A 288,358-nucleotide genomic window follows, 5' to 3' on the forward strand; every position below is an offset into this window, starting at 1 on the left:
GTTCTGCGGTAATTGAGGAAGTCCCTGGTTATCTCAGGATCCTAAGCTGTGGTTCTGGTCATCTTTGACTTTTCAGAAACCTCTGTTTCATTTGGATGCATTGGGTCCCTGTTGAGGTGCTCTCTGAGCTCTGGGGCTGTTGGGTCCTCTGAATTTCCCTCCATGGAGGGGTGTTTTCGTTTAGGAACTTGGTTTTTGCTGGTTACTTTTATCTCGAGCTGCGGGTTTTTCGTTGGAAGGAACCTCGGTCTCTTTTATGGTTTGAGACTCCTTGGTTCCCTCCAGCTGGTGAGCTTACAAGGGTTTTTTTCCCTTTGTCCTGTGGCTTGCACTATGGTGTGCTCTTTAGTCGTCTATGGGGTTTTCTGTTTCTTGAGATACTTTTCAGTCTCTTTTTCGGTCTCCAACCTGGTTGCGTTTTGCTGATGATGCCCTTTTCTCTTGTTAAGTGTATCCAGTCCACGGATCATCCATTACTTGTGGGATATTCTCCTTCCCAACAGGAAGTTGCAAGAGGATCACCCACAGCAGAGCTGCTATATAGCTCCTCCCCTCACTGCCATATCCAGTCATTCTCTTGCAACTCTCAACAAAGATGGATGTAGTAAGAGGAAAGTGGTGTATTATAGTTAGTTTTTTAACTTCAATCAAAAGTTTGTTATTTTCAAATGGTACCGGAGTGTACTGTTTTCTCACAGGCAGCATTAGAAGAAGAATCTGCCTGTGATTTCTATGATCTTAGCAGAAGTAACTAAGGTCCATTGCTGTTCTCACATATTCTGAGGAGTGAGGTAACTTCAGAGGGGGAATGGCGTGCAGGTTTTCCTGCAATAAGGTATGTGCAGTAAACATATTTCTAGGGATGGAATTTGCTAGAAAGATGCTGCTGATACCGGATTAATGTAAGTTGAGCCTAAATGCAGTGATTTAATAGCGACTGGTATCAGGCTTATTAACAGAGATACATACTCTTATAAAAGTGTAATATAAAACGTTTGCTGGCATGTTAATCATTTTTATATATGTTTGGTGACAAAACTTATTGGGGCCTAGTTTTTCTCCACATGGCTGGCTTGATTTTTGCCTAGAAACAGTTTCCTGAGGCTTTCCACTGTTGTAATATGAGTGGGAGGGGCCTATTTTAGCGCTTTTCTGCGCAGTTGAAATTACAGACAGAGACACTCAGCTTCCTTCTGCATGATACAGGACTTCTCTGAAGGGCTCAAAAGGCTTCAAAAGTCATGTTTGAGGAGGGTAACAACCACAGTAGACCTGTGGCAGTTGTTGTGACTGTGTTTAAAAAACGTTTTTGTCATTTATTATTCCGTTTTTGGTATTAAGGGGTTAATCATCCATTTGCAAGTGGGTGCAATGCTCTGCCAACTTGTTACATACACTGTAAAAATTTCGTTAGTGTAACTGCCTTTTTTCACTGTTATTTCAAATTTTGACAAAATTTGTTTCTCTTAAAGGCACAGTAACGTTTTTTATATTGCTTGTTAACTTGGTTTAAAGTGTTTTCCAAGCTTGCTAGTCTGTACAAACATGTCTGACACAGAGGAAACTACTTGTTCATTATGTTTAAAAGCCATGGTGGAGCCCCATAGGAGAATGTGTACTAAATGTATTGATTTCACCTTAAACAGTAAAGATCAGTCTTTATCTATAAAAGAAATGTCACCATAAGGGTCTGTCGAGGGGGAAGTTATGCCGACTAACTCTCTCCACGTGTCGGGCCCTTCGCCTCCCGCTCAAGGGACGCACGCTAATATGGCGCCAAGTACATCAGGGACGCCCACAGCGATTACTTTGCAGGACATGGCTGCAATCATGAACAATACCCTGTTACAGGTATTAGCCAGATTGCCTGATTTGAGAGGCAAGCGCGATAGCTCTGGGGTTAGACGAGATACAGAGCGCGTAGATGCTGTAAGAGCCATGTCTGATACTGCGTCACAATATGCAGAACCTGAGGACGGAGAGCTTTAGTCTGTGGGTGACGTCTCTGAATCGGGAGACCTGATTCAGAGATTTCTAATTTTAAATTTAAGGTTGAGAACCTCCGTATATTGCTTGGGGAGGTATTAGCTGCTCTGAATGACTGTGACACAATTGCAGTGCCAGAGAAATTGTGTAGACTGGATAAATACTATACAGTACCGGTGAGTACTGATGTTTTTCCAATACCTAAAAGACTTACAGAAATTATTAGTAAGGAGTGGGATAGACCCGGTGTGCCCTTTTCCCCCCCTCCTATATTTAGAAAAATGTTTCCCATAGATGCCACTACACGGGACTTATGGCAGACAGTCCCTAAGGTGGAGGGAGCAGTTTCTACTTTAGCAAAGCGTACCACTATCCCGGTTGAGGACAGTTGTGCTTTTTCAGATCCAATGGATAAAAAATTAGAGGGTTACCTTAAGAAAATGTTTATTCAACAAGGTTTTATTTTACAGCCCCTTGCATGCATTGCGCCTGTCACTGCTGCGGAGGCGTTCTGGTTTGAGGCCCTGGAAGAGGCCATCCATACAGCTCCATTGACTGAAATTATTGACAAGCTTAGAACACTTAAGCTAGCTAACTCATTTGTTTCTGATGCCATTGTTCATTTGACTAAACTAACGGCTAAGAATTCCGGATTCGCCATCCAGGCGCGTAGGGCGATATGGCTTAAATCCTGGTCAGCTGATGTGACTTCAAAGTCTAAATTACTCAATATTCCTTTTAAGGGGCAGACCTTATTCGGGCCTGGTTTGAAAGAAATTATTGCTGACATTACTGGAGGTAAGGGTCATACCCTTCCTCAGGACAGGGCCAAATCAAGGGCCAAACAGTCTAATTTTCGTGCCTTTCGAAATTTCAAGGCAGGTGCAGCATCAACTCCCTCTACTTCAAAACAAGAGGGAACTTTTGCTCATTCCAAGCAGGCCTGGAAACCTAACCAGTCCTGGAACAAGGGCAAGCAGGCCAGAAAGCCTGCTGCTGCCTCCAAGACAGCATGAAGGAGCGGCCCCCTATCCGACAACGGATCTAGTAGGGGGCAGACTCTCTCTCTCTTCGCCCAGGCGTGGGCAAGAGATGTTCAGGATCCCTGGGCGTTGGAGATCATATCTCAGGGATATCTTCTGGACTTCAAAGCTTCTCCTCCTCAAGTGAGATTTCACCTTTCAAGCTTATCTGCAAACCAGATAAAGAAAGAGGCATTCCTAAGCTGCGTGCAAGACCTCCTTGTAATGGGAGTGATCCATCCAGTTCCGCGGACGGAACAAGGACAGGGGTTTTATTCAAATCTGTTTGTGGTTCCCAAAAAAGAGGGAACCTTCAGACCAATTTTGGATCTAAAGATCCTAAACAAATTCCTCAGAGTTCCGTCATTCAAGATGGAAACTATTCGAACCATTTTACCCATGATCCAAGAGGGTCAGTACATGACCACAGTGGACTTAAAGGTTGCCTACCTTCACATTCCGATTCACAAGAATCATCATCGGTTCCTGAGGTTTGCCTTTCTAGACCGGCATTACCAGTTTGTAGCTCTTCCATTCGGGTTGGCTACAGCCCCGAGGATTTTTACAAAGGTTCTGGGCTCACTTCTGGCGGTTCTAAGACCGCGAGGCATAGCGGTGGCTCCTTACCTAGACGACATCCTGAAACAGGCGTCAAGCTTTCAAATTGCCAAGTCTCATACAGAGATGGTTCTGGCATTTCTGAGGTCGCATGGGTGGAAAGTGAACAAAGAAAAGAGTTCTCTATCTCCTCTCACAAGGGTTTCCTTCCTAGGGACTCTAATAGATTCTATAGAAATGAAAATTTACCTGACGGAGTCCAGGTTATCAAAACTTCTAAATGCTTGCCGTTTTCTCCACTCCATTCCGCGCCCCACGGTGGCTCAGTGCATGGAAGTAATCGGCTTAATGGTAGCGGCGATGGACATAGTGCCATTTGCGCGCCTGCATCTCAGACCGCTGCAATTATGCATGCTCAGTCAGTGGAATGGGGATTACACAGATTTGTCCCCTCTACTAAATCTGGATCAGGAAACCAGAGATTCTCTTCTCTGGTGGTTATCTCGGGTCCATCTGTCCAAAGGTATGACCTTTCGCAGACCAGATTGGACCATTGTAACAGCAGATGCCAGCCTTCTAGGTTGGGGTGCAGTCTGGAACTCCCTGAAGGCTCAGGGTTCATGGACTCAGGAGGAGAAACTCCTCCCAATAAATATTCTGGAGTTAAGAGCAATATTCAATGCTCTTCTAGCTTGGCCTCAGTTAGCAACACTGAGGTTCATCAGATTTCAGTCGGACAACATCACGACTGTGGCTTACATCAACCATCAAGGGGGAACCAGGAGTTCCCTAGTGATGTCAGAAGTCTCCAAGATAATTGGCTGGGCAGAGAGTCACTCTTGCCACCTGTCAGCGATCCATATCCCAGGGGTAGAGAACTGGGAGGCGGATTTTCTAAGTCGTCAGACTTTTCATCCGGGGGAGTGGGAACTCCATCCAAAGTTGTTTGCTCAATTGGTTCTCCGTTGGGGCAAACCAGAACTGGATCTCATGGCGTCTCGCCAGAATGCCAAACTTCCTTGTTACGGGTCCAGGTCCAGGGACCCAGAAGCGGCACTGATAGATGCTCTAGCAGCGCCTTGGTTCATCAACCTGGCTTATGTGTTTCCACCGTTTCCTCTGCTCCCTCGTCTGATTGCCAAAATCAAACAGGAGAGAGCATCGGTGATATTGATTGCGCCTGTGTGGCCATGCAGGACCTGGTATGCAGACCTAGTGGACATGTCATCCTTTCCACCATGGACTCTGCCTCTGAGACAAGACCTTCTAATACAAGGTCCTTTCAATCATCCGAATCTACTTTCTCTGAGACTGACTGCATGGAGATTGAACGCTTGATCCTATCAAAGCGTGGCTTCTCCGAGGAAAATTTACCACAAGATATGGCGTAAATATCTTCATTGGTGTGAATCCAAGAATTACTCATGGAGTAGGGTTAGGATTCCTAGGATATTGTCCTTCCTCCAAGAGGGTTTGGACAAAGGATTATCAGCTAGTTCTCTAAAGGGACAGATCTCTGCTCTGTCTATTCTTTTACACAGGCGTCTGGCAGAAGTTCCAGACGTTCAGGCATTTTGTCAGGCTTTTGTTAGAATTAAGCCTGTGTTTAAACCAGTTGCTCCTCCATGGAGCTTAAACTTGGTTCTTAAAGTTCTTCAAGGAGTTCCGTTTGAACCCCTTCATTCTATTGATATCAAACTTCTATCATGGAAAGTTCTTTTTCTGATGGCTATTTCCTCGGCTCGAAGAGTCTCGGAGTTATCTGCCTTACATTGTGATTTTCCTTATCTGATTTTCCATTCAGATAAGGTAGTCCTGCGTACAAAATCTGGGTTTTTACCTAAGGTGGTTTCTAACAAGAATATCAATCAGGAGATTGTTGTTCCATCATTATGTCCTAATCCTTCTTCAAAGAAGGAACGTCTTTTGCATAATCTAGACGTGGTCCGTGCCTTGAAGTTTTACTTACAGGCTACTAAAGATTTTCGTCAAACATCTAACCTGTTTGTTGTCTACTCTGGACAGAGGAGAGGTCAAAAGGCCTCGGCAACCTCTCTTTCTTTTTGGCTTCGGAGTATAATCCGTTTAGCCTATGAGACTGCTGGACAGCAGCCCCCTGAAAGGATTACAGCTCATTCTACTAGAGCTGTGGCTTCCACCTGGGCCTTTAAAAATGAGGCTTCTGTTGAACAGATTTGCAAGGCTGCGACTTGGTCTTCACTTCATACCTTTTCCAAATTTTACAAATTTGATACTTTTGCTTCTTCGGGGGCGGTTTTTGGGAGAAAGGTTCTACAGGCAGTGGTTCCTTCCGTTTAAGTTCCTGCCTTGTCCCTCCCATCATCCGTGTACTTTAGCTTTGGTATTGGTATCCCACAAGTAATGAATGATCCGTGGACTGGATACACTTAACAAGAGAAAACATAATTTATGCTTACCTGATAAATTTATTTCTCTTGTAGTGTATCCAGTCCACGGCCCGCCCTGTCCTTTTAAGGCAGGTCTAAATTTTAATTAAACTTCAGTCACCACTGCACCCTATGGTTTCTCCTTTCTCGGCTTGTTTCGGTCGAATGACTGGATATGGCAGTGAGGGGAGGAGCTATATAGCAGCTCTGCTGTGGGTGATCCTCTTGCAACTTCCTGTTGGGAAGGAGAATATCCCACAAGTAATGGATGATCCGTGGACTGGATACACTACAAGAGAAATAAATTTATCAGGTAAGCATAAATTATGTTTTTTCAGGCATCTGGTGAGGCTTTTTTGAGACTCTCAAGCTAGATTGATCTGTCTTTGGAAGACAGGGATCTAGTTGGTTCTCTCTCTTCCTTGTTTCTTCCTTTGGGGAGTTGTGGGTCAGGGTCCATTTATGGGGGCGTGTGTCTGGGATCTGCCTTTGGGCGATAGTGTGTTTCGAGTCCTGTTGGCTCGGTTGCGTTGCATGTAGCTTTTAGCTAGGCTTGGGACTGTCGTTTGTGTCCTTGGAGCCATTTTTCTTCATTGCTTTTGCTCCCCGTTTTTTGATGAAGCGGGACTTTTTTATTCGGGATGGGGTTTAGTCCTGGTGTCCTCTTTGGCTTGGGTATAATTTTCCCACAAGTAATGAATGCGGCTGTGGACTCTTTCCCATTAGGAAGAAAAACATAAATTATGCTTACCTGATAATTTAATTTTCTTCCGTGGGAAAGAATCCACAGCCCCACACACGTTTTTTTGAGGCGTTTTCGTGTAGTCTTCTGGCACCCTTTCACCTTGATATTTCTTCCACTGTTCCTTGGCAAAATGACTGGGGGATAGGGGAAGTGGGAGGAGAATTTGAGCCTTTGGCTGGTGTGTCTTTGCCTCCTCCTGGTGGCCAGGTTCTTATTTCCCACAAGTAATGAATGCGGCTGTGGACTCTTTCCCACGGAAGAAAATGAAATTATCAGGTAAGCATAATTTTTATGTTTTTACAGCTATTCTGCACTACTTTCAAGTGCTTCGACATTTGGGTATGATGTCCCTTTAACCCCTTAATGACCAGCCACGTACCCTGTACATTGCTGGTCTTTCAGTGTTGCTTGATTCTTTAAAAGTATGGCGCTTGGCACCAGCTGCAAAACTGCGCTATTCTAGGATTCCTGCTGAAGATAGCTTGTAATAGGACGTTCTTGCAGCTGGCGGTGAGACCCAAGCAATTAAGGGGTTAAATAACCCTAGACTGATCAGACGATGGCAATTGACAGCCCCTGCTCTTGCAGGATTGCACAAAAGATCCTTTGTTGGTTACTAATTTTGTTTTTTGGCCTAGGGAGTGTTGGCCAAAGCTCAGCTTTTCCCAAAAGCAAGAGGTGTTTAATGTCCCTTTTAAAAGATTTAAGCTCAAAATTGCCCCAAGTTATTGTGCTGTTGTGCACCACTTAGTGGTCGGCTCTTTTATTCCTTATCCTTGTAATCAGTGTACTTCCCCCTAATCTTAGTTTGCTGTATTTACTTTCTTCTGTTCTCATTGTATTCCATTTGCTTCACTCTTACACTTTTAAAGAAAGTTTATGCCTCTATGCAACCTGTCACTTGAAACTGAAGCGTTCTAAAATTGTGGCCCATAACCCATCCTCATTTTATTATGAGTCTGAATAAATGGTGATTTCCCCCCCACACACACACACACACCTCCTAGACTGATCCTGAAGCTTTCATGTTCAAAGCCAGAGTAACTTTAAAAAGGCCATTATATGACTATTGTTTTCAGTATGGAAATGTGTTAGTTTTTGTTTTAATATAAAAAGAATGTTACACCTTTTATGCGCCGTTTCTGTTATGGAGTAACGCTTCCAATAAATGGAACAGCTGTTCAACTTGAAATAGTTGAGTGTTGTATATTGCTAGATTTTCTATATTGCAGACCTTTCTGTACTCTTTTTCATCCATTCTAAAAATGAAATAGTAATATGTGTTGACACCCGGGAAGAAAATAAAATTTATATATATATATATATATATAACGGATAGATCGGTATATAGGAGCGGCCGATATTTGGAATTTCTTGAATATCGGCCAGAAACTTTCCGATATGGAGCAAATCAAAAGAAATGTAGCTCTGTGTACTTCAGGGAAACTATGTTGTTTTAAGTGACACAAATCATCACACAAATCATCTATAGCACATATAAGCTAGACATAGCATCTAATAATACATTCCAAGTCCAAGCCCAGGTGTTCCTGGGAGCTCAGTTACCAACTACCATACCACCAATGGCAGGCCTGTAGATAGACTTGCATAAACAAACATATATGATTTGTGAAATGGAAAAGGTCATCTTTAAAGTGAAAGTCAATCCTAGCGTTGTACAAACGCTAGGATTGACTATTGAAACAAATAAAGAGGACTTTCATTCATGAAGTATAAGATACTTCATGTAGAAAGCTCTTTTATTTGTTTCAATCGATCGCCGTTCTTTACCTCTTAGCCAATAGCTGTGCGGTAAATCCGGTTGTTTAAGAGGTAAAAACGTCGCCTCTTAGCAAAAATTTTTTTTTGCCGTGGGCTGCCGTAGCAGCTAAGAACGGCGAACGGTTGACACAAATAAAGGAGCTTTCTACATGAAGTATCTTATACTTCATCAATGAAAGTCCTGTTTATTCGTTTCAATAGTCAATCCTAGCGTTTGTACAACACTAGGATTGACTTTCACTTTAAGTGGCACTTAAAGCTACATAGTTTCCCTGAAGTACACAGAGCTTAATTACTTTTGATTTGCTCATAGGGGTCAGCAATACATAAAAATCAATCTGCTTGCTAATTGCTGTCACAAATCAAACATTATTTGTTGCATTCTGATAAATTTTACACATTTGCAAAACATTTCACTAAAGCTGCTATATTTGACCATTTTTAAGTTAAATATTTTATTTTCCCCTTTCATGGGCATAGAAAAAAACAATTAAAAAATGATAGTTCAGGCATATCACTTAAATGTCCACAACAACAAACCTTGAGTAGAAAGCTATGCAGTATAGGAGACTAGTATCAATATTCTCTAGTAGTGGATAACAATGCTCTGACCATTAGGTGGCGCTGTTACACATGTATAAAACTGCCCATAAGTGACATAATAAAGAAACTTATAGTCCACTCCTCAGTACCAGGGAAGCTATTTGCAATCCAGTAAATATATGAACATGTTAAAAATTAAAGCAAGTAAATAAATTTGGCACTGATATTCTAGCATGTCCTTTCTTTCTCTGTCAAGTGACAGAAGCCGTTTAACAGGAAAACATGCTGAAATTTTATGCTTTCTGCACTATGTTTTTCTACTTAACTCGGAGTCTAGCTTTGCAGTAGTGACTTAAATTTAATTTTATACTAGTGTGCAGTTTAAAAGTGATTTATGCCATTTTTCTATGTTTTGGGAAGCAAATTAATGTTAATTTTCATGCACCTTATTTTTCCCAGTTGTTTACTTTTAACATTTAAAATTTTAATAAGCATGTTCAGTTTATACCAGAAATGTGTAGAAATTGTATTTTGATTTTTCAAAACTTTAAATGTACAGAATATCGGCCCCTTTTATCGGTTATCAGCCTGAAATAATCGGTATCGGCCCTGAAAAAACATATCGGTCTATCCCTAATATATAGTCAAAGCTGAAATTCAGGTGTGGCCAAAGGGATTTTTTTTTCTAATGCAAAAAAGCTTCTATACAAAACTAAATAATTACCTATTCACCAGTTTTGCACAACCATCATTGTTATATTAAAGGGATACTAAACCCAATTTTTTTTCTTTCATGACTCGGAGCATGCAATTTTAATCAACTTTCTAAATCTAGCCACCAATCAGCAAATGCTACCCAGGTTCTGAACCAAAAATGGGACGCTCCTAACCTTACAATCCTGCTTTTTCAAATAAAGATAGCAAGAGAACAAAAAATGTATAATAGGAGTAAATTAGAAAGTTGCTTAAAATTGCCTGCTCTATCTAAATCATGAAAGAAACAATTTGGGTTTAGTTATCTCTTTAAAGTGATTTGTAAACTTTAAAAAATTAAAGTCCAGAATCAAAAAATAATCTTAAAAACAGGGGCACTTTAATTCATGAAACTTTACAAAGATGCTTATTTTTTTAAAATACTTAAAAGTAACACAGATCCTCCGCCTGCATCTCATGCCTTCTTTAGCATATGGATGACGAATCCGGCATCCTCCAATCGTTGCGTGCCCCACGAGCTGGACGTCATAGTTAAAGTTAGTTCCACAGCAGCAATGCATTAATGGGAACCAGCTGAACATGTCTGATGAACCAGTGACAAGAGGCATATGTGTGTAGCCACCCATCACCAGCTAACAGCCACTGCTTCTGAACCTACCTAGGTAATTTTTTATATTTTCAGCAAAGGATTGCAAGAGAACAATGTAAATTTGATATTAGAAAACTGAAAAGTCTCTAAGTCACATGCTCTAGCTGAACAATGACTTTCTTGTCCCTTTAACTACTCCCAAGTGGTTAAACACAGCAAAGTGGAGCCCTCAGTACCCCACATGCCTCTCCCAGAAATACATATATGTGTATCCTCCCTTTATAGGCCGCAGCAGGTCTAGCTGTGACATTTAATTGGAGGATATGCGTGTGGTTTTCTGGGACAGCACGGGGGCAAAATGTGTAGTAGTAGCTAAATCCATTGTGCTAAAAAAAAACTTTGCTAAAACTTTTTTTAATACTAATAAACTTCTCTAAGGGCCCCCTTCAGCGATGCCCCCTTTTCTCACCTCCTCTTGTCATACGCACTTCTGAAACCCTGGGAGACTAGCAGATGAGATGTCATGGCCTAACGATCCCTGGGTTAGCTGTTTACAGACACTACTTTAAAGGGACACTGAACCGATAGAGCATGCAATTTTAAGTAACTTTTTAATTTACTTCTATTAATGTTTCTTCGTTCTCTTGCTATCTTTATTTGAAAAAGGCATCTAAGCTAACAAGCCAGACAATTTTTGGTTCAGTCCATGGACAGCACTTGTTTATTGGTTGGTGAATTTATCCACCAATCAGCAAGACCAACCCACCCAGGTTGTTCACCAAAAATGGGCAGGTATCTAAACTTACATTCTTGCTTTTCAAATAAGGATACCAAGAGAATGAAGAACATGTGATAATAGGAGTAAATTAGAAAGTTGCTTAAAATTGCATGCTCTATCTGAATCACAAAAGAAAGAATGTGGGTTCAGTGTCCCTTTAAGGATTCATTAGAGCAGTATATTATTTTATTTCATTTCATGCCTGATTTATTTTCCTGTTGCTTCAGTACAGGCTTTTATCTTGTTTGCCTGTCCTACTTATAGGGACAGTCAACACCAGAATTTTTGTTGTTTAAAAAGAAAGATAATCCCTTTATTACCCATTCCCCAGTTTTGCATAACCAACACAGTTATAATAATACACGTTTTACCTCTGTAATTAACCTTGTATCTAAGCTTCTGCTGACTGCCCCCTTATTTGAGTTCTTTTGACAGACTTGCATTTTAGCCAATCAGTGCTCACTCCTAGGTCACTTCACGGGCATGAGCTCAATGTTATCTATATGAAACACATGAACTAATGACCTCTAGTGGTCAAAATGCATTCATATTAGAGGCAGTCTTCAAGGTCTAAGAAATTAGCATATGAACCTCCTAGGTTTAGCTTTCAACTAAGAATACCAAGAGAACAAAGCAAAATTGGTGATAAAAATAAATTGGGAAGTTGTTTAAAATTACATGCCCTGTTTAAATCATTAAAAAAAAATTGGGACTTGACTGCCCCTTTATTGCACATGTGATACAAGACGGGTATTATTGCAATATATATAAGGCTGAGCTGCTAATGTCAATTAGTGACATAAAACCCTTTTCTTATATGAGTCAGATATTTATTATTATAAACAACTTTTCAATTTACTTTCTATTATCTAGTTTGTTTTGTTCCTCTTGGTAACTTTTGTTGAAAATCAGAACGAAAGCACTTTGAAAAAGATACCTAGGTAGACTCAGGAGCTGCTGATTGGTGGCTGTTCATATGTTTCATGTTATTGGCTCACCCAGTGCAGTAAGTAGCTCCCAGTAGTGCCTTGCTTGCTTGTTCAACAAAGGATAACAAGAGAATAAAACAAATTGGATAATAGAAGTAAATTTTAAAGTTGTTTTTAAAATTGTATTCTCTATCTGAATCATGAAAGAAAATGTTTGTGTTTCATGTCCCTTTAAATCTCCAATATTGCACATCAAATAGGAGAATACCTGGTGAGTATTAACTATTCTGTTGTAGTTGAGCCAACAGTTTAATGTTAAAGGGACAGTCTACACCTTAGTCATCTTAAAGTCTTACCATAGATTAAGCAGCAAATAGCCTGCACCTTTTCTATAACATGCAGCAGGAAAGGTAAAAAAGTTACTTTAAAAAGAATATAGTTTCTGTCCACTTTGAAATGGCAGCCAAACTCTGCCCGCTGATGATGTCACAACCTGAGCTGCATATAGCGTCCAATCACCAAAACCAGAGGTCATAAGGGTTTCATAACAGGATTGGCATTTGACATTTGATTATAAAATCAGGCATTACTTTTTTTAATGTGTGTTCCTGGCCTAAATAACACAATATTCTCTTGTCACACATGCAGAGACGTATTGTTCTCAACCAGTAAAACAGAAGCAGTTGTCCTGATCACCCAATGAGAATTAGGAAGTACAAAACCAATACTACCATATTAGTTTCCTTATAAACCTAAGCAACTCTTGCATACCGTTTTTTGAAGCAATAAATTGGTGGCGTGTAAATGCTGTCCAGTCATATGTATGGCCATTTTATTTATTTTTTTATTATTATTCATTTTGTATTTTTGTGTCCATGAATAAAAAAAATTGGTTTGTGTAGAAGAGCGGAATAGTGCTGTTGTAAAGTGACAAGATCCATCGGTACTTTTTTTTTTTACTTTCTCATTTACATATATAAAATTTTCTTCATTCTCTTGGTATCTTTTGTTGAAAAGCAGGGAGGAAAGTTTAGGCGTGTACATCTGTCTGGATCGCTGCATGACAGCAGTTTTGCAAGGTTGTTATCCATTTGCAAGGCCACTAGATGACAGCACTCACAAAATCATTTTTTTGGGTTTCATATCCCTTTAAATACCTTTTTCTGTTGTGTAAGAAATGCGCTTGCCCCACACTCCCTAGATCCTAGAAAGACCAAAAAGCATATTTTGTAACCTGCAAATCAAGCAGCTGGTTTAGGAAATCTGCAGCAGTTTTAAAATCTAAGTTATAAATTGGTGTTTTGGCTGCTCTAGGGAGTGTGGGACAAAGCACAATTCTTACACAAAAACAAGACTTCTTTATTGTCCCTTTAATGTGAACGTGCTTTGAAGTGCAGTCACCTGCTATTCGGGTATTTTCAGAAAATTTAGAATGATCCATTAAACACTTTTTAAAGAACTCTATTAATGAGCATCCCTTTGGGAAGTTCAGGCCTGGGCTTGCCGTAGCGCGATGTTCATACACTTGTCTCCCATAAAAAATCCATGGATGCTGCTAAAGCCAGACTTCATTCTCAAACTTAGCAGCACCTTTTCTTTTTATCAGTCAGAAACTGTCTGACCTTCCTACTAGATTTTCCCAGCAAGACTTGAATTTAAAGGGAGATAAAGGACAAATGCAGTGACACAGGAGCATTTCTTTATTGCACTGAGAAGGGGTTAAAGGAACACTAAAGTCAAAATTTAGTTTTCATGATGCCGATAGAGCACACAATTGTAAACAACTTTACAATTCACTCCCATTATCCAAATATGCACAATCATTTTATAGTCACCATTTCTAAAACACAATGGATTTCTTTCATTAGATATGGTGAGTCCATGACCTCATCAGTTACTAGTGGGAATATCACTCCTGGCCAGCAGGAGGAGGCAAAGAGCACCACAGCAAAGCTGTTAAGTATTACTCCCCTTCGCACAATCCTCAGTCATTCTCTTTGCCTCTGTCTATGGAGGAGGTGAAGGTTTTTTTGTGTCTGAAGAAAATTGGATTTCTTTCACTACTAGCAAGATTTTTTTGGGTCTAGCCGTAGTCCACGTTAATCTCTTCAGTAGGGTAGTGGTGGCTGCGTTTTCCTAACATTTTTTTTGCTGCCCTTATATAGAAAGCCAGAATAGGTTTACTCTGTTCTTTCTTTTTTCCACAGGTCTCTAAGGAGTGGCGTCCTTTCACACCGTGTGAGCTGTCCTCCTGCCAGACAGCTTGATGTGCAGGTAAGTGCTTTTGTCTTCTGGGGGAGTCTGGCACTGAAGGGGTTTAGGACTCTCTGCACTTTATTTGGGACCTAGATTCCTTGTTAAGGGTCTTTTATTTGGCAGTGATCAGGTCTCGGGGAATTGCAGTGGCGCCCTACCTGGACGACATGTTGGTTCAGGCGCCATCTTTTCAACAAGCAAACTTTTATACAGAGATCTTGTGTCTTTTCTACGTTCCCATGGATGGAAAGTGAATCTGGAAAAGAGTTCCCTTGTTCCAGCTACAAGGGTGGTTTTCTTAGGGACCATAATAGATTCCCTATCTATGAAAATATTTCTGACAGAGGTCAGAAAAACAAATATTCTTTCCTTTTGCCTCTCTCTACAGTCTACTGTTCGGCCATCAGTGGCTCAGTGTATGGAGGTAATTGGTCTGATGGTCGCTTCCATGGACATCGATTCCATTTGAGAACTCTGCAGTTATGCATGCTCAGTCAGTCAATGGAACGGAGACCATTCGGATCTCTCTCAGAGGATAGATCTAGAACAGACTGTCTCCTGTGGTGGTTTTCTCAGGAGCATCTGTCTCAGGGCACATGCTTCCGGAGACCTTCCTGGGCGTTGAGTGATTTACAATTCTCTGATGGTTTGGCCTCCGTTGTCCTTAGCCCGGTTTATCAGGATCCAGTCAGACAACATAACCCCAGTGGCTTACATCAACCATCAGGGAAGAACTCGGAGTTCCTCAGCCATGAAGGAGGTGGCACGGATTATCCTGTGGGCGGAAGTTCACAATTGTTGTCCATCTGCCATCCACATTCCTGGAGTGGACAACTGGGAAGCGGATTTCCTGAGCAGACAGACTTTTCATCCCAGGGAGTGGGCTCTCCATCTGGAAGTGTTCTCCAGTTTAACCCTCAAATGGGAGGTGCCGGAGATGGATCTGATGGCTTCTCGGCCGAACGCCAAGCTTCCAAGGTACGGTTCAAGGTCAAGAGATCCACAGGCCACTCTTATAGATGCTCTTGGCGGTTCCTTGTTATTTCAGTCTGGCATACCTGTTTCCTCCGTTTACTTTCCTTCCACGAGTCATTGCTCGTATCAAACAGGAGAGGGCGTCAGTGATTCTCATAGCTCCTGCGTGGCCTCGCAGGATCTGGTATGCAGATCTAGTGGAGATGTCATCTCTCCCACCTTGGAGATTGCCTTTGAGGAAGGACCTTCTAATTCAAATCTCGTTTCTCTGAAGCTGACTGCTTGGAGATTGAACGCTTAGGCGGATTTGCAAGATGTTCAGTCTTTTCAAAATCAGGCCTGTATTTAAACCTGTTGCTCCTCCTTGGAGCCTTAACCTTGTTCTTAAAGTTTTGCAGCAGTCTCCGTTTGAGCCTTTGCATTCCATAGATATTAAGTTATTATCTTGGAATATGTTGTTTCTTTTTGCTATCTCTTCTGCTCTGAGAGTTTTGGAACTCTCGGCTTTGCAGTGTGATTTGCCTTATCTTATCTTCCATGCTGATAAGGCGGTTCTTAGTATGAAGTTGTGTTTTCTTGCTAAAGTCTTAAAGTAGTTTCAGATGGAAACATTAATCAGGAAATTGTTGTTCCTTCTCTATGCCCTAATCCTTTTTCTCATAAGGAACGTTTGTTGCACAACTTGAATGTTGTGCGTGCTCAGAAATTTTACCTACAGGTGACTAATGATTTTCGCTAATCCTCTCCCATAAGCTACTGCTACTTCTCTTTCTTTTTGGTTGAGAAGTATTATTCGTTTTGCTTATGAGACTGCTGGTCAGCAGCCTCCTGAGAGAATTACGGCTCATTCCACAAGGGCTGTTTCCTCTTATTGGGCCTTCAAAAATTATGCTTCTGTGGAACAGATTTGCAAGGCTGCAAATTGGTCCTCCCGGCATACTTTTTCCAAATTTAATACTTTTGCCTCAGCTGAGGCTTCTTTTGGGAGAAAGGTTCTTCAACCTGTTATTCCTTCTGTTTAGGTCTGCCTGTCTTATTCTCCCTCCCTAGTCATCTGTGTCCTCTAGCTTGGGTATTGGTTCCCACTAGTAATTGATGACGTTGTGGACTCACCATATCTTAGGAAAGAAAAGAAAATTTATGCTTACCTGATAAATTTATTTCCGGATATGGTGAGCCCATGACCGCACCCTTAAATTTAAGACGGTTGTTTTTTTTTAGACCTCAGGCATCTATACACCTTTGTGTTATTCTTTTTTCCATTTCCCTTCAGTCAAATGACTGGGGATTGTGGGAAGGGGAGTGAAGAGACTGACGTGGAGTACGGCTAGACCCAAACATGAAAGGAAAAGATCAGAGTAAACCTACTCTGACTTTCAAAATAATAAAATCTTGATTGAAGTGTAAAATTCTTCAGACACCAAAACTTCACCTCCTCCTTGCACCAAGGGCAAAGAGAATGACTGGGGGTCGTGGGTAGGGGAGTGATACTTAACAGCTTTGCTGTGGTGCTCTTTGCCTCCTCCTGCTGGCCAGGAGTGATATTCCCACTAGTAATTGAAGACGTTGTGGACTCACCATATCTGGAAATAAATAAATTTATCAGGTAAGCTTAAATTTTCCTTTTGTGATTGGCTGATGGCTGTCACGTGATGCAAAATCTACTACTCATTTGAAATTCAGACTAAGTGCTTTTTATTATGAGTTTGTTGATTATGCAAATCTACTGTATTTAAAGGTACTTTTAAAGCAATAGTATAATGATAAAATTATATAATTTAGGGATAACCAGCTGGCTTCCCATGACTTGCATGTGGCCCTCTACACTACTTTTTGTGACCCCTGGGAAATATCAGAACTAAGAATGTGGCATATTTTTTGTGGGCCCAAGAAATAGTGCAACTAAAGATGTGTGTTTAGGTAATTTACTAGTGGGTGGGTAACAAGGTGTAAACCAAATATCCTCCAACTTGGCCCTCCACAGGTTTTGGAACTACATTTCCCATTATGCTACGCCAGCTGATATGCTGACTGGGCATCATGGGAAATGTAGTTCCAAAACCTCTGGAGGGCCAAGTTTGAGGATGTCTGGTGTAAACTCAAAAAAAAAAAACTCTGGAGAGAAGCATAGGATAGTGGGTACTTTTCAAACATGGGAATTTTTAGAAAATATACTTTGGTTTTTTTGTCTATGTTTCTGAAATATTGATCTGTTCCTGCCATGTGTTAGAAAGGCCCTCCCTGATTTAGCTCATTAGAACATGTTGTTTGGTTTGCTGGATGTTTCCTGCCTGGTTCAGCAATTCTCTGCAGCTTTACATATGTGTTTAACCCCTTTGTGGAGGTTAAACACATAGTTACTGTATGAGTAGTATAATTTGTAAAAGCATGTCATTTTTAAATATGTCCCCTTAAACAGCTCCTTGTAATAGTGTAGAAGCACTTGCCTATTTTACTTATTTATTGACGACATATTTAGCATTTGAGGTAATTTATTTATTTATTTTGTAGGTATTATTGAACATCTGAAGCTTTGAAGAGGTACGAGTAGGTGCAGCCTTTTGCTAGGTAAGTGGTTTTCACTAACCTATCTCAGATAAATACAATAATTATGTCCTTGTTATTAAATAATGAGTTGGATTAACACATAGACAAGGACAAAACAAAGGTTCACTGAACCTGGATAACATGTCCTCCAGGTGGCGCTATTGTGTCAATCTGGCCTCTTAAAGGGACATTATACACTCATTTTTTCTTTGCATAAATGTTTTGTAGATAATCTATTTATATAGCCCATAAAGTTTTTTTTTTAAATTAATGTATAGTTTTGCTTATTTTTAAATAACATTGCTCTGATTTTCAGACTCCTAACCAAGCCCCAAAGTTTTATGTGAATACGCTCGACTACCTACTCCAGCTTGCTCCTGTTTGTGTAAAGGGTCTTTTCATATGCAAAAGAAGGGGGAGGGGGGGGAGTGTCTTATTTGCCACTTGCAGTGGGCTTTCCAGCTACCTTTTCAACAGAGGTAAACTGACAGCTTCTAAGTAAGTTTTTAAACAGTTTTATACTGAATTTTTATATCAGTATCTGTGCATATTATTCTTTATAGTAGTGTCTATTACATGCAGTTATATGAAAATGAGTTTATACTGTCCCTTTAAACATCTTTTGCTATTAAACGCTTTTAAAGGGACATAAAATCATAAAAAAGAATGAATATAACTATGATATGTTTAACTCCTTTATAAAGATTTTTGTATTGCATACTTATGTACATTTATGTAGATATGTAAAAAAAAATAATAATAATGTGTGTTAATTTTTTATATTTAGTGGGATTCTTTAAACCAAGGGTTGACAAATCTGTTTAAAGTTTAGGAGCCCCTAAGAATATTTAGGAGCCAGACATACTTTTAGGAGCCATACAGTGGTATTTGTATATAGATCTATGGAGAATATCCCACAAAGTTAGGTGCCAGGGATAAAATTCTAAAAGCCAGTGGCTCCCAGGCTCCTGGGTTTGGTGAGCCCTTCCTTAAACCACGAGTTTTCTTTCTATAAATTAACATCTAAAATACATTTTTCTATATATGCATTAGAAATTGAGCACTCTAATCTTTTCCATGCTTGTTCATGTTCGAAAGGGTGACGTTGCTGTTTTGATAATGCGCATGCGCATTATGTTCTTCCCGCTCGCAAATGCAAGCCGAAATCGGAAGTGCACTGTGCTTACCTTAGTGGCTAGATCACGTCCATCTGCTAATAGTAGCCTACATCTTTTTTCTTCTGTTAAGTGTGATCAGTCCACGGGTCATCATTACTTCTGGGATATTACTCCTCCCCAACAGGAAGTGCAAGAGGATTCACCCAGCAGAGCTGCATATAGCTCCTCCCCTCTACGTCACTCCCAGTCATTCTCTTGCACCCAACGACTAGATAGGATGTGTGAGAGGACTATGGTGATTATACTTAGTTTTATATCTTCAATCAAAAGTTTGTTATTTTAAAATAGCACCGGAGTGTGTTATTATCTCTCTGGCAGAGTTTGAAGAAGAATCTACCAGAGTTTTTGTTATGATTTTAGCCGGAGTAGTTAAGATCATATTGCTGTTTCTCGGCCATCTGAGGAGAGGTAAACTTCAGATCAGGGGACAGCGGGCAGATGAATCTGCATAGAGGTATGTAGCAGTTTTTATTTTCTGACAATGGAATTGATGAGAAAATCCTGCCATACCGATATAATGTCATGTATGTATACTTTACACTTCAGTATTCTGGGGAATGGTACTTCACTAGAATTACACTGTAAGAAATACATAAAGCTGTTTAATAACTAGAGATTATGTTTAACGTTTTTGCTGGAATGTAAAATCATTTTCATTTACTGAGGTACTGAGTGAATAAATGTTTGGGCACTATTTTTCCACGGCAGTTGCTTAATCTGTTTTCTGACAGTTTCTGTTCTCCCTCACTGCTGTGTGTGAGGGGGAGGGGCCGTTTTTTGGCGCTTTTACTACACATCAAATATTTCAGTCAGCAACTCATTGTATTCCCTGCATGATCCGGTTCATCTCTACAGAGCTCAGGGGTCTTCAAAACTTATTTTGAGGGAGGTAATTTCTCTCAGCAGAGCTGTGAGAATTATAGTTTGACTGAGATAAAAAACGTTTATTCTGTAATTTGTTTCCTGCTTTCAGAATTTGTTATCTTTGCTAATGGGATTAAACCTTTGCTAAAGTTGTGTTATTTACAAGGATTGAGGCTATAACTGTTTCAATTTATTAATTTTCAACTTTCATAGATCTTCTGTGCTTCTTAAAGGCACAGTACGTTTTAATATTATTCTAATTGAATTGTATTTCCAAGTTACAAGTTTATTTGCTAGTGTGTTAAACATGTCTGATTCAGAGGATGATACCTGTGTCATTTGTTGCAATGCCAAAGTGGAGCCCAATAGAAATTTATGTACTAACTGTATTGATGCTACTTTAAATAAAAGTCAATCTGTACAAATTGAACAAATTTCACCAAACAACGAGGGGAGAGTTATGCCGACTAACTCGCCTCACGTGTCAGTACCTACATCTCCCGCTCAGAGGGAGGTGCGTGATATTGTAGCGCCGAGTACATCTGGGCGGCCATTACAAATCACATTACAGGATATGGCTACTGTTATGACTGAGGTTTTGGCTAAATTACCAGAGATAAGAGGTAAGCGTGATCACTCTGGGGTGAGAACAGAGTGCGCTGATAATATTAGGGCCATGTCAGACACTGCGTCACAGGTGGCAGAACATGAGGACGGAGAGCTTCATTCTGTGGGTGACGGTTCTGATCCAAACAGACTGGATTCAGATATTTCAAATTTTAAATTTAAACTGGAAAACCTCCGTGTATTACTAGGGGAGGTGTTAGCGGCTCTGAATGATTGTAACACAGTTGCAATACCAGAGAAAATGTGTAGGTTGGATAAATATTTTGCGGTACCGACGAGTACTGAGGTTTTTCCTATACCTAAGAGACTTACTGAAATTGTTACTAAGGAGTGGGATAGACCCGGTGTGCCGTTCTCACCCCCTCCGATATTTAGAAAAATGTTTCCAATAGACGCCACCACAAGGGACTTATGGCAAACGGTCCCTAAGGTGGAGGGAGCAGTTTCTACCTTAGCTAAGCGTACCACTATCCCGGTGGAGGATAGCTGTGCTTTCTTCTGTTATGTGTGATCAGTCCACGGGTCATCATTACTTCTGGGATATAACTCCTCCCCAACAGGAAATGCAAGAGGATTCACCCAGCAGAGCTGCATATAGCTCCTCCCCTCTACGTCAGTCCCAGTCATTCTCTTGCACCCAACGACTAGATAGGATGTGTGAGAGGACTATGGTGATTATACTTAGTTTTTATGACTTCAATCAAAAGTTTGTTATTTTAAAATAGCACCGGAGCGTGTTATTACTTCTCTGGCAGAGTTTGAGGAAGAATCTGACAGAGATTTTTTTACTATGATTTTAACCGGAGTCGTTAAGATCATATTGCTGTTCTCGACCATCTGAGGGAGGTAAAGGCTTCAGATCAGGGGACAGCGGGCAGATGAATCTGCATTGAGGTATGTGGCAGTTTTTATTTTCTGAATGGAACTGATGAGAAAAGCCTGCCATACCGTTAAAATGACATGTATGTATACACTTCAGTATTCTGGGGATGGTATTTCACCGGAACTACTGTGTTAAAGGTCACTAATCCTTTTTAATAACTATTCTCATGTTAAACGTTTTTGCTGGAATGTAGAATCGTTTACATTGCTGAGGTACTGTGTGAATAAATGTTTGGGCATTATTTTCCACTTGGCAGTTTTTTGCTTTAATTGTGACAGTTTCGTTTCTCTTCACTGCTGTGTGGGAGAGGGAGGGGCCGTTTTTGGCGCTCTTTGCTACGCATCAAAAAATTCCAGTCAGCTACTTTTATATTTCCTGCATGATCCGGTTCATCTCTGACAGATCTCAGGGGTCTTCAAACTTCTTTGAAGGGAGGTAAATTCTCTCAGCAGAGCTGTGAGAATTCTTATAGTGACTGTGTATAAAAAACGTTGTGTTGTTTTCTTATGTACAAATTTAATTAGTGTTGTTTTTTACTAATGGGAACAAACCTTTGCTAAAAGTTGTGTTGTTTTAAAGTTTGATGCAATAACTGTTTTTCAGTTCATTATTTCAACTGTCATTTAATCGTTAGTACCTCTTTGAGGCACAGTGCGTTTTTTTGCTAAAAAAGATTATAACCAAGTTGTAAGTTTTTTTGCTAGTGTGTTAAACATGTCTGACTCAGAGGAAGATATCTGTGTCATTTGTTCCAATGCCAAGGTGGAGCCCAATAGAAATTTATGTACTAACTGTATTGATGCTACTTTAAATAAAAGTCAATCTGTACAATGTGAACAAATTTCACCAAACAGCGAGGGGAGAGTTATGCCGACTAACTCGCCTCACGCGACAGTACCTGCATCTCCCGCCCGGGAGGTGCGTGATATTTTGGCGCCTAGTACATCTGGGCGGCCATTACAGATAACATTACAAGATATGGCTACTGTTATGACTGAAGTTTTGTCTAAATTACCTGAACTAAGAGGCAAGCGTGATCACTCTGGGGTGAGAACAGAGTGCGCTGACAATGCTAGGGCCATGTCTGATACTGCGTCACAGCTCGCAGAGCATGAGGACGGAGAGCTTCATTCTGTGGGTGACGGTTCTGATCCAAACAGATTGGACTCAGATATTTCAAATTTTAAATTTAAATTGGAGAACCTCCGTGTACTACTAGGGGAGGTCTTAGCAGCTCTCAACGATTGTAACACTGTTGCAATACCAGAGAAACTGTGTAGGTTGGATAAATACTTTGCGGTACCGGCGAGTACTGACGTTTTTCCTATACCTAAGAGACTAACTGAAATTGTTACTAAGGAGTGGGATAGACCCGGTGTGCCGTTCTCACCCCCTCCAATATTTAGAAAGATGTTTCCAATAGACGCCACCACTCGGGACTTATGGCAAACGGTCCCCAAGGTGGAGGGAGCAGTTTCTACTTTAGCTAAGCGTACCACTATCCCGGTGGAGGATAGCTGTGCTTTCTCAGATCCAATGGATAAAAAATTAGAGGGTTACCTTAAGAAAATGTTTGTTCAACAAGGTTTTATATTACAACCCCTTGCTTGTATCGCGCCGATTACGGCTGCGGCAGCATTTTGGATTGAGTCGCTTGAAGAGAACCTTAGTTCCTCTACGCTAGACGACATTACGGACAGGCTTAGAGTCCTTAAACTAGCTAATTCTTTCATTTCGGAGGCCGTAGTACATTTAACCAAACTTACGGCTAAGAACTCAGGATTCGCCATACAGGCACGCAGGGCACTGTGGCTAAAATCCTGGTCAGCTGATGTTACTTCTAAGTCCAAATTACTTAATATACCTTTCAAGGGGCAGTCCTTATTCGGGCCCGGTTTGAAAGAAATTATCGCTGACATTACGGGAGGTAAGGGCCACGCCCTACCTCAAGACAAGGCCAAAGCTAAGGCTAGACAGTCTAATTTTCGTCCCTTTCGGAATTTCAAAACAGGAGCAGCATCAACCTCCACTGCACCAAAACAGGAAGGAGCTGTTGCTCGTTACAGGCAAGGCTGGAAGCCTAACCAGTCCTGGAACAAAAGCAAGCAGGCCAGGAAACCTGCTGCTGCCCCAAAGACAGCATGAACCGAGAGCCCCCGATCCGGGACCGGATCTAGTAGGGGGCAGACTCTCTCTCTTCGCCCAGGCCTGGGCAAGAGATGTTCAGGATCCCTGGGCACTAGAGATCATATCTCAGGGATACCTTCTAGACTTCAAATTATCTCCCCCAAGAGGGAGATTTCATCTGTCAAGGTTGTCAACAAACCAGATAAAGAAAGAAGCGTTTCTACGCTGCGTACAAGATCTGTTAACAATGGGAGTGATCCATCCGGTTCCGTGGTCGGAACAAGGACAAGGGTTCTACTCAAACCTGTTTGTGGTTCCCAAAAAAGAGGGAACTTTCAGGCCAATCTTAGATTTAAAGACTCTAAACAAATTCCTAAGAGTTCCATCGTTCAAAATGGAAACTATTCGGACAATCTTACCCATGATCCAAGAGGGTCAGTACATGACCACAGTGGATTTAAAGGATGCTTACCTTCACATACCGATCCACAAAGATCATCACCGGTATCTAAGGTTTGCCTTCTTAGACAGGCACTACCAGTTTGTAGCTCTTCCATTCGGATTGGCTACGGCTCCAAGAATCTTCACAAAGGTTCTGGGTGCCCTTCTAGCGGTACTAAGACCGCGAGGGATTTCGGTAGCTCCGTACCTAGACGACATTCTAATACAAGCTTCAAGCTTTCAAACTGCCAAGTCTCATACAGAGTTAGTTCTGGCATTTCTAAGGTCGCATGGATGGAAAGTGAACGAAAAGAAGAGTTCTCTCTTTCCTCTCACAAGAGTTCCATTCTTGGGGACTCTTATAGATTCTGTAGAAATGAAGATTTACCTGACAGAAGACAGGTTAACAAAACTTCAAAATGCATGCCGCGTCCTTCATTCCATTCAACACCCGTCAGTAGCTCAATGCATGGAGGTGATCGGCTTAATGGTAGCGGCAATGGACATAGTACCTTTTGCACGCCTACACCTCAGACCGCTGCAATTATGCATGCTGAGTCAGTGGAATGGGGATTACTCAGATTTGTCCCCTACTCTGAATCTGAATCAAGAGACCAGAAATTCTCTTCTATGGTGGCTTCATCGGCCACACCTGTCCAGGGGGATGCCATTCAGCAGGCCAGACTGGACAATTGTAACAACAGACGCCAGCCTACTAGGTTGGGGCGCTGTCTGGAATTCTCTGAAGGCTCAGGGACTATGGAATCAGGAGGAGAGTCTCCTTCCAATAAACATTCTGGAATTGAGAGCAGTTCTCAATGCCCTTCTGGCTTGGCCCCAGTTAATAACTCGGGGGTTCATCAGGTTTCAGTCGGACAACATCACGACTGTAGCTTACATCAACCATCAGGGAGGGACAAGAAGCTCCCTAGCAATGATGGAAGTATCAAAGATAATTCGCTGGGCAGAGTCTCACTCTTGCCACCTGTCAGCAATCCACATCCCGGGAGTGGAGAACTGGGAGGCGGATTTCTTGAGTCGCCAGACTCTTCATCCGGGGGAGTGGGAACTTCATCCGGAGGTCTTTGCCCAAATACTTCGACGTTGGGGCAAACCAGAGATAGATCTCATGGCGTCTCGCCAGAACGCCAAACTTCCTCGCTACGGGTCCAGATCCAGGGATCCGGGAGCAGTTCTGATAGATGCTTTGACAGCACCTTGGAACTTCAGGATGGCTTATGTGTTTCCACCCTTCCCGCTGCTTCCTCGATTGATTGCCAAAATCAAACAGGAGAGAGCATCAGTAATTCTAATAGCACCTGCTTGGCCACGCAGGACTTGGTATGCAGATCTAGTGGACATGTCATCCTGTCCGCCTTGGTCTCTACCTCTAAGACAGGACCTTCTGATACAGGGTCCATTCAAACATCAAAATCTAACTTCTCTGAAGCTGACTGCTTGGAAATTGAACGCTTGATTTTATCAAAACGTGGTTTTTCTGAGTCGGTTATTGATACCCTGATTCAGGCTAGGAAGCCTGTTACCAGAAGGATTTACCATAAAATATGGCGGAAATACCTATACTGGTGCGAATCCAAAGGTTACTCCTGGAGTAAGGTTAGGATCGCTAGGATATTGTCTTTTCTACAAGAAGGTTTAGAAAAGGGTTTATCAGCTAGTTCATTAAAGGGACAGATTTCAGCTCTGTCCATCTTGTTACACAGACGTCTGTCAGAAAATCCAGACGTCCAGTCCTTTTGTCAGGCTTTAGCTAGGATCAAGCCTGTGTTTAAAGCTGTTGCTCCACCATGGAGTTTAAACTTAGTTCTTAACGTTTTACAGGGTGTTCCGTTTGAACCCCTTCATTCCATTGATATAAAAATGTTATCTTGGAAAGTTCTGTTTTTAATGGCTATTTCCTCGGCTCGAAGAGTCTCTGAGTTATCAGCCTTACATTGTGATTCCCCTTATCTGATTTTTCACTCAGACAAGGTAGTTCTGCGTACTAAACCTGGGTTCTTACCTAAGGTAGTCACTAACAGGAACATCAATCAAGAGATTGTTGTCCCATCCTTGTGTCCAAATCCTTCTTCAAAGAAGGAACGTCTTTTACACAATCTGGATGTAGTTCGTGCCCTCAAGTTCTACTTGCAGGCAACTAAAGATTTTCGCCAAACTTCTTCCTTGTTTGTCGTTTACTCTGGACAGAGGAGAGGTCAAAAAGCTTCTGCTACCTCTCTCTCTTTTTGGCTTCGTAGCATAATACGTTTAGCCTATGAGACTGCTGGACAGCAGCCTCCTGAAAGAATTACAGCTCACTCCACTAGAGCTGTGGCTTCCACTTGGGCCTTTAAGAATGAGGCCTCTGTTGAACAGATTTGCAAGGCTGCAACTTGGTCTTCGCTTCATACTTTTTCCAAATTTTACAAATTTGACACTTTTGCTTCTTCGGAGGCTATTTTTGGGAGAAAGGTTCTTCAGGCAGTGGTTCCTTCTGTATAATGAGCCTGCCTATCCCTCCCGTCATCCGTGTACTTTTGCTTTGGTATTGGTATCCCAGAAGTAATGATGACCCGTGGACTGATCACACATAACAGAAGAAAACATAATTTATGCTTACCTGATAAATTCCTTTCTTCTGTTGTGTGATCAGTCCACGGCCCGCCCTGTTTTAAGGCAGGTAAATATCTTTTAAATTATACTCCAGTCACCACTTCACCCTTGGTTACTCCTTTCTCGTTGTTTCTTGGTCGAATGACTGGGACTGACGTAGAGGGGAGGAGCTATATGCAGCTCTGCTGGGTGAATCCTCTTGCATTTCCTGTTGGGGAGGAGTTATATCCCAGAAGTAATGATGACCCGTGGACTGATCACACAACAGAAGAAAGGAATTTATCAGGTAAGCATAAATTATGTTTTTTCAGATCCAATGGATAAAAAATTAGAGGGTTACCTTAAGAAAATGTTTGTTCAACAAGGTTTTATATTGCAACCCCTTGCATGCATTGCGCCCATCACGGCTGCAGCGGCATTCTGGATTGAGTCTCTGGAAGAGAACATTGGTTCAGCTACTCTGGACGACATTACGGACAGGCTTAGAGTCCTTAAACTAGCTAATTCATTCATTTCGGAGGCCGTAGTACATCTTACTAAACTTACGGCGAAGAATTCAGGATTCGCCATTCAGGCACGCAGGGCGCTGTGGCTAAAATCCTGGTCAGCTGATGTTACTTCTAAGTCTAAATTGCTTAATATACCTTTCAAAGGGCAGACCTTATTCGGGCCCGGGTTGAAAGAGATTATCGCTGACATTACAGGAGGTAAAGGCCATGCCCTGCCTCAGGACAAAGCCAAAGCCAAGACTAGACAGTCTAATTTTCGTTCCTTTCGTAATTTCAAAGCAGGAGCAGCATCAACTTCCTCTGCACCAAAACAGGAAGGAGCTGTTGCTTGCTACAGACAAGGCTGGAAACCTAACCAGTCCTGGAACAAGGGCAAGCAGACTAGGAAACCTGCTGCTGCCCCTAAAACAGCATGAATTGAGGGCCCCCGATCCATGATCGGATCTAGTGGGGGGCAGACTTTCTCTCTTCGCCCAGGCTTGGGCAAGAGATGTTCAGGATCCCTGGGCGCTAGAGATAATATCTTAGGGATACCTTCTGGACTTCAAATACTCTCCTCCAAGAGAGAGATTTCATCTGTCAAGATTGTCAACAATCCAGACAAAGAAAGAGGCGTTTCTACGCTGCGTACAAGAGCTCTTGTTAATGGGAGTAATCCAAAAATCCATAAAAGATGCTTACCTTCACATACCGATTCACAAAGATCATTATCGGTACCTAAGGTTTGCCTTCCTAGACAGGCATTACCAGTTTGTGGCTCTTCCATTCGGATTGGCTACAGCTCCAAGAATCTTCACAAAGGTTCTGGGTGCTCTTCTGGCGGTACTAAGACCGCGGGGAATCTCGGTAGCTCCATACCTAGACGACATTCTGATACAAGCTTCAAGCTTTCAAACTGCCAAGTCTCATACAGAGTTAGTGCTGGCATTTCTAAGGTCACATGGATGGAAGGTGAACGAAAAGAAAAGTTCACTCGTTCCACTCACAAGAGTTCCCTTCCTGGGGACTCTTATAGATTCTGTAGAAATTAAGATTTACCTGACAGAGGACAGGCTAACAAGACTTCAAAGTGCTTGCCGCACCCTTCATTCCATTCAACACCCGTCAGTGGCTCAATGCATGGAGGTAATCGGCTTAATGGTAGCGGCAATGGACATAGTACCCTTTGCACGCTTACACCTCAGACCACTGCAACTGTGCATGCTAAGTCAGTGGAACGGGGATTACTCAGACTTATCCCCTTCTCTGAATCTGGATCAAGAGACCAGAAATTCTCTTCTATGGTGGCTTTCTCGGCCACATCTGTCCAGGGGGATGCCATTCAGCAGACCAGACTGGACAATTGTAACAACAGACGCCAGCCTTCTAGGTTGGGGTGCCGTCTGGAATTCTCTGAAGGCTCAGGGACAATGGAGTCAGGAGGAGAGTCTCCTGCCAATAAACATTCTGGAATTGAGAGCAGTTCTCAATGCCCTCCTGGCTTGGCCCCAGTTGACAACTCGGGGGTTCATCAGGTTTCAGTCGGACAACATCACGACTGTAGCTTACATCAACCATCAGGGAGGGACAAGAAGCTCCCTAGCTATGATGGAAGTATCAAAGATAATTCGCTGGGCAGAGTCTCACTCTTGCCACCTGTCAGCAATCCACATCCCGGGAGTGGAGAACTGGGAGGCGGATTTCTTAAGTCGTCAGACTTTTCATCCGGGGGAGTGGGAACTTCATCCGGAGGTCTTTGCCCAAATACTTCGACGTTGGGGCAAACCAGAGATAGATCTCATGGCGTCTCGACAGAACGCCAAGCTTCCTCGTTACGGGTCCAGATCCAGGGATCCAGGAGCAGTCCTGATAGATGCTCTGACAGCACCTTGGGACTTCAGGATGGCTTACGTGTTTCCACCCTTCCCGTTACTTCCTCGATTGATTGCCAGAATCAAACAAGAGAGAGCATCAGTGATTCTAATAGCACCTGCGTGGCCACGCAGGACTTGGTATGCAGACCTGGTGGACTTGTCATCCTGTCCACCTTGGTCTCTACCTCTGAAACAGGACCTTCTGATACAGGGTCCCTTCAAACATCAAAATCTAACTTCTCTGAAGCTGACTGCTTGGAAATTGAACGCTTGATTTTATCAAGACGTGGGTTTTCTGAGTCAGTTATTGATACCTTAATACAGGCTAGGAAACCTGTTCCCAGAAAGATTTACCATAAGATATGGCGTAAATACCTATATTGGTGTGAATCCAAAGGTTACTCTTGGAGTAAGGTTAGGATTCCTAGGATATTGTCTTTTCTACAAGAAAGTTTAGAAAAGGGTTTATCTGCTAGTTCATTAAAGGGACAGATCTCAGCTCTGTCCATTCTGTTACACAAACGTCTGTCAGAAGTTCCTGACGTCCAGGCTTTTTGTCAGGCTTTGGCCAGGATTAAGCCTGTGTTTAAAACTGTTGCTCCACCATGGAGTTTAAACCTTGTTCTTAATGTTTTACAGGGCGTTCCGTTTGAACCCCTTCATTCCATTGATATAAAGTTGTTATCTTGGAAAGTTCTATTTTTAATGGCTATTTCCTCGGCTCGAAGAGTCTCTGAATTATCAGCCTTACATTGTGATTCTCCTTATTTGATTTTTCATTCGGATAAGGTAGTCCTGCGTACTAAACCTGGGTTCTTACCTAAGGTAGTTACTAACAGGAATATCAATCAAGAGATTGTTGTTCCTTCTTTATGCCCAAATCCTTCTTCAAAGAAGGAACGTCTACTGCACAACCTGGATGTAGTCCGTGCTCTAAAATTTTACTTACAGGCAACTAAGGAATTTCGACAAACGTCTTCTCTGTTTGTCATTTACTCTGGGCAGAGGAGAGGTCAAAAAGCTTCCGCTACCTCTTTCTTTTTGGCTTCGTAGCATAATTCGTTTAGCTTATGAGACTGCTGGACAGCAGCCTCCTGAAAGAATTACAGCTCATTCTACTAGAGCTGTGGCTTCCACTTGGGCCTTCAAGAATGAGGCCTCTGTTGAACAGATTTGCAAGGCTGCAACTTGGTCTTCGCTTCATACTTTTTCCAAATTTTACAAATTTGACACTTTTGCTTCATCGGAGGCTATTTTTGGGAGAAAGGTTCTTCAGGCAGTGGTTCCTTCTGTATAAAGAGCCTGCCTATCCCTCCCGTCATCCGTGTACTTTTGCTTTGGTATTGGTATCCCAGAAGTAATGATGACCCGTGGACTGATCACACTTAACAGAAGAAAACATAATTTATGCTTACCTGATAAATTCCTTTCTTCTGTAGTGTGATCAGTCCACGGCCCGCCCTGTTTTTAAGGCAGGTAAATATTTTTTAATTTATACTCCAGTCACCACTTCACCCTTGGCTTTTCCTTTCTTGTTGGTCCTTGGTCGAATGACTGGGAGTGACGTAGAGGGGAGGAGCTATATGCAGCTCTGCTGGGTGAATCCTCTTGCACTTCCTGTTGGGGAGGAGTAATATCCCAGAAGTAATGATGACCCGTGGACTGATCACACTACAGAAGAAAGGAATTTATCAGGTAAGCATAAATTATGTTTTTTTTTATATATATAGGTATTTATATTTACCATTGTAATAAACATTCACTATCTTTTTTTCTAGCGATTACACTAAATGTAATATGGCAATAATATGTTTAATATTGAAACAAACGTTCCGTTCTTTTGGTTCCTAATCGATTGTGCATGCGCGATTCACAGTGAACGCAGGTTAACAAACCGACGAGGATTTGATTATGATTGGGGGATTTTTTAAAAAAGAAAGTAAATACGTAACAGTGGGGGGAGTTTAGAGGCCATATCTACATGGAATAAACGTATGTATTTTGGGTGATTACTCCAATACCGTTAGCGCTAATCAACATGCAATGCGGTGCAGCTGCATCTTCTATTCCTGATCTAAGGTATGGAGTTAAGTTGCATTGGGTGTTGACTGTCCCTTTAAAGGGACATTGTACTGTAAAACTGGCTTCCCCTTAAAGGGACACTAAATTCAAAATCAAACTTTCATGATTCAAATAGCGCATGCAGTTTAAAAAGAGACTGCCATTATGAAATTGTGCTCAGTATTTTTATATTCACACCTTGAGGAGTTCACCTTATATATACGTATACGAGTCTCTGGTTGGCTAATGGCTGTCACATGATACAGAGGGCTTTCAAATTGAAGAAAATTGTGAAATATATCAAAAAATCTAATTTAAAATTCAGACATACAATTTAAATGTTTTAAATTTATTTATGTTATCAAATTTGCTTTGTTCCCATGGTATTCTTTGTTGAAGAGATGCCTAGTTAGGTGTCTGGAGCGCTTCATGGAAGGAATTTGCGCTGCCATTTAGTGCTCTTGCATATGGATAACATTCTTGCAAAACTTCTACCATATAGTGCTCCCGACACATGCACGCTCCTGAGCTTACATCCCTGCTTTTCAACAAAAGATACCAACAGAATTAATAAAATATGATAATAGAAGTAAATTAGAAAGTTGTTTAAATTGTATGTTCTATCCAAATTATGAAAGAAAGAAAAATTTGATTTGCATGTCCTCTTAAAGGGACATGAAACCCATAATTTTTTGTTCACGATTCAGGTAAAGAATACAATTGTAAACCACTTTCCAATTAACTTCTGTTATCTAATTTGCTTCCTTCTCTTGGTATCTTTTGTTGAAGAAGCAGCAATGCACTACAGGGAGCTAGCTGAATGCACTGAGTGAGCCAATAAAATGAGGCATAAATATGCAGCCACCAATCAGCAGCTCCGGTGTCTACCTAGGTATCTTTTTTTTAAACAAAGGATGTCAGGAGAACAAAACAAATGAGGTAATTGAAGTAAATTGGAAAGTTGTTTAACATCACATGTTCTATCTAAATAGTGAAAGAAACATTTTGGGTTTCATGTCCCTTTAAGGCCTCCTTATCGTATCTATCTGTACACAATTGTCATTAAATAGAGAGAGCAATTAATAAATAAAACAATGCTGTTTGTCTCTTCCATCTCCCATTGGGAATTTGATTGCAGCCTCTTGTTCATATAAGTTTTGTAAAGGAAATACTTAAGTATTCATCCTCGTATTTCCAGTATAGGTTGTGATGTTAAAGGACCGGTCAACACATTAGATTTGCATAATCAACAAATGCAAGATAACAACACAATGCAATAGCACTTAGTCTGAACTTCAAATGAGTAGTAGATTTTTTTTTATAACAAATTTCAAAGTTATGTATATTTCCACTCCCCTTGTACCATGTGATAGCAATCAGCCAATCACAAATGCATATACGTATAGTCTGAATTCTTGCACATGCTCAGTAGGAGCTGGTGACTCAAAAAGTGTAAATATAAAAGACTGTGCACATTTTTTTAATGGAAGTAAATTGGAAAGTTGTTTAAAATTACATGCTGTATCTGAATCATAAAAAGTTTCATTTTCTTTTTTCATTTACTTGCACAGAATATAAATGACTTCAGCATTGGGTATAAAATTCTGTTTAACATAACATGATATTGAGTATCTTAAAGGGACATGAAACCCCCAAAACGTATTTTGTGATTCAGACAGAGCATACAATTTTAAAAAAAAAACTGTCCAATTTACTTTTATTATCAAATTTGCTTTGTCCCAATGGTATTAGTTGAAGAGATACCTAGGTAAGTGTCTGGAGCACTACATGACAGGAAATAGTTCTGCCATATAGTGCTCTTCCAAATGTATAACATTCTTGCAAAACTGCTGCCATATAGTGCTCCTGAGTTTTTCAACAACAATTACCAATATAATGAAGAACATTTGATAATAGAAGTACATTAGAAAGTTGTTGAAAATTGCATGTTCTGTCTGAATCGTGAAAGATACATTGTGGGTTTGATGTCCCTTTAAATGTGCCCGATATTCAAAATTATAAAGTGTGTGAGTTCATTACAGTTTAGCATTAAGGCATTTTTGCAATATACAGTAAATGCTGTTTATTAGTTTTAGTGGCATACATGCATATGCATCAGGTGCACCCTCATTTAAACGTTGCACCTGCTCATAGACTCTGCACTGGCTTGTATATTACAAATGTAGTCATCCCTTTCATAGAAACATAGATATTGACGGCAGATAAGAGCCATAGGCCCAGCAAGTCTGCCCGACCTTACCTAACAGTATAAACTTATCTAGTTTGTAGGATAGCCTTATGCTTGTCCCATGCATTTTTAAAGTCACCCACAGTGTTTGTTGCTACTACCGCTTGAGGAAGTTTATTCCATAAATCAATCACTCTTTCTGCAAAGAAGCTTCCTCAAATTACTCCTGAATCTACTACCCTTTAGCTTGAGATCACGACCCCTTGTTCTTGAATTTTCCATTTTATGTAAAATACCCACAGCCTCAGTTTTACTAAACCCTTTAATGTACTTGAAAGTTGCTATCATATCACCTCTTTCCCTTCTCTCCTCTAAGCTATACATATTTAGGTCATTGAGCCTATCCTGGTAAGTTTTATATTTTAGACCATGTACCATTTTGGTAGCCCTCCTTTGCACAGATTCAAGTTTGTTAATATCCTTCTGAAGATATGGCCTCCAGAACTGCACACAATACTCAAGATGAGGTCTAACTAATGATCTATAAAGTGGCATAAGAACCTTACTATTTCTGCTGCAAATACCTCTACCAATACATCCAAGCATTCTGCTGGCCTTACTCGCTGTATTACTACATTGTTTACTAAGTTTTAAATCATCTGGAATAATAATTCCCACGTCCTGTTCCTCGTCTGTAACAGTCAGTAAAGTGTCATTGAGTCTGTAATTAACATTTGGATTTTTCTTCCCTAAATTCATGATCCACACCACCTCCACCTGTATGAGCAGACCCTGTGATTGAATGTGAGTGCACGTAGCGTGCACAGCATATGTACATATGTCTTCGAAAAAATGCTCCTAATGAAAGTTGGCAATATTTCAAAGACAGGTATAGTAGAAAAATGCTTCTGTTCAAAACTGAAATGTGCTTATACCCTTTAAACATTTCATCCTGAGTTATATAGCCCTGCAAATGCCACGCTCCAAATATTTGGCTGTCTGCGTGCTTGAAAGCTTCATGTTTTTAATGAATTTCAGACAATGCTGTATCATTTGCAAAAGATTAGGACGCAGATGTTCACAAACCTTTTAGTACACAACTAGCATCAGTGGTAGACGGCAGACGGGTCACAGTAATGAAGCATTGGGAATTCTATTGTGTGTAATAAGGCAACCTGAACTATTAATAGGAATAAAAAATGTGTTTCATGTGAACAGCAAAAACATGTTTGAAGAACATCAGTCTCTTCATTTTCTTCCAAGTCCATTTGATTATCTGAAATTGATTTGTATACTCTTAAGTGGAAGATAATCTCTCATGAAATAAAGAAAGCGAACCATAATGTTATGAACAAATTAGATTTTTTTATTTTGTCTGATTGGATCATATACCTAAGTTGTTTGGGAACAAGATGTATGTAATGTAGATAAGGTGCATATAGAAGACATTTAACTTGTTTGTGACCCAGCATGTTATGTTATTTAACTCACTGTCTTTTTAAAACTAGTCCAAACTAGAGGGCAGTCTATGTTTAAAAACCACAACCCCCAAGCTAAAGTTGCAACAACAAAAAAACTAAAATTACAGAAAAAAAATAAACAAAGGTATCCAAAATAAAAAATATAAACCTAAACTAATACCTCTATAAAAATAACCCCCCCAAAAAATAAAAACACCCCCTAATCTAATACTAAACTACCAATAGGGCCTTTTGTAGGGCATTGCCCTAAATTAAACAGCTCTTTTACCTCTAAAAAATACTAAATCCTCCCCTAACAGTAAAAAACACCCACCCACCAAACCCCCCAAAATAAAAAAAACTAACACTAAAAAAACTAAACTACCCATTGCCCCTAAAGGAGCATTTGTGTGGGCATTGCCCTTAAAAGGGCATTCAGCTCTTTTACTGCCCTTAAAAGGGCAATCGGCTCTTTTTCAAGCCCAAAAAAAACGGAGTGAAGGTGGAGCGGAGGTGCAGAGCTGTGTTCCCGATGCCTGGATCCTCAGTGGCGGTCCTCAGAGGCGACGTTCCTCAGCGGCATGGAGGCTCCACTTCCTCCGATGTCCGTTCGCTGTGGATGAAGATAGAAGATGATGGACCCGCCTGGAAGAAGACCTTCTCCGCCGGACTTCATGAACCGTGAGTACCTATTTGGGGCTTAGTGTTAGGGGGTATAGGGGGTATAGTGTTAGGGGGTATATATTTTTTTGGGGGGGGGTTATTTTTAAGATTAGGGATTTGGGCAATTGAAAAAGGGCTGTAAAAGAGTGCAATGCCCATACAAAAGCCCCTTTAATGCCCCTTTAAGGGCAATGGGTAGTTTAGGGTTTTTTTAGTGTCAGTTTTTTTTATTTTGGGGGGGTTTGGTGGGTGGGGGGTTTTTACTGTTAGGGGGGACTTGGTTTATTTTTAATGTAAAAGAGCTGATTTCTTTAGGGCAATGCCCTACAAAAAGCCCTTTTAAGGGCTATTGGTAGTCTATTCTTAGATTAGAGTGTTTTTATTTGGGGGGCTTTTTTATTTTCATAGGGATTAGGTTTAATTTTTTTTTATTTTGGATAATTTGGTTTATTATTTTCTGTAATTTTAGATTAGCTTAAAGTTTTCTTTATTTTTAAAGTAATGTTATTTTTTTTATTTTAATTGTAATTTAGGATTATTTTAGTTTATGTAATGGGGTTAATTTAGGGGGTGTTATGTTAGGGGGCTTAGTTATTTGTGTTGTGGGGTTTGGCAGTTTTGGGGTTAATAGATTTATTATGTTAATTACGATGTGGATTAATGGCGGTTTAGGGGTTAATAGATTTATTAGGTTAATTAGCAAAATAGGTTAATGGCAGTTTAGGGTTAATAGATGTATTGGGTAGTTTGCGATGTTGGGGTTGGTGGATTTAGGGGTTAATAAATTTATTAGGTAGTTAGTTGGGGGTTTTCTTAATACTTATTGTGGGCGGTTAGTTTTTTTTTTTTTTTTTTTTTTTAATACTTATTGCGGGCGGTTAGGTTTCTTTTTTTTTAAAAAAGCTTATTGCGGGCGGTTTGGTTTTGTTTTCTTAATGATCCGTTTTCCTTAGCTGCATCCCGGTGGATTCCGAAAATGACAGGTTGGTTAAATAATCCATCGCAGAAGAATCCACCTGCGGTGGATTCTTTCACCACCCTGCCATTTTCGGAATCCACCGGGATGCAGCTTCACAATATTCTTTTGGCTGCCTCGCACTGCCAACATTCCTTTGAGGATGCATGTGCAACTGGCGACGGCGACGGATGAGTTACAAATGCAATTATAGTAGAGATATATAAGTCCCCTACTTATGAACGAGTTCCGTTCCGGGAGCACGTTTGTAAGTCCAATTTGTTTGTAAATTTGTGTGAAAAGTATTATAAACCTCACTTTTTAATACTTTTCACACAAATTACAGTACAGTAGTACATTAAAAACAAACATATAATATATATATATATATATATATACACACACACCTATATACACACACACACGTGTGTGTGTGTCTGAGGAAGGGCCCCCCCCCCTCAAAAAAAGTCACCTAATAATAATTTCTACACTTAAAGGGACAGTCAACACCAAAATTGTTATTGTTTAAAAAGTAAGATAATGACTTTACTACCCATTTCCCAGCTTTGGACAACCAACATTGTTATCATACTTTATAACATTTAAACCTCTAAATGTCTGCCAGTTTCTAAGCCACTACAGACAGCTTCTTATCACATGCTTTTTTATTAGCTTTTCACAACAAGAGACTGCTGGGTCATATAGATAACATTGTGCTCATGCGGCATGCCCGGAGTTGTGCAGGAGTCAGGACACAGCACTAATTGGCGAAAATGCAAGTCAATAGATAATTAATAAGTAATGTGTTCGGGGGGCTGTCAGAAGAGGCTTACATACAGGTAATAACAGAAGTAAAAAGTATATTAATATATAACAGTGTTGGTTATGCAAAACTGGGGAATGGGTAATAAAGGGTTTATCTATCTTTTTAAACAATACACATTTTGGAGTAGACTGTCCCTATAAACAAATCCAGTGAGTGGCGTGCTGATTTATTGCTGTATTATGCTGATCTTTATCTTGACACTCTGGTAGTTGGCATATGGACATGAATGTGAATCTTCATTGACTTTTACTATATATATATATATATATATATATATATATATATATATATATATATGTGTGTGTGTGTATAGTGAGAGAAATATATTTTGCCACTGCACTCGCTTATGCATGTACACTGGTGCTTGGTCCTTTATGAATACAGAAAAACACTTCCCATGCACTCAGTCTTCCAAAAGAAAGTTTATTTATTGTAGGTTCCGTCCGGTTTAAATATATCCTGACATTTTGGTCTTGTTATCAGACCCTATTCAAGGGTATAACTCAAAATATCTGTTCCTTGTCCAGCTGTGCTCATGCATTCTGTAGACATGCCACTAGATGGAGCCTTTGCACTTTATATAAGTCTGTTTTAAAAAAGCCAGCTGTCAGTGTTAGGCACATTTTGCCCGGGCTTGTTACATAGGAACAGGATGATAGTGTTATGTTGCAACATGTCCCATTCACAGGCCACAAGCTTCTAATTTGTTCACACTATATCCTCTTGGGTAATGTTTATCACTTTTTAAAACCTTGGCATTCAGTTTTATATTTACCGGCCTCCCGCAACTTGGGCAAGGAGCAATGCTTTTACCAAATGTCATTGTGTGGTTTAACCAATGTGAGAAATTCCACACAGTCTCTTTTTAACCCACATTGCATACTCAGATGTTGTGCATTTGCACTTATTTTAAGTCTACCATCCTCCAACCATAACTTCTTGTTTCTTTAACGCCAAATCCTATTATTCAGATGAAACACACAGTAACTTAGTCTATGGTGCTGCATGTTGATATTAAAGGGACATGAAATCCGCATTTTTTCTTTCATGATTTAAAAAGTGCAAGCAATTTTAAACAACTTTCTAATGTACTTCTATCATCTGATTGGCTTCATTCTCTTGATAGTCTTTGCTGAAAAGCATATCTAGAAACGCTCAGTAGCTGCTGATTGGAGGCTGCACATAGATGCCTAGTGTGATTGGCTCACCCATGTTTATTGCTGTTTCTTCAACAAAAGATATCTAAAGAAGGAAGCAAATTAGATACTAGAAGTAAATTGGAATTTTGTGTAAAATTGTACTCTATCTGAATCATGAAAGAAAAAAAAATTGTGTTTAATGTCCCTTTAAGGGCTCGATTTATCAAGCGACAGGGGTGTACATATGCGCAGCTCGTCTATGGTGGGCTGAATTCCGTTGGTGAAATTCAGCATTGCACAAGAGCGCTATTTTGCACTCTTGTGCAACAACCCCCCTGCCCACGCTTAGCCAATTATGAGCGGGCAGGAGCTGTTAATCTCCCAAATCGGACGAGACCGGGGAGATTGAAATTCTCCACCTAAAAAGTGAAGAAAAGGCTAGGAAGCAGCGGTCTGATGAGCGTTGCTTGATAAATCCTGACTGCAGGGTCTCTTGTGAGAACCTGCAGTCATAGCGAGGCGAAGCCTTTTATAAATCAAAATGAAGAAGAAGAGACCAAATCAACAGTTTATTCTGCAGTAGTGATGGTTACAGGTGCATTCCCAACGATCTGGCGCATTTCGTGCATGCGCACATGCCCTTCATCAGAGATCATGGTAAGCCCTCATACACACACACACACATATATAATGCAAAGTAGCCAATCACAGAAATGTTAATACCTCTGACATATGTTAATTAGTTGCTATCTTATTCTTTAATACAATTTCTGTTTTAAGTTAGAGGATCAGTATTTAACTCTTAATTGACTTGGCTAGTGCATTTTTCTGTTATTTATTTTCTGAGTGGCTTATACACAGATAATGTTCTTACTACTAAGTTTGATACTAAAATCATCAAATTCCTATTATTTCTTCATTTCTATCTCGTATTTACACATGGTTTTTGTTGTTAATGATTTTTTCTTTCTATATGCTGAGGGTTATACTTAAAGGGACAGTCAACACCAGAATTTTTGTTGTTTTAAAAGATAGATAATCCCTTAATTACCAATTCTCCTGTTTTGCATAACCAACACAGTTATAATTATACACGTTTTACCTCTGTAATTACCTTGTATCTAAGCCTCAGCAGACTGCCCCCTTATTTCAGTTCTTTTGACAGACTTGCATTTTAGCCAATCAGAGCTGTCTCCATGGTAAATTCACTTGCATGAGCTCAATGTTCTCTATATGAAACATGTGAACTAATGCCCTCTAGTGGTGAAAAACTATCAAAATGCATTTAGATTAGAGGCGGCCTTCAAGGTCTAAGAAATTAGCATATAAACCTCCTAGATTAAACTTTCAACTAAGAATACCAAGAGAACAAAGCAAAATTGGTGATAAAAGTAAATTGGAAAGTTGTTTAAAATTGCATGTCCTATTTGAAACATGAAAGTGTTTTTGGACTTGACTGTCCCTTTAAACATCTTTGTATTTTCTCATAGTTATTGTATATATTTGGGTCAACATTGCATCATAGGTGAGTTTGTGTTTGATGGCCTTATTAAATGACCTCATAGTAGGTTCATTTCCAATTTTTTCCACTATATATCATTTATAAATGTGTGTGTCCATCCTTATCTTTTCTGTCGGATCCTAGAATATTATCCCTTCTTTTTTAGCTAGTTTTTTTGTTTTGGTAATTTTTGCTTTGATCTTATTTTGCACTTTCTTAGTCTACATAGAGATTTACATCATATCTTTTATGTATGCCTTTGGGGTGCTCTGGTTCCTAATGTAAATATCCAGTAGACCTCTCTTCTACGTAGAGTTGAGTCTATCTCCTCCTAATGGATCTTTTTTTATTTGTTCTATACCCACAAATGAAAAATGTGTTGTGCCTTCTCCATGTGTACGAAAATGTTTTGCTACAGGGGTTTTTGGAATTTCCTCTTCTAAAGAGATTAGGTGCTCCCTTATTCTTTCTTTTAAGGGGCGTGTTGTTTTGCCTACATATTGTTTGAGGCAAGGGCCACAAGCATTTTATAAATAAAGCCTTTAGTGATACTTGGTGAAAAGGATGTAATGCTTAAAGGCACAGTAAAGTCATAGTTAGACAGAGCATACAACTTTAAACAACTTTCCAATTTACTTATATTATTTTATTTGCATCCTTCTCTTGTTATCCTTTGCTGAAAGGTTTATCTAGGTAAGCTCAGGAACAGCAAAGAACCTAGGTTCTAGCTGCTGATTGGTGGCTGCATATATATACCGATTGTCATTGGCTCACCCATGTGTTCAGTTACAAAACAGTAGTGCATTGCTGCTCCTTCAACAAATGATTCCAAGAGAATGAAGTAAATTTGATAATAGAAGTAAACTGGAAATATTTTTTTAAATTCTATGTTCTACCTAAATCGTGAAAGAAACATTTTGGGTTTCATGTCCCTTTTAAGTGCGAGTTAGTTAATAAATATTTCATTTAGGAGTGATTGCGTCTGTTGAACAAGTAGTAATATATTCATGCACTGAGGAGACAGATATACAGATATAGTTATATATAGAGGGATTTAGTCTTTCACAGCATTACAAGTGAGGGTTGTAGAAAGTAAATCCATTATTGCGTTTAAATTGTGTTGGTTATAGGAAGGTGTTTAGTGAAACACACTGTAATGTTGTCTGTATAAGCTGCTTATATCACAGGAGCTGTGGGGTGCCTGAGTTTTTAAATCTATTTTACAGGTGTCCACAAGCGCAGAGACAACTAATTACTGATACAGAGGAATGTGATCCTTGGGAATGGTGTGAGAGTGCCTCATATAAGTTCATAAGTTGCAGAGCACAAGGAGTGAGTGCCCTATGCTTAGAGCCCTTAAGACGGAGGCTGTACAGCAACTAATTGGCTGTACTTGGGGAGAAAAAGGGGGGATTGCTGTGAGGGGCGGCTTTGGAAAATGCACCTAGTTAAGCAATAAATACTATACTCATGCATTTGTTTGCTAAACGAATGCTGAACATGGCTGCAGGTAGTGGCATTTGGCTCTCTTTGGTGCCGCATTAGTTTGCTAAACGAATGCTGAACATGGCTGCAGGTAGTGGCATTTGGCTCTCTTTGGTGCCGCATTAGTTTGCTAAACGAATGCTGAACATGGCTGCAGGTAGTGACATTTGGCTCTCTTTGGTGCCGCATTAGTTTGCTAAACGAATGCTGAACATGGCTGCAGGTAGTGGCATTTGGCTCTCTTTGGTGCCGCATTAGTTTGCTAAACGAATGCTGAACATGGCTGCGGGTATTGGCATTTGGCTCTCTTTGGTGCCGCATTAGTTTGCTAAACGAATGCTGAACATGGCTGCGGGTATTGGCATTTGGCTCTCTTTGGTGCCGCATTAGTTTGCTAAACGAATGCTGAACATGGCTGCGGGTAGTGGCATTTGGCTCTCTTTGGTGCCGCATTAGTTTGCTAAACGAATGCTGAACATGGCTGCGGGTATTGGCATTTGGCTCTCTTTGGTGCCGCATTAGTTTGCTAAACGAATGCTGAACATGGCTGCGGGTATTGGCATTTGGCTCTCTTTGGTGCCGCATTAGTTTGCTAAACGAATGCTGAACATGGCTGCGGGTATTGGCATTTGGCTCTCTTTGGTGCCGCATTAGTTTGCTAAACGAATGCTGAACATGGCTGCGGGTATTGGCATTTGGCTCTCTTTGGTGCCGCATTAGTTTGCTAAACGAATACTGAACATGGCTGCAGGTAGTGGCATTTGGCTCTCTTTGGTGCCGCATTAGTTTGCTAAACGAATGCTGAACATGGCTGCAGGTAGTGGCATTTGGCTCTCTTTGGTGCCGCATTAGCTTGCTAAACGAATGCTGAACATGGCTGCAGGTAGTGGCATTTGGCTCTCTTTGGTGCCGGATTAGTTTGCTAAACAAATACTGAACATGGCTGCAGGTAGTGGCATTTGGCTCTCTTTGGTGCCGCATTAGTTTGCTAAACGAATGCTGAACATGGCTGCAGGTAGTGGCATTTGGCTCTCTTTGGTGCCGCATTAGCTTGCTAAACGAATGCTGAACATGGCTGCAGGTAGTGGCATTTGGCTCTCTTTGGTGCCGCATTAGCTTGCTAAACGAATGCTGAACATGGCTGCAGGTAGTGGCATTTGGCTCTCTTTGGTGCCGCATTTATTCGCATGAAAGTGGTACACAAAGATCTGGATTTAGCAAAAAATCATCAAATGCACATTATTACCAATTCCCCAGCTTTGCATAACCAACACTGTTATATAAATACACATTTTACCCCTGTGATTACCTTGCAGCTAAGCCTCTGCAGACTGCCCCCTTATTTCAGTTTGTTTGACAGACTTGCATTTTAGCCAAACAGTGCTGACTCCTAGGTAAGTACACGGGAGTGAGCACAATGTTATCTATATGACACGTGAACTAATGCCCTCTAGCTGTGAAAAAAACTGTCAAATGCATTCAGATAAGAGGTGGCCTTCAAGGGCTTAGACATTAGCATATGAGCCTACCTAAGAATATCAAGAGAACAAAGCAAATTTCATGATAAAAGTAAATTGTTAAGTTGTTTAAAATGACATGCCCTATCTGAATCATGAAAGTTTAATTTTAACTAGACTGTCACTTTAAAGGGACAGAAAGATCAAAATGAAACTTTCTTGATTCGGATAGAGCATGTAATTTTAAACAACTTTCCAATTGACTTCTATTGTCAAATTTGCTTCATTCTCTTGGTATCTTTTTTAAATTTTTAATTAAAGAATAAATCTAGGTAGTCTCTTAAGAGCTCAGGAGTGTGAACGTGTCTTTATTTCTCTATGGCAGCAGCGTTTTGCAGCATTGTATAACAAAGCTACGAATAATGTTAAAAACACTGCTGCCATAGAGAACTAAAGACACGTGCACACTCCTGAGCTATTATGAGTCTACCTAGATTTACTCTTTAATAAAAGATACTAAGAGAATGAAGCAAATTTGATAATAGAAATAAATTGGAAAGTTGTTTCAAATTGTATGTTCTATCTGATTCATGAAAGTTTCATTTTGATTAGCCTGTCCCTTTAATATCCTTTTAAAGGGACAGTCTAGGCCAAAATAAACTTTCATGATTCAGATAGAGCATGTAATTTTAAACAATTTTCCAATTTACTTTTATCACCAATTTTGCTTTGTTCTCTTGGTATACTTAGTTGAAAGCTTAACCTAGGAGGTTCATATGCTAATTTCTTAGACCTTGAAGCCCACCTCTTTCAGATTGCATTTTAACAGTTTTTCACCACTAGAGGGTGTTAGTTCACATATTTCATATAGATAACACTGTGCTCGTGCACGTGAAGTTATCTGGGAGCAGGCAGTGATTGGCTAGACTGCAATTCTGTCAAAAGAACTGAAAAAAGGGGCTGTTTGCAGAGGCTTAGATACAAGATAATCACGGAGGTTAAAATTATATTATTATAACTGTGTTGGTTATGCAAAACTGGGAAATGGGTAATAAAGGGATTATCTAGCTTTTAAAACAATAAAAATTCTGGTGTAGACTGTCCCTTTAAGACCAAATTTAAAATTAGTATGGAAGTTTTTAATAGGTTACTGCGCCATAAAACATGCAGAGGCTTTTCCCTTTCCTCTAATACTACTATGGTAATTTCCTTATTAGCTAAAGAGAATAAGTACCACTGTACATTTATTTATATATATTCACTTTTTTTATTGCATTTGGCAGTCTTTCACAGCTAGAGGGCGTTAGTTCATGTGTGTAATACAGATAAAATTGTGACCACGCTTGTGAATTACAAATGAGAGGGTATTGATTAGCTAAATGCAAGTCTGTCAAAAGAACTGAAATAAAGGTGCAGTCTGCAAAGGCTTAAATACAAGGTGATCACAGAGGTAAAATGTTTATTAAAGGGACACTGAACCCAAATTTTTTATTTTGTGATTCAGATAGAGCATGAAATTTTAAGCAACTTTCTAATTTACTCCTATTATCAAATTTTCTTAATTCTCTTGGTATCTTTATTTGAAATGCAAAAATGTAAGTTTAGATGCCGTCCCATTTTTGGTGAACAACCTGGGTTGTTCTTGCTGATTGGTGGATAAATTCATCCACCAATAAAAAAGTGCTATCCAGAGTTCTGAAACAAAAAAATCTTAGATACCTTCTTTTTCAAATAAAAAAAGCAAGAGGACGAAGAAAAATCGATGATAGGAGTAAATTACAAAGTTGCTTAAAATTGCATGTTCTATCTGAATCAGAAAAGAAAAAAATTGGGTTCAGTGTCCCTTTAATGTAACTGTGTTGGTTATGCAAAACAGGGAAATGGGTAATAAAGGGATTATCTATCTTTTTAACAATACAAATTCTGGAGTAGACTGTCCCTTTAAGGTATGGCCCTGTCTTGTGGTTGGTTTAACAAAGGACCCAAGGGACAACAGTTCAAGTTCACAAGGCTGTTGTTTATATAGATATGGCACCATGGCATTATTCAACAATTTTTAATTGTATCATTTTTCCCACAGAAAGTTCTTTGCAGGAGCCTAAAATTATTACTTTTTTTTCTCTAGTAAGTGCATAGCTTGAGAACTAAGCGCCCCTTCATCCTTAACATGTAAGCTACTCAGTTATGCAGTGTTTGTGTAACGGGGTGATGTAAAATCTAGGTCAGAAGAGGAAAGATCTCCTCCTTCCTGGTTACGTTGCAAGTCTGCACTAGATTTTTCAACCTTTGTTCTGTGCATGTGACTTGAAAGCAGCTGACCTTGCATAAGGGTGCAGATCTCCTACATAGGTGATGCAACTATTGCACTGTAGTCTGTGCTTATTGCTAGAGAAGCATGGCAAGTATTCAGCTGGGCACGTGCTATAAAGTGATAATTGCACCTCTTAATCTTGCACGAGGCCGTGTCACATTTATTTTGGCTTTTAAAATTGCTCTGATATAAATAGTAAAATTACAATTACTAATCACTCTTTTGCTGGTCAGGTAAACAGTAGTGAATTTCTTTTGTATATATCTAAATATGAATGGCAGTGAATACCATGCAAAAAAAAATGTTTTAAAGATAAAAACTAGTGAATACCATGCAAAAAAAATGTTTTAAAGATAAAAACTAGTGAATACCATGCAAAAAAAATGTTTTAAAGATAAAAACTAGTTTTTTCTTTGCATAAATGTTTTGTAGATGATCCATTTATATAGCCCATACAGGTTTTTTTTAAATGTATAGTTTAGCTGATTTTCAGACTCCTTAACAAGCCCCAAAGTTTTAGGAGAATACTGATGTATACCTACTCCAGCTTGCTCCTGTTTGTGTAAATGGTCTTTTCATATGTAGAGGAAGGGGAGGGGGTCTGTTTTTTTGCTATAGAACCACTTGCAGTGGGTGTTCCAGCTAATAATTTTAACAGTGCTAAACTGGATTGTTAAATCGGTATCTGTGCATATTATTCTTTATAGTAGTGTATATTACATGCAGTTAAATGAAAATTGCTGTATACTTTAAGATGGGTTTCTCTCTCTCTCACACATACACACACCATGCATACATACACACATACACACATATATATATATACTGTATATACACACACATACATAAGCACATACACGCACATACATACATACATGTACATACATACACACATATATATATATATATACTGTATATACACACACATACATAAGCACATGTACATACATACACACACATACATCCATATAGACACACATATGCATACACACACACACATCATGCATGCATGCATACATACACACATCATACATACATACATACATACATACATACATATACAGGGCTCAAAAATTCAAGTCCTAAGCATCTAGCCAGGCCAAAATGTTACTTGCCATTTCTGACCCCTCCCACACAACACCCACTACCCCACCTTCTCTTTGCAGATGTTTAGCCATTGTGAAACACCTTATTGTGCAGTGATTTTTAATACATTTTTTATTTTATACCATAACAAACTAAATAATGCTACATACAGAAAAACAAAACTAAGTGCATAACAGTTAGCCACATCAACTAGGGGTTCTGGGGAAGACAACCGCTGGATTGAAAAAGGAAGTTATTGAATTAAGAGAGTGCAGAGAGAGAGAGAGTGCTGACAGTCATGGAAGGTCATAGCAGACCTGTAGATTATTTTTTAATAATTATCATTTCTCCCTTGTCTCTTAACTCTTCCTCCTCTCCCTCCTCTATTCAATCTCACGTATTGCCCTTTCTCTTCTCTCTCAGGCCATATATTCTCTTTTACACTTTTTCTTATATATATATAATGTTATATGAAAGCAGCTGGGTGACGAGTAAGAAATTTGAGATGAGCGCCACAATATAAAATATACAGAGGTGGAAAAATGTCACTATAGTTTGCTAGTCAGGGGTTAGAAGCTACTAGCCCAGAGAGAAACTGTTACTAGTCCACTTAATGTTAAAGATAGAAGATTACATTTTTTACTCGTCCACTGCAATATAAAATAAAAAAAATTCTATAAAATATTATTTTAGGGAAAATAATAATAAAGAAACACTGTCTTGTTTTTCATTGTCCTGTTTTATCTTTTAATCAATAAAAAATAATCCCATGTGAATAATTTTAATACTTGGGAACATTTATCAATAAATCAGTAGAACGGCTCTTATGGAATATTTTCTTAATTTAGAGGGTTTTTCTACCTCAAGAAAATCAATCTTTCAGGTCATCTTGCCGTTTGCCCTCTATTCATCAGTCTGCTGTTACATCTATGCTGTATACGATTGGTTTTGATTGCATGCTTGTGACACAAGGGAATACGTTTGTCTGCAGCCAAAGTGTACGGTCATTTATACAGATGCCTGATGATTTAGAAATAGCTTGTGATCAAGTCAAGGGCACTGATCTCTGGTACTGTAAAAGTCCTCTCCTTCCATTGCTCAGAGAAGTATATTTGTCTGTAAAGACCGTTCTAGTTCATGTGTGCCATATAGATAACATTGTGCTCACTCCCATGGAGTTATGCATGAACCAGCACTAACTGGCTAAAATGCAAGTTTGTTAAAAGCATTGAGATAAGGGGACAGTCTGCAGAGGCTTAGTTACAAGGTAATCATTGAGGTAAAAATATATTAAATGGACACTAAAGTCAAAATAAAGTTTTATGATTCGGATAGAGCAGCCGTTTTAAGACTCTTTCCAATTTACTTCTATTAAATTTTGCACATTTTTTTTTTTATTTGCACACTTTCTGGGGAACAAGCTCATACTGAGCATGTGCACAACATCACAGGTTATACGTATACTAGTCTGTGATTGGCTGATGTTTGTCACAAGATACAGGGGTCGGAAAATGGGAGATAAAATACATAGGTCATAAAAAATTCTACTGCTTATTTGAAATTTAGAGTAGGTGTTAAATCATTGTCTTTTAATTATGCACTTGTTAATTATTCAATTCTGCATTGAGTGGTCCTTTAATATAACGGTGTTGGTTATGTAAAACTGGGAAATGGGTAGTAAAGGGATTATCTATCTTCTTGAACAATACACATTAGACTGTCCCTTTCCAAGAAACATTAATTATTTATATACATATACATAGCTGTTATGCAAAATACTTACATATATAACAGATGTTTTGAAAGTGCCATATTATCAATGATTTACAAAAGTGCTTGTATTCCCCATTGTGTAAATTAATCTGATCTCCCATATTTGTAGACAGTTAGGACTACCGACTGTCATACAGCTGGTTTAGGCAATGTAACCTAGGTTAGACATTTTAGGTCTCTTTTGCTTTTGTGTAAAATGTGTTCTTTGTCCCAATTTGTTCGTTGTCCCTAGCGAGGCCCAGAATCAATTTTTGTAATGGCGTGCTGCAAATCAGATCGCTGCATTAGACAGTTTGCAGCATTTTGAAAACCTACATTACATATTTTGCTTTTTGAGCTCTTTAGAAAGTGTGGACACGGCACAGATTTTACACAAGAGGAGCATTTAACTTAACTAGATTTTACTAGAACCATAACAATCTCTTCCAGTATTTTTTATTGTTAATGTTCATATTTGTAAACAGTTTGCTTGCGCTATTGCTGCAGAATTGGACCTTTACAAATGTGAATTTTGAAAACTCTCCACAGGTGAAGTCTCCTGTACTTGCAACATGCTTCAGATTCCTTTTACTGCTACTGTCTCAGAGGCACGTGTCAGTATTTGCATAATGTAAAACCCGTGTATGTAGGTACTGATTCCTCACATGCAAATGTCACATCAGTATGTGATTTGCTTGTGTGTGTGTGCCAGTTCTTGGTTTTAGTTTGACCCATATAACTATTGTACCCTGTAGTCCCTTAGTTCCTTCTTCAGTTTAATATTTGCATTTTCATATAAGTTTGAAAAATCGACTGTTTTCAACATAATGATTTGCACCTTTTTAATGTAAAGTGTTTGATGTTGTAATAAGCATTCAGATGTAGGTTAACATTCCAGTTGAATTACTATTATTGTATTTGTCAGCATTGTGTTGCACGTTCAAAACATATGCAAAGTAATTTTCCTTAACTTGCTCCCATTTATATGGTCAAATGAGTAAAAAATAATAAAAATAAATATATATGTGTGTGGGTGTTTATATATATATATATATATATATATATATATATATATATATATATATATATATATATATATATATATAATGTGTGTGTGTATATAATATATAAATTCTAAGTAAGCCATAGAATTATTGTATAGAGAGTTAGCACATCTAGGCAAGTATCCCGCTTAATAATGTGTGTATGTATATGTAAGTATGTTTGTGTATATATATATATATATATATATATACATATATATATATACATATATATATATTATACAGGGAGAAAGTAAATGTTTTGTTATAAATATTTGCATTGTTTTGCAGTCAAGGGACATACTCCTTGTTATGTCTCTTGCGCATTGTTTGTCCTGTGGCCATTTAGAGACAGATGTACATCAGCTCATGTATTGATCAAGCAATTAGTCTGAGGTATGCGCTCCAACCTTTTGCATAGATTTTAGTAAATAATAATGAAAATAGCCAAGTGAACTGTTACTGTGACGTGATCACCTTACTAAATTGTCATCACAGGTAGCCATATGTGAAAAAGGGTGCCTATACAAACTTTTGAGGGTTATAGTAAAGATTAGAGATACCCCATCGTTCAGTACAGAAATAAAAGCACTTTTTTTCTTGCACAGTGTTTACTGTTACTGCAGTGATCACCTGACTATACTGTTACTGCAGTGATCACCTGACTATACTGTTACTGCAGTGATCACCTGACTATACTGTTACTGCAGTGATCACCTGACTATACTGTTACCGCAGTGATCACCTGACTATACTGTTACTGCAGTGATCACCTGACTATACTGTTACTGCGGTGATCACCTGACTATACTGTTACTGCGGTGATCACCTGACTATACTGTTACTGCAGTGATCACCTGACTATACTGTTACCGCAGTGATCACCTGACTATACTGTTACCGCAGTGATCACCTGACTATACTGTTACCGCAGTGATCACCTGACTATACTGTTACCGCAGTGATCACCTGACTATACTGTTACCGCAGTGATCACCTGACTATACTGTTACCGCAGTGATCACCTGACTATACTGTTACCGCAGTGATCACCTGACTATACTGTTACTGCAGTGATCACCTGACTATACTGTTACCGCAGTGATCACCTGACTATACTGTTACCGCAGTGATCACCTGACTATACTGTTACTGCAGTGATCACCTGACTATACTGTTACCGCAGTGATCACCTGACTATACTGTTACTGCAGTGATCACCTGACTCTACTGACTAAATGTATATATTTTTAAGAGAGGAACTTGTCTACTAGAAAATTAACTTTATTGAGGGTCTCTAGACATACTAGTTTTTTTTTTATTATCTATATACTGTAATATCCCATTCCATAGCAAATTCCCATATGTTTTATTTTACTTGTTTTGCTCCACTGGGCAATTCTCTTTGAAATGAGGGGTCTTGGGGGTCTGTAGCTGCTATGGGAGCTGAGATCAAGGGGTTTGAAGAAACTTTCACCATCCAGCTCCCTTGCAGCTACACTAAGCTTCCTGGCTCAGCCCCCCAAAGTGTAGCCCACTAGGCCACCAATGGAGTATTTTAACAGCGATCCACCTGCATGACACAGGGCTCGTCATGCACCTGCAGGCTGCAATGTACATGACGAGTATATAATAGCTAGTCATGCGCATCAAAGGGGTTAAATGAATGTTCTGGTGCGGAATATGGCAACTTTTTTATGGGGTTGTCTCTGTCAGCAATTGAGCTGTAAAGTACCAGGACTGAGTTGTACACAATCATGCACTTCCTGTTTGCTTCACCTTAAATTTATTTTAAAATATTGAACATATTAAAGGGACCGTATACACCTTTGAGATTTTTATATAAAATGTTGTTCTGCAGAATGAAACAACTTTGCAATATATTTTTAGTATTATTTTACACCATTTTCATGTAATTTAGCTCTGAAAATTGAGCAATTTCTGTCATACATTGAAACTGTCCCTTTTAATTGTTACTTTTTCAAGTACTCGGTAGAAATAAAAATGAGTAATATGTCTCTTTAATTAAACATTGTAGGAAGAATTAAAATTTGAGTTTGATGCCCATTTAACTTGCAGAAATGTATTTGCGTATACTCACAAAATGTGTGTCTGAATAAAGTTATTCAATGAGGTTAAAGCTTTATTTAGAGAAGTCACCACATAACTGGTTATAGAGGAACTGTAAAAGCAATATTTACTTTCCTTGTACTCCCATACACTGTCATTTCCCCCCGTTCTCTGGAGATGGTGTGTTCTGTAATTGCAGCTGTTGAAATGAGTAGAATTATTCAGCTGTTGCCTGCCTTAGCACCATTACTTTTGCCTGAACAATTGTCCACCAGCTAGATAACGAAGCAACACTTCTTTTCCTCTTAAAGGGATAGTCTAGTAAAAAATAATCTTTCATGGTTCAGAAAGGGCATGTAATTCTAAACAACTTTCCCATTTACTTTTATCATAACTTTTCCTTTGTTCTCTTGATATTCTTAGTTGAAAGCCAAACCTAGGTAGGCTCATGTGCTAATTTCTTAGCCCTTGAAGGCCACCTCTTATCTGAATGCAATTTGACATATTTGTTTTCACAGCTAGAGGGCGTTAGTTCACATGTGCTTTATAGATAACATTGTGCTCACGCTCGTGAAGTTACCTAGGAGCCATCCCTGATTGGCTAAAATTCAAGTCTGTCAAAAGAACTGAAATAAGGGGGCAGTCTGCAGAGGCTTAGATAAAAGGTAAACACAGAGGTAAAAAGTGTATTAATATAACTGTGTTTGTTATGCAAAATTGGGGAATGGGTAATAAAGGGATCTATATTTTTAAAAATAATAAAAATTCTGGTGTAGACTGTCCCTTTAAGCCCACCCCCCACCACCGCTTTCCCAGGAAATAGTGGTACAAACCCAGTGGCTGTGTGAGTCCCTGATTTACGTTTCTAGATCTATATCCAATAACGGGAAGTGTTTCCATCTGCCATCCTCATGTTTAGTTTATTACAGTTCCGCTGGGTAAATAGCATTTGCTGACAGGGGGGGCTGGTATTTGTGTATTGCTAATCAGTGTTTAGTACTGCACTTTCCCAGCATCCTTATTCCTCCCACCTTTGGGAAAGGATCTATAAGCAAAGTCATCGCTTTCTCACTGAAATATGAGTTACTTTTGCAAACTGTGTGCCTTTTTTCTCACAATGTAATTATTTCAGCTGTAAGAATTGCGGCTCTTGCTTGTGAAAGTGATGTATATTATTCCGTGTGAGTTGTGTTTTATTGTAACGGTGAGAATCTCATGAGAACGGTGAGACTATTCCTGACCTTTCTCAGCTATGTAGTTTATATGGACTCTCCCCAGGACCGATTAAATGGGCACACCAGCTGGCTGATATTACTGACCACCCAGCTAAAATTTAAGCCAGTATTAAAGGAGCATTAAACCCCCCAAAAAATCCTTCATGATTCAGATAGAACATACAATTTTAAACCATTTACTTTTATTATTAAATGTTCTTGTTATCCTTTGTTGAAAAGCAGGAAGATAAGTTCAGGAGTGTACACGTGTCTGCTGCACTATATGGCCGCAGCTTTGTTACAATGTTATACATTAGCAAGTACACTAGATGGCAGCACTATTTCCTGTCATGCAGTTCTCCAGCCATGTGCATGATATCTATCTAGATATTTCTTTAACAAAGAATAACATGAGAACAAAGCAAATTTGACAATAGAGGTAAATCTGAAACTTTTTAATCATGAATGAAACATTTTGGGTTTCATGTCCCTTTAAGCTTTTTTTCCCAAAGTTGTTGCAAAAATGATCATTAAATCAGTTTGATAAATGATGCAATTTATTTTTGCTTAAAGGGACACTGAACCCAATTTTTTTCTATTGTGATTCAGATAGAGCATGCTATTTTAAGCAACTTTCTAATTTAGTCCTATTATCAAATTCTTTTCATTCTCTTGGTATCTTTATTTGAAATTCAAGAATGTAAGTTTAGATGCCGGCCCATTTTTGGTGAACACAGTGTGTTCTTGCTGATTAGTGGGTAAATTCACCTACCAATAAACAAGTGCTTTCCATGGTCTGAACCAAAAAAATAGCTTAGATGCCTTCTTTTTCAAATAAAGAAAGCAAGAGAACGAAGAAAAATTGATAATAGGAGTAAATTAGAAAGTTGTTTAAAATTGCATGCTCTATCTGAATCACGAAAGAAAAAAAATTGGGTTCAGTGTCCCTTTAAGTAGCATTCATAAATAACAGAAAATGTTATGCTATTAAAGTATTACTGTGTACACACACGTACGTACGTATGCACGCACGCACACATTCACACACACATTCACACGCATGCACACATACATTCACACGCACGCACACATACATTCACACGCACGCACACATTCACACACACGCTGCCAGGGCAAAAGATGGCCCATGAATTATAATCTTGTAATGCATCAAAGATGAACCTAGGATTTTTCCATTCTTTACTTTTATACTTTTGGTTCTCTGTTAAAGGGATAGTCTAGTCAAATTAAACTTTCACAATTCAGATTCATGCAATTTTAAGCAACTTTCTAATTTACTCCTATTATCAATTTTTCTTCGTTCTCTTGGTATCTTTATTTGAAAAATCTTATGTAAGCTTAGGAGCTAGCCCATTTCTTTCATGTAATTAGCAAGAGTCCATGAGCTAGTGACGTATATACATTCCTACCAGGAGGGGCAAAGTTTCCCAAACCTCAAAATGCCTATAAATACACCCCTCACCACACCCACAAATCAGTTTTACAAACTTTGCCTCCCGTGGAGGTGGTGAAGTAAGTTTGTGCTAGATTCTACGTTGATATGCACTCCGCAGCAGGTTGGAGCCCGGTTTTCCTCTCAGCGTGCAGTGAATGTCAGAGGGATGTGAAGAGAGTATTGCCTATTTGAATTCAATGATCTCCTTCTACGGGGTCTATTTCATAGGTTCTCTGTTATCGGTCGTAGAGATTCATCTCTTACCTCCCTTTTCAGATCGACGATATACTCTTATATATACCATTACCTCTACTGATTCTCGTTTCAGTACTGGTTTGGCTTTCTACTACATGTAGATGAGTGTCCTGGGGTAAGTAAGTCTTATTTTTGTGACACTCTAAGCTATGGTTGGGCACTTTTATATAAAGTTCTAAATATTTGTGTTTAAACATTTATTTGCCTTGATTCAGGATGTTCAATATTCCTTATTTCAGACAGTCGGTTTCATTATTTGGGATAATGCATTTGAATAATCAATTTTTTTCTTACCTTAAAATTTGACTTTTTTCCCTGTGGGCTGTTAGGCTCGCGGGGGCTGAAAATGCTTCATTTTATTGCGTCATTCTTGGCGTGGACTTTTTTGGCGCAAAAAATTTTTTTTGTTATTTCTAGCGTCATACTTGTCACCGGAAGTTGCGTCATTTTTGACGTTTTTGCGCCAAAAGTGTCGGCGTTACCGGATGTGGCGTCATTTTTGGCGCTAAAAGCATTTAGGCGCCAAATAATGTGGGCGTCTTTTTTTGGCGCTAAAAAATATGGGCGGCATTATTGTCTCCACATTATTTAAGTCTCATTGTTTATTTGCTTTTGGTTGCTAGAAGCTTGTTCACTGGCATTTTTTCCCATTCCTGAAACTGTCATTTAAGGAATTTGATCAATTTTGCTTTATATGTTGTTTTTTCTATTACATATTGCAAGATGTCTCAGATTGACCCTGAATCAGAAGATACTTCTGGAAAATTGCTGCCTGATGCTGGATCTACCAAAGTTAAGTGTATTTGCTGTAAACTTGTGGTATCTGTTCCTCCAGCTGTTGTTTGTAATGAATGTCATGACAAACTTGTTAATACAGATAATATTTCCTTTAGTAATGTTACATTACCTGTTGCTGTTCCATCAACATCTAATACTCAGAGTGTTCCTGTTAACATAAGAGATTTTGTTTCTAAATCCATTAAGAAGGCTATGTCTGTTATTCCTCCTTCTAGTAAACGTAAAAGGTCTTTTAAAACTTCTCATTTTTCAGATGAATTTTTAAATGAACATCATCATTCTGATTCTGATAATGATTCCTCTGGTTCAGAGGATTCTGTTTCAGAGGTTGATGCTGATAAATCTTCATATTTATTCAAAATGGAATTTATTCGTTCTTTACTTAAAGAAGTCTTAATTGCATTAGAAATAGAGGAATCTGGTCCTCTTGATACTAAATCTAAACGTTTAAATAAGGTTTTTAAATCTCCTGTAGTTATTCCAGAAGTTTTTCCTATCCCTGATGCTATTTCTGAAGTAATTTCCAGGGAATGGAATAATTTGGGTAATTCATTTACTCCTTCTAAACGTTTTAAGCAATTATATCCTGTGCCATCTGACAGATTAGAGTTTTGGGACAAAATCCCTAAGGTTGATGGGGCTATCTCTACTCTTGCTAAACGTACTACTATTCCTACGGCAGATAGTACTTCTTTTAAGGATCCTTTAGATAGGAAAATTGAATCCTTTCTAAGAAAAGCTTACTTATGTTCAGGTAATCTTCTTAGACCTGCTATATCTTTAGCGGATGTTGCTGCAGCTTCAACTTTTTGGTTGGAAGCTTTAGCGCAACAAGTAACAGATCATAATTCTCATAGCATTGTTAATCTTCTTCAACATGCTAATAATTTTATTTGTGATGCCATCTTTGATATCATTAGGGTTGATGTCAGGTATATGTCTTTAGCTATTTTAGCTAGAAGAGCTTTATGGCTTAAAACTTGGAATGCTGATATGTCTTCCAAGTCAACTTTGCTTTCCCTTTCTTTCCAGGGTAATAAATTATTTGGTTCACAGTTGGATTCCATTATTTCAACTGTTACTGGGGGGAAAGGAACTTTTTTACCACAGGATAAAAAATCTAAATGTAAATTTAGGTCTACTAATAGTTTTCGTTCCTTTCGTCACAATAAGGAACAAAAGCCTGATCCTTCCCCTACAGGAGCGGTATCAGTTTGGAAACCATCTCCAGCCTGGAATAAATCCAAGCCTTTTAGAAAGCCAAAGCCAGCTCCCAAGTCAACATGAAGGTGCGGCCCTCATTCCAGCCCAGCTGGTAGGGGGCAGATTACGATTTTTCAAAGAAATTTGTATCAATTTGATTCACAATCTTTGGATTCAGAACATTGTTTCACAAGGGTACAGAATAGGCTTCAAGATAAGGCCTCCTGCAAGAAGATTTTTTCTTTCCCGTGTCCCAGTAAATCCAGTGAAGGCTCAAGCATTTTTGAAATGTGTTTCAGATCTAGAGTTGGCTGGAGTAATTATGCCAGTTCCAGTTCTGGAACAGGGGCTGGGGTTTTACTCAAATCTCTTCATTGTACCAAAGAAGGAGAATTCCTTCAGACCAGTTCTGGATTTAAAAATATTGAATCATTATGTAAGGATACCAACATTCAAAATGGTAACTATAAGGACTATTCTGCCTTTTGTTCAGCAAGGGCATTATATGTCCACAATAGATTTACAGGATGCATATCTGCATATTCCGATTCATCCAGATCACTATCAGTTTCTGAGATTCTCTTTCCTAGACAAGCATTACCAGTTTGTGGCTCTGCCGTTTGGCCTAGCAACAGCTCCAAGGATTTTTACAAAGGTTCTCGGTGCCCTTCTGTCTGTAATCAGAGAACAGGGTATTGTGGTATTTCCTTATTTGGACGATATCTTGGTACTTGCTCAGTCTTCACATTTAGCAGAATCTCATACGAATCGACTTGTATTGTTTCTTCGAGAACATGGTTGGAGGATCAATTTACCAAAAAGTTGATTCCTCAGACAAGGGTAACCTTTTTAGGTTTCCAGATAGATTCAGTGTCCATGACTCTGTCTCTGACAGACAAGAGACGTCTAAAATTGGTTTCAGTTTGTCGAAACCTTCAGTCTCAATCATTCCCTTCGGTAGCCTTATGCATGGAAATTCTAGGTCTTATGACTGCTGCATCGGACGCGATCCCCTTTGCTCGTTTTCACATGCGACCTCTTCAGCTCTGTATGCTGAACCAGTGGTGCAGGGATTATACAAAGATATCTCAATTAATATCTTTAAAACCGATTGTACGACACTCTCTGACGTGGTGGACAGACCACCATCGTTTAGTTCAGGGGGCTTCTTTTGTTCTTCCGACCTGGTTTGTGATTTCAACAGATGCAAGTCTGACAGGTTGGGGAGCTGTTTGGGGGTCTCTGACAGCACAAGGGGTTTGGGAATCTCAGGAGGTGAGATTACCAATCAACATTTTGGAACTCCGTGCAATTTTCAGAGCTCTTCAGTCATGGCCTCTTCTAAAGAGAGAGTCGTTCATTTGTTTTCAGACGGACAATGTCACAACCGTGGCATATGTCAATCATCAAGGAGGGACTCACAGTCCTCTGGCTATGAAAGAAGTATCTCGAATACTGGTATGGGCGGAATCCAGCTCCTGTCTAATTTCTGCGGTTCATATCCCAGGTATAGACAATTGGGAAGCGGATTATCTCAGTCGCCAAACGTTACATCCGGACGAATGGTCTCTTCACCCAGAGGTATTTCTTCAGATTATTCAAATGTGGGGACTTCCAGAAATAGATCTGATGGCTTCTCATCTAAACAAGAAACTTCCCAGGTATCTGTCCAGATCCAGGGATCCTCAGGCGGAGGCAGTGGATGCATTGTCACTTCCTTGGAAGTATCATCCTGCCTATATCTTTCCGCCTCTAGTTCTTCTTCCAAGAGTGATTTCCAAGATTCTAAAGGAGTGCTCGTTTGTTCTGCTGGTGGCTCCAGCATGGCCTCACAGGTTTTGGTATGCGGATCTTGTCCAGATGGCCACTTGCCAACCGTGGACTCTTCCATTAAGACCAGACCTTCTATCGCAAGGTCCTTTTTTTCATCAGGATAAGGCGGTGTTGCGAACTTCTTTTAAATTTTTACCTAAGGTTGTGAATTCTAACAACATTAGTAGAGAAATTGTGGTTCCTTCATTGTGTCCTAATCCTAAGAATTCTAAGGAAAGATCATTGCATTCTTTGGATGTAGTTAGAGCTTTGAAATATTATGTTGAAGCTACTAAAAATTTCCGAAAGACTTCTAGTCTATTTGTTATCTTTTCCGGTTCTAGGAAAGGTCAGAAGGCCTCTGCCATTTCTTTGGCGTCTTGGTTAAAGTCTTTGATTCATCATGCTTATGTCGAGTCGGGTAAAACTCTGCCTCAAAGGATTACAGCTCATTCTACTAGGTCAGTTTCTACTTCCTGGGTGTTTAGGAATGAAGCTTCGGTTGATCAGATTTGCAAAGCAGCAACTTGGTCTTCTTTGCATACTTTTACTAAATTCTACCATTTTGATGTGTTTTCTTCTTCTGAAGCAGTTTTTGGTAGAAAAGTACTTCAGACAGCTGTTTCAGTTTGATTCTTCTGTTTATAATTTCAGTTTTTTTCATTATAAGATTTAAACTTTGTTTTGGGTGTGGATTATTTTCAGCGGAATTGGCTGTCTTTATTTTATCCCTCCCTCTCTAGTGACTCTTGCGTGGAAGATCCACATCTTGGGTATTCATTATCCCATACGTCACTAGCTCATGGACTCTTGCTAATTACATGAAAGAAAACATAATTTATGTAAGAACTTACCTGATAAATTCATTTCTTTCATATTAGCAAGAGTCCATGAGGCCCACCCTTTTTTGTGGTGGTTATGATTTTTTTGTATAAAGCACGATTATTCCAATTCCTTATTTTTTTATGCTTTCGCACTTTTTTCTTTTCACCCCACTTCTTGGCTATGCGTTAAACTGATTTGTGGGTGTGGTGAGGGGTGTATTTATAGGCATTTTGAGGTTTGGGAAACTTTGCCCCTCCTGGTAGGAATGTATATCCCATACGTCACTAGCTCATGGACTCTTGCTAATATGAAAGAAATGAATTTATCAGGTAAGTTCTTACATAAATTATGTTTTTCAGTGCCCTGGGTAGCGCTTGCTGATTGGTGGCTGCATTTAGTAGGAGTAAATTAGAAAGTTGCTTAAAATTGCATGCTCTATCTGACTCATGAACGTTAAATTTTGACTAGACTATTCCTTTAATGCCAGGCATTCTCTAAATAAAGTTTTGTTTTTAAACCATGCATCCGTGTATTTGTGTACCCATACTCATGTACCCAGTGCTGGCAAATTTGGCAGTTTTACAATTAATTATTAAAGGGACAGGAAACCCCAAAATTTTCTTTCACGATTTGGATAGAACATACAATTTTTAACTTTTCAATTTACTTATATTATCACATTTTCTTCCTTCTCTTGTTATCCTTTACAAAAGGATCAGCATTGCACACCTGGCAGCTAGCTGAACACATCTAGTTAGCCAATCACAAGAGACAAATGTGTGCAGGCACCAATCAGCAGCTAGCTCCCACTAGTGTAAGATATGTGCATATTATTTTTCAACAAGGGATACCAAGAGAGCGAAGCACATTTGTAAATAGAAGTTCATTTAAAAGTGTCTTAAAATGACCTGCTCTATCTGAATCGTGCAAGTTTAATTTTCACTTTCCTATCCCTTTAATAATAAAAATGAATAAATGTTTTAATATGGGGCGTTGCGCTGCAAGATGTATGCACTATAGGTTTTCTAGAGATTCGATCACATTGTTCCTGCAGATAGAGAATTAAAAAAAAAGACTTTAGGCTTAAAACGTTGTTATTATTATTAAAGTGAATGATTTCTATGTGTGAGCTTGAGTTGAATAAGTACTGAATTAATATCAAGCAGTATCTATACAAGCTTTAGTGCATTGTTGCTTTATCTAACAGAGAACTAGTGTACTAGCTATTCTTATGTGAATACACTCGCTCTGATTGTGCTGAATAGCACATGTGCTACAGAGAGACACTTTGTCATGCACTCAATTGCACAGGCACTGGCCACCTGCTAGTGAAACTGACGGATTTGCCAATACAATTTAAAGGGAATTTAAACATTTTGTATAATTAAACCTTTTATATTGCAATCTCATAGTTAAAAACACAAAAAAAAAACAGAATTCATCATTTTGCTCCATTTCTGTAATTAAATTTTAATTTAATTATGTGCTTTCCAATTCCCAATTTCTGTAATGTGACGGCCACAGCCATGTTGAAACTTTGTGTAAGATATAAAAGCTTGTTCTTATCTCATATCTCCTGCTGATTACAGTTAGTAACTTCTATAAACCAGCTGATTACTATCTCAAAGGGTTTCAAGTCCCTTTTGCATCGCCGTATTCCACAAAGAATATCTTTGCACACTTTAGTGACTTTTATATCGGCCACTAATTGTCATTTAGCAGAAGAAATTGGGTAAGAGAAACCACTTTTATTTCTTTATGTGATTTAATTTATATATTTTTTTTCTCAGGCTAATCTTTTCTTTGAAGACATTATTGTATTTATTGACTCTTTAATTGGACACCGTAATCCTGGGCTTGACAAATCCCCAGTAGCTTGCGAGCCCCAGATCTTTCCTTTTTAATAATGCATTAAGATCTTTGTTTTAAACATCTATTAGATTATTTGTGCAGCATGAAAAAAAAAAAACGTGCAATGAAGTTTTATTAAAAACGTTACTAAAGTTGCACAGATCCGTTTTGGCTAGTAAAGGGGCATTAATGTTATTCCCCATTTAAACCCTTTGCGTGTATCTGAAATTATCACCTTGCAAGAGATCTGCATACAACATAAAAGTTTTGCAGCATTTATAATTACGGTGTAATTATTTGCTGATTTTTGCAATTCCCACGTAGTCCCTGGAAGCATTGCTTAAAAATACTCTGGGTTATGTATTCCTTTTCTCTAGTCAGGGCCAGAAATGTGAGCTCATGCCCTCAATGTAAGCAGTTACTATGTAGCGTGTAGCAAGGTCATAAACTGCAGCATACGTGTGTGCTATAGCCTCTCTGAGCAGTGTTTGGGAAAAATATACAATTTCCATTGATATCATACAAAAAAGCAGGTAAAATAATGAATTTAAAATATAATAAAAACGTTGAGTTTAAAGGGACATGAAACCCCAATTTTTTTCATGATTTAGATAGAGCATACATTTTGGGTTCCATGTCCCTTTAAGGCTGTATTTATTTGGAGTTTACATTGTGGTGAGTCTTTAGCTTTTATTATGATGCTGAGTTCTAGTCACTTGTGTTCAGTAGATAGACAGTGCATGACTTGATGTCATGTGCACCTGTCCCCAGACTAAGTTCAGCTGCTCCTTATGACTTGCTAACTGTTTCCGAAGTTCTGCATTCTTTACTAAAAGGGGAGCGGCACAATTACCTCTCTGGCTCCCATAGTCAGGTGATGATATGGTGCAATGTAACAGTAATGTGCTGCCAGTTTGTTTTAGTTACATAAACCACATATACAAGGTTTCTGGGGGGTGGTTGTGCTTTATCATATATTATAGATCACAAGACCTGAAAGTGTATGTATTTATTTTTAAATAAGAAAGGAACATGAAAGTGCAAAAAAAGAAAATTCCCTAAAGAGCATTTGTGATAATAGAATTGAATTGAAAACTCTTGCATTTCATCTGGTGCATGCAAATTTAAAGGGACGTTAAACCCAAATTATTTGTTTTTACTATTCAGATAGAGCAGGGGTTTTACAACCTGTCTTCAAGCCTCCCTAACAGGCCATATTTTGAGGATATCTGAACTGGAGCACATCCAATCAGCTAATTAGTAAACATGGTTATTAACCTGATGTCACCTATGATAATCCTGAAAATCTGGCCTTTTGAAAACCCCTAAGAGAGCGTGCAATTATAAACAAATTTCCAATGTATTTCATTTATCAAATTTGCTTTGTACTCTTGGTATCCTTTGTTGTAAAGTAGACCTAGGTAGAGTCAGGTGCAGCAATGCCCTGCTGGGAGCTAGCTGCTGATTGGTGACTGCACATAGATGTGTCTTGTCATTGGCCACCTGACCTGTTCAGCTAGCTCCCAGTAGTGCATTTATGCTCCTTCAACAAAGGATACCAAGAGAATTAAGCAAATTTAATAATAGAAATAAATTGGAAAGCTGCTATGTTATGCTCTAAATCATGAAAGAAAAATAATGGGTTTCAAGTCAATGAATATAAAATCATGGCAATATTTAACATGGTAAAAACTGAATTAAAGGGACACTGTACACTAGATATTTATTTGCATAAATGTTTTGTAGATAATCCATTTAGATAGCCAATCTTGGAGTGTTTTTGTAAAAATGTATAGTTTTGCGTCTTTTTATTCAACGTTGTGCTGAGTTTCAGACTCATAACCAAGCCCCCAATGTTTTAGATATATACTGTTGTCTACAGATTCCTGCTGGCTCCTTTTTGCGTAATGGGTATTTTTGGCCTGTTCATTTTCTACTTAGCTATTTTAATATTTTGGAGATTAATAGAGCAGGTTTTTCTTCTATAAAGGTAAGACGAGTCCACGGATTCATCCTTTACTTGTGGGATATTATCCTTCCCTACAGGAAGTGGCAAAGAGCACCACAGCAGAGCTGTCTATATAGCTCCTCCCTTAGCTCCACCCCCAGTCATTCTCTTTGCCTACTCTAAGTACTATGAAGGGTAAAGTGAAAGAGGTGATAAAATATTAGTTTTTAATTTCTTCAAGCAAGAGTTTATTTTAAATGGTACCGGTTTGTACTATTTACTCTCAGGCAGCAGATGGATGAAGACTGCTGCCTGGAGGATGATGATCTTAGCATTTGTAACTAAGGTCCATTGCTGTTCCCACAGAGGCTGAGGAGTACAGGAAACTTCAGTGTGAGGAACGGTTTCATGCTATGCAGCAATGAGGTATGTTCAGTCATATTTTTTCTGGAGAGACTGTGTATTTCAGAAAGGCTGACATTATACCCAGAAGGGTAAGGTTAAGCAGTAATCCTAGAGCTAAAAGAAGGGCATTACTTAGCTTGCATATGGGGCCAATTACATATATGGTTAACACTGAATGGCAAATGTTTGTGAGCAAACGTTTTTTGGATTTGGGAGTGCTTTAACGTTTTTTGTGCGCAATAAACGTTTTGGGCAACTTTATTAGGGCACACATGGCTTAACTTCCGGGTCTTAGAACCCACATGGCTAGTTATAACCGCTCTGGTGCGGTTCTTTAAGGCTGAGGAAACATCGAGTGAGATGGGCGGGGCCTATTTTCCCGCCTCAGATGCGCAGTTAGTTTTGTTAGCAAGCAGCAAGCTCTAACTCCTGAGGGCCCTGGTGTATGTTTTGGGCCAAATCGAAGCTTTTACCCCACACTTTCGATCCCTGAGGGCAGGTAGGGCCACAGAGCTGTGGCAAGGTGCTGAGGGTTTTTTTTTTCCGGATCTGGGCCTATTTTGAATCCGGTTTGGAAATTAAGGGGTTCATTGTTAAAAAAAAATTGTGGTGCAATCTTAACTACCTATAGTGTGTCTACATACAAAATTTTGAAAAATTTGGTGCATGTTTAGGCTGTTTTGCAGAACGTGTGTGCTTTTTTTCTCTTAAAGGCGCAGTACCGTTTTTTTAAGATTTTTTCACTATATAAAGTGTTTTCATGCTTGTTTGTAGTCATTACTAGCCTGTTCAACATGTCTGACATTGAGGAAAGTCAATGTTCAATATGTTTAGAAGCCATTGTGGAACCTCCACTTAGAATGTGTCCCTCATGCACTGAAAGGTCAATTCAACCTGACTTATGTGTTTCCACCATTTCCTCTCCTTCCTCGTTTGATTGCCAGAATCAAACAGGAGAGAGCTTCAGTGATTTTGATAGCACCTGCGTGGCCACGCAGGACTTGGTATGCATACCTGGTGGACATGTCATCTCTTCCACCATGGACTCTGCCACTGAGACAGGACCTTCTGATTCAAGGTCCGTTCCAGTATCCAAATCTAGTTTCTCTGCGACTGACTGCTTGGAGATTGAACGCTTGATCTTATCCAAGTGGGGGGGGGGGGGTTCTCTGAGTCGGTCATAGATACCGACTCGAAAGCCTGTCACCAGGAAAAATTTTCATAAGCCATAGCGTAAATATCTTTATTGGTGCAAATCCAAAGGCTACTCATGGAGTAAGATCAGGATTCCTAGGATTTTGTACTTTCTCCAAGAAGGATTGGAGAAGGGGCTATCAACTAGTTCCTTAAAGGGACAGATATCTGCTTTATCAATTCTACGGCACAAACGTCTGGCAGATGTTCCAGACGTTCAGTCGTTCTGTCAGGCTTTAGTTAGAATCATGCCTGTGTTTAAACCTGTTGCTCCTCCATGGAGTTTGAATTTAGTTCTTAAAGTTCTTCAAGGGGTTCCGTTTGAACCTATGCATTCCATAGATATTAAGCTTATATCTTGGAAAGTTCTGTTTTTAGTTGCTATCTCTTCGGCTCGAAGAGTTTCTGAACTATCTGCATTGCAATGCGACTCGCCTTATCTTGTTTTCCATGCTGATAAGGTGGTTCTGCGTACCAAACCTGGATTCCTTCCTAAGGTTGTTTCTAATAAGAATATTAATCAGGAAATTGTTGTTCCTTCTCTGTGTCCTAATCCTTCCTCTAAGAAGGAGCGTCTATTGCACAACTTGGACGTGGTTCGTGCTTTAAAGTTTTACTTGCAAGCGACCAAAGATTTCCGTCAAACATCTTCTTTGTTTGTTGTCTATTCTGGAAAACGTAGAGGTCAAAAAGCTACGGCTACCTCTCTTGCCTTTTGGCTAAAAAGCATCATCCGTTTGGCATACGAGACTGCTGGACAGCAGCCTCCTGAAAGAATTACAGCTCACTCTACTAGAGCGGTGGCTTCCACATGGGCTTTTAAAAATTATGCTTATGTTGAACAGATTTGTAAGGCTGCAACTTGGTCTTCGCTTCATACCTTTTCCAAATTTTACAAATTTGATACCTTTGCTTCTTCGGAGGCTGTTTTTGGGAGAAAAGTTCTTCAAGCAGTGGTGCCTTCTGTTTAACCATCTGTCTTGTCCCTCCCGTTCATCCATGTCCTGTAGCTTTGGTATTGTATCCCACAAGTAAAGGATGTAAAGGATGAATCTGTGGACTCGTCTTACCTTTATAGAAGAAAACTAAATTTATGCTTCCCTGATAAATTGATTTCTTCTATGGTAAGACGAGTCCACGGCCCGCCCTGTCATTTTAAGACAGATTATATTTTTTTGATTTAAACTCAGTCACCTCTGCACCTTGTAGTTTCTCCTTTTTCTTCCTGTACCTTCGGTCGAATGACTGGGGGGTGGAGCTAAGGGAGGAGCTATATAGACAGCTCTGCTGTGGTGCTCTTTGCCACTTCCTGTAGGGAAGGATAATATCCCACAAGTAAAGGATGAATCCGTGGACTCGTCTTACCATAGAAAAAATAAATTTATCAGGTAAGCATAAATTTTGTTTTTTCTATTCCTATGTCACGTGAGGACTAAATTAAACCTCATTGGATGTGATCACATATATCATTCACTATATACAAGCTCACAAGTCTGCAGTGACAGAGTTTTCTTGTATCTTTAGACCGGTATCATACACAGGTCATTCTTGTTTCAGGACTACAGAATTGGGAAGTCCCTAAACTATTTATTCACCAAAATAAATTATATTAATCATATTAAAATAATAATTATACTATCTTAGTTTAGATGTATTTCATAAAAGTTGAGAAAGTAAAAAAATAGATCTAAAGCCAACAAAAATAGCATTTTACCCGACCCATGGATGTGCAGGCATTCATGATAGATGTACTAATGATGGTTCACCGTAAAGCTGAAGATAGCTTATGCAGCACAGGTAGAAAACTAGTTTTCTTCCTTCAATCTGTCCAAGTAGGACTTTATTTTTTAATCTTGGTTCCCATGGCAGGGCAGAATTATTGGTTACTTGCCTACCTCGTTGTCCTTGATTCTAAAGAATAGGTAGCCAACTGGTCTTACCAGCATTTGAAAGGACAGTCTTGCAATCAGAACGTCTTCAGACCTAAGTTAGTAGGTCCCTCCCACAACCCCGCCACCATTTCTTCATTTCATTATAGAACTAAGTAAAATCCAAAAGAGCAACAACACATCAATTTTATTTGAAGATTAAACAGCAAGCAACATTTTTTAACTACATGTCCTTAATCATGCTTAAAGGGACAGTCTAGTCAAAATAAAACTTTCATGATTCAGATAGGGCATTCAATTTTAAACAACTTTCCAATTTACTTTTATCATCAAATTTGCTTTGTTCCCTTGGTGGTATTTTTGAAAAGCTAAACCTAGGCAGACTCAAACTGATTTCTACACCGTTGAAAACCGCCTCTTAGCTCAGAGCATTTTGAAAGTTTTTCACAGTTAGACAGCACTAGTTCATGTGTGTCACATAGGTAACATTGTGCTCACTTATTTAGGAGTCTGCACTGATTGTCTAAACTGCATGTCTGTCAAAAGCACTGCAGGGGGCAGTCTGCAGAGGCTTAGATTCAAGGTAATCGCAGAGGTAAAACATAATATAACTGTTGGTTGTGCAAAACTGGGGAATGGGAAATAAAGGGATTATCTCTTTTTAAACAATAAAAATTCTTGTGTATACTGTCCTTTTAATTAAGCATGCTTAAAGGGACACTGAACTCAATTTTTTTTGTGATTCAGATAGAGCATGCAATTTCTCCAACATAGGTGTGTCCGGTCCACGGCGTCATCCTTACTTGTGGGATATTCTCTTCCCCAACAGGAAATGGCAAAGAGCCCAGCAAAGCTGGTCACATGATCCCTCCTAGGCTCCGCCTTCCCTAGTCATTCTCTTTGCCGTTGCACAGGCAACATCTCCACGGAGATGGCTTAGAGTTTTTTGGTGTTTAAATGTAGTTTTTATTCTTCAATCAAGAGTTTGTTATTTTAAAATAGTGCTGGTATGTACTATTTACTCTGAAACAGAAAAGAGATGAAGATTTCTGTTTGTAAGAGGAAAATGATTTTAGCAACCGTTACTAAAATCGATGGCTGTTTCCACACAGGACTGTTGAGAGGAATTAACTTCAGTTGGGGGAAACAGTGAGCAGACTTTTGCTGCTTGAGGTATGACACATTTCTAACAAGACTTGGTAATGCTGGAAGCTGTCATTTTCCCTATGGGATCCGGTAAGCCATTTTTATTAAATAAGAATAAAGGGCTTCACAAGGGCTTTAAAGACTGGTAGACATTTTTCTGGGCTAAAACGATTGATTTATAAGCATTTTTAATAGTTTATAGCTTTGAGGAGTTATTTTATTCTTGGGAATTATGTTAAAGAAACGGCAGGCACTGTATTGGACACCTTTTTCACTGGGGGCCTTCTCTAATCATAGGCAGAGCCTCATTTTCGCGCCACTAATGCGCAGTTGTTTTTGGGAAGCAAGGCATGCAGATGCATGTGTGAGGAGCTCAGATACATAGAAAAAGCTTACTGAAGGCGTCATTTGGTATCGTATTCCCCTCTGGGCTTGGTTGGGTCTCAGCAAAGCAGATACCAGGGACTGTATAGGGGTTAAATATAAAAACGGCTCCGGTTCCGTTATTTTAAGAGTTAAAGCTTTCAAATTTGGTGTGCAATACTTTTAAGGCTTTAAGACACTGTGGTGAAATTTTGGTGAATTTTGAACAATTCAGTAATAAAGTGTGTTCAGTTTAAAATTTAAAGTGACAGTAACGGTTTTATTTTAAAACGTTTTTTGTTCTTTGTTATCAAGTTTATGCCTGTTTAACATGTCTGAACTATCAGATAGACTATGTTCTGTATGTGAGGAAGCCAAGGTTCCTTCTCATTTAAATAGATGTGATGTATGTGACAAACAATTTAGAGAAAATGATGCCCAAGATGATTCCTCAAGTGAGGGGAGTAAGCATGGTACTGCATCATCCCCTCCTTCGTCTACGCCAGTCTTGCCCACACAGGAGGCCCCTAGTACATCTAGTGCGCCAATACTCCTTACTATGCAACAATTAACGGCTGTAATGGATAATTCTATCAAAAACATTTTAGCCAAAATGCCCACTTATCAGCGAAAGCGCGACTGCTCTGTTTTAGAAAATACTGAAGAGCATGAGGACGCTGATGATAATGGTTCTGACATGCCCCTACACCAGTCTGAGGGGGCCAGGGAGGTTTTGTCTGAGGGAGAAATTTCAGATTCAGGGAAAATTTCTCTACAAGCTGAACCTGATGTGATTACATTCAAATTTAAATTGGAACATCTCCGCGCTCTGCTTAAGGAGGTGTTGTCTACTCTGGATGATTGTGACAATTTGGTCATTCCAGAGAAATTATGTAAGATGGACAAGTTCCTAGAGGTCCCGGGGCCCCACAAAGCTTTTCCTATACCCAAGCGGGTGGCGGACATTGTAAACAAAGAATGGGAAAGGCCCGGCATACCTTTTGTCCCTCCCCCTATATTTAAGAAATTGTTTCCTATGGTCGACCCCAGAAAGGACTAACTCTTTTACTTTAGACGCCACTTTGCAATTAGCTAGATTAGCGGCGAAAAATTCAGGGTTTGCTATTGTGGCGCGCAGAGCGCTTTGGCTAAAATCTTGGTCAGCGGATGCGTCTTCCAAGAACAAATTGCTTAACATACCTTTCAAGGGGAAAACGCTGTTTGGCCCTGACTTGAAAGAGATTATTTCAGATATCACTGGGGGTAAGGGCCACGCCCTTCCTCAGGATAGGTCTTTTAAGGCTAAAAATAAACCAAATTTTCGTCCCTTTCGCAGAAACGGACCAGCCTCAAGTTCTACATCCTCTAAGCAAGAGGGTAATACTTCTCAAACCAAGCCAGCCTGGAGGCCAATGCAAGGCTGGAACAAAGGTAAGCAGGCCAAGAAACCTGCCACTGCTACCAAGACAGCATGAGATGTTGGCCCCCGATCCGGGACCGGATCTGGTGGGGGGCAGACTTTCTCTCTTCGCTAAGGCTTGGGCAAGAGATTTTCTGGATCCTTGGGCGCTAGAAATAGTCTCCCAAGGTTATCTTCTGGAATTCAAGGAGCTACCCCCAAGGGGGAGGTTCCACAGGTCTCAATTGTCTTCAGACCACATAAAAAGACAGGCATTCTTACATTGTGTAGAAGACCTGTTAAAAATGGGAGTGATTCATCCGGTTCCATTAGGAGAACAAGGGATGGGATTCTACTCCAATCTGTTCAAAAAAGAGGGAACATTCAGACCAATCTTAGATCTCAAGATCCTAAACAAATTTCTCAAGGTTCCATCGTTCAAAATGGAAACCATTCGGACAATTCTTCCTACCATCCAGGAAGGTCAATTCATGACCACGGTGGATTTAAAGGATGCGTATCTACATATTCCTATCCACAAGGAACATTATCGGTTCCTAAGGTTCGCCTTTCTGGACAAGCATTACCAGTTTGTGGCACTTCCATTCGGATTAGCCACTGCTCCAAGAATTTTCACAAAGGTACTAGGGTCCCTTCTAGCGGTGCTAAGACCAAGGGGCATTGCAGTAGTACCTTACTTGGACGACATACTGATTCAAGCGTCGTCTCTACCACAAGCAAAAGCTCATACGGACATTGTCCTGGCCTTTCTCAGTTCTCACGGGTGGAAAGTGAACGTAGAAAAAAGTTCTCTATCTCCGTCAACAAGAGTTCCCTTCTTGGGAACAATAATAGACTCCTTAGAAATGAGGATTTTTCTGACAGAGGCCAGAAAATCAAAACTTCTAAGCTCTTGTCAAGTACTTCATTCTGTTCTTCTTCCTTCCATAGCGCAGTGCATGGAAGTAATAGGTTTGATGGTCGCGGCAATGGACATAGTTCCTTTTGCGCGAATTCATCTAAGACCATTACAACTGTGCATGCTCAGTCAGTGGAATGGGGATTATACAGACTTGTCTCCAACGATACAAGTAGATCAGAGGACCAGAGATTCACTCCGTTGGTGGCTGACCCTGGACAACCTGTCACAAGGGATGAGCTTCCGCAGACCAGAGTGGGTCATTGTCACGACCGACGCCAGTCTGGTGGGCTGGGGCGCGGTCTGGGAACCCCTGAAAGCTCAGGGTCTTTGGTCTCGGGAAGAATCTCTTCTCCCGATAAATATTCTGGAACTGAGAGTGATATTCAATGCTCTCAAGGCTTGGCCTCAGCTAGCAAAGGCCAAATTCATACGGTTTCAATCAGACAACATGACGACTGTTGCGTATATCAACCATCAGGGGGGAACAAGGAGTTCCCTGGCGATGGAAGAAGTGACCAAAATAATTCAATGGGCGGAGACTCACTCCTGCCACTTGTCTGCAATCCACATCCCAGGAGTGGAAAATTGGGAAGCGGATTTTCTGAGTCGTCAGACATTTCATCCGGGGGAGTGGGAACTCCATCCGGAAATCTTTGCCCAAATAATTCAATTGTGGGGCATTCCAGACATGGATCTGATGGCGTCTCGTCAGAACTTCAAGGTTCCTTGCTACGGGTCCAGATCTAGGGATCCCAAGGCGACTCTAGTGGATGCACTAGTAGCACCTTGGAGCTTCAACCTAGCTTATGTGTTCCCACCGTTTCCTCTCATTCCCAGGCTGGTAGCCAGGATCAAACAGGAGAGGGTATCGGTGATCTTGATAGCTCCTGCGTGGCCACGCAGGACTTGGTATGCAGATCTGGTGAATATGTCATCGGCTCCACCATGGAAGCTACCTTTGAGACAGGACCTTCTTCTTCAAGGTCCGTTCGAACATCCGAATCTGGCCTCACTCCAACTGACTGCTTGGAGATTGAACGCTTGATTTTATCAAAGCGAGGGTTCTCAGATTCTGTCATTGATACTCTTGTTCAGGCCAGAAAGCCTGTAACTAGAAAAATCTACCATAAAATATGGAAAAAATATATCTGTTGGTGTGAATCTAAAGGATTCCCATGGAACAAGATAAAAATTCCTAAGATTCTATCCTTTCTTCAAGAAGGTTTGGAGAAAGGATTATCTGCAAGTTCTTTGAAGGGACAGATTTCTGCTTTATCTGTTTTACTTCATAAAAAGCTGGCGGCTGTGCCAGATGTTCAAGCTTTTGTTCAGGCTCTGGTTAGAATCAAGCCTGTTTACAAACCTTTGACTCCTCCTTGGAGTCTCAATTTAGTTCTTTCAGTTCTTCAGGGGGTTCCGTTTGAACCCCTACATTCCGTTGATATCAAGTTATTATCTTGGAAAGTTTTGTTTTTGGTTGCAATTTCTTCTGCTAGAAGAGTTTCAGAGTTATCTGCTCTGCAGTGTTCTCCTCCTTATCTGGTGTTCCATGCAGATAAGGTGGTTTTGCGTACTAAACCTGGTTTTCTTCCGAAAGTTGTTTCTAACAAAAATATTAACCAGGAGATAGTCGTGCCTTCTTTGTGTCCGAATCCAGTTTCAAAGAAGGAACGTTTGTTGCACAATTTGGATGTAGTTCGTGCTCTAAAATTCTATTTAGAGGCTACAAAGGATTTCAGACAAACATCTTCCTTGTTTGTTGTTTATTCTGGTAAAAGGAGAGGTCAAAAAGCAACTTCTACCTCTCTCTCTTTTTGGCTTAAAAGCATCATCAGATTGGCTTATGAGACTGCCGGACGGCAGCCTCCTGAAAGAATCTCAGCTCATTCCACTAGGGCCGTGGCTTCCACATGGGCCTTCAAGAACGAGGCTTCTGTTGATCAGATATGTAAGGCAGCGACTTGGTCTTCACTGCACACTTTTACTAAATTTTACAAATTTGATACTTTTGCTTCTTCTGAGGCTATTTTTGGGAGAAAGGTTTTGCAAGCCGTGGTGCCTTCCATCTAGGTGACCTGATTTGCTCCCTCCCATCATCCGTGTCCTAAAGCTTTGGTATTGGTTCCCACAAGTAAGGATGACGCCGTGGACCGGACACACCTATGTTGGAGAAAACAGAATTTATGTTTACCTGATAAATTACTTTCTCCAACGGTGTGTCCGGCCCACGGCCCGCCCTGGTTTTTTAATCGGGTCTGATGATTTATTTTCTCTAACTACAGTCACCACGGTATCATATGATTTCTCCTATGCAAATATTCCTCCTTTACGTCGGTCGAATGACTGGGGAAGGCGGAGCCTAGGAGGGATCATGTGACCAGCTTTGCTGGGCTCTTTGCCATTTCCTGTTGGGGAAGAGAATATCCCACAAGTAAGGATGACGCCGTGGACCGGACACACCGTTGGAGAAAGTAATTTATCAGGTAAACATAAATTCTGTTTTTAAGCAACTTTCTAATTTACTCCTATTATCAATTTTTCTTCATTCTTCTGCTATCTTTATTTGAAAACGGCATCTAAGCTTTTTTTTTATTCAGAACTCTGGACAGCACTTTTTTTTTATTCAGAACTCTGGACAGCACTTTTTTTTATTGGTGGATGAATTTATCCACCAATCAGCAAGGACAACCCAGGTTGTTCACCAAAAATGGGGCGGCATCTAAATTTACATTCTTGCATTTCAAATAAAGATACCAAGAGAATGAAGAAAATTTGATAATAGGAGTAAATTAGAAAGTTGCTTAAAATGTCATGCTCTATCTGATTCACGAAAGAAAAAATTTGGGTTCCGTGTCCCTTTAAGGACATGTAGTCTGAAACTTCGCTTGTTGTTTTTACCTTCAAATAAAATTGAGATTTATATATAATGATGTCCTAGGTGTATAAAACAGAGGGGCGCTTTATGTGCATATCAGTATTGTAATAACAGTCAGGTGTAGGAAAAACACAGGGTACTCACAATATCTGGCAACACTCTATTGTGCGGTTGGGCGCGTACTGAAGACTCGGTGCTCCAGCTCACTGGGTCCCGACAAACAGATTTCTACAAAGGGATCAAGAAGACAGGATTCAAATAATGCACCAAGGTTTTAAAATAACAACCATAAGTTTAATATAAAAACCTTTTAAAAATTTGAATAAAAACACAGGGTTGAAATGTTCATTCAGAGCCCCAATATACTGCAACGCATTTCTTAGCTAAGACAGTGGTTTCATCAGGCATAAAAAATAGTTTTTTATGCCTGATGAAACCACTGTGTTAGCGGAGAAATGCGTTGCAGTATATTGGGGCTCATGTTTTTTATGCCTGATGAAACCACTTTGTTAGCGGAGAAACGCGTTGCAGTATATTGGGGCACTGAATGAATATTTCAACTCTGTGTTTTTATGCACAATTTTAAAATATTTTTATATTAAACTTATGGTTGCTATTTTAAAACCTTGGTGCATTATTTGAATCCTGCCTTCTTGCTCCCTTTGGAGGAAGCCGTTTGCCGAGACCCAGTGAGCTGAAGCACTGTGAGTCTAAAGCATGCGCCCAACAGCACAAATAGAGTGCTGCCAGATATTGTGAGTACCCTGTATTTTTCCTACACCTAACTGTTATTACATTACTGATATGCACATGAAGCGCCCCTCTGTTTTATACACCTAGGATCAATTACATCTTTTTGTGAAGTGAGAGAGGAGCAGCATCTAATTTGTGCACATTCTGAAAAAAGAAAAGGAATTCTTCCTGGAAGAAGAAAAGCAAACTATATTTGTGATACCTCACCCATAGGGCTAGATTTATCATAGCTGAGGCGTACAGGGGCACGTATACGCGCCCCTGTACGCCTCAGCTCGCCTGTGGCGGGGCAAAATTACCCGTAGGTAATTAACATTGCACACAAGTGCAATTTTGCGCTCGTGTGCAATCCCGCCCCCTGCCCGCGCACAGCCGATCACGCCCGGGCAGGAGCTGTCAATCTCCTCGGTCGAACTCGACCGAGGAGATTGAATTTAGCCACCTTAGAGGTGGCGAAGAGCTTAGGGAAGCAGCGGTCTGGTGACCGCTGCTTGATAAATCACGGCGAGCAAGTTTTTGTGAGAACTTGCTGCCGTAGGGGCTTGATAAATCTAGCCCGTAATAGTGTGAACATTGTATTTATAGACATTGGGACTTTCCGCCTGAGATAAGGTCAAATTTATGACACATTGCTATTATATCAAGAAAAGCTATTCCTTTAAATTGCAGAGTTATATTATTTATATTAACTGATTGTTATACCACTGTGGGCTTATATTGGTCTTTTTAGCTTACTTTATTATCCCGTATCAGCGCCCCCTAGAGGAGCTTAGTTTCCTGTTTATAGTAAATATGTAATGATGTGCTTCTGCTATTTAGGATTCTACTGATGTGTGTGACCCTTGGGGGACACTGCACTTCTAAACGGAAACAACACCGGTGTTGATTCTGCTTACATTGTCATTATGGGACTAATCCAGCAGCCAAGGGGTTATTGGAGGTTTTGTTTTGTTATCACTTTTATAAAGAATTTATGTAGCTAACGTAAAAGTATTTAAATACACATTGCATATAACAGCAATTAAGGAGACAGTAAAGTCACAATTAAACCATTATTCAGATAAAGCATGCAATTGTAAACAATTTTCCAATTTACTTATATATTACGGTTTACCTATTCCTTGTGGTATCCTTTGTTGAAAAGTCAGTTCCAGACCTGCAATTCACTACTGGGAGCTAGTTCAACACATCAGATGAGCCAATGACAAGAGGTATATAAGTGCAGCCACCAGTCAATAGCTAGTTCCGAGTAGTTAATTACTGCTTCTAAACCTACCTATGATTACTCTTCAACAAAGGATATCATAAGAACTAATCACATTTTATAAGAGATGATTTGGAAAGTTGTTTAAACTTTCATGCTATGTCCGATTCATGAACATTTAATTTTTACTTTACTATATATTTAAATAAGCATTGCAAACCAGTAATGTAATAATTATGCTAGCTCAATGCACAAGTTTTTTTTTTTTAAATCCAGCAGTTCAGGGATATACCAATTGAAAAACCTGGTAGAATGAACTATTTTGGTCTCTTTGCTGAGGCCAATTGAGTACAGATATAAATTAGCTTGTGCTCTTATCAATAACTGTGTACAATGTTGCAGGGTCAGTTAAAAATGTAATAATTTAATTAAAAAAAGACATAACGCATTTTGTAATCCCAATACTATTCTGTACTCTTTCAATAAATATATTTGTTTGGCTTGTGAAGTCTGAATATTGTGCGCATATAAATTCTCAGAACTGGAAGTGCACATGGCAGAGTTAAATTATGGCAAAAGGGGCAGAATAAATAATGAACGTATATTGCAAAGTTTTATAGCTACGTATAAGTTAACATTTCATATTCAAATCTCAAAGTGTCTTCTAAGGTACATGAAATGAAAGCCAGAACTTATATTTTCAGATAGAACATACAATTAAAAAAATAAAGTTTACTTCTGTTATCACATTTACTTACTTTTTAAAGATCATACTTAGGTAGGCTCAGAAGTGTGCATGTGCTTAAGAATTCTCACCCCACTGTAAAGAGACTTTAGTCCCAGGACTTGCAAAGGAGTGTGCATCTGGCATGTGCAGCCAAATTCATGTAATTTTACTAATCAGTTTAAGGAAGGTTAATGTGAAATCTCATAAGATCACAGAAAAACAATGTAAGACCTCAGTACTGCGGATGCTGATTGGCTATTGGATTTTATTTATTTTTGTGTTTTTTTTTGTTTTTTTCAACTTCCAGCTTTACAGCAGCTCTAGCTGTTCACAGAGCACTTACTCTGGTGAGCTAAAGAAATTTTGAGTTAAAATATTGTCCCTTTTTAAATATAGATTTTCAAATCTGCATGCTATAAGAAAATGCTTTAACACATTAGAACTTTTTCTTATTCCATTTTAATGTCCCTTTAGGATAAAACCACCCATAAAATAAAGCTGCAGATTTGCTGCTGAGGTTATGTAAGTTATGACTTCAGAAGAGCTCTTAACTCATATACAGTAGCGTAGTCCTAGAAATAACTGTGACCTACAAGACCTATAGTCCTCATAAATAATATCCGCTCAGCTAATTACGTCGTCAGCGTAGCGTCTCTGTGCAGAATTTGCAGAGTATACTAGTGTTTGAGAACGCAATAAACCAAATGTGACCCAGCATTTTCACATGGCCAAGACTTTTGAAGTGTGGGAAAAAGGTAGTTGCCAAGAAATTTAAAAAAAATCGAACATGAAGAAAAAGCATTTTTTAGACCCTCCGATCTGCAGTCCTGTTAACCCCTTGATTGCCTCTAGACTAAGATGCATTGCTGTAATTATATAATGCCCTTTCTTGTAGCCAGTGGGTTAAATTGCTGGGATAGATCATACTGTGGGTTTATTGATTTGCATCCAACGAAATACAATAGTTACTGTAAACCAATACAGTTCACATCCATGGTACACAGTGTTTTGTAACTGTTCCAGGTTCTTGTTTTCTTTGAGTCATCTAAAATTGATCAAGGTCTTTTTTATTTTCTGTTACCTCTGAGCAAAGAGGAATTGTTTTTTGTGTTGCTCTGTCATTTTGCTTTATCAGGCCGAGTTCCTACAAGCATGAGTAATACTCAGATGATCACATTGTGTGCTGTGCAGCGAGATGCTGATTTCACTCATCTTACCATGTATGGGAAACTCACTGGTTCCTTTGTTGAGGGCACAGCATCTGGATTCCTGCATTTTTGCAGCTTGGCTATGTTGGGCTGGTTAGAACTCTTTCCTGTTTCACTGTTGATCTGTGCTTTATTCACTATTAACTCTTTGACTGCTACAAGCATGCAGCCCTCTGGCAGAGACATGAAAGGGACATTAAACACTAAATAAATCATTGATAGAATTATGTATTCAGAGTAAATATAAGCTTGAGAATAATAGATACTTATTTTTTAAAATGACATTAGTTTTCTAAATATTGTAAAAATAAGGGTAACATTCTAACGGCCATAAAGCAATAGGCGCCACAATATTGTAACCGGTTTCTTTCTTTGCTAATTCAAATTAGGGACAATTATAAATGGCTTAAAGGGACACTGAACCCGATTTTTTTTTTTTTCTTTCGTGATTCAGATAAAGCATTAACTTTTAAGCAACTTTCTAATTTACTCCTATTATCAAATTTTCTTCATTCTCTTGGTATGTAAGTTTAGATGCCGGCCCATTTGGGGGAACAACCTGGGTTGTTCTTGCAGATTGGTGGATAAATTCATCCACCAATAAAAAAAAAGTGCTGTCCAGAGTTTTAAAATAAAAAAAGCTTATATACCTTCTTTTTAAAATAAAGATAACAAGAGAATGAAGAAAAAATAATATTAGGAGTAAATTAGAAAGTTGCTTAAAATTGCATGCTCTTTCTGAATCACGAAACAAAAAATTTGGGTTCAGTGTCCCTTTAATACAGTGTGCAACCAAAGACTCTGTCTGCACTTCCACTTTTAACAGGAATTTGTAAAGCCCATAATACTCGGAATAGAATTACAGGAAAAGGAACAAAATAAACAATGAAAGTATATTGCAAAGTTGCTTTACTACATAAATATTTTATATTAATATCTAAGTGTCCCTTTTAAAATGTAATATAAAATGCATTATTAGTCATAGTACAACATATTTGTGAAATATTGTTTTGGCATCTTTTCCTGTGGTTTGTGTGAAAATTGTGGATTTTCCAGTCCTGAAAACTGAAAGAGGACATGGCAGGTTTAACAAGTCTCTTGTTTTTTAATCTGATCTTTTCTCATGAAACATATGGAGGTTTTGTTGCACAAGTCTGAGGCTACCTAGGTATGCCAAGATACCAAGAGACTTGCATCATTTTATAACAAGTAAATTGGAAAGTGGGTGTGTATGTATATGTGTGTGTGTGTATATATAAATATATATATATATATATAGCACATTTTATCTGAATCATAAAGTTAAATTAAAGTATGTTTTGCACAGTCTTCTGTCTAAATGTCATTTTCCCAGATACATTGAGTTTGACTGTAAGGGAAGGAGGACAAGACAGTATTTATGCAAATGCATTTGTTCTATTTCTTGTGAATTTGAAAACATTCCAAACTTTTAAGCCGTTCTAACAGAATTTCCAGAGAATTGTTTTTTTGCATCCAGTCTCACATAATCATGTGGCAGTGCTTTGGCCACTGAGAATTTAAAGCGCTGATAGATTTTTGCACTGTGCATTTAATTCTCTGGTTCTCAGTTTGTGGTGTTGTGGGTTATTCCTGTGTGTTTGTGTCTATGCTGTATTATGGCCAGTTGCTACACATCTAAGGATGCCAAAATTCAAAAGCACAAAAGTTCAGCAGTGACGTCAGTTTTTTGTTGACCAAAACTGCAGCATAAGAATGAGGATTGCGTGCAAATAGCAGGGATTACACAAAACAGGGGAACTCCCATCCAAGTCTTGATACTTACTGAGCAAGCACCTCGAGCTGTTGTTAGTGACACAGAATTGGTGGCAACCAGCGCAACATGGAAAATCTATTTTTAGGTCCTGGCCCAAGTTCACGGTTTCGTATTAACAATAAACTTTAATCCTTGCATTTAATTTAAAAAAAGACCATGCATATCAAATGTTCAGTTCTATGTTGTTGTTTTTTTAAATAAAACAAAACAGGAAGTGTATATTTTTGCACAACTGCCCCATGGGATACAAATGAATTATCAGATAAGGAAAACCTAAAACATATTTATAATAAAGAAAATTTAAAAAAAAATTATGTAATTATTTTTTTTCAAATAACTATCTGTGGTTTTAAACACATTGTAAGAAAATAGCATTTTATTTTTACACTAGAATGTTTCTCCAACATTGGTGTGTCCGGTCCACGGCGTCATCCTTACTTGTGGGATATTCTCTTCCCCAACAGGAAATGGCAAAGAGTCCCAGCAAAGCTGGTCACATGATCCCTCCTAGGCTCCGCCCACCCCAGTCATTCTCTTTGCCGTTGCACAGGCAACATCTCCACGGAGATGGTTAAGAGTTTTTTGGTGTTTAAATGTAGTTTTTATTCTTCTATCAAGTGTTTGTTATTTTAAAATAGTGCTGGTATGTACTATTTACTCTGAAACAGAAATGGATGAAGATTTCTGTTTGTAAGAGGAAGATGATTTTAGCAGACAGTAACTAAAATCGATTGCTGTTTCCACACAGGACTGTTGAGATGAAGTAACTTCAGTTGGGGGAAACAGTTAGCAGACTTTTCTGCTTAAGGTATGACTAGCCATATTTCTAACAAGACCATGTAATGCTGGAAGGCTGTCATTTCCCCTCATGGGGACCGGTAAGCCATTTTCTTAGTCAAACATAAAAGAATAAAGGGCTTAAAAAAGGGCTTAAAAACTGGTAGACATTTTTATGGGCTAAAACGATTGCTTTATTGGGGCATATTATGCAGATTCTAGCTAATAATTGGCATTATAATCTTGGGGAACGTTTAAAAAACGGTAGGCACTGTGTTGGACACCTTTTTTAGTCTGGGGGCCTTTCTAGTTATAGACTGAGCCTCATTTTCGCGCCATTACTGCGCAGTTGTTTTTGGAGAGCAAGGCATGCAGATGCATGTGTGAGGATCTAAAAATCACTAAAAAAGCTTCTAGAAGGCATCATTTGGTATCGTATTCCCCTCTGGGCTTGGTTGGGTCTCAGCAAAGCATATAGCTGGGACTGTATAGGGGTCAAATTTAAAAACGGCTTTAAGGGTTAAAGCTCTGAAATTTGGTGTGCAATACTTTTAATGCTTTAAGACACTGTGGTGAAATTTTGGTAATTTTTGAACAATTCCTTCATACTTTTTCACATATTCAGTAATAAAGTGTTTTCAGTTTGAAATTTAAAGAGACAGTAACGGTTTTATTTTAAAACGTTTTTTGTGCTTTGTTGACAAGTTTAAGCCTGTTTAACATGTCTGTACCATCAGATAAGCTATGTTCTATATGTATGAAAGCCAATGTGTCTCCCCATTTAAATTTATGTGATAATTGTGCCATAGTGTCCAAACAAAGTAAGGACAGTAATGCCACAGATAATGATATTGCCCAAGATGATTCCTCAAATGAGGGGAGTAAACATGATACTACATCATCCCCTACTGTGTCTACACCAGTTTTGCCCACACAGGAGGCCCCTAGTACATCTAATGCGCCAATACTTATTACCATGCAACAATTAACGGCTGTAATGGATAACTCCATAGCAAATCTTTTATCCAATAATCTGTTTTAAACACTGAAGAGCAAGAGGGCGCTGATGATAACTGTTCTGACATACCCTCACCAATCTCAAGGGGCCATGAGGGAGGTTTTGTCTGATGGAGAAATCTCAGATTCAGGAAAAATTTCTCATCAAGCTGAACCTGATGTTGTGACATTTAAATTTAAATTAGAACATCTCCGCGCACTGCTTAAGGAGGTGTTATCTACTCTGGATGATTGTGACAATTTGGTCATTCCAGAGAAATTATGTAAGATGGACAAGTTCCTAGAAGTTCCGGTGCCCCCCGACGCTTTTCCTATACCCAAGCGGGTGGCGGACATAGTAAATAAAGAGTGGGAAAAGCCCGGCATACCTTTTGTTCCCCCCCCCCCCTATATTTAATAAATTATTTCCTATAGTCGACCCCAGAAAGGACTTATGGCAGACAGTCCCCAAGGTCGAGGGGGCGGTTTCTACTCTAAACAAACACACTACTATTCCTATCGAAGATAGTTGTGCTTTCAAAGATCCTATGGATAAGAAATTAGAGGGTTTGCTTAAAAAGATTTTTGTACAGCAAGGTTACCTTCTACAACAAATTTCATGCATTGTTCCTGTCACTACGGCAGCGTGTTTCTGGTTCGAGGAACTAGAAAAGTCGCTCAGTAAAGAATCTTCGTATGAGGAGGTTATGGACAGAGTTCAAGCACTTAAATTGGCTAACTCTTTTGTTTTAGATGCCGCTTTGCAAATAGCTAGATTAGCGGCGAAAAATTCAGGGTTTGCTATCGTGGCGCGCAGAGCGCTTTGGCTAAAGTCTTGGTCAGCGGATGTGTCTTCCAAGACAAAATTGCTTAACATTCCTTTCAAAGGAAAAACATTATTTGGACCAGATTTGAAAGAGATTATTTCAGACATCACTGGGGGGAAGGGCCACGCCCTCCCACAGGATAGGTCTTTTAAGGCTAAAAATAAGCCTAATTTTCGTCCCTTTCGCAGAAACGGACCAGCCTCTAATTCTGCATCCTCTAAGCAAGAGGGTAATACTTCACAACCCAAACCAGCCTGGAAACCAATGCAAGGCTGGAACAAGGGTAAGCAGGCCAAGAAGCCTACCACTGCTACCAAGACAGCATGAAGGGATAGCCCCCGATCCGGGACCGGATCTAGTGGGGGGCAGACTCTCTCTCTTTGCTCAGGCTTGGGCAAGAGATGTTCAGGATCCTTGGGCGCTAGAAATAGTTTCTCAAGGTTATCTCCTGGAATTCAAGGAACTACCCCCAAGGGGAAGGTTCCACAGGTCTCACTTATCTTCAAACCAAATAAAGAGACAGGCATTCTTACATTGTGTAGAAGACCTGTTAAAGATGAGAGTGATACATCCAGTTCCAATAAGAGAACAAGGAATGGGATTTTATTCCAATCTGTTCATAGTTCCCAAAAAAGAGGGAACATTCAGACCAATTTTGGATCTGAAGATCCTAAACAAATTTCTCAGGGTACCATCGTTCAAAATGGAAACTATTCGAACGATCCTACCCACCATCCAGGAAAGTCAATTTATGACTACCGTGGATTTAAAGGATGCATACCTACATATTCCTATCCACAAGGAACATCATCAGTTCCTAAGGTTCGCTTTTCTGGACAAGCATTACCAGTTTGTGGCACTTCCATTCGGATTAGCCACTGCTCCAAGGATTTTCACAAAGGTACTAGGGTCCCTTCTAGCGGTTCTAAGACCAAGAGGCATTGCAGTAGTACCTTACTTGGACGACATCCTAATTCAAGCGTCGTCCCTGTCAAAAGCAAAGGCTCATACGGACATCGTCCTAGCCTTTCTCAGATCTCACGGATGGAAGGTGAACAAAGAAAAAAGTTATCTGTCCCCGTCAACAAGAGTTCCCTTCTTGGGAACAATAATAGATTCCTTAGAAATGAGGATTTTTCTGACAGAGGTCAGAAAATCAAAACTTCTAAGCTCTTGTCAAGTACTTCATTCTGTTCCTCGTCCTTCCATAGCGCAGTGCATGGAAGTAATAGGATTGATGGTTGCAACAATGGACATAGTTCCTTTTGCACGAATTCATCTAAGACCATTACAACTGTGCATGCTCAGACAGTGGAATGGGGATTATACAGACTTGTCTCCGATGATTCAAGTAGATCAAAAGACCAGAGATTCACTCCGTTGGTGGCTGACCCTGGACAATCTGTCACAGGGAATGAGCTTCCGCAGACCAGAGTGGGTCATTGTCACGACCGATGCCAGTCTAGTGGGCTGGGGCGCGGTCTGGGAATCCCTGAAAGCTCAGGGTCTATGGTCTCGGGAAGAGTCTCTTCTCCCGATAAACATTCTGGAACTGAGAGCGATATTCAATGCTCTCAGAGCTTGGCCTCAACTAGCAAAGGCCAAATTCATAAGGTTTCAATCAGACAACATGACGACCGTTGCATATATCAATCATCAGGGGGGAACAAGGAGTTCCCTGGCGATGAAAGAAGTGACCAAGATAATTCAATGGGCGGAGGATCACTCCTGCCACTTGTCTGCGATCCACATCCCAGGAGTGGAAAATTGGGAAGCGGATTTTCTGAGTCGTCAGACATTCCATCCGGGGGAGTGGGAACTCCATCCGGAAATCTTTGCCCAAATAACTCAATTATGGGGCATTCCAGACATGGATCTGATGGCGTCTCGTCAGAACTTCAAGGTTCCTTGCTACGGGTCCAGATCCAGGGATCCCAAGGCGACTCTAGTAGATGCACTAGTAGCACCTTGGACCTTCAACCTAGCTTATGTATTCCCACCGTTTCCTCTCATTCCCAGGCTGGTAGCCAGGATCAATCAGGAGAGGGCCTCGGTGATCTTGATAGCTCCTGCGTGGCCACGCAGGACTTGGTATGCAGACCTGGTGAATATGTCATCAGGACCTTCTTGTTCAGGGTCCATTCGAACATCCGAATCTGGTTTCCCTCCAACTGACGGCTTGGAGATTGAACGCTTGATTTTATCAAAGCGTGGGTTTTCAGATTCTGTAATAGATACTCTAATTCAGGCTAGAAAGCCTGTAACTAGAAAAATTTACCATAAAATATGGAAAAAATATAGATGTTCAAGCATTTGTTCAGGCTCTGGTTAGGATCAAGCCTGTTTACAGACCTTTGACTCCTCCCAGGAGTCTAAATCTAGTTCTTTCAGTTCTTCAAGGGGTTCCGTTTGAACCTTTACATTCCATAGATATTAAGTTACTATCTTGGAAAGTTTTGTTTTTGGTTGCAATTTCTTCTGCTAGAAGAGTTTCAGAGTTATCTGTTCTGCAGTGTTCTCCGCCCTATCTGGTGTTCCATGCAGATAAGGTGGTTTTGCGTACTAAGCCTGGTTTTCTTCCTAAAGTTGTTTCTAACAAAAATATTAACCAGGAGATAGTTGTACCTTCTTTGTGTCCGAATCCAGTTTCAAAGAAGGAACGTTTGTTACACAATTTGGACGTAGTCCGTGCTCTAAAATTCTATTTAGAGGCTACTAAAGATTTCAGACAAACATCTTCCTTGTTTGTTGTTTATTCTGGTAAAAGGAGAGAGGTCAAAAAGCGACTTCTACCTCTCTTTCCTTTTGGCTTAAAAGCATTATCCGATTGGCTTATGAGACTGCCGGACGGCAGCCTCCTGAAAGAATCACAGCTCACTCCACTAGGGCTGTGGCTTCCACATGGGCCTTCAAGAACGAGGCTTCTGTTGACCAGATATGTAAGGCAGCGACTTGGTCTTCACTGCACACTTTTGCCAAATTTTACAAATTTGATGCTTTTGCTTCTTCGGAGGCTATTTTTGGGAGAAAGGTTTTGCAAGCCGTGGTGCCTTCCATTTAGGTGACCTGATTTGCTCCCTCCCTTCATCCGTGTCCTAAAGCTTTGGTATTGGTTCCCACAAGTAAGGATGACGCCGTGGACCGGACACACCAATGTTGGAGAAAACAGAATTTATGCTTACCTGATAAATTACTTTCTCCAACGGTGTGTCCGGTCCACGGCCCGCCCTGGTTTTTTAATCAGGTCTGATGAATTATTTTCTCTAACTACAGTCACCACGGTATCATATGGTTTCTCCTATATATATTTCCTCCTGTCCGTCGGTCAAATGACTGGGGTGGGCGGAGCCTAGGAGGGATCATGTGACCAGCTTTGCTGGGACTCTTTGCCATTTCCTGTTGGGGAAGAGAATATCCCACAAGTAAGGATGACGCCGTGGACCGGACACACCGTTGGAGAAAGTAATTTATCAGGTAAGCATAAATTCTGTTTTTTCTTACCTTAAAAATTTGACTTTTTTCCCTGTGGGCTGTTAGGCTAGCGGGGGCTGAAAATGCTTCATTTTATTGCGTCATTCTTGGCGCGGACTTTTTTGGCGCAAAAAATCTTTTCTGTTTCCGGCGTCAAACGTGTTGCCGGAAGTTGCGTCATTTTTGACGTTCTTTTGCGCCAAAAATGTCGGCGTTCCGGACGTGGCGTCTTTTTTGGCGCCAAAAGCATTTAGGCGCCAAATAATGTGGGCGTCTTATTTGGCGCTAAAAAAATATGGGCGTCGCTTTTGTCTCCACATTATTTAAGTCTCATTTTTCTTTGCTTCTGGTTGCTAGAAGCTTGTTCCTTGGCATTTTTTCCCATTCCTGAAACTGTCATTTAAGGAATTTGATCAATTTTGCTTTATATGTTGTTTTTTCTCTTACATATTGCAAGATGTCTCACGTTGCATCTGAGTCAGAAGATACTTCAGGAAAATCGCTGTCTGGTGCTGGAACTACCAAAGCTAAGTGTATCTGCTGTAAACTTTTGGTAGCTGTTCCTCCAGCTGTTGTTTGTATTAATTGTCATGACAAACTTGTTAATGCAGATAATATTTCCTTTAGTAATGTACCATTACCTGTTGCAGTTCCATCAACATCTAATGTTCAGAATGTTCCTGATAACATAAGAGATTTTGTTTCTGAATCCATCAAGAAGGCTATGTCTGTTATTCCTCCTTCTAGTAAACATAAAAAATCTTTTAAAACTTCTCTTTATACAGATGAATTTTTAAATGAACATCATCATTCTGATTCTAATGACTCTTCTGGTTCAGAGGATTCTGTCTCAGAGATTGATGCTGATAAATCTTCTTCATATTTATTTAAAATGGAATTTATTCGTTCTTTACTTAAAGAAGTACTAATTGCTTTAGAAATTGAGGATTCTGGTCCTCTTGATACTAAATCTAAACGTTTAGATAAGGTCTTTAAATCTCCTGTGGTTATTCCAGAAGTTTTTCCTGTTCCTGGTGCTATTTCTGAAGTAATTTCCAGAGAATGGAATAATTTGGGTAATTCATTTACTCCTTCTAAACGTTTTAAGCAATTATATCCTGTGCCGTCTGACAGATTTAGAATTTTGGGACAAAATCCCTAAAGTTGATGGGGCTATCTCTACCCTTGCTAAACGTACTACTATTCCTACGTCAGATGGTACTTCCTTTAAGGATCCTTTAGATAGGAAAATTGAATCCTTTCTAAGAAAAGCTTATCTGTGTTCAGGTAATCTTCTTAGACCCTGCTATACCATTGGCTGATGTTGCTGCAGCTTCAACTTTTTGGTTGGAAACTTTAGCGCAACAAGTAACAGATCATGATTCTCATAATATTATTATTCTTCTTCAACATGCTAATAATTTTATCTGTGATGCCATTTTTGATATTATCAGAGTTGATGTCAGGTTTATGTCTCTAGCTATTTTAGCTAGAAGAGCTTTATGGCTTAAAACTTGGAATGCTGATATGTCTTCTAAATCGACTCTACTTTCCATTTCTTTCCAGGGTAACAAATTATTTGGTTCTCAGTTGGATTCTATTATCTCAACTGTTACTGGTGGGAAAGGAACTTTTTTACCACAGGATAAAAAATCTAAGGGTAAAAACAGGGCTAATAATCGTTTTCGTTCCTTTCGTTTCAACAAAGAACAAAAGCCTGATCCTTCATCCTCAGGAGCAGTTTCAGTTTGGAAACCATCTCCAGTCTGGAATAAATCCAAGCCTTCTAGAAAAGCAAAGCCAGCTTCTAAGTCCACATGAAGGTGCGGCCCTCATTCCAGCTCAGCTGGTAGGGGGCAGGTTACGTTTTTTCAAAGAAATTTGGATCAAATCTGTTCACAATCTTTGGATTCAGAACATTGTTTCAGAAGGGTACAGAATTGGTTTCAAGATAAGACCTCCTGCAAAGAGATTTTTTCTTTCCCGTGTCCCAGTAAATCCAGTGAAAGCTCAAGCATTTCTGAAATGTGTTTCAGATCTAGAGTTGGCTGGAGTAATTATGCCAGATATGATTCAGATAGCGAATACCATTTTAAACAACTTTCTAATTTACTTCTATTATCTAATTTGCTTCATTCTCTTGGTATTCTTTCCTGAAAAGCATATCTAGATAGGCTCAGTAGCTTCTGATTGGTGGTTGCACATATTTGCCTCATGTGATTGGCTCACCCATGTGCATTGATATTTCTTTGACAAAGGATATCTAAAGACTGAAGCAAATTAGATAATAGAAGTTAATTGATATGTTGTTTAAACTTGTATTCTCTATCTGAATCATGAAAGAAAAAAATTGGATTTAATGTCTCTTTAAGTATATTTTTAAACTATACCAATTCTGGAGTAGACTTTAAACTCAAAAAGTATTGAAAATGAAACGGCATTGCACTATATATTCATGATTTACTTCCCCTGCTTTTGCTATAAACATTTAGCTTTACTGAAGAAATTCTACTACACAGTAATTGCTCATTGCAGTGTACAGACTCGATTACAGCTAGTCGCGATTAGCTACAATCAGGGGCGGTAAGACATGCAGCACATGCAGGGTTTTAGGTTACAGAACTTGCTTTTCTTCCTTTTAGGGCACCTGCGACAAGCCCGGTTTGTTTTACAGCAAAAAAATAATGAAATTGTGTAAGGAAAAAACTAAACTCATTCTGAACATTTACACATTTGTAATACGTTAAAGGGACATAAAAGTGTAAAAAAGAAAAAGCTCCAAGTTAAAATGTAATTATTATACTATTGCTTTATATAATTGTGTTTTTAACCCCCTCTAAAGAGATTAAACACATAGTTAAAGTCAGCTCTAGAGCAGCAATGCACTACTGAGAGCTAGCTGAACACATCTAGTGAGCCAATGACAAGACAAATGTGTGTAGCCACAACTCAACAGCTAGCTACCAGTAGTGTAGGATATGTAAATATTCTTTTTTTTCTTTTTTTTTTAAATAAAGGATACAAAGCAAACAAGGCCAATTTGAAAATTAGAAATTAAGTTTAAAAATGTCTTAAAGTGAATTTAAATCCAAAACAATAAAAAAAAATCCAATTTACGTCTGTTATGAAATTTTGCTTCATTCCCATGGTATTCTGCGTTGGGAAAAATACTTAGGTAGGTGCCTGGAGCTCTACATGGCAGGAAATAGTGCTGCCCTCTAGTGCTCTTGCTTATGGATAGCATTCTTGTATATCTGCTCCGGACACGTGCACGCTCCTGAGCTTTTCAACAACAAGATACCACCAAGAGAATGAAGAAAATAAAAAGTAAATTAGAAAGATGTTGACAATTGCATGCTCTATCTGAATCAGGAAGAAACATGTGGGGTTTCGTGTCCCTTTAAAATGACCTGCTCTATTTGGACTTTCCTTCCCATATCCCTTTAAGAATGTGGATCCAGGTTGCTGCTGTTTGCAAAACATGAGCAGATTGTATTTTACTTGTACGGCTTCTTGCTCTACATTTTCCTCGCCCACAAATGTTGCTCCAAATTCTTTGGAAGTGTAAAATTCTTCACTGTGTTGTTGTGGTAGAGGAATGGGCAAACACGTTCAGTGCCTGACTCGTGATAAGCGGTCTGATTCACACCAGCGAGGATCCAACCTCCCAGCTGTTTGCATAGCTGTATTAACTAAATACCTCCCCACAGGTGCTCCTGAACTTTTGTAGGGGGTCACAGGCTCCGTGTGTCCCTGCTTCCTTCTCTCTTTACACAGTCATTGCAGGTTATAGATCGGCACAGTTAACCCCTTGGTTGCCAGAAGGCGTTGCATCATATTGTACAGCAAACATGACACAAAAAGGTATACTGTACTTGCTAGCTGTCTTGATTTTTCTGGGACAGGTTCAGTTTTTCATCTCCTGTGCTGAGAGTTGGTCCTACATTTTTTTTTGTGTGTTCATCACAGTGAATTAGGATAGTGCCCCTTTTAAACTATTTGTTTTATATATCTGTCCATTTTGTATGGGTTTGTGGTTTTCATTCTGTCTGAGTAGTCACTAGATAAAGGGACAATGCACAAGTGAAGTTTCTGCAGGTTAAAGGGACATTGTACACTGGATTTTTATTTGCATACATTTTTTGTAGATGACCCATTTATATATCCCATCTGGGTTTGTTTTTGTAAAAATGTATAGTTTTGTTTATTTTTAAATAACATTGTGCTGATTTTCAGACTCCTAGCTAAGCCCCAAAGTTTTAAATGTATACTGATGTATACAGACTTCATATTGCTACTGTTTGTATAATGGGTCTTTTCATATGCAGGGGAGGGGGGCAAAGCCTGCACACAGCCACTTTCAGTGGGTGTCCCAGCCTAACCTCATCAACAGTGCTAAATTGGTCGTTTCTAAGTAAGTTTTTAAAAGGTTTTATACTGGATTTGTTATATCCATATCTGTGCATAATATTCTTTATAGTAGTGTATATTACATGCAGTTAAATGAAAATTGATGTATACTGTCCCTTTAAAGGACAGTCTACTCCAAAATGTTTACTTTTTAAAAAGACAGATAACACATTTACTACCCATTCCCCAACTTTGCACAACCAACATATTTATATTAATTTACTCTATAACCTTTAAACCTCTAAATGAATTCCTGTTCCTAAGCCCCTGCAGACCACCTTTATCTCAGAGCATTTTTATAGCTTTTCACAGCCTGAGAGTGCTAGTTTGTGTGTGTCATATAGATAACATTGTGCTCACCTCCCATAGAGTTATTCATTAGTCAGCACTAATTAGCCAACATGCAAGTCTGTAAATAGCACTGAGATAAGGAGGCAGTCTGCATAGACTTTGGATACAAGGTAATGGAGTGGACTGTCCTTTTATGGACAATGAGTGCACCATACAGTACAGTACCTTTTTTTTTCTTGTTTAAATTGCACCCTGTGTTGTGGCACTAATACAAAAGACAGGTGCACACTCGCGTTACTTGCAAATGTTCCCAGTGTACATTCTGAATTGTATTGGATCACCAGCAAGTCACCATTAGAGAGAACTTCTCCAATACCATATTTTCTTCAGAATGGAGAAATTCCTGATCTCGCGTTCTCATAGACTCCGAAAAAAACCATTAAAGTAAGACATTATAAAGTAATTATAAAACCTGTTTGTTAATTATATTGTTTAATTATTGAATATAAGCTCCTTTATAGCTGCATGTTTAAAACCAGGTAAAATGCATTGCTTTGTGAGGTGGAGAAAGCTGAAGAGCCAATCAGGAGTGGCATATGTATGTATCCAGCAGTCACTCGCTCAGCTGACACAGGATGTTTGTGTGTTTGTTCTCTTTGCAGGTAATAAACCAGTAGGGAGAAATGAGCATTTATTGAAAGGGGACATACTAGTGAAAAATATGCTTATGCATTGGAGCATTTTATTATCACACAAATGCTTACCTCTACCCAGGGGCAGAACTACAGGGGGTGCAGAGGACAAAATTGCGACCGGGCCCCCGAGGGGGTGGGGGCCCAGCTTAAAAAAATAAAAAATTTCCCCCAATAAAAACGTTGACCTGCCACTGCCTGCACTGATATCATGTGAGTTTGATGTGATACCTCACTAGTGTCTCTGTCTCTGACTACAGGGGTTAGTGCTTCTGTTTTATTCATTGGTGTTTATCGTGTGTGTATGTGGGTATGTATGTATGTATGGGACTGTGTGTGTATTTATACGTGTGTGTGTGTGTATGTTTGTATAACCAGCAAATTACAGACCTTGTTACTACAGCATGGGGGAGGTGGGGGGTAAACAGTGTCACTATACAGTACCACTATATACATTACGGGGGGGCTGGGACCATGTCACAGACTACTCTGGTCATTTTTATTAAGTACTGGGGGCGGGTAGGGTCAGGCCAGCCATCTCACGGCAGATTACAGACTGTGTCACTAACTCACTATATACAGTGCTGGTGGGTTAAACATTGTCACTAAATACAGTTATAGGGGGTCAAGACTATCTCACAGGGCCCTTCTTAGATTCTTGCACCTGGGCCCTGTGGTTTCTAGTTACGCCTCTACCTCCCCCCCCATTTGCACACACTCACACACATGTGCACCACCGAAGGGTTAAACGTGTGGTTTAGGTCTGCTCAGGAGTCCGTGTTTTGCTATTGCTGACTAGGACAAAGCCATGCCAGTCAGAAGTGGCGTACGCGCCACAGCTGCAGTCCCCAGTCAAGTTAGCATGGGAGCCCCTCTGTTGTGTGACATGCAATAATAAAATACTGTTACTACAGCCATCTTTGCTATTGCACTATTATGCCCCTTTAATAAAATGTTCTTGCAAAATCAGAGCATTTTATTACACTAAAATGTTCTTGTAACCTAGAACACTGATCAGGACTTTGTAGTGAGTGACGGTTCACGTTCTAACCATGTCAGCCCTTGCTAAGAGGGACATCTGTCAGGAGCGGAGGTGTAGCCAGACTGTAGCTCCAGAAAGTGACAGTTGGGAGCTTTGGTGAGTTTAAAGTGGTGGGGGCCAGGGGGAAATATTTATGTATGTTTATGTATAGTAATAAAATTCACTAATTGAAGTTTTAAGACGCCTGAAGTCCAGTGAGTGCTTATTCAGGGATGGATATATATATTATATATATATATATACACAGTGGATATAAACATTCTACATACCCCTGTTAAAATGGCAGGTAAATAAGAGTCATCACACACCTGCCATAATTAAAAATGCTTCTTAGTCGCGTCCTACACAAAAGCCATGATCCACAGAGAGCTTCCAAAGCATCAGAGGGATCTCATTGTTAAAAAGGTATCAGTCAGGAGAAGGGTACAAAAGAATTTCCAAGGCATTAGATATACCATGGAACACAGTGAAGACTTCGTCATCATCAAGTGGAGAACATATGGCACAACAATGACATTACCAAGAACTGGATGTCCCTCCAAATTGATGAAAAGACGAGAATAAAACTGGTCTGGGAGGCTACTAAGAGGCCTACAGCAACATTAAAGGAGCCACAGGAAAATCTGGCAAGTAATGTGACAACAATCTCCCGTATTCTTCATATGTTTGGGCTTTGGGGTAGACGGCAAGAAGGAAGCCTTTTCTTACGAAGAAAAACATCCAAGCCCAGCTAAATTTAGCAAAAACACATTCGAAGTCTCCCAAAAGCATGTGAGAAAAGGTGTTATGGTCTGATGAAACCAAGGTTGAACTTTTTGGCAATAATTCTAAAATATATGTTTGGCGCAAAAACAACACTGCATATAACCAAAAGAACACCATACCCACAGTGAAGCATGGTGGTGGTAGCATAATGCTTTGGGTCTGTTTTTCTTCAGCTGGAACTGGGGCCCTTATTCAAGGTAAAGGGAAAAATGAACAGTTCCAATACCAGTCCAATATTGGCACAAAACCTTCAGTCATCTGCTAGAAAGATAAACATTGAAGAGGAATTTCATCTTTCAGCATGACAACGACCCAAAGCATACATCCAAATCAACAAAGGAATTGGCTTCACCAGAAGAAGATTAAAGTTTTGGAATGGCCCAGCCAGAGCCCAGACCTGAATCCAATCGAAAATCTGTGGGGTGATCTGAAGAGGGCTGTGCACAGGAGATGCCCTCGCAATCTGACAGATTTGGAGTGTTTTGCAAAGACGTGGGCAAATCTTGCTTTATTCTTTAGATATCCTTAGTTAAAGAAATAGCAATGCACACGGGTGAGCCAATCAGATGAGGCATCTATGTGCAGCCACCAATCAGAAGCTACTGAGCCCATCTAGATATGCTTTTCAGGAAAGAATATCAAGAGAATTGAAGCAAATTAGATAATAGAAGTAAATTAGAAATTTGTTTAAAATGGTATTCTCTATCTGAATAATGAAAAGAAAAAAAAATTGGGTTTAATGTCCCTTTAAGGTTGTGCACACTTATGCAACCATATTAATTTATTCACCTTCACCTATAAGATTTCAGTTTGTTTTTCAATTGGAGTTGCATAGTTTATAGGTCACATTAAAGGTGGAAAACGTTCTGAAATTATTTATCTTTGTCTCATTTTTTTACATCACAGAAACCTGCAATTTTAACAGGGATGTGTTGACTTTTTATATCCACTGTATGTATGTATATATATATATATATATATATATATATATATATATATATATAAATATATATATTTCAGTGAGCTAAGTTTGCCCATTTTTCATGAAAATGTGACTTAGGGGCTGTAATATATCCTGCAGAATCCAGAAACCCCGTCTTCACAACATGCTACATAGTGATTATAAATTCCAGTACACATTCATATCTTTCTAATATTGGCTACAGAAGAAGAATAAACAATATATATACTTCTTCTAGGGGTGTTTCCCTGGCATGCCAAACTATATCACATTTTTCTAACAAAAATATAGGTTTAAATGCATTTAAAATGTGTATTGTAAATAAGTCATAAAATAAATTGATTACTTGCTGATGTTAAATTGACATTAAACACATTTAGATAGAATATAAAATATAACTTTCTCTCTTTCTCTTAAAAAAAAATACTTATTATATTCTTGCTTTTTCCTGTAATTTAATTCTGACAATTGTGCGCTTTCTATAGCCAATAAATTGGAAGTTCATCCTCCAGACTTAGCACTGCTATATTCCACACAGCCATTGGTTGAACATTCTAGTGACCTTTTTTATCGCTGTCCTAACTGACCTCAGCAGAAGAGGAAACCTAGATTACAAGCTGGTGCCGTGCATCTCCTTTATGGATGCCAATAATTAAGTCTGTGTATTATTCTCAGGCTTATCTTTGCTTTGAATACATCATTCTGTCTAACGTTTAGTTAGTGTCCCTTTAAATGATTGTAGTGCTACAACTACTGACTGAATGGCTATTTATAAACTAGTGTGTAAAGTGATTATTGCAGCTTTGAGTTTTGATTAGCTTTTTGGAATTTTTCATAAGTGATCTTAACACAACAATTTCAGAATGACGTAAGGCCACCTCAAGGCTATAAAAATAAATGGCTGAGTAAGTGTATCATGTGATCTGAAGCCTGATTAGTTTGCCTTATTGCTCATGTAGTGAGGTTATAGGAAATGGCTATTGTGTAACGTTAGGACCACTCCTTGGGGGGGGGGGGTAATCACACATTTTATTGTATTAACCGACTGGAGCTGTAAAAATCTATTTATAGAGCAGGGATAACTTGAGCATCTAGAAAGTAAACAGCTGCATAATTGGACGGCTACAGAAGCTTCATCTCCCCAGATTTCACGACTGATAAACTGTTCTGGTCTGATAATAATATACAACATAAATCAAGTTTTTAAGGATTTAAATGCATGTTCATATTGCTGTCATATCTGTGTAATCCTTTAAAGGCACAGTAAACAGCTTGTAATTACCAAACAGTTCTGTTGTGTTGCTATGGAATAATATGTTGGCCAAGTCTAAACATTTGTATAATAAATTAACATAATTTTACGGCATTTGCCTTCTTTGGAGGTGCCAATTGGGGTTTAAGTCTGCAAACAACAAGGCTAGCCACTGAGATAGTGTTATTATAAAGTGCATTATTTTGCAGTTATCAACTAAAGACAATTAGGGAATAAATATGTAGCAGGGTTAGCCTTCAGGAGTCAGCAGGGTGCATTTCAAGTTCTTAAAATTAGAAAATCCCCAATATTTAGATATAGATCACATAAAAAGGGGCAACATACAGTAAATGATGAAAGTATAGTAAGTAGCTTTCAAAAGAAAACAAAGCAAAATTGATTATAAAAGTAAACTGGAAATTTATTTAAAAGTGCCTGCCGTATCTGAATCAGGGAAGTTTAATTTTGACTAGGCTGTAAATTAAAGTGAATGTAAACTTTCATGAATAAGTGCCCGGTTTTTAGAAATACTATTAAAAACAGAGGCGCTTTCATTCATGAAACTTTACATTGCAGCGTATTTTTACAAATACTTTGATTTTCTCTTGAGCAAAGCCGGATTGCTGATCCCCCGCCCGCAGTTCCTTTGTACTTACGTCACCAATGACAAAACCGTCTCCCTCCAATCAGGGCTTCCCCCCACAGCCTCCATCTCGTGAGGCCACGCCGTGATTGGAGGAAGCCGGTTTCGTCATTGCTGTGTAAGTACAACATGAGAAGCGGGCGGGGGATCGCCGATCCGGCTTTGCTCAAGAGAAAGGTAAGTATTTCTCTTGTAAAGGTGTATCCAGTCCACGGGTTCATCCATTACTTGTGGGATATTCTCCTTCCCAACAGGAAGCTGCAAGAGGACACCCACAGCAGAGCTGTCTATATAGCTCCTCCCCTAACTGCCACCCCCAGTTCTTCTCTTGCAGCTCTCGACAAGAAAGGAAGTATCAAGAGAGATGTGGCCTACCTATGATCCAGGAGGGTCAATATACGACACCATGGATTTAAAGGAGGCTTCTCTACATATTCCGATACACAGGGATCATCATCAGTTTCTCAGGTTCGCCTTCCTAGACAGGCATTACCAGTTTGTGGCTCTTCCCTTTGGGTTAGCCACGGCACCAAGAATCTTTACAAAGGTTCTAGGTCCCTTCTGGCAGTTCTAAGACCGCGGGGTATAGCAGTAGCCCATTACCTAGACGACATCCTGATACAGGCGTCAACTTTTCAAATCGCCAGGTCCCATACGGACATTGTTCTGGCATTCTAAGGTCTCACGGGTGGAAGGTCTCACAAGAGTTTCCTTCCTAGGAACTCTGATAGATTCAGTAGAAATGAAGATTTTATCTGACAGAGGTCAGGTTGTCAAAACTTCTAACTTCCTGCCGTGCTCTTTATTCCATTTCTCGTCCATCAGTGGCTCAGTGTATGGAGGTAATCGGATTAATGGTAGCGGCAATGGACATTGTTCCGTTTGCCCCCTACATCTCAGACCACTGCAACTTTGCATGCTCAATCAGTGGAATGGGGATTACACAGATTTGTCCCCTCTACTAAATCTGGATCAAGAGACCAGGGATTCTCTTCTCTGGTGGCTATCTCGGGTTCATCTGTCCAAGGGAATGAGTTTCCGCAGGCCAGAATGGACTATAGTAATGACAGATGCCAGCCTTCTGGGCTGGGGTGCAGCCTGGAACTCCCTGAAGGATCAGGGTTCGTGGACTCAGGAGGAGGCCCTCCTTCCGATAAACATTCTGGAACTAAGAGCAATATTCAATGCTCTTCAGGCTTGGCCTCAGCTAGCTGCGGTCAGGTTCATCAGATTTTCAGTCGGACAACATCACGACTGTAGCCTATATCAACCATCAGGGGGGAACAAGCAGCCCCCTGGCAATGTTGGAGGTTTCAAAGATAATTCTATGGGCAGAGGTTCACTCTTGCCATCTCTCAGCTATCCATATCCCAGGAGTAGAGAACTGGGAGGCGGATTTTCTAAGTCAGCAGACTTTTCATCCGGAGGTATTTGCCCAGTTGATCCAACTTTGAGGCAAACCAGAACTGGATCTCATGGCGTCTCGTCAGAACGCCAAGCTTCCTTGTTACGGGTCCAGGTCCAGGGTTCCCAAGGCAGCGCTGATAGATGCTCTAGCAGCGCCCTGGTCTGATTGCCAAGATCAAGCAGGAGAGAGCTTCCGTGATCTTGATAGCCCCTGCGTGGCCACGCAGGACTTGGTATGCAGATCTGGTGGACATGTCATCCTTTCCACCATGGACTCTGCCGCTAAGGCAGGACCTTCTACTTCAAGGTCCCTTCAAACATCCAAATCTAATTTCTCTACGTCTGACTGCTTGGAGATTGAACGCTTGATTCTATCAAAGCGTGGTTTTTCCGAATCGGTCATTGATACCTTAATACAGGCTCGAAAGCCTGTCACCAGGAAAATCTATGATAAGATATGGTGTAAATATCTTCATTGATGTGAATCCAAGGGTTACTCATGGAGTAAGGTCAGGATTCCTAGGATATTATCTTTTCTCCAAGAAGGATTGGAGAAGGGTTTTCATCTAGTTCCTTAAAGGGACAGATTTCTGCTCTGTCTATTCTTTTGCACAAACGTCTGGCTGAGGTTCCAGACGTTCAGGCGTTTTGTCAGGCTTTAGTTAGAATCAAGCCTGTGTTTAAACCTGTTGCTCCGCCATGGAGTTTAAATTTAGTTTTTAAAGTTCTTCAAGGGTTCCGTTTGAACCTTTGCATTCCATAGATATTAAGCTTTTATCTTGGAAAGTTCTGTTTTTAGTAGCTATCTCCTCGGCTCGAAGAGTTTCGGAGTTATCTGCTTTACAATGTGATTCCCCTTATCTGATTTTCCATGCAGATAATGTAGTGTTACGTACCAAACCTGGGTTTCTTCCTAAGGTGGTATCTAATAAGAATATCAATCAGGAATTGTTGTTCCTTCACTATGTCCAAATCCTTCTTCAAAGAAGGAACGTCTATTACACAATCTTGATGTGGTTCGTGCTTTAAAGTTTTATTTACAAGCTACAAAGGATTTTCATCAAACATCTGCTTTGTTTGTTGTCTACTCTGGACAGAGGAGAGGCCAAAAGGCTTCGGCAACTTCTTTCTTTTTGGCTAAGAAGTATAATACGCTTAGCTTATGAGACTGCTGGCCAGCAGCCTCCTGAAAGAATTACAGCTCATTCTACTAGAGCAGTAGCTTCCACATGGGCTTTTAAACATGAGGCATTTGTAAGGCGGCGACTTGGTCTTCGCTTCATACCTTTTCTAAATTCTATAAATTTTGATACTTTTGCTTCTTCTGAGGATATTTTTGGGAGAAAGGTCTTACAGGCAGTGGTGCCTTCCGTTTAAGTTCCTGCCTTGTCCCTCCCTTCATCCGTGTCCTAAAGCTTTGGTATTGGCATCCACAAGTAATGGATGAACCCGTGGACTGGATACACCTTTACAAGAGAAAACAAAATTTATGCTTACCTGATAAATTTATTTCTCTTGTGGTGTATCCAGTCCACGGCCCGCCCTGTCATTTTAAGGCAGGTGTTTTTTTGTTTTTTTTTAAACTCCAGTCACCACTGCACCCTATAGTTTCTCCTTTTTTTCTTGCTTGTCTTCGGTCGAATGACTGGGGGTGGCAGTTAGGGGAGGAGCTATATAGACAGCTCTGCTGTGGGTGTCCTCTTGCAGCTTCCTGTTGGGAAGGAGAATATCCCACAAGTAATGGATGAACCCGTGGACTGGATACACCACAAGAGAAATCAATTTATCAGGTAAGCATAAATTTTGTTTTTGTAAAAATACGCTGCAATATAAACTTCCATGATTGAAAGTGCCCCAGTTTTTAATAGTATTCTTAAAAACTGGGCACTAATTCATGAAAATTTACATTAATGCACTTTAACATCCTTTTTACTGCAATTATTTTTCACTAGCCAAACTCCTCCCAGCATAAATCCAATTAGGGATAGATATATATCAGTGTTAGCCTTGAGTAGTCAGCAGGGTGCTTTTCAAGTTCTGAGAATTAGAAATTGCACAATTTACAAAGCTAAATTACATGAAAGTGGGGCAAAACAAATAATGAAACTATACTGCAAGGTTGTTTCATTATGCATAACATTATATAAAATCTCAGTTTATACTGCCCCTTTAATGGCTAGCTAAGAGGGAACACAGGTAGAGGGGCACATATTTGAGTTTGTTTGGGATAGATAATGGTTGAAATGTATATATTTATGTATCCTAGTTTTTATTTATTATTTTTATTTATCATTATTTCTTGAGCCTACCTCAGTATGCTCCCATGGGATAGGGATAAGTTTTAAAAGATACCCAGAGATGTAAATTTGATAATAAAATTGGAAAGCTTATTTTAAAATGTACAGTGTATTGGAAGCATGAAAGTTTCATTCTTAAAGGGACAGTCACGTACAAAAAAACTTTCATGATTCAATTAGGGCATGTCATTTTAAACAACTCTCCAATTTACTTTTATCACCAATTTTGCTTTGTTCCCTTGGTATTCTTAGTTGAAAGCTAAGCCTAGGAGGTTAAAATGCTAATTTATTAGACCTTGAAGGTCGCCTCTGCATTTCACAGTTTTTCACCACTAGAGGGAGTTAGTTCATGTGTTTCTTAAAGATAACATTGAACTCATGCACATGAGTTTACGAGGAGTGAGCACTGATTGGCTAAAATGCAAATGTGTCAAAAGAACTGAAATAAGGTGGCAGTCTGCAGAGGCTTAGATACAGGGTAATCACAGAGGTAAAAAGTGTATTATTATAACTGTGTTGGTTATGCAAAACTAAGGAATGGGTAATTAAGGGATTATCTAGCTTTTAAAACAACAAAAATTCTGGTGTTGACTGTCCCTTTTAATTCCATGTTTATTTAAAGGGACATGGAATCCACATGGATACATTTCAGTTTTGAATAGAAGCATGTTTGTAATATGCATGTAATAGCAAAAATGCTTCTTATAAAAGCTATAGTTGTTTTAAAAGTGTATTTAAAGGGACACTGAACCCAATTTCTTCTGTTATGTGTGATCAGTCCCGGGTCATCATTACTTCTGGGATATAACTCCTCCCCAACAGGAAATGCAAGAGGATTCACCCAGCAGAGCTGCATATAGCTCCTCCCCTCTACGTCACTCCCAGTCATTCTCTTGCACCCAACGACTAGATAGGATGTGTGAGAGGACTATGGTGATTATACTTAGTTTTTATAACTTCAATCAAAAGTTTGTTATTTTACAATAGCACCGGAGCGTGTTATTGCCTCTCTGGCAGAGTTTGAAGAAGAATCTACCAGAGTTTTTACTATGATTTTAACCGGAGTAGTTAAGATCATATTGCTGTTTCTCGGCCATCTGAGGGAGGTAAAAGCTTCAGATCAGGGGACAGCGGGCAGATGAATCTGCATTGAGGTATGTAGCAGTTTTTATATTTCTGAATGGAATTGATGAGAAAATCCTGCCATACCGTTATAATGACATGTATGTATACTCTACACTTCAGTATTCTGGGGATGGTACTTCACTGGAATTACTCTGTAAAAAGTACATTAAACCTTTTAATAGGTATTTATTATGTTAAACGTTTTTGCTGGAATGTAGAATCGTTTACATTTTCTGAGGTACTGAGTGAATAAATGTTTGGGCATTATTTTTCCACTTGGCAGTTGCTTGTTTTAATTGTGACAGTTTCGTTTCTCTCTCACTGCTGTGTGTGAGGGGGAGGGGCCGTTTTTGGCGCTCTTTGCTACGTATCAAAAATTTCCAGTCAGTTACTCTTGTATTTCCTGCATGATCCGGTTCATCTCTAACAGAACTCAGGGGTCTTCAAACTTCTTTGAAGGGAGGTAGATTCTCTCAGCAGAGCTGTGAGATTTATATATTGACTGTGATTAAAAACGTTTGCTCTGTTATTTTTACGTTTCAAATTTAATTATTGTTACTTTACTAATGGGAACAAACCTTTGCTAAAAGTTGTGTTGTTTTCAAGGATTGATGCTATAACAGTTTTTCAGTTCATTATTTCAACTGTCATTTAATCGTTTAGTGCTTCTTTGAGGCACAGTACGTTTTTGTTAAATAAGATTGTAACCAAGTTGCAAGTTTATTTGCTAGTGTGTTAAACATGTCTGATTCAGAGGAAGATACCTGTGTCATTTGTTCCAATGCCAAGGTGGAGCCCAATAGAAATTTATGTACTAGCTGTATTGATGCTACTTTAAATAAAAGCCAATCTGTACAAATTGAACAAATTTCACCAAACAGCGAGGGGAGAGTTATGCCGACTAACTCGCCTCACGTGTCAGTACCTGCATCTCCCGCCCGGGAGGTGCGTGATATTGTGGCGCCTAGTACATCTGGGCGGCCATTACAGATAACATTACAAGATATGGCTACTGTTATGACTGAAGTTTTGGCTAAATTACCAGAACTAAGGGGCAAGCGTGATCACTCTGGGGTGAGAACAGAGTGCGCTGATAATACTAGAGCCATGTCTGATACTGCGTCACAGCTTGCAGAGCATGAGGACGGAGAGCTTCATTCTGTGGGTGACGGTTCTGATCCAAACAGATTGGATTCAGATATTTCAAATTTTAAATTTAAATTGGAGAACCTCCGTGTATTACTAGGGGAGGTTTTAGCGGCTCTTAATGATTGTAACACTGTTGCAATACCAGAGAAATTGTGTAGGTTGGATAAATACTTTGCGGTACCGGCGAGTACTGACGTTTTTTCCTATACCTAAGAGACTAACTGAAATTGTTACTAAGGAGTGGGATAGACCCGGTGTGCCATTCTCACCCCCTCCAATATTTAGAAAGATGTTTCCAATAGACGCCACCACACGGGACTTATGGCAAACGGTCCCTAAGGTGGAGGGAGCAGTTTCTACTTTAGCTAATCGTACCACTATCCCGGTGGAGGATAGCTGTGCTTTTTCAGATCCAATGGATAAAAAATTAGAGGGTTACCTTAAGAAAATGTTTGTTCAACAAGGTTTTATATTGCAACCCCTTGCATGCATCGCGCCGATTACGGCTGCGGCAGCATTTTGGATGGAGTCTCTGGAAGAGAACCTTAGTTCAGCTACGCTGGACGACATTACGGACAGGCTTAGAGTCCTTAAACTAGCTAATTCATTCATTTCGGAGGCCGTAGTACATTTAACCAAACTTACGGCTAAGAACTCAGGATTCGCCATTCAGGCACGTAGGGCGCTGTGGCTAAAATCCTGGTCAGCTGATGTAACTTCTAAGTCCAAATTACTTAATATACCTTTCAAAGGGCAAACTTTATTTGGGCCCGGTTTGAAAGAAATTATCGCTGACATTACAGGAGGTAAGGGCCACGCCCTGCTCAAGACAAAGCCAAAGCTAAGGCTAGACAGTCTAATTTTCGTCCCTTTCGGAATTTCAAAGCAGGAGCAGCACCAACTTCCACTGCACCAAAACAGGAGGGAGCCGTTGCTCGTTACAGACAAGGCTGGAAACCTAACCAGTCCTGGAACAAGGGCAAGCAGGCCAGGAAACCTGCTGCTGCCCCTAAGACAGCATGAATCGAGGGCCCCCGATCCGGGACCGGATCTAGTGGGGGGCAGACTCTCTCTCTCGCCCAGGCTTGGGCAAGAGATGTTCAGGATCCCTGGGCGCTAGAGATCATATCTCAGGGATACCTTCTAGACTTCAAATTCTCTCCCCAAGAGGGAGATTTCATCTGTCAAGGTTGTCAACAAACCAGATAAAGAAAGAAGCGTTTCTACGCTGTGTACAAGATCTGTTATTAATGGGAGTGATCCATCCGGTTCCGCGGTCGGAACAAGGACAAGGGTTTTACTCAAACCTGTTTGTGGTTCCCAAAAAAGAGGGAACTTTCAGGCCAATCTTGGATTTAAAGATCCTAAACAAATTCCTAAGAGTTCCATCGTTCAAAATGGAAACTATTCGGACAATTTTACCCATGATCCAAAAGGGTCAGTACATGACCACAGTGGATTTAAAGGATGCTTACCTTCACATACCGATTCACAAAGATCATTACCGGTATCTAAGGTTTGCCTTCTTAGACAGGCATTACCAGTTTGTAGCTCTTCCATTCGGATTGGCTACGGCTCCAAGAATCTTCACAAAGGTTCTGGGTGCCCTTCTGGCGGTACTAAGACCGCGAGGAATTTCGGTAGCTCCGTACCTAGACGACATTCTGATACAAGCTTCAAGCTTTCAAACTGCCAAGTCTCATACAGAGTTAGTTCTGGCATTTCTAAGGTCGCATGGATGGAAAGTGAACGAAAAGAAGAGTTCTCTCTTTCCTCTCACAAGAGTTCCATTCTTGGGGACTCTTATAGATTCTGTAGAAATGAAGATTTATCTGACAGAAGACAGATTAACAAAGCTTCTAAATGCATGCCGTGTCCTTCATTCCATTCAACTCCCGTCAGTAGCTCAATGCATGGAGGTGATCGGCTTAATGGTAGCAGCAATGGACATAGTACCCTTTGCACGTCTACATCTCAGACCGCTGCAATTATGCATGCTGAGTCAGTGGAATGGGGATTACTCAGACTTGTCCCCTACTCTGAATCTGGATCAAGAGACCAGAAACTCTCTTCTATGGTGGCTTTCTCGGCCACATCTGTCCAGGGGGATGCCATTCAGCAGGCCGGACTGGACAATTGTAACAACAGACGCCAGCCTACTAGGTTGGGGCGCTGTCTGGAATTCTCTGAAGGCTCAGGGACAATGGAATCAGGAGGAAAGTCTCCTACCAATAAACATTCTGGAATTGAGAGCAGTTCTCAATGCCCTTCTGGCTTGGCCCCAGTTAAAAACTCGGGGGTTCATCAGGTTTCAGTCGGACAACATCACGACTGTAGCTTACATCAACCATCAAGGAGGGACAAGAAGCTCCCTAGCAATGATGGAAGTATCAAAGATAATTCGCTGGGCAGAGTCTCACTCTTGCCACCTGTCAGCAATCCACATCCCGGGAGTGGAGAATTGGGAGGCGGATTTCTTGAGTCGCCAGACTTTTCATCCGGGGGAGTGGGAACTTCATCCGGAGGTCTTTGCCCAGATACTTCGACGTTGGGGCAAACCAGAGATAGATCTCATGGCGTCTCGCCAGAACGCCAAACTTCCTCGCTACGGGTCCAGATCCAGGGATCCGGGAGCGGTTCTGATAGATGCTTTGACAGCACCTTGGAACTTCGGGATGGCTTATGTGTTTCCACCCTTCCCGCTGCTTCCTCGATTGATTGCCAAAATCAAACAGGAGAGAGCATCAGTGATTCTAATAGCGCCTGCATGGCCACGCAGGACTTGGTATGCAGATCTAGTGGACATGTCATCCTGTCCGCCTTGGTCTCTACCTCTAAGACAGGACCTTCTGATACAGGGTCCATTCAAACATCAAAATCTAACTTCTCTGAAGCTGACTGCTTGGAAATTGAACGCTTGATTTTATCAAAACGTGGTTTTTCTGAGTCGGTTATTGATACCCTGATACAGGCTAGGAAGCCTGTTACCAGAAGGATTTACCATAAGATATGGCGTAAATACCTATACTGGTGCGAATCCAAAGGTTACTCCTGGAGTAAGGTTAGGATTCCTAGGATATTGTCCTTTCTACAAGAAGGTTTAGAAAAGGGTTTATCGGCTAGTTCATTAAAGGGACAGATCTCAGCTCTGTCCATCTTGTTGCACAGGCGTCTGTCAGAAAATCCAGACGTCCAGGCCTTTTGTCAGGCTTTAGCTAGAATCAAGCCTGTGTTTAAAACTGTTGCTCCGCCATGGAGTTTAAACCTTGTTCTTAACGTTCTACAAGGAGTTCCGTTTGAACCCCTTCATTCCATTGATATAAAGTTGTTATCTTGGAAAGTGTTATTTTTAATGGCTATTTCTTCGGCTCGGAGAGTCTCTGAGTTATCAGCTTTACATTGTGATTCTCCTTATTTGATTTTTCATTCAGATAAGGTAGTTCTGCGTACTAAACTCTGGGTTCTTACCTAAGGTAGTCACTAACAGGAACATCAATCAAGAGATCGTGGTTCCTTCCCTGTGCCCGAATCCTTCTTCAAAGAAGGAACGTCTTCTACACAATCTGGATGTAGTTCGGGCCCTCAAGTTCTCCTTGCAGGCAACTAAGGATTTTCGACAAACGTCTTCCCTGTTTGTCGTGTACTCTGGTCAGAGGAGAGGTCATAAGGCTTCGGCTACCTCTCTCCCTTCTGGCTTCGTAGCATAATTCGTTTAGCCTATGAGACTGCTGGACAGCAGCCTCCTGAAAGAATTACAGCTCATTCTACTAGAGCTGTGGCTTCCACTTGGGCCTTTAAGAATGAGGCCTCTGTTGAACAGATTTGCAAGGCTGCAACTTGGTCTTCGCTTCATACTTTTTCCAAATTTTACAAATTTGACACTTTTGCTTCTTCGGAGGCTATTTTTGGGAGAAAGGTTCTTCAGGCAGTGGTTCCTTCTGTATAATGAGCCTGCCTATCCCTCCCGTCATCCGCGTACTTTTGCTTTGGTATTGGTATCCCAGAAGTAATGATGACCCGTGGACTGATCACACATAACAGAAGAAAACATAATTTATGCTTACCTGATAAATTCCTTTCTTCTGTTGTGTGATCAGTCCACGGCCCGCCCTGTTTTTTAAGGCAGGTAAATATTTTTTAAATTATACTCCAGTCACCACTTCACCCTTGGTTTCTCCTTTCTCGTTGATTCTTGGTCGAATGACTGGGAGTGACGTAGAGGGGAGGAGCTATATGCAGCTCTGCTGGGTGAATCCTCTTGCATTTCCTGTTGGGGAGGAGTTATATCCCAGAAGTAATGATGACCCGTGGACTGATCACACAACAGAAGAAAGGAATTTATCAGGTAAGCATAAATTATGTTTTTTTTTCTTTCGTGATTCAGATAGAGCATGCCATTTTAAGCAACTTTCTAATTTACTCCTATTATCAATTTTTCTTCGTTCTCTTGGTATCTTTATTTGAAATGCAAGAATGTAAGTTTAGATGCCGGACCATTTTTGGTGAACAACCTGGGTTGTCCTTGCTGATTGGTGGATAAATTCATCCACCAATAAAAAAAAGGATGTCCAGAGTTCTGAACCCAAAAAAAAAAAGCTTAGATGCCTTCTTTTTTCAAATAAAGATAGCAAGAGAACAAGGATAATTTGATAATAGGAGTAAATTAGAAAGTTGCTTAAAATTGCATGCTCTATCTGAATCATGAAAAAAATGGGTTCAGTGTCCCTTTAAGTATGCACCGTGCACCAGCATTTTAAACACAGCACTTGCTCAGAGATCCTAAGGTGTTTGTATCATCTGGTAATGACTCAATTTGTTAATAGCTAACATTATACAAGCCCGACTGGTGGTCTGAGGCAGCTGGTGCACTGAGAATACCTATGCTTCACATGCACGTGCAGAGAAAAATACTGTCACTAAAACAGTGAGAACTTATATATTGCAAAGATGTTTCTTTTCAAACATCTATGTGCATTTAAATTTTGACCGGAATGTCCCTTTAACAATAATTGGAATCCAGTTCTCGTTGGTTCGCCCTATGTGTTTGATGCTTTGTGACGGCAGCACACACGATCTCCACGGAGGATAATTTGCGTCTCTTTTTATTATTATTTTATTGTTCAGTTTTAAAAACTATGAATGTGCCCTTTTTTGTATTTTCTGTGCATTGCACTATGGTCCTCTCGAAGCCAAATGGTTATTGATTTACCTTTAGGCCTCCATGTACTTGTAATTATTTTTAATTTTTTTTATTTTAAAGGGACAGTCTAATTGAAAAATTGTTATTGTTTAAAAAGATAGATAACACCTTTAATACCCATTCCCTAGCTTTGCACAACCAACATTGTTATATTAATATACATTATAACTAAATATATGCCTGTATCTCAGCCCCATCAAGGCCGCCTCTTAAAGGGACATTAAACCCAAATTTTTTCTTTCATAATTCAGATTTTAATTTGCTTCATTCTTTAGATATTCTTTGGTGAAGAAATAGCAATGCACATTGGTGAGCCAATCACATGAGGCATCTATGTGCAGCCATCAATCAGCAGCTACTGAGCCTATCTAGATATGCTTTTTAACAAAGGATATAAAGAGAACAGGGCTGCAACAACTAATCGGTAAGATTTATCATAAAAATAGTTGTCAACAATTCTCATTATCAGTTAGGTAGTTTGTGATTATTTGGTCAATTGCTCTGCACAGACTGCTTTACTCCGATGAACATATATGGTGTTGTGCAAAAAATGGTAATTATTATTTTTCTATACAATTAATTGGCTGATTATTATCTTATTAATCGGATTAAAAAAAAAGATAAAAATATATAATTAATAAATACTATTTTTTGCACAATCCTATGAGCAGGAGTTCATCAGATTGAAGCAGCTGGTGCTGTGCAACTGACCAACCAATCACAGACCACCTAATCCTTAATGAGATTTGTTGACAGCTATATTTATGATTGATCTTACTGATTAGTTGTTGCAGCCCTACAAGAGAATGAAGCAAATTAGATAATAGAAGTAATTTGGAAAGTTGTTTAAAATTGAATGCTCTTTCTAAACCATGAAAGAAAAAAAATGTGGGTTTAATGTCCCTTTTTTTTCCCTATTAGCTTTTGCAGCCAAACAATGCTAGCTCACATGTGCCATATAGATAGCATTGTGCTCACTCCTGTATGCATGCACAAGCACTAAGTACAATTTTCAAGTAGACTGTCCCTTTAACTTTACCTTCCTTTTGTGCAATTGCGGGCTTGAAGGCCAGATTCCCTTTAAACCTGCATAGCATGTGCGTGCAGAGTGCTGTTTAGACAGCAGGAAGTTGTAAGTTTCATAGCTTTTTCATGCGCACCTGAAACCTTATCACAGCCCTTATTTGCATAGGCAAACTATACCTGGGAAATAAACCTAAAGTGGAACGGTCTCGTTTTCCCAGGCGCCAGAGGAAACATAATGTATAACTGAGGGCACAAATCGCACCTTTCTCTGCATTGTTTCACCCTTCAGGTTTTAAAGGATCATTTCCTTGGATTTAGCTCCTAAATTGGGATTTTGGTCCTATGTCCTTGTTCAGAAACTAATTCTTCAGTAGCTGCTGTTAGTTTGTAACATTATTTTTGTATGTGGTGTAATAAATGAGGGTGACATTGGGAAGGCAAAGTGCAAACACTAGTTAAAGGGACATTGAACCCAAAATTTTTCTTTCATGATTCAGATAGAGCATGTACTTTTAAGCAACTTTCTAATTTACTCCTATTATCAATTTTTCTTCGTTCTCTTGCTATCTTTATTTTAAAACAAAGGCATCTAAGCTTTTTTTTTTTTGGCTTCAGGACTCTGGACAGCACTTTTTTATTGGTGGATGAATTTATCCACCAATCAGCAAGGACAACCCAGGTTGTTCACCAAAAATGGGCCGGCATCTAAACTTACATTCTTGCATTTCAAATAAAGATACCAAGAGAATGAAGAAAATTTGATAATAGGAGTAAATTAGAAAGTTGTTTAAAATGTCATGCTGTAATCTGAATCTTGGAAGAATAAATTTGGGTTCAGTGTCCCTTTAAAGACAAACATTGTTTTATAAATTAAAGTTTAGTTTAGAAACAATTTTCCTTTTTGTTCTCAGATAAACTATGTAACTTGCAAAAACCTTCCAATTTGCTTCTATTATCAAATTTACTTTGTTCTTTTGGCATCTTTTGTTGCAGTACTCAAGTGTGCATGTAGCTGAAGAACTATATGGCAGCAGTATGCAACAATGTTATACATTGTAGCAAACACTTCTGCCATTTAGTCTATAGTGTATATAACCCCCGTTACAAACATTGTTACAGCACTGATGCTCTGCTATATAGCGCTCCAGCCACATACACGCTACTGAGCCTCTTTAAGTATGCTCTTCAACAAAGGATACCAAGAGAATTAAATTTAATGGTAGAAGCAAACTGGAAAGTTTTTTTGTTTTTCTTTCAAATCGTATGCTCTTTCTTAATCCTGGATGTTTAATTCTAACTTTCATTTCTGTTTAAATAGTGTGCTCGTGTGCACAAGTCGAGCAGGGAAGTAGTAGAGTTATTCAAGAATAGGACATTCTTTTTGGACGGTTTTAGGTTCACCAATTCCCACTCCTAGTTGCTTTAATGATTTTATGGGATTTTAATGGATTTGATCAAAGAAATACAATAAAAGATATTACTTGTCTTACTATGTTTCTCAGTTCCATTCACCAGGGCACACTAACAGGCCAGATACTCAGGATATCTGAACCTGGTTCAGTAACCATGGTTATTAACCTCCTCTCACCCAAGGTAATCCTGAAAAGCTGGCCTGTTAGTGTGCCCTGATGGCAGGAATTCCGAGACACTGTGCTACATCTTTTGTTTAAATAAACATTAAAGTGATGGTAATTCAGAGTATTTTCAAAAACACTAGGATTTACCATCACTAAAAAAATAGGACTTTCTGTGCCGCTGCCTCCTCGCTAAACTTTGCGGCTCCGGCCACCCACAGCACAGTGCTTATTTATTATTATTTATTTTATTTTTATTTATTATTTTTTTATTTTTTATGCTGTGACGTTTCCACCTCAAAACCAATAGCTGTGCTAGCCCTAAGGTACTGTTCTGTATGCTAGCACAGCTATTGGCTTAGAGGTGGAAACGTCACCTCATTGGAAAAAAAGTGCTATTCCTTGAACAGCATAGAAAGGATAAGTTTAGCTCAATTTTTTTTAAAAAGTTATCACTGAAAGTCATATTTATTTTTAGTGATGGTAAATCCTAGCGTTTTTGAAACACTAGAATTTACCATCACTTTAAAGGCAATTTTTATATCTTCCATCAAAGCATATAGGAACCGTATGACATTAAAAAGTAGGTTTATTTAGCAAACATAAACAAGATGATGACATTACATTATACAGTTTTAACTCTAAATGCCCCAGCACTTTTTCACCAGTGACTTCAGTGATTATGGTACAATCCGTTGGCAGTGAAACTATTTGTGATTTAATGGCTTTCCCAGACTTCATTTAACACCTATGTGCAAATTGAGTGTTCTCAGTTTTTTTGCAGCTCCTAAAGTTCTCCCCACCCTCCTAACTGGTTCAGTAAGGCTGCAGTTAACCTTTTAATTATCCCAGTAGGGGGTAATCAAGAGAGAGCATCTCCCATTGTGAAACTGAAATACCTGTAGCAGTCTCCCCTTCATGTGACTGGTGTTTCTCTAATGAAAACACTGTCTGGGTGCTCCAGTGTTATGTTAAAGTAAATGGTAATTACTGTGTTTGTGGGAACCACATAATTGTTTCACTTCCACTGATTCCTGTTTTGTTCTCTTTCATCCGTTAGTGAGTGAATAGCACGTGAAGGAGAACGGAGACATGAAGCTATGCTCTGCTCCTCTCTTCTTTCACTTGGTTGCGCCAAAAATGCAAAGTAGTTAGCTTTGTAGGGGCAGTAATTATATTGTGTTTTCAATTTGCACTAAACTCCTTTAGTTCCTAATAGTGGTAGTATAAGTGGTTTGTTAGGCTTCTGCAGTTCATTTATTGGGCTGTACACTGGTTTCACGTGTAGCCGTCATGCAGATTTGTTTAATATTCTTTAAATACACTAAATCAGGGTCTGGCAATGCACATAATGGGAAAATCGTCTCTTCGGGATTAACCAAAATTACATGAATTGTTGCCATAGTAACTAGTCCAGCATTACCACTGAATTTTGGAGCACTAAAATGCACAGATTAGATGTTTTAAATTTGTTTGGATTCAGTTTTGATATCATGAGATAGATGGATGGAGGGTGCACTTTATATTCTTGGTTACTATGAAAGAAGGGCTATATAAATCCAAGACGTTGGACACCAGAATAAGAATTTTTATGGGACCTGTTTTTCCTGTGAGTGCACCTCTCTCTGCACACTGAGCAAGGAGTCCACGTCTGGTTGCCCCTTTTTTTCCATAGGGAGACTAAATACAAACAGAGAGAAGTGCACTCACAGGAACGAACAACCAGCTCAATACCATTGTTAGTCTGTTCTTTGGCAATTTACCACCTGGGTGCAACTTCTTTTAGCCCAGTAATGCTTTTCACAAAGTGTAACTTTCCTGTAGTATATCAGTCTGATCCCACCTATTACGGTCAGTCCAGCGCCAAAATACCAGGCAATTCTCTGAACAAGGAACACAGCAACCCCAGACGATCTTTTCGGCCTTCATTGGGCCTCGTCAGTGAGGTGTAGCCATATTCCTCTAAGCACACTGAGCAAGGAGTCCACGTCTGGTTGCCCCTCGGTTACTATGAAAGAAGGGATATATAAATCCAACAAGTTGGGCACCAGAGCAAGAATTTTTAGGGGACCTATTTATATATACAGTGGATATAAAAAGTCTACACACCCCTGTTAAAATGTCAGGTTTCTGTGATGTAAAAAAAACGAGAGACAGAAATCATTTCAGAACTTTTTCCACCTTTAATGTGACCTATAAACTGTACAACTCGATTACAAAACAAACTAAAATCTTTTAGGTGGAGGGAAGTAGAAATAAAAAACTAAAATAATATGGTTGCATAAGTGTACTTTGTTGAAGCACCCTTTGATTTTAATACAGCACTCAGTCTTTTTGGGTATGAGTTTTTCAGCATGGCACATCTTGACTTGGCAAGATTTGCCCACTCTTCTTTGCAAACAACACTCCAAATCTGTGAGATTGTGAGGGCATCTCTTGTGCACAGCCCACTTAAGATCACCCCACAGATTTTCGATTGGATTCAGGTCTGGGCTCTGACTGGGCCATTCCAAAACTTTAATCTTCTTCTGGTGAAGCCATTCCTTTGTTGATTTGGATGTATGCTTTGGGGCGTTGTCATGCTGAAAGATGAAGTTCAGAAGCCTGAAGGTTTTGTGCCAATATTGACTGGTATTTGGAACTGTTCATAATTCCCTATACCTTGAATAAGGCCCCAGTTCCAGCTGAAGAAAAACAGACCCAAAGCATGATGCTGACACCACCATGCTTCACTGTGGGGGTGGTGTTCTTTTGGTGATATGCAGTGTTGTTTGTGCGCCGAACATATCTTTTGGAATTATGGCCAAAAAGTTTAATTATGGTTTCATCAAACCAGAACACATTTTGCAACATGCTTTTGGGAGACTTCAGATGTGTTTTTGCAAAATTTAGCTGTGCTTGGATGGTTTTTTTTTTTTTTGTAAGAAAAGGCTTCTGTCTTGCCACTCTACCCCATAGCCCAGAAATATGAAGAATACGGGAGATTGTGGTCACATGCACCACACAGCCAGTACTTACCAGATATTCCTGCTGCTCATTTAATGTTGCTGTAGGCCTCTTGGCAGCCTCCCAGACCAGTTTTCTTCTCATCTTTTCATCAATTTGAGGGACATCCAGTTCTTGGTAATGTCACTGTTGCGCCATATTTTCTCCACTTGATGATGACGGTCTTCACTGTGTTCCATGGTATATCTAATGCCTTGGAAATTCTTTTGTATGGTTCTCCTGACTGATACCTTTAAACAATGAGATCCCTCTGATACTTTGGAAGCTCTCTGCGAACCATGGCTTTTGCTATAGGTTGCGACTAAGAAAATGTCAAGAAAGACCTACTAGAGCAGCTGAACTTTATTTGGGGTTAATCAGAGGCACTTTAAATGATGGCAGGTGTGTACTGACTCCTATTTAACATCGTTTTGAATGTGATTGCTTAATTCTAAACACAGCTACATCCCCAGTTATAAGAGGGTGTGCACACTTATGAAACCACATTATTTTATTTTTTTATTTTTACTTTCCTCCACCTAGAAGTTTCAGTTTGTTTTTCAATCAAGTTGTACAGTTTATAGGTCACATTAAAGGTGGAAAAAGTTCTGAAATGATTTATCTTTGTCTCATTTTTTACATCACAGAAACCTGACGTTTTAACAGGGGTGTGTAGACTTTTTATATCCAGTGTGTGTGTGTGTGTGTGTATATATATATCTCAAGCTCTGCACAAAATGCTTTCGCTAAATGCAGTATCAGCAGAAGTCTACTACTTTGTTGGTCTAGACAAGTTATAATTATTGGTATTAATCCCTTGGCTTCATAAGGTGCAATGTGCTGCAGTTATCTCTGCCAGGCAAATATATCAAACCTGTCACTGTGCTTTAAAAACAAGCTTTATGCCTATTTGAACACAAATAAAGCATTTTCATAAATGGCTCTTAAAGGGGCATTCTTATAATAACTATGCTGTAATTGTCATTTTTACATTACTGATTCCAGTAATTGGTAACACGTCTAGTTTAACGGAAACTGAATACAAATGAAATGTTTTCATTATTAATAGTTTTTTTAAATTGCAGATAGACTATTCAGCCCCCAGTTTAAATGTATCAGCTCGCTAAACGCCCCTACACTGTGTTCCTTTGCAGATGAAGCAGTCAGGGACTTTGATAACATTGTAGTGTTGTTTTTTTACAATAGTACAATCAACATTTCCCAGAAGGGCTGTACAGTACGCATAATGTGCTAGTCCTATCACCATTACTATTGTGAAGATCTTTTGCTCTGTTCCAGAGAGTTGTTCAGTCTAAAATGATTATACAGTTTGATTGTTATAGGCCTCTGTTTACGGAGGCTTATTTGTGTGCATCTATTGGTATATCCTGTTTATAGAGATGTTCCCATATAGTTTAAATGTTCACATAAGCCACATTAGTAGTGTTAACAGTGTTGTACTCCATGGGATAAATTTGTTAGCCCTGAATATGTAGCTGATGATAATACCTGAAACATAATTCTCCTCCCGTGATGGGGTTCCGAGTAGGTGGTGCTATAATCTCTAATAGTTTTGTTAATGAAACATTATTAAAGTGCCATTGTACAAACTTCTGTTGTCCCACCTGCTCCCTACGTCATTCTATGGGCTGTGTTTCTTCATTGGTAGCTTTACATTTGCACTAGATTGTTCGTCTCATACATTGTCACTATACGCTGCTGTGATCATACTCTGCCTATCTGATATTTTGTTTCTGTAATAGTCAGTGGAATCTAGCGCATGCATGTCACTATATGCAAATTAGAATCTGGAGATGCCAAAAATCATTAGCGCATGCACTCTCTGATGAAGGGGCGTGTGTGTTTCTTCAAAGGACGCCAGCTGGCCCAGCTTATCATTGGACGATGCAAAAAATGTAAGAAAATAGACGTTGGAGGAGCGGCTGTACAATTTTAACATTTTCACAGGCATTATATGTTAATAATCGTAATTACACGGAATTAATGAATGAAAGTCCCATTCTTTTAAAAATCTTATTCACTTACAGCGTTGCGTATGCTGATCACTTTTAACCATCACTTTGTGCATTTCAACCATTTGCACATGTCATTGGCAACTGCAGTACATGGTGTATGTACCAGATCACTTTCCAACTGTTTACCGGACCACAATAATTATACATCTTGTCTAGGGTTCCACATCTTTTGATTATTATACAATGTAGAAATGTCAGTGATTGTAGGAGCTTAACTAGAGCCAAAAGTTTTTTGGCTGGTTTAAAGGGACACTAAACACAAGATACATTTCATGCACCTCTGTTTAATCATGGGTGCTGCTATTATGGCATTTAGGTTACACTGCAGGTATCTGAAGGAGAGTTACTGCACAAATGCGCAAACTGGTCAGCGCTGGCAGCACGTATGACTAGAGGGACGTGGGGAATAACCTCAATACTATGCGTATAGATAGAATGTATTTGGTGTTAAATGCCCATTAAAAATGTCTCTCCTAGTGTGTTTGCAGTTTGTTGTTACAACTTTCAGCAGATGCACACAAAGAGTCCCCCAGTGAGGTTTAATTACAGATTTGTGGAACATGTGCGCAGTATCAATGAGCTGTTACTGAAAGGTGTCCAAAGGTATCACAAATAAACTCTAGGTCCCCTGCAGTGTGTGAGGAACCTCTAGACTTGCAAACCTGCCCAAGCTCTGTGCCCTTTAGCTATGCTCCTAAGCATCCGCAGTTCCTAACATTTCCCTCTGGGCTGTAGCCTTCTTTTTTTCTTATTCTTCTACATAACTATAAACTATATTTATACAGCCATCTAAACATGTAAAATGAACATGTTCTGCATAAATCTCAGTATTCAGGTAAAATGTTTTATTCATTGTGGTTTTCAACACACTGTGTGTAGAAATATGTGTTTGTGTAAAATACACCATTTATTTAGGCAGTGCTTGAAGACACAAGGAGAGCCCTAAAACCCAAATCCTCAATCTTCTCTCTTGTACCAACAGATGTCAGAGCTGTAAGCTTATTGCAGGTTGATAACCAATTTGCATTACAAAACACGCTCAGTATGTTTTACAGAGAAAGAGATTATCTTGGGTGACCACTATTTTCTGCTGAAATGCTTAGCAGTTTTTTTATTGAACGTTTGTTCCTAAGAATGGTGTTTCCTGCAGTCTGACCTTATCTGTCAGTGCACAGACTTTTTACATTCGCATAATCTCCTGAGACTAGTTCATATCAACCCATCGGGAGTCGAGGCATCTTTCTGTACATTGTGTGCCCAGGAGTTAAACCAGGGGTGTCCCACCTTCTCTTAAAGACTACAGTTTGTTTGTTTGGGTTTTTTACACATAAGTCTGGTGAAAACAAATTAACTGGTTCTATTGATCCAAAAATGCACACTCTTAGTGAAAGGGACGGTAAGCACTTTGAGATTGTAATATGAAATAATTTACAATGCATAGTAAAACAACTTAGCAATATGCTTTCATTGTTTATTTTACTCCCCCTTTTCCTGTAATTTAACTCTAAAAATGATAGATTTACACATATCCCTAATTTATCATGTGTTATCTTTTATGATGGGGACAACACAGCATTTTTGTTAACCTCATGACAGAGGCGGGCTCGTTCTTCTCCAGAAGCAAGTCCAGATGGTCGTCTGCAAATAAAGGGCAGTGTTGCTGAAGTTTGAAAAAACAATTGCAGCAAACAAGGTGTTCATTTGAATAATGTTGACTCTGCTGATGTTAATCTATTGGAAGACTGCAGAGAAATGTTGTAATTACAAGTTTAAGAGCCAGGAGGGCCTTTGAATCTTCCCACATGGGATCCCTTTAACAATCAGGTTGACGCTGTTTGTTGTTGATTGTCATGAATTTAAATAGAACATGATACATATTTCCAAAAACAAACGCTGTTGCTGGTATTCAACAGCAATCAAAATGCTTAATCAAAAATACTAAACTTGATTAGAATCGCATAAAAGTTCATGTGACCAATGGATCATTTACCTTAGCTGCTACGTCTAGCTGGGGTAGATTAGTAGTTTTATAGGTCACATTGTATAACAGGGATACTTGTAATGCTCTGTTATCTCAGTGTCTGGGATGGATTGTACTGCACATGCCACATCTGGAAAACGCTTTAGCTGTGCACTGAAAACTCCCAACTGCCGCACTGTGCAAATTGTCCGTCTATTGTATTTAAAATCAAAATGTAACTACTTTTATTTAAAGGGATATTAAAGAGCAATAAGAAAAGGGCTTATGAATCGGAGCATGTTATCGCACTATTGCTTGCATAGAGCTGCCAAATAGTTAAGCACATAGTCAGCTCCAGTGCGGCACTGCACATCCGCTCCATAGCTGAACATGGCTCCTGATTGGTGGCGTGTGTGGCTTTCACTTCTGATTAACTACATATGTCTTGTTTGTGAGCTGCAAGCCGCACTTTACCTATTTGTCCCCTTTGCGTGCCTAGTGAGCACATCATTACAAATGCAAAATATAAAATAGCACTGCTGCTTTATCGTTCTTAAAGGGACATAAACGTGACATGATTCAGATAGAGCATACAGTTTTAAACAATTTTCAAATGTACTTTCTCTTGTTAAGTGTATCCAGTCCACGGATCATCCATTACTTATGGGATATTCTCCTTCCCAACAGGAAGTTGCAAGAGGATCACCCACAGCAGAGCTGCTATATAGCTCCTCCCCTAACTGCCATATCCAGTCATTCTCTTGCAAGCCTCAACCAAGATGGAGGTCGTAAGAGGAGTGTGGTGTTTTATACTTAGTTTATTTCTTCAATCAAAAGTTTGTAATTTTTAAATGGTACCGAGTGTGCTGTTTATCTCAGGCAGTATTTAGAAGAAGAATCTGCCTGCATTTTCTATGATCTTAGCAGAAGTAACTAAGATCCATGGCTGTTCTCACATATTCTGAGGAGTGAGGTAACTTCAGAGAGGGAATGGCGTGCAGGTTTTCCTGCAATAAGGTATGTGCAGTTAATATTTTTCTAGGGATGGAATTTGCTAGAAAATGCTGCTTATACCGGATTAATGTAAGTAAAGCCTTAAATGCAGTGATAGCTACTGGTATCAGGCTTATTAATAGAGATGCATACTCTTATATAAATGTAATATAAAACGTTTGCTGGCATGTTAATCGTTTTTATATATGTTTGGTGACAAAACTTATTGGGGCCTAGTTTTTTTCCACATGGCTGGTTTGATTTCTGCCTAGAGACAGTTTCCTGAAGCTTTCCACTGTTGCAATATGAGTGGGAAGGGCCTATTTTAGGGCTTTTCTGTGCAGATGAAAATACTGACAGACATTCAGCTTCCCTCTGCATGATACAGGACATCTCTGAAGGGCTCAAAAGGCTTCAAAGTCGTGTTTGAGGAGGGTAACAATCACAGTAGACTGTGGCAGTTGTTGTGACTGTGTTTAAAAAACGTTTTTGTCATTTATTATTCTGTTTTTGTTATTAAGGGGTTAATCATCCATTTGCAAGTGGGTGCAATGCTCTGCTGACTTGTTACATACACTGTAAAAATTTTGCTAGTGTAACTGCCTTTTTTCACTGTTATTTCAAATTTTGTCAAAATTTGTTTCTCTTAAAGGCACAGTAAAGTTTTTTTATATTGCTTGTTAACTTGCTTTAAAGTGTTTTCCAAGCTTGCTAGTCTCATTGCTAGTCTGTACAAACATGTCTGAAACAGAGGATACTTGTTCATTATGTTTAAAAGCCATGGTGGAGCCCCATAGGAGAATGTGTACTAAATGTATTGATTTCACCTTAAACAGTAAAGATCAGTCTTTATCTATAAAAGAATTGTCACCAGAGGGGTCTGTCGAGGGGGAAGTTATGCCGACTAACTGTCCCCACGTGTCGGACCCTTCGCCTCCCGCTCAAGGGACGCACGCTAATATGGCGCCAAGTACATCAGGGACGCCCATAGCGATTACTTTGCAGGACATGGCTACAATCATGAATAATACCCTGTCAGAGGTATTATCCAGATTGCCTGAATTGAGAGGCAAGCGCGATAGCTCTGGGGTTAGATGAGATACAGAGCGCGTAGATGCAGTAAGAGCCATGTCTGATACTGCGTCACAATATGCAGAACCTGAGGACGGAGAGCTTCAGTCTGTGGGTGACGTCTCTGATTCGGGGAGACCTGATTCAGAGATTTCTAATTTTAAATTTAAGCTTGAGAAACTCCGTGTATTGCTTGGGGAGGTATTAGCTGCTCTGAATGACTGTGACACAATTGCAGTGCCAGAGAAATTGTGTAGGCTGGATAAATACTATGCAGTGCCGGTGAGTACTGATGTTTTTCCAATACCTAAAAGGCTTACAGAAATTATTAGTAAGGAGTGGGATAGGCCCGGTGTGCCCTTTTCCCCACCTCCTATATTTAGAAAAATGTTTCCAATAGATGCCACTACACAGGACTTATGGCAGACCCTCCCTAAGGTGGAGGGAGCAGTTTCTACTTTAGCAAAGCGTACCACTATCCCGGTTGAGGACAGTTGTGCTTTTTCAGATCCAATGGATAAAAAATTAGAGGGTTACCTTAAGAAAATGTTTATTCAACAAGGTTTTATTTTACAGCCCCTTGCATGCATTGCGCCTGTCACTGCTGCGGCGGCATTCTGGTTTGAGGCCCTGGAAGAGGCCATCCATACAGCTCCATTGACTGAAATTGTTGACAAGCTTAGAACTCTTAAGCTAGCTAACTCATTTGTTTCTGATGCCATTGTTCATTTGACTAAACTAACGGCTAAGAATTTCGGATTCGCCATCCAGGCGCGTAGGGCGCTATGGCTCAAATCCTGGTCAGCTGATGTGACTTCAAAGTCTAAATTACTCAACATTCCTTTCAAGGGGCAGACCTTATTCGGGCCTGGTTTGAAAGAAATTATTGCTGACATTACTGGAGGTAAGGGTCATACCCTTCCTCAGGACAGGGCCAAATCAAAGGCCAAACAGTCTAATTTTCGTGCCTTTCGAAATTCCAAGGCAGGTGCAGCATCAACTTCCTCCGCTTCAAGACAAGAGGGAACTTTTGCTCAATCTAAGCAGGCCTGGAAACCTAACCAGTCCTGGAACAAAGGCAAGCAGGCCAGAAAGCCTGCTGCTGCCTCTAAGACAGCATGAAGGAACGGCCCCCTATCCAGCGACGGATCTAGTAGGGGGCAGACTTTTTCTCTTCGCCCAGGCGTGGGCAAGAGATGTTCAGGATCCCTGGGCGTTGGAGATCATATCTCAGGGATATCTTCTGGACTTCAAAGCTTCCCCTCCACAAGGGAGATTTCATCTTTCAAGGTTATCTGCAAATCAGATAAAGAAAGAGGCATTCCTACGCTGTGTGCAAGACCTCCTAGTAATGGGAGTGATCCATCCAGTTCCGCGGACGGAACAAGGACAGGGTTTTTATTCAAATCTGTTTGTGGTTCCCAAAAAAGAGGGAACCTTCAGACCAATTTTGGATCTAAAGATCTTAAACAAATTCCTCAGAGTTCCATCTTTCAAAATGGAAACTATTCGGACCATCCTACCCATGATCCAAGAGGGTCAGTACATGACCACAGTGGACTTAAAGGATGCCTAACTTCACATACCGATTCACAAAGATCATCATCGGTTCCTAAGGTTTGCCTTTCTAGACGGGCATTACCAATTTGTAGCTCTTCCCTTCGGGTTGGCTACAGCCCCGAGAATCTTTACGAAGGTTCTGGGCTCACTTCTGGCGGTTCTAAGACCGCGAGGCATATCGGTGGCTCCGTATCTAGACGACATCCTGATACAGGCGTCAAGCTTTCAAATTGCCAAGTCTCATACAGAGATAGTTCTGGCATTTCTGAGATCGCACGGGTGGAAAGTGAACGAGGAAAAGAGTTCTCTATCCCCACTCACAAGAGTCTCCTTCTTAGGGACTCTTATAGATTCTGTAGAGATGAAAATTTACCTGACTGAGTCCAGGTTATCAAAGCTTCTAAATGCTTGCCGTATTCTTCATTCCATTCTGCGCCCTTCGGTGGCTCAGTGTATGGAGGTGATCGGCTTAAAGGTAGCGGCAATGGACATAGTGCCATTTGCGCGCCTACATCTCAGACCGCTGCAATTATGCATGCTAAGTCAGTGGAATGGGGATTACACAGATTTGTCCCCTCTGCTAAATCTGGATCAAGAGACCAGAGATTCTCTTCTCTGGTGGTTGTCTCGGGTCCACCTGTCCGAGGGTATGACCTTTCGCAGGCCAGATTGGACAATTGTAACAACAGATGCCAGCCTTCTAGGTTGGGGTGCAGTCTGGAACTCCCTGAAGGCACAGGGATCGTGGACTCAGGAGGAGAAACTCCTTCCGATAAATATTCTGGAGTTAAGAGCAATATTCAATGCTCTTCTGGCTTGGCCTCAGTTAGCAACACTGAGGTTCATCAGATTTCAGTCGGACAATATCACGACTGTGGCTTACATCAACCATCAAGGGGGAACCAGGAGTTCCCTAGCGATGTTAGAAGTCTCAAAAATAATTTGCTGGGCAGAGACTCACTCTTGCCACCTGTCAGCAATCCATATCCCAGGCGTCGAGAACTGGGAGGCGGATTTTCTAAGTCGTCAGACTTTTCACCCGGGGGAGTGGGAACTCCATCCGGAGGTGTTTGCTCAGTTGATTCATCGTTGGGGCAAACCAGAGTTGGATCTCATGGCGTCTCGCCAGAACGCCAAGCTTCCTTGTTACGGATCCAGGTCCAGGGACCCAGAAGCGACGCTGATTGATGCTCTAGCAGCGCCTTGGTTCTTCAACCTGGCTTAGGTGTTTCCACCGTTTCCTCTGCTCCCTCGACTGATTGCCAAAATCAAACAGGAGAGAGCATCAGTGATTCTAATAGCGCCTGCGTGGCCCCGCAGGACCTGGTATACAGACCTAGTGGACATGTCATCCTTTCCACCATGGACTCTGCCTCTAAGACAGGTCCTTCTAATACAAGGTCCTTTCAATCATCCAAATCTAATTTCTCTGAGACTGCCTGCATGGAGATTGAACGCTTGATTCTATCAAAGCGTGGCTTCTCCGAGTCAGTCATTGATACCTTAATACAGGCACGAAAGCCTGTTACCAGGAAAATCTATCACAAGATATGGCGTACATATCTTTACTGGTGTGAATCCAAGAATTACTCATGGAGTAAGGTTAGGATTTCTAGGATATTGTCCTTTCTCCAAGAGGGTTTGGACAAAGGATTATCAGCTAGTTCCTTAAAGGGACAGATTTCTGCTCTGTCTATTCTTTTGCACAAGCGTCTGGCAGAAGTTCCAGACGTCCAGGCATTTTGTCAGGCTTTGGTTAGAATTAAGCCTGTGTTTAAACCTGTTGCTCCCCCATGGAGCTTAAACTTGGTTCTTAAAGTTCTTCAAGGAGTTCCGTTTGAACCCCTTCATTCCATTGATATTAAGCTTTCATCTTGGAAATTTCTGTTTTTGATGGCTATTTCCTCGGCTCGGAGAGTCTCTGAGCTATCTGCCTTACAATGTGATTCTCCTTATCTGATTTTTCATGCAGATAAGGTAGTTCTGCGTATCAAACCTGGGTTTTTACCTAAGGTGGTTTCTAACAAGAATATCAATCAAGAGATTGTTGTTCCATCATTGTGTCCTAATCCTTCTTCAAAGAAGGAACGTCTTTTACATAATCTGGACGTAGTCCGTGCCTTGAAGTTTTACTTACAAGCTACTAAAGATTTTCGTCAAACATCTTCCCTGTTTTTCGTTTATTCTGGACAGAGGAGAGGTCAAAAAGCTTCAGCAACCTCTCTTTCCTTTTGGCTTCGGAGTATTATACGCCTAGCCTATGAGACCGCTGGACAGCAGCCCTCTGAAAGAATTACAGCTCATTCTACTAGAGCTGTGGCTTCCACCTGGGCCTTTAAAAATGAGGCCTCTGTTGAACAGATTTGCAAGGCCGCGACTTGGTCTTCGCTTCACACTTTTTCAAAATTTTACAAATTTGATACTTTTGCTTCTTCGGAGGCTGTTTTTGGGAGAAAGGTTCTTCAGGCAGTGGTTCCTTCCGCTTAATCCCTGCCTTGTCCCTCCCATCATCCGTGTACTTTAGCTTTGGTATTGGTATCCCATAAGTAATGGATGATCCGTGGACTGGATACACTTAACAAGAGAAAACATAATTTATGCTTACCTGATAAATTTATTTCTCTTGTAGTGTATCCAGTCCACGGCCCGCCCTGTCATTTTAAGGCAGGTCTAAAATTTAATTAAACTACAGTCACCACTGCACCCTATGGTTTCTCCTTTCTCTGTTTCGGTCGAATGACTGGATATGGCAGTTAGGGGAGGAGCTATATAGCAGCTCTGCTGTGGGTGATCCTCTTGCAACTTCCTGTTGGGAAGGAGAATATCCCATAAGTAATGGATGATCCGTGGACTGGATACACTACAAGAGATATCAGGTAAGCATAAATTATGTTTTTCTCAAATTCTTTTCTTTTTGTATCCTTTGTTGAAGGAGCAGAAATGCACTACTGTGAGCTAGCTGAACACACCAGGTGAGCCAATGACAAGAGGCATATATGTGCAGCCACCAATCATTTAGCTAGCTCCCAGTAGAGAATTGCTGCTCCTGGGCCTGCCTAGGTATGCTCTTCAACAAAGGATACCAAGAGAACAAAGCCAATTAGATAATAGAAGGAAATTGAAAAGTTGTTTAAAATTGCATGTTCTGTCCGATTCATTAACTTTTTAAATTTTCACAAACCTGTCCCTTTAAGACACCTGCACTGTTGAGCCTACCTCAGTGTGCTGTCATGGAACAAAGCTGAATTTCAATAAATATATTCAATATATTTGCTCATGTACATGTGCCTGAATTACAATAATGATGATGAATTATCTGAACACTGGAGAAAAGAGTTCCTGGACATCTGCCTGTAAAAGTGCCTTAAATTGGGATAACAATGTTCAAGGAAGGAAGCATAGAAACCCTTTGTGCATATTAAAATTCTTCTTCCCTTTCACATAATTGTAAAAATGGGGACTTTTGTTTATCTAAAACAATGTGATTAGGGATTTCCATGTTGGTCAAATAAAACAAACCGGGCCCTATAACCGGCATGTGCTTTCCCATAATCCTTTAGTTGAAATCACATTTTCTATAAAGTTATCACCTGTCATGTTTGGTTCAGCCAATGAGGCTTCTGTGGGCTTTGCTATCACTCAAAACGCCTTTATAGACATCTAATATTATTAATGGGACAGTTAACTCATTTATTTGTAAACATGAAATGTAAATGTGCACACTCTCTGCTCGCTAATAAAGACAACACCGCTATATTGTTGGTCAGATACACCTCTCCATATGCATAGAAGCAAAAAGTAATTGTAGTACGAACACTCATTTAAAGAAATATGTTGTACAATTTATAATACCTATCTTTTAAAAGAAAAAAGGAAAACTTTATTGCCTCTTTTGTTTAAGAAATATTATTATGCTGTAAATTTGTATAATAATATTTTGTGCTCAGGATTTTCCTCAAAGCTATTTAAAAAAGGGTAGAGCGACTAGTTTGAAAATCTGCGATGCTTACATACCCATGCCCTTTTCATTGGACTACTGTTTACCAAAATGCCTGCTGAGAATCGCTGCTAAGTTCATATTAAAGGGACATAATACTCATATGCTAAATCCGTTGAAAGTGATGCAGTATAACTGTAAAAAGCTGACAGGAAAATATCACCTGAGCATCTCTATGTAAAAAAGGAAGATATTTTACCTCACAATGTATTTAGCTCACCAGAGTAAGTGTTATTCTTCAGCCGCTGTCCAGCTGCAAGTTTGGGGGGGGGGGGGGGGGAGCCTATAAAAATCAGCATTGTAGAGGTCATGCTTTGGTTTGTTGAGATCTCATGAGATTAAATAGTTAACGTCCTTAAACTGAATAGGAGATTAAATTGACTGTGCCTGCACATGCCAGTTGCAAACTCCCTTGCAAGTCCTGGGACTAGCATCCTGATTAGCTGTTTAAAATTTATTTCATGTGTGGTGTCAATACTTAGGAAATTTTGAGGTAAAATATTTTTCTTTTTTTACATAGAGATGTTCAGGTGATATTTTCTAGTCCGCTTTTTACAGCTATGCTGCATCACTTTCAAGTGCTTCAAAATTTGGGTATCACGTCCCTTTAACAATCCCCAGAATCTGCTTATTTACTTCACAGGCCTGAGCTTTTATGTGTGAAGCACCAGAATACTCAATCTTTCTACCACATACTGCTTGAGATTCACCTTCTTTGGATGTTAAAAAGGCAAATTAAAGGGACATACATATTCGGATACAGCTTACGATATTAAACAACTTTATAATTTACTTAATTCTCTTGGTGTCCTTTGTTGAAGGATCAGCAATGCACTACTGGGAGTAAGCTGAACACATAAGGTAAGCCAGTGACAAGAGGCATATATGTGCAGCCACTAATCAGCAGCTAGCTCCCAGTAGTGCATTGTTGCACCTGAGCCTTCCTAGGTATGCTTTTCAACAAAGGATAGCAAGAGAAAAAAGCATATTGGATAAAAGTAAATTGGAAAGTTGTTTAAAATTGCATGTTCTATCTGAATCATGAAAGTTTGATTTTGACATTACTGTCCCTTTAAACTTTGATAATTTTACCCTAATAATTCATTTATAACTGCCCCTACTTGGCCTCAGCAGAGGAGATAAGAGAAGCCTAGTTTACAACTAAAACCATTATTTTATTGAGACTAAAGCTTTTCTTTTTTTTCTTCTTCAATATTTATACTAATATAAATAAAAAATCTGTATTATATTCTCAAACTAACCTTTGCTTTAAATAAAAATTATATCTAGCATTTGTTTAGCGTTTAACGTGTTTTTTTAAAAGAGACATTTTCTTTTTAACCAGGTTTTGATAATGCAGTTACACTTATTTAGGTCTCTAAGTAATCTGGATATGTTCTCATTTACTGTAATTTTCTCCCTTGAACTCTACATGCTTAGAGCCCAATTGGAAGCTATTTATTTTTATTGTTGTTGCTATTAATGTTTATTATGTTAATGATATTTCTCACTTTAACTCATCAGACTGATGTGATTCTATAGGAAGCAATGTATCTTAATTTCCCCAGCACAGTGGGGCTTCTATTAGCACATTATGTGGGTGTGAAAATCTTTTAACGTTCCCATAGCTGCAATGGTTTGTGGGATATCCTGTCTAACCTTAGGGCAATTAAAATGAGAGACCGTGGTTTGGTTGCAGCTAATAACTCGTTTTCATATTATGCGACCTCTCCCCTATGTCTTTTTAATGGTTGTCTCCTGGCATTTACCTACCTGTGCTTGCTTCAGCATATACCGGACAAGTGTGAGGAAATCATTCTGAAACGCTGTTTTGATAACAATATGAAGTAATGCAGAACAAAATCTGCCACAGTTCATGTGCGTAATAACTATCCTACCAAGCAAAGAACCAATGTGTGTGTTTGGCTTAGCATTTTGTATTCTGTGCCGAAATCTTGATTTAAAGGAACATAAAAGTTGAATTTAAACTCTTATGACAAATATAGCCACAAAAAAGTGCTACAAATATAGCCACAAAAAAGTGCTGCCCCCCCTCCAATCTGCCGCCCTAGGCAAGTGCCTTGTCTGCCTAGGCCAAAATATGCCCCTGGTGTGCTGTCATGAAACAGAGCTTCAATTCAACAAAAGATATCACGAGAGAGTGCAAAATTTTATAACAGAAGTAGATGGGGAATTGTACTCTTTATCTGGGTCAAGTTTAAAGAACGGTTAATACAGTGAAACTACGTAATTAACAAAATTACGACACAATGTCATTCAAAACAAGCAGAGTATTTTTTTATTTTGTTTATTTTTTTCACGCTCTTTCTGAATCAAGTTTAATTTTGCTTTCTATGTCTCTAACATATTTGATACTAGAGGAAAGCAGCAGACCGTTTCTAATATAAATATTCAAGATGTGCTCACACTAAGGAGCGGAACTTGCGTTCTGAATGTCCCAGGTACATGTTTTGCCTGTGGCGGTTTCTCAATACCTTTTACTGACAGCTGTGCGACTTCTCCACGGAGTCTTGGCTTATTGCCTTCCCTCACTTCCTTCCAGCAACAATTTTTTATTATTATTTTATATATACACACACACTATATATATATATATATATATATATATATATATATATATATATACAAACATAGACACACACACACACACACACAATATATATATATATATATATATATATATATACACAAACATACACACACTCTCTATATATATATATATATATATATATATATATATATATATATATATATATATATATGTGTGTATATATACACACACAATATATATATATATGTGTATATATATATATATATATATACACACACACACAGTCTTTTTTCTTGCTTTATCTCCAGAGTTTTGTTTTAAAGTCCACCTAAATAATTGCACAACAGGAAACCAAGGATGGATTTGTTTTTTTTTCCGTATAGTGCTGCTGTGAGATTTACTTTAGCAGGGTGATATTTTCCTTGCTGGCACAAATGAATTAATCTGTTCTGTTGTCTTTGACACAGTTGGCATGCTGCCAGGGCTCCTACTAATGAGATTATTTGATACCGATTAAAAGGGGAAAGCCAAGCCCTGCGTTCACTGCATTACTCATACTGACTCATGGGTTCTTCACTGTGCTCACAAGTCTCTTGCTGGTGGGCTTCAATTCTCACAATTTGTATGTTGTGCATAATTAATTTATCTTGATTGTGGGGTTGCCACCTTAAAGTAGATCAAAAATATTAGTTTATATCAAGCAACCCATTTTTTTTCCTACTATTAGAGTTTACTGTGACAACATTGTTTTGTTCTTTCAATGAAGAATGGATGCCATTAAAATGATAAACAAGGTTAAATGGATGTGTGTTGTGATGAAGCGCATGCGCGAAATGCGTCAGACATTCCTGTGCATGACCTCTGTTTTGTTACATGGCACAGCCAAGTCTCCATTTTCAGCTTTTCCTTTCTATGGACATTACTATATATATATATGTTATAGTGGAAGAAGTGGGAGGGCACTCACAGGTCTTTTCCAAAAATATTTATTTTTATTTATGTATTTCACAACATAGCAGACTCGACGTTTCGCCTGTTCTAGACGGCCTTTTTCAAGACAATCTTACTGTTTAGAACATAATGGCTGAAAATGCACAGTTGTATCCTGAATCATGGTGTTTTCAGCCATTATGTTCTAAATGGCTGAGAAAAGGCCGTCTAGAACAGCTGAAACGCCGACTTTGCTATGTTGTGAAATACATAAATAAAAACAAATATTTTTGGAAAAGACCTGTGAGTGCCCGCCCACTTCTTCCACTGCATATCCTGATTTGAGGAGTCACCTGGGCAATTCATTGATGAAAGGGGAGTGAGTGCATGTCTCTTTTTGGCTATATATGTGTGTGTATATGTATATATATTTATTTATTTATATTATTATTATTAGGTATTTGTAGAGTGCCAACAGGTTCTGCAGCGCTATATATATATATAATCTCATATGTGCATGGTGCCAGTCACTAACTGTGTTCAGCTCTGGAGCAGAGCTATGCAGTATGCGCTGCCACACGGAAGCAGACTATGTATTTAATCCTTTTGCGAGGGTTAAACAATTCTCTAATTCATTGGGGCTTTTTGTTATTGCTCTTTTATGTCCATTAGGAATATTCTGTTTAGTTAATACAGACACTAAATAATAGGATTTATACTGACAACTTGCGTAGGACAAAGACTTTAGATTAAATTGGAGTACGGCTGTTAACAGATCAGTATTCAGTGTGTTTAAGGGCTAAAAAGAATAAACCACTGTTGGTTACCAATGAGGAAATGTATTATTATTTTAAATAAAATTATAAAATATATCATTTGTGTATATGTATACTCTAGGGTAAGAATATATGTACAAGTCTGATCACTTCATGCTGCATGCGAGCACTTTCTTTTTTTTATTTATTTTTCCTCCTTCCTACTGCATAACATTTTTCTAATTTATTATTTCCTTCCCCGGATGGTATGAATAGTTACCTTAAAGGGACAGTAAACACCTTGAGATTTTTATATCAAATGTTTAGTTATGCATAATGTAACAACTTTGCAATATATTTTCATTATTTATTTTGTCCCTTTTTCATATAATTTAGCTCTGAAAATTGAGCCGTCTCTAATTCTCAGAACTTGAAACACACCCTGTTGACGTTGCAAGGCTAGCGCTGCTGACTTTACAAGGCTAACCCTGCTACATAGCTATCCCTAATTGGCTTTAACAGATAACAGCTACAAAACAACGCATTCTATACTAACTTTATGACAGTGGCAAAAAGTGTGTGGGATGTGGCTATTAAAAAATATGTTATTCTATAGCAGCATAACAGCAATATCTTCTAATTACGAGGTGTTTACTGGGCATTTCATCTTTTTCCTGGTCTCCTTGCCCCACACCTTTGGGTTATTATGCAAGCAGAGTGTTTGTTTTTTTTTCACATTAGGACATTGTTTTATTTGTTAGTGATGGCATTATGTGTATTTATATACACTCCTACGTTTGATATAGAACGTCTGGCATGCGTATTGACCTTTACCGTGTATGCTTTACACTTATTCAGGGAACTGCATGTGCTTGCCCTTTTTAATTTCCTGATTAAAGGGACATTATACACTAGATTTATATTTGCATAAATGTTTTGTAGATGATCCCATACAGGTTTTTATTTAAAGTATAGTTTTGCTTCTTTTTAAATAACATTGTGCTGATTTTCAGACTCCTAACCATGCCCCAAAGTTTTAGGAGAATACTGATGTATACCTACTCCAGCTTGCTCCTGTTTGTGTAAAGGGTCTTTTCATATGCAGAGGAAGGGGGGGTCTGCTATTTTTTTGCTATAGAATCATTGCAGTGGGTGTCCCAGACTACCTTTTCAACAGAGCTAAATTGGGAGCTTCTAAGTAAGTTTTTAAAAGGTTTTATACTGGATTTTTATATCAGTATCTGTGAATATTATTCTTTATAGTAGTGTCTATTACATGCTGTTATATGAACATTGATGTATACTGTCCCTTTAAAGAGGGATGAATAGATGAGCACATATATAAGCATTAGTGGATATATTTTTCTATTTATGTGCTTTCTTGTCTGCTGCTAGAATTTATACATAAGATGGTTTCAGAATTTTACACTGCAGTTATGTCATTTTTTTGACCTGGTAAGTTGCAAGGGAAAGGGCTTTAAACCTTGGAATAGTTCCCGGTCATCTCTGCTTCTCAAGTGAGCAGTGCAGATTCTGCTGGGACTGAAAGCTCATTCTACAAGGGCAGTTTCCTTTTATTGGGCAGCTGAAGCAGATCTGTTTTCTGTGGATGTGTGTACAGCAGATGTTGGGTTTTCTCCTCACACATTTATTTATGCCTCTGCTGAGAAAGAAGTGTTGTCCAATCATTGTTGGTTTTTAAAGCTTAAAGGGACACTCAAGTCAAAATGAAACTTTCATTTTTTAGATAGAGCATGCAATTTTAAACGACTTTCCAATTTACTTCAATTTATTAACCAAATGTGCAGTCTTTTTATATTTAAAGGGACATGAAACCCAAATTTTTTATTTCATGATATAGAAAGAGTATGCCATTTTAAGCAACTTTCTAATTTACTTCTATTTTCTAATTTGCTTCATTTTCTTGATATTATTTGCTGAAAAGCATATATAGATAGGCTCATTAGCTGCTGATTGGTGACTACACAGATTCCTCGTGTGATTGGTTCACCCATGTGCATTGCTATTTCTTCAACAAAGGATATATAAAAAAAATTAAGCAAATTAGGTAATATAAGTAAATTGGAATGTTGTTTAAAATTGTATTCTCTACTTGAATTATGAAAGGTTTTTTTTTTGGTTTAGTGTCCCTTTAAACTTTTTGAGTCACTAGCTCCTACTGAGCATGTGCAAGAATTTACAGAATAAACTTATATGCATTTGTGATTGGCTGATGGATGTCACATGGTACGGGGGAGTGGAAATGGACCACTTTTAAAATTGTCAGGAAAAAAAAATCTACTACTCATTTGAAGTTCAGACTAAGCGCTATTGCATTGTCTTTTATCATGCTTTTGTTGATTATGCAAATATACTGTGTTTACTGTTCCTTTAAATAAAGGGTCAGCTAATGAGTTCATACTATTTTTATCCTCAACATTTCAGTGGTAATGAAGTTGTATTTTCCAGAAGTGAGCAAGACATTTGTTGTCCCACCATATGTGTTATGGGACTTCCAGATACGCACCCTCCCTCCAGCTTAAGTAACCAGTTTGTCAGCAGTGATGTTTTTATTATTGAGTAATCCACTTTAGAACTTCCAGCAAACTCTTACTTAAGTGTCCCATTTAACCAAATAATTGGCAGTCTGAAAAGTTATATATATTTTATTTATTTTTGCTTTGCAATAACTGCAAAGTTATTCAACACTTATGTTCAAGGGCCGGGGACAGATGCTTATGCATAGTAAATTAAATAATTTCAGTGTGCTTTCATCACTTTTTTTTGGTCAGTTTTCCTGTAATTTACCTTAGAAAGGTAAATTAAGTGCACCAGGATGCTGACCAAGAGCCAATTTACTTGTCCATTCAATGGAAAACATAGGAAAATCCTAATGGACTAGAAAAACAAAGCAGTATAATAGAGGTAGTTGCTATAGGACAGTGATGGTCGAACCTTGGCTCTCCCCATAATGCTTAGTCACTCTGAAGTCCAATCAAGCATCATGGGAAATGTAGTTCTGAAACATCTGGAGTGCCAAGGTCCGACCATCACTGCTATAGAATGACATCGGCCAAGTCTAAGCATTTTTAAAATAAATGAACATTGTATTTGCTGTAATTGTTTTTCAATAGCCGAACTCTGCCCACTACTTGCCTCATTTGGAGGAGACACTCAGCTTGAGTCTGCAAATGACAAGGCTAGGCATGCTTGTTATATTAGTATAAAGTGCATTGCATTTTAGTTATCTGCTAAACCAATTAGGAACATATATGTAGCAAGTTTAGCCTTGAAAAGTCAGCAGAGTGCTTTTTCAGTTCTGAGAATTAGAAAATCCTAAATTCTCAGAACTTATTTACATAAAAGGGGGCAAAATAAATAGTGAAAGTATATTGCAAAGTTATTTTATTACACATAACTAAACATTTTACATACAAATGTGAAGGTATTTGCTGTCCCTTTAACTGTGTCTGACTGTGTTCTCACATTATAATGCACAGAACCCCTGCAGCAAGCACAATGTAGCATATGCAAATATAGTGAGCTTTGCTCCCTCCCATAAAATACCTAGTGACTGCCTCAGTTTGCTTGTTTAGCAGGTTCTGTATGTGCGTATTACTTTGTATTATGAACTTCTGCATATTATTTTGTTTGTTTTAAACTTCTTAACAACTGATAACTGAGTCATGTAGTCTAAATGCATTAGTGTCTTAACAACTCTTACATATATTTAGATATAAACAGCTCGAACTGATTGGTGCCCTGACGTCTAGGTAGTTTTACTTGTGTGCAAGGTATATGCTGTGCGGTCTCCTGTTTTTGTTTGCATTCCTGATACGTTACTTTATGTAGACATCCCTTGCCTAGTCTGTTAAATTTGTTGTTCATTTATTAGGACATTTTAATGCACAAATGGATTCTCATTTGTTAAAACATGTCATTTTCACATTACTGGCCCTAAGACCCTTATTCAAAATCAATCAAGATAACTCGCATAAATATTCTTTTGATAATTTAAGATCGAAATCAAGCAGCCCAGGCGGATTTACGTGGCTCGAAGGCTGGTGCGTGAAATGTTGCAGGAAAAATGACGTGGCTGCAATATTTCAATCTTGGGGCAGCCATATTGGCTTGGAATGGCCTTCAAAAAACAAGCGAGAATACAAATCTGCTAGTATTTTCACTCTACTTGCTGTCCATTGTAAGCAATGCAGGAGGTAGAGCGAAAAGTGCAGGAAAAAAAGTACTTGTATATGTAGAAAGCATTTTATTTTTTGTCCTATTAAAGATTTTGATCTCTTTCTCTAATTCTCACACACATTCAAGTCACACACACATATACAGTATATATATTTGTAAAAAATTATTAATCCCTTAACGGGTATGTCGCTGGTCTTTTTCTGGGCGTTTCCTTTTCTATTGCGAGAACTAGCCGACCACGCTATTTTAAGAAGCCAGCAGGAGGGAGGGTCTAATAGGGCGATCTTGCCGCTCGAATTATAAGCAGACAATCCCTTAAAGACCAGCGAAGTACAGGGTACGTCGTGGTTGTTAAGGGGCTAAAAATTAAAAAAAAATAATCCAGTGAAAGAGCACCCATACCAAAATGGAAACACCTATGTTTGTTTCTTTCTTTTTTTTTTATTTGCTTGAAAAAACTGCATTTATCATGTATTTCTCCAACATAGGTGTGTCCGGTCCACGGCGTCATCCTTACTTGTGGGATATTCTCTTCCCCAACAGGAAATGGCAAAGAGCCCAGCAAAGCTGGTCACATGATCCCTCCTAGGCTCCGCCTACCCCAGTCATTCTCTTTGCCGTTGTACAGGCAACATCTCCACGGAGATGGCTTAGAGTTTTTTAGTGTTTAACTGTTTTAGACACCTTATTCTTTAGGGGCTTTCCCAAAGCATAGGCAGAGTCTCATTTTCGCGCCGGTGTTGCGCACTTGTTTTTGAGAGGCATGGCATGCAGTCGCATGTGAGAGGAGCTCTGATACTTATAAAAGACTTCTGAAGGCGTCATTTGGTATCGTATTCCCCTTTGGGTTTGGTTGGGTCTCAGCAAAGCAGATACCAGGGACTGTAAAGGGGTTAAAGCTTAAAACGGCTCCGGTTCCGTTATTTTAAGGGTTAAAGCTTCCAAAATTGGTGTGCAATATTTTCAAGGCTTTAAGACACTGTGGTGAAAATTTGGTGAATTTTGAACAATTCCTTCATGTTTTTTCGCAATTGCAGTAATAAAGTGTGTTCAGTTTAAAATTTAAAGTGACAGTAACGGTTTTATTTTAAAACGTTTTTTGTACTTTCTTATCAAGTTTATGCCTGTTTAACATGTCTGAACTACCAGATAGACTGTGTTCTGAATGTGGGGAAGCCAGAATTCCTATTCATTTAAATAAATGTGATTTATGTGATAATGACAATGATGCCCAAGATGATTCCTCAAGTGAGGGGAGTAAGCATGGTACTGCATCATTCCCTCCTTCGTCTACACGAGTCTTGCCCACTCAGGAGGCCCCTAGTACATCTAGCGCGCCAATACTCCTTACTATGCAACAATTAACGGCTGTAATGGATAATTCTGTCAAAAACATTTTAGCCAAAATGAACCCTTGTCAGCGTAAGCGTGGCTGCTCTGTTTTAGTTACTGAAGAGCATGACGACGCTGATATTAATATCTCTGAAGGGCCCCTAACCCAATCTGAGGGGGCCAGGGAGGTTTTGTCTGAGGGAGAAATTACTGATTTAGGGAACATTTCTCAGCAGGCTGAATCTGATGTGATTACATTTAAATTTAAATTGGAACATCTCCGCATTTTGCTTAAGGAGGTATTATCCACTCTGGATGATTGTGAAAATTTGGTCATCCCAGAGAAACTATGTAAAATGGACAAGTTCCTAGAGGTGCCGGGGCTCCCAGAAGCTTTTCCTATACCCAAGCGGGTGGCGGACATTGTTAATAAAGAATGGGAAAGGCCCGGTATTCCTTTCGTCCCTCCCCCCATATTTAAAAAATTGTTTCCTATGGTCGACCCCAGAAAGGACTTATGGCAGTCAGTCCCCAAGGTTGAGGGAGCGGTTTCTACTTTAAACAAACGCACCACTATTCCCATAGAGGATAGTTGTGCTTTCAAAGATCCTATGGATAAAAAATTAGAAGGTTTGCTTAAAAAGATGTTTGTTCAGCAGGGTTACCTTCTACAACCCATTTCATGCATTGTCCCTGTCACTACAGCCGCATATTTCTGGTTTGATGAACTGATTAAGGTGCTCGATAGTGACTCTCCTCCTTATGAGGAGATTATGGACAGAATCAATGCTCTCAAATTGGCTAATTCTTTCACTCTAGACGCCTCTTTGCAATTGGCTAAGTTAGCGGCTAAGAATTCTGGGTTTGCTATTGTGGCGCGCAGAGCGCTTTGGTTGAAATCTTGGTCGGCTGATGCGTCTTCCAAGAACAAGCTACTAAACATTCCTTTCAAGGGGAAAACGCTGTTTGGTCCTGACTTGAAAGAGATTATCTCTGATATCACTGGGGGTAAGGGCCACGCCCTTCCTCAGGATCGGCCTTTCAAGGCAAAAAATAGACCTAATTTTCGTCCCTTTCGTAAAAACGGACCAGCCCAAGGTGCTACGTCCTCTAAGCAAGAGGGTAATACTTCTCAGGCCAAGCCAGCTTGGAGACCAATGCAAGGCTGGAACAAGGGAAAGCAGGCCAAGAAACCTGCCACTGTTACCAAGGCAGCATGAAATATTGGCCCCCGATCCGGGACCGGATCTGGTGGGGGGCAGACTCTCTCTCTTCGCTCAGGCTTGGGCAAGAGATGTTCTGGATCCTTGGGCGCTAGAAATAGTCTCCCAGGGTTATCTTCTGGAATTCAAGGGACTTCCCCCAAGGGGGAGGTTCCACAGGTCTCAGTTGTCTTCAGACCACATAAAAAGACAGGCGTTCTTACATTGTGTAGAAGACCTGTTAAAAATGGGAGTGATTCATCCTGTTCCATTAAGAGAACAAGGGATGGGGTTCTACTCCAATCTGTTCATAGTTCCCAAAAAAGAGGGAACGTTCAGACCAATCCTAGATCTCAAGATCTTAAACAAATTTCTCAAGGTCCCATCGTTCAAGATGGAAACCATTCGAACTATCCTTCCTTCCATCCAGGAAGGTCAATTCATGACCACGGTGGATTTAAAGGATGCGTATCTACATATTCCTATCCACAAGGAACATCATCGGTTCCTAAGGTTTGCATTCCTGGACAAACATTACCAGTTCGTGGCGCTTCCTTTCGGATTAGCCACTGCTCCAAGGATTTTCACAAAGGTACTAGGGTCCCTTCTAGCGGTGCTAAGACCAAGGGGCATTGCAGTAGTACCCTACCTGGACGACATTCTGATTCAAGCGTCGTCCCTCCCTCGAGCAAAGGCTCACACGGACATCGTCCTGGCCTTTCTCAGATCTCACGGCTGGAAAGTGAACGTGGAAAAGAGTTCTCTATCCCCGTCAACAAGGGTTCCCTTCTTGGGAACAATTATAGACTCCTCAGAAATGAGGATTTTTCTAACAGAGGCCAGAATAACAAAGCTTCTGGACTCTTGTCGGATACTTCATTCCGTTCCTCTTCCTTCCGTAGCTCAGTGCATGGAAGTGATCGGGTTGATGGTAGCGGCAATGGACATAGTTCCTTTTGCGCGCATTCATCTAAGACCATTACAACTGTGCATGCTCAGTCAGTGGAATGGGGACTATACAGACTTGTCTCCAAAGATACAAGTAAATCAGAGGACCAGAGACTCACTCCGTTGGTGGCTGTCCCTGGACAACCTGTCACAAGGGATGACATTCCGCAGACCAGAGTGGGTCATTGTCACGACCGACGCCAGTCTGACGGGCTGGGGCGCGGTCTGGGGATCCCTGAAAGCTCAGGGTCTTTGGTCTCGGGAAGAATCTCTTCTACCGATAAATATTCTGGAACTGAGAGCGATATTCAATGCTCTCAAGGCTTGGCCTCAGCTAGCGAGGACCAAGTTCATACGGTTTCAATCAGACAACATGACGACTGTTGCGTACATCAACCATCAGGGGGGAACAAGGAGTTCCCTAGCGATGGAGGAAGTGACCAAGATTATTCTATGGGCGGAGTCTCACTCCTGCCACCTGTCTGCTATCCACATCCCGGGAGTGGAAAATTGGGAAGCGGATTTTCTGAGTCGTCAGACATTGCATCCGGGGGAGTGGGAACTCCATCCGGAAATCTTTGCCCTAGTCACTCAGCTGTGGGGCATTCCAGACATGGATCTAATGGCCTCTCGTCAGAACTTCAAAGTTCCCTGTTACGGGTCCAGATCCAGGGATCCCAAGGCGGCTCTAGTGGATGCACTAGTAGCACCTTGGACCTTCAAACTAGCTTATGTGTTTCCGCCGTTTCCTCTCATTCCCAGGCTGGTAGCCAGGATCAATCAGGAGAGGGCGTCGGTGATCTTGATAGCTCCTGCGTGGCCACGCAGGACTTGGTATGCAGATCTGGTGAATATGTCATCGGCTCCACCTTGGAAGCTACCTTTGAGACGAGACCTTCTTGTTCAGGGTCCGTTCGAACATCCGAATCTGGTTTCACTCCAGCTGACTGCCTGGAGATTGAACGCTTGATTTTATCGAAGCGAGGTTTCTCAGATTCTGTTATCGATACTCTTGTTCAGGCCAGAAAGCCTGTAACTAGAAAGATTTTCCACAAAATTTGGAAAAAATATATCTGTTGGTGTGAATCTAAAGGATTCCCTTGGGACAAGGTTAAGATTCCTAGGATTCTATCCTTCCTTCAAGAAGGATTGGAAAAAGGATTATCGGCAAGTTCCCTGAAGGGACAGATTTCTGCCTTGTCGGTGTTACTTCACAAAAAGCTGGCAGCTGTGCCAGATGTTCAAGCCTTTGTTCAGGCTTTGGTTAGAATTAAGCCTGTTTACAAACCTTTGACTCCTCCTTGGAGTCTCAATTTAGTTCTTTCAGTTCTTCAGGGGGTTCCGTTTGAACCCTTACATTCCGTTGATATTAAGTTATTATCTTGGAAAGTTTTGTTTTTAGTTGCAATTTCTTCTGCTAGAAGAGTTTCAGAATTATCTGCTCTGCAGTGTTCCCCTCCTTATCTGGTGTTCCATGCAGATAAGGTGGTTTTACGTACTAAACCTGGTTTTCTTCCGAAAGTTGTTTCTAACAAAAACATTAACCAGGAGATTATCGTGCCTTCTCTGTGTCCGAAACCAGTTTCAAAGAAGGAACGTTTGTTGCACAATTTGGATGTTGTTCGCGCTCTAAAATTCTATTTAGATGCTACAAAGGATTTTAGACAAACATCTTCCTTGTTTGTTGTTTATTCAGGTAAAAGGAGAGGTCAAAAAGCAACTTCTACCTCTCTCTCTTTTTTGGATTAAAAGCATCATCAGATTGGCTTACGAGACTGCCGGACGGCAGCCTCCCGAAAGAATCACAGCTCATTCCACTAGGGCTGTGGCTTCCACATGGGCCTTCAAGAACGAGGCTTCTGTTGATCAGATATGTAGGGCAGCGACTTGGTCTTCACTGCACACTTTTACCAAATTTTACAAGTTTGATACTTTTGCTTCTTCTGAGGCTATTTTTGGGAGAAAGGTTTTGCAAGCCGTGGTGCCTTCCATTTAGGTGACCTGATTTGCTCCCTCCCTTCATCCGTGTCCTAAAGCTTTGGTATTGGTTCCCACAAGTAAGGATGACGCCGTGGACCGGACACACCTATGTTGGAGAAAACAGAATTTATGTTTACCTGATAAATTTCTTTCTCCAACGGTGTGTCCGGTCCACGGCCCGCCCTGGTTTTTTTAATCAGGTCTGATAATTTATTTTCTTTAACTACAGTCACCACGGTACCATATGGTTTCTCCTATGCTAATATTCCTCCTTAACGTCGGTCGAATGACTGGGGTAGGCGGAGCCTAGGAGGGATCATGTGACCAGCTTTGCTGGGCTCTTTGCCATTTCCTGTTGGGGAAGAGAATATCCCACAAGTAAGGATGACGCCGTGGACCGGACACACCGTTGGAGAAAGAAATTTATCAGGTAAACATAAATTCTGTTTTCTGTGTTTCTCAACTCCAGTCATCTGGTACCCTTAACGGGCCAGATTTTGATTATATCTTAAAAGGGACATGAAACCCAAAATTTTTCTTTCACAATTCTGATAAAGAATACAATTTTAAACAACTTTCCAATTTACTTCTATAATCTAATTTGTTTCATTCGTTAGATATTCCTTGTTGAAGAAATAGCAGTGCACATGGGGTGAGCCAATCACACGAGGTATCTATGTGCAGCCACCAATCAGCAGCTACTGAGCCTATCTAGAGATGCATTTCAACAGAGGAAATCAAGACAATGAAGCAAATTAGATAACATTAATTGGAAAGTTATTTAAAATTGCATGTTCGTTGTAAATCATGAAAGAAAAAATGTGGGTTTTATGTCCCTTTAACTAGAGTACAGGTGAAATAATCAGCGGATGTGTGAGAGCAGGTTAGTAACCATGGTTACTGATCAGCTGATGATTTACACCTGTGCACTCGTTAAGATAGCATGAAATATGGCCTGTTAGTGTTTCTCGGCTCCAGTCCTCATGTAACACTAATGTATATTATGCACTGCATTTTCATCATTTTTCATCATTTCTTTTAGAACATGCATGAAAATACAACGCGCATTATCAAAGCAAACACACTTGAAACACTGCAGCATCATTTAGAATGAAGCCCTTCGGGTTGCTAACAAAGTACAGTTTAGCAAGCTGGTCATGAGGTTATGGGGTCACACAATGAAGCCCCAAAGATCTACTTTAGGCTTCACTTAGTGGCCACACACCTCTTATATACAGCCGTGACTGAATATAACCCACAACAGTCCTTGGCTGTTAGTAATACACAGAGTGGTGCATTTGCTGTATCCTTTCTTTCTGGGCCATTTTTGTAATGCATAGGGGCATAAAAGACTTTATAATAAGCTGCCACCCAGGGGACTTTTACTATTTTTTATAGATTTTATTGGGTAGCCTTTTTAAAAATAAATACATTACTGTCCAGTTGAATACTGAACACCTGGTAAACCTACTGACCCTAGGTAACTATGTGCTTAAAGTGAATGTAAATTTTGATGCTAAAGTGCCCGGTTTTTAAAACTTCGATTAAAAACAGGGGCACTTTAATTCATAAAAATTTTCATTTCACTCCTGTTGTGAAAAAAAACTTACCTTTTAATTTTCACAGCAGCTCCAGCTTCCTCCACCCGTTTCAAAGCCTCTTCCTGGGTCTAAAATGAGGTATCTGGCTTCCTCCAATCACAGCAGTGAATCAGACACTGAATCTCCCCCGGGGGGAATCTGTGATTGGAGGATGACCTATCAATCATTTCTGACATCAGAAATGGCTTGTGAGACCGGAGGAAGCTGGAGCTGCTGTCAAGTTTAAAAGGTAAGTTTTTTGTCACAACAGGAGTGAAATGTAAATTTTTATGAATTAAAGTGCCCCTGTTTTTAATCAAAGTTTTAAAAACCTGGCACTTCAGCATCAAAATTTACATTCACTTTAACACTTTTCTAAGGAGTTACAAGCACTGAACGCAGCCAGTCATTGGTGGGTTGGGAAACAGTTATTCCAGCTTGGCTCACAAGGCATTATGGTTTAGTCAGTTACACAATAAAAAAAAATGTTTAATAACATGAACTAGCTATGTTATTTTTAGAAACAGCTAAACTTATTTTAGACCCAAGTCATTGCTTATAAAACATATATAATTCACACTATGTAGTTTAAATAGCCGTAATACTTCCAGTGGGTTAAACCGTAGCTATTGACTCAGAATAAACTCAAACTTTACGTTCTGGGTTGTGGCTCAATTACGTCTGTTCAAATAGGCAGAACCACCTTGTTGGTTTTACTTTTCCATTTGCTGGTGTCATTGTGAAATCCTTGTTTGCAGAGCTCTCCTGCAATGCAAAAAGTGAATGTTATTTAGGGAAAATGGAAGAAATGTATGTCAAGTAAGGAGAATAGGATTATTTTTGTTCAGTGCTGTAGATGTGTGAAATTTATTGTTAGAGATATGAAAGAAAAAAAGATACCTAGCCAGCAACTTGATTAAATAAAATGTAACTTTTATTCCAGAGTATACTTAAAAAATAGAGTGGGATGATACCCCCTAACAGAACCAGGCTGATGCGTTTCGTCTAGAGAGCCGTACTTATAGTCCATAAAACACAGTTCCAATTCCAACCTTAAGAACCTCTCTCTGTGTTCTGGTTGGTGGAGATATTAATTGAAATTTAAAGATACAGGGGTATATATTTATCATGATATGAATAGAAACGTAAGTTTCACCATAAGTATAACAAGACATTAAGTATTATATCATCACATTGGCAATAACATACTGATGTCAAAAAAGGAAATAGAAACCTCCCTATGTTATTGGTGAACGGAACTAAATGGGATTACTATGTACCCAAATAAAATGGGACCATATGTCCCCCTGAACAATAAGCGCTTGTAGTATGTTCTCTCTGGAGATGCACACTCTTTACATACATATATATATATATATATTCATTTTCTATTTCCTATCCAGGTTAGTCACTCTGACCTCCCCTCTACCCTCATCTAGAAGCAGTTCGAGTCTGAGGCTTTGAATGGTCCCCTTGGGCCGCTCCTCTATCCCTATGCCATCTCTAAAATCATTTAGATTGGACCCTCTCCTAAGAGGCCACTGGCACTTTTTAAATGCCCTAAGAAGGGTCTGTATCAATTTGGTTCCGGTTTCATAGTTTGATTATGATACATGTATTTATCCTTAAGTTATGAATTGGGTTAATTAAGCTGAACCCTTATTCCCGGTGTTTCTATCATCTATTTTATGTAGGATGGTGGGTATACCCCTGCATGCAATAACTATCTGAGTCATGATTTAAGATAAATATGGATAGACATGCAGGGAGATTCCCATCACCAAACATACTCAGCTACAAGCGCTTATTGTTCAGGGGGACATATGGTCCCATTGTATTTGGGTACATAGTAATCCCATTTAGTTCCATTCACCAATAACATAGGGAGGTTTCTATTTCCTTTTTTGACATCAATATGTTTTTGCATTATTTGTAATAGGTTATTGCCAATGTGATGATATAATACTTAATGTCTTGTTATACTAATGGTGAAGCCTAAGTTTCTATTCATATCATGATAAATATATACCCCTGTATCTTTAAGTTTCAATTAATGTCTCCACCAACCAGGACACAGTGAGAGGTTCTTAAGGTTGGGATTGGAACTGTGTTTTATGGACTATGAGTACGGCTCTCTAGACGAAACGCGTCAGCCTGGTTCTGTTAGGGGGTATCATCCCACTCATACTCTGGAATAAAAGTAACATTTTATTTAATCAAGTTGCTGGCTAAGTATCTTTTTTCTGGCTATACATTTTTTTGCCAATAGCCAGCACTTGTGCTGCACTGCCATCCGGATCCTTATTAACTACAGGAGGTTGTACTCTGTGATACTTTTGGATTTTTGTACCTATCATACCGCATCCTTATTTGGAGCCAGATGGTGAACCAACATCCTTTTATTTTGAGCCTGTGTACATTTCCAATTTACTTCTATTGTCAAATTTGCTTTGTTCCCATTATATTCTGTGTTGAAGAGATACCTAGGTAGGCATCTGGTGCACTATATGGCAGAAAATAGTGCTGCCATATAGTGCTCTTGCAAATGGATAAGACTCTTACAAAAATTATGCCATACAGTGCTCCAGATACGTGCACACTCCTGAGCTTATGTCCCTGCTTTTCAACAAAAGATAAAAGAACAAAGAAAATGAATAATAGAATAAACTAGAAAATTATTTAAAATTGTCTGTCCTATCGGAATCATGAAAGTAACATTTTGGGTTTCATGTCCCTTTAATGTGTCTCCTCATCATTTATATGATAACAAATGGTAAGCTTGTTGGGCTCTTGTTGGGCTCTGTTCTCATCGCCTCTGTGTTATAGACACAAAGGGGAAAAAGCACAAAGTCAGATGAATCCCATCCTGGGTAAAGAACCATTAAATACAGTATAATTGCATTATAAAAAGACAATGCAATAACACTTATTTCGAATTTAAAATGAGTAGTATATCAAATTAATTCAATTTTCCTCCCTGTATCATGTGACAGCCATCAGCCTATCACAAAATGCATATACTGTGCACTGTTGCACATGCTCAGTAGGTGCTGGTATCTCAGAATGAGTTCATATAAAACATTGTGCACAATTTGATAATGAAAGTGAATTGGAAGTTTTTTCTTTGTTGTTGTTTTTTTTAATTGGTTGCTTTATTTGAATCATGAAAGTTTAATTTTGACTTTAGTGTCCTTTAAAAAGGACTAATGCGTTGGAGAATTTTATTATTGCATTATCACTTGCCTGAGAACAGCAATGCATTACTGGGCCCTAGCTGCACACATCTGGTGAGCCAATGATACGTGGCATATGTGCATAGCCACTAATCACCAGCTAACTCCCTGTAGTGTATTACTGCTCTTGAGCTGACATTAACAATGTATTTAACCCACTTAGTCATATACAAGCAACAGAGCAATAATAAAATGCTTTCACACGTTAGAGAATTTTCTTCTTGCCATTTTCTATCCCTTTATCAGGATCATTAAAGGGATGGTAAATCCTAGCGTCTGTGAAATGCTAGGATTTACCAGTGAATCGTTCGTCACGCTGAGCACCTCGGACAGCCCACGGCAGAACGTTATTTTGCTGAGATTTGACATTTCCACCTCTTAGCCAATAGCCGTGCGGTCCAACTGGCGCCAAGCTGGATTGCCAGCGCCGCTATTGGCTAAGAGGTGGAAATGTCACCTCTCAGCAAAATAGTGTTCTGCCATGGGCTGCCTGAGGTGCTCAGCGCGATGAACGCTTCAAACAAAGGAGCTTTTAGGATGAAGTATTTGTTCCGCTGGTAAATCCTAGGGTTTCACAAATGCTAGGATTTACCACCCCTTTAAAGTCTTTTTAACATACTCATTTTATATATGAGTAACTAAACTCTGCATTAAGTGTTTCCTATGCAGTCTGGTTAGCAAGCTTTACAGGGTTTTGCTGTTTCATAACTGTCCGTGGACTTGCCCCTTAAAGAGCCTCTTGTGTTTTATCTGTTGTAAACAACTGTTACGCACTGATGTAAGCGACTGCTATGTAACTGCACAGTATTTACAGACCCAGGAGCCACTGGCTCCTAACTTTGTGTGTTATTCGCCTTATATCTATATACAAATACCACTGTCTGGCTCCTAAATATTAAAACAGATTTGTCGACCCCTGATTTAAATTGACACCAATTTATTTATTTTAAATGCTACAAATTTGAATGTATCAGCTGGCAAAGACAGGGGTACATATCGGGAATTAGTTCTTTAAAATCCTTTTTTTTTTTTTTTTATTTATGTTTTATTGAAACCATCTTTTTGCTCATGAAAATGCCAAAACAAATCAATAATGAAATGTGATGTATGAACTTAATAAAAATGTCAGCCTTTTTTAAAATAATGTGCAACATATTTACATTCTGTGATTTTGGTTAACCCTTTCACTGTGTAGCTGTCCCTCAGCAAGCGAACAGGGTTATTCTCTTATTCAGGCTACTGAATCTGATTCCTAAGCAGTAACTGGCCGATCTCCACTTTCACAAGCTTTTGTGTGCGCTCTATCAAATGCTGACACGCTCTGGGCTTGTTCTTTTTATTATGCAAAGCACATTCTGCAATAACGTTCTGGAAGCTTTTCGGTCTGGTTACAAAACTAAACATGCTGGTATCATATCTGACACTGAGGGAAGCTGGGAGCCGGCATGTTTTACAGAAAACTTGCTGATCTGTATGCAGTGTAGATATGACCATGACCTCTTTACGCTGTGTTCCAGCACAATCGCTATCCAGCCAGTGCTTTCAGGTTTTAACAAAGCTCTGTCAGCACTGCTGAATGGGCCTGCAGTAAACCAGAAACATTTAGACCAAAACCAGCTGCAAACTCTAGCTAGTGAATAAATACATTTTTAAAGGGACACTGAACCCAAATTTTTCCTTAATGATTCAGATAGAGCATGCAATTTTAAGCAACTTTCTAATTTACTCCTATTATCAATTTGTCTTCGTTTTCTTGGTTGTCTTTATTTGAAAAAGCAGGAATGTAAGCTTACAAGCCGGCCCATCTTTGGTTCAGCACCTGGGTATTGCTTGCTTATTGGTGTGTAAATGTAGCCATCAATCAGCAAGAGCTCCCCAGGGTGCTGATCTAAAAATGGGTGGATTATAAACTTATATTCCTGCTTTTCAAATAAAGATACAAAGAGAACAAACAAAAATTGATAATAGGAGTAAATTAGAAAGTTACTTAAAATTGCATGCTCTATCTGAATCATGAAACAAAAAAATGTGGTTTCAGTATCTCTTTAATGCGCAGTCAATTTCAAATGCATCAACCCCCCCTCCCCATAAAATGTTCAATTTAAACGGTCTTCATGGTAAGTAATTCTGTCATCCATATGAGAGAAGCTTTTAAGCACGAAAGTCAAAATTATACTTTATATGTTCAGATAGGCCATGCAATTTTAAGAGCCTTTTTTATTTACTTCTATTATATTTACTTTGTTCTCTCAATATCCTTTGTAGAAAAGCAGGTAGGCTTAGCAGCAGCAATGCCCTAGTTGTTAGTTGGTGATTGGTGGTTACACACATCTCTTGTCATTTGCTCATCAGATGTATTCAGCTAGCTCCCAGTACTGCATTGCTGCCCTGGAGCTGACTTTAACTATGCGTTTAATTCATTTGCAGGGGTTAAGCAAATCGTTATATGCATGTCTATTTAAATTCAAACTAATATACCAGTTATTCACTTATTGCACTGGTTTTCAAACCTTTCCCCAGGCCTCCCCAACAGGCCAGGTTTTCAGGATTACCTTATATAAGAGCAGGTAAAATAACAATGTTTAATAATCAGCTGATTATTTCACCTGTGCTCCAGTTCAGATATCCTCAAAATCTGGCCTGTTGGGGAGGACTGAGGACAGGTTTGAAAAACAGTGACTTATAGGTATATGCAAAAATCTATTAGGGAAAATTCTAGTAATGATAAAAATAAAACCTACACCGGTGTTAGGTTATACCTGCAGAACGTTAAAAAATCTCCATTATTTCAAACATTAAAAAATACTAAAAAATACAATTGAGATATTCTTAGAAACAACTGATCATTACACAGAAAGTGTAATCAAAAATACATATAAACTATAAAAATTGGGTTGAGATAAGGATACAAGTTGATTGATGTTAGAGCGTTTAAAAGTCCCAATCTTTCTGTAATTCAGTAAGCGCTCAGAGCAAACATATGATCTGACAATCTAAACGCTTTTGCACAATGTATCCATAAGCTTAATGGTTGTAATATAAGACAATGTTGCAAAGTTTTGTAATTTCTTCCGTTTAACCGATCAAGCGTGATGTGAGATACAGTAATATAGTCTTGCTGTGAATACTTTTAAACAATTCGGAGCTATATTTGATCAGAGTACCTTTAGGTGTAATGTTTAAAGCACCTCTCTCCTCTCTGTTGGTCTTCCAACTGTTGATAGATCAGCTGTGGGGTCACGTGGGTTTCATGGACCAATAGTGCAGGGTTCCTCTCTTTGAATTAAGTGCGCGCACTATGTTCCTTGATAATTCCTTCACATGGCTCCTCTCGCTGTCCTATTGCTAACCTCGGTTTCTTTAATTCAAACAACAAGGTTAGGTGCAGCGGTCCTGGGTGCCGGAAAAAGACAGTGTTGTTGTGAGCTGTTAGGTTGGATCAATCAACAACCATTAAGCTTATGGATACATTGTGCAAAAGCGTTTAGATTGTCAGATCATATATTTGCTCTGAGCGCTTACTGAATTACAGAAAGATTGGGACTTTTAAACGCTCTAACATCAATCAACTTGTATCCTTATCTCAAACCAATTTTTATAGTTTATATGTATTTTTGATTACACTTTCTGTGTAATTATCAGTTGTTTCTAAGAATATCTCAATTGTATTTTTTAGTATTTTTTAATGTTTAAAATAATGGAGATTTTTTAACGTTTTGCAGGTATAACCTAACACCGGTGTAGGTTTTAGTTTTATTTTTATCATTACTAGAATTTTCCCTAATAATAGATTTTTGCACATACCTATACCTTGTATTTATCTATGTTTATTAAATCAGCTATTTATACCTAATTCATTTTGTATGCTTATCTTGATACATCCCGGTTTGTTTGCTAATTCTGAAGTAAATGCAGTTATAATACACAGTCACAGGATCCCTTATTAAAGACAGACTTGCCATAGGTAACTACCTCTTAGGCTGATCACTTTATCCTCACTCATTTCCTTATTAAAGGACCAGTCAACACAGTAGATTTGCATAATCAACAAATGCAAGATAACAAGACAATGCAATAGCACTTAGTCTGAACTTCAAATAAGTAGATTTTTTTTCTGACAATTTTAAGTTATCTCTTTTTCCACTCTCCCTGTACCATGTGACAGCCATCAGCCAATTACAAATGCATACACGTACCATGTGACAGCCATTAGCCATTCACAAATGCATACACACTTATTCTTGCACATGCTCAGTAGGAGTTGGTGACTTAAAAAGTTTAAATATAAAAAGACTGTGCACATTTTGTTAATGGAAGTAAATTGGAAAGTTGTTTAAAATGGCAGGCTCTATCTGAATAATGAAAGTTTAATTTCGATTGAGTGTCCCTTTAACTCTTTGTGGTTATCTTTTTATTTACAACTCTTAGGAGACTATATAAGTTTTAGCACATAATATATGCACATAATATAAGCACTCGGTCATAAAATGATTAAGAACCTATGTTAGGAACCTTTTTTATGTCCACAACACCTTATTATTATTTTTTATAAACATTCACTTATTTCTTATATTCACATCCCAACACCTTTCACTTAATTATTTACTTTTTCCCAATTAATAATTGTTCAATTAAGAATTGTTCATCATCCAAAGGCTAAATCATTTTAGGATTATCACACGTAGTAAATTTTATACACATTAGTAAGGATTCATCTTTTTGCAAATATCCAGATTGCTTTTTAGCTCCCCTTTCTTACCTGTTCCATTTTTGAAAATACTGTGTAGTCAATTGTGAGAAGACTACACTAGCAAAGGAGGCTATATCTGGAGTGAGGTGTAAAGTTCATCACTTGTCTATAAGTGACTTATAGGTACTCTACTGATGATTAATGAATCGACCAGTGAGAAATAACAGGTAATACAGATCAACCAATGAGCTGTAGCTGGAATTGCCTATCAGCCAATCAGTAAATACACCTCTTATACAGCTGTATTTAGCTTTACTATCAATTCTTAAAGTTTTTACTTAATATTTTGTCTAGATGATGTTCTTTAAAGGGACAGTAAACCCAAATATTTTCTTTCATGATTCAGATAGAGCAGCAACTTTCTAATTTACTCCTATTATCACTTTTTCTTTGTATCTTTACTTGAAAAAGCAGGAATGAAAGTTTTGGAGCCCCAGTCTATTTTTGGTTCAGTACCCTGGATAGGGCTTGTTGATTGGTGGCTACATTTAGCCAATCCAATCGCAACCCAGGTTCTCAATCTAAAATGGGCCGGCTCCAAAGCTTTTATTTCTGCTTTTTCAAATATAGATAGCAAGAGAAAAAAGAAAAATTGATAATAGGAGTAAATTAGAAAGTTGCTTAAAATTGCTGCTCTATCTGAATCATGAAAGAAAAAATGTAGGTTTACTGTCCCTTTAATGTTAATAGCATGTTTTTCCGTGGAGTGTCCCTTTAAGTATAGCAATATAAATTTGCTATGCACTTTCATTATATATTTGACTATCTTTTCATTTAATGTACCTGAAAAAGTGTTTCTTCTACCATACTGCGGCCTGAAAGGGATAGAAAGATGCGCAAGAAAGCATTTCAGTTTTAAATACAGTTTTGCTATATATACTGCCATTACCAAATATGCTTCTAGTAACCGCTATTACTGTTTTTCAGCAGCATACGCGCATATGTTGTGCACGCCCGTGCGCCAGTACTAAACCTTCTCAGAAACTCAGCAATGGCTTATATAACACAAATTAAAGTGATACTAAACCCAGTTTTTTTTTCTTTCATGATTCAGATAGAGGATGCAATTTTAAGTAACTTTCTAATCTACTCCTATTATCAAACTTTCTTTGCTCTCTTGTTATCTTTGAAAAGCAGGATTGAAAGCTTAGGAGCCGGCCCATTTTTGGTTCAGCACCTGGGTACTGCTTGCTGATTGGTGGCTAAAATGTAGCAACCAATAAGCAAGCACTATCCAGGGTGCTGAACCTACAATGGGCAGGCTCCTAAGCATTACATTCCTGCTTTTCGAATAAAGGGGCATTGCAGTGTAAAAATGGAATGCTCCAATTTGTTAAATCATGTTATTTTAGCATTACTGATCCTGCAAGTCTCTGTGTTTAACCTTGACACAGGGGTTAAAAAACAGTAAAGTACCACTTGGGAGCTGCAGAGAACTGCTGGTCCTAAATAGACATGACTAGTGAGTCAATCAGAAGTGGCAGTCACAAAACCCTGCCAATCGCTGTCCGGTTCTGCTTCGGACCTGCAGTACTCCTGAGCAGAGCTATAAAATATGTGTTTAACACCCTTATCTGGGGATCAACACACATCACATTTAATTTTAGCACTCTTAGTTTAGAGTCTTAGTATGCCTTTTTTGCACTACAGTATCCCTTTAAGAGCTGTGAACCTGCAACATGCTATACAGAGATTGACTGACGGGTGTGGGAGCTCATTTATATATGATCCTAACAAGTCACAGCAATGGAGATGAGATTAACCTGTTCCTGGACTTCTCTAAAATAATGCAACAGTTTTAAATGCTTAGTAAACATTTTATTTTGCTCAGTGCATTGGTTTATTTCTTCTGTGTATGAGAAAATACTTATGTCTTTTAGGGGATTAATAATCACCATTGCATACGATTCATTGTTCTAATTGCTTTAAAATTGCTTTACTTTGTTTAATAGCTATTTAATGCTTTTAAAATCCCCAAATAAATGCTTTAGAGAAGTCTGCTCCACAAAATCCAATATTTTTGTTATTTTCTATTATGTACCAGCAACTGACTCCCAATAGACATTAAAGGGACGTTGTACTCACACAATTACCCTTCTGAAAGAACAACCTTTAAATATGGGGATGTCAAGTAAAACGTTTAAAACTAAATAGAAACAAATACAGCAGTATCATGTCTATGCTTCCTGCTGATGCTCATTGGCTGACAAGTACTTCTCACTTAAAGGGACATGAAACCTAAACTTTTTCTTTCATGATTATATCAGATATAGCAAACAATTTTAAACAACGTTTCAGTTTACTTCTGTTATCGATTTAGCTTTGTTCTCTTGATATCTTTTGTTTAAAAGCATACCCATTTAGGCCCAGGAACTGGGAGCAAGCTGCTAATTGCTGGCTGTATATATATATATATATATATATATATATATATATATATATATATATATATATATATATATATATATATAATCTCTTTTCATTGGCTTACTGGTGTGTTCAGGTAGCTCCCAGAAATGCATTGCATTGGAAAGTTGTTTAAAATTGCATCCTTATCCCTTTTAAGCTCATTGATTGGCTATTAGGTCACATGCTCATGAACATAAGGAGGGAATAACCGCTAATGAGCACTTGTATTTTTATATGGATGATAAAAAATGTTTTTGTTCAGTACCCCCAGTGTTATGATTTTAGCTGAAGGGAATGTTTACTTACATTAGTTATGCATTGCATTTTCTAAGCTAGATAGAAGGTATTATTGTGGCACATGTGTCTTACAGTTTTATTATTAATGCGTCTGTTGGTGGAATGTGCATCACGTTGCTCTAACAGGCATTGTAATTCTTCCCAGCACCAAAGGGCTGGGTGTGCATGTGACCTAGAATAATAGAATATGTATGGAATGCTCGGATTCCATAGCCTGGCACTGGATAACCTGCTTTTCCCTTTTCTATTCTTAGACCTCACCAAAGATGTCTGCCAAAACGACCAGCACGAATAACATAGCCCAGGCACGACGGACTGTACAGCAACTCAAAGTAGAAGCCTCCATAGAGAGAATAAAGGTACGGAACTGGTTTATAACCTAATGTGTGCGAGATCTGTAAATGGAGCTACACCGTGTGTTCCACATGGTTCTTGGTAAACCACGCCTTAGTCGTTTCTCTTTACTTCATGACCTCTGGCAAGCGGCCAGCCACACACTATTTCCTAAACATTGCTCTCTCTGGGACATAAGAGTGCGGGTCTCTAGTGTAGCGTGACTTGGCAAAAAATGCATGTTTCAGGGTTACTATGGTAACAAATATCCTCACATTAGAGGGCAGCTTTGCAATTAGGCATGTTCTATAAACTTTCCTCTTAAAGGGGCAGAGGACACTTTGTATTATAAAATATTTAAAGGGACACTGAACCCACATTTTTTCTTTTGTGATTCAGATAGAGCAGGCACTTTTAAGCAACTTTCAGCTTTACTCCTATTATCAATTTTTCTTCGTTCTCTTGCTATCTTTCTTTGAAAAATAAGGCATCTAAGCTTTTTTTTAGTTTCAGGACTCTGGACAGCAATTTTTTTATTGGTGGGTGAATTTATCCACCAATCGGCAAGGACAACCCAGGTTGTTCACCAAAAATGGGCCGGCATCTAAACTTACATTCTTGCATTTCAAATAAAGATACCAAGAGAATGGAGAAAACTTGATAATAGGAGTAAATTAGAAAGATGCTTAAAATTTCATGCTCTATCTAAATTACGAAATGAAAATTTTGGGTTCAGTGTCTCTTTAATTATACATAGTTGAACAACTTTGCAATATACTTTCACTTTTTTATTGTGTCCCCTTTTCCTGTATTTTAAGTTTTAAAATTGTGTGTTTTCCAGTCGTGTAAAACTGAAAGAGCACATGGCAGGTTTCACAAACCTAACCTTGTCACATATCTGTACTTAATTTGTAGTTAATCATATTATTTCTGCTGAAACCAAATAATTGAGATTTTTTTAAAGTGATAGTCTCGTCAAACTTAAACTCTTATGATTCAGATAGAGCATGCAATTTTAAGCAACTTTCTAATAATTTACTCATTAATTTTTCTTCATTCATTTAGTATCTTTATTTGAAAAAGCAGGAATGTAAGCTTAGGAGCCGGACCATTTTTGGTTCAGCATAAGAAGAGGGGTGTGTAAAGACATTCCTCTTTTTATACTCACTTTTTTAGGTTTGCTAGGAAACCTTTTGTATAGAGATATAGGTGCTTTCACCTAGCGCTTAGTCGTCAAGTGTTACCACATTTTTGGTTAAGCACCAGGGTAACACTTGTTTTATTGGTGGCTACATTTAGACACCAATCAGCAAGTGCTACCCAGTTGCTGAACCATAAATGGGTCAGCTCCTAAGCTTACATTCTTGTTTTAAAAAAAAAAAAATAAACCTAACAAGAGAACAAAGAAAAATTGATAATAGGAGTAAAGTAGAAAGTTGCTTAAAATTGCATGCTCTATCTCAGTCATGAAAGTTTCATTTTGACCAGCCTATCCCTTTAACTCAATAATCGTATGAAGCTCTGTCATCTCCATACTCAAGCGCAGATTGGATCCTTTAAATAACGTAAGTGGTGGGTGGAGTTTGACCATTGGAAAACAATTACAGCAAACAAGGTGTTTATCTGTTCTAATAAAGTTCATACTCTGCTGACATGATCATATATTGGAAGGCTGCAGAAATATGTTGTAATTACAAGGTATTTACTGCCTTAAAGGGACAGTCTAGTCCAAAATTAACTGTCATCATTCAGATAGAGAATGTAATTTTCCAATTTACTTTTATCACCAATTTTGCTTTGTTCTCTTGGTATTCTTAGTTGAAAGCTACACCTAGGAGGTTCATATGCCAATTTCTAAGCCCTTGAAGGCCGCCTCTTCTCTCAGGGCATTTTAACAGTTTTTCATCACTAGAGGGTGTTAGTTCATGTGTGTCATATAGATAAAACTGTGCTCACGCACGTGGAGTTCAGATGAGCCAGCTCTGATTGGCTAAAATGGATGTCTGTCAAAAGAACTGAAATAAAGGGGCAGTTTACAGAGGCTTAGAAACAAGGTAATTAGAGGTAAAAATTGTATTATTATTATTATTATAACTGTGTTGGCTGTGCAAAACTGGGGAATGGGTAATAAATAACAATAATTCTGGTGTAGAATGTCCCTTTAAAGGGGGGGTGTAGTAAACTTTATCATATCTTGACTCCATTGTGATAACTTTTATTTTTTTTATTATTCTAGATTTCCAAAGCATCTGCTGATCTTATGCGCTACTGTGAAGAACATACCAAAAACGACCCTTTACTAATGGGCATCCCAGCTTCAGAAAACCCTTTCAAGGATAAAAAGCCTTGTATAATATTGTAGTTTATTAAACACTAGTTGTCTGTTTTCACTTTAAATACCAAACAGATCCTTACTGAAGTTATCTCAAGGTGTCTGATTTCCACTTAAGAAGAAGAAAAAAAAACTTTAATCTATACAAATGATTCTTTTCTATGTTTTATTTTTTTCTCTCTAGCTTTGTACTCAAGGGAACAGTCTTTTTAAAACCAGATTTCATTCTAAAAACAAGAATCTGAGGGTGGTGAATATTTTTGTCAGCGTTTATTTTTAATGTGTAGTGTCTACTTGTCCAGTCAAAATTTTTGCTTGAAAATATTATCAAGACCAAAGTTGCCTCCTGCTTCTTATACAGGTTAGCATTACAGACTATGAATCGTGCAACTAGGAAACCTATTGCCATTATATTATCATTCCTTATTAGAACGTTGTCACTCCAGCGTGTTCTCACAACTCGTTTGCGCTTCACTCCATATTAAATACATTTTCCAACAGTTTGCGCTTACGTGCGAAAGTTCCTATCTCTTAGTCTACCCCTTGAAACGTGCAATAGGGAGTAACTAACATCAGCATTGTCATATTTTTACAAACAAAGATGTTATTTGTTTTCAAAAACAATATTTAAATCCTACTAGTCTAAGATAGTAGATGGGAGGTATTTCCATTTGTGATTTTGAAATGTAATCTCTGGCTAATATATATATTTATTTTACGGGTAAAGTCAGAAATCCGGGTATCCTAGGATTACCCCGGTAAACCTGACATTACCCAAGCGTCTGTGGGTAAAGCCAGATGTAATGTAATTCCCCCATCTACATTATTTTTTTTGCGTCTGCCTGGGGGTTCAAGGAAGGAGCCCCGCCGATCCTCTGGCATCCATACCAAGTGACCCTTGGGGAATGAGCTTCACCCCCCTTGAACCCCGCAGGCGGAGGCAAAAAAGATAGTGAAGATGTGTGATTTACAGTGTATCCTATATATATTTGATGCACTCTGAGAATATTTATCATGTTACATCGGGCTTTACCACAGCCGCTTGATTATTGTCAGGTTTACCCGGGTAATGCTAGGATTACCCAATTTCTTACTTTACCCGCAACATATATATATTATTTTCCCCTGAAAGACAAGGTTGGTTTACTACAAGTTTATATTGTTTCTCACAAAGCATTAACTGCAGAAAAACCTGTCACATTGTTTTTTAAGACTTCAAGTCCAATTTGTTTCTTATATAAATTTGCCAAGGTGGACTGATTTTATTGCGATATCACTAAATTCTCACTGTCTTTCCCCACTAATTTGTTATATTCAGTGGTAGCCTGGGGAATTTCATTTTTTGCACCAAAGAAATGCAAAAGCGTATTTTGCGATTATTTTTGTATGTTTTTGTGTACACTACAAATATGCTCCTAAAAGTATTCTCAAAAGTACCTTAGTAGCTTTGCACCACTGCAATTATGATAGAATTAAGCTTTGTACAAGTGATGTCTATTAAACCTACCTGTGAAAAGCAATTTAACCACTGCAGTATGATTTATAGTTTAATTACCCAACATGCCCAGCGGCATATCAGTAAAATGTAACTATTGAGCAACGCAGGTATTATTTTCAATGTCTATATCCTGCGACTATTTAGTGGCATTTTGAAACAAAGTATTTTTATTAGAATTTCAAAGCCTCATAAACAAAGATTCACCAGCATTATTTCTGTAGTACTGGTCTATATGATACCAGTTTATTATTACAACTTAAAGGAACATGAAACCTGATAATGTTTGTTTCATTATTCATATCAAGCATACAATTTTAAAGAACATTTAAATTTACTTATGTTATAACATTTTCTTCCTTCTTTTGGTATCTTTTGTTGAAAATCAGGTATGTAAATAAGCTCAGTAGCCTTGTTGTGTCTGGAGCATTTTTTATTTTTTTTTGCAAGAATGATATCCATCTATTTCCTGCCATTTAATGTTCCAGACACCTACCTGGGTATCTCTTCAACAAAGAATACATTGGAAACTAAACACATTTGGATATACAAGTAAATTGGACACTTTTTTTTTTATTGTATGCTCTGTCTGAATCACAAAATAAGTTTGTTTCATATCCCTTTAACAGTTCTCACTAAACAGCAGCAGAAGATCCATTGACTCACATAAGAATGTATTTGGTTTTACAACTTTGCCAGGTTTTGTACAAAAAGTATTCTGAGATAGATCACTTACATTTCTTTCATAGCCTATAACTGTCTACTTTTTTCTGAGCTTTAATGTGCTTTGGGGGTGTTGACAATAGCCAAGATATTTGTTTTAATTGTTTTGGCAATAAAAGTAAATGATAGAAAATATATTCCAAACAGACTGGTGCTTTTGACACAATGCCATATAAATGGAATGTTTCCCACTGTATGTCTAAATTTCCATGTGATTGTTTAACTAATTCTTTGAATTTAAAGGGATATGAAACCCAAACATTTTCTTTTATGATTCAGACAGAATATGTGATTTTAGACAACTTTCCAAATTTGCTTCTATTATCAAAATTTTTACATTCTCTTGGTATCCTTGGCTGAAAAGCATATCTAGGTAGGCTCAGGATCAGCAATGCATTATTGGGAACTAGCTGTTGATTGATGGCTGCACAAAAAAATGCCTCTTACGTTGGTTTACTAGATTGCTTTAGTTAGCTCTCAGTAGTGCATAGCTGCTCTTTCAAAAAGAATACCAAGAAAATGAAGCAAATTTGATAACAGAAATAGATTAGAAAGTTATTTAAAATCCCATTCTCTATTTGAATCGTGAAAAATAAGAAAAAGAAAAATGGGTTTCATGACTCCTTATTGACTTTACTTTTTTTTAAATTAATAATGAAAGGTGTATTCAATGTTCCATGTTGTATTCCTTAAGACACTCCAGTCTATGAATAATGTTTTTCTGTTCTGTTTTTTTTGGGGGGGGTTGTAAACCACGCTAATTTGTAGTCTCATGTGCCATAGTGGTAAATGTTGTGTATGGTTAAACACCGCTCTACATAGGGTGTCCTGTGAGGTGGTTAATTTGTACCATATATATATATATATATATATATATATATATATATATATATATATTGTACAATCCGTATGCTTGAGTTTTTGGTGTTCTCAGTGGAACGTATGTAATTTAAAAATAAAATACATTTTAAAAAAAAGTATTGGCTACCAAGTTAATCAACACATTAGGTTTTTTTTAACTGCATCGTGGAATCTTTAAACAGCAGTATTTTTTTCTCAAAATAGCTGTATTTTTAATAACTTGAAAAAAAACTAACAATCAAGTATTCATTTTATTTAATTTATTCTGAGCTATTTTAACTCAATTAGCCAAATTCATGAGCCGGGACTTGCACATGATTGTTAGACATAATTTATTTTTCACCAATATTGTTCTTTTTGTTTGAACCCTTTGGCTGCCGGCAAGAGTTCTGCGATACATTTTAGACCCTTCTTGCAGCTATGGGTTTAACGCCGGATTAAGAACAGGCGTTTCCAGTATTGAAATAAACATGTTATAAAACTGTAAGTATTCAATTTAAAGGGACAGTGTGCTGGGGTTTTTTCACTCCCTTTTAATGTGATCCCAGTGAACCATTTTTACCTGCTTGAAAAGCTATGTAAACTAGAAGGTTTGGAAGAAATAACACTCCCAGTGGTGGGGGTCAGCAGATAAATACTAAAACATACATTTTCCATTGTTCTTTCTAAGTTTTACTGTGTATAGATGTATAAGACAAGGGTTTTGTGTAAATATAGAGAGGTAAGCTAATGAGTCCTGCTGTTCCTACAAGCTCAGTTCATTTGATTAGGCTTAGCATAAAGGAGCAATTTCCCAAAATTTTAAACTCTAAAGTTTGTGCAGTTTGTTTTAAGGGTAAAACAATTTTACAGTATGCTGTCCCTTTAATAATTGAGTAGTGCCATCAACCTAAACATTTGTGTGACAATCCTGTACAAAGTCATATCACAGCTAGAAGAACCTGAGATGTTGAGCAATGTTAATCTTTAATTACAATTTTCCTATGATAACTTGTGTAAACATCCTTGTTTAACCGAGTATCCTGGTTCTTAAAGGGACATTAAAGAATGTATACATAGTATAGATAAAAAAATTAAGCACCATTTTTCAAAAGACCTGCATACAAAACAAATGTTTTAATTTAAAATTGTATTTTTGTTTACAAAATTTGCATAGTTTTGCAGTTATGGGGCATACTTCTTGTGAGGCCAATTGAGCATGCTCATCTGATCTTCTCTGTTGTAGCCAATTACAGACATATATAAATGGATCCTTGCACTTATTAAAGTGATTGTAAAGTTTATCTGATTAAAACACAGTATATAAAATTATTCATAAAAAATAGTGGAACTTTAATTCATTAAAATATTTAAAGGCTCTTCCTTTGTAAAATATTTACCATTTAGAGATGGTAAACATTGTGCCGTTCCTCCGCCCGCATCTAATACTTGATTTAGTGAAATGACGAATTTGGCTTCATCCACTCGTCGTGTGTCCCACATGGGCCCAGCTCATGGGGCATGCAATGATTGGATGAAGCCGGATTAATCATCTATCAGCTAAATCAAGTATTAGATGTCTGTAAAACATTAGATAATACATTTATTAAAGGAAAAACATGTCTTTCATGTCCCTTTAAGGCTCATTTCATATTTGAAGGGATAGTAAAGTCAAAATTTAAACTATATTGGTTTATATAGAACATGCAGTTTAATTTTTTTCATTCTTTTGGTATCCTTTGTTGAAGGGTTAACCTAGGTAGGCTCATAGTAGCTCAGGAGCTTGCATGTGCCTTTAGCACTCAACGGCAGCAGTGTTATACCTTGTTGCAAAAACTACCACCATTGAATGCTAGACACGTGCTCTCTCAAGTATACCTAGATTTACCTTTTAACAAAGGATACCAAGAGAAAAAGCATTTTTGGTGATAGAAGTAAACTGGAACATTTTGTTTTAAAACTGCATACTCTATCAAATTCATTAACAACACAGATTTGAAACCTGTATGTTGATTGTTATTAAGGGGTTTTGGCCCTTTAATAGACGCTCTATTACAACATGCCACACTCCTGGAGGCATCAGGCTATGCGCGGTCTCGAGGCTGTCAGCGAGAATTGTGCTATTTAGCCCCTTCAATGGAAAATAATAAGTGGCTGTCATTAAGGAGTTAGTTTCATTTTGACTTTACTGTTTAAAGGGACACTAAACCCAGATTTGTTTTCTTTACTGATTCAGATAGAACATGCAATTTTAAGCAACTTTCTAATTTGCTTCTATTATCAGTTCTTTTCGTTCTCTTGCTATCTTTTTTTGAAAAGCAGGAATGTAAAGCTAATGAGACGGGCCATTTTTGGTTCAGCACCTGGGTTTTGCATGCTGATAGGTGGCTAAATTTAGCAACCAATAAGCAAGCGCTATCCAGGGTGCTGAACCTAAAATGGGCTGGCTCCTAAGCTTTACATTCCTGCTTTTCAAATAAAGATAGCAAGAGAACTTGGAAACATTGATAATAGGCTGATAATATTAAATTGCATGCTCTATCTGAATCACAAAATTAAAAAAATGGGTTTAGTATCCCTTTAAGGATTTCAGAGCTCTTTCTTGTATTGAATTAAAAATAATGATAAAAATGAATCGCTTACCACCTCTTGAGGACAAGATTAGCAGAACCATAGTTTTTAAGAAATACATTTTTCCATTTGTATAATAAATTGACTTTTTGACCACGTTAGGTGAGTACCTCTTATCAAACAAAATCATCAGCATTTTCTTTTCTAGAGCTTTAACATAATAGTCTCTGTTTATAAAGTTTAATTAATTTGTTACATTTTTAACTCTGATTTTGTAAATCTGATTGTGACATTTTGTGATTTTTATTTAGTCTGTAAAAAAATAAATGTAAATTTCAAATTTCCTATTCAACTTGCTGGGTAAATGATATAGTAATACAATGTCTGAAATACTGGGGTCATGTAATGCTAGTTACTTTTAACAAATACTTTTTAGAATATCTAAACTTTTAATCATAGATTTTCTCTTTTTTTTCTGCAGCTATTTTTGTAATCTATATTTTTCTAAACTAACAATTTTTCAAAAACAATTATTTTTTTTCAAACAGAATTTGTATCTTGTGCATTTTTCACACTAACCCTTCAGTTTAAATGGATGTATTGGACATGGAAATAAAGTTTACTTCCCTCACTATCAATTTTAAGGCATCTATTAAAAAAATAATTAATTTTTCATAAATTTTAATTGAAACATGACTTTTGCAGAGAGAAGCTTGAAGCTGTGTGTGTGTGTGTGTATATATATATATATATATATATATATATATGTGTGTGTATGTGTATATATATATATATATAATAGATATATATATATATAGAGAGAGATATATATATAGCGAGAGAGAGAGAATAACTAACTAATTGTGTAGTTCATTAACAAATCTAGACAGGCCAGAAGGCTTGTTTTTCCCCACAGAAAACCTCTGAATTACATTGTTCCCACAACAATCTTAAATGTTGTTGTATTTTGCCCGGAATCAACTTCACCCAGCAGTGATTCAAACCTTCTCCCAACTGTTGAGTAGCAATAACTACGAAACAGTCTGTCCTGGGATGGTTATGAATCACTGCACTAACCCTAGCTAAGCTGTGTGAACAGTGATGCTTTGGCGTAAAGGGAATCTGCTGAAAAGCAGACTTGAAGTAAAAAGGTGTGTCATTGTGAACCTAATTTGCATATCTTATCCAGAATCCTTTGCTGCATTGGAAACAATGTAATTCAGAGGTTTTCTGTGGGAAAAACAAGCCTTCTGGCCTGTCTAGATTTGTTAATGAACTATACAATGAGTTATTTTCTCTATATTTTGTGCGTAGTGGAGGATTTTAAACTCACCTTTTACCTCCCCCTAATCTTAAATGTTGTTGTTGTGTGTGTGTGTGTGTGTGTGTATATATATATATATATATATATATATATATATATATATATATATATATATATATATATATATATAAAATACACACACTATTCCAAGAGACTCAGCCATTCCTTTTCTATTATAACCAATGTGAGTATATATTTATATTTATTATTATTATTATTATTTTTTTTACTTTGTTTTCTAGGGCAAGGATGGCCAACTTCCTGATAATAGATCAAAAGTCTTAAGGACCACATATGAATGTGTGTGCATTGGACCAAATGTATGTGTGGTTGTAGGGGAACCCTCTGTCTGCTGCCCTCCATTCCAGAGGGCTCTTTTCACTTGTTTGCTCACCCAACAGACATTCACAAATTACATTTTTTTTCTACTTTATCCTGGAGCCACAAAATACAGTGTAAAGGGCCACATGGGGCCCACAGGCTGCTAGTAGGCCATCCTTGATCTAGAGGATAAACCTATCACTACCAAACATGGGGGTATTGGTTCTTTCAGTGCACATAGAAAAGCTACATCCAGCGTAGAAGCCACATTTGTGTGATGGAGGAAATGCCAAATATACATGGTGCTATCTGCTTCACAAGATAGTTTTATCATTGCCTAGCAAACTACCAAACAAATGCCCACATTGGTTAAAATAACATTGATAATATGGCTTCTGATTGGCTATGTTTTGTGTGTGTGTGGGGGGGGGTTATTGACTTAATCCTGCAAAAAAAATAGCTAATCTCAATATTATTCCAAATTTAAACCAATTATATTTTTTATAATGGTTAATGGCTGCTCAAAATTGGCATTAAGGAACCAGAAGTGATGCATTACTTCCATGTCCCATTAATATTACCAGTTAAATAAGCATATCATCATTTTGTTCACTTTCTTTAGATTATCTATATCATACTGAAAATGAGCTGTAAGTGGTCAATTCACTTCTATTGCAGCAAGTATATTATTTATAGTCTTAAGGCAAGATAATTGTATATTGTGTGCAGCTTTAAGTGTACCCTCCCATAAGGTGCAATCCATCGGAAATATCTAGTGCATGATAAAACTGCACACAATATAAAATGATCATGCTTTAAGTTTACCCTCCCCCAAGGTGCAATCCATCGGAAATATCTAGTGCATGATAAAACTGCACACAATATACAAATATAATGCTTTTAGTGTACCCTCCCCCAAGGTGCAATCCATCTGAAAGATCTAGTGCATGATAAAACTGCACACAATATAAAATGATCATGCTTTAAGTTTACCCTCCCCCAAGGTGCAATCCATCGGAAATATCTAGTGCATGATAAAACTGCACACAATATAAAATGATCATGCTTTAAGTTTACCCTCCCCCAAGGTGCAATCCATCGGAAATATCTAGTGCATGATAAAACTGCACACAATATAAAATGATCATGCTTTAAGTTTACCCTCCCCCAAGGTGCAATCCATCGGAAATATCTAGTGCATGATAAAACTGCACACAATATACAAATATAATGCTTTTAGTGTACCCTCCCCCAAGGTGCAATCCATCTGAAAGATCTAGTGCATGATAAAGCTTGATAATTGTATATTGTGTGCAGTTTTAAGCGTACCCTCCCACTAGGTGCAAGCCATCAGGGATATCTAGTGCCCAATACCAAAAAATCGTACATTAATTGAATACACTTGTTGCAATCAAAGTGCTGTATTAATGTTAGTGAATCACTTTCATGTCTTTAGAATTTAAGCCTCTGTATTTCACCACTGCTGTTTGTTGCAAAGCCCTTCAGCGGTGGATCAAATATGTATGTGCACAATATTCCAATTTTAAAAAGTGTATAATTTCATGTCATTGTATGTTTTTGTTATCGGGATTAAGAAATGTTCTTGCTTTTTTTTTTTTTTAAAGTCACAGTTCATTCTAAAATGTAAAACTATCCATTTACCATTTAAATACATCAATGTTGTAGCCACTTGTTGTTGTTGTGTTTTTTTATTGTATTAGTTTTATTGGTACATATACTGTAGGTAGTTTAAGCATCAAGTGAGATGTTTAGTGCTACCAACTTAAATCTACAGCTAAAAAAATAAATTAAAATCTTCCTGCTGAGCTCACTATATGACAGTTGGAACTATATTTGTGTGTGTATACTTTGTGTACATACAGGGAGTGCAGAATTATTAGGCAAATTAGTATTTTGACCACATCATCCTCTTTATGCATGTTGTCTTATTCCAAGCTGTATAGGCTCGAAAGCCTACTACCAATTAAGCATATTAGGTGATGTGCATCTCTGTAATGAGAAGGGGTGTGGTCTAATGACATCAACACCCTATATCAGGTGTGCATAATTATTAGGCAACTTCCTTTCCTTTGGCAAAATGGGTCAAAAGAAGGACTTGACAGGCTCAGAAAAGTCAAAAATAGTGAGATATCTTGCAGAGGGATGCAGCACTCTTAAAATTGCAAAGCTTCTGAAGCGTGATCATCGAACAATCAAGCGTTTCATTCAAAATAGTCAACAGGGTCGCAAGAAGCGTGTGGAAAAACCAAGGCGCAAAATAACTGCCCATGAACTGAGAAAAGTCAAGCGTGCAGCTGCCAAGATGCCACTTGCCACCAGTTTGGCCATATTTCAGAGCTGCAACATCACTGGAGTGCCCAAAAGCACAAGGTGTGCAATACTCAGAGACATGGCCAAGGTAAGAAAGGCTGAAAGACGACCACCACTGAACAAGACACACAAGCTGAAACGTCAAGACTGGGCCAAGAAATATCTCAAGACTGATTTTTCTAAGGTTTTATGGACTGATGAAATGAGAGTGAGTCTTGATGGGCCAGATGGATGGGCCCGTGGCTGGATTGGTAAAGGGCAGAGAGCTCCAGTCCGACTCAGACGCCAGCAAGGTGGAGGTGGAGTACTGGTTTGGGCTGGTATCATCAAAGATGAGCTTGTGGGGCCTTTTCGGGTTGAGGATGGAGTCAAGCTCAACTCCCAGTCCTACTGCCAGTTTCTGGAAGACACCTTCTTCAAGCAGTGGTACAGGAAGAAGTCTGCATCCTTCAAGAAAAACATGATTTTCATGCAGGACAATGCTCCATCACACGCGTCCAAGTACTCCACAGCGTGGCTGGCAAGAAAGGGTATAAAAGAAGAAAATCTAATGACATGGCCTCCTTGTTCACCTGATCTGAACCCCATTGAGAACCTGTGGTCCATCATCAAATGTGAGATTTACATGGAGGGAAAACAGTACACCTCTCTGAACAGTGTCTGGGAGGCTGTGGTTGCTGCTGCACGCAATGTTGATGGTGAACAGATCAAAACACTGACAGAATCCATGGATGGCAGGCTTTTGAGTGTCCTTGCAAAGAAAGGTGGCTATATTGGTCACTGATTTGTTTTTGTTTTGTTTTTGAATGTCAGAAATGTATATTTGTGAATGTTGAGATGTTATATTGGTTTCACTGGTAAAAATAAATAATTGAAATGGGTATATATTTGTTTTTTGTTAAGTTGCCTAATAATTATGCACAGTAATAGTCACCTGCACACACAGATATCCCCCTAAAATAGCTATAACTAAAAACAAACTAAAAACTACTTCCAAAACTATTCAGCTTTGATATTAATGAGTTTTTTGGGTTCATTGAGAACATGGTTGTTGTTCAATAATAAAATTAATCCTTAAAAATACAACTTGCCTAATAATTCTGCACTCCCTGTATACATATTGTGCTGTATACATAATACACAAAATATATCCATAAAGTTCACCTGTCAACATTTTTTAATCTGACACTGAACTATGGGTTTTGCAAGCATGTAATTCCTGTAAGTGGACTTCCCAGAATTCTGTACAGAGGGCGGGTAACAAAGTATTAGGTGTATGCATTTTCTGCCAAGGATATTCTGAGACACAATTTTCTCTTTCATAATTCAGATAGAGCATACCATTTCAAATGTACTTTTATTAAATTTGCTATATTCTATTGGTATCTTCCACCCAGCAATTTGCCTTATTTGGGGGAGCCGATCTAGGCTTTTTTCTTTAGACACTAAGGCTAGCCACAGTCATAATGTTAGTATAAATCATATTGTTGTGCAGTTATTAGCTTCAGACAATTAGGGTTATTCTTGAGAAGACAGCAGGGTGCACTTCAAGGTCTGAGAATTAGAAAATCCTCATTTTTTTAGAGCTCAATTTAATAAAAAGGAGCCAAAAAACAAAATGTATGTTTTACCTGATAAATTAATTTCTATCATGGTGATGAGAGTCCAAGAGCCATAATGCCTTGGATTCAACGCCTGACTACTAGGAGGAGGCAAAGATTCCCAAAGCTCTAATAGTACTTAATCCCTCCCACCTCTCTGGTATTATAGTCTGATGTATAGCCAAGAAAGGAGAAGTAGAAAGCAGGGGAAAAAGAGTCGCAAAGTACCAGAAAAAAATGATTAAATTGGGTGGGTCTTGTGGACTCTCACCACCATGAAAGAAATTAATTTATTAGGTAAGCATAAATGTTGTGTTCTTTCATAAGGTGGTGAGAGTCCACTAGCCATTACTTCTTGGAACTAAAACCCAAGCTGTGGAGTTCACAAGTAATTGGGCGAGATTAAAAAATAAAAATATAAGGCAGGTACCTAAATGACAGACATTGCTGCCTGAATTACTTTACTACCAAAAATGTAAAAATGGTAGAATAAAGAGAAAGTATATCGCTGACTTACAAATTAGATCAATATCAGCCTCCTTCTTGAAAATCCAAAAAAACTATCCCACCTCCAAGAACGACTTGGAAAAAAAAGATATAAAGAAACGGCTATGGCCTTGACCCATGCATGGACCAAGAGACAAAATAAATTGTCCAAAAACCCCTTGTAATTGGAACGTCACATTAAAATGCTCTTCGAATATCTTAACTGATTAAGAGACCAATAAAATAATTTTCTGTAATAGGACAAAGAGATAACTTATAGTCTCCTAATTGATAATATCTGGAAAAAAAAACATTTTAAATAAAATCATACTGGCTCCATAAAACCACCTTACCTTGAGAAACAAATAAGATAAGCAAACTTGCAAGAAAGATAAATACAAATTCATAAAGTCTAGTGGGAGAAGGTATTGCTAAAGGTAACAAACAAATCTTCCAAGACTGAAGGTAAAGTCCAAAGTATGCAAATATTAGGCATATTGATATACTATTAAAAAGCAGAGAACTTCCATATGTTACCAGCTGCCCAACTACAAATCGGATAGGAGGGTGTTATACGTTCTCCTCTCACATCAGGCATTTTAGCCAGCTCTATGGAGGACACTCCTTCAGCTTACTGTCAAGTCTGTAGGTCTACATAGCAGTCAGGAATGTACAAGGTAACAGCACTGAACCCCTGTGCTGCTCTCATATTGACTTAGCCTGTGTAACATATGAAAGAGTTTGTGTACAGATGTGTGCAGCTATTTATTAACGGATGATCTAGCAGTCTGTAATGAAAGTGCCTCAGATGGATCATCCCTCTGCCCTGGTCACTATGCTTTTGTTTTCCCTCCATAAGTGTTTAAACTTTACAGGCTCTAACTCCACCATCCATCACAACGGATTTATTTTCTGAGTGAAGGAGCGCACTGGCAGTATCCTACACTACAGGAAGGGGTTGTGTGCTGGGAGGGGCTTACACAGAGGTGCTGTGTGTTCACATTCAATTAGCTAGAAGAGCGTCGGTCACTAATGTCAGAATCGTTCCTGAAAACAAATGTAAGCAGATGCTCTGTACTATAACACAAGAGCTTAGATACTTTTCTGCTATTGTATCTAAGCTCTTGTGTTTGTGATATCCATCGGATTCTGCAACTCGCATGCGCATATTGCGGTTGCAAAATCCGTTGACAGGGTCAGCTGTTCTGTCGGATTTTGAACCAGTCTCTGCACTCAGAAAATGTGGTGATGTCACTATCGCACATTCCGTTGGGTAGCAGATTTCGACACGACACCTGTTAGAAAGGAGAAACCTGAAAGCTAGTATATAAAATTTAATGTTCCAAAGATAAATATTTAGACTAGACACTGTATAAAAAAAAAAATGAAAAAAAGTGTAAATTAGAAAGTTGCTTAAAATTGCATGCTTTATCTGAATCATGACAGTTTAAAGGGACAATCTAGTCAAAATTAAACTTTCATGATTCAGATAGGGCATGCAATTTTAAACAATTTACCAATTGAATTGTATCATTAAATTTGCTTTGTTCACTTGGTGGTTTTTTTGAAAAGCTAAACCTAGGTAGGCTCAAACTGATTTCTAAACCGTTGAAAACCACCTCTTAGCTCAGAGCATTTTGAAAGTTTTTCACTGTTAGACAGTATTAGTTAATGTGTGACATATAGATAACATTGTGCTCATCCCAGTGGAGTTATTTAAGAGTTTGCACTGATTGGCTAAACTGCATGTTTGTCAAAAGCACTGCGATAAGGGGGCAGTCTGCAGAGGCTTAGATACAATGTAATCACAGAGGTAAAACATATATTAATATAATTGTGTTGGTTATGCAAAACTGGGCAATGGGTAATAAAGGGATTATGTATCTTTTTAAACTATAACAATTCTGGTGTAGACTGTCCCTTTAATTTTAACTAGACTATTACTTTAATGGTAACGTTACTTCCTGAAGAAACCAACCTCCCTGTGTTTTCCTGGACCCCCAAAACTGAACCCTAATCTAAAAGATTAGAATTTTGAGATTAAGTATTGCACCAATGTCGTAGCATGCAAACTGAAAAGGGCTCATAAGTAAACAAGCACAAGGAAGAGAATCCGACGTTGTAAGACCTAACACTTCCATGCATTGAGTTATAGAAGGGTTTGAAAATTGTGATTAAAAAAATACTGTAATTTTGATTCCCAAAGAACTATTCGATAAGTTGCATAGTGAGTCGTTAATGACTCTTCGGAATTAGACTGTTGAGTAATGATAAAGAAAACTCTTAAGAATAATTCTCCTACCATTTCAGCATAGAAACAACAGCAAACTGTTGGAATAAAATATAGTTGAAGACAAAGGATGAATTGTCCATATTGATACTATTTTGAAAATAGAAATTCAGAGAAATTTGTTAAGTCATTAAGACCGGAATTAATTAGAAAATTATACAAGCAAAACACCTTATTGCTCACCAAATATTATATTAAATAATAGGCAAGTACATCTAGAAACTAAGCTTAAATATTCAAAAAGAAAAAGTGAGTATAACCAAATCTGTACACACAAAAGCCTAGAAAAAACAGCACTCAGCCAAATAAATACAAAAAAAGGAGGGACATTGTATTGCTCAAGGCATAAATGTATTCTTCCATAACAACATAGCATAATAACACAAAAAAAAAAAAGTAGCCGGCTACTTGTAAAGAAATGATAAAGTGCACCACATTCCATTTGATAGAAGGAAAAATTGATGTAATCAAGTACTGTAATAGTCCTGCTAAGAAAAGTCATTCATATAGCAGAGTATGTATAAAGCTTGCAGATACAAGAGCTGTATACTTCTTACAAGAAAGTGTTTCAAAAGCCCAGCACTATACCAAGGGCAAGAAGCCAAAGACCGGAGCAATTCAGATACTGAGACGATACCTTGAACAATGGGAGGCTTCAGTAGGGGCTTCCCCTCAATTCCCCCAATCTTCAACTGTATATGCCTTGAATTAGATCGCCACTTCCTTCAGCAGCCACAGATGACACAAGCCCTGTGTAGAAGTTGGGTCCAATAGCTTTTTATTTATTTATTTTTTTTTAGGTATTTTCTTTGGTATAGAAGAATAAATGTATCACTTGAGCAATGCAACGTCCCTCCTTTTTTAAAATTATTTATTTGGCTTTTTTTCTCTCTAGACTTTTGTGTGTGCAGATTGGGTTATACTCACTTTCTTTTTGAATATCTAAAATTCAAAAATAGAATCCCAGGCCTTGTTAAAAATCTTGAACTATATCTATTATAGATTTCAGAAAGTCTTTTGGAGCATGAGTCAGAAGATAACCTCCTCAAGAAGGCCTTGGTATGAAATCTATTCTGTAATCCAGGGGCAAACTGCAACCAGGTTTTCTGAAATAGGTACAAACCACCTCCTACCAGAAACATTTCTAATATGAAGCCAAACCTATATGTGCTTGACCTTGTTCCAACTGGGGTTAAATTTCCAGAAAGATCTGGAAGATTCAGTACATGGAAATGATTTTTGATTCCTAGATTGTGAAAAGGAACAAAAAAGGCTATTCTATTTTTCCCTTACACTTTTTTGTCCTGAGGGAGAAAGTTCCTTTTCCTCCAAACACTGTAGAAAAGATAAGACCAGGACCAAATTAATAAAGTCCTATTGGTCACTACTGCATAAGTCATATTGTTAAAATAAAAATTATGTCCACAATAGCACCATATATAAGTGCATTAGTGATGGTCAGGCTGAAGGGAGGAGCGATCTACCTACCCTAGGTGAGGGCCTAATATTGAATGAAGTGCGCTAATGCGACGGACAATACACAGAAGAGTGCGCTCTATGGATGCACACTAAATAAGTACAATAAATTGAACACAAACCATATACAAATCAAACAACAAATAAATTAGACTATTGAGTCTATAAAATAGTCTAAGAAAATTGTGGTAAATGTTAGATATTATATGTCCCCTGGCTATAATGTACTTAGTATTAATGTACCTACTAATAGCCTGTGGGCTATGTGAGTGTACTTACCTCAGATGCATCCACTATAACATGCATTATGGCTACAGAAAGAACTATTTCCGGTCTTACAGAGGATACATGTGTAGAGTATATAGACTACCCAACAGGAGGAGGCTAAGGGACCGGTCCCGTGATTCCTGTGGCAGGCTTATGAATAACTCCTTCCGTGGAAGTAATTGTGTCACTACCCCATACTCCAATGTCCCCTCTGTCTTTTTAGTAGCAGCTTTCTGAGGGAAGATGGTCCTCAAATTGGTCTGAAAACCACTCTCAATGAAGAATCTGGAGCACCTAATTTCTTCACCTTCTTCCTGTGGTGTCAAAGAAATGACTAGACTACCGGAGAGGTGGGAGGGATTGGGTACTCTTAGAGCTTTGGGGATATTTGCCTTCTCCTAGTGGTTGGGAGTTGAATCTCGGAAGTAATGGCTTGTGGACCCTTATCACCTTATGAAAGAAAGAAATAATGAAAGTATTTTGCAGAGAAGTTTCATTAAACATAATTAAACTTTTTATATAAAAATATCAAGGTGTTGATTGGAACTAAAATAGGATTGGGGTTCAGAAGAAAAGATGTGTAGAGTATAAAAACAAAACAAAGTATCAGAACTTAGATGTTGGTCAAGGAGGAGAAGTGATATCATAAGAGGAGAAACTTAACCCCTTCCCGACGTTAGGACGTTCCATGCGGTCCTAAATGCTCTGGGCTTTAGCGCAGCTAGGACGGCATGGAACGTCCTAGCCGTTTGGCTGTACTGAAGCCAACTGCGCTTCCTGAATGGGATTGCAGCCTGGAGAGGGTGCCTAGCATCATAGGCACGCCCCTGACCCGATCCCATCATTGAAATCTCACGACCGCATGCACGTTGTTCCGATGTAAACAAATTAGGCCCATCATCAAAGGGTTAAGGAATAATTTGAGAGAAATTATTAAAACAAAGGTCCCTGTCTCTCACACACCAAGAGAGTAGAGAATCTGCATTAGGAGAAGGTGGTCAACACTAGCAAAAACAGCAGAGAGGTTGAGCAGAAGTAATAAGAATTAGCAACAAGCATGTCCTTTACTACTTTAATGAAGGCAGTTTCAGTTGTATGTGTGGCTGAAAGCTAGATTGTTGTTGGTTGTTTACTAGTCTTGTGATATGTTTGAGGCAAGAGAAAGTATGGAGATTGAGTGTTGGGAAGTTTAAATTTGTGTTTCTAATTTTTTTTTTTAAGGGCCTCCCCGTACCGACAAGACAACTTAGAATATCTCGCTTGAGAGGTGAGGTTTTGAATTTCAGGCCCTTAGCACAAAGGGAAATTTCAAACAGGGTAGGTGTCATTAGAGTATACTTGTGCTGGGCTGGAAATGAATACATGGGTTCCAGTTGGGTATTAGATAGCAACAGAAGAAATAAATAGGTTGGGATTTAAACGGATCAGGTAGTTTGTGAGGATAACAGCAGAGTAGATTCCTCTTCTACTGCCCCAGGTGTGAGGCAGCAAAGGTACATTAGGAATGATTGCTGTATGTTCTGTGGACACCTTATCTAATAGATTAAAGGGACATGAAACCCAAATTTTTGCTTTGTTCTCTTGATATAATTGGTTGAATAGTATACCTAGGTAGGCTCATGAGCTACTGATTGGTGGCTGCACATCTTATTGGCTCATTCAATCTAGCTAGCTTCCAGTAACGCATTGCTGCTTCATCAACAAAAGATAACAAGAGAATAAAGCAAATTAGATAATAGAAGTAATGATTGAAAGTTGTTTAAAATTGTATGATCTGTCATGAAAGAAAATTTTTGCTTTTCATGTTCCTTTAAGGTTTTGCCTGAAACTGACCTGTTTCTGGGCTATAAGGCAATATATAGAGGTGGGTCAGAATGAGAGAGGAGTTTGGAGTTAGAGGGTAGGAAGAATATAAGTCAACAGTAGCTTTTCATTGCATAATAAGATTAGAGAAATGTCTGTAGAGGAGAAAGCCTTCATGGTATGTTACTGCTGTATAAAGTCCAAATCTAGGTCATAACTGTGCTTTGGGTTACAGACAGGGAAAACTTTACTGAAATACAACAATGACAATAAGATTGTAGAGTTCCTCAACAACCACTTCTACAAGAATATGCAGTGCCTAGGGGAATAAGTCACTAACTATTGAGTAAGGAGAACCCATTGCCCGGAAGACAAAAACAGAATTTATGCTTACCTGATAAATTACTTTCTCTTGTGGTGTATCCAGTCCACTGGTTCATCCTTTACTTGTGGGATATTCTCCTTCCTAACAGGAAGTGGCAAAGAGAGCACACAGCAGAGCTGTCCATATAGCTCCCCCTCTAGCTCCACCCCCCAGTCATTTGACCGAAGGTTAGGAAGAAAAAGGAGAAACCATAGGGTGCAGTGGTGACTGTAGTTTAAACTAAAAATCTACCTAATAGCCAGGGCGGGCCATGGACTGGATACACCACAAGAGAAAGTAATTTATCAGGTAAGCATAAATTCTGTTTTCTCTTGTAAGGTGTATCCAGTCCACGGGTTCATCCTTTACTTGTGGGATACCAATACCAAAGCTTTAGGACACGGATGAAGGGAGGGAACAAGACAGGTACCTTAAACGGAAGGCACCACTGCTTGTAAAAAAAGTATCGAATTTGTAAAATTTGGAAAAAGTATGCAGCTTACAAATCTGTTCAACAGAAGCCTCATTTTTAAAAGCCCATGTGGAAGCCACTGCTCTGGTAGAATGAACAGTAATTGTTTCAGGAGGCTGCTGGCCAGCAGTCTCATAGGCCAGATGGATGATGCTTTTCAGCCAAAAGGAAAGAGAGGTAGCAGTCGCCTTCTGACCTCTCCTCTTACCAGAATAGATAACAAACAATGAAGTTGTTTGTCTGAAATCCTTAGTTGCTTGTAAATAGAACTTTAAAGCATGTACCACATCAAGATTGTGTAACAAACGTTCCTTCATGATTAATATGGAAGAAAACCGGATTTGGTACGCAAAACTACCTTATCTGCATGGAACACCAAGTAAGGTGAGTCACACTGTAAAGCAGATAACTCTGAAACTCTTCGAGCAGAAGAGATAGCTACCAAAAACAAAACTTTCCAAGATAAAAGCTTAATATCTATGGAATGTAAAGGTTCAAACGGAACCCCTTGCAGAACTGAAAGAACTAAATTCAGACTCCATGGCGGAGCCACAGGTCTATTAACAGGCTTGATTCTGACTAAAGCCTGAGTAAACGCTTGAACGTCTGGTACCTCCGCCAGACGTTTGTGTAAAAGAATAGACAAAGCAGATATCTGTCCTTTTAAGGAACTAGCTGACAATCCTTTCTCCAAACCATCTTTGAGAAAAGACAATATCCTGGGAATCCTAATCTTACTCTATGAGTAACCCTTGGATTCGCACCAACAAAGATATTTTCGCCAGATCTTATGGTAGATTTTCCTGGTGACAGGCTTTCTAGCCTGAATCAGGGTATTGATAACCGACTCAGAGAAACCACGCTTAGATAGAATTAGGCGTTCAATCTCCAAGTAGTCAGACGCAGAGAAATTAGATTTTTATGTTTGAAAGGACCTTGAAGTAGAAGGTCCTGCCTCATTGGCAGAGTCCATGGTGGAACGGATGACATGTCCACTAGGCCTGCATACCAGGTCCTGCGTGGCCACGCAGGCACTATTAGAATCACCGATGCCCTCTCCTGCTTGATTCTGGCGCTTGATTCTGGCAACCAGACGAGGAAGGAGAGGAAACGGTGGAAACACATAGGCCAGATTGAAGGACCAAGGCGCTGCTAGAGCATCTATCAACACCGCCTGGGGATCCCGGGACCTGGACCCATAAAGAGGAAGTTTGGCATTCTGACGGGACCCCATCAGATCCAATTCTGGAGTGCCCCATAGCTGAGTCAGCAGGGCAAATACCTCCGGTGGAGTTCCCACTCCCCTGGATGGAAAGTCTGACGACTTAGAAAATCCGCCTCCCAGTTGTCTACTCCTGGGATGTGAATTGCTGAGAGGTGGCAAGAGTGATCCTCTGCCCACCTGATTATTTTGGTTACTTCCATCATTGCTAGGGAACTCCTTGTTCCCCCTTGATGGTTGATGTAAGCTACAGTCGTGATGTTGTCCGACTGAAATCTGATGAATTTGGCCGCAGCTAGCTGAGGCCATGCCTGAAGAGCATTGAATATCGCCCTCAGTTCCAGAATGTTTATCGGGAGAAGAGCTTCTTCCCGAGACCATAAGCCCTGAGCTTTCAGGGAGTCCCAGACTGCACCCCAGCCTAACAGACTGGCGTCGGTCGTTACGATGATCCACTCTGGTCTGCGGAAAACACATTCCCGGAGACAGGTGATCCTGAGACAACCACCAGAGAAGAGAATCTCTGGTCCCCTGGTCCAACTGTATTTGAGGAGACAAATCTGCATGATCCCCATTCCACTGTTTGAGCATGCATAGTTGCAGTGGTCTGAGGTGTATCCGTGCAAAAGGGACTATGTCCATTGCGGCTACCATTAGTCCGATTGTCTCCATGCACTGAGCTACAGACGGCCGAGGAATGGAATGAAGAGCTCGGCAAGTAGTTAAGAGTTTTAACTTTCTGACCTCCGTCAGAAATATTTTCATTTCTACCGAGTCTATTAGGGTTCCTAGGAATGGAACTCTTGTGAGGGGGGAGAGAGAACTCTTTTTGATGTTCACCTTCCACCCGTGAGACCTCAGAAAGGCCAATACAATTTCCGTGTGAGACTTGGCTCTTTGGAAAGTCGACGCCTGAATTAAGATGTCGTCTAGGTAAGGCGCCACTGCTATGCCCCGCGGTCTTAGAACCGCCAGGAGGGACCCTAGCACCTTTGTGAAAATTCTGGGAGCAGTGGCCAACCCGAAAGGAAGAGCCACAAACTGATAATGCTTGTCCAGAAAGGCGAACCTGAGAAACTGGTGATGATCTTTGTGGATAGGAATGTGCAGATACACATCCTTTAGATCCACGGTAGTCATATATTGACCCTCCTGGATCATTGGTAAGATTGTCCGAATGGTCTCCATCTTGAATGATGGGACTCTGAGGAATTTGTTTAGAATTTTGAGATCCAGGATTGGTCTGAAAGTTCCTTCTTTTTTGGGAACCACAAACAGGTTTGAGTAAAAACCCAGCCCTTGTTCCACAATTGGAACTGGGTGGATCACTCCCATCGTATGTAGGTCTTCTGCACAGCGTAAGAACGCCTCTTTCTTTGTCTGGTCTGTAGACAGACGAGAAATGTGGAACCTTCCCCTTGGAGGGGAGTCCTTGAATTCTAGAAGTTATCCCTGGGATACAATCTTTAAGGCCCAAGGATCGTGTACGTCTCTTGCCCAGGCCTGAGCGAAGAGAGAGAGTCTGCCCCCCACTAGATCCGGTCCCGGATCGGGGGCTACCCCTTCATGCTGTCTTGGAGGCAGCTGCAGGCTTCTTGGCCTGTTTACCCTTGTTCCAGCCCTGGTAAGGTTTCCAGGCTGCCCTGGGTTGTGAAGTGTTACCCTCTTGCTTTGCAGCAGGGGAGGATGAAGCGAGACAGCTCCTGAAATTTCGAAAGGAACGAAAATTATTTTGTTTGTTCTTTGTCTTAAAGGACTTGTCCTGAGGGAGAGCATGGCCTTTTCCCCCTGTGATTTCTGAGATAATCTCTTTCAACTCAGGCCCGAAAAGGGTCTTTCCTTTGAAAGGGATGTTTAGTAGTTTGGATTTTGACGACACATCGGCCGATTAGGACTTTAGCCATAGCGCCCTGCGCGCCAGAATGGCGAAACCTGAATTCTTTGCAGCTAACTTAGCTAGTTGGAAAGCGGCATCTGTGATAAAAGAATTAGCCAGCTTAAAAGCCTTAATTCTGTCCATAATGTCCTCATATGAGGTCTCCGTCTGGAGCGCATCTTCCATCGCCTCGAACCAGAAAGCAGCTGCAGTAGTTACAGGAACAATGCACGCTATAGGTTGGAGAAGAAAACCTTGATGAACAAAAATTTTCTTAAGTAAACCCTCTAATTTTTTATCCATAGGGTCTTTAAAAGCACAACTGTCCTCAATTGGTATAGTTGTGCGTTTAGCAAGTGAAGAAACAGCCCCCTCCACCTTAGGGACCGTCTGACACGAGTCCCGTGTGGTGTCAGATATGGGGAACATTTTCTTAAAAACAGGAGGGGGAACAAACGGAATACCTGGTCTATCCCACTCCCTAGTTACTATATCCGCAATCCTCTTAGGGACCGGGAACACATCAGTGTAAACAGGAACTTCTAGGTACTTGTCCATTTTACACAATTTCTCTGGAACCACGAAAGGGTCACAGTCATCCAGAGTAACTAATACCTCCTTGAGCAATAAGCGGAGGTGTTCTAGTTTAAATTTAAAAGCCAACGTATCTGAGTCTGTCTGAGGAGCAACCTTTCCCGAATCGGAAATTTCTCCCTCAGACAGCACATCCCTCGCCCCCATTTCAGAGCGTTGTGAGTGTATATCGGATACGGCTACTAAAGCGTCAGAATGCTCATAATCTGTTCTTAAAACAGAGCTATCACGCTTTGCAGGTAACACGGGCAGTTTAGATAAAAATACTGAGAGGGTATTATCCATAACTGCCGCCAAGTCTTGTAAGGTAAAAGAGTTAGACGCGCTGGGGATCTTATCAGTCCTTTTCTAGCATTATCACAGGCTTGTCTTGAAATAAATGACTGAACATACCTTATTGCAGCCTAACCTGCAAACCGTTCCCCCCAACTGAAGTTTTCTTGTACTCTTCAGTCCTTTGTGGGAACAGCAGTGGATTTTAGTTACAACATGCTAAAATCATCTTCCTCCCTGCAGAAATCTTCATCTCTTTTCTGCTAGAGAGTAAATAGTACACACCGGTACCATTTAAAATAACAAACTTTTGCTTATAGAACAAAAACTACAAATCTAACACCACATTCACTTTACCCTTCCGAGAGGGACCCTATTGTTTAGAGCCAGCAAAGAGAATGACTGGGGGGTGGAGCTAGAGGGGGAGCTATATGGACTCTGCTGTGTGCTCTCTTTGCCACTTCTTGTTAGGAAGAATATCCCACAAGTAAAGGATGAACCCATGGACTGGATACACCTTACAAGAGAAATAGATAAATCTAAATAAATGAATAAAACATTGATATTTGTGTGTGAGGCCTTCAATATAGAGACCCTTTCAGATGCAAACAGACAAAGCTGAGATCCAAATGTGGCCAGACCCTTGTAACATCAGAAAACTGTCACAAACATATATATATATATATATATATATATATATATATATATATATATATATATATATATATATATATATATATATATATATATATAGCACTTATTAGAGGCACAGTCCAACACATCAACAAACAGTATATATATTTCTTCATTATCTAATCAATTCAGATCTGTTAGTGACGAGCCTCCAATTAAATAGAAAAAAAGCTGCTTGCATTTGAAAAATAAAATGATTAGTAGTAGTTATTTGTAAAGTGCTCACAAATTCTATAGCGCTGTGTATATTAGTAGGGAGAAACACAATGACACTGGAGAATGCACACGTTTCATTTTTATTTAGGGGATTACTGGATACTCCTTCCATAAAGAATAAATAAATTCAAAGTTGGGGGTGAATAGATCCCTCAGTCAATCAATGTCTGTTTGTGGGTATGTGTCTTTGTATGTCGCAGAGAGAGTGTTTGTGTGTGTGGGTGGGGTGGGTGTGTGTCTTTGTATGTGTGGGAGAGAGAGCGCATGTGTGTGTGTGTGAGACTGTGTATATGTGTTATTATGAATAATGTATACTGTGCACTAAAGGTGGCAATCCTAGTTCTATCTAAGATACCTGTGCAACTCTTTTCATGATTAAAAAAATATATATTTATGCTTAGATATAAAAAGCTGAGTGATGCATAGGGTTGCCACCTTTTCTGGAAAAAAATACTGGACTTGCTCATTAACATAAATTAGCATAAATAATTATATAATATAAATTAGGAACTAACATACTTAGAAGTTTTACCATTATAGCATCTTTATTTCTATAGCTAATCTTTATTTTCAACTTTATACTCATTATTTATTTTGCACTTTGTCATGTAATTCAGCTCTGAAAATTGAGGATTTTCTAATTCTCAGTACTGGAAAGTACCTGCTGACTTATCAAGGCTAACCATGCTACATATATTTCCCTAATTCGTTTTAGCATATAACTGCAAAACAATGCACTTTATACCATAATAATGACAGTTAGAATTGTTATCCACACCCTGAAGCCTGGATTGACTCTTTTCTGTGAAACGTTCTGCACCATCGTTTGTGCTTTTCTTTGAAGGTACATTGAGGAGTGTTTTTGTAGATCCTTACCTGCCTTGTCCGGCACTGCCAAAAGATACCAATTGTAATTTCAAGTTTTTAATGTCCCTTCAAGGGTAAAAATGAGGGGTTCTAGTTTTTACATTGAGGAAATTATTAGTAAAATGACTAATGAAAAAAGCAAGCAGTTAGAGGTAATGTTTAAAGGGACAGTCTACACTTTGGTCATCTTAAAGTCTTACCTTAGATTAAGCTGAAAATAGCCTCCTGCACCTATTCTAGATCATGCAGCAGGAACAGTAAAAAAAAACTGTTGCTGCTGCTGCATGATATAGAAAGGGGACAGTGCAGGAGGGTATTTGCAGCTTAATCTAAGATAAGACATTAAGGACTAAGGCGTAGACTGTCCCTTTTAAATCAAGAAATTTGCATTTTTACAGAAAGAACTATATTTCTTTAAAGTATGTTTGCATGAATCTTACAATCGTATGGATTTGCAGGTTTTACTTTTTTTTTTTTCAGTTGCATTTCATATGTATTTTAAGTGCAACAAAAACACCCTAGGAATGTACAATGTATGTGCTTGTTCTCAAGTGTATTGTCCTAATATGACTTTAATCGTTAAGTGAATTCAAACATTTAAATTACTTTTTTTTTCTAAACAAATGTATTTTCCCAGTGGTCAACCAGACACTTACTTTTCATACCTTTTTCAAATTTCAAATAAAAATGACATTCTATGACAGCCGTGGGAAATGTATAAAAACAGAATATATTTGAACTGCATTATGCATTTGTGTTTGGATGTCGTGACTATTATTTATATTTCTATAGACATTTTGATGTGATTTTACGCCTCTGTTCTTTAACTTTTTAATAACACTGAATTCAAGAAGTAAAAATATCACTTATGCCATTACTACATTAACTAATTAGCAACAAATAAATGTAATGTTAGTAATGGACTTGAGAAAGAACTCCAAAATGAACACGGATAACATTTTTAATTTGATATATTTAAAAGGAAGTATGTTAATCTATTCGTTTATTTGTCAGAACAATGGAAAAAAAGTCAATATAATATAGACTTGTGCATGATCGAAAAATTTGTTTCGGTTCAGTCAGGATCGATTCAGATTTTTTCGAATTTCGGTTCGGATCGATTCGGATAAATTCGGCTGGATTCGGTTTGATTCGGTTCGGAAATTCGGAATTTTAGTATGTGTTAGGTGGGATATGCTGTGTATTAGACTAGTATTATGTACTGTATATTAGGTGTAACCCATAGCAGAGTGATATAACCTAATATACTGTACAATACTAGTGTAATCCATGGCCATCCGAATAAATCCGAACTAATTCGGATTTATTTGGTAGATTCGGCACTAATTTGATTCGGAAATTCGAATCAATCCGAATCTCCGAATTTAAGAAATTCGGCCGAATTTCCGAATCGATCCGAAACTAATCGCACATTTCTAATATAATATGAACAATATGTACTTAAAGGGATTCAGTGATTCAGACAGAGCATACTATTTTAAAGAAAGTTTCTAATTGCTGCTTTATCTGAATCATGAAAAAAATATATATTTGGGTTTCATGTCCCTTTAATAAGTTGATTGCTCTTTTATACTTCAGAAATATAAGGAAAAAAATTATGTGAAGGAGCAAAACCATTTGATGTAAATTCCAGACAAAATAAGGGGGGATATATTTTTGCTATTGCACATTTTAGAGTTTATAGAAGGTTTCGCTGATACAGTGTGAACAACTTATATGAAATGTTTTAGAAAATCAAGCACATTTGGAAATGTTCTTATTTGATTTTCATGCTGGCTGTATAACTATAAGCCACTTTTCTTTCTCTCTGTATCCTTTGTTGAAATGCATACCTGGGTATACTTAGAAGCAGCAAGGTGCTACTGGGGGCTTGCTGCTGATTGGTGGCTGCACAAATATTTGTCTTGACAATGGCTCACCGAGTCACCGGATGTGCTCAGCTAGCTCCCAGTACTGCATTGTTACTCCTTTAACAAAGGATACCAAGCAAATTTGATAATAGAAGTAAATTGTAAAGTTGTTGCAACAGCTCAAGAGTTTTTTTTACAAGGCCCACACCACTGCTCTAGCAAAAATCAGAGCTCATTAGCTCCTTATCTGTCTGTTCTAGATACTGTGCATTGTCAAAGGCCTCATACACTTGCACATTTGGTAGATCCTTCTAGCCAAAGAATTATAGAATTATTTTAGGTAAGTTTTTAATATTTTAATATTATCCTGGATACAAATATGTTCCCTCCCACACACAGATATAAGAGTTTCTAAAAAATAAATAGGTCACCAAGAAACACAGAAAGTCACATGGCTTCATTCTGTGAATCAAAATAGGGCACTGGTTTTCAAACCGGCCCTCAGACCTCCCTAACAGGCTAAATTTTCAGGATTACCTTGGATGAGAGTACGTAAAGTAACCATGTTTGCTAATCAGATGATTATTTAACCTGTGCTCCATTTCAGATATCCTCAACATCTTGCATGTTAGGGAGGCCTGAGTATAGGTTTGGAAACCAGTGTAATATGGGGGCCATTGGTTTGACAGTAACATCCCCAGAAGTTATCCTTTCTGAGCAGCTTCACATGAGACATTTGAAGCTAAGATGGTTTCAGTGGGAGCAAACCCTAAACGCTAAATTTTATGCTCTATCTAAATCTAAGGATTTAGATAGAGCATACAATTTAAGAAACTTTCCAATTTACTTATATTAAATATTATCAAATGTGCTTCATTCTCTTTGCATCCTTTGCTGAAGAAGCAGAAATACACTACTGTGAGCTAGCTTCACACATCAGGTGAGCCAATGAGAAGAGGCATATATGTACAGCAAACAATAAGCAGATAGTTCCCAGTAGTGATCCTACCTAAGTATATTTTTCAACAAAGGATATCAAGAGTACAAAGCAAATTAGAGAAGAGAAATACATTGGAAAGTTGTTCAAAATTGCATGCCCTGAACTGAAAAAGTCTATTTTGGACCTCACTCTGCTGATTAATGACTTTACAAACCTGGAACTTCTTTTTGTTTTAACATAGTCTTTTTTTTTAATTTTATTTAATATGTTTTAATTATACACATCACAAAGGCATAAAACAAGAAGATACATCATACAAAGCTGTAATGGCAGTCAATGCAAACTAACATTGATTCCACTATTGAATAACAGTGAACAAAGGATTCAGCATCAGTTTCCAATACAAAAAAAGGTAGACTTTCCGTTTCAAAAGGGAGAGATATGAAAGAGAGAGAGGACTCGGGAGAGGGAAGGAGAGAAATAAAAGCAAAAATAATGTAGGGGCGAAGGGGAGAGGGGGTGGGCTTGAGAGGGTTATCTAATAGGGTCACCAAAATATCTTTGGCACATCAATAATCTACTGTTGTGGTCTAAGCTGGCTGCGCGTCTATATGGGCTCTGCGCAGTGTAAGGTTCCTAGACTAAGCAGAAAGTGTTAATTTGCTGTTTGGAACTAAAGACATTTTCTTCCATTGATTTAACATAGTTTATACAATCCACTACTCCGTGCCATCTATGGGGAGGGGGGTTTGCATTTTTCCAGTCCCTCGCTATCATAAGTATGACCGAGATCAGAATGTAAATTAGCCAATACTGTTTGTATTTAGGTAGTTTACTAATACCTAAATATAGAAGCGCTGTGCCTGGATGTGATACATCAGGTATATCTAGGCTGGTGCAGAGTTTTCAAGCTTTTGTCCAAAAGAAGGTGAGGGTAGGACATGAACACCAGATATGAAGGGGGTCCCCAATCCCCTACTCCCTCTCCATCACTGTGAAGAGTATGTAGGATACATTTTCTGTAGTTTAGTTGGTACCAGGTGCCATCTGGTCAAAAGTGTATAAAATAGTTAATTCATGGTCACCCAGTGTATTGTGAACCTAGTTGAACAGATGGCCCTGGTCCACTGTTTAGGTTTATATTCTTGTCTCCACTCCATTTCCCATGAATCAATGTGTTTTGTTTGGAAGGTGAAAGTGTCATTCAGTAGATTTTTATAATGAATAGAGAGAGGCTTATTTGGTAGACGTGACCTGTTTGATCTACCAACACCTAGTCCTTTGATACATAGCGCTCTGTGAGGAAGAAGGGATAATATCGAACATCGCAGATTGCCGTGGGACGATTACGGCTGAAGAAACTCCCTGATTGGCTCACCTCGTGACACCCAAACCCAGAAGTGAGAGAACGCTACAAACAAGGCGGACGCCGCCACAGCGGTTCTTAGAAGTCACTTGGAGGTAGAAGACAGTCGAAGGGAGTAGTACTACGCTGTGTTGTAAGATTACCTTTAGCCCCTAAAGCACTTCATTAAAGGAGGTGACAGGCAAGTACTATATGCCTATACTTTGAAGAAACCAGGGGTCTTACTAAATATTGAATACTTTTACAAGTGGCACACTTAGACTTTCATCATCAAGGATCATTTATGTTTGTTTCTATATAAACATATCGCACTTGCATTTATCTGGATTTATTGGGACTATTCATAAGAGTAATTACTCTGTTTGCCTAACAAGAATTTCAGCTTTCATGGACTTTTAAGAGAGTTTGTGTACTTATCAGGCATTTTATTTTAAACCACCGGTGGTTATGAATATACTGTACTGAATATAATTGTTTTTATTGAATTTTGATATTGTTCCTTACTGGTTGATGTGTTGCTGCCCGAAAGCGCATCTTTCTTGTTTTTACTAGAGAGAGGCTTATGCAATTGGAGGTCTGTGGTACCCCTAGTCTTCCACAAGGTCAGGTTTTGGAGGTTTTCCATGAGGAATCCCCACACTCGCATCAATTACCTCAATCTAAATAGATAGAACCGAGGTTTAGGGGGATTGTATGTTAAGTCTGTATGACTTTGGATTGAGTTATCAGAACAAAAATCTTTGATTTGATGCAGGGCCATCCGCCTCCATCCACAAATATGGGTATTTGGCAAACCATGAAGTAGGAAAACAATTGAGTGGACCAGTAAAGGGTGTGGGGTAATCAAGAACTTCTGGTGAAGTTTAAACCAGGAAAACTGACATCCTTTGATAAGTGGATAAGAGATAATAGTTTGTTTAGCACAATGCAGGGGGGCTCCATTGTAGGTCCTCAAGTTCTTTGTAGGCTCGCAAGGAAGCCTGCTCCAAATCTTTCCACCTAGTAGGGGGTAAGTTAGGGCCCCAAGCTGATATATGGGATAGCATTGCAGCTTCATGATATAATCTGACATTCGGGAGTCCAATGCCTCCCATGTCTATAGTATTCTGGAGTATACAAGCCACAACTCTGGGTCTCTTGTTGTCCCAAATATAAGTGTTAAATAATGCCTGAAAATTGTGAAGGTTAGATGAGGAATCACAAAAGGGAGACATCTAAGAAGGTAAGTTAATTTAGGTAGGATCATCTTAATTGCAGCCACCCTCCCCGTCCACAAGATCTTATCATCTCTTTTTGATCTGAGCAGCAGCCCAATATCCATAAGTAATGGGTTGTAGTTCTCACTGATAACTGTGAGTTTATTGTGGTATAGAAAGACTCCCAGGTGTATCATTTGAAATAAAAGGATCTTTGGAGCTTTTGTAAATCTCTGGGGGACATTCCAATAGAGTAAGCTTCAGTTTTACTAACATTAACCTTATAGTGGGATATTGTTCCAAAAAAACTCAAACATCAAAGGGGGTAGTGAGGTTGATGGGTCCATAAGAAAGACAGTCAAGTTGTCTGCAAGGAGGGCCAAATTCTGTTCAGCATCATGTAGCATAAGACCATGTATGTCCCTAGATTGTCTAATTGCCAAAGGTTTGATCGCTAGGGCAAACAGAAGAGGAAAAAGGGGGCATCCCTGTTAAGTAAAGATCTTAGGAGTGCAAAATCCCTCACCCCAAACTGTAGCTGATGGGGCCACATAAAGGGCCCTAATGGTTTTACAAAATGAGTCAGATATTCCAAAGGCCAACTGGGTCTGGGACATGTAGTCCCATCTAACCCTGTCAAATGCTTTTTCCGCGTCTAGGGAGAGTGTGAGGAGGGAAAGACTCATATCTGCCACTTCCATGAATATATTTAATAGCCGCCGAGTATTCCTGTTCCTTGACGACAGGAAACAAACCCCACATGGTCAAGGTGGATTATAGATGGTAAGTGAATCCCTAATTTGTTGGCGCGCATCTTTGCATAGATTTTTAAATCCACGTTTAAAAGGGAGATGGGTCTGTAACTTTCGCACAGGGATGGGTCCTTTCCGTCTTTAAGGATGGTAAGTATGCTGGCCTCTAATAATTCACTAGAGAAATGGCCTCTCTCTGCTGCCTCATTATAGAATCTAAGAAGTATCGGGTACAATTCTGATACAAATGTTTTATAGAAAATGGTCAGGAATCCATCAGGTCCTAGGGCTTTATGGACCATCAGAGAGGCAATAGCAAGTTTAACCTCTTTAGCAGTAAAGGGGTGGTCAAGATCAGCTATATAATCAGCAGTCAAATTTGGGAGGTTTAGATTTTCTAGAAAGTTCTGAATAATGGAGCAATCAATCCGAGGTACGTCAGGTGAGTCACTTCGATTATATAGGGATGTGTAATAATTTGCAAATGTCTTACCAATCTCCTTGGGAGAGTAAATGGTCCCAGTAGTTGTCTTAATTGAGGAGATACAGCGTTGCTGAATTTTCTGTTTAAGTTTAGTGCCTAATAACGTCAGCTTTATTGCCTTTATAATAGTATAGCCGTTTAAGTTTAAGAAGATTGTCCTTTACCCTTAGTTCTTCTTAGTGATTTCATTGTGAATGGTGCCGATTTGTTGAGCAATCCAAGTGATAGGATTCCTCTTAATTGCCATTTCTAGAGTTCTGAGGTCAGAATATAATTTAGCTAGGGGAAGTTTATAGGTTTTACAGAAGTGGACTTTCTTAGTGCTAAAATATCCTCTAAGATAAGCCTTGAACGCAGCTCATACCATTTCCCGACTTGTATCTTCCTTATCATTCATCTGCAAATATTCCTGGATGACTCAAGAGAGTTCCGGAATCTCTATATCAGACAAATATTGTTCAGGAAGTCTCCAGGACAGTTGTATACAAGGCAATTGCAGTAAAGAGAAATCATCACAGATCAGGTCATGATCAGATCATGGGCACACATCTCCACACATCGAATAGATTGTGTTGGTACATCAATTTGCAGAAGGCATTTGACATTGAGGGTAAACTGCGATCAATCTGACTAACCAAAAGGAGTTTTTTTATATAAGTCCAACACTAAGTGAAAAACTCCTCCAACTAACAAGTGCCCTATTTTGAGTTGTTCAAGTCGCCTCAATAAAGTGCATTGGAAGGCAATTTGTCGGGAGTTAGTAGTGTATACAGAGACGAGTGTACATAACACATAATTAAGAATACATACTATGATAAGGAAGCGGCCTTCAAGGTCTCGCTCAATGTAGTGAATTTCCCATTTAATCGTTCTGTGTACTAAAATTGCAACTCCTCTTTTTTTCTCGATGAACAAGCCTGCTTCACATACAGGGTAATAAGCTGAATTGTGGAGGAACTGGGAGTCCCCCTGCCAATGGGTTTCCTGTAGAAAGGCGAGATGGACATTGTGAGTTAGTAGATGGCGAAGTTGGAGACTTTCAATGAGAGGGAATAGACAATAGGTATGTGTTTGTGCACTTTGTGCAGGATTTATTCTTGTGAAAATGCAACACAATGAAATCTGCGGTGGTGGAACAATTTTTATTTTAGGCCCCCAGAAACTGTTGTTCTTAGCTACACTTGGATTACTTATAAGAGATTACAGTATTTGCAAATCGTCAAGGGGATTCTATAAACTGGGCAGAGCAATCTTCATGTTGATATAAAGGGTGATTTGCCTGTCTTACTGTTCATCAAGTATATACATAATAATAAGCAATGTGTCACCATAATTCAAAATTGATTAAACCCCTTCACTCAATCCAATGTATATATACGTTTTGTGGTACTTTGCTTATCATACCGCACGACACATATATATGTCTGAGCTTTAGGAAGCTCCAGCAGTCTCAGCTGTTAAGTTACAGCCGAGAGCTGGAGTTCTTGAGCTCCAGGCATCTGCCCGCATATGGAATCGGAGCAAGATCTGTGCTCCGGTTCCACATGAGGTCAGATGCCAGATTGTTACAGACGGTGACACTGTGTGTGTCACTGTCTGTAACGATTATCTGCTGGTGCGGCGGGAGGTGTGGGACAGCTGTCAGTACCTAATATGGCAGTTGGCGGACAATAGTTAGAGGGGGGAGGGTTAGAAAGCTGTTTGGGAGGTAACAGGGATGTTGGAGGATAAGGGGGATCCTTCACTGCAGAAAACAGAAAATAAATGCCTTAAATTTTCATATTGGCAGACTGTCTGCCAGTACCTAAGATGGGAATGACCGGGGGAGGGTGAAGGAGGGAAGAGAGCTGTTTGGGAGGAATCAGGTAGGAATCAGCGGGTGGGAAGTGTCTTGTGGGAGGGTAATCTCTACGCTAAAGCTAAAATTAAACTTACAAGCTACCTAATCAACCCCTTCACTGCTGTAGAATGAATAATAGAAGTGTGGTGCGCAGCTGCAATTAGCTGCCTTCTAATTACCAAAAAGCAATGGCAAGCCATATGTCTGCTATTTCTAAACAAAGGGGATCCCAGAGAAGCTTTTACAATCATATGTGCCATGATTGCACAACCGGTATGTAAATAATTTCAGTGACGAACCCAAAGTTTGTGAAAAAGTTAACAATTTTTTTTATTTGATGGCAAAATGGTGGCATAAAATATACAAAAATGGGCCTAGATCAATACATTGGGTTGTCTACTTAAAGAATATATATATATAGTTTTGACAAGCAAATAAAAAAAAAACAAGGCTCTATTTCTGTTAAATGGAGTGACAGGAAAAATGCTAAACATTCTCCAGTATTTTGGGCAAGCTCTTCTATGAAATTCCCGGTAATGAAGGGGTTAAAGGGACAAAAACCCAAAATGTATCTCTCATGTTTTTAGATAGAGCATGCAATTTTAAACAAGTTTCCAATTTATTTCTATTATCAAATACTCTAATATAGGGGGGGGGGGGGGACTCCAAACATATTTGTATCCACAATAACATTCAGAATTTAAAGGAACACTGAACCCACATTTTTTCTTTCATTATTCAGATAGAACATGCAATTTTAAGCAACTTTCTAATTTACTCCTATTATCAATTTTTCTTCGTTCTCTTGCTATCTTTTTTTGAAAAAGAAGGCATCTAAGGTTTTTTTTGGTTCAGTACGCGGGGCAGCACTTTTTTTTATTGGTGGATGCAAGAACAACCCAGGTTGTTCACCAAAAATGGGCCGGCATGTAAACTTAAAACATTCTTGCATTTCAAATAAAGATACCAAGAGAATGAAGAAAATTTGATAATAGGAGTAAATTAGAAAGTTGCTTAAAATGTCATGCTCTATCTGAATCCCAAAAGAAAAAATGTGTGTTCAGTGTCCCTTTAACTAGAAATAACCCTTTGGCTAGAAGGATCTGAATGTGCAAGTGTGTGAGGCCTTTGACAATGCACGGTATCTAGTAGAGACAGATAAAGAACCACTGAGATCTACGGACTTGTGATTTTTGCTAGAGCAGGGGTGTGGGCCTTGTGAAAATCTCCTGAGCTGTTGCAACATCTTTCCGATTTACTTCTATTACCAAATTTGCTTAATTTGCTTGGTATCATTTGTTGAAGGAGCAGCAATGCACTACTGGAAGCTAGCTAAAGACATCAGGGGAGCCAATATATGTGTAACAACCAATCAGCAGCTAGCTCTCAGTAGTAGGTATACATTTTAAGAAAGGACACCAAGAGAAGGAAGGAAATTAGATAATAGAAGAAAATTGTAAAATTGTTTAAAATTGCATATTCTATGTGACTCATGGAAGAACATTTTTGTGTTTTATGTCCCTTTAATTATGATCTTTTTGACCCAATAAATTGAAACACATCTTTTAAGTATCTTTTGATTTTATTTCTCCTCCCTTTATATAGCTTTTTCCTCTTAAAGGGACATTGTGGTCAAAATTTAAATGCACATAGATGAATGACATATTTGATTAGAAACATATTTGCAATATACATTTATTGGCAAAAACACTTCTAGTAAAAGTCATTACCGTTTTAGTGCTAACATTTTTCTCTGCATGTGCATGTGAAGAATAGCTGGATATTCTCAGTGCACCAGCATTTTAAGTACTGTAGCTGCTCAGAGCACCAGTGGGGCTTGTATCATACCAGCAATTAACAAATTGAGTTAATAACAGATGGTACAAGAACCTTAGGCTCTCTGAGCAAGTGCTGTGTTTAAAGTGCTGGTGCATGGTGCATACTTAAAGGGATATTCCAGCCAAAATTGGAAACCACATGGGTGCATTTCGATATTGAACAGAAGCAATTTTGTAATATACATGCATTAGCAAAAATGCTTCTAATAAAAGCTATAGCTGTTTCAAACGTGTATTTAAGTATGCACCGTGCACCAGCATTTTAAATACAGCACTTGATCAGAGAGCTTAAGGTGCTTGTACCATCTGGTAATGACTCAATTTGCTAATTGCTGACATGATACAAGCCCCAGTGATGATCTGAGCAGCTGCAATATTTAAAAAGCGGGTGCAGTGACAATATGTAGCTATGCTTCACATGCACGTGCAGAGAAAAATGTTAACACTAAAACAGTGATAACTTTTACTCAAAGCATTTTTGCCAATACATGTATATTGCAAATATGTTTATATTCAAAGATGTTATTAATCTATGTACGTTTATATTTTGACTGGAATGTCCCTTTAAATACACTTTTAAAACAGATATAGCTTTTATTAGAAGTATTATTTGCTAATACATGTATATAACAAATATGCTTCTATTCAAAAGTGAAACGTACCCATGGGGATTCCAATTTTGGCTGGAATGTCCCTTTAAATTTTTCTTAAATTCCCCAAAATTTTGCACCCACTACAGCACTGCAGAAAAGCCATAGATGGTGCGAGTGAGGCATGATCCTTCAAACAAAAGTGAAAAGAGAGTGGGAAAGGGGCAGTTAGATATTGAGAAATCTTGGGTCTCTATAGAGAATGAGATGAATAGTATAAAATCATCATAACACAAGGTGCAGGACAACAGAAACTGCCCGAGGGACCAGAAAGCAATAAACAGGTAATGGCATAAAAGACTGACAATGGAGAAGTCAATAAGACTGGTATGGTGTACTAAACAAATTATATATGTGTGTGTTTGTGTATGTGAGTGTGTGTGTGAGTGTGTGTCTGTATGTGTGTATGTTTGTGTGCGTGTGTATGTGTGTGTGTATGTGTGTGTTTGCGTGTATGTGTGACTGTGTGTGTTTGTGTGTGTGTGTTTGTATGTGTCTGTGTATGTCTGTATGTGTTGTTTGTGTGTGTGTATGTGTGTGTATTTGCGTGTGTGTATGTGTGTATGTGTGACTGTGTGTGTTTGCGTGTGTGTGTTTGTATGTGTCTGTGTGTATGTGAGTGTGTGTGTGAGTATGTATGTCTGTATGTGTTTGTGTGTGTGTATGTGTTTGTGTGTGTTTGCGTGTGTTAGGTGTTTGTGTGTGTTTGTATGTGTCTGTGTATGTCTGTATGTGTTGTTTGTGTGTGTGTATGTGTGTGTATGTGTATGTGTGACTGTGTGTGTTTGTATGTATGTGTGTGTGTTAGGTGTTTGCGTGTGTATGTCTGTTTGTATGTTTCTGTGTGTATGTTTGTGTGTCTGTGTGTATATCAAGTTGTATATAAAATTAGATGTGCAAAATTTCAGATTTTGTTAGTCGTTTACCAAAATAATTCTGGGTATATTATTAATTATTATATTTTTTTAATTCTGGTCTAATATATTTGGTGTTTGAAATAAACGAAAAAAACTTTGTTTTCACATCTACTATATCTAATATGACAACAAATGCAATAAATGGTTCTTGTTTGTTTTTTTCCAATTTGGATGAGCGTTTCTGGATAATTATAAAAACCCTCATGTTTTTGTTAGTTTATTATTTTTATATTATACATTAACAAAATATAGTTCATTAAAATATTTACACATTTAATTAAACAGAATAAGTAATTATATCATCTATCTCTGTATGTATGTTTCTATCTATCTCTGTATCTATCTGTTTATCTATCAATCTACATAACTGTTTATATCTGTCTGTTTATCAGCTTTATATTTGAGGATCTGCTATCATAGGTGCTGTAAGCAGTCTCTTCCTGCTGTTATTGTCTATGCATACAGCAGGTACTGGTTTCTACTAAAGATAATAAACTTTAAGTAGGTAATAAGCGGATGCCCCTAAGGTGATATGCTGACTGACTACCTCATTTTAACAAGGTGTATCACTGTAGATTAGTCCCTAATTGTCACAAATCTATGTTAAGAACCTTCACATTCCCTTTAAAGCATTTCCAGAGAACTAGGTAAAGATAACCCAGACAAACTGGTGCCCAAATCAGTCAGATATTTTTATGGTGTCTCTGTTTAACGTTAAGGTTATTTTGTATATAAATGTTTAGACCTTGACGTGTTCCTGGGGCTATCACCATTTTGCCAAATGCAGTAACTAACTCTTCCAGTTTGCTTTTAATCTAGCTGTGTGATTGTATGAGATTGCCAGACTGTATATGTGTTATGAATAGATAGATTTAATTTTTAATTGTGATTTACTCAAATCACAGCCTGAAGTAGTTTATTTAATAATTCTCATTCCATATACACATTCTCAGTTTTAATTTCTAGGATTCCATTTTATTAAAATATTTTTATTAATTAATCTACTATCTATATTTTGGTGTGCATTGTGTTATAGTTTTTTTGTTATAGTTCAGGGACATACCCTTTAAAAAGTGGGTATGTTTATCTAATTTGCTGTGGCCAATATAAATCTTACACTAATTAACTAATTGCGGTTTAGCATGTTGCAGGGTGAATGTTCCAGCAGCACAAACTCATATACAGTATGTATACGCTGAACTCGTGCACATATAAAGTCTGTGCCATTTGATAATTGGAACTTTTTTAAATCATGCTCTCTAACTGAATCATGAAATATTTTTTTTACTGTTGTGTCCCTTTAATTCCTTTGCAGACGTTTAAACGTACTTATATGCAAGCAACAGCACAATAATAAAATGCTCCAACACATCAGAGCATTTTCCTTTAACACATTCATGTCCCTTGCCCCTCACCCTGCAACATCCTACTACAGTGATTCTCTGAACAGTGTGTGATCTCATTAATAGCTGCTCATTACCGGTTATATTAGAGGAGACAATATCAGAGGCTTTGCATTGCATGGGGTGTGTATCTGGACTGCAAAATCATGCAAGCACTGCATGCTGTTCAAGATGTGTTGTGTTTCCAGATGTTTTAAAATGTAATGCTTAAAAGGGACACTTAAGTCAAAGCTAAGATGTCATGATTCAGATAGAACATGCAGTTTTAGAGACTTTCCAAATTTACTTCAATGATCAAACTGTGCATAATATTTGTATATGCACACTGAAGCACCAGCTACTATTGAGCATGTGCAAGAGTTCACAGCATATACATATGAGTCTGTGATTGGCTGATGACAATCACATGATACATGTTGCTGGCTGGTTGTATTAAATCTTAAAGGGACACTGAAGCCAAAATTTCTCTTTTGTGACTCAGAGCATGAAATGTTAAGCAACTTTCTAATTTACTCCTATTATCAAATTTTCTTCATTCTCTTGGTATCTTCATTTGAAATGCAATAATGCAAGTTTAGATGCCGGCCCATTTTTGGTGAACAACCTGGGTTGTCCTTGCTGATCGGTGGATAAATTCATCCACCAATAAAAAAAAAAAGTCTATCCAGAGTTCTGAACCCAAAAAAAAAAAAGCTTAGATGCCTTCTTTTTCAAATAAAGATAGGAAGAGAACAAAGAAAATTTGATAATAGGAGTAAATTAGAAAGTTGCTGCTCTGAATCATGAAAGAAAAAAAAAAAGAAAAAAAAAAAATTGTGTTCAGTGTCCCTTTAAAGGGACATGAAACCCAAAAATTCTCTTTAATGATTTAGGTAGAACATACAAATTGAAACAAATTTCCAGTTTACTTCTATTATCTAATGTCCTTCATTATCTTGCTATCATTTGTTAAAAGGAGCAGCAATGCACTACTGGTTTCTAACTGAACACATGGGTGAGCCAATGACAATCAGGTATATATATATATATATACACACACACACAGCCACCAATCAGCAACTAGAACCTAGGTTCTTTGCTGATCCTGAGCTTTCCTAGATAAATATTTCAGCAAAAGATACTAAGAGAAGGAAGCAAATAATAGAAGTACATTGCAAAGTTGCTTAAAAAAGGTCTGCTCTGTCTGAATCATGAATGTTTAATTATGACTTTACTGTCCCTTAAAGGTTTCAGGGGAAACAATGTAAGTGCTATTGCATTGTATTATGTAATTCTGCTGTATTTATTGGTCATTTAACTTGATATACAAACACATCATAGTTTCCTTTTTATTAATTAAAGGGCCACTGTAAGTAAATATTTTCTATGCCTGTTACTAACTAACTACCCCAAATATGCTTTTTATCAATAGCATTTCATTAACATATCTCTACCGTATGTCAGAAATCTTGTCTGCAAATTTAATTGTTTTCCAAACCCACTCCGTGGGTATCCTTTGCTCTGTACCAATCCGTTTACAATACCTAGGTTTCAAAATGGTACTTTAAACACAAAGTTATTGGTTTAAGTATTTTGAACATGCAGTGCTGAAAATAGTGGGCAGGATAACGTGACATCATCGGCGAATAAAAGATATAACTTTTAGAACGTTATGAAACTTCGTTTTGGAGAAAATATAGGTCAGTAGGTTTTAATTAATGTTTATTAACTTTAATATGTTAGTTGTTTAGCTTAAAAATTATAACAGAAAGTAATCCTTTAACTCTTAAAAGCAGAACAAAATAAAAGCAATTGAGAGAAAAACGAGGGTGAAACCACAAAATGTAATTCAAATATTTTATTGAAACTGTCCTTTAATTTAAAACAAATGATAAGCGTAGATGCCTCAACTATTCACATATAAAAATAAATTGTACCAGTTTTATTCAAGGCATACAGTAAAAGTGTTTGCATAAATAGGGTTTTAAAACCAAATAATTATACTTCAACTTTTCTTTAAAAATACAACATTGTTAAAACATGCAGTTTTTGTTCCTGGTTTTGTACATTTGATTTCATTTTTCTCCTTAAATAGATATATTTCCAACTCTCCTATGTCGCAACTGATCTCCAGTAATACGTTTTGGTTTCATTTCAGTCCTTAATGCCATCTCGTCTTGGTCCCAAGCTAGATCTTTCCATGTCCGAAGCCACCAGTTTTTGCTCCCACGTGTCACAAAAATTCAGCCGCAGTCTTTTTCCATTATCCATTTTACTGTTAAAGTCTTCAATATAATGTTTTAACCTTCGCTTCACAGTAGAATTGTCTGCTGGAAAGATTTTTTTTACTTTTCTTCTGAAAAAGTATTTTTATATTATTTTAAAACTTTTGCAAGTCCCATCAACAGGATAAAAGAAATCACCGCTCTGGGAGATTAATAACAGGCACCCACTGATCCTGATACCGAGATTCTTTGCAAAAACAGATCACTTGATTGAGAGCTGTGTCTTTACATTGTGAAGAATGTGGATTCTGTGGGGAAAAATAAATAAATTAGTAAAACATTTGATTGTTACCTATATCGTAGTCATTTATTTTGTATGAAAAATAAATATAAAAAACAGGCACCTGTGTCTATGCTATTCTTAGTTCAGTCAAGGAAGGAACATGTTGAGACAAGTTAAGAAAAGGAAAACACCAGTGATGAAATAAGGAAAAAAGCAGTTTTCCAAAGTCCGTTTACTATCAAGGAAGAAAAAAAATGCCACTCACAGAGAGCAAAGTCACTCTGATCTTGCATTACCGAAACTGCTTCTGGGGATGGAGGAGGAGGGGGGGGGGTGAGCTGAGATCCCTGGAACTACGGAATGTGGGAGTGATTCAGTTTTATAGAAGCACGGGGGAGCTGGCAAGTATAACCTAGGGATGGGCAAGTTTACAATGCCCTCTACAACACCAATTGTTCTAATGCAGGGAGGTGAAGGGGGGGGGGGGGGGCATGCCAGGAAAATGCTGCCTTCTGGGTGTGGGACTGAAAAGAGATTTCCCAACCAGTTGTGTAGGTGTATTGCAGCAGTTTTGGTTACTTAGACAGGTGCAGTCTACAGAGAGTGGGTTGTGCATTTAAAATAAACCGGATGTAAGATATGTGTTTAACGCAAGAAGAAAAAAAAAAAAAGTTTGCAACCAATCCCAGACAGCAAATCTGCTTCACTACTGGCAAGAATACTGTACTTTTATCTAACTGTAACCTTAACATGAAAAAAAACGTTATCTTCAAAATAAACTAATCGCCACTAAAGATGTTTTGAAGTTACTTAAATATTTCCATACTAGCTGAGAAGCTACGGAAATATTTAACCCTACTAAAATTACATTTAATATGATAAGATTTTCAAAGCACAAAGGTTGAGAAAGATAAAAATTTAAGAGACTTCAGTCTACTCTTAGCTTACATAAATGTGCAGCTTAGATCGTGCCTTTTTTCCCCCACATAAGCTGGTTTCAATGATACATTCTTCCCAGCAGCCTCTAGTATTTAATAGGTTAAACTAGAGATAGACCATGACCTACTACTCAATACCCTGAAAACATGTTATGTGTCTTGGAAACACTATCTACCCCCTCCCCAGACTGCATCTGAAAAGTGTCACCTACGTTGATTAGAATACAATGTAGATCTGCGGGTTCCCCCGGCTTGTCAGAACCGCCCAGGATCTCAGCCAGTCGGCTCATGTTGCTGACTCGAAGGATGTTGATGTCATTCTCACAGCAAAACGCCTGGATCAGAGTGAAGTGGATTTGTAAAGCAACATCCTGATCCTCTGTTTCATCTGCAGCCAGCAGACAAAGGACTACATTGTCTGGGTCTCTGCAAAACAAGGGGTACATAAATATTAATATAAACTTTACTGAAGTGCAGAGACATTTGTCTGCAAATAAATCATGCAAAATAATTGTCTAGGACACCTTAAACTAAAGAAAAATAATTCTCATTTAATTTTGAGGCGATATCTATATATAATTTTACATGCAAAAAAAAAAATAGTACAGGATTAATAAACAAAATTACATTAATGTGATTTTAATGTCTAAAATATTCAGGTGTATTGCTTTTATAAATGTAGCAATTAGAGAACCATTAACTGCAGACTTATATATATATATAAAAAAAAGTTACTTACACATTGAGAAGTTTTGCAGCCTCATAGACTCCAATAGTGATGGTCCTTTGCAGCATTGCCTTGCTCAGCACTTCTTCCAAAGCGTTTCCTATGGTGTCCATCCTAGTGATCAAATGAGAATAAAATGTGTGAGCTTTACTGACAACCTGAATACAACAACAACATGCAGAGGGAGAGGTTCAGATTCGTGAGGTAGCTCAATAACTATTCCCAAAAACATCTTAGTCATGTGTGATTCAGATACAGTGAGTGAGCAAAAAAAACCAAAATATAAAATTAGGAATAAGCTATTAACCCACGCACTGTTTTTGATCTATGCAAAAATAGACTCAAGATATGCTAGATCTAGTGAGCACATATGATCAAGTAAATGAGACACTGAGGTTATACAGGAGATATAAAGCTGCTAGATCTAGTGAGCATGAGCACATATGATCAAGTAAATGAGACACTGAGGTTATACAGGAGATATAAAGCTGCTAGATCTAGTGAGCACATATGATCAAGTAAATGAGACACTGAGGTTATACAGGAGATATAAAGCTGCTAGATCTAGTGAGCACATATGATCAAGTAAATGAGACACTGAGGTTATACAGGAGATATAAAGCTGCTAGATCTAGTGAGCACATATGATCAAGTAAATGAGACACTGGGGTTATACAGGAGATATAAAGCTGCTAGATCTAGTGAGCACATATGATCAAGTAAATGAGACACTGGGGTTATACAGGAGATATAAAGCTGCTAGATCTAGTGAGCACATATGATCAAGTAAATGAGACACTGAGGTTATACAGGAGATATAAAGCTGCTAGAACCACAATATACCCCTAGTGAGATGCCAGGGAGACTGGCACTGAACTGGCAGTGGGTAAGAGGCAGCTTTAGCTGGGGTGATATTCATTAAAATTACAGCCCCAGCTCTGTAGAGTTTGCCCTGGCAGTGGGTAAGTTAAAAAAAGAGACAGCTTTAGCTGGGGTGATATTCACTAATATGGGTGATAGTCACTAATATTGCAGCCCCAGCTCTGTAGTTTACCCTGGCAGTGGTTGTTACAAAAAGACAGCTTTAGCTGGGGTGATATTCACTAATATTGCAGCCCCCGCTCTGCAGTTTACCCTGTACTAGGAGCTTCCAAGAATATTGCAAAACTAGTTCAGTTTGCAACATGTCCCCTTTTTGCTCAATCTCCTCTGACGCTGTGATTGGAAGCGGTAAATGATGTTCCCAGACTCAGGCAAGAAGTATAAAACAGATAGAAACGAATCTTACTTTCCCATGGTCTGATCCCCAGTGAGTTCTTCAAATGTCATAATGTAGATGCAAACAATCCAGGTTTTTATTTTGCAAGCTCCAGATACGGAATTGGTGATGCTGCTACTCCAAAAAAAACAAAGTGATAATCCAGATAAAGGTCCACGCACCACAAACAACGAGCTAATACTCTTCCTTTCCTCGCTTCTTGCTCACTGCCGTTTTACTGTCACAACCCCGGCTTCATGCCCTTGTGCCCAGCCAATCGTCATGCAGCTCATTTGCATTCGCCTGCCTATTGGTTCATACAAATCAGCCAGCCCTGTCGTCAACTAGAGCCTATACTACGAACAATTAGCTAGAATAGATAAATGGAAAGGTGGGAGTGCGAGGTGGCAAGGACTGATGTGATTGGATAATTCCTGGAAAAAGGGTGGCATTTACGGATTTTTGTTTAAGCGAGGTTACTAAGTCATTTGCGTATTAACCCTTCAGCATCATTTTTTTGCTTTGTATATGTCATAAGCAACACTATTTGTATATGCATTCCATATATATGTGTATATTCCTTCCTGATAAAAAGGCAATACATCTCCTGACTCCCTAAAAATAATACTTATAAATATGTCACAAATATAAGACGTCTGCAAATAACTGCAATTCAAAGTTTGTGATACTGGACACAAATTGTACTTTGTACTTGTAAAATGCAAAACAAATGCTCACTGGATCGTTCTCTATGAAGGGCTTGTGTAGACCTTATCTCTGGTATAGGATAACTGAGGGAATATTGGGTTCAATTTCAACTCAGATTGCGTTGTAATGTGTCACATGAATAGTATATGTTGTTCTGTCAGAGTCATGTGTTTCACGTTATGTATTTTCATGATTTCTTTATTGGTGATAGATGTTTAAACACAATAGTTTAGAATTCCTCTGGTGCTTGGCTCAGACAGACAAAGCAGGAACTAAAGTTTCAGGGGAGCTATAACATGTTTCCCGAATCCCCACGCATGAACGTGAGGCATCAGTGACCGTTAATTTCCCCACGCTGGAAACAAACTGCTATTCCCTACAGCAGAAGCGCGAAAATGGACGTCATTGCCGGGTGGTGACGTCACGGCCAAGGATGAGCAGGGATGAGCTAAGGGACAGTGGGAAGGAGATGAGTCGCCTCGGTCGTTACCATGGTGACTTCATTTTATCTTCCTCTTACAGGAAGGCGCGTGGTGCGGGGAATGCAGGGAGGTTAGAGTGTCACAAGGGCACTGGGGAATGCTGGTTAGAGTTTGCCAAGTCTCCTTAATAAATTATATATATACACACAGAACGTTCCAACCACATTATGAAATAGTCCCTAAGGTGTAGATAAATATTGTCACTATAAGGGTAGCTCCTAAATAATTTTGTCCAGTTCTGTTCATATGCAACAAGTTTATATGTCATCATCAGTACATGGGGCATAATAAAATACATTTAAATTTCAGTCTTTATAAGAAGCATTGTTTTTATGCACTTTTATTATCAATGTTTTAATCATAGCCTTTACTGAGGAGACATCCCAACTCTCCCTGATTGTAATATCGGCTCCCTGATGCCAGCAAATGGAATGCAGTTTCTCTGAAACTCCAAGTACCATTGTGGCCCAAATCCAGAAAAGTGTTTCTTTAAGGAATGCCTTTAGTTGCTGGGACGTTATAGAACCCTCAAAGCATCAGTAACCAAAAAGCCCCCACTGATTTTAATAAAATAAAACACAAATGCTACCTTATTTACTGCACGTAATTAAACTTTGTATTCTAAAATATTTAAGCATTCAACAAGCGTACGATCACTGGAAAATAGGTTTGTTGTATGTGGTTGTGCAATAAAGCTACTTTTTTAATGTGACTTTAGTGGGAAGCTACTTTAATGAAAAGTCTCTATCTTATTTAGTGTTTCAAGGTGTCCAATATATAATTAGGAGGGGGGGGGGGGTGGCGGCGCAGTAGCGGGTGAAGCCACCTTCCTGAAATTAGTTTTTGCAGGTTGAGATGTCTGTGTCTGAGAATGTAACATATATATATATATATATATATATATATATATATATATATATATATATATATATATATATATATATATATATATATATATATATATATACTGTATGTATATATATATATATATATATATATACACACATGTTTTGCACACCTGCAATTAAATCAGATGTATCTCTTCAGAGATCACATTGAGCCTGGACAAGGTTATCTACTAGAGAACCTTCTGCCTGTGATTGTTGCAAGCAGGTAACTTCGTCCGCTGCCAGCGTTTAACATTGCATGTCCCTGTGCAATGCCGTCTGCTTTACTTCAGAAAATGAAAACACATTTATTCGCATTTCAATTTGGAGTTTTATGTCCCTTTAATCTCATTCCAATGCAGGTTTGGGGCACGATCCACCTTTAAAAGATTACACGAAACACAAAATGTTTCTTTCATGATGCAGATAGAGCTTACAATCTTAAACAACTTTCCATTTTAGTTCTATTATTAAATTTGCTTCATTCTGTTGGTATCCTTTGTTAAAGGAGTGGCAAGCCAATGGCAAGAGCCATATATGTGCAGCCACGAATCAGCAGCTAGCCCCCAGTATTGGATTGCTGCTCTTGAGTCTACCTAGGTATGTTTTTCAACAAAGGATACCAAGAGAACTAGTGATAATAGAAGTAAATTGTAAAGTTGTTTAAAATTGCATGTTCTGTCTGAATCATGAACCTTTCATTTTGGCTTTACTGTGCCTTTATGGTTATTCTTAACAGATTGCAAGCAGTGCATCACATAATAAAGATTTATATTTTATTCTCATTATACAACAATTTGTCTGCCACCCAGACAGTTGTCCTAGACTTTTTAGGAAACTTGTGATTTGGAATCTTAGTCTCAGTGTCCTTTATATCCATTTCTGTTAATAGCAATAGTAGTGTGATCACTGTAGCAGTTTGCAGTGACATAGACATGCTGCCTACCTCCAGTAGATATACTGCACCACATAGCATATCCTGTGAGAAATAAGGCAATTTCCTCCAGGAAGCCTCACTGGCATTTAGATTTGCCATCTGTGTTCCATAAAAATACTGGACAAGCTATAGGTAACTGGGCACAGGTGGTAGCTGGGGATCACACAGTGTTCCCCCCAAAATCTCATCCTTTGATCCCACAACTGAGCAGACATTTTATCCCCTTGGTTGTCGGTAACACATGTAAAGAGTAGTGATTTAAACCACTTGCCAGGAACACACACATCAATGATTTTAAACCCCCTTGGCTGTCTGTAATATAATATAATAGGAAATGCACAGTTACTTCTTTTTGGGCTATACAGGTAGCCCTCAGTTTACGCCGGGGTTAGGTTCCAGAAGGAATGGTTGTAAATCGAAACCGTTGTAAATTGAAATCCAGTTTATAATGTAAGTCAATGGGAAGTGAGGGAGATAGGTTCCAGGCCCCTCTCAAAATTGTCATAAGTAACACCTAATACATTATTTTTAAAGCTTTCAAATGAAGATGTTAAATGCTAAACAGCATTATAAACCTAATAAAATAATCACACAACACAGAATATATAATTAAACTAACTTAAATTAACAAAAACATTTGCTAAACAGCATTATAAACCTAATAAAATAATCACACAACATAGACTTCACTTGCATTTTTCTGCAAACAGTTCTTTCTATGCATTCCAATCTGGACTGATTTATAGACAGGAAGATCTTGTTCCTTTGAAATCTGCTCGATAGCTCAGGTCTGGTTAAACTGATTAATTTCAGCTTGCTTGGCTTTGCTGAAACACAAGCGGACAGCTCCACCTACTGGCTATTTTAATAATTGCACTGCTTCTCAATGCTTTTCAATAGCAGTCACATGACTGGAAAAAAAGGTTGTTATTCTGAAACGGTGTAAATTGAACCATTGTAAAACGAGGGCCACCTGTATTTGTAATGTACAGAGGCATAGGAAGCCCTTTACATTTAGCTGAAACTAAGGACTATAAAAATACTGGACATTTAATTGTCCAGTATTTTTATATAGATTTAACTGGACAGCCTGCTAAAATACTGTACTGTCCAGTTAAATACTGGACACCTGGCAAGTGGGAACCCTACTGGCGATGGGAAAGTGTTTGAGGGTAGCAGTTACATTGTCATAATTGAAAACCTCTGTAACTTTTGTAAACTTTCCAGTGTAGGCCAAAGTCTTACATTAGAAAATATTGTTAAATAAAATTAATTTACTAAGATGACACAATTTTAAATAAGCGAATCGGGAACTGATTTCTGTATTTACAGTAGCTTTTCAGGGACAGACCTTATTGTGACATCATCAGATATACATATTAGTGAAAACTAGTAGACATTGAATATGTGTGTTAAATGAGTGAGTGAATAAGTGTGAGCGTGTTCCAGCATGTGTGACAGTGAGCGTGTGCTGCATGTGTGATAACGAGTGAGTGTGCATGTGTGACAGTGAGTGTGTGCTACATGTGTGCCTGCATGTGTGTGTGTGCATGTGTGATAGTAAGTGTGTGCTGCATGTGTGTGTACATGTGTGAGAGTGAGTGTGTGTCTGCATGTGTGACAGTGAGTGTGTGCTGCATGTGTGTGTGCATGTGTGATAGTGAGTGTGTGCTGCATGTGTGTGTGTACATGTGTGACAGTGAGTGTATACCTCCATGTGTGTGTGCATGTGTTATAGTGAGTGTGTGTGCATGTGTAATAGTGAGTGTGTGCATGTGTGTGTGCATGTGCGACAGTAAGTGTGTGCTGCATGTGTGTGTGCATGTGTAATAGTGAGTGTGTGCTGCATGTGTGTGTTCATGTGTAATAGTGAGTGTGCGTGCATGTTTGACAGTGAGTGTGTGCTGCATGTGTGTGTGCATGTGTGACAGTGAGCGTGTGCTGCATTTGTGTGTGCATGTGTGACAGTGAGTGTGTGCTGCATGTGTGTGTGCATGTGTAATAGTGAGTGTGTGTGCATGTGTGACAGTGAGTGTGTGCTGCATGTGTGTGTGCATGTGTGACAGTGAGCGTGTGCTGCATGTGTGTGTGCATGTGTGATAGTGAGTGTGTGCTGCATGTGTGTGTACAAGTGTGACACTGAGTGTATGCCTGCATGTGTGTGTGCATGTGTAATAGTGAGTGTGTGTGCATGTGTAATAGTGAGTGTGTGTGCATGTGTGATAGTGAGTGTGTGTGCATGTGTGATAGTGAGTGTGTGTGCATGTGTAATAGTGAGTGTGTGCATGTGTGTGTGCATGTGTGACAGTGAGTGTGTGCTGCATGTGTGTGTTCATGTGTAATAGTGAGTGTGTGTGCATGTGTGTGTGATAGTGAGCGTGTGCTGCATGTGTGATAGTGAGTGTGTGCTGCATGTGTGTGTTCATGTGTAATAGTGAGTGTGTGTGCATGTTTGACAGTGAATGTGTGCTGTATGTGTGTGTGCATGTGTGACAGTGAGTGTGCTGCATGTGTGATAGTGAGTGTGTGTTGCATGTGCGATAGTGAGTGTGTGCTGCATGTGTGACAGTGAGTGAGTGCTGCATGTGTGATAGTGAGTGTGTGCTGCATGTGTGATAGTGAGTGTGTGCTGCATGTGCGATAGTGAGTGTGTGCTGCATGTGCGACAGTGAGTGCTGCATGTGTGATAGTGAGTGGGTGCTGCATGTGTGACAGTGAGTGTGTGCTGCATGTGTGACAGTGAGTGTGTGCTGCATGTGTGATAGTGAGTGTGTGCTGCATGTGTGACAGTGAGTGTGTGCTGCATGTGTGATAGTGAGTGCTGCATGTGTGATAGTGAGTGTGTGCTGCATGTGTGATAGTGAGTGTGTGCTGCATGTGTGATAGTGAGTGTGTGCTGCATGTGTGACAGTGCGTGTGTGCTGCATGTGTGATAGTGAGTGTGTGCTGCATGTGTGATAGTGAGTGTGTGCTGCATGTGTGATAGTGAGTGAGTGCTGCATGTGTGATAGTGAGTGTGTGCTGCATGTGTGACAGTGAGTGTGTGCTGCATGTGTGATAGTGAGTGCTGCATGTGTGATAGTGAGTGGGTGCTGCATGTGTGATAGTGAGTGTGTGCTGCATGTGTGACAGTGAGTGTGTGCTGCATGTGTGATAGTGAGTGTGTGCTGCATGTGTGATAGTGAGTGTGTGCTGCATGTGTGACAGTGAGTGTGTGCTGCATGTGTGATAGTGAGTGCTGCATGTGTGATAGTGAGTGTGTGCTGCATGTGTGATAGTGAGTGAGTGCTGCATGTGTGATAGTGAGTGAGTGCTGCATGTGTGATAGTGAGTGTGTGCTGCATGTGTGATAGTGAGTGTGTGCTGCATGTGTGACAGTGAGTGAGTGTTGCCGTGGTGGTCAACAAACATTTGTTTTATAGCAACAAACTATTTAGATTCCAAAATCAGATCCTAGATAGGAGAAAAAGAACCACAAAGTTGATGTATATTAATTAATTAATATTGGTATTATTTTAAAGACTAAGACAAATACATAATGGTGGCATAAAGTATGTATTTATTTGGTGTCCTTTTTTAAAAAAGAAAAGAGGCATTGAAAAATCTGAAAAACAAATTCTCTTATTCAGCTGAATGGGAGCTTATTCAGATGTTTTTAATGTATACCACAGATGGACAGTAGGGGGGGCAGGTTGTCTTCATTTCCTTGCTGTCCTGTGGAGCAGAAGGGTTTGCCTCTCTCCCTACTATCCTTATGCACAAAAATGTAAGTTCCACTCTGGAATGGTCTATTCTACACGTCTGGACCAATACCATTTTTATTTTCTTTACAAAGAACGCAGTAGATTAATTATCAGACACAAATTACAACTCCTTGTTCCTGCTACTATCATTATTTTGTCTAACACATCTACTTTATGTTCATTTATTTCAGCGTGAACCCATCAAAACATGTAGATAACATTTGATGCTTTTAAAAATAATGATTTTAAAATGTTTATGGGTTGTTAATGCATGAACAAATTGGGCTGAAATTTGGCAGCGGGGGGGGGGGGGGGGAATTGAAATCACTATAAACAAAAACAAAATAAGTAAATTGGTTCAGTATTTATAGAATAATTATTATTTCCTTATTTATTTTAATGGATATAAAATGGGAAGGGAATACTTAGAGAAAAGGACACTGAACCCATATGTTTTCTTTCATGATTCAGATAGAGCATGTGATTGATTTTAAAGTGATTGTAAATTTTTCTTGTTCAGATTAAAACTACATGCTCACAATGTTGTTAATAGTTAAACCACATTAATATAAAACAATAAAACAAAGCAATATACTTTTATTCAATGTTTTACTTATCTACGTTGGAAGCACTCAACTCCTCCCAACCGTCTTCTTCCTGGTTTGCTGCCCGATATCCTATGCCTCATTATACTATTTCACGCCTACTACGTGACGTTTGTTTGAAGCTCGTTCACGAGCAGGGCCGACATTTGCGCATGCGATACAACAATTCAGTAGAAAACGCGCATGCGTATAGCGAACGTAACTAGGTAACGCACTGCTCCTCAATTCAAATTGCGCATGCATTTAAACTCCGTCCGTGTAATATAAACAAAGTATTCAATGAATGTTTCTATTCATTGAGTACTTTGCGAGCAAGGAGTATAAGTGTTTAGTGCTTGAAATAAGCACAGCGCAGAAATCGGAATCCTTTTGCAATATTCCATCTTATTACGGACAATATACACATAGTAAGTATATATACTTATCTCTAAAGATACTATTAGTATGTGTATATGATCTTTTAAAACCTTTAGACATAAATAATATATTTAGATTTGTTATTAAACATCTATCTATCTAAATCCATTATTCGTCCGTTTTCGTTTTAAATAAATTTATTCTGTTTATGTATATTATGATTCAAACACATATCATACAAAATACAGAAGTTAGCATAATATTGACAGTAAATTACGCTAGTTGGATATTAATCTTCATAATATACAAAATTATATAATTAAGTTGAAGATTAACTTATAAACTTACGAATTCATAATGCAATATATATTTTTTTCTTTGGGCAAAAGAGTATTCTCTTTGATGGTGTGATCTAATATTAGTCCAAATTTTCTGTTATGCAGCGCAGTCGCATTTGAAAGAGCGAACAATACTTACTTGCAATCGCTCTGCTTGTCTTGGAATGAATGAAATTCAAGACGTTTTGCGCATGCGAGACTCGAGGACGAGCATGGAGTATGCTACGTCATCGGGTAGCTCACGCATGCGCATATAAACAAAGGGACGTGACGAACAACGATCCTGACGCCCCGGGGAAGAAAAAAAACAAGCAGACAGAGAAGTGTCAATCAAAAACGAAGAGTGGGACCAAAAATGCAGGAGGAGGAATCGGCGGAAAAAATTGTTAGTAAAATTAGAGATATTGACTTTATTTTACATATTGAGAAAATATGATGAATGAGACTAGGGTTTATTTGTGACATTAAATACTTTGATGCAGAGATGTTTGGTTGACTTTACATGCACTTTAAACAACTTTCTAATTTACTTCTATTATCAGTTTTTTCTTTGTTCCTTTGGTATCTTTTGTGGAAAAGCAGAGACGTAAGCTTAGGAGCCGGCCCATATCTGGAGCACTATATGGCAGCAGTTTTGCAAGAATGTTATCCATTTGCAAGAGCACTAGATGGCAGCGATATTTCCTATCCTGTGGTGCTCCAGATGCCTACCTAGGTATCTCTTCAACATAGGAACAAAGCAAATTTGATAATAGAAATAAATTGGAAACTTTTTTAAAAATTGCATGCTCTGTCTAAAGCACAAAATACATTTTTTGGGTTTCATATCCCTTTAAAACGTTTGCGCTAATATTAAAATAATGTGGATCTTATGAGATACAGTATTCCTAGCGTGGTTTGAAAGCAAAATTGCTCATTAATTTGATGTCTTCTGCATATGTGAGGAATAACAGAAAGTGCACATGACAGATTATATTTCAATACTGTCTTGACATAATGCTTAAAGTGTAAGTTTGTGTTATATCAATATAAATGACCTTATATGTATTTAAAAATGTTATGTTGATATGGAATTATATTGAATAAAGGTTTTATGATGTTGAATAGGTAGTTCAAGTTACATGTAGTCACATTTGTATCTGAAATCTGATCTACAACATAGGTTGTTAAGTTGTATTATGTGTAGTAGTAACAGTTATATCTGAGCTCTGGGTTATGTACAGTGCTGGGTTCTGAAATAGACAGGAATCTAGATCAACCGCATAAGAGTTAAAATCATCCTAGCTAATTTATATGGTCCAATAGAGAGAACATAAAACTTATTTACACTAATTCGGAAGAAATAAGAGGTTTAGAAACAATAAACAGAGGGGGGGGCACACGATAAAGGAGCAATTTATAATCAGTTTAAAGGGACATTAAACACTAAATAAATGTTAGATAAAATGATGCATTCAATGAAAATATTAGTCTGAGAATAACATGTTGATGTATTTTTTAAAATGTAATTAGTTGTTTAAATATTGACAAAATAAGTGTAATGATTTAATTTCTATAAAACAATGGGAGCTGCCATGTTGTAACTTAGGTTACCTTCTCTGCTGTGGCCAATTAGGGACAGTTATAAATAGGTAACTAGAGTGTGCAGCCAATGGCTGTGTGGAATATAACAGTGTCCTGCACTTCCATTTCTAACAGGAACTGAAAAGTTCACAATTTCAGAATGGAATTACTGAAAAAGGGGACAAAATAAATAATAAAAGTATATTGCAGAGGTTTTTTTTTTTATAAATCTGATTTATCATTTTATATTACCATCTCAAAGTGTTTAATGTCCCTTTAATACTTTTAAGGAGGTAAAATGTATTATTTGGAACACATTTAGTAGGAAAAAATGTACAGTACAGTACAATGTCCCTTTAACATAAACACATCTAAAGTGAGATAATTTGCACAGTTTACCCTGATTATTGCTTATTATAAACAAAATAGAATGTTCAGAGATGCTCCGAAATTTGAGCCCAATAATAAAAGCCGGTTATTCAGCAGTATTAATACATTTCAGCAGATCAGGCTACACATAAATATACTCCGTTGGTGGATTCCATCATATGAAATCAGGGCATACAGTATAGAAATACATTTGATTCATATTACATCAAATGCTGATAAATATTATAGTATTGCTATTGTTTATGTTATGAAAACCAGTCATTTTTTGATTCTTTTACATCATATGTATTTTGTATAAACCAGTTACCATCTGATCATTTCTCATTATGTGTGTGTGATTTTTTAAAAAGTGCTACATTCTTGATCGTTATTGAGTGGTTCATGGTTTGGTGTTTTGCAGTTTAATTGTACTTTATTTTTAATTTAAAAGAAAATTGCATATGTGGATCTGCACTAATTGACCTATAATTAATTAATCAATCAATCAACAACCAATTAGGTATAAATTAATTTCTGGAGAGAGTCTCGTCTTTTCTCTTTTTTTCAATCATAATCATTGTGCTTTAGAATGCAGCTATCCTTCATTCTGTGTGACACAAGCAGGTGACAACTCCACCCTCTTTAGGTTTCACAAAACAGTTTCAGTGTGGAGAGCTTATATTGCTTTCAGTGGAGTGGGGCAGCCAACCCCCCCATCGTGCAACTGCAAGACAAAATGTAAAGAAAAGTTTCTGTTGCCTCAAATCAAGTTAGAACTAGGTGGGTTAAATGGACACTGTACTTAAAGGGACACTCAAGCCAAAATAAACTTTTATGATTCAGAACAAGCAGTTTTAAGTCATTTTCCAATTTACTTCCATTATTCATTTTTTTGCATGCACACTTTCTGGGGAACAAGATCCTATTGAGCACGTGCACATGCTCACAGGGTATACGCATATTAGTCTGTGATTGGCTGATGTCTGTCACATGATAGAGGGGGCTGGAAAATGTGAGAAAAAATTAATTTGTCAGAAAAAATCTGCTTATTTTAAATTCATAGTAAGTTCCATTGCCTTATCTTTTTCATTGTTCACTTGTCAATTATGCAATTCTACTGCATTGAGTGGTCCTGTAAATATTTTCTGTCAAACATATGAAAGAGAAGCATTTAAAGGCATTGAGCAGCACTTTAAGATTGTAATATAGTAATGTAGTAAAACAACATTTTGCAATATACTTTTATTTATCATATTCCCTTTTCCTGTAAAAAAAATGTTGATTTTCTCAATCCAATTAAGATGCTATAAAATATGGGTGCCGCAATATTGATCTTATCTGTGTCTTCTGCTGAGGAAAGTTAGGGGCAGTCAGTAAAAGGGGTTGTGCAAACAATGGCTTTGTGGAAAACCCTGTTAGCTTTGATTGCACAGTCTATTTTATTGACTGTTATATATGTCCCTAATTGTCCTGTATGTCTCAACAATGTGGTTCAGCACCCATTTTTTGGTTCAGCACCCAGGGTAGCTATTGCTGATTGGTGGCTACATTTCGCCACCAATCAGCAAGCACTACTCAGGTGCTAAACCAAAAAATGAGCCGTCTCTTAAGCTTACATTCCTGCTTTTCAAATAAAGATACATAGAGAATGAAGAAAATTTGATAATAGGAGTAAATTAGAAACCTGCTTAAAATGGCATGCTCTATCTCTATCATGAAAGAAAAAATTTGTTTTTTATATCCCTTTAAACGTGGAGTTTTTCCCCTGAAGATGTAATGTGAGGTAATGTTCTTTAAATTCAGGTTGAAACTAAAATGTGTATCAATTTTGTACTTCCTGCTAAGGTGCGTTAGCTGTTAGGTACAAATGCTCATGGTCAGCTAAATAAGCATTAGCAGGATGTACCTATAAGCCAATGAGCTTTAGCAAAAAAAAATGGCCATCAGCCAATGAGCATCAGTAGAAAATACATATCAGCCAATGAGCATAGCCGAAAAAATGCCTATCAGCCAATGAGCATCAGTAGAAAATACATATCAGCAAATGAGCATAGTAGAAAAAATGCCTATCAGCCAATGAGCATCAGTAGAAAATACATATCAGCCAATGAGCATAGCAGAAAAAATGCCTATCAGCCAATGAGCATCAGTAAAAAATACATATCAGCCAATGAGCATAGCAGAAAAAATGCCTATCAGCCAATGAGCATCAGTAGAAAATACATATCAGCCAATGAGCATAGCAGAAAAAATGCCTATCAGGCAATGAGCATCAGTAGAAAATACCTATCCGTGAATGGGCATTAGTAGAAAATACCTATGAGTCAGTGGGTATCAGCAGGGAAGTATAAAACTGATACAGCAGGTTACCACTTATTACATTTATACAGATTTAGCGCACATATTTTTCCAGTGGGAAAAAATAACCACATTTAAATGCGGCTCTTTCATAAAAATGATTGAAACAATGCTTAGTACATTATCCCTTTAAGACCACTTTTTTATTTAAACACTAGATATAAGAAAAAAATACCCTGAGGAGGTAAGTCAATGTTTTTTTAAAATGATATTATTTGTTTAAATATTAAAGGGACAGTCAACACCCATGAAAACGTTATCCCATACCTTAGATCAACAAAAAAAAAAAGAGCCTTCACCACATCCCATCTTCAATAACACTAACGTTAGGTGGCTAATCTTCAATGAACATTTAGTTAACAATGGCAGATATGGCCGCCAAACTCCTCCCCCTGTTACGTAGGATGCTTCTTCTCTAAAGGCTGTAAAGCGGAGCGGTGCGCAGCGTGTGGATGCAGCTGTGCGCGCTCAGTGTGTCCTGCCTTTTCATCTCTGAGCACTCTGCTGCGTCAGGTCACGTAGCTAAGCTCTCAGCGATGAAATAATTGATCTTCAGATGCGATGCAGTGCGAAGCAGTTGCTTCGCCTCGCGCCGCATCGCTTGCAGTGTGTCACAGCCTTAAGTCTTCAGCCAATGAGAATCAAATCCTCGGCTAGATTCTTTAGCCGCGTTCATAGAGACACTGCTCTATTTCTAATAGCGAGCGTGCGCATTAGAAATAGAACAGTGTCCCTGTGAACGAGTATGGATTTAAAACAAGAAGCCTCCTACGTAACAGGGGGAGGAGTTTGGCGCCCATATCTGCCGCTGTTAACTAAATGTTCATTGAAGATTAGCCACCTAACGTTAGTGTTATTGAAGATGGGATGCGGTTTTTTGGTTGATCTAAGGTATGGGATAAAGTTTTCATCGGTGTTGACTGTCCCTTTAAGTAAATACATTTTAGATTCTATAAAGATAATGGGGGTCCACCACATTGCAAATAGATTTATTTTATCTATTGTCTTCTGTTGAGGCCAATTAATTAAGAACACCGCTCACTTTTTTAATTAAGAACACCGCTCACTTTCTTACAGCGCTGGTATTACAGGTTTTCATAAACCCAGCATTAACAGGCAAGAAGTGAGCGTAGAGAAAAATTGAGCTCCATACCGCACTCTAATACCAGCGCTGCTGAAAGCCGCAGTGAGCTGGTTTTTATGTGCTCGTGCACGATTTTCCCATAGACATCAATGGGGAGAGCCGGCTGAAAAAAAGTCTGACACCTGGAAAAAAGCTCCGTAACGCAGCCCCATTGATTCCTATGGGGAAACATATTTTATGTTTACACCTAACACCCTAACATGAACTCAGAGTCTAAACACCCCTAATCTTACACTTATTAACCCTTAATCTGCCGCCCCGACATCGTCGACACCTACATTATACTTATTAACCCCTAATCTGCCGCTCCGGACATCGCCGCCACTATAATAAATATACAGGGAGTGCAGAATTATTAGGCAAGTTGTATTTTTGAGGATTAATTTTATTATTGAACAACAACCATGTTCTCAATTAACCCAAAAACTCATTAATATCAAAGCTGAATAGTTTTGGAAGTAGTTTTTAGTTTGTTTTTAGTTATAGCTATTTTAGGGGGATATCTGTGTGTGCAGGTGACTATTACTGTGCATAATTATTAAGCAACTTAACAAAAAACAAATATATACCCATTTCAATTATTTATTTTTACCAGTGAAACCAATATAACATCTCAACATTCACAAATATACATTTCTGACATTCAAAAACAAAACAAAAACAAATCAGTGACCAATATAGCCACCTTTCTTTGCAAGGACACTCAAAAGCCTGCCATCCATGGATTCTGTCAGTGTTTTGATCTGTTCACCATCAACATTGCGTGCAGCAGCAACCACAGCCTCCCAGACACTGTTCAGAGAGGTGTACTGTTTTCCCTCCTTGTAAATCTCACATTTGATGATGGACCACAGGTTCTCAATGGGGTTCAGATCAGGTGAACAAGGAGGCCATGTCATTAGATTTTCTTCTTTTATACCCTTTCTTGCCAGCCGCGCTGTGGAGTACTTGGACGCGTGTGATAGAGCATTGTCCTGCATGAAAATCATGTTTTTCTTGAAGGATGCAGACTTTTTCCTGTACCACTGCTTGAAGAAGGTGTCTTCCAGAAACTGGCAGTAGGACTGGGAGTTGAGCTTGACTCCATCCTCAACCCGAAAAGGACCCACAAGCTCATCTTTGATGATACCAGCCCAAACCAGTACTCCACCTCCACCTTGCTGGCGTCTGAGTTGGACTGGAGCTCTCTGCCCTTTACCAATCCAGCCACGGGCCCATCCATCTGGCCCATCAAGACTCACTCTCATTTCATCAGTACATAAAACCTTAGAAAAATCAGTCTTGAGATATTTCTTGGCCCAGTCTTGACGTTTCAGCTTGTGTGTCTTGTTCAGTGGTGGTCGTCTTTCAGCCTTTCTTACCTTGGCCATGTCTCTGAGTATTGCACACCTTGTGCTTTTGGGCACTCCAGTGATGTTGCAGCTCTGAAATATGGCCAAACTGGTGGCAAGTGGCATCTTGGCAGCTGCACGCTTGACTTTTCGCAGTTCATGGGCAGTTATTTTGTGCCTTGGTTTTTCCACACGCTTCTTGCGACCCTGTTGACTATTTTGAATGAAACGCTTGATTGTTCGATGATTACGCTTCAGAAGCTTTGCAATTTTAAGAGTGCTGCATCCCTCTGCAAGATATCTCACTATTTTTGACTTTTCTGAGCCTGTCAAGTCCTTCTTTTAACCCATTTTGCCAAAGGAAAGGAAGTTGCCTAATAATTATGCACACCTGATATAGGGTGTTGATGTCATTAGACCACACCCCTTCTCATTACAGAGATGCACATCACCTAATATGCTTAATTGGTAGTAGGCTTTTGAGCCTATACAGCTTGGAGTAAGACAACATGTATAAAGAGGATGATGTGGTCAAAATACTCATTTGCCTAATAATTCTGCACTCCCTGTATTAACCCCTAAACCGCCGCACTCCCGCCTTGCAAATACTAGTTAAATATTATTAACCCCTAATCTGCCACCCCTAACATCGCTTCCACCTACCTACATTTATTAACCCCTAATCTGCCACCCCCAACGTTGCCGCCACTATACTAAATTTATTAACCCCTAAACCTAAGTCTAACCCTAACACCCCCTAACTTTATATTGTAGCTAGCTTAGGCTTTATTTTATAGGTAAGTATTTAGTTTTAAATAGGAATAATTTAGGTAATGATAGTAATTTTTATTTAGATTTATTTTAATTATATTTAAGTTAGGGGGTGTTAGGGTTAGGGTTAGACTTAGGTTTAGGGGTTAATAATTTTAGTATAGTGGCGGTGACGTTGGGGGGTGGCAGATTAGGGGTTAATAAATGTAGGTGGGTGGCGGCGATGTTAGGGGCAGCAGATTAGGGGTTAATAATATTTAACCAATGTTTGCAAGGCGGGAGTGCAGCGGTTTAGGGGTTAATATGTTTATTATAGTGGCGGCGATGTCCGGAGCGGCAGATTAGGGGTTAATAATTTTATTTTAGTGTTTGCGATCCGGGAGGGCCTCGGTTTAGGGGTTAATAGTTAATTTATGTGTGTTAGTGTACTTTTTAGCACTTTAGTTATGAGTTTTATGCTACAGCTTTGTAGGGTAAAACTCATAACTACTGATTGCGTTACGAATCTTGCGGGATAGGCTGTACCTCTCACTTTTTGGCCTCCCAGAAAAAGCTTGTAATACCGGCGCTATGGAAGTCCCCTTAAAAAAAAGACTTTACGCAAATTGCGTAAGTTAATTTGCGGTACAGCCAAAAAAGTGTGCAGTGCCCCTAAACCTGCAAGACTCATAATACCAGCGGGAGTGAAAAAGCAGCGTTATGAGCCTTAATGCGGCTTTTTCACCCATACCGCAAAACTCGTAATCTAGCCGAAAGTTAAAGGGACACTAAACCCACATTTTTTCTTTCAGGATTCAGATATAGCAGCAATTTTAAGCAAGTTTCCAATTTACTCTTATTATCAATTTTTCTTCCTTCTCTTGCTATCTTTATTTCAAAAAGCAGAAATGTAAACTTAAGAGCCGGCCCGCTACCCAAGTGCTGAACCAAAAAATGGGCTGGCTCTTAACCTTACATTTTTGTTTTTTAAAATAAATATAGCAAGAGAACTAAGAAAAATTGATAATAGGAGTAAATTAGAAAGTTGCTTAAAATTGCATGCTCAATCTGAATCATGAAAGAAAAAAATTGGGTTTAGTGTCCCTTTAACTCCTTAACGACCAAGGACGTACAGGGTACGTCCTACAAAAAAGGTCAGCCACTTTCAAGGTATTACCGTGATGGCTCGATATTGAGGCATCACTGCAATACCTTTTTTGGCACACCAATGCAGAGAGAGCCACTCCGTGGCCCCCTCTACATCGGCCAGTGATGGTGCCGATCGTTGGTGGGTGGGCGGCCCATCGCTGGATCACTTCCTGAAAGGGGGAAAGGGGGGGCGTTATTTGAAATAAAGAAAGGGATCTGGGAGGGGGTAGACTATTGAGGGGGGAAAGCTACACTACAGAAAATTGTCTTTTATGCCAGAAATATAAAAAAAAAACTTTTTTTTAGCAAACTGGGTACTAGTACCCAAGATGGCCACAAATAGGAAGAGGTGGGAGGTTAAGAGAGCTGATTGTTGGGGATCGTGGGGGTTGAGGGGTTAGAGGGGAACCTACACTGCAGAAACTATTAATATATATTTAAAAAGAATTATTAAAAAAAAAGGCTTTTATTTTAGTACTGGCAGACTTTCTGCCTGTACTTAAGATGGCAGTGACAATTGTGAGGTGGGGGAGGGAAGAGAGCTGTTTGAGGGGGGTCAAGGAGGGATCAGGGGGTGGGATATGTCAGGTGGGAGGCTGATCTCTACACTAAAGCTAAAATTAGCCATACAAGCTACCTAATTAACCCCTTAACTGCCTGGACACTTATGAGTTATACATGCTACAGGGTGTGCAGTGAGGAACATGTATTGTGTTTCTGGACAGCACTATTCATATTCCTCCCTGCACACCCTGCAGCATGTGTAACTTATAAGTGTTCTGTATTGTAAGGGACGGGTGGCAACCCTAGGCATAATACAAGTGTGGTGGGCAGCAGCATTTAGCTTCCTTCTAATTACCAAAAAGCAATGCCAAAGACATATATGTCTGCTATTTCTGAACAAAGGGGATCCCAGAAAAGCATTTACAACCATTTGTGCCATGATTGCACTAACTGTTTGTAAATAATTTCAGTGAGAAACCTAAAATTGTGAATAAGTTAACGATTTTTTTTATTTGATCGCATTTGGCGGTGAAATGGTTGCATGCAATATACCAAAATGGGCCTAGATCAATACTTTGGGTTGTCTACTACACTAAAGCTAAAAAATAACCCTACAAGCTACCTAATTAACCCCTTCACTGCTGGGCATAATACAAGTTTGGAGCACTGCAGCATTTAGCAGCCTTATAATTACCAAACAGCAATGCCAAAGTTATATATGCCTGCTATTTATGAACAAAGGGGGATCCCAGAGAATAATTTACAACTATTTGTGCCATAGTTGCGCAAGCTGTTTGTAAATCTTTTCAGTGAGAAACCTAAATTTTATGAAAAAGCGAACAATTTTTTTTATTTGATCGCATTTGGCGGTGAAATGGTAGCATGAAATATACCAAAATGGGTCTAGATCAATACTTTGGGTTGTCTACTTAAAAAAATATATACATGTCAAGGGATATTCAGTATTCCTGACAGATATCAGTGTTCCAATGTAACTTTCACTAATTTTGAAAAAAAAAATGGTTTGGAAATAGCAAAGTGCTACTTGTATTTATTGCCCTATAACTTGCAAAAACAGCAAAGAACATGTAAACATTGGGTATTTCTAAACTCAGGACAAAATTTAGAAACTATTTAGCATGGGTGTTTATTAGTGGTTGTAGATGTGTAACAGATTTTGGGGGTCACAGTTAGAAAAAGTGTGTTTTTTTTCTTTTTTTTTCATCATATTTTATAACAAAAATGTTATAGTAAATTATAAGATATGATGAAAATAATGGTATCTTTAGAAAATCCATTTAATGACGAGAAAAATGGTATATAATATGTGTGGGTACAGTAAATGAGTAAGAAGAAAATTACAGCTAAACACAAACACTGCAGAAATGTAAAAATAGCCTTGGTCCCAAACGGTCAGAAAATGGAAAAGTGCTGTGGTCCTTAAGGGGTTAATATATGGCCAAGTGGGTAGGTAGATTTTTATAGATGGCGCAAGGCAAAGGGTATAAACTGGTAAGTTCAATGGGGTTTCCTCAAATCCCCTGAGAATGATCAATAGTAAGGAGTTAGGGTAGAAACACACCAGCGCCTATGAGAAGGCTGAAACCCCCAAAAATGGATACAATATAATTTCTTAATATTTTTTATTTAGAATGAAGAATAATGTCATTTGATCGAAATCACAGGACTGAGTAAAATAACATATGATATGTTTTTATCAAAATGCCCAAATCAAATATTGGTTGGCCAACCTTATGTAAAACAAACTAATCCATATAACTAATTATCTAGTGTTAAAACTCATCACTAACATAAAAAGTAACCCTGAGTAATGTGTTTATAGTTACGACTTAGAACAGTTTCCCTCACAATATAACATTGAGGATTTAGCGCTCCGTGAGTGTATATCCTTAATACTTTAGTATGCAGATTATATGAATATTTATAATGATATTTTCCCAACAGCTACAAACAATAATAGATCGTTCCTCGAGCGTTTAATAGCTCCTTGTACCTGTGGGAATAGTAATCTGACAGTCTAGAATCAATATTCTTGCAGTTTTCCAAAAAAGTTCCTCGTAGACAAGTGCACTTGTTCCTAAGTTCTTAAGGTAGGTCAGTAACCTGGTCCGTTATCGGTTTGTGATCCTCGCCGGTTATGGAGCCATCAGTTGTTCTTCGGCGTTCTCCCGCTGTGTGAACAGAGACCGCGCCTTCTCCAGAAGGGGCTCTGATTGGTTCACTTCTTGGGGGTGTTGTCGCTCTCTCAAAATTGACGGCTCTGCGGCAGTAATCCCTTATCGGTCTGTGGGTCTCTGTAAGGAGTTGTTAGCAACGCGTTTCCGCTGAACTTAATCAGCCATTCTCAAGCTATCACTCCATGTTTTTACTGAGGTTTAAATATCCGGTTCTTTACTCCCATTGGTTTATTCATATCAGAGTTTATTTCATCGGTTTACTTGTGTATAAACAGCATAAATAAATAAAAACATAAAGACATATCTTATGGAGAATTCGTATGAAATAGATATAAAAAATTTTTTTGTTTGTTTAAAAGTCTTATTTAAAAATTGGGCATTTTGATCATTAAAACATGAAAGCTTAGTTTAAGATTCTGATGAAATTATCAGTGGGTTTTGCTTAGAATTTAAAATTTAAAGATATGGGCAAGAGATATGGGCAAAAATATGGACAAAAATTGCATATTTCAGTATCTTTAACTTCGGTTTTAGAAAGGGGTAAGAAATTATATGTATATAATTTTATGTATATACTTTTTGTTTCATTTATTTGTATATTGAAAAGGATCAAGTGATGGGGATATGGACTAGCGCCTACTCAATACCCTTGGAGCTTACGGGGGGAGGTGATACCTAGTGACCACCAATAGAATCGAATGTATAATAGGGATCCCCCAAGCGCCTACCGAACTGGAGGCAGATAGGGATAGTAAGGTATAATCAGGTATATAGAGGTAGATAAAATGTTAGATATTTAATACATAATCTAAAAACATAAATTACAACTCATGGTTCCATGAAAAATAAAACAAATGGTAATACGCTCAAAATGGTAATAAAATCACATACAGATAAAAACAATAGATGGTCGCAGGTAAGTGGCCTAGCTCCTGCGCAGACCTGGGTACAAAGTGTGAGGGTACCAATGTGGTGAATACAAAAAATATATAAAAAATTGCAAAAATTACAAATATGAAAAATAACAGGTGTAAAAAATAAAAAATAAAAGATCAACGGAACGAATAAGTCTCAATGTAAAACCTCAATGAAAATTAGTGTCAATAAATGTCAATTGAAAAATAAATGTCAATTGAAAAATAATGTGAATTGCAATTCAGATCCAAACTTCAGGTGAAAATAGTGAAAAATAGTAAAAAATAGAAAAATGGTGAAAAAATGTTTTCGTGACAAAAATTAATGGTGAAAAAAAGTAGAAATAGTCACCCAGACCTAAAAGGATATTCCTTTCAGGAATCCCATTTGTAGATATATCCTTGGGGTGTGGAAGGAACAGTGCCCACAAATGTGTGGAACAGGGAATCAGATATGTAGATGTCAGATTAACTCCAAAAACAATATCCACCTAAAAATACGTGAAAAAAGAAAAATATAGTGCAGATTGTCTCTCACAATATTACATATATGAAAATAGGCTTACCAATACTCAGTCGACGCGTTTCGGCCCTAGTATAGGCCTTTATCAAGACTGAGTTGACTAACGAGATTTTATCCTTATAAAGGGTATTGTAGCCAATGGGTGTGTTGAGTTTTTGCGCCAAAAAATAAGCTCCGCCCACTTCCTGTTAGATGCATTGTGGGTATAGGCATTGTGTCAAGGGTAAGGGCATTCTTAGCAACAGTGATCCTATTCCATTTGTGCTGAGTACTCAGGGGTTCAGATTATAATCAATATAGTATGTGTATTATATATTATAGGGAAACTATTTACCTAACTTATATTTGTGATAGAAATTAGATTTGTATATGAAATTGATACCGGAATCTGACTTCCGGTTCATGATGTCACTTCCTGTGCATATTGTGACATATTTTATCTAACTTCATTTATTTTCGGATCAATTATTACATCCTTAAAAGACAAGTTCTATTGTCAGATACCATAAAATGGATCTGATATAACTGTCAGAGGATAGATTCTAAAGTAAATAAAATTAAATTATGCCCACGGAGTATTACTTCCGATTACGGCAAATTCTAACGTCACTTCCGGTTCGGGAGTGTTTGCGGAATATCACTTCCGGTTTTGGAAAATTATGACGATATTTCTGTTAAATACATAGGGCGGCACTCTTTCATGAAAAGTAATCACATCAATGTTGTTAAAGTGCCTGACAGGACTTTAGACCATATCAGGACCAGTTCTAATTGTAAAATATAACCTTATACTTAGTAAAACTATTTTGCACAATTCACAATGTAAGGTATGTAGCTTGTAGAATTAACGCTTGTTAGTGTATCACTTGTTAGCATATAATATAGTATGTACAGAGACATTAGAAACTGTTAAATAGCTATATATAGCTTAGAATATACTTATGAACTAGAGAATCAGTAGTGATATAGCAGAGACAATTTTTAAAACATATCATAAATAAAACATATCCTAAATAAATCCTTAATTGGCTAATCTTAGCAGCGTTAAGTATAAGTAATACCTTATATAGGAATAAAAAATGACATATATATTGGAACTAATAAACTGTGTATACATTTCAAAGCTTTCTTGTTGCATGGATTAACCCCTTAATGACCACAGCACTTTTCCATTTTCTGTCTGTTTGGGACCAAGGCTATTTTTACATTTTTGCGGTGTTTGTGTTTAGCTGTAATTTTCCTCTTGCTCATTTACTGTACCCACACATATTATATACCGTTTTTCTCGCCATTAAATGGACTTTCTAAAGATACCATTATTTTCATCATATCTTATAATTTACTATAAATTTTTTTTATAAAATATGAGGAAAAATGGAAAAAAACACACTTTTTCTAACTTTGACCCCAAAAATCTGTTACATATCTACAACCACCAAAAAACACCCATGCTAAATAGTTTCTAAATTTTGTCCTGAGTTTAGAAATACCCAATGTTTACATCTTCTTTGCTTTTTTTGCAAGTTATAGGGCCATAAATACAAGTAGCACTTTGCTATTTCCAAACCATTTTTTTTTCAAAATTAGCGCTAGTTACATTAGAACACTAATATCTTTCAGGAATCGCTGAATATCCCTTGACATGTATATATTTTTTTTAGTAGACATCCCAAAGTATTGATCTAGGCCAATTTTGGTATATTTCATTCCACCATTCCCCCGCCAAATGCGATCAAATACAAAAAATCGTTCACTTTTTCACAAATTTTTTCACAAACTTTCGGTGTCTCACTGAAATTATTTACAAACAGCTTGTGCAATTATGGCATAAATGGTTGTAAATTCTTCTCTGGGATCCCCTTTGTTCAGAAATAGCAGACATATATAGCTTTGGCGTTGCTTTTTGGTAATTAGAAGGTCGCTAAATGCCACAGCGCACCACACGTGTATTATGCCCAGCAGTTAAGGGGTTAATTAGGAAGCTTTTAGGGAGCTTGTAGGGTTAATTTTAGCTTTAGTGTAGTGTAGTAGACAACCCCAAGTATTGATCTAGGCCAATTTTGGTATATTTCATGCCACCATTTCACCGCCAAATGCGATCAAATAAAAAAAAACGTTAAATTTTTCACAATTTTAGGTTTCTCACTGAAATGATTTACAAACAGCTTGTGCAATTATGGCACAAATGGTTGTAAATGCTTCTCTGGGATCCCCTTTGTTCAGAAATAGCAGCCATATATGGCTTTGGCATTGCTTTTTGGTAATTAGAAGGCCACTAAATGCCGCTGCGCACCACACGTGTATTATGCCCAGCAGTGCAGGGGTTAATTAGGGAGCTTGTAGGGAGCTTGTATGATTAATTTTAGCTTTAGTATAGTGTAGTACACAACCCAAAGTATTGATCTAGGCCCATTTTGGTATATTTCATGCCACCATTTTACCGCCAAATGCGATCAAATTTAAAAAAAAAAGTTACATTTTTCACAATTTTAGGTTTCTCACTGAAAACATTTACAAACAGTTTGTGCAATTATGGTACAAATGGTTGTAAATGCTTCTCTGGGATCTCCTTTGTTCAGAAATAGCAGACATATATGACTTTGGCGTTGCTTTCTGGTAATTAGAAGACCGCTAAATGCTGCTGCGCATTTTAGCTTTAGTGTAGAGATCAGCCTCCCACCTGACACATCCCACCCCCTGATCCCTCCCAAACAGCTCCCTTCCCTCCCCCACCACACAATTGTCCCCGCCATCTTAAGTACTGGCAGAAAGTCTGCCAGTACTAAAATAAAAGTACTAAAATAATTTTTTTTATAGCATATTTACATATGCTACTGTGTAGGATCCCCCCCTTAGCCCCCAACCTCCCTGATCCCCCCAAAACCACTCTCTAACCCTCCCCTCTGCCTTTTTGGGGGCCATCTTGGGTACTGGCAGCTGCCTGCCGGTACCCAGTTTGCAAAAAAATATGTTTTATTTTATTTTTTACCCGGTTTTTCTGTAGTGTAGCTTCCCCCTCCCCACAGCCCAACACCCACCACCTAACTGATGTTTTTTTTTAATTTGATTTATTTATTTTTTGCGATTTTTTTCTCATTTTCCTACAATTTTTTTCTGTAGTGTAGCGGTTCCCACCCGCTCCCTCCCCGTGCACGCGCCCGCCCCCGCCCTCCCGTGCACGTGCGCGCGTCAGTGTGCGCCCCCTGGCCTCCCCGCCCACGATCCCGCCCCCCTCCACATCACGAAGGGCCATCGATGGCCGCCACCCGCCTCCCGGTCCGGCTCCCACCCACCAACGCAATAAGCCACCGATCTCCGGTGCAGAGAGGGCCACAGAGTGGCTCTCTCTGCACCGGATGGCTTAAAACGGTTATTGCAGGATGCCTCCATATCGAGGCATCACTGCAATAACCGGAAAGCAGCTGGAAGTGAGCAGGATCGCTTCCAGCTGCTTTCCACACCGAGGACGTGCAGGGTACGTTCTCAGGCGTTAACTGCCTTTTTTTGAGGACGTACCCTGCACGTCCTCGGTCGTTAAGGGGTTAATAGAGTTACCAATAAATGGTATAACAAACCTTACTGGAGATTATCATATAAGGGACATGAGTCCTCATATGTTCTTATAATGATATCACCCAGGATCGTGACGACACTAGCAGACTTGAGCTTTAATTCAAGTTTGAGTCACTATAGCTGGTAGCTAGAGTGGGCAAATGCGCCCGGGGACTGGTGAAAACCATCTCTATATCAAAATAGAAGCTAACTATGCATCAAGACTAAATTTCGAAAAAGTGGTAATAGGTTAAATTAGGACAATAAATAGCTCTGACTGAGTTGTGATATCACGACAGTACAGACAACGCTATTGGTGGTTGATATAATTTTAGACAACAGGGGGCTAATTCATAGGCTAAAAAGTAAATGAGCATAAGTCTTAGTGTAATTGGAAGAGATTACGACCTTACTTAGGTCTAACAGTATGGAGACAAAATTACTGGCATAGCACTATAGGGGACTGGTGTAATTCTAGAGTCGGTTATAACCGATGGGTCAATGTATTCTCAGAGAAATCAATGAACAATGTTGTGTGAATATCAGGATAATGTATCTATATCAGGATAAGATATAAAGGTGGATGTGCACGTAAAGAACAGCTATTAACTTAGAGGAGAAAGAGGATTTGTATAATAGGGCTATACTATAGTGGATTAGTCTGGATGTATCATAACGGGTAAGTCCTCTAAAGGGACCCTTCAGTAGGTACCCAGTCAAATAATGGATGGCAAAGGCAGGAACACACACATAACCAGAAGTCAGGGATGATCAAGATATACAGGTGCTCCTAGAGATTCAGGAGAAGAGGGGAGAATATTTAGGGGCAGGATTTAGGTGATTTTGAATAGATGGGAAAAATCCTCTTTGTTATTTAACCCCTTAGGATGAAGGCAGTCCAGAGTGAAAATCCATTTGGATTCTGTAATAAGTAATTTTTTCTCAAAATTACCTCCTCTCCATCCTTTGTTCACTTTCTGAATGCCCATAAAGCTCAGATCTCTAATATTACCATTGTGTTTCAGGGTAAAATGTTTGTATAGCGATGTTTCCATGCTGCATTTCTCAATTTGTAACAGGTGCTCTCGTATCCTGTCTCTTAGAAGTCTCGACGTTTGGCCCACATATTGTAGACCACATGGGCATTGCAACATATATATAACCCCTCTATCTTGACAACGTATCATGTCATGGATCTTATGTGTCACTCCTGTATTGTGGCATTTGAATGTTGCAGATTTTATTCCACATTTGCAGGCTTTGCAGGACGGACAGGGAAAGAATCCTCTAATCAACTTTCCAAATACATCTTTTACTGCGACCATCTCCTTTTTAGATATACTAGGTGCAATTCTGTTCTTTAAGTTCTTAGTTTTCCTATATATAAATCTAGGTCTGGGAGGTAGTTTCTCACCGATCACTTCATCCTCTTTCAGAAGGGACCAATGTTTATTGAAGATGTTCTCAATAATATCCCTATTTTGACTGTATTCGGTAATCATTGGGATGTCTAGAAGGTCACTCTTCTCCTCTTTTATCTTCCTCTTGTATTTGATCAAGTCCGAGCGTTCGATCTTTTCTTCTTCAGATATTTTCTGATCCAACATCCTTTCAGAATATCCTCTCTCAAGGAATTTCGATTTGATCACTTGGGCCTGTTCTTCCCATTTTTCTTGGTTCGAGCAATTTTTTCTCATCTTCACCAGCTGCCCTTTTGGTATGTTGGTCTTCCAGTTATTGTGGTGGCAGCTCATCATGTGGACATAGTTGTTGCTATCCACATCTTTGAAGTATGTGGAAGTTTCTATCTCTCCTTTGTTGATTTTTATCTTTAGATCCAAGAAGGTTATTTCTGTAGTGCTACACTCATACGTGAATTTCAGGTTGTTCAAGTTGGTATTCATCACTTCAATGGTGAAATCCAGATCTTCCTTCGTCCCCTTCCATACCATTAGGATATCGTCTATGTAGCGACGGTAGAGGACCAGGTCCGCGCTCGCTGGGCAGGACTCCCAGAATATTTGTTCCCACCTTCCCATATAGAGGTTTGCGTAACTTGGCGCGAACCTGGTCCCCATAGCCGTGCCACAGACTTGTTGGTAATAGCTTCCATTATCGTAGAAGTAGTTGTGGTTCAGAATAAATCCAATACTTTCCAATATAAATTCCATTTGATCTGCCGGCATATCAGGGTCTTTAGTGAGAAAGAATTCAACTGCTTCTATACCTTGTTGGTGTGGTATACTGATATACAAGGATGCCACATCGCATGTAACCATAATGAATCCTTCTTCCCAAGCAAATTCTTCCAACATGTTCAATACTTGGGTCGAGTCTTTAAGATATGATGGAAGTTGTCTAACATACTTCTGTAAATTTAGATCGACGTATTCGGACAGGTTACTACTTAGGGAGCCTATACCGGATATTATCGGTCTCCCTGGTGGATTCTCAATAGATTTGTGAATTTTAGGAAGATGATACATCACTGGAGTGATGGGATAATCCACTTTGATATAGTTGAATTCTTTCTCATTCAGAATTCCTAGTTCTTTGGCTCCATCTAATATATTTGTTAGTACCTTGTTATAAATATTCACTGGATTTGTTGGTAATCTCTTGTAGGTGTTCTGGTCACCAAGGATCCTTTCATTTTCCCTTCTATAGTCACTCTCATTTAGGATGACAATGCCTCCCCCTTTGTCTGCTGGCTTAATTACTATTTTGTGTTTTTTCTCCAAATTTGTGATTGTCTTGATCTGATGGTCTGTAAGGTTATGTTTCTTGATCTTCAATTTTTTCGGTTGGAGATCCTTTATTTCTTTACATACGATGGTCTCGAAGGCTTCGATTGCCGGTCCTTTACTAGTGGTCGGATAGAACACCGACTTAGGTTTCAGCCCGGTATGTATATATTGGTCTCCCTCTTCAGTGATGGTCTGTCTCTTTGGTACCCAAGTAGAATTTTCTAATGGCGATTTGGAAAAAAACCTTTTAAGGGTGACTTTTCTAATGAATTCCTTTACGTTAATAAAGGTCTGAAATTTATCAAGGCTCCTAGTGGGTGCAAATGAGAGCCCAAATTTTAGAATCGTTGTCTCATCACTTGTCAGTGTATAATCACTTAGATTGAAGATGCCATCAATGCTCTTCTGGTTTTCTGAATCAATTACATCTGCATCAGATTTATTCTTCTTTATTTTGACCCCTCCTCTGCTTCCTCTATGGGTCTTCTTCCTGTTCTGGAGGACGTTGGCTCTTCCCATTCTACAGTTTTTTGTGATCTCGGGAATCTCTCTCTGTTGTGAGTGTGGTCCACCCCTAAAAAAGGAGCCGAAGATGACTCTGCTCCAGTGGTAATGGAATTGTTATAGTTGTCTCGTAGTTCCATCCTTGTTGCACGTTGAGTGTTCCATTCATCTTTTATCCTTGTATCTCTTGGAGATTCTCCGGATTGGTTATTCATAGCTCTTGGTCCTCCTTTCCATACAGGGGTCTTGTATATATCTCTATTGTCGTAGCTATAGTTGGTCTCTCGTCTTACTCCGAGATCATCCGAATAGGAGTCCTTTCTGTTGTATTCATAGGGCTTTTCATAGCCTCCTCGTCTTTTTTGATAGAAACTATCCTCATTGTAGTTGCTTCTTGGTTGGTTATAGTAGTTCCTCCTTGGCTGGTTGAAATGGTTTCTCCATCTATGTGGATATGCTGGTGCCCACCCATGGGTCTGGTTCCTCCTATTATGCCATATACCTCTCCTCCTCTCTGGAGAATATTCCTCTCTCCATCTTGTATTTGGATTAGTGTCATAATCCCAATTGTTGGTATGTCTTATATGATTATAATTGCCCCTGGGTTTTTCCCAGTGAGCCCTTCTATAATAAGGTGGTTCTGTATATCCATCCCGGTCAAATTGTTGTCTATGATAATCTCTAGGGGCACTCTGTGGATCATAAACATCTTTCTTTTTGTGAGAACCAAGTTTGTTAGGATGTGTTTTGTGTTCTTGATCGTATACTGGGGTGTCGCCTTTGGAATCAATCTGTGGTATGTCGTTCTCCCTTTTGGTGTCTAATTCTCTCTGTTCTATCATATCCTTATCCCTGCTTTCTCTACTTTCTAATTCTCTACGTAGCTTTCTGGTTTTTTTCTGGATTATATCTTCTCTTACCTTTTTAACTTTTTTGATTAAGTTGTCTTTTCTATCAGTCCCCCGGCGCATTTGCCCACTCTAGCTACCAGCTATAGTGACTCAAACTTGAATTAAAGCTCAAGTCTGGTAGTGTCGTCACGATTCTGGGTGATATCATTATAAGAACATATTAGGACTCATGTCCCTTATATGATAATCTCCAGTAAGGTTTGTTATACCATTTATTGGTAACTCTATTAATCCATGCAACAAGAAAGCTTTGAAATGTATACACAGTTTATTAGTTCCAATATATATGTCATTTTATATTCCTATATAAGGTATTACTTATACTTAACGTTGCTAAGATTAGCCAATTAAGGATTTATTTAGGATATGTTTTATTTATGATATGTTTTAAAAATTGTCTCTGCTATATCACTACTGATTCTCTAGTTCATAAGTATATTCTAAGCTATATATAGCTATTTAACAGTTTCTAATGTCTCTGAACATACTATATTATATGCTAACAAGTGATACACTAACAAGCGTTAATTCTACAAGCTACATCCCTTACATTGTGAATTGTGCAAAATAGTTTTACTAAGTATAAGGTTATATTTTACAATTAGAACTGGTCCTGATATGGTCTAAAGTCCTGTCAGACACTTTAACAACATTGATGTGATTACTTTTCATGAAAGAGTGCCGCCCTATGTATTTAACAGAAATATCGTCATAATTTTCCAAAACCGGAAGTGATATTCCGCAAACACTCCCGAACCGGAAGTGACGTCAGAATTTGCTGTAATCGGAAGTAATACTCCGTGGGCATAATTTAATTTAATTTACTTTAGAATCTATCCTCTGACAGTTATATCAGATCCATTTTATGGTATCTGACAATAGAACTTGTCTTTTAAGGATGTAATAATTGATTCGAAAATAAATGAAGTTAGATAAAATATGTCACAATATGCACAGGAAGTGACATCATGAACCGGAAGTCAGATTCCGGTATCAGTTTCATATACAAATCTAATTTCTATCACAAATATAAGTTAGGTAAATAGTTTCCCTATAATATATAATACACATACTATATTGATTATAATCTGAACCCCTGAGTACTCAGCACAAATGGAATAGGATCACTGTTGCTAAGAATGCCCTTACCCTTGACACATTGCCCATACCCACAATGCATCTAACAGGAAGTGGGCGGAGCTTATTTTTTGGCGCAAAAACTCAACACACCAATTGGCTAAAATTCCCTTTATAAGGATAAAATCTCCTTAGTCAACTCAGTCTTGATAAAGGCCTATACTAGGGCCGAAATGCGTCGACTGAGTATTGGTAAGCCTATTTTCATATATGTAATATTGTGAGAGACAATCTGCACTATATTTTTCTTTTTTCACATATTTTTAGGTGGATATCGTTTTTGGAGTTAATCTGACATCTGCACCGATATCTGATTCCCTGTTCCACACATTTGTGGGCACTGTTCCTTCCACACCCCAAGGATATATCTACAAATGGGATTCCTGAAAGGAATATCCTTTTAGGTCTGGGTGACTATTTCTACTTTATTTTTTCACCATTAATTTTTGTCACGAAAACATTTTTTCACCATTTTTCTATTTTTTACTATTTTTCACTATTTTCACCTGAAGTTTGGATCTGAATTGCAATTCACATTATTTTTCAACTGACATTTATTTTTCAATTGACATTTATTGACACTAATTTTCATTGAGGTTTTACATTGAGACTTATTCGTTCCGTTGATCTTTTATTTTTTATTTTTTACACCTGTTATTTTTCATATTTGTAATTTTTGCAATTTTTTATATATTTTTTGTATTCACCACATTGGTACCCTCACACTTTGTGCCCAGGTCTGCGCAGGAGCTAGGCTACTTACCTGCGACCATCTATTGTTTTTATCTGTATGTGATTGTATTACCATTTTGAGCGTATTACCATTTGTTTTATTTTTCATGGATCCATGAGTTGTAATTTATGTTTTTAGATTATGTATTAAATATCTAACATTTTATCTACCTCTATATACCTGATTATACCTTACTATCCCTATCTGCCTCCAGTTCGGTAGGCGCTTGGGGGATCCCTATTATACATTCGATTCTATTGGTGGTCACTAGGTATCACCTCCCCCCTAAGCTCCAAGGGTATTGAGTAGGCTGTGGCAAACCTAGCCACTTCTGGACTATAACGTAAGAAAGCTTGTCTATAGGCTGTATATTGTGCTATGTAGATGTGACAGACCCTTCTGTCAGCACTGAAAGAGTTAACTGTGTTCAGCGTTAGCCTCAACTATTGTGCACTGTCATTAATGTTATTAATACACAGTCCATTGTTTAATCACCCTCAGAGAGCAAATGCTTAGGTGATAAGAAAAGCCAAATGTATCTTGTGTTTAAATTGTTATCAGCTTAAGCAAGGTAAATCTATTGTATCATGTCAAGGGTGTGTTCCCTTCATCTAATGTACAACATTCTTTCAACCCCCCTTCTGGGGGGGGTCAGACCTGCATAAATACTGGGCATATGAGCCTTAATAAAAGTCATTCTGTTTTAAAACCTGAAAACTGGCTGGGTTGTGAATTGCTGATTCCCTATGCAGGACATTGTTCCCTGGTGTTAACCCTTGGTATCCGGTTGGTACCGTTACAATTGGTGGCAAGCGACGGAATGAACCTTATCGCCCAGAAGAGCAACTACACAAGCCAGTAACCTCAGGAAGAGGGGGATTACTACAATACTGACTAAGATGGAAGGAGTACCAGGGACCGAAGTGAATGGAGATGGATTATTCTAAGCTAAAGAGACAAACGTTAAAGGAACTGCTAGAAGCCAGGGGAAAGATAGGCAGCAGCAAACCCAAGGCTATATTAATTGCTGAGCTGATGGAGGGAGACAGAGCTCGCAGCGCTACGCCTCCAGCAGCCATGGAGGAGACCCTATACCAGAGGGAAATGAGGACCAGGCTGGAATTTTTACCCCAACCTGTACCACGGGATATGCTATCCGTGGTAATGGCAGATGTGCAGGAGTACGTGATGGCACACAGTCCGCGGAATGCATCCTCCCGAGCAGAATCCATTTTGGACGCACTCAGCAACCCAGTAAGACCTAAAATCCCATACCATGCATTTAAAATGTTTTGTGAGGAGAAGGATGAGATCGATGGGTATTTAAAGGATTTTGAGAGACTGTGCGAGTTACATGATTTGGAGCAGTCCGTATGGGTGCCGGTGCTAGCAGGCAAGCTAGCCGGTAGGGCAGCGGAAGCGTATCGCGCTGTACCCAGGGAGGACAGCAAGGATTACGCTAAAGTGAAGAGAGCGATCTTGGAAAGATATGCCATTACCTCAGAGGCATACCGGCGCAAGTTTAGAGGCCTGCGCAAGCCAGAAAGAGATTCACATGCAGAGTGGGCCCACAAGCTGGATCAAGCATCTCAAGGGTGGATACAGGCCAGCCAAGCTACCACCATGGAAGAATTGCGACAACTGATGCTGTTGGAGCAATTCTTTAACGGCTTGTCCCCAGAAGCCCAAGAATGGGTGAGAGATCGAAAACCCCTCACCTTAACCGAAGCAGCCAGATTAGCAGACCAGCATTTTGATGCCAGGAGGCACCATGGACTACAGCCTAACAACGGACGGGCGAATATACAATGCCACACCTGCAAGCAGTGGGGACATATGGCACGTGAGTGCACCCAAAATCGGAGCAGACAAGCTTGGAACCAGGTCAGACAGAACCAGGCCCCAAGGGCGGCTGCTCACCATTACCAAACGGAGCCAGCCGCTCATGAGGTGTTGAGCACCCAAGCCGAGGAACCCCTGGGAATTCTGCATGAGGTGATGTCGGTCCGGGCCGCCGATAACTGGCAACATCCCCGCCAGCTGGGGACCGTAGAGGGGAAGGAGGTCCAGGGACTTCGGGATTCGGGAGCTACTTTAACCCTGATAGCTCCCCATTTGGTGCCGGATACAGTACACACGGGCGGATCCGTGGCAGTACGAGGGGCAGGGGGAGCGGTATACCGATTGCCCACTGCTAGAGTGGAGTACAGACCCCCAGTCACCCCAGCAGCGGCCAGTTACCAGCCCCCGGCGCACCGCTATACTACGCGGCCTCCGGCCACGAACTACCCTCAGAGAGCCCGGTTCAATTCGCGGGGCTACTCACAACCTATTCTGTGCTTTGGATGTAAGCGACTAGGGCACAAAAGACCAGAGTGTCCCCTAAACGCAGCAAATCAAGCACAGTCCTGGAGAAGACCCGCCGGCGGAATCCCACATAATCCTCAGCCTGCGGCCCGCTACGTAGAGGCGCCAGAATGCTGGGGCAGCCTACATGAAGCAGACCCCGTGCAAGCTGCCCACCGGAATAACCGGCAGCGGGTTAAAGTGAATGGGAAGGAGGTCAGTGGTCTACGGGATACTGGTGCTACCATGACCTTGCTTCAAGAGAACTTGGTGTCTGAGAAACAGCACACTGGAGACACTATGGCTGTGAGGGTAGCAGGGGGCACTGTGTTCCGCCTACCTGTTGCCAGGGTACATTTGGATTGGGGAGTGGGCGCTAGACTTGTGAATGTGGGGGTCAAGAAGGACTTACCTGCTGATGTTCTCCTTGGAAATGACTTGGCCCCCCTTGTTTCTGCCTATGCTCCCATGGATCCCGCTGATGTTAACCCTGTGACTACCCAAGCCCAGTCCCTCTGGGAAGAGACGCTTCCATGTTTGGGGTGGGGGCAGTACTGAGCCAAGTTGGAGCAGATGGCGGAGAACACCCCGTAGCTTACTTGAGCCGAAAGTTGCCCCGGACATCCCCAAGCCGATCCGTTGGGATCAGACTGTGTATGCCGGCTTGGTTCTGGGGGAGCATTGTGGCAAACCTAGCCACTTCTGGACTATAACGTAAGAAAGCTTGTCTATAGGCTGTATATTGTGCTATGTAGATGTGACAGACCCTTCTGTCAGCACTGAAAGAGTTAACTGTGTTCAGCGTTAGCCTCAACTATTGTGCACTGTCATTAATGTTATTAATACACAGTCCATTGTTTAATCACCCTCAGAGAGCAAATGCTTAGGTGATAAGAAAAGCCAAATGTATCTTGTGTTTAAATTGTTATCAGCTTAAGCAAGGTAAATCTATTGTATCATGTCAAGGGTGTGTTCCCTTCATCTAATGTACAACATTCTTTCAACCCCCCTTCTGGGGGGGGTCAGACCTGCATAAATACTGGGCATATGAGCCTTAATAAAAGTCATTCTGTTTTAAAACCTGAAAACTGGCTGGGTTGTGAATTGCTGATTCCCTATGCAGGACATTGTTCCCTGGTGTTAACCCTTGGTATCCGGTTGGTACCGTTACATAGGCGCTAGTCCATATCCCCATCACTTGATCCTTTTCAATATACAAATAAATTAAACAAAAATTATATACATAAAATTATATACATATAATTTCTTACCCCTTTCTAAAACCGAAGTTAAAGATACTGAAATATGCAATTTTTGTCCATATTTTTGCCCATATCTCTCGCCCATATCTTTAAATTTTAAATTCTAAGCAAAACCCACTGATAATTTCATCAGAATCTTAAACTAAGCATGTTTTAATGATCAAAATGCCCAATTTTTAAATAAGGCTTTTAAACAAATAAAACATTTTTTTATATCTATTTCATACGAATTCTCCATAAGATATGTCTTTATGTTTTTATTTATTTATGCTGTTTATACACAAGTAAACCGATGAAATAAACTCTGATATGAATAAACCAATGGGAGTAAAGAACCGGTTATTTAAACCTCAGTAAAAACATGGAGTGATAGCTTGAGAAAGGCTGATTAAGTTCAGCGGAAACGCATTGCTAACAACTCCTTACAGAGACCCACAGACTGATAAGGGATTACTGCCGCAGAGCCGTCAATTTTGAGAGAGCGACAACACCCCCAAGAAGTGAACCAATCAGAGCCCCTTCTGGAGAAGGCGCGGTCTCTGTTCACACAGTGGGAGAACGCCGAAGAACAACTGACGGCTCCATAACCGGCGAGGATCACAAACCGATAACGGACCAGGTTACTGACCTACCTTAAGAACTTAGGAACAAGTGCACTTGTCTACGAAACCCAGGTACTTTTTTGGAAAACTGCAAGAATATTGATTCTAGACTGTCAGATTACTATTCCTACAGGTACAAGGAGCTATTAAACGCTCGAGGAACGATCTATTATTGTTTGTAGCTGTTGGGAAAATATCATTATAAATATTCATATAATCTGCATACTAAAGTATTAAGGATATACACTCACGGAGCGCTAAATCCTCAATGTTATATTGTGAGGGAAACTGTTCTAAGTCGTAACTATAAACACATTACTCAGGGTTACTTTTTATGTTAGTGATGAGTTTTAACACTAGATAATTAGTTATATGGATTAGTTTGTTTTACATAAGGTTGGCCAACCAATATTTGATTTGGGCATTTTGATAAAAACATATCATATGTTATTTTACTCAGTCCTGTGATTTCGATCAAATGACATTATTCTTCATTCTAAATAAAAAAAATTAAGAAATTATATTGTATCCATTTTTGGGGATTTCAGCCTTCTCATAGGCGCTGGTGTGTTTCTACCCTAACTCCTTACTGTTAATATATGGCCAGCAGCAATTACTATCAGGAATTGGAAAGACCAACATATTCAGAGATAAGTTACAGGTAAAGGGGACAAAATAAATAATATATATATTTTTTTTATTACACCGTTAGAATCTCAAATTTTTAAACAGTCCTTAAAGGGGAAAAATACTCATATGCTAAATTACTTGAAAGCGCTGCAGCATAACTATAAAAAGTTGACATGAAAATGTAACATTAACTCTCTATGTAAAATGGGAAGACATTTTACTTCAAAATTTCTTCATTTAACCAGAGTAAGTGCTCTGTGAACAGTTATACTTCAGCTGCTGTCCAGCTGAAAGTTGGAAAAAAAACAATAGCCAATCAGCATCAGCAGTGCTGAGGTCATACTTTGCTGTGCTGTGATCTCATAAGATTTAACTGAAATAAACTGAATAGGAAAATAACATGGTTCTGCTTGCGCATGTCAGATGCACGCTCCCTTGCAAGTCCTGAGACTAGCATCCTGATTGGCTACTTAAAGTCTCTTTACACTGCGGTGTAAATACTTAGGAAATTTTGAGGTAAAATATCTTCCTTTTTTACATAGCGATATTCAGGTCAGCTTTTTACAGCTATGCTGCACCACTGTCAAGTGCTTTAACATTTGTGTATCATGTCCCTTTAAACTCCAAACAGTTCCATTGTTGACTACAGGTCTTTTGGGAGGGGCAGTACTGTATATACAGTAGCATTATAATAATAATAATAAAGTTTGGGAATATTTGTATAGACAAGTTTTAGTGTACATTATTTTTTAGTTATATGCCTGTAAGATTTTCTAGGCATACTGTCTGTTCATAAGAACACTTTATAAAGCAATGAGTTCAAACAAGGCTCTGTTATTACATTTGAGGCCACCACAAAACGCTGGTTATTTTCCACAATATTGATGGATTTCCTACACCACTAAACCATCCCAAATTGTGATCTGTTTATACAACGTGATTTCCTCTGGAAAAAGTAATTACCTAAATCACTCCGGCCATCACTGTCTGTGTCACTTGATCTAACTAAAAAAAATTCCACACAGAATGCAGGAAAGGATAAAAACTGAGGAGTAGCACCTGAAAAAAAAATATTATACTGTAAGTCTAGGTATTTTCTCTACTGATGGTATTGTATATTGTTCTACTGTATATTCTGTTTTAGTAACTGTAATTGGTTTCCCCTTAAAGGGACATTAAACACCTCAAGATATTAATATAAATTGTTTAATTACATGTAGTTTAACAACTTTGCAATATACTTTCATAGTTTATTTTATTCTCCTTTCCTGTAATTTAAAGGGATACTAAACCCAATTTTTTTTTCATGATTCAGAGTAAGCAATTTTAAGCAACTTTCTAAATTACTCCTATTATCAATTTTTCTTCGTTCTCTTGCTATCATTATTTGAAAAAGAAGGCATCTAAGCTTTTTTTTTGTTTTCAGTACTCTGGACAGCACTTTTTTTATTGGTGGATTAATTTATCCACCAATCAGCAAGGACAACCCAGGTTGTTCACCAAAAATGGGCCGTTATCTAAACTTACATTCTTGCATTTCAAATAAAGATACCAAGAGAATGAAGAAAATTTGATAATAGGAGTAAATTAGACAGTTGCTTAAAATTTCATGCTCAATCTGAATCACGAAATAATTTTTTTGGGTACAGTGTCCCTTTAACCCCTTAGTGACCGAGGACGTGCAGGGTACGTCTGAAAAAAAAAGGCAGTTAACGCCTGACGACGTACCCTGCACGTCCTCGGCTAAAGTGAGTGCTGGAAGCGATCAAGATCGCTTCCAGGCACTATTACAGTACTGCAGGGATGCCTCGATGTCTGGGAATCCCTGCAGTGCTGTTACGGAGTGCCGGGACCGGAGCGATCACTCCCCCTTGAGTGATCACTTCCGGTTTTGCTCCACGTGGAGCCCGGCAGTGCAGCAGAGCATCGGAAGCGATCGGACACGCTTCCGATGCTCTGCTAGTGTGCTAAGTGCCTCGGTGGGTCGAGGCACTTAGTTAGTATATAAATAAAATAAAAAATGGGCAAAAAAAATTAAAATATAAAATAAAAAAGCCCCCACATATAGCGCCCCCCCCTCCCCCATGAGGCTTCCAAAATGGCGATGCCCGGTGCATCATGGGGCCTCTGGGGGTGTCCCTAGCCTGTCTCACCATAGGGGCAAGCTAGGGTCACCCAATCTGAGCCTTCTTAGAAAAAAAAAATAATAATAATAAAATCTCCCATTTGTCTGATCAGGTCAATATTTGTAAATATTGACTCTGATCAGTGTGGATCTCCCTCCCTCTCCTCACTTGCCATTTTGTTGGAGAGAGAGAGAGACCTGTATTTTAGCAGAGAGAGATTTATTTCTTTTATTTGTTAAAAAATTTAAAATCCAAAGGCTCTTTTCAGAGCCATTAACCCCTAGCTTGCCAGTGATCACTATAAATCACTGGCAGTAGCACAGCTGCACTTTTTTTTGCTGTCTGTGCATTTTTTTAGGGGTTAATTTTTGTTGTTGTATTTTTTTTAAAAAACCCAAAGGCTCCTTTCAGAGCCATTTAGCTAATTTAATTTAATTTAAAGACTATTTAACCCCTAGCTTGCCAGTGATCGCTATACATCACTGGCATTAGCATAGCTGTACTTTTTTGCTGTCTGTGCATTTTTTAGGGGTTAATTTTTGTTGTTGTCATTTTTTAAAAACCCAAAGGCTCCTTTCAGAGCCATTTAGCTAATTTAATTTAATTTAAATAGTATTTAACCCCTAGCTTGCCAGTGATCGCTATACATCACTGGCATTAGCATAGCTGTACTTTTTTGCTGTCTGTGCATTTTTTTAGGGGTTAATTTTTGTTGTTGTCATTTTTTAAAAACCCAAAGGCTCCTTTCAGAGCCATTTAGCTAATTTAATTTAATTTAAAGAGTATTTAACCCCTAGCTTGCCAGTGATCGCTATAAATCACTGGCATTAGCATAGCTGTACTTTTTTGCTGTCTGTGCATTTTTTTAGGGGTTAATTTTTGTTGTTGTCATTTTTTAAAAACCCAAAGGCTCCTTTCAGAGCCATTTAGCTAATTTAATTTAATTTAAAGAGTATTTAACCCCTAGCTTGCCAGTGATCGCTATAAATCACTGGCATTAGCATAGCTGTACTTTTTTTTTAAAAAACCCAAAGGCCATTTAGTTAATTTAATTTAAAGAGTATTTAACCCCTAGCTTGCCAGTGATCGCTATAAATCACTGGCATTAGCATAGCTGTACTTTTTTTTTAAAAAACCCAAAGGCCATTTAGTTAATTTAATTTAAAGAGTATTTAACCCCTAGCTTGCCAGTGATCGCTATAAATCACTGGCATTAGCATAGCTGTACTTTTTTTAAAAAAAAACAAAGGCCATTTAGTTAATTAATTTTGGTTTTCTGTGACAGATACAAAAATGTCACAGAAAAGATATAGTGTTGAGGAGGCGTATGCCATCCTTGCGTCAGAGTCAGATGCCTCTATGTCTGACTCAGACCCCAATTTTGACCCTGCCATATGCTCAGATACATCATTAGATGCAGTCTCAACTGATAGTGATGTATCTGTGGCTGCTAGCCCCCCTGCCAGCCCCCCTGCTAGCCCCCCTGCCAGCCCCCCTGCTAGAAGGAGGCGTGTTGCTGCCATTGCCACTGAAGAGTGGGTAACGCCTCATCTCCAGAGGCCAGATATCCCACCCTTCACAGCAAATGCTGGCATAAATATAGATGTGGCAGGTTTTAGCCCCCAACAGTTTCTGGAGGTGTTTCTGGGTGATGATGTATTGGGGAACATTGTCGCCCAAACTAATTTATATGCCCATCAGTACCGTGCTGCAAAGCCTGAAACATATTTGGCAAAGCAGCAATGGGCCCCCATCAATGTGCCAGAATTTAAAAAATTCTGGGCATTGACTATGCTGATGGGCATCATAAAGAAACCCTCCGTTCGCTCCTACTGGAGCAGTAGCCCCATCTGCTCTACCCCCATTTTCTCCCAGAGTATGTCGAGGCAGAGATATGAAATGATTCTTCATTTCATGCACTTCAGCGCCAACAGCCTGTGCCCCCCTAGGGAGCATCGCCAATTTGACAGGCTGTATAAAATCCGCCCCCTGATTACCCACTTTTCTGCCAGGTTTGCAGAGGCTTATACACCTGGAAGGAATATATGCGTTGATGAATCCCTGATGAAGTATAAGGGAAGGCTGGGATTCAAGCAGTATATTCCTTCCAAGCGCTCCAGGTATGGGGTAAAGGTGTATAAGCTCTGTGAGAGCGAGACTGGGTATACTCAGGCCTTCCGGGTGTATGAGGGAAAGGATAGCCACCTTGACCATCCAGGTTGCCCAGAACATATGGGAACCACTGGCAAGATTGTCTGGGACCTGATATTACCCCTAATGAACAAAGGGTATCACTTGTACTTAGACAATTTTTATACAAGTGTCCTTTTGTTCAAGCTACTGTATTGCTTTGATACAGTAGCTTGCGGTACTATTAAAAAGAACCGCAAAGGTTTCCCAGGACAACTTGTACGCACCCGGCTACGAAGGGGGGAAACCTCTGCTCTGCACCAAGAGGAGCTGTTGGCACTGAAGTACAGAGACAAGAAGGATGTATACCTTCTTACCACCATCCACACAGAGAGGACGGTGGCGGTCTCTGTACGTGGCAGAGCTGAGATCATAAGGAAGCCAGTTTGCATCAAGTCTTATAACCGACATATGGGTGGGGTTGATCTGGCAGATCAGCTGCTGCAGCCCTACCTAATTATGCGGAAGACAAGGGCCTGGTACAAAAAGGTTGCAATTTACCTAATGCAGATTGCAACCCACAACGCTTTTTTGTTGTTCAAAAAAGCAAACCCCGGAATGAAACAGACTTTTTTACAATTTCAGCTCCAGATCATTTCAGGGATTTTGTACCATGATGCACCTGCTCCCCGGGCGGTGATGGGAGAGAGCAGAGTTGGGGCTACTCATTTTATTTTTAAAATCCCCCCTACTGCCGCAAAGCAGAGACCACAAAAAAAATGCAGAGTCTGTACCAAGAGGGGGCAGAGAAGGGACACTGTATATCACTGTCCTGATTGCCCTGGACAGCCTGGACTCTGCATTGGGGACTGCTTCAAGCGGTACCATACAATGGTCAATTTTTAAAAAATAAATACATTTGCTGTTATTTTTTTTTGTTATGTTTACTGTTAAATTTTTTGTTGTTATTTTTTTACTTTTAATGTGCCAGATTTTTACATTTCACTAATATATTTTTTTTTCTAAAATGGGGCTGTTCTTTTTTTTTTTTTTTTACAAAAACCCCTGTCAAACCTATGCATGGGGGACATAGGTGTTCTCAAGGTGCCTTGCAGAAAACAACCTGTAGTATTTTTTTTTGCACTAACTTACAACAGTCTCTCCTAAATCATAGTCAAAAAGCAATGTGTGTGTAAAAATGAAAATTGAAAAAATGCCACCATACACTTTCTCCAATTTTTTTTAGCTAAAACAGTTACTTCAAATGCATCAAAGCACACCATATACAATACCTTGGGGTGTCAACATTTCAAAAATATGCACATTCATGGCAATAAATAAAAGTGGGGTTTACAATAGGCCCCAAACTAAAGATAGGCCTATCAGAAGAAATACTCTCACTTAATAACTAAAATCACAAGTCATAAAATTGTAACATAACCTTCCCAAAATCCTGGCAAACCTATGCATGGGGGGCATAGGTGTACTCAGGGTGCCTAGCAGAAAACAACCTGAAGTATTTTTTTGCACTAACTTACAACAGTCTCTCCTAAATCATAGTCAAAAAGCAATGTGTGTGTAAAAATGAAAATTGAAAAAATGCCACCATACACTTTCTCCAATTTTTTTAGCTAAAACAGTTATTTCAAATGCATCAAAGCACACCATATACAATACCTTGGGGTGTCAACATTTCAAAAATATGCACATTCATGGAAACAAATAAATTGGGGTATGTTAAAATACCCCCAAAAAGACAATAGGCAAAGAAAATATGTTAAATGTGAGAAAAAAAATCACAAACGCATGTTGGACATTTGGCATTACACCCCCCGAACAAGCCAAGAAACGTATGCATAGGTGGTATCACTGTACTCAGGAGATGTTGGTGAACACATATTGGGGTCTTCTTTGGCAGTAACACATAACAGGAGCTGAGAATTCATGTCTAAAGTACAATGTGTGTGAAAAATAACACACAAAAAATGACTGCCTAATAGTTTGACAAAGAATTAGTGCATGGAAAGTGTTAAAATACCAGCATTTGAAATACCCTAGGGTGTCTACTTTTCAAAAATATATGGTTTGATGGGGGTAAATTACATTGGCCGGCTTCAGAAATGTCCTACATAGGACATGGGTGCATGGGATGTGAAAATTCCAAGTTGAAAAACTGGAATGCGCCCCCTAAAAATAAGGCCTTTTAGCCCCCAGAGAACCCAACACACCTATACATGGGTGGTATCACTGTACTCAGGAGATGTTGTTGAATACATATTGAGGTTTTTTTTGGCAGTAACACATAACAGGGACTGAGAATATATGCCTAAAGTACAACGTGTGTGAAAAATAACACAAAAAAAATGACTACCCAAAAGTTTGACAAAGACTAGTGGTTGAATTAGTGCATGGAAAGTGTTAAAATACCAGCATTTGAAATACCCTAGGGTGTCTACTTTTCAAAAATATATGGTTTGATGGGGGTAATTTACATTGTCCGGCTTCAGAAATGTCCCAAATAGGACATGGGTGCATGATGACAGATGTGAAAATTCCAAGTTGAAAAACTGGAATGCGCCCCCTAAAATTAAGGCCTTTTAGCCCCCAGAGAACCCGACACACCTATACATGGGGGGTATCACTGTACTCAGGAGATGTTGTTGAATACATATTGAGTTTTTTTTTTGGCAGTAACACATAACAGGGACTGAGAATATATGCCTAAAGTACAATGTGTGTGAAAAATAATGCAAAAAAATGACTACCTAAAAGTTTGACAAAGACTAGTGGTTGAATTAGTGCATGGAAAGTGTTAAAATACCAGCATTTGAAATACCCTAGGGTGTCTACTTTTCAAAAATATATGGTTTGATGGGGGTAATTTACATTGGCCGGCTTCAGAAATGTCCCAAATAGGACATGGGTGCATGATGACAGATGTGAAAATTCCAAGTTGAAAAACTGGAATGCGCCCCCTAAAATTAAGGCCTTTTAGCCCCCAGAGAACCCGACACACCTATACATGGGGGGTATCACTGTACTCAGGAGATGTTGTTGAATACATATTGAGGTTTTTTTTGGCAGTAACACATAACAGGGACTGAGAATATATGCCTAAAGTACAATGTGTGTGAAAAATAATGCAAAAAAATGACTACCTAAAAGTTTGACAAAGACTAGTGGTTGAATTAGTGCATGGAAAGTGTTAAAATACCAGCATTTGAAATACCCTAGGGTGTCTACTTTTCAAAAATATATGGTTTGATGGGGTAATTTACATTGGCCGGCTTCAGAAATGTCCCAAATAGGACATGGGTGCATGATGACAGATGTGAAAATTCCAAGTTGAAAAACTGGAATGCGCCCCCTAAAATTAAGGCCTTTTAGCCCCCAGAGAACCCGACACACCTATACATGGGGGGTATCACTGTATTCAGGAGATGTTGTTGAATACATATTGAGGTTTTTTTTGGCAGTAACACATAACAGGGACTGAGAATATATGCCTAAAGTACAATGTGTGTGAAAAATAATGCAACAAAAATGACTACCTAAAAGTTTGACAAAGACTAGTGGTTGAATTAGTGCATGGAAAGTGTTAAAATACCAGCATTTGAAATACCCTAGGGTGTCTACTTTTCAAAAATATATGGTTTGATGGGGGTAATTTACATTGCCCGGCTTCAGAAATGTCCCAAATAGGACATGGGTGCATGATGACAGATGTGAAAATTCCAAGTTGAAAAACTGGAATGCCCCCCCTAAAATTAAGGCCTTTTAGCCCCCAGAGAACCCGACACACCTATACATGGGGGGTATCACTGTACTCAGGAGATGTTGTTGAATACATATTGAGGTTTTTTTTGGCAGTAACACATAACAGGGACTGAGAATATATGCCTAAAGTACAATGTGTGTGAAAAATAATGCAAAAAAATGACTACCTAAAAGTTTGACAAAGACTAGTGGTTGAATTAGTGCATGGAAAGTGTTAAAATACCAGCATTTGAAATACCCTAGGGTGTCTACTTTTCAAAAATATATGGTTTGATGGGGGTAATTTACATTGGCCGGCTTCAGAAATGTCCCAAATAGGACATGGGTGCATGATGACAGATGTGAAAATTCCAAGTTGAAAAACTGGAATGCGCCCCCCTAAAATTAAGGCCTTTTAGCCCCCAGAGAACCCGACACACCTATACATGGGGGGTATCACTGTACTCAGAAGTTGTTGTTGAACACATATTGAGGTGTTTTTGGTCAGTAACATATAACAGGAACTGAGAATCCATGCCTAAAGTACAATGCGTGTGAAAAATAACACACCAAAATGACTACCCAAAAGTTTGACAAAGACTGGTGGTTGAATTAGTGCATGCAAAGTGTTAAAATACCAGCATTTGAAATACCCTAGGGTGTCTACTTTTTAAAAATATATGGTTTGATGGGGGTAATTTGCATTGTCCGGCTTCAGAAATGTCCCAAATAGGACATGGGTGCATGACGACAGATGTGAAAATTCCAAATTAAAAAACTGGAATGCGCCCCCTAAAAATAAGGCCTTTTAGCCCCCAGAGAACCCAACAGACCTATACATGGGTGGTATCACTGTACTCAGGAGATGCTGCTGAAGACATATTGGGGTGTTATTTGGCAGTAACCCTTAACGTTCTCAGTAAATGTATTCTTGAATTGCTATTTTGTCAAAAAATCACCACTTTTTTTTTTTTTTTTTCAAACTTTGGCATAGATTGGTGGTAAAATAGTTGCATGGAAAGAGTCAAAATACCCCATGTTTAATACCTTAGGTTGTGTTCTTTTAAAAAATATATATATGTGAAGGGTTAATCAGGGATTCCTGACAGATATCAGTGTTCCAATGTAACTATCGCTAATTTTTTTTAAAAATTTTTGGAAATAGCAAAGTGCTACTTGTACTTATTGCCCTATAACTTGCAAAAAAAGCAAAGAACATGTAAACATTGAGTATTTCTAAACTCAGGACAAAATTTAGAAACTATTTAGCATGGGAGTTTTTTGGTAGTTGTTGAAGTGTAGGAGATTTTGAGGGTCAAAGTTAGAAAAAGTGTGTTTTTTTCCATTTTTTCCTCATATTTTATAATTTTTTTTATAGTAAATTATAAGATATGATGAAAATAATGGTATCTTTAGAAAGTCCATTTAATGGCGAGAAAAACGGTATATAATATGTGTGGGTACAGTAAATGAGTAAGAGGAAAATTACAGCTAAACACAAACACCGCAGAAATGTAAAAATAGCCTTGGTCCCAAACGGACAGAAAATGGAAAAGTGCTGCGGTCATTAAGGGGTTAAGAATGGATTTTACAACATTTCTAATGACACCTACATTTTCTTTTAAACACATAATGTTGTTTAAGAATATAGGGGGATTTGTCCTCTCAAACTTTGTGGTCTATAATATTTATAATTAGTGTCACCTTTTTCTGTAAAAACGTTACCACATTTAAATATGAATAATATACCAGCTGTTCTTAAATATATGTGAATAATTATGGAGCCATTAAGAATGTGGAATAGGATTTGAAACTGCTTGAAAATTGATTTTTTAATCTCACCATATCTATCGATTTGAGGCATTCCGGACTTCATTCCAGGTTACACTACCAAAGTCTTTAAAGGGACAGTAAACACAAAATGTTTTATTGTTTAAAAAGATAGATAACACCTTTACTATCCATTCTCCAGCTTTGCACAACAAATATGGTTATATTAACATACTTTATAATCTTTAAACCTCTAAATTTCTGTCTGTTTCTAAGTCCCTAAAGACAGCCCCATGTTCACATACTTTTGTATTAGCTTTTCACATCAGGGGAAGCTAGTTCATGTGAGCCATATAGATAACATTGTGCTGACGCCCAGGGATTCTAACAACACAGCACTAATTGGCTTAAATGCAAGTCATGTGATAAAGTCATGTGATTAGGGGGGGGGGCGTCAGAAGATGCTTAGCAACAAGGTAATCACAGAGGTAAAAAGTGTATTAATATAACCATGTTTTCTGTGCAAAACTGGGGAATGGGTAAGAAAGGGATTATCTATCTTTTAAAACAATAACAAAATTTGAGTTGACTGTCCCTTTAAGGTCTGGGAAACAAATGGAATTAAAGGGACAGTCTAGTCCAAAATAAACTTTCATGATTCAGATAGGGCTTGTAATTTTAAACAATTTTCCAATTTACTTTTATCACCAATTTTGCTTTGTTCTCTTGGTATTCTTAGTTGAAAGCTTAACCTAAGAGGTTCATATGCTAATTTCTTACAACTTGAAGGCCGCCTCTTTTCAGAATGCATTTTAACAGTTTTTCACCACTAGAGGGTGTTAGTTCATGTGTTTCATATAGATAACACTGTGCTCATGCACGTGAAGTTACCTGGGAGCCAGCACTGATTGGCTAAACTGCAAGTCTGTCAAAAGAACTGAAATAAAGGGGCAGTTTGCAGAGGCTTAGATACAAGATAATCACAGAGGTTAAAACGTAAATAAACATAACTGTGTTGATTATACAAAACTGGGGAATGGGTAATAAAGGGATTATCTATCTTTTAAAACAATAACAATTCTGGTGTAGACTGTCCCTTTAAGCAGGTTGGGCAATTAATTGACCTGAACAATTTGAGTCTTAAATCATTTGAAAAAATTCAGTACAATTTAGATAAAAATAATTTCTTGGTTTATCTTGAAATTAAAAATGATTGTAGGAAATTGATTCAAGAACTACATAGGATAAATTATCTGTGAGTATTAGATAAAACATTATTAAAAAATATCATTCTTAAATAAATCTATAATAGATCAACTAGGTTATAAGGCTGGTAATTATATAGTAACAAAATGGAGCAATATACAAGAATTTAATATATAAAGAGAGGATATCAAAAAGAACAGTGCTAGATTAGATAAGGCCTTTCTGTCCACAGTATATAAGGAAGCTCATCTCCAATTTATTATTATTATTATTATTATTATTCTTTATTTATAGAGCGCCAACAGAATCCGCAGCGCTGCTCATGGGTACAAGGATAAAAGTACAACAGAGAAGCAATACAATAAGAGACAACATTTTACAGACAAATACAGGGGGAATTGAGGGCCCTATTCCCGTGGGAACTTACTACAATCTAGATGGGTAGGAGGATGGGAAACAGGAGGTGGGGACTGCAAAGGTGAGAAGGATATTAGTGAGGAGATAGATAAGGGCAACTGTTAGGTAAGTGAAGTTGATTTGTTAATGATTCAGGTGATAAGCTTCGCTGAACAAAAAGGTCTTTAGGGAACGTTTAAAGGAGGAGAGGTATGGGGAAAGTCTGACAGCTTGAGGAAGTCTCACGAGAGAAGTCCTGTAGTCTAGCATGAGAGGAGGTGATGGTAGAGGACGCAAGAAGCAGGTCATTGTTGGATCTTAGGGGGCGGGCTGGAGTATATTTGTTTATGAGTGAGGACAGATAGGGTGGGGCAGCATTGGTGAGGGCTTGTAGGTCAGGGTGAGAATTTTGAATTTAATTCTGCTGTGAATGGGGAGCCAGTGAAGGGACTCACAGAGAGGTGCAGAAGAAACAGAGCTTCGCGAGAGGTGGATTAGCCTTGCAGATGCATCTAGGATGGATTGAAGGGGAGAGAGGCGGGAGAGAGGGAGGCCAGACAGTAAGTTATTACAGTAGTCAAGTCAGGAAATTACCAGGGAGTGGATTAGCTGTTTAGTAGTTTCAGCACTCAGAAACAGACACATTTTGGAGATATTCTGTAGGTGGGTGCGGCAGGATGAAGAGAGCAATTGGATGTGGGGAATGAAGGACAGATTTGTGTGACTCAGAGGCAGCGGACTTGGGGTGATGGGGAGATAGTGGTGCCATCAACAGTGATGGAAAAATTAGAAACTGGAGTAGAGTTAGAGGGGGGATTAGAAGTAGTTCGGTCTTGGACATGTTTATTCTTAGGTGGTGAGAGGCCATCCAGGAGGAAATGCCAGATAAGCAGCTGCTGATGTGAGAATTGATAGAAGGAGAGAGTGCAGGAGTGGAAAGGTAGATCTGGGTATCATCAACATAGAGGTAATAGTTGAAGCCATAGCTGTTGATGAGTTTACCCAGTGAAGAAGTGTAAATAGAGAAAAGTAGAGGACCCAGGGCCGTGAGGTACTCCAACAGACAGAGGCAATGGAGAGGAGGAGTCACCAGCAAAAGAGATGGAGAAGCATCTGTTAGAGAGATAAGAGTGAATCCAGGAGAGGGCAGTGTCACAGAACCCAAGAGAGCTGTGAGTCCGTAGGAGAAGGGGATGGTCAACAGTGTCAAAGGCAGCAGAGAGGTCAAGTAAGATGAGTATAGAGTAGTAGCAATGAGTTGGAGGACAGGAAGTGGGTTAGGCGATCAAAAGCTAGTTTTTCAATAATTTTTTAAGCTAGCAGGGTCAAGGGAGGGTTCTTTGAAGATGGGGGTGACCTTTGCATGTTTGAAGGAGGCAGGGAATGAGCCGGTAGAAAGGGATAAATGAGTAAGAGCCAGAGTGAGGGTGGGAGACAGAGAAGGTATTAGATGTGTGAAGGAATAGGGTCAGTAGTAATGAGGTGTGAGGAAGACAATAGGGAAGCCACTTCACTCTCAGTAGTTGGGAGGAGGGTGCAGAGAGTGGCAGAGGGGGTGACTGGAAGCAAAGTTGGGAGATTGCAGGCTTGTGTTGGGATGTTTCTTCGGATGGTATTGAAAAGTAGTCAGCCAGGTCTTGGGCACTGAATGCAGATGAGGGGGGTGTTGCAGGTGGGTGGAGGCGGGATTTGAAAATGGAGAAGAGTCTTTTAGGGTTTGAGGAGTGAGTGAATATAAGAGAAGAGAAGTAGGTTTGCTTAGCTAGGTGAAGGGCAGAGGTGTAAGAGTAAAGAATGAACTTATAGTGGATGAACTATAGAGCGGTATTTCCTCCAAGCACGTTCAGCAGTGCAGGAGCATTTTTGCAGGTGGCGTGTTTGCTGGGAGTGCCAGGGCTGGAGCTGATGACGTGGGGCTTTGCAAAGTTGGGGCGGAGCGAGAGTGTCAAGTGCAGAGGAGAGGGTAGTGTTATAGTGGGTTATAGCAAGGTCAGGGCAGGATATCGTGGAAGTGTGGGGGAGGTGTATTTGAATAAGGTTGGAGAGTCGGGGAGGGTCTATAGTGTGCAGATTTCTACAGGTGCGGGCGAGGGGGGGAAGTAGGTTTAGCCTGTATATTAAGATTAAAGGTGAGCAGATGGTAGTCTGAGATGGGAAATAGGTGACAGGCAACATCAGAGAGAGAGCAGAGATAGGAGAATACCAGATCAATAGAGTGTCCATCGCGGTGAGTAGGAAATAGGGGGGATTGTGAGAGGCCGAAGGAGTTAGTGAGCGAGAGAAGTTTAGAGGCAGCAGGGGCAGATGGGTTGTCAATGGGGATGTTGAAGTCCTCCAGAATTAGAGTAGGTGTATTTGTAGAGAGAAAGTAAGGAAGCCAGGCAGAAAAGTTGTCAAGGAGTTGTGAGGTTGGTCCAGGGGGGCGATAGATAACTGCCATTCTGATAGAGAGGGGGGAGAACAGGCGAATGCAGTGGACTTTAAAGGAAGAAAAGGAGAGAGATGGAAATGGAGATAGGTACTGATAGGAGGGGGAGAGTAAGATGCAATTTATCTATCAAGTTTACCTTACACTTTATAAAATGTCCAAGATTGGAAATTCTAAAAGCAATTGCTGGAGATGTAACGTTCCATAGCAAAGTTAATGCTTTGTTTATTGGAATGTCCCAGGAATAAAAATTCTGGATTAAATAAAAATATTGTCTGCCTATAATATACCAGGTGCTGAATCAAAAATGGGCTGGCTCCTAAGTTTACATTCAAATAAAGATAGCAAGCGAATGAAGAAAAATTGATAATAGGAGTAACTTAGAAAGTTGCTTAAAATTGCATGTTCTATCTGAATCATGACATTTTAAATTTGACTAAACTATTCCTTTAAATTGCCATAACAGTCGAAAAATGAAATGCTCTAATTTGTAAGAGAATGTAATGTTAAGACTATCGACCCAATATTACTGTGTGTTTAAACCTCACAAATAGGTTAAACACATAGTAGAAGTACTGCCTAGGACCAACAGAGCACTTCTGGTCCCAAGCTGAAACTGCTGCTGATTGGATCACATCTAGTTACACATCTAAGTAATGCAACTTGCACTGATGATTGGATCCCCCAAGACCCCTAATCTAACACCCCCTAAGTTACAGAAAATAAAAAACTAAAGTTACAGAGAATAAAAAAAACACATAAAAAAAAATAAAAAAATACCATAAATAAAAAACAAACCGTAAGGCCTATCTTACACGGCATGAGAACTAAATTATGCCCAGGGAAGGTGAAGGGAGTAGAAAAAAAATATTTAGGGAAGAAAGTGATAAAGTGTAATAAAAGTGTATTCAAAATAAAAAATGGATAATATTCTTCTTCAAAATGCAGAGCAATAAGCTAGGAGAGTATGTTATGTAGAATAATATTTCCTAAATACTCAAACAGAACTGAAAAGAGCGATTTTCTCCTGTTAACAAAATGTAAAGGGACAGACTAGTCAAAATTAAACTTTCATGATTGAGATAGGGCATGTCATTTTAAACAACTTTCCAATTTACTTTAATCATCAAATTTGCTTTGTTCTCTTGGTATTCTTTTTTGAAAAGCTAAACCTAGGTAGGCGTAAACTGCTAGCTCATGTGTGTCATATATATATATATATATATATATATATATATATATATGTATATATAAATAAATAAATAATATAAATAAATAACATTGTGCTCACTTCTTTGGAGGTATTTACGAGTCTGCACTGATTGGCTAAAATGCAAATCTGTCAAAAGAACTGAGATAAGGGGGCAGTCTGCAGAGGCTTAGATACAAGGTAATCACAGAGGTAAAAAGTGTATTAATATAACAGTGTTGGTTATGCAAAACTGGGGAATGGATAGTAAAGGGATTGTCTATCCTTTTAAACAATTAAACTGTTTGTATTTGAAATATACTGTATATACTAACAAATGTAACCTTTCTATTCAAAGGTGCATACTTGATCAGATTCTGGGTGACTTCTAATCTGATGCTATGTCAAGTTAGATATTCTTCCCAGAAATTTCTATCAACCTTTGTAACCTGTGGAAAACAAGAAAAAGTCATATTTTTAAGTGAAATTGTCAAAATAATTCCATAAATTAATATTAAATAAGTAATACATCTAAACAAATGATGGGTTTGTAGTCACTTGGCTACAAATAAATGGGTGTCCAGCAGAAATGATAGAAGTGGTGTTATCTTGCCTTGATTATTATATTAAAGTAATGTTGATACACATTTACAACATTGTGAGCTCACATAATTAGGGACAAAGTCCTACAAAATGAGTGACATATTGCTGAAACTAATCTATTGCATACCAAGCTACCTACACTTAATGCTCCCTTGTCAAATTTTTAGAATTCACTACTCTCTGATTGGATAGACAGACCTGTAACCTCTTTGTCCAGTAAAGGGAGGGTTAAGCTATAAATGTGTTCTGTACAATGATATTCAAATTAAATGAAGCTTTCTCAGAGCACTAATATTTTATTGGGAAAAAAGTGTGTAACAATTATTTTAGCTATGTGATATGTGCTGTTCTTGTGCCTTTCTTAATTGCTCATCCTCCCTAAAGGAAGGCTGCAAAAATAATTATAATAAAAGCCAAACAATATGTAATAAAGATGTGCATTCAGGCTTTGGACAAATACAAATTTGTCCGAATTTATGCCAAATTGGCGATTCTTCCGCTATACGAAAAGATAAATACATTATAGGACAAAAGATCAATTTTTTGTTTGTTCCTATTGCTTGCCACCAAAAAGGGTCAGAAAGTGGGAAAGGATCGATATAAGTTTGACTTATCAGCTCCCTAGTTTGTAAAAATGTACAGGGGGTCTGAGCATCCATGTGTCCATGTCCAATCCTGCCATAGTATTACTATGATTGATGATTAATGACAATAATAAATGCTGTTTTTAGTCATACAGGCTTGTCCAATCAAGGTTAAACCTGTCATGGAGAAGTGGGAGACTAGGGGAAACTCATCCATTTTCATTCACTTTGACTAAAAAGGGTCAGATGCAAATCACAAAGTCAGGAAGTGCAGATGGACCAAGGAAGGCAGCAACAAATCAGCAAACTTGTAGTTTAGATCACAATCCTTTAGAAAAGCACAATTCCCATAGAATTGAATAGTGAATTTTGTAGAAAAATCAATAGTAACTGCAGGGGTTGGCCTTAGATGTCCTGGGGGCATGGTTAAGACTTTTTACCTACACCTCAGCCTACCAAGAGGAATTCATAAAGATTCTTTTGTACCTGTGAAGCTTACAGTGTCCAACACACCCCACACACAGGGCCAGCTCAAGATATTGCACAAGTGGGAAGGAAGTTAGGGAAGAGATGCACTTGTCCCACCTTGAATGTTGCCCCTGACCGTGTCTTTGAGCACAATGACGTTATGCTGCTGGGAGGCTGTGACTCCCGCAACAGAGGACAGGAGTGGTTTGGGTCTGACAGTGACTGAGTCAGTCACTGAAGTGCTGCCCCTTGTCAAATGCTGACATGGTCTGTTGGACCCACTTGGTCCCATCGTTGAGACGGTCCTACCCGCACATGTGCTTTCAAAGCACTTAAGTTACAGAATTATCATTTTTAGACCTTTACACGGGGCGTGTAAGAAGCAAAATTTTTGTGCAAAAGCAAGTGGGGTTTTAATGTATTTTAACCACTTAAGGACCGGGCATTTCAGACTAAAACTTCCCCAAAAAACAGAGCATTTTTTCCATAACTCCACTTAAACAGAAATAAAGCCTTGTTTTTTTTTGTTTACCTATCAAAACTATATATATATATATATATATGTATCCAGAGAGGTATCAGCACTCACAGTAACACCCTTTATAATCCAGTGCGCCCGGGGTGCTTTTAAAGATATAACATATTCATCCAGAGGTAAAAAGCACTCACCGGGTCTTTGTGCAAACAAACAAGTTTAATGTAATACATTAAACTTGTTTGTTTGCACAAAGACCCGGTGAGTGCTTTTTACCTCTGGATGAATATATATATATATGTCATGGGGCAAGAAAGAGAGAAAGCCAGGAACGAAATCCTGGTTGTATAAAGACAGGGAAACCAGCACTCTTTTAGAGAGAAAAAAAGCTAAAAAATGTAGTTATTTCAAAATCAGTACTTTAATCGGGAATTGGAGGCCTCTCGCACCGGGAGGACACTGTCAATGAAGTAATGATATATAAGAAAAATTCACTTACACGATTCATACTAGCACACTAGAACATAAATATTAAAACCATATATAGACAGCTAATAGAATGCAGGGTGCACAGAAAAACCAGTAAGTAGAAAGGTAATTATATACACCATGCATAGATAAACCTGACCGGTCAGGGGTGCACACAAGCGCCGTAGAGAAAAACTACATAAAGCTGCAGGATATGCGGCAAGAAATAAGAAAGTCTTAATTGGCCTACTACACCCTACTGCACACAGAACCCCTGTGCAACAGAGGCGGAGGTATATCCTGGGCAGAAATGTGATGGGATCTAAGAGGCTAATTACAGAACTCGTGTATAGATGCAAGGATGATTGACATACAACGGAGCAATTTTTCAAAGTACAAATGCATACACAGCGGTATATTAAGGCGGACAACTATCCAGACTAACTACACCCAGCTGCACACAGCACCCCAGTATCAGAGGTTAAGTGCTGGGCAGGGAAATAGTGGGATCTAAGTAGTCTTAGTAGATAAACCACCTAAATATGTACATGATAGCATATCGGGGGGGGACATACAGGAAGTAAACAACATGCAGCGGTATGGGAAAAATGTTCCAATTTCACAGATTTGCCTGTGAAATTGGAACTTTTTCCCCATACCGCTGCATGTCGTTTATACTTTGCTGTATTTAATAGGCTTTAATGAGCTTTGCTGCTGCATGAAAGCATGTACGCCTCTGCAAGGATACAACTTTGACATGCTCTATACTCGTTACGTTTACTAACTGTTACCATCTGCATGTCGACGTCTACACCTTGCTGTATATAACAGACTTAAATGTGCTTTGCTGCTGCATGTACGCTTTTACAAGGATACAACTTTGACATGCTGAATATTCGCTACATTTACGTCTACTAACTGTTACTTCCTGTATGCTCCCCCCCCCGATATGCTATCATGTACATATTTAGGTGGTTTATCTACTAAGACTACTTAGATCCCACTATTTCCCTGCCCAGCGCTTAACCTCTAATACTGGGGTGCTGTGTGCAGCTGGGTGTAGTTAGTCTGGATAGTTGTCCGCCTTAATATACCGCTGTGTATGCATTTGTACTTTGAAAAATTGCTCCGTTGTATGTCAATCATGCTTGCATCTATACACGAGTTCTGTAATTAGCCTCTTAGATCCCATCACATTTCTGCCCAGGATATACCTCCGCCTCTGTTGCACAGGGGTTCTGTGTGCAGTAGGGTGTAGTAGGCTAATTAAGACTTTCTTATTTCTTGCCGCATATCCTGCAGCTTTATGTTGTTTCTCTCTACGGCGCTTGTGTGCACCCCTGACCGGTCAGGTTTATCTATGCATGGTGTATATAATTACCTTTCTACTTACTGGTTTTTCTGTGCACCCTGCATTCTATTACCTGTCTATATATGGTTTTAATATTTATGTTCTAGTGTGCTGGTATGAATCGTGTAAGTGAATTTTTCTTATATATCATTACTTGATTGACAGTGTCCTCCCGGTGCGAGAGGCCTCCAATTCACGATTAAAGTACTGATTTTGAAATAACTACATTTTTGAGCTTTTTTTTTTTCTAAAAGAGTGCTGGTTTCCCTGTCTTTATACAACCAGGATTTTGTTCCTGGCTTTCTCTCTTTCTTTTTTACATGTTTTTTTTAAGGGTCTGCACCACCTTGTCCTAGATATATACAGATATATACAGACATTTATGTGCCTGATATTATCACAATTTATATAGCTCAAGCAGCAGTTGCGTCCCCTCCGTCTCTTTCTCGAATATATATATATATTTATATATATATTTTAGTAGACAACCCAAAGTATTGATCTAAGCCCATTTTAGTATATTTCATGCCACCATTTCACCGCCAAATATGATTAAATAAAAAAATCCTTAACTTTTTTACAAACTTTAGGTTTCTCACTGAAATTATTTACATACCGCTTGTGCAATCATGACACAAATGGTTGTAAAAGCTTCTCTGGGATCCCTTTTGTTCAGAAATAGCAGACATATATGGTTTTGCCATTGCTTTTTGGTAATTAAAGTGAATGTAAATTTTTTTACATCAGCTGCTGCCTAATTACTGTATCATAACCGCTAAGTTTATTTTTTTAGAAAAATTACGATTGATTATATATTTGAATGACATACTTTATTCTGATTTATATCTTCCTCCTCACACCCGGCACTTCCTTGTTCTTCACATGTGACATATAGAGCGGTCCCAACCGCTCTATACGTATGTGTTAAGCGCACACCCGTTCAGCTTTTTTTTTTGAGCATGCGCATAATTTAAGTGATGCCTCCTCATCTCGATCCTAAAACCAGATACCCATCTATTATTAAATTAATTAATATAAAACAAAACCTAAATTACAGCCATATTTTCTCTGTAGCCTAAATAATTGTTCATTTCTTGCTCATATATAATTTTTTGCAGAAGCACATGTGCGTTCCATGAACGCGCATTGCTTCTAGTATGGGAAAACATTTTCAAACGCATGTGCTGAAGAAGCGCATGATCTATCGAAAAAGGGGTTGAACGCAATGGGTAGGGATGGGCGAATGTTTCTAAAAATTCAAAATTTAAAACGAATTTTGATACATTCGTTCGTTCGAATAGAATTTCGAATGTTTATATAACATTCTAACATTCTATTTTCAAATTTTTCAATAAAATTCGAAAATATTCGTTCGAATAATAGAATGTTTAGCTATGTATTCATTCAATTTTGAAATCTAATATTAGAATTCGAATGTGACATTCGAATTCGAATGTGACATTCAAATTTGAAATAGTATTTCTAGTCTACAACTGTGTTTAATAAATGTAATATTCGAATTTGAATGCTACATTCAAATTTGAATGTCCCATTCGAATTTGAAATAATATTTCTAGTCTAATACTGTGTTTTAAATGTGATATTCGATTCGAATGTGATATTCGATTCAAATGTGACATTCGAATTTGAAATAGTATTTCTAGTCTAATACTGTGTTTTATAAATGTAATATTCGAATTCGAATGTGACATTCGATTTGAATGTGATATTCGATTCGAATGTGACATTCGAAATAGTGTTTCTAGTCTAAAATTGTGTTTTATAAATGTAATATTCGAATATGATATTCGAATGTAACATTCGAATTAGAATGTAACATTCGAATTCGAATGTGACATTCAAATTCGAATGTGACATTCTAATTCGAATGTGACATTCTAATTCGAATGTGACATTCGAAAACTGTAAATAACATTTGAAAATCGAATTTTTAAGAATATTAGTTCTTATCAACATTCTATTATGTAAATCGAATTTCTACAATAACATTCGTTCTAACATTCGAATTCAGATATAAACACATTCACCCATCCCTAGCCCTGGGGGGGGGGGGAAATGCGGATTAGCTAGAGTAGCTGTCATTCATTCCAATAATGAGGGACAACATGGCGTGTGGAGGAAACGCAGCATAAAAATAGAGTTTAAAAGGTATAATTTGGGATTTATGGCCAAGATTGTAAAAATCAATGAATTAAAGTCCCCCTTATTTGAATAGCTTAACAATATTGCGTTAAGCAATAGGGGTAACTTTACATTCACTTTAAAAGGGAAGTGAAGGGGTTAATTAGGTAGCTTGTAAGGTTAATTGTAGCTTTAGTGTAGAGATTACCCTCCCATCCAACACTTCCCACCCTCTGATCCCTCCCAAACAGCTCTCTTCCCTGCCCCACCCCTCACTGGTCACCCCCATCTTAAAGGGACATGATACCCAAATGTTGAAACACTTGAAAGTGATGCAGCTAGAGTTACCATCTCTGCCATGTTTTCCTGGACACTTACGAATTACACATGCTGCAGGGTATGCAGGGAGGAACATTAATTGTGTTGTCCAGGATCACTATTTGTTTGCTGTCCAGAGGTGCAATTCATGTTTCCCTCTGCACACCCTGCAGCATGTGTAACTCATAAGTCCAGGAAAACATGGTCGGGGTGAAATCCCTAGCAGTGGTGTATTTAGGTTTTGTGCTGCCCTAGGCACTCAAGATTCTGCTGCCCCCCCCCCCCCCAGCCACCACAGGTTTTAAGCCTTTTTTCACCTTAATAATTTTTTTTTTTTGGTCAAGATGTAAAATTATTATAATTTTTTTTTTTTATTTAGAACAATTTCAAAGTAAATATAAAGGGAGAGAAACAAGGGAGGACGATAAGGAAGGGAGGTAAGCAGAGAAGGAAGGAAAGGAGGGAGAGAAAGGAGGGAGAGAAGGAAGGGAGGGAGATGGAGGGAGGGAAGCAGAGAAGGAAGGGAGGGAAGGGAGGGAGAGAAGGGAGGGAAGGCAGGAAAGGGAGGGAGAGAGAGAAGGGAGGGAGGGAAGGGAGGGAGAGAAGGGAGGGAGAGAAGGGAGGGAAGGGAGAGAAGGGAAGGGAGGGAGAGAAGGGAAGGGAGGGAGAGAGAGAAGGAAGGGAGGGAGGGAAAGAAGGGAGGGCGAGAAGGGAGGGAAGGGAGGGAGGGAAGGGAGGGAGAGAAGGGAGGGAGGGAGAGAAGGAAGGCAGAGGAAGGAGTGAGGGAGAGAAGGAAGGGACGGGAGGGGGAGGTTGGAGAGATTAATAATACAACCAGTGCAGGGACACAGCATATTTTTTTATTACTAATTAAGAGAGTACAACAAAAAAGAAAAAAAAGTGTATGCAGCATTAGTTAAATGCAATGCCCCTGTATTTATTTATTTTTGTAAATGGAGGAAGGCTATATAATATATCTGTGGTTTGTTTGTATACTGCACAGTCAATTTCTATCTGTAAATCAGTACATATGGACTTTCTGCCTTAAAAGGGATTTGTGCACTAAAAAGAGGATTGCAGCATACTTATTTATATATATATATATATATATATATATATATATATATATATATATATATATATATATATATATATATATATATATATAGGATTAGGGAGAAGAAAAACGAGGAACTGCAGAACTCTTTCCAAAGTGGATATTTATTGAGCAGACAGGTAAGAGACACAATCACAGTGTGCAGGGTTAGATCTGACACGTTTCCTGCATGCTCACATGCGCTTCATCAGAGATCTACAGGTGTTCACCTGTGGTCAGGTTATATACTTATGTTAGTCAATAGTGTGTGAGCAAAAACTAATTTGTCACTTATGAAAATATAAGGTGGGGATAACAAGCTTAAAATTGTATAAAACTTTTTTTCAAAAATGTGTGTTATTAAATAATAATATGGGTTAGTTTAATGTGGCATTAAATAGTGATTAAAAATTGGCATAACTGGATATTTCTTATAGTAAAGTGTAATGAAAGCAATGATATATTCCTAAGGATTAAGTACAGAATATAGTTCTTCAGTTATAAAGAAGAAAAGGAAAAGTAAGAAACTTAAGTAGTAATGCTTACTAAAAAACACAGAAATAGAATAAAGTAGAGAACAACATATTGTAGACACAGAAATAGAATAAAGTAGAAAACAACATACAGGGAGTGCAGAATTATTAGGCAAATGAGTATTTTGAGCACATCATCCTCTTTATGCATGTTGTCTTACTCCAAGCTGTATAGGCTCGAAAGCCTACTACCAATTAAGCATATTAGGTGATGTGCATCTCTGTAATGAGAAGGGGTGTGGTCTAATGACATCAACACCCTATATCAGGTGTGCATTATTATTAGGCAACTTCCTTTCCTTTGGCAAAATGGGTCAAAAGAAGGACTTGACAGGCTCAGAAAAGTCATAAATAGTGAGATATCTTGCAGAGCTCTTAAAATTGCAAAGCTTCTGAAGCATGATCATCGAACAATCAAGCGTTTCATTCAAAATAGTCAACAGGGTCGCAAGAAGCGTGTGGAAAAACCAAGGCGCAAAATAACTGCCCATGAACTGAGAAAAGTCAAGCGTGCAGCTGCCAAGATGCCACTTTCCACCAGTTTGGCCATATTTCAGAGCTGCAACATCACTGGAGTGCCCAAAAGCACAAGGTGTGCAATACTCAGAGACATGGCCAAGGTAAGAAAGGCTGAAAGACGACCACCACTGAACAAGACACACAAGCTGAAACGTCAAGACTGGGCCAAGAAATATCTCAAAACTGATTTTTCTAAGGTTTTATGGACTGATGAAATGAGAGTGAGTCTTGATGGGCCAGATGGATTGGCCCGTGGCTGGATTGGTAAAGGGCAGAGAGCTCCAGTCCGACTCAGACGCCAGCAAGGTGGAGGTGGAGTACTGGTTTGGGCTGGTATCATCAAAGATGAGCTTGTGGGGCCTTTTCGGGTTGAGGATGGAGTCAAGCTCAACTCCCAGTCCTACTGCCAGTTTCTGGAAGACACCTTCTTCAAGCAGTGGTACAGGAAGAAGTCTGCATCCTTCAAGAAAAACATGATTTTCATGCAGGACAATGCTCCTTCACACGTGTCCAAGTACTCCACAGTGTGGCTGGCAAGAAAGGGTATAAAAGAAGAAAATCTAATGACATGGCCTCCTTGTTCACCTGATCTGAACCCCATTGAGAACCTGTGGTCCATCATCAAATGTGAGATTTACAAGGAGGGAAAACAGTACACCTCTCTGAACAGTGTCTGGGAGGCTGTGGTTGCTGCTGCACGCAATGTTGATGGTGAACAGATCAAAACACTGAAAGAATCCATGGATGGCAGGCTTTTGAGTGTCCTTGCAAAGAAAGGTGGCTATATTGGTCACTGATTTGTTTTTGTTTTGTTTTTGAATGTCAGAAATGTATATTTGTGAATGTTGAGATGTTATATTGGTTTCACTGGTAAAAATAAATAATTGAAATGGGTATATATTTGTTTTTTGTTAAGTTGCCTAATAATTATGCACAGTAATAGTCACCTGCACACACAGATATCCCCCTATAATAGCTATAACTAAAAACAAACTAAAAACTACTTCCAAAACTATTCAGCTTTGATATTAATGAGTTTTTTGGGTTCATTGAGAACATGGTTGTTGTTCAATAATAAAATTAATCCTCAAAAATACAACTTGCCTAATAATTCTGCACTCCCTGTATTGTATAGGAAAAGGTATCTTTTTCACTATTGGCCACTGTTGGGCACTGTTTAAGAGCTAAAGGACTAAATACTTTGTTTCAGCCTATATGTACTTATTGTCTACTTCAATTTCTGTAAAAAGACAGGGCAGCTCAAATAATAATTGTAATGTATATGTTGTTGAAAAGGGAGGAGGGAAGGGAGGGAGAGGAGGGAGGGAAGGGAGGGAGAGGAGGGAGGGAAGGGAGGGAGGGAGATGAGGGAGGGAAGGGAGGGAGAGAAGGGAGGGAGGGAGGGAAGGGAGGGAGAGAAGGGAGGGAGGGAAGGGAGGGAGAGAAGGGAGGGAGAGAAGGAAGGCAGAGGAAGGAGTGAGGGAGAGAAGGAAGGGAGGGAGGGGAAGGGAGGGAGGGGAAGGGGAGGGAGGGGAAGGGAAGGGAAGGGAGGGAGGGGAAGGGAGGGGAAGGGAGGGGAGGGGAGGGGAGGGGGAGGATGGAGAGATAAATAATACAACCAGTGCAGGGACACAGCATATTTTTTATTACTAATTAAGTGATACAACAAAAAAGAAAAAAAAGTGTCTGCAGCATTAGTTAAATGTAATGTCCCTGTATTTATTTATTTTTATAAATGGAGGAAGGCTATATAATATATCTGTGGTTTGTTTGTATACTGCACAGTCAATTTCTAGCTGTAAATCAGTACATATGGACTTTCTGCCTTAAAAGGGATTGTGCACTAAAAAGAGGATTGCAGCATACTTATTTATATACTGCAAGCCTCTTTTTAGTGCACACATCCCTTTAAAGGCAGAAAGTCCATATGTACTGATTTACAGCTAGAAATTGACTGTGCAGTATACAAACAAACCACAGATAGATGTTTGTGTAAGTAATATCAGGTCCTGTATGGCTATGTATTAAAATATACCACACACAGCTTATCAGGAGAGCAACTTATCAATTTCCAGGTGCAGGCCACCAGGGTCCCATCTTGCTGCCGTACTGCTTAACGTTCCCTTCCCCTCTCAGCATTCTCTGGTAACTGGATTGGTACTACTGACACTGTAGTTTATGCACAACACAACATCACCATGCTTTGAATCAACACTGCGTGAGAAATGTAGCCGGTCTCACAGATCAGTCAGTGTAATAATGTAATCAAACTGGAAGCTGCAGCGCCATAAGAAAAAAAATGAGTGGCTCACGGTCCCGCCTCCAGCAAAGGGAAGAACGAGAAACGATATAAAGTTAAAATGAAGCGTTTATTCAAGACTTTCAAGTACATAAACGCTTCATTTTAACTTTATATAGTTTCTTCTTCCCTTTGCTGGAGGCGGGACCGTGAGCCACTCATTTTTTTCTTATGGCGCTGCGGCTTCCAGTTTGATTACATTATTACACTGACTGATCTGTGAGACCGGCTACATGAGACTCAGTGACTCCTCAGTCTCTCAAGAAACAAATTAGTGGCTGCAGCAAGTCGGTTAATTTACTTTATGCACAACATCACCATGCTATAAATCGGCACAGCGTGAGAAATGTAGCCGACTGAGTAGACCATAAAAAGCATTGGTGTCAGGGGGACACTTACCTATATGCGCGCCGTCTCAGTCTCTTCAGTCCTTTCAATGTGCGCAGCGCAAGCGCACATGGGATAATCAAACAAGCCTTCGCCCTCCCAAATCTGCCGCCTCTCCCAAACTGTCGCACTAGGCACAGGCCTTGTTGGCCTAGGCCATGATACGCCCCTGTCTAGATGCAAAAGTTGACTATAAAATATCATCTGAACATCTCTATGTAAATTATGTTATTTCCCTATTCAGTTTAAAGAAGTTTACTATGAAATCTCAAGAGATCACAGTAAAACAGTTCATGACCCCAGCACTGATTATGCTGATTGGCTGCTGTTCATTTCTTTTTTTTTTTTTTTTTTTAAAAACCTCAGGTAAAATATCTTCATTTTTTTTACATAGAGATGTCCAGGTGATATTTTCCTGTCAGCTTTTTACAGTTATGCTGCATCACTTTAAAATAATTTAGCATATGAGTATTTTGTCCCTTTAAGTACTGGAAGACAGTCTGCCAGTATGCAGTTTTAGACTTTTTTTATTTTTATTATTATTATTATTATTATTTTCTTCATTGTATGATTACCCCCTTACCTTCCCACCTCCCTTATCCCTCGCAAAAAGTTTTCTAACCCTCCCCCCCTCTAATTAGTTTTCTCCGTCTTAGGTACTGGCAGCTGTCTGCCAGCCCCCAGTTTTCTATGATGTTTCTTTTTTATTGAATAATAAAAAATTAAAATGTCAATAGTGTAGCTGCCCCCCCCTAATTTACCCCACCTCCCCTGGGTACGGCGCTGGTCATTTAAGGGGTTAAGTGACAGTAAAGCAAAAATTGAACTTCAATGATTCGGATAGAGACACATTTTAAAAATACTTCTGTTATCACATTTGTTCATTATCTTTTAGTCCTTTGTTGAAGAGCATACCTAGGTAGGCTCAGGAGCAGCAGTGCACTACTGGGAACTAACTGGTGATTGCTGGCTACACAGATATGACTCTATTCATTGGCTTACCAGATGTGTTCTGTTAGCTCCCAGGAGTTCATTGCTGCTTCTGAGCCTACATTCCAACAAAGGATATCAACCGAATGAAGCCAAATTTATAACAGAATTAAATTGCAAAGTTGTTTAAAATTGTATGTTTTATCTGAAACATTACATTTTAATATATACTTTACTGTCCCTTTAATAAAAAAAAACACTGATGTTAATGCAAAGGGCCTTTATGTATGTAAAATATCCACCAATTATAGGGTATTCCTTTGGTGGAAAAATTACCCACTGGCACCAAAGCAATTGGTTTAAAGGTACTGTGTGCTGTAAAATGTTCTTTCCTTTAATTAGTTTCTAGTTATCAATTTTACCTGCTGTAGTGTATTAAATGGTTGACATATAGCTCCTTTAACTTTACTTTGGCATTTGAAATAACTGTTTTGCCTGTGGTATACCCACCTATACAGAAAACTCCAATACTTAAGTATTTGCTATAGAAAAGCTATGTAAACACAGCCAGCAAAAAAAAAAAAAAAATACTCCCTGTTGTAGGTGGGAGAGATTAGTAATAAAATGTAAATTTTTAATTTTTCCCTCTAATTATTGGACTTTGCCATACAGAACAAATAGAAAAAAGGACAGGAATCCAGTGCTGTAGTTAAAAAGTCCATATGCTTTATTAATCCATAGTTTTAAAATCGCCAATGTAACAAAACCGGCATAACATGGAAGACAATGTGAGAACAGGAGCAATCAGTCCCTGCTGTAACTGGCTTACGCGTTTCGGCCGTAGCCTTACTCTTAGAGTAATTAAAACCCTAGCACAGCTGTGCTTTAAACAGAGACTAACGTAACGTGATAGGTTAAAACAAATGGGGCAGGTCTGATTGCGCTTAAAAAGCAAATTACTCATTATCTAAAGATGGACAGATAAAGGTATATCTTTGGATGATTTAATATAAAGATCACTTCCTATATGAGTATCCAGCAGATTTAAATTTGGCCTAATTTAAATCTGCTGGATACTCTTAGCCTAATTAACCTGCCCCATTTGTTTTAACCTATCACGTTACGTTAGTCTCTGTTTAAAGCACAGCTGTGCTAGGGTTTTAATTAGGCTAAGAGTAAGGCTACGGCCGAAACGCGTAAGACAGTTACAGCAGGGACTGATTGCTCCTGTTCTCACATTGTCTTCCATGTTATGCCGGTTTTGTTACATTGGCGATTTTAAAACTATGGATTAATAAAGCACTGGATTCCTGTCCTTTTTTCTATTTGTCTACTTTGCCTGTTGTTCACATCAGGAATCTACAAGTGCCGGAGCATTCTCCCAGGGGACCCGATAACCAATAGGAGGTGGGGGTTTAAGCGCTGGAGTGCGTGTCACATGACCGGATACATGGACAACGGCCAATGGTAAGCCACAGGGAGCTTGGGCGTATTGACGAACAGGCACACAAACGACTTGTGAATACCTGAGAAGATAGGTTTTTGCCCAGGACCGCCGTATATGCCGCTCCCCTGAGTGTGGATTTGTCAACAGCCCAGCGCAGCAAGGATCTACATCTGTGAGTACTGCTTTTTGCTTTACTATTTGTTTTCCGGTTGAAGAGGCACTAAGTGGGATTGAAAGTTTTGCCCTCCTTTGCACTAAGGCTGTTTTATAGAGTGGATTTTGCATACCGCTTGCCCTACAAGCTTCATTTTCCTTCACGTGCTTAGGTTTTCTTTGAGACCTGACTTAAGGCAAATCAGTTGGTATAAACTTGCTCATACTGTGCACTAACTATACTCTGTTCAGATTCAGGATTAAGTATGCCTGGCTAAATTAAAGCTGATCAGTGTCTTAAACGTGAAGTTGAGCACACCAGACTCCCTCCCCACCCTTTCGAGTGTCCCCAGGGTTGGTACCCCATATTAACGGCACTATTTATTTTGCTAAGGGGTACGATAGGCCCACAGCACACTTAAGGGATTACCTTTCCTATTTTCCGATTTTTGCCATACAGAACCCAGATAAGATAAAGAATATGTTTTGTGTATAGAAAGTGATAGACAGTGGTAAGATAATAAAGTCTGAGTTCCCGGCAAACTCAGCCCATTTTAGAGCTTGATTACAAGTGGCGCACTACCTGTTATGCACAAGCAATAAAGGGTTTATCGTGGCTCTTGGTGCGGGCCGGAAATAGCAAGCGTATTACAAGTTGAAAGTAAACACATTCACTTGAGCGCAATTGAATTTAACTCGCGTCAGGATAGCATAACTTCAAAGCTATGGGGGAATATGTTAACGCGTCACAATATTCAAAGTTCAGCTTTGCTCATGTCAGGTTAATGCTCATACAAAAAAATGTTACTTTCAACTTGCAATAACTGCTCTACCTGACGTGTGCAAAAATATTACTTCAAACTAATGTATCTCTTGAGCGGGAGCGCTAAACAGCGCGCCACTTGTAATCTAGCCCTTAATGAGTTGTGTTTTCAAAGAATAAAACCGGCTATTTAATATGGAAAAATAAACAGAAAGGAGCAATTTGCCATACATTTTATACTCTGTGAAGTCACTGGAGACACATTAAGAGGAAAATAATTTCCCAATACACTGTCCCTTTAAAGTTTTCTTTTTGTGACTTCTAAAATACAAAAATAAATTACAATCTGCTTCTTAAAATTACACTGGAAAGACAAGAACATTTTTTCTAAAAAAATATTGAGAATTTAGACTCATTGTCTCAAAGGGTCATTTCTCCTATACTAATCTATAGGAAAAAGTCATAAAAATGACAAACTTAGAAACACAGTAGCAAGATCTGTAGGGTGTGGTTACGTAATATAAAAGCTGTTTTCTCCTCCTACTACAGTTTATTACTAAGAGTTGCAGGAGAAAGAATAATCTTTCAATTACTCTACAGTGTTTATGATACCGCAACATGAAGTAGGGGAAAGGTGATTTTTTTTATAGCTATGTGTCATGCATTATACTCTGATGACAGACTCTGAAATCTATGATGTAATTAACTCAAAATATAATAGGCTAATACATACGCTGTGCTGCCTGGGATAGACAATTACAATAGGAGTAAAAAAAAGATAATAAAATACACAAATAAACAGCAGTGATGAAGCAGCGGTCTAAAGACCTCTGCTCCATAACTAGCCCGCTGCCTCAGAGGCTGCGGTCTGCAATCCGCCAGATCCTATAAAATCAGGCTGATTGACACCCACTGCTAGCGGCCGATTGGCCGCAAATCTGCATGGGGGCGGCATTGCATAAGCAGTTCTGGTGAACTGCTTGTGCAATGTTTAATGCCGACAGCGTATGCTACAGCGTATCATGTCGGACAGACATTGATAAATCGGCCTCATAGAGTTCAGTGGCAGATATTGCCCAATAGATTATAAACCCAAACAGCCCACAGGACATCTCCTGTTCTTTGGTAAAAACGCAGGCTTCCTGTGTTGAATGCTAACAATGCATGCATAATTGTACAACTTATTTTGTTCTAGATAAATTAAAGGGACATTCCAACCAAAATTGGAATCCATATGGATGTATTTCAGTTTTGAATAGATTTAGAAGTAATAAAGTAATAAAAGCTATAGCTGTGTACTTAAATATGCACTGTGCACCACCATTTTAAACACAACACTTGCTCAGATGGCTCAGATTGTACTTACTGTAATTAGCTGCATATCATGGCTTGGTTTCCGGCCTAGCAGTAGTCACTAAGCTTACTTCTTTCCTATTTATATTAAGTGCTTTTTACATAAAAATGCTGTCCAGTATTATTTGGTTGTACTTTTATTACTTGAAAAAACGTGGAATGTTGGGTTTCTGTTCATTAGCTTTAAAGGGGGACAACTCTTTGTTGAGTGCATCTGAGGAGAGTTGACATGGAAATGATTTATTTAGTACAATTTACATTCTTTTCTTAGGTACATCACTATCATTACTGAGTTTGTTTTTTCTTTATTCATAAAATACTTAAAATTACTTAAAATTATATTGTAACCGGGGGGGCGGAGCTAGCCAGCGCCCAAGATGGTCGCAGGTGTTTAGAGCTCCGAAGTAAGGTCGGCCTGATCACTGTCTAAGCCCTAAGAAAATGTAAGTGTGGGGCAGAGAATATTGGTAATCGATATCTGACACCTTTTAGCACTACCGGCAACTGCCGTTGGGACCCGGGAGCACAGAGGACTCAGCCACAGCCCAGCACGGCCTCCCGCGACTAATCTGGGACCTAACGGCACCTGCGCAGCGGGCCCACGCACATGCTGCGGGCCGCCGGAGAAGTATAATAGCTCGATTTCTCTCCTCATCATGTACCTGGGGAATGTACCTAACAGCCGAAAGTAAGAGTAGGCCGATGACCAGGTGGAAGTGTGCTATCGCACTGCACGGGACACGTGGGGTAAGTGAATAGGGGAGGCCTGCAGCAAAACAAGTACATCGCAGTGTGGCAGACATAATGGGTTAACTCCTTACAGACCATATCCTTTGCCCGCATTAAGAGTTATCAGCCCTACTTGTGCAGCACCCCACATGGCTACAGCATAAATACCCACGTGGCCCAAGCACAGCCCATATATCACTCTCTACGAGTTCAGATATTCCTGCTCAGCCTGTGTCCCACTAACAAGAGCCGCTATTCACATCAAGCCATTACCCTCACAGGGAAAGCACATTACTCGCAGAGGCAGCTTCAGATGCAGACTAACCCTTTGTGCCCGGGGACAACACTTACATAAAGCTACAGCTACCCCCTCACACGACAGCGCTCTCACATAAGAGCAGAACTCTCTCACAATATGACATCAAAAAGGGCCCCTAGAGCTGACAAGACAAATAAGAGCAGTTCCTCTGCAACCCCCACAGTACACAATTTTTTTAAAGCGGTGGAGTTGGCAGCCAACGAGCAAGCTGAAGACAACATGAAAGTGCCATCTCCACCCCCAGACCTTACCCATGAAGGGACCCCAGAGTCAATGATAACCAAAGCAGACCTACAGACCCTCCCCTCAAAAGAGGACTTTAATAAATTTATAGGACAAGTCAGCTCTATGATAAAAACCAGCCTATCAGAGGTCAGGAGGGAGATCAGTGAAATTGGCTCCAGAATAGCTCAAATAGAGGAAGATGCGGAACAAACAGATAGAATCTTGGATGACCAAATCCGCCATGTAACACAGCACTCCACCATCATAAGCCAACTGCAGGACCAGGTGGAAGACCTGGATAACAGGGGGCGGCGTCAGAACATTAGAATTAGGGGGGTCCCTGAGCACATCAAGACCTCAGAACTCCTCCCATACCTACAAGCTTTCTTCAATACCCTGATGGATAATGATGAGGCAGTAGACTACCCTCTAGACCGCTACCACAGGGCTCTGAGACCCCCCCCAAAATATTCAGCCCCCCCTAGGGACATTATAATTAAATTCACAAGCTTTAGGGACAAAGAGAATATCCTTTCAGCTGCCAGGAAAAAATCCCCCATCTCACATAATGGGTGCACTTTACAAGTTTTTGCTGACCTCAGCCAGCTGACCCTGGGTAAAAGAAGAGAGGCCAGGTATCTTACCCTACACCTGAGAGATCTCGGGATCCCCTATAGATGGGGTTTCCCCTTTAGCCTAAAAGTGTTGAAGGACAACACCACTGCGGTTTACAGGACAGCGGAGGACCTGGAGGACTTTTGTTCGCTTCTTAAAATTCCGAAACCCAACCTTCCAGCCCTTCAGGAGAGCCCAAAAGAACAGCGTACATCAAACCCACGTAGACAGGAATGGACTCAGGTCCCCTACAGGAGAAAAAACAGACCATCAGCAAAGAACCCTGATAGCCAGGAGATGACCACTTAACTCATGGAATTTTTCTGCCAATAGCTTTTTGCTGCATCAGGCCCGCAGTTTGGCGAGGCCTTCTTTCTCTTTACCGTGTCCCTCACTGGACTTCTGAGGGGAGGACATGAAAGAACTCTCACCGTTTACCTTACCTTTTACACTACTGGAATATGTAAAGTATAGTTTTCATTTATACACTTTAAGCTTGCTTGTTACGTGAAATGTATGCTCATACAATGTTGGGTTGTTTTGTGTTTAGTTGCCATTGGGGGGATCTAGTATGCCAGAAAGTGAGATAAAGACTTGGCTTAGTTTAACTCAACAGGGATACTGATGCAGTTAAATGTAAATGACGCCACGAGGCTATGTTGCAACATCTCAGACAATGTAACTGGAACATTAGTCCCAAGAAACTAAGATTCTTTGGCCGACCTGCTACCATAAGGTGTAGCAGTTACTTATTCCCCTCATCCCTTAATTAGTTATTGGAAGCATAGGATGCTTCTAGTTAGAGCTCGAGTTTTAAGGTTGAAATATGTTTATGTTTATGTTTTTATGGTTTTTGTTAATTGTGCATCTTACCATTGCAGATATACTTTTCTCATTCCTTCCCCCCTGGACCTTCCGCCTCTTACCCCTTATCCCTGGCCCGGCCGGAGCCACAGATCCCACACAACGGTTCAACGTCAGGTAACCCATTTAACCTCTACATCTCACTGGAACACTGCCACCACACTCACCAGACCACAATCATGCTTAAAGCCCCACTTATATAGCAGAATAGTATGGCTTCACTAGGAAACCAGAGAACCGTCCACGCGGGATATCACCGCATTAAACTGGTCTCTCAGAACACAAAGGGGCTGAACTCCCCCACAAAGAGGTCTGTCGCGCTCTCTTGCTTTAAAAAGGCTAGAGCGGATTTGATCTTTGTGCAAGAGACACACTTTTCTAGGGACAACTCCCCCAGGTTTACTAATAAGGATTACCCTACTACATATTTAGCTTCACAAACAGACAAGCGTGGAGGAGTGGGAATCCTGATTCATAGGTCGCTGCCGTTCCAGCTGTCCACTCTGGAGGCGGACACGGGCGGTAGATGGCTCATCCTCACCGGCCTCATATATAACCGACCAATTACATTGGTCAATGTATATGCCCCAAACCTGAAACAGGCTCAATTCTTCAAAAAACTAACAAACAAGATACTGCAGGTTCAGAAAGGATCATTAATTTTAGCTGGCGATTGTAATGTGGCACTGGAGCCGGAAGTAGATTGTTCTCAGGGTAGAGGCAGCATCCCCATCAAAACCCTACAAGACATTAGATCACTCACTCACAAACTTGCCCTGATAGACATATGGAGGGCTAAGCATCCGAGCCAGCGAAACTATACCTTCTTCTCCAACCCCCACAAGCGCTATTCGCGCATTGACTACATCTTCACAGATCAAAGTACCTATAGTTCAGTGAAAGACGCTGATATTGAGCCCACTAGTTGGTCGGATCACGCTGCAGTGTCGGCAACCTTAAATTGGTCCGATAAACCCCTAACCCCATACACATGGAGATTAGACAAATCCCTGTTAAAAAACCCAGTCTTTTCTAAGCATATAGCAGAAAGGGTAACAGAATACTTCGTTCTTAATAGCACTCCTGATATCTCCCCGCACACACTATGGGAAGCCCACAAATGTGTCATTAGGGGGGAAATGATCAAACATAAAGCAGGCCTAACTAAGCAGTACCGGGAAACCTATAACAGTATGATACAAAAGATCAGAGAAATAGAACGACGTCACAGGGTATCCCCGTTAGATAGGTCCGTAACAGATGAGCTCAGAAGGGCCATAAACGAACTTAATAGCCTAATATACAAAGAAGCCCAATCTAAAGCATTATTCCTTAAGAAAATGTATCTAGCCAATTCCAATAAGATAGGGCCATCCCTGGCGAGATCCCTCAAGGAGCAGAAACTCAACTCGTATGTACATAGTATAACCGATTCGGCTGATAACTAGGCCTTAGGCAGCCACCAAATAGTAGAAAAATTTAGAGCGTATTATAGCAAACTATATAACCTACCGCCACCGACACTAGCAGCGAATCCTGAGGCGCGAGAACATTACATAGCGGAGGCTGACCTCCCGGTCCTCTCAGCAGAACAATCACAGACATTAGAAGCTCCCATTACGCTCTCAGAAGTACTCTTAGCAATAAAATCCCTTCCCCCACGCAAAAGCCCTGGCCCTGATGGGTTTACAAACTTATACTACAAAAACTATAGACAGCTCTTGGCCCCGCATCTCACATCCATGTTTACAGACATAGACACAAAAAAATTGTGGCCCAAGAGTAATCTAGAAGCACATGTTATAGTCTTGCCGAAGGCGGATAGGGACCCCCAAAAAGTAGAGAATTATAGGCCCATATCTTTGCTTAATTCCGATATTAAGATCTATGCAAAAATTTTAGCAACCCGCCTGAACACCATTCTCCCTCAAATAATCCATGTAGACCAGACAGGGTTTATCCCAGGGAGGGAGGCGCGGGATAACACCATTAGGGTAATCCAATTAATTGAGCACGCCAGCCGGTCGAGGACCCCTTCTATATTAATATCCACTGATGCGGAGAAAGCCTTCGACCGGCTGGACTGGCAGTTTTTGCGCTCGTGCCTGTCCGCCTTTGGCCTGGGCGACCTAATGATCAGTAGAATCCTTAGTCTATATACCCAACCTTCAGCAAAAATAAAGGCGAATGGTGTCCTCTCTGATAGCTTTGGAATTGGTAATGGCACGAGGCAGGGTTGCCCCCTGTCCCCACTCCTCTTTGTCATCTCCATGGAGGTGCTGGTCTCTCATATCCGACGTAACCCTAAGATAACAGGCATCACATTGGGCCCCAACACCTATAAGCTAACCCTTTATGCGGATGATGTCCTCGTACTCTTGACATCCCCAAGCACCTCATTTACTCACTTACTAGAAGAATTTGACCGTTTTAGTGCACACACAAATTTCCTTATTAATGCGCAGAAGTCAGAAGTCCTAAATATTAACCTAAAAAAACGATCTTATGAAGCCTTACGCCTCCACTGCCCCTATAAGCTTAACTATGACAAACTTAAGTATTTAGGGATACAGCTCACACCAACAAGCAACAAACTATTTAAGCACAACTACATTCCTCTCATGCACAAGATCAAAAAGGAACTCGACAATTGGCAACATAAACCAATCTCGTGGTGGGGCCGGATTCAGGCTGTCAAGATGACAGCCCTTCCGCAGATCCTCTATGTATTACAAACTGTACCAATACAATTACCCCATACTTACATAAGCCAAATACAGACAATACTAAACTCCTTTATTTGGGGAACAATTAAACCGCGCATTAGCAGAAAACTCATCACAGCCCCATTGGGAGAGGGAGGACTTGGGGTCCCGTCAATACTGACTTACCACCAGGCTGTAGTTATGCAGAGAGTAATCGAATGGCACAATACAACAAACACAAAGGCTTGGGCATCTATCGACTCTTTCCTCTTAAAGACACCAAGTATTGGCCCACTTAGTTGGATTAAAAACACGGCTAGACCTCCCGTGGTGGGGCAATCTCTACTCTATGGCCACTTATTTAGAACCTGGGATAGGATCCGCTCTAAAATAAAAGGCATTTCGTCCTCCATCTCTCCAATGACACCAATATCATATAACGCAGAGTTTGTGGGGGGCTTATTGGCAGAGAAACCCAACTTAACAGGGGGAGAACACACAACACCTTTCGTTAACCTAGTATCTAACAATAAATTAAAGACCCGCACACAGCTTGCAGAAACAGCGGGTGGAGCTTTCTCGGGTTGGCTCAAATACGCACAGCTTACACACCTACTAAACATATCACCCCATAGGGACAGTTTACTTAGAAACCTCACACAATATGAAAGGCTTTGCCTGACCGGTGTTACGCCCCGCGGCTCCCTGTCTTTGTCCAAAAAAATGCTTGATGCGGCACTTACACCAAAACTCCCTTCATGTAGAATACACTGGCAGAGAGAACTAGACACAGATCTCCCCGAGGAACAATGGCAGGATATCCTACACCACACAGCTAAGTCTTCATCACTGCCCAGGTCCCTGGAACTTAACCACAAAGTCCTTTTCCGCTGGTATCTCACGCCAGAGAGAATAAAGCAAATTTATCCGGGTGCGGGGGTGACCTGCTGGAGAGGATGTGGATCCTCTGGATCGATGTCCCATATTTGGTGGCAATGTGCCTTTATATCCCCATTTTGGAGAAAGGTGGAGATGGCCCTTAGGGAACTACTGGGGGCATCATTTAATTTATCTCCTTTCCTTGCCCTTTTAAACTTAAAACCGGAAAAAATATGTAAATATAAATGGAAATTAGTACAAATCGGTTTAAATAGTGCCAGGGCCCTGGTTGCTCGACACTGGAGATCTGCTCGCATCCCCGAGATGCAGGAATGGATCTCCCTTACCTCAGAACTATTGGCCGCGGAGGAGTACTCCTATTATCGGACAGGCAACTTAACTTTTTTTCACAATGTCCAGTTTTACTGGGACTGCCTTTCCAAAACCCTCCAGCCATTGGAGGTTCCCGCTGTTCCGGACACGCCGTAACTTAATAGAGTGCCCCGGCCGGGCTTGTCCCCCCAACCCCCCCCCCCCCCGTCCTTTCTTCCCTCCAATCCCCATTTGCGCACAAATGGCAACATCTCTTCAGAGGATGTAAATATAGATGTAGACATCTGCAGGCATGGTATGGACAGTTTAATGCAGTATGATATGTATATTTGCTCAGGAGTAATAAGGTTTTCAGTTTTGCAGAATTTATTGTTATCAGTCTTCTCTTGGGACTTTGCACACATGAACAGAGACAAGGCAGAGGAGACCTTCCCACAAGGTCTTTCCACCTCTTGAACTAATGTGTACCTTCTGAATTGTAATTACCCATTGTAGTCTCTGTGCCTTACATTGATAAACATGCTGTAATGCTTTAATATTTCAATAAAAAAGTTTTCAAAAAAAAAAAAAAAAAAAAAAATTATATTGTAACCGTTGTAACGTAACATAAGCATACATGCTGAGATAAAAGTTACGTAATATTTGTGAGTTCGTATTGGTTTGCGATCTGGATTTTTGTTTTTTTTTATAGTCTCCAGAACGAGCCAAAAAGCAAGGGCACACCTATAGCATTCAGTGAGAGTGTTCTACCTAGCACTTTATTAAATTAAGGACATTATCAGTTAGCCTCACCTGATTCCCAGCAAGTAGTAGACGGGAGATGGAACCCGCGGAGTAAATTAGAAAGTTGCTTAAAATTACATGCTCTATCTGAATCACAAAAGAAAAAAATTGGGTTCAGTATCCCTTTAAGTTAAAGATTTTGGCCAAGATATGATAATAAACCCAATGTTCTGGAACTGGCCATACATGACCCAGAGGTATCTGGTATCCTGGCTTAGCGCTCAATTTCTTTTGTAGCAGACCTGGCTTTTCAATGCATTCCATATAGGATCTATGGTTGTCCACCATACTACGTGTCACTGCCAACCACAGAATTGGGAGGTATGTATGTCTGGGTCAGCTCCCTAATATCCTGGTTGTCATTAAAGGGGCACTGAACCCACATTTTTTCTTTTGTGATTCAGATAGAGCATGCAATTATAAGCAACTTTCTAATTTACTCCTAGTATCAATTTTTCTTCGTTCATTTTTTTTTATTGGTGGATGAATTTATCCACCAATCAGCAAGGACAACCCAAGTTGTTCACTAAACATGGGCCGGCATCTAAACTTAAATTCTTGAATTTCAAATAAAGATAAGAGAATAAAGAAAATTTGATAATAGTAGTAAATTAGAAAGTTGCTTAAAATGTCATACTCTATCTGAATCACAAAAGAAAAATATTGGGTTCAGTGTCCCTTTAAGGGAAATTTGCTTTCTAAAGCAAGTGGCAGCAATTCTAAAATACCTACTGTGAATTAGAAACAACCCTGTACCTGTTTAACTATTTCCCACATCTGTACTGTCCCGTCTCATTGATGGTGGCCATCTTGGAAAGTCACTACAAAAATCTAATGGCCAGAGCTTCAGAAAAGCACGAGAACACTGTGATTGACTGGTAAGTACACAACACAACCTACAGAAAAACATTGGGACAAAAAGTGAAAAAAAGGGAACATTAAATTTGATTGAACATTAGTTCATCATGTTAAAAATATGTATTTATTGTTTTGCCCAAAAAGAAGTTAAGTAGAGGCTCAAATAATTTAAATAAATGCCCTATGTGTGATACTGGCAGCCAAAAGTGACAACATTAAAGATCTCTGAACATTACTGAGATCCAAAAATGGCAAAATTACTGATCTATGTGTGTTACAGAGATCCAAATGGGCAAAATTGATGATCTATGTGTGTTATTGAGATCTAAATGGGGACAAAATAATTGATTTATGTGTGTTATAAAGATTCAAAATCATTGATCTCTACGTGTCAATGAGATTCAAAAGGGGAAAATCTATGATCTGTGGGTGTTACTAAAATTCAAAAGGGGAAAACTGATGATCCCTGTGTGTGAGATTCAAATAGTGTAAAAATAACTAATCTGTGTGTTATTGCGAATGTTGGCAAAATCACAGATTGTTTAAATTTGAAGAAATAAGTGTGAAGTTTTACGACTAGATTACGAGTTCTGCATTAAGGTAAAAAAACAGCGTTAACAGGTCCTAACGCTGCTTTTTTACACCCGCTGCTATTACGAGTCTTGCAGGTTTAGGGGCACCGCACACTTCTTTGGCCTTACCACAAAACGACTTACGTAAACTTTGTAAACCCTTTTTTCTATGGGACTTCCATAGCGCCGGTATTACGAGTCTGTCCTGGGAGACCAAAAAGTGAGCGGTACACCCTCTACCTCCAAGATCCGTAACGCATTGTAAAGTCAGTAGTTAAGGGTTTTATGGTATAACGCTGTAGCATAAAACTCATAACTAAAGTGCTAAAAAGTACACTAACACCCATAAACTACCTATTAACCCCTAAACCGAGGCCCTCCCGCATCGCAAACACTATAATAACATTTTTAACCCCTAATCTGCCGCTCCGGACATCGCCGCCAATAGAATAAACATATTAACCCCTAAACCACTGCACTCACGCCTCGCAAACACTAGTTAAATATTATTAACCTAATCTGTCACCCTAACATCGCCGCCACCTACATTATACTTATTAACCCCTAATCTGCCGTCCCCAACGTCGCTGCCACTATATTAAATGTATTAACCCCTAAATCTAAGTCTAACCCAAACCCTAACACCCCCTAACTTAAATATAATTTAAATAAATCTAAATAAAATTACTATCATTAACTACATTATTCCTATTTAAAACTAAATACTTACCTATAAAATAAACCCTAAGCTAGCTACAATATAACTAATAGTTACATTGTAGCTAGCTTAGGGTTTATTTTTATTTTACAGGCAAGTTTGTATTTATTTTAACTAGGTAGACTAGTTAGTAAATAGTTATTAACTATTTAATAACTACCTAGCTAAAATAAATACAAGTTGACCTGTAAAATAAAACCTAACCTAAGTTACACTAACACCTAACACTACACTATAATTAAATCAATTCCCTACATTAAATAAATTAAATTAGCTAAATTACAAAAAAACACACCAAATTACAGAAAATAAAAAACAAATTACAGATCTTTAAACTAATTACACCTAATCTAATAGCCCTATCAAAATAAAAATAGTCCCCCAAAATAAAAAAAAACCCTAGCCTAAACTAAAGTATCAATAGCCCTTAAAAGGGCCTTTTGCGAGGCATTGCCCCAAAGTAATCAGCTCTTTTACCTGTAAAAAAAAAATACAAACAACCCCCCCAACAGTAAAACCCACCACCCACACAACCAACCCCCCAAATAAAATACTAACTAAAAAAACCTAAGCTCCCCATTGCCCTGAAAAGGGCATTTGGATGGGCATTGCCCTTAAAAGGGCATTTAGCTCTTTTGCAGGCCCAAAGCCCTAATATAAAAAATAAAATAAAAAAATAAACCCATTCAATACACCCTTAAAAAAAATCCTAACACTAACCCCTGAAGATTCACTTCCCGGGAGAAGTCTTCATCCAAGCGGCAAAATGTCTTCAATGAAGCCGGCAGAAGTGGTCCTCCAGACGGGTAGAAGTCTTCATCCAGACGGCATCTTCTATCTTCATCCTTCCGGCGCGGAGCGAATCCATCTTCAAGACATCCGATGCGGAGCATCCTCTTCTTCCAACGACTACCCAACGAATGAAGGTTCCTTTAAGTGACGTCATCCAAGATGGCGTCCCTTAGATTCCAATTGGCTGATAGAATTCTATCAGCCAATCGAAATTAAGGTAAAAAAAAATCCTATTGGCTGATTGGATCAGCCAATAGGATTGAACTTCAATCCTATTGGCTGATCCAATCAGCCAATAGGATTGAGCTTGCATTCTATTGGCTAATTATTACAGCCAATAGAATGCCAGTTCAATCCTGCAAAGGGGGGGGCAAATGTGGTTCTTCATAGTAGGGTTCATATGTGATGGCATAATGGCTATAATGAAAGGGGACTCCCCAGAAACATAGGGAGGCAGAGAGCACAGGTCAGCCAGAACAGCTGGAAACATAATGCTGAAATGTCTCACTGTACAGGTCCTGTACTCTCTGCAAAATGTTAGCAGTCTTCATAAAGGTTCGTGGAGCTGGTGACAGCAGTGGGACTCACCTTCACCCACAGCCTAAAGGTATATTGCAAGATATCATAATATATCCTGCACAATATATCTAAAGTCATAGTTGCACAGTACCACATGTTTATTATCTGTCTACTATACATACATACCTATACTGTAAAGTGTTTATTTTGCAGTGTACAAATGTTAAGAATTGTTATGCAGCTTAGCAACAGCAGGAGCCCGGTGTGCAAGGGTATTTTTCCAGAGTGCACAGATGTGTTGAGAAGTTTTATGTATTTATTTTTGCCCATGTGCACTCTAAGCCTATACCACATATAGGATTGTGCATAGGGAAAAGAGATGGTGGGTAGAGCAGGGCAGGACAGTAATGGACAGAAACTGTAAGGCACAAAAAAGCCCACCAGCAGGGGAGAAGTCGTGTGGGAACGCATGGAAATGGAGTTCTTGCACTATTTTTGCAGGAGGAACTAAGTTCCCTCTGGATAGAGAACAGAAACATTTTAGTAAACACTGCTGGTGGGAGTTGCTGGAGCACAGTCTGTATAGAGGGATAGGGAGATCCTCTAGTAATGGGCAGTAACACTTCCTACAATACACTAAATGCAAGCCTGTCTGCAGTCCTGCTGTGTGATCGCCACGCAATTTATTTTACACATGATGCTTACATTTCTGTGTGGCTTGCTCTGGGGTTATTTAGCTCCCCTCAGCAGAAATAGGACTATTGCCACTTAAGTGGGCAAGACTCTGTGACAGAGGAGGATTCTCAGGCCCGAAGACAACCATTCAACCCTTCATTGTATTTCATTTGCTTTTAGTAACCAAAGTGTATAGATTATATACATATAAATACAGTGTGTGTGTATATTTAATTGTGTGAGGGGGTGAAAGTCTTGGTGAGTTCCCACACTTTTTTTGGAGTACTTGACCCCTGCCCACCAGCAAACAGGAACAGTGAAGTAACTAAATCGTTAGTTGCATGGTGGGACAGTGGTTGGAGTAACTGGATTATTAGTTATAGGATTGGATGCAGACACTAGACAACGAGGAGGGGTTTATGTCCTTGATGCTATAACCAATGAATAAAATTTAAATGTGCATACAAGTTTGGTGCAGGAGTGGTGTGACCATCTGTGGGTTACAGATTAACTGATTGACTGATGCAGTGCAGGACCAATAATAAATATCACCTTATTCTGGGTTACAATGATTGATAGCTGTGTTTAAAGTGCAAAACTACACCTACACAACACTGATACGGCACACACACCACAGACATACACACCACACAAGCACTAGACATACACAGGGGCAGACTTAGCAGTAAAGCTTTTTCACCTTGACCGAGGGCCCGGGAAGTAAGAAGACCCGGGGGGAGGGGGTTCCTGGTGTGCTGCTTATGCTCACAGTCACAGATTGGGAAATGAGCTAGCATAGCAGTACCAGTTGAGCTACTCTTACGGTTGTTACTATGAGGGAGCGGGAAGCAGCAGGCAGGTACATTTTAGTATGGGACAATTGCGCTACTGTTTGTGACCTGGGGCGTGCAGTAGATGATCAGAAGCTAGCGCAATGTTAACAACTGAGATAGCAGTAGCTAAACAGTTAAGGATGTGCAGAGTGGGCGCCCTGTCCCTGGAGTGGCTGCCCTGTGCCTGGATTGGACGTCTGTTGCTCTGGGGGCCCTATTGTGTGGGGTCTGGTGCTGGAGGAGTTTGGGGTCCCTGGCCCTTGATGTTAGGGGCCCAGCCCCAGGAGGTTGGGGACTCTGGTGGGGGCTAGGCAGGCAGGCAGGAGCTGGGTTGACGGAGGGGCATAGGAGGCAGGGTGGGGGGTAATTCTTCAATTTTTGGCCAAAGGCCGTGGTTGGTCTCAGTCCATCCCAAGACACACAACACACGAATATAACACTACAAACACACACTAAATACACACACACCACACACGCTACACAAACACAACATATCACACACCACAAATACTACATTTACTATACTACAAACTCACACAACACAAACACTTTACATACACACACACTATAAATAAAAAGGCAAAAAATGAAATTACTGTCAGAATTTTGTTCCCAATCAATTTTTTTTAAAAAAAGGGAATTTCCAAAATGACATTTTCCCAACCCATCATGTAAAAGAAATCATTAGTGCGCAGTACAGAATAAAACAAGCATGTGCATGTTTATAAGTTACATCAGTGCCAGCATGTGATAATATTACAAACGCAAGACTGGAAAATAATTTAGTGCCCCTAGAGAGGAAATTAACTCAGCTATGTAATTGTAGTACATACGTTTTGCTGGGCAGAGGCAGCAGGATAAAGCAGATTAAAGGCAAGGAGGCAGCAGGTCATAAAGATAAGAGACCTATATGTCATTTGCTGCACCCTGATAATCTAAGCCTAGAGTTGTTCATGCAATGTGCATATTTTACATTTTTATACAAACCATTAACAGTTTCCTTATATTTATACAATGGAATTGTGTGGTTTGACTTATTACCTAAAAACCTTAATGGGATTATCATGCATGTGGAAAAGCACTATTTAGAGCATGTCATTTTAAAACTTGCGACCCTGCACTGATGTGTGTGTTTAACCCCCACAAAGGGGTTAAACACACAGTAGAAGAACGGCTTGAGACCCACAGAGCACTGCTGGTCCTGAGTGGCAACTGGTCCAATCAGCAGCGCCTAATCACACGGCTCAGTTGTGTAACTAGCGCTGCTGATTGGATGAGCAGTGGTTTCCACTTCAGTACTACTACTATGTGTAAAACAAACAGTAGTGCAGGGTTGATAGTTAAAATGATAAGCACTAACAAATAAGAGCAAGTCATTTTTCCATTATTATATTTATTTTTTTGCACAAAATTTTTTTAAAAAGTTTTTTTATATGTTGAAGTTGACAGAAAGTGCACATTTGTGTACAACTGGGCTTTATGGACTGATTACACAATGGCTGATAAGCACTGACATCCCTCACAAATAGGGTTTCCATATTGCCACTTTAAGGGGGACACATATGACAAATACATATGTCAGGGTTTTTATAATTATCTAAACATTTCTTTAATCAGCCCCTGACAAACAGACAGACAGATAGATGATAGACATATATAAAGTAGATAAATAAATATAGTTGATAGATAAAGACAGACAGATAGATAGATAGACAGACATACAGATAGATAGATAGATAGATAGATAGATAGATAGATAGATAGATAGATACCAAAGTCCATTTGTCAGCAAGCTGTGAAGGATTGTACTGTTGTGATTCATAATTATACATTTCATTTTCATAGTTCAAACACAGCTATTTAAAAAATATTTTCAGTAGGGTAATGAATGTGAACATGCATTAAGCACTATATAATAACTGAGCACACTCCTGAGCCTACATATATATTTCACCTGTGCTCCAGTTCATATATCCTGGAAATCTGGTCTGTTAGGGAGGCATGAGAACAGGTTTGAAAACCCCTGCTTTATCTGAATCACGAAAGAAAATACTTTGGAATTTAAAGGGACATTATACACTAGATTTTTCTTTGCATAAATATTTTGTAGATGATCCATTTATATAGCCCATCTGTGGGTGTTTTTGATTTTCAGACTCCTAACCAAGCCTCAAAGTTTTAGATGCATACTGATGTCTATAGACTCCTCTTTGCTCTTGTTTGTGTAATGAGTCTTTTCATATGCAGGGAGGGGGAGGGAGAGTGTCTGCTTTTCCTGCGTTCTCAGCCCATTTCAGTGGGTGTCCTAGCCTAACCTCATTAACAGTGCTAAATTTGGAGCTTCTAAGTACATTTCTAAAATGTTTTATTCTGGATTTTTATATCAGTATCTGTGTACATTCTTCTTTATAGTATTGTCTATTACATGTAGTTATATGAAAATTGGTGTATACTGTCCCTTTAAGTAAATTGTATTTCAGTTGTTATATGTTAAAGGGACACTAAACCCAATTTTTTTCTTTCATGATTCAGATACAGCATGCAATTTTAAGCAACTTTCTAATTTACTCCTATTATCAATTTTTTTTTCGTTCTCTTGCTATCTTTATTTAAAAACCAGGAATGTGATGCATAGGAGCCGACCAATTTTTGGTTGAGAACCTGGGTTATGCTTGCTTATTGGTGGGTAAATGTAAGCCTCCAAAAAGCAAGTGGTATCCATGGTGCTAAACCTAAAATGATCTGGCTGCTAAGATTTACATTCCTGCTTTTAAGTTGATTAAAATCGCATGCTCTATCTGAATAATGAAAGAAAAAAAAATGGGTTCAGTGTCCCTTTAACCCCTTAACGACTGAGGACGTGCAGGGTACGTCCTCAGAAAAAAGGCAGTTAACGCCTGAGAACGTACCCTGCACGTCCTCAGTGTGGAAAGGAGCTGGAAGCGATCCTGCTCGCTTCCAGCTGCTTTCCGGTTATTGCAGTGATGCCTCGATATGGAGGCATCCTGCAATAACCTTTGTAAGCCATCCGGTGCAGAGAGAGCCACTCTGTGGCCCTCTCTGCACCGGAGATCGGTGGCTTACTGCGTTGGTGGGTGGGAGCCGGACCGGGAGGCGGCCATCGATGGCCCTGGCGAATTGAAGGGGGGCGGGATCGTGGGTGGGGGTTGCTGGGGGCGCGCACGGGCGAGCGCGCGTGCACGGGGGGGTGGAGGCGGGCGCGTGCGCGGGGAGGGAGCGGGTGGGAACCGCTACACTACAGAAAATGCTAAAATAAAAAATGTTAAAAAAAATGTAAAAAATTAAAAAAAAAAAAATGATCAGCAAAGTGGTGGTGGTTTGTCTGTGTGGGGGGGGGGGAAGCTACACTACAGAAAAATAAAAACAATAAAAAAAAAGCACTTTTTATTGCAAACTGGGTACTGGCAGACAGCTGCCAGTACCCAAGATGGCCCCCAATAAGGCAGAGGGGAGGGTTAGAGAGCGGTTTTGGGGGGGGGGATCAGGGAGGTTGGGGGCTAAGGGGGGGATCCTACACAGTAGCATATGTAAATATGCTAACAATTTTTTTTTTTTTTTTAAACCCTTTTATTTTAGTACTGGCAGACTTTCTGCCAGTACTTAAGATGGCAGGGACAATTGTGGGGTGGGGGAGGGAAGGGAGCTGTTTGGGAGGGATCAGGGGGTGGGATGTGTCAGATGGGAGGCTGATCTCTACACTAAAGCTAAAATTAACCCTGCAAACTCCCTACAAACTCCCTAATTAACCCCTTCACTGCTAGCCATAATACACGTGTGAGGCGCAGCAGGATTTAGCGGCCTTCTAATTACCAGAAAGCAACTCCAAAGTCATATATGTCTGCTATTTCTGAACAAAGGGGATCCCAGACAAGTATTTACAACCATTTGTGCCATAATTGCACAAGCTGTTTGTAAATGATTTCAGTGAGAAACCTAAAATTGTGAAAAATTTTATGTTTTTTTTAATTTGATCGCATTTGGCGGTGAAATGGTGGCATGAAATATACCAAAATGTGCCTAGATCAATACTTGGGGTTGTCTACTACACTACACTAAAGCTAAAATTAACCCTACAAGCTCCCTAAAAGCTCCCTAATTAACCCCTTAACTGCTGGGCATAATACACGTGTGGTGCGCAGTGGCATTTAGCGACCTTCTAATTACCAAAAAGCAATGCCAAAGCTATATATGTCTGCTATTTCTGAACAAAGGGGATCCCAGAGAAGAATTTACAACCATTTATGCCATAATTGCACAAGTTGTTTGTAAATAATTTCAGTGAGAAATCGAAAGTTTGTGAAAAAATTTGTGAAAAAGTGAACAATTTTTTGTATTTGATCGCATTTGGCGGTGAAATGGTGGCATGAAATATACCAAAATTGGCCTAGATCAATACTTTGGGATGTCTACTAAAAAAAAATATATACATGTCAAGGGATATTCAGGGATTCCTGAAAGATATCAGGGTTCTAATGTAACTAGCGCTAATTTTGGAAAAAAATGGTTTGGAAATAGCAAAGTGCTACTTGTATTTATGGCCCTATAACTTGCAAAAAAAGCAAAGAACATGTAAACATTGGGTATTTCTAAACTCAGGACAAAATTTAGAAACTATTTAGCATGGGTGTTTTTAGGTGGTTTTAGATATGTAACAGATTTTGGGGGTCAAAGTTAGAAAAAGAGTTTTTTTTTCCATTTTTCCTCATATTTTATCATTTTTTTTATAGTAAATTATAAGATATGATAAAAATAATGGTATCTTTAGAAAGTCCATTTAATGGCGAGAAAAACAGTATATAATATGTGTGGGTACAGTAAATGAGTAAGAAGAAAATTACAGCTAAACACAAACACCGCAGAAATTTAAAAATAGCCTTGGTCCCAAACGGACAGAAAATGAAAAAGTGCTGTGGTCCTTAAGGGGTTAAGTTATTTAGGGACATATGTAGCAAGGTTAGCCTTGATAAGTCAGCAGGGTGCAATTCCTGCTCTGAGAATTACAAAATTGACAAATTACAGCACTGAATTACATGAAAAGGGGTCAAAATAAATAATGTATATTGCAATGTTATTTTAATACATATAACTAAACATTTTATATTACAATGTCAAGGTGTTTACTGTCCCACTAATTTGTTCTCGTGGTATCCTTTGATGGAAAGCATACCTAAGTAGGAGCAGTAATCTATTGCTTGGAGCTAGATGATGATTGGTGGTTATGCACATCTACCTCTTGTCATTAGCCTCCTTTTCAGGGGTTAAACACATAGGATATGATAACAGTCTTGCATTTGTATTCAGTAGATAAGACTTACTCAACGTCGGCTGGTATTGCTCAGGAGCAGCAATTCACAACTGGGAGCCAGCTGCTAATTAGCTGATGTGTTCAAATAGATCCCAATAGTGCACTGCTGCTCCTTCAACAAAGGATATAAAGAGAAAACAAAATTTATGCTTACCTGATAAATTTATTTCTCTTGTGGTGTATCCAGTCCACGGATCATCCATTACTTGTGGGATATTTGATAGAATAGAAATAGAAGTAAATTGGAACATTGTATGCTCTATCTGAAGCATGAAAGAAGAAAATGGGTTTCATGGCCATTTAAGTAATGAGCATTTTGGTTGTGATTAGAAAAACAAGACTGACACATTTTAAAGGGACAGTCTAGTCAAAATTAAACTTTCATGATTCAGATAGGGCATGTAATGTTAAACAACTTTTCAATTTACTTTTATCATCCAATTTGCTTTGTTCTCTTGGTATTCTTAGTTGAAAGCAAAACCTAGGTAGGCACATATGCTAATTTCTAAGCCCTTGAAGGCCACCTCTTACCTGAATGCATTTGACAGTTTTTGACAGCTAGACAGCGCTAGTTCATGTGTGTTATATAGATAACATTGTGCTCATGCCTGTAGAGTTCTTATGAGAGGGCACTGATAGGCTAAAATGCAAATCTGTCAAAAGAACTGAGATATGGGGGCAGTCTGCAGAGGCTTAGATACAAAGTAATGACAGAGGTAAAAAGTGTATTAATATAACTGTGTTGGTTATGCAAAACTGGGGAATGGGTAACAAAGGGATTATCTATTTTTTTAAACAATAAAAATTCTGGAGTAGACTGTCCCTTTAAGTATAGAACCATTTTTCACTGAAAAAGTGCTGCTGCAAACAGAAGCCATTAACACTGTCAAACAGTATATTGCAATGAACCCATAGTTATATGTAAGTAGCAGTGCAATAATAACTTGCTCTAACAATAGAAAAAAAAATCTTTTTGCACTTTTATGCCCCTTTAAATAATCCTAAATAATAAATAATATATATATACACACAAATATAAACACAGAGAAAATGACAGCAAACCTGCAGATACTGGTGATGACACCGTACATAATCCAACAATTTTGCTATTGATGTCATTTTGCTTTTCATCTATCTAGGGAATGATACTGAAGCTAACATCACACAATCTAGCAGACACACCTCACTGCTCTAACGTCTTTCACATTCCAAACACGCACCTACTATTGGACACCTACCAACAACATTAAAGTAATGCAGCTCTAAATAGCCTGTATTTATCTGTTTATTTAACTGCTTAACAATAACTACAACGCAGAAAATTCCTTATTTTGCACGAACATCCTTACAGCTATTGAATCATAATTGCTAAGAAACATTCTTGCTTAACATAGTCTATAGTCTGAAAGCTGTTTCTAAAAATAATTCTATTTAATACAAATCTGTTTTAGGGGTATATATATATATATATATATATATATATATACACAGTATGTATATATATATATATATATATATATATATATACACAGTATATATATATATATATATATATATATATATATATATATACACAGTATGTATATATATATATATATATATATATATATATTTATATATATATATATACACAGTGTATATATATATATATATATATATATATATATATATATATATATATATATATATATATATATATATATATATATAAAAAATAAGGGAAATTTAAAGGGACATTCAATTAAATAAAAATAAATACATTGGAAAAAAGATTTTTTTTCCAGATAACTTCTGTTATAAAAATTGACTTTTATTCTTGATATCTATTGTAAAAAGTTCCATGAAAGCGTGCATGAGAAGGTTCTAGAGCGTGCACGTGTCTTGAGCACGATATCACTACAGTGTTTGTAAAATTATGTTTAACAATGTTATACAAACAGTGCTCAATACACATACATGTTCCTGAACCTACCTCAGTATGCTAAGTTTCAACAAAAGATACACAGGGAAAGAGGTCAATTTGATCAATTTGGTTGTGGGTGTGGCTAGGCTTGTCCTGGGTGGAGGTTGTGGTAGCTCCTTAAAACCGTGACACCGGACAATCCTTCCAACCTGTGACAATCTGGGACAGTTGATAGGGGCTGATGAATTTGTTGTCTATTGCCAATTCATTGGGTTCCTTTAGTAAAATGAAAATATATTTTTTCAAATAATTTATACTTTGCATCACAGTGTTATATGTGAGAAATCACACATGATTCAGACAGAGCATGTCATTTTAAACAACTTTCCAATTTGTTATATTGCTATAATTTCTATAATCAATTTTGCTTTGTTCTTCTTGTATTCCTTGTTGAAGAGCATGCATAGGTAGGCTCAGGTGCTGCAAAGCAGCTGGTTATTGGTGGCTGCATATACATAACTATTGTTATTGGCTCTATCACGAACGGCGTACCGCTTCAGGCCCTGAACCTGCTTCAACCGGAAGTAAGTGGGAGAAATTGTAGTGGAGCACTGGGGGTGCACGCCGCTATTAGCAGCCGGTTCCGCTGCTTGTAAATGCAAAAGAACAAAGGAATTACGGCAGCAACAAGCAGAGAAAAAATAGGTTAAAAATAAAATGCTTTATTTGAACATATTTTAAAAAGCCAATTTGGCAAAATTTTCTCTGCTTGTTGCTGCCGTAATTCCTTTGTTCTATTGTTATTGGCTCACCTAATGTTGCTAGTTCCAAGTAGTGCATTGCTGCTCCTTCAATAAAGGATAACAAGAGAATGAAGATAATTTGATAGTGATGAAGTAAATTTGGAAATTGTTTAAAATTATATGGTCTGTCTGAATCATGAAAGAAAATTTGGGGTTACAAATCTTTTTGGGTTTAAAATTAAAGTAAACATGTAATTCCATCTTGCTTAATGTTCCTATAATTTAATTAAGAACTTGGTAATTGTATTCCTCTATTCTGAGAGACTGGATTACATTCTTCACTTTCCAGTACTTTATAACCCTATAACATCTATATATAAATGAGTTCCTGCACTGCTCAAGCAAAGGAGACAAGATACACTCAAGAGACTTTGTAAAGGGGTATGTCCCTGGACTGAAATATAAAGTTTGTTAACAAATATGCAGGTTTAAAGGTTTCAAACATTTTATTTGCATATCTTAACACAGTGCTAAATTGCTGATATATATTGGGCATACATAAAAATGCCCCTTTAATATTAGTAGTGTGAGGACATTATTTGTTTGTGCTGTCACAATATGTGAGTGATGCACCCTATAGATTGTGTTATTGTGGGAGGGGAAATGCAGAGCAGCTGCAGAGGCCAGAGGGACTTCCTGTGCTTCCCCCAGTGTGATTGTTTAGGTAGTTTAGATGGAGATAGCACAATGCATTCGGAGCACAGAAGTCTAGAAGAATATTAATGGCTTTGTACTGACAGAACATACAAAAGGTCATGCGAGTCATTATTTCCACAAACAAATTCTGTATCTGTTTTAAAGCTTATATAGGATAGTTATAATGAGTAGAAAGGCAGTCGTAATTATAGTTAATTATCTTAATATTTATTCAATAGGTCACTAAAAAGCTCTTAATACTCAGTCTTTTTAGATCATACCCATGTCAGCCACATGCCCACATAAGACCCCGGGCACTGCACCTTATTTTAGACCTTTATGTAACAGCTTTGTTAACACCATACTCAGATCATATCCCAAGGTCTTAAAGCCCCTATTCCAGTCACATACTCACATCAGATAATACTCCTGGTTCTGCAGCCCCACTGCCAACCGCATACATCAGATCAGAATCTTAGACATAAGGCTATCACATACCTCCCGACATTTCAAAATTCAGGGACCTCCCCCCCCAGCGGCAAAAAATTGAAATGTGGTGGGCAGGAGCGGGGGCTTAAAAAAAATCATAAGACCAAAGTAATATAAATAAAATTCTAAATAAAGTAATATCTTTTAATACTCTTAGGCAGCAAATCAAACACAAGCTCAAACCACTGGTATAGCTATGTGAGCTCTGTATTTAATTAGCCTTTGCAGAGACAGTGCTAAATATTTTTATCTTAATTGGACATTTAATAATAGATTCTTTAAAACTGCTCTCTGCATTCCCCATTAATATTCTAGATTCTGGCCTTTACCGTTAGCAAACATGCACAGTAACACACTGCATAGCATACACTTACATATGCACATACACACACTCTACATAGCATACACTTATACATGCAGATACACACACACTACATAGCATACACTTACACATGCAGACACACACACACTACATAGCATACACTTACACATGCAGATACACACACACTACATAGCATACAATTACACATGCAGACACACACTACATATCATACACTTATACAGGCAGATACACACACACACACACACACACACACACACACACACACACACACACTACATAGCATACACTTATACATGCTGATACACACACACTACATAGCATACACTTATACATGCAGATACACACACAGACTACATTGCATACACTTACACATGCAGACACACACTACAAATCATACACTTATACAGGCACATACACACTACATAGTATACACTTACACATGCAGATACACAGACACACTACATAGCATACAATTATACAGGCAGATACACACACACACTACATAGCATACACTTATACATGCAGATACACACACACTACATAGCATACACTTATACATGCAGATACACACACACTACATAGCATACACGTATACATGCAGATACACACACACACTACATAGCATACACTTACACATGAAGATACACATACACACTACATAGCATACACTTATACAGGCAGATACACACACACACTACATATCATACACTTATACAGGCAGTTACACACACACACTACATAGCATACACTTATACATGCAGATACACACACACTACATAGCATACACTTACACACACAAACTACATAGCATACACTTATACAGGCAGATACACACACACACTACATATCATACACTTATACAGGCAGTTACACACACACACTACATAGCATACACTTATACATGCAGATACACACACACTACATAGCATACACGTATACATGCAGATACACACAAACTACATAGCATACACTTACACATGCAGATACACACACACTACATAGCATACACTTACACATGCAGACACACACTACATATCATACACTTATGCAGGCAGATACACACACACTACATAGCATACACTTATACATGCAGATACACACACACTACATAGCATACACTTATACATGCAGATACACATACACTACATAGCATACACTTACACATGCAGACACACACTACATATCATACACTTATGCAGGCAGATACACACACACTACATAGCATACACTTATACATGCAGATACACACACACTACATAGCATACACTTACACATGCAGATACACATACACTACATAGCATACACTTACACATGCAGATACACACACACTACATAGCATACACTTACACATGCAGATAACTACATTGCATACACTTACACATGCAGATACACACACACACACTACATAGCATACACTTACACATGCAGATACACATACACACACTACATAGCATACACTTACACATGCAGACACACACTACATTGCATACACTTACACATGCAGATACACACACACTACATAGCATAATCCTTATACATGCAGATAAACACACCATCAGCCACATACCCACATCAGATCAGACCCTTAGCCATGCAGCTTCTCCATCAGCCGCATACCCACATCAGACCATACCCATAGCCATGCAGCTCCCCCATCAGCCACATACTCACATCAGATCAGACCCATAGCCATGCAGATCCTCCATCAGCCGCATACCCACATCAGACCATACCCATAGCCATGCAGCTCCTCCATTAGCCACATACCCACATCAGATCAGACCCATAACCATGCAGCTCCTCCATCAGCTTTATACCCACATCAGATCAGACCCATAGCCATGCAGCTCCTCCATCAGCCACATACCCACATAAGATCAGACCCATAGCCATGCAGCTCCTCCATCAGCCACATACCCACATTAGACCATACCCATAGCCATGCAGCTCCTCCATCAGCCACATACCCACATCAGACCAGATCCATAGCCATGTAGCTCCTCCATCAGCTATATACCCACATCAGACCATACCCATAGCCATGCAGCTCCTCCATCAGCCACATACCTACATCAGACCATAGCCATGCAGCTCCTCCATCAGCCACATAGCCACATCAGATCAGACCCATAGCCATGCAGCTCCTCCATCAGCCACATAGCCACATCAGACCATACCCATAGCCATGCAGCTCCTCCATCAGCCACATAGCCACATCAGACCATACCCATAGCCATGCAGCTCCTCCATCAGTCACATACCCACATCAGATCATACCCATAGCCATGCAGCTCCTCCATCAGCCACATAGCCACATCAGATCAGACCCATAGCCATGCAGCTCCTCCATCAGCCACATAGCCACATCAGATCAGACCCATAGCCATGCAGCTCCTCCATCAGCTTTATACCCACATCAGATCAGACCCATAGCCATGCAGCTCCTCCATCAGCCGCATACCCACATCAGATCAGACCCATAGCCATGCAGCTCCTCCATCAGCCACATACCCACATCAGACCACACCCATAGCCATGCAGCTCCTCCATCAGCCACATAGCCACATCAGACCATACCCATAGCCATGCAGACCCTCCATCAGCTATATACCCACATCAGATCAGACCCATAGCCATGCAGCTCCTCCATCAGCCACATACCCACATCAGATCAGACCCATAGCCATACAGCTCCTCCATCAGCCGCATACCCACATCAGATCAGACCGATAGCCATGCAGCTCCTCCATTAGCCACATACCCACATAAGATCAGACCCATAGCCATGTAGCTCCTCCATCAGCTATATACCCACATCAGACAATACCCATAGCCATGCAGCTACTCCATCAGTCACATACCCACATCAGATCAGACCCATAGCCATGCAGCTCCTCCATCAGCCACATACCCACATCAGACCACACCCATAGCCATGCAGCTCCTCCATCAGCCACATACCCACATCAGATCAGGCCCATAGCCATGCAGACCCTCCATCAGCCACATACCCACATCAGACCATACCCATAGCCATGCAGGCCCTCCATCAGTCACATACCCACATCAGACCATACCCATAGCCATGCAGGCCCTCCATCAGCCACATACCCACATCAGATAATACCCATAGCCATGCAGATCCTCCATTAGCCACATACCCACATCAGACCATACCCATAGCCATGCAGGCCCTCCATCAGTCACATACCCACATCAGATCATACCCATAGCCATGCAGCTCCTCCATCAGCCACATACCCACATCAGATCAGACCCATAGTAAAGCAGCTCCTCCATCAGCAACATACCCACATCAGACCATACCCATAGCCATGCAGCTCCTCCATCAGCCACATACCCACATCAGACCATACCCATAGCCATGCAGGCCCTCCATCAGTCACATACCCACATCAGATCAGACCCATAGTAAAGCAGCTCCTCCATCAGCCACATACCCACATCAGACCATACCCATAGCCATGCAGGCCCTCCATCAGTCACATACCCACATCAGATCATACCCATAGCCATGCAGCTCCTCCATCAGCCACATACCCACATCAGATCATACCCATAGCCATGCAGACCCTCCATCAGCCACATACCCACATCAGATCATACCCATAGCCATGCAGGCCCTCCATCAGCCACATACCCACATCAGACCATACCCATAGCCATGCAGACCCTCCATCAGTCACATACCCACATCAGATCAGACCCATAGTAAAGCAGCTCCTCCATCAGTCACATACCCACATCAGATCATACCCATAGCCATGCAGACCCTCCATCAGTCACATACCCACATCAGATCAGACCCATAGCCATGCAGCTCCCCCATCAGCCACATACCCACATCAGAATGGACCCTTGGTTCTCTGGAGAACAATGTATAATTGTTCCTGATTGTGATTGGCCTCAGCAGAGATAAAAACCTAGGTTACAACATGGCAGCATCCATTACTTTATGGACACTAAGGGCTATATTACAAGTGGAGCACTAATTTATTGCGCGCCCATAAACAGGCAGATTTGCCCGTTTACAGGTGTGCGATAAATAACTAGCCATAACAAGGGACTGGTTATTGCTATTGCATGCTCACGGTAGCAATTAGCTCTCAAACAATTAACCGAAGGTCAGTAATAGCATGTTTAAAAAAACCTGCACAAAGCAGTTATCAAGGGTTAAAGGGAGTGGGTGTGGGGTGTTAGAACAAAATGGCACTGAAAAGTGCCTTTACATTGCGGTCTATGGGAACTGTTTGTTCTTTATTAATATATATGTATATGCTTACATACATTATGTACACATATAAACACATACATATATATGTATATAAGCATATACATATATATTTACAATCTGCTGCCCATTGCTGCGTGACATATATATATATATATATATATATATATATATATATTTGTTTTACTTAGAATATAAATTTGAATGCATATGAAGAATCTATTATAGGTACATATTCTCAAATCTGGAATTACAAAATCCAAGCTTATTCTTAAATCCAAACTTTTTAAAATAATATATTTTATAAATAAAATGATCAAAAACCCCAGATTCTTATGGTACGATCTATACAAAAGTATTAAAAATGATATAACACTACCTTAAGGTTATATTGGTATAAGCTGTATTATGACATAAATATTGTCAAAATTACATAAGATATTATTATTTACACTTGGTCCTATCCCCTCTCCAAACTGTCCCATTTTACAGATACAAAGATTCCAAAATCCAAACTATTCTGAAATCCCAATCTTTTCTGGTCCCAAGCTGTTTGGATAAAGGGTTTTCTACCTATACAACTTTCAAGCAAAGCCCCAACTGTGTACGAGTATTTTCTGTTTCCCTTTACTGTCCCTTTAATAGAGATGATGATAGTGATGTATTCAGCAAGGCCCCAGTAGTATATTACTGCTCTGGAGCTCAGTTTAACCATGTGTTTAACCCATTTGCAGTGTTAAACACATAGTTGTAAGCAAGCAACAGGGCATTACTACAACACTCTAACACATTTTCTTTTTTCATTCCTCACAAATAGTAACAGGACAACCATGGTGTGCAATAATATAAAAACACCATCTTCATTATATTATATACACAGCAGGGCGAAGCTTCCAAGTGAATGGACAACGCATTTTGTGCCCCCTAGTGCGCTTACTCAAACGCATTTTCTTTTTTCCCTTTTAGTTTTTTAAAGAAATATTAAACCCAAAATGTTTCTTTCACAGTTCAAATAGAGCAGCAATTTTAAGCAACTTTCTAATTTACTCCTGTTATCAATTTTTCTTTGTTCTCCTGCTATCTTTATTTGAAAAAGCAAGAATCGAAGCTTAGGAGCCAGCCCATTTTTGGTTCAGCACCCTGGGTAGCCCTTGCTGATTGGTGGCTATATTTAACCACCAATTAGCAAGAGCTTCCCAGGTGCTGAACCAAAAATGGGCTGGCTCCTAAGCTTCGATTCTTGCTTTTTCAAATAAAGATAGCAAGAGAACAAAGAAAAATTGATAATAGGAGTAAATTAGAACGTTGCTTAAAAATGCATGCTCTATCTGCATCTTGAAAGAAAAATTTGGGTTTAATTTCCCTTTAAGGTGGTGTGAAGCCTCTAAAAAAGCCAGGTCAGGATTTGAGTAGGTCCCAGAATACAGATATTATCTGAACCAGTGATAGCTGTGGTCAAACAAACATTTCACCAAATCTATTCTAAAGCTATTCTTTGGGGATAGATTTAGGGACCGCTGGTTTATTGAAACTGTTACTATGGCACCTAAAATCTAAAATAAGTGTAACAGTGAATCCAGTTGTCATTGCAATGTATAGACCTTCCACTACTGTATTACTGAGCTGATTAATACAATATTAATCCAGAAAAACAAGTGTAATTACCTACACAAACACACAGAAATATATACAATGAATCACTCCACACTGAAACT

At 39.1% G+C, this 288,358-nt stretch overlaps 2 protein-coding genes across 3 annotated transcripts; one reads left to right on the forward strand and one right to left on the reverse strand.

The window, feature by feature from the left end:
• Positions 1 to 10,345: 10,345 nt before the first annotated feature.
• On the forward strand, positions 10,346 to 160,489 carry GNG12 (G protein subunit gamma 12). Of its 2 annotated transcripts, XM_053693373.1 has the most exons (4): positions 10,346 to 10,420; positions 17,797 to 17,853; positions 149,116 to 149,220; positions 151,431 to 160,489. In XM_053693373.1, the coding sequence occupies exons 3-4, from the start codon at positions 149,128 to 149,130 to the stop codon at positions 151,554 to 151,556; spliced, it is 219 nt and encodes a 72-aa protein (XP_053549348.1). In that variant the 5' UTR covers positions 10,346 to 10,420; positions 17,797 to 17,853; positions 149,116 to 149,127; the 3' UTR covers positions 151,557 to 160,489. The 2 variants fall into 2 exon arrangements, with proteins under 2 accessions (XP_053549348.1, XP_053549349.1); XM_053693374.1 differs by lacking the exons at positions 10,346 to 10,420; positions 17,797 to 17,853 and adding an exon at positions 121,407 to 121,552.
• A 30,221-nt stretch (positions 160,490 to 190,710) lies between these two features.
• Positions 190,711 to 194,522, reverse strand: GADD45A (growth arrest and DNA damage inducible alpha). The gene is made up of 4 exons (XM_053693941.1): positions 194,329 to 194,522; positions 193,053 to 193,154; positions 192,526 to 192,739; positions 190,711 to 191,400 (listed from the first exon to the last, which is right to left on the reverse strand). The coding sequence occupies exons 1-4, from the start codon at positions 194,367 to 194,369 to the stop codon at positions 191,287 to 191,289; spliced, it is 471 nt and encodes a 156-aa protein (XP_053549916.1). The 5' UTR covers positions 194,370 to 194,522; the 3' UTR covers positions 190,711 to 191,286.
• Between the last annotated feature and the right edge of the window lie 93,836 nt (positions 194,523 to 288,358).

This window comes from Bombina bombina, chromosome 10 (assembly GCF_027579735.1).
Source record: "Bombina bombina isolate aBomBom1 chromosome 10, aBomBom1.pri, whole genome shotgun sequence".
NCBI lineage: Eukaryota > Metazoa > Chordata > Amphibia > Anura > Bombinatoridae > Bombina > Bombina bombina.

What these genes read in the sequence shown, in the direction of transcription:
- GNG12 (XM_053693373.1), top strand. Translation starts at nt 149,128, where the DNA reads ATGTCTGCCAAAACGACCAGCACGAATAACATAGCCCAGGCACGACGG. An exon ending in CCTCCATAGAGAGAATAAAG is followed by an intron (nt 149,221 to 151,430) that starts GTACGGAACTGG and finishes TTATTATTCTAG; the next exon opens with ATTTCCAAAGCATCTGCTGA.
- GADD45A (XM_053693941.1), bottom strand. Translation starts at nt 194,369, where the DNA reads ATGACATTTGAAGAACTCACTGGGGATCAGACCATGGGAAA. An exon ending in GGGGATCAGACCATGGGAAA is followed by an intron (nt 193,155 to 194,328) that starts GTAAGATTCGTT and finishes TTTGATCACTAG; the next exon opens with GATGGACACCATAGGAAACG. An exon ending in GCTGCAAAACTTCTCAATGT is followed by an intron (nt 192,740 to 193,052) that starts GTAAGTAACTTT and finishes CTTGTTTTGCAG; the next exon opens with AGACCCAGACAATGTAGTCC.